This window comes from Papio anubis, chromosome 2 (genome assembly GCF_008728515.1).
Source record: "Papio anubis isolate 15944 chromosome 2, Panubis1.0, whole genome shotgun sequence".
Lineage (NCBI taxonomy): Eukaryota > Metazoa > Chordata > Mammalia > Primates > Cercopithecidae > Papio > Papio anubis.
Genome location: NC_044977.1, coordinates 189,307,825 through 189,596,182, shown reverse-complemented (window position 1 = coordinate 189,596,182; position 288,358 = coordinate 189,307,825). Strand labels below are relative to the sequence as shown.

General features: G+C 38.8%; 2 protein-coding genes across 14 annotated transcripts in view; one reads left to right on the top strand and one right to left on the bottom strand.

Moving 5' to 3' along the window:
• Positions 1 to 81,454, bottom strand: part of OPA1 (OPA1 mitochondrial dynamin like GTPase) — a 107,149-nt gene extending 25,695 nt beyond the window's left edge. For 2 of the 9 annotated variants that reach the window (XM_031663890.1, XM_031663891.1), the window contains exons 1-28: positions 64,670 to 64,988; positions 63,935 to 64,031; positions 62,418 to 62,525; positions 61,865 to 61,918; positions 60,776 to 60,843; positions 53,458 to 53,568; positions 48,280 to 48,333; positions 44,444 to 44,548; positions 42,676 to 42,762; positions 41,908 to 42,021; positions 37,081 to 37,161; positions 36,887 to 36,961; positions 36,484 to 36,555; positions 36,301 to 36,400; positions 35,826 to 35,956; positions 34,291 to 34,363; positions 34,116 to 34,188; positions 32,723 to 32,838; positions 31,750 to 31,814; positions 31,003 to 31,079; positions 24,488 to 24,653; positions 22,338 to 22,490; positions 20,565 to 20,673; positions 20,004 to 20,083; positions 16,591 to 16,731; positions 14,533 to 14,649; positions 13,130 to 13,223; positions 12,289 to 12,399 (exon numbers count right to left, since the gene is read on the bottom strand). In XM_031663890.1, coding sequence (XP_031519750.1) covers positions 12,289 to 12,399; positions 13,130 to 13,223; positions 14,533 to 14,649; positions 16,591 to 16,731; positions 20,004 to 20,083; positions 20,565 to 20,673; positions 22,338 to 22,490; positions 24,488 to 24,653; positions 31,003 to 31,079; positions 31,750 to 31,814; positions 32,723 to 32,838; positions 34,116 to 34,188; positions 34,291 to 34,363; positions 35,826 to 35,956; positions 36,301 to 36,400; positions 36,484 to 36,555; positions 36,887 to 36,961; positions 37,081 to 37,161; positions 41,908 to 42,021; positions 42,676 to 42,762; positions 44,444 to 44,548; positions 48,280 to 48,333; positions 53,458 to 53,568; positions 60,776 to 60,843; positions 61,865 to 61,918; positions 62,418 to 62,525; positions 63,935 to 64,010 — 2,611 coding nt within the window. In that variant the 5' untranslated portion in view covers positions 64,011 to 64,031; positions 64,670 to 64,988. Of the gene's footprint in view, positions 1 to 12,288; positions 12,400 to 13,129; positions 13,224 to 14,532; positions 14,650 to 16,590; positions 16,732 to 20,003; positions 20,084 to 20,564; positions 20,674 to 22,337; positions 22,491 to 24,487; positions 24,654 to 31,002; positions 31,080 to 31,749; positions 31,815 to 32,722; positions 32,839 to 34,115; positions 34,189 to 34,290; positions 34,364 to 35,825; positions 35,957 to 36,300; positions 36,401 to 36,483; positions 36,556 to 36,886; positions 36,962 to 37,080; positions 37,162 to 41,907; positions 42,022 to 42,675; positions 42,763 to 44,443; positions 44,549 to 48,279; positions 48,334 to 53,457; positions 53,569 to 60,775; positions 60,844 to 61,864; positions 61,919 to 62,417; positions 62,526 to 63,934; positions 64,032 to 64,669; positions 64,989 to 81,193 lie in introns of those variants that run through there. The other 7 variants (XM_031663892.1, XM_031663893.1, XM_031663894.1 and 4 more) reach the window with 5 other exon arrangements.
• Positions 81,455 to 113,513: 32,059 nt separating this feature from the next.
• On the top strand, positions 113,514 to 273,925 carry ATP13A4 (ATPase 13A4). 5 transcript variants are annotated; one of them, XR_004182362.1, is made up of 31 exons: positions 113,515 to 115,430; positions 156,798 to 156,971; positions 169,566 to 169,712; positions 179,399 to 179,469; positions 179,562 to 179,642; positions 181,166 to 181,235; positions 182,691 to 182,825; positions 188,705 to 188,774; positions 200,964 to 201,098; positions 204,466 to 204,636; positions 205,781 to 205,938; positions 206,834 to 207,022; positions 209,151 to 209,212; positions 212,860 to 213,010; positions 214,636 to 214,722; positions 214,950 to 215,103; positions 217,570 to 217,681; positions 223,926 to 224,050; positions 229,613 to 229,776; positions 230,573 to 230,695; positions 231,500 to 231,579; positions 233,015 to 233,057; positions 233,438 to 233,547; positions 235,692 to 235,788; positions 237,559 to 237,631; positions 258,064 to 258,235; positions 259,285 to 259,478; positions 260,582 to 260,670; positions 265,585 to 265,665; positions 266,272 to 266,520; positions 269,932 to 269,961. XR_004182362.1 is itself a non-coding variant. In XM_021934991.2 (30 exons), the coding sequence occupies exons 1-30, from the start codon at positions 115,371 to 115,373 to the stop codon at positions 270,142 to 270,144; spliced, it is 3,591 nt and encodes a 1,196-aa protein (XP_021790683.1). In that variant the 5' UTR covers positions 113,517 to 115,370; the 3' UTR covers positions 270,145 to 273,925. The 5 variants fall into 5 exon arrangements, 4 of the variants coding, with proteins under 4 accessions (XP_031519749.1, XP_021790684.1, XP_021790683.1 ...); XM_021934991.2 differs by lacking the exon at positions 266,272 to 266,520 and having other exon boundaries at positions 113,517 to 115,430; positions 269,932 to 273,925; XM_009201964.4 differs by lacking the exons at positions 113,515 to 115,430; positions 266,272 to 266,520 and adding an exon at positions 155,424 to 155,475 and having other exon boundaries at positions 269,932 to 273,925.
• The last annotated feature ends 14,433 nt before the right edge of the window (positions 273,926 to 288,358 follow it).

Sequence of the window (288,358 nt, the reverse complement as noted above, 5' to 3'; positions counted from 1 at the left end):
TTCTATTGAAAAGAACAATCACAAAATTCAACTGGCACTGAGTATACATAGATTTATAAACTGAGAATTATCTTTTTTGAGGAATGAAAACATTATGTACCTCTTTAGGAGGCAAATTCATTGTTATAGATTCTTAACACATATTAAAAATCACATAAAAAAAGAAGCCAAATTACATGAACTTGGTTGTCTATGGTTAACACAAACACAAACCCAAAGACAAATGATGAACAGAATACCTAAACAATTCTAAAAAAAGTCCTATCTGTAACACATATGATTAGCCCCAGCTTTGCCATAAATATTTATGTAATTAGCTTAACCATTTACGTCAATGAATGTTAATTTCTCTATCTGAACAATGGGCATATAATGCCTTACAAGCCTCATATGACTTTACAAGACACACATGGACAAGCAGAAGTTTTGTAAACTGTAAAGCACTATATAAATGTGAGGGCCAAATCCTAGAGTTTCAAGTAGGATATGGACTCCAAAGTACCAAATGATGCAGTTACAAGGAAGTATTTTCTTTCTTTCTTTTTTTTTTTTTTTTTAAAGTTTTGAAATTTTTTTTTTTTTCCCTTTATTTCTTCTTAAAAAACAAAAACAAAAACAAAAGCGGGATCTATGTGCAGAATGTGTAGGTTTGTTACACAGGTATATGTGTGCCATGATGGTTTGCTGCACCTAAGTCCTCTAAGTTCCCTCCCCTCACCCCCCACGCCCCAACACACCCTGGTGTATGTTGTTCCCCTCTCTGTGTCCATGTGTTCTCAATGTTCAATTCCCACGTATGAGTGAGAACATGTGGTGTTTGGTTTTCTGTACATGGAAGTATTTTCTAGTCCTGAATGAATGCCTGGGTCATTATTTTCTCTTAAATTTTCAGTAATCTTGGGAAAAACATAGTTTCAATAGAAGTGAGACTCAAAGAGCTAACCTTTGTAATAGAGATTAGAGTTCACAGTAGCTACTAGACTGCATGGAAGGTTCAACCCATTAGTTTTAAGATGAGAATGACTTGAGCATCTTTGAAGAAAGAAAGGAGATATAATGAATACACAAGCACATACGGGAAGGCCAGGTACCAAATACAGGTATGGGATTACTGTTCAAAGGACAGTGATTTTCAGTACATGCTATGCTACAATATGGCTTCCCGAATACTTGAACTATAAAAGTAACTGGTATCATAGGTTTCATTTTTACTAATGCTGCTTATTCCTCTTAATGAATATTTCTGAAATAAGTTTATATGAAGACAATGAAGAAAAATTTAGCCCACTGAGCGATGAGAAATTAAAAATAGGGGCAATGACAATGAGCTGAAGATGTGTGGGTGTAAGAAGCCAACCTGAGACCTCTTCACGAAAAATGTGTCCAGAAATTATGTCCCTAGGACCACATTCAAAATTGTCTTAAACTACAGTGCTAAACCCTGGGTGGTGGCAATTAGTTTTTAAAATTTTGCCATCTATAGTTTCTAATTTCCCACAATGCATAAACACTAGCTCTGTCATAATAAAAAGGATGTTAAAAAAAAAAAAAACAACAAAAACCCTCAAATTCCGGTAGTGTACTTTGGTAAAGATCAGTCTAAAGACAGATCTGTACATATGACACAGACGATGAAGCAGTGCCAACAAAAGGAGAGACTGAAGATAAAAAGGCTTTAATTCTTGGCCCAGAAAAGAGATCTAACTGAAGTTAACAAAAAACAGCAAACTTCCACTGCTCAGAATATTGAAACTAGAGAATAGATGAGTGAGTTGTTCTAAGAGAAATTAAAATGAAACATTCTATACACAGGAGGTAACAATGAAAGAATCTTAAATGGGTGGTACAAGTGTGAAAACTGAGTTTAATAAAGATTTTGATTTATTTTCAGATGACGGATCCATGATGCATAGTTACAGGATACGAGAATTCACTGTGAATCCCCCAACCACTGAGGATGGCATCATGATGAGCAACGACCATGTGGTCCCATAATGTCTCTTGGCATCACAATCGGCAATAGGTTACTTGGGAAAATATCTGTTACTTTTAAGATAGAGCACATCATGTAATAGCTTCATCATTCCATGAATAGGATAATTAAGACTATAACATTTCAAAGGTAATTCTGAATCGTGCTCTCTGGGGGAGAAGGGCTGTGGAAGACACAGTTTAGAAATGTACAAAATAGTGAAAAATTAAAATTCTCTTCACATTTAACTAACTTCTCCAACTACCTGGAGAATTGTGCTTAACAGAGGTTACTAGTTTCATGTGCATCGATCCACCAATCTCTTAAGATTTCATATCTTGTTTAATTTTTTTTTTTATATAATGTTGCATAGTCCAATGATTTGTTTTGTGATTAGGTTTTCAATTACTACATTCTACTTTTTCTATTGAATATGCAAAAACATAACAATTTTAAAATAAAAATGCTTAAGATAAAGTTTATTCCTAACTTTAAAGGTATTAGATCACTCGAGCCCAGGAGTTCAAGGCTGCAGTGAGCCATGATCACACCACTGCACTCTAGCCTGGGCAGCGAGTGACACTCTTTCTCAAAAAAGAAGAAAAAGAAAAAAAATTTGTGCATTGGCCTTTTGGATACATAAGAGTATTTTCACAATAGTATATAAATAAAACCTACTTTAAAATGATAAACGGCAAATTTAATCCATACATTATTGTAGAGAACATTCTTGTCTTTATTCTTAATCAGTTAAAACCTGAGTTTAAGGCAAAAGAACATACTTGCTAGTAAAGTGTTGATTACCAGCAGCATGTATAATACTATAGAAAAGAAAATTTCTTTTACTCTCATACTGATTTATTAGTATTCCTCAATGGTGACTTTTTAAGACAGACTTAGGCCATGAAAAATGTACTCCATTCTAAAAGACCCATTTTGGGTCTCGATTTTCTCATCAATAACCTGGAAACCACACTACTCAGGCACTGTCACGGGGAATTTGGTGTGTAAATAACTACTTCTCTAACACAGAAGACTTTCCCTGAGGATTACTTTATCTTTGTATCAACTCAGGTTTTTTTGTTTGTCTGTTCTGTTCCAACACAAAGCAGCGCCTACTTCATCTATACAGACTCAGGTAAAAATAATGTTTCACTATCTTCCCTAGTTGCTTTACTGTGTTAATCGTCTTACTATAAAAAAATTATTTTACAAAGGCTAGATTTTTAAAATTGCCACATTTATGAAAAGATACCTTAAAGAATTCAAGTACTGTTACCATAAAACAAGTATGTTGTTTATTCTGTAGTGAAGAGGAAAAAAAACAATGTTTCTGTCTTTCAAACATATACATTTCTATATCATATAATCATTCCAAAAAGCACTTGAATGTATTCCAATAAACTTAAAAATTCCTAATAAACATAAAGAGTTATTGAAGTTTCCTGGTGAACTGGGTAGACTGGCATTAGGAAATCATTGGTGGTCCATCAATAAGTGGTTTTGATATAGATGAAAGTCAGACTGCAAGATGGAAGCAGTGGGAGGAACAGGAGTGAATGCCACAGATGCAAGCTGCTCTATAAGAGAAAAGAGCAGTAACTTCCTGGCAAGACAGAGTAGAAGAAAGTTTCCTTGGGATGAAAAGAGTTAGTTCTCCCCAACTTTTTAAGTCAAGAGAAGGGGGCTAATGAACAGTCTGTATTACAAGATCACAATCGAACATTCAGTAAACATGTACAGCACAATATGCAACACACAAGGTATGGGGAATTTATGAACGAACCAAATCACTTTGGCAGAAGGGATCAACCATGATAGACAAGAAAATGTTTTTCTTCTTTAAATGGTTATTTTCGTTGATTTACAGTTGCCTATAGTGAGAAGCTTCTATTCTGCTCAATTAAACAACACTGGCAGTATCTGAGCAAGGTTTTTAGTCACTGAAGGAAGGTAAATAAGTAGGTAGGAGAAAAATACTGGGTTAGGTTGAAGTGATGATGACATAGAAGAGGCACAGTGAGAGAAGTGCATAAAAAGAAAGGGAAAAGGTTGCCTCGAGATGTGTTAAAAACCAGGAGAAATGAAATGGTATTGTGAGCCAAGGAAACAGAGCAACAGTACCAAGATATGAACGATACTGCCGGGATGATTAGTTCATGTGTTCCCTCCGGGACGCCCTGCTCTATACTTTTTGATCTCCTCTGAACCTATGTACCTAGAATTCTACAACTTGGTGTCACCCTCTCTTCCTTTAAAATTCATTTTCTTTGGTTAAGTCTACAGAAACAAAAAGAACACACTAGTGCAGATGCCTTTAAAGTCCCTTTAAAGTTTACTTTCTTTGGTTAAGTCTACAGAAACAAAAAGAACATACTAGTACAGATGCAGTTCAAATTGCTCACCAAATTTTCCAAAGTGCCATTGTCTCTCAGGCTCTACAAATAAATATATTTCAATTTTATCCCAATTAATAGCATGAGAAATTATCTTGCTATGTACTGAAAGAACTCTCTGGAGTGCCAGCTCAGGGGCAGGTGGGTAGACAGTAATGGGAGATGGCAAGAATCACCTGTGCAGCTTTGTCAAAATACACATGGCAGAGCCCCACCTCCACAAACAGTTTTAAACACATCACTTCCCCTTTCCACAATTTTCAGTTCCAAATTCCGAGTACAATAATCTTCCTAGGAAAATTTCCATCTCATACTACTTCACAGACAATATTCTCATCCGTAACGACACTCAAGGGTCTGGCAGGTATGGGAGAAGTGTCGGAATGTGAAGTCACTAGTAGAAATTAAGTTCCAGGGTTAACTGACGTTTTCTTTTCTAAATGTGAAGAATGAAATCATTCTGCCTACCTCAGGGTTCTATTTAGCGATGTTCTGACTACTTTTTATTCAAGTTTCCACATGGCATAGAGATTTCTTATAACTATCCTATAAATTAGAATTATATTTTGGAGTCAGTGAAAGGACTGTTTTAGGTTTAAGCAGTTATGACACATTTCTAATCTTAGCTTTTAAAATGGCAGCATTAGGTTACCTTGCTGCTGCTCCCTTTTAGTACCATAATTTCAAAAATGCACTAATGCATTTATTTTCTCTCACTAAATGATATTATGAAGAACAAAGTTTTCATTTAAAACATGATTTGTTACTGAGGTGGTTTACTGAAAAAAGAAACTTCCATCTATAGCCTATATTTCTAAGTTTTAGAATCTCATGCAGACCTAAATAAAAAGGTGGTATCTTTGCTCCTTTCTAATTATCAAGAGAAAGCATAGGATGGAGGATAAGAGGAGACTGGGAAAGTGAAGAAACACAAAGACAAGCCCCAACAGCATTGTCTACTCCCAAGAGAAACAAACTTTAAGTTTCGAGAAACAATTGCTTGCTGTCTGGGAGATGCTCAGGCATCAAACAATAAAGAACAGTCAACAGAGGCAAGAGGCCGAGCACGCTGCTGCGATCCCTACTCTCTAATCCCCCCAAGCTCCAGTCAAAGGGCCAGCTGTTGCCACCTCGCGTAGGGAGTCGGCAGAGCAAATTAACTGCAGGAGGAAAAAAAGCTGAGGATATTGGAAAATTCCAATTTACCAGCCTCTTTAAGCTATACTGCTTTTAACATAAAGGATAGCAAACTATACCATTAAAATAGGCCTGTACAATGGTAGCCCAAGTGAAGGAATTTACCACTGTTTTCACATTTTATTGGTAAATGAGATACAGCTCTGAAGTGTTCGGTCTACTAAAGTATATCTTCTGCTCACATAAAGAACAAGAAACAGGAAGAAATATACTGCAACTTCTAATAAGTTGCACTTTCAATCCAGCTCAACAAAAAGCCTCAACTTAAAATAACAGCCACAATTATGCTCAATTAAAGATTCTATAGACTTTATTAATACATCTGTTATAGCTGAACTTTAGGATTCTACGTAGGAACACAACCTCATTGAAAAACTCTAAATATGGGGCAACTTAGGCGCTACTTACCCATGGTGGAATCTGATAAAGTATATCTAGAGATATGTTAACAAATCATATAAAGAAAATTAATTTCCCTTAGTTTGCTTAGTGGTTTCATGCACACTGTACTGTTCATTTACTCAGATGTTCTATTAAAGTTTTCATACAATTTGAAAGTTTAAAATCCAAAGATACTTATATTATAAGAAGTACCTGTGGTAATAATGATTATCTTCACCATTATCATCATCACTAATATGTACGTCTTTCTGATCAACCCTGTGAAGGACACTGGTAACTATGGAAGCTTCTCAATATAAAGGACAATTTTATGTAATCACATTTTCCAAAGGCCTGAGTTTTTTCCTCCCTCCCAAATTATTTTAATAGACCCAGTAGTTAAAAGTTAGAAGACCCAGGTCCAAATCTCAGCTTTAGCATCTACTACCTATGGGTTTCTAACCCTCCATTTCATCTGTAAAATGAGAAAAATAACTACCTAACTCAAAAGCTGTGACAATCAAATGAAAATTCACATAAAGCATTTAACCTAATATCTGGCACAAGAAAAGTATTCAAATGTTACTTTACATTCAAAAACAGTTTCAAGGTTTTACACAAAATCAAAAGGAATTTATTGTAAAATAAGGACAAAAGACTCCTTAGATTATTATTATTATTTTTTTTTGAGATGGAGTCTGTCTCTGTTACCCAGGCTGGAGTGCAATGGTGTGATCTCGGCTCATTGCAACCTCTGTCTCCCGGGTTCAGGCGATTCCCCTGTCTCAGCCTCAGAGTAGCTGGAATTACAGGCGTCGGCCACCACGCCCAGCTAATTTTTGTATTTTTAGTAGAGATGGGGTTTCTCCATATTGGCCAGGCTGGTTTCAAACTCCTGACCTCAGGTGATCCACTCGCCTCAGCCTCCCACAGTGCTGGGATTACAGGCATGTACCACCACACCTGGCCAAGACCCCTTAGGTCTTAGAGCAATCTAAACGATCAGTAATGACCCTCGAATGTGTCAGTATCAATGAGTCTCTGATGACATGCACAGAGAATAAAAAGTATAACAGGCTTTAGTGAACAACAGTTCCAAGCAATTTCTATGAAGGTCCAAAACCTCACAATAGCCTAGTAAACAGCGGATACAATGTTCATAGAACAATAAAATAATTACCCACTGTACTGGTGAAACTTGGCTTAGTAGCAAAGCAAACACTACTACCAATTGTTATGGGTGCCCAGATACTTAGTTTCTGAGGTAGAATGGGGCAGAAAACAAATTCCACTTATGATGACAAACACAAGATAGATTTTATGAATCATAAAATAGATCATAATAGAAAGAACAACTTTGAATTGAGCCATAACATACCAATCTTCATGTCTCTAAAGAAAGTATTCTAAAGTTGTAGTCTATTTCAATAAACAGATTGGACACATTACTAAAATTTATACTGGGAATCCAAATAGATTTTATCTAAGTTGACACCAAACTTAAATATCTATTTAAAAAAATCCTCTGAAACTGAACTTTCTACAAAAATCAAAAGAATTTCATGAAAGTCCTAATGGGCATATTTTAAGACCAGACAATTCTAAGTATGGGTAGATACTGCAAACAAGAAATTAAGGTGGAAAAATCAGCTGCATATCCTATTAAATTACCCATGAGGTAACTCAGTCTTTCAACGTCTTCACAGATGATGTTTTCAAAAGTCTTGTTTTCTCTAAAGTACTTTCACATAACCCTAATCCATTATCAGTTAAAAAAACAAAATTAAACCTTTAACCTTTTATGCGAAAACAATCTCTCAGACTTAGAGGAAAGTTGCAAGACCACTACAAAGAACACATTTTTCCTGAAACATTTGTTGTAATCATGTGTTATCATCCCCAAATATTCTACTGTGTATTCGCTATGAATAAGGGTATTTTCCTAAATAATCCCAACTTAACAATCAAAATTTAAAAATTAACACTGATATATTACTACAATGGAAGGAACCCTCAGATCCCCTTCAAATTTACTAACTGGCCCATTAACGTCCTTAGAGCAAAAAGATCCAATCTAGGATCACACATTGCATTTAGTTTTAAGTCTCTTCCAACTGGAGCAGTTCTTCACTCTTTCCTTGTCTTTCATGATCTTTATGCATTTGAAGATTGCAGGCCAGTTATTTTACAGACTGTGCTTTAACTTGGGTTTGTCTCATGTATTGCTATGACCAAATTTAAGTTCTACATCTTTGGTAAGAATATACTAGAAGTACTGCAGGAGTCTTCTTGCATTTTAGAGGATGGCGTATGGTTTTGATTTGACCATTACTGATAGTATTAACTCTGACCACTTGCTTCAAGTGATGATTGCCAGGCCTCTCCACTGTAAAGTTACTCTTTTCCCTCTTTTAATTAGTACATATGTTCTGTGAACATATTTTGTGCGATGACATATACATCCCTTTTTGGATCACTGGTTTTATTCTTCTATTTACATAATTACCAATGTATGGATTCCTATTTCATTCAATGAGTTAAAATTTGTTACTGTCATTATTTTGGAGCCCAAACTGTCCCCAGCCTGGCCAACTGGAGCCTGCTTCAGAGGGTTTCTGTGACCTGCTGACATCGCCTCTTCATCTTTCAAGCACTCCCTTCCCTTCTACACCCACAGGCTCATCTTGTCCTTTCCCCGTTCCAGCTATGGAATCCACCGTATCTCCGAAGAATCCTCGAAGAGCCTCCTTCCTAGAAGAGCCTCTCCTGAGACAAAAATCATGTGAGCTTTTTCATTTCTTCAATCTTCCTAACTCTAGCTTTATGGTTTCATTTCAATAGTGAACATAGTATATCTCATTCAGGATGTGAAAGAAAAATGTATTACTACTACTTATGTACTCATCTTAAAGGGCAGTCAGGGGTGGGCACGATGGCTCATGCCTGTAATCCCAGCACTTTGGGAGGCTGAGGTAGGCGGATCACAAGGTCAGGAGATTGAGACCATCCTAGCTAACATGGTGAAATCCTGACTCTACTTAAAACACACAAAAAATTAGCCGGGCGTGGTGGCGGGCACCTGTAGTCCCAGCTATTCGGGAGGCTGTGGCAGGAGAATGGCCTGAACCCGGGAGGTGGAGCTTGCAGTGAGCTGAGATTGTGCCACTGCACTCCAGCCACTACACTCCATCTCAAAAAAAAAAAAAATTTTTAGGATTGAGGCAAAACAAAAAAAAAAGGGCAGTCAGTGAGTCTCCAAGGTGAGAAAATGATTTAAAATCGTACAAGCTTAAAACTGGCAAAAAAATATGAATGCATCAACATTTTAACAATCTATACAATCTTTTGCAACATGTTGAAACTGTAATAAAAACTTGATTGCCTCCCTTTCTCCAAATCCAATTAACCAACATACTATGTTCTAACTGAACAGGTTATACTAGAAATTTTGATCCTTATAATACATTAATAACTTAAATTTTGAAAGTTTTCTGGCTGGCTGAAGTAGCCATGACCATATTCCCAAGTGTCAGACCAACGATAAACAATAAGCAAAAGGCACTCTCCAGACTCTTTTCCAACTAATGGATAAAGTCATGGCTCATCTCGTTGAGGGTGACTGACGGAGCTGAGTCACTGGCAAAACCCTTGCTTCCAAGGACATTATTTGGTACGTTAACACCACCACAATTTTATATGTACAAAAGTAGTAAATCATTCCAAGAGAGTTACATAACTGCTTTCTCAGGAAAACCACCAGTAGAACATAAAACTTGGCTTGACTGTATACCTATCTGAGTTAGTAATCCACTTTTTAAAAATAATCAAATTGGGAGCGGAGAGTGACGGTGTTGCAAAGCCTCTATTAAAAACATAAGAAAAGATGCTTACGATTTTTCAATCACTTAAAAATGTGTTATGCTGGTAAAATTCATTGAATTGTTTCACTGTCTTGATAATTATATCATGAGGGATATATAAGAAATACATTTGTATACACTGTGACAATGACATACCTCTTCCTGTAACAATGCTAATTTAGCATGCAATTATGAACCAGGGACTTGCAAATGTTTGCTGAAGTAATTCTAACAATCCTGAGAAACAACCACTATAATAGTCATTTTACAAATAAAGAAGCTAAGGCTCTGGGAGATTCCCTGCCGAGAATGACACAGCTAGTAGTAAATGGCAATTCAGATTTGGGCACTAATCTTCTACGTTAGCACAAACTTAACTATACTGCCAAGGTGGCATGAAAAAAACCAAAAGTGACAGAAAATGAAAATAAAAGTTAAAATGTTTCAAAAGAAGAATATTTAAAGGAAGAAAGAAAAGGAAAGGAGAAAGCACTGCAGACCTTAGATTATTACTAGAGGGAGAGAATGAGACCACAAGGACTGATGACGAGGGGAGAGCACATTGCGCAGGCACAGGGTATAAAACAGAAGAACCCTGCCTGTTTTCTTCAGGATATTCCTATTGATTGTATTGTAATCCTACAATTCAGCTTAGAAACTGCTTTTAAATTTGCAGAACTTCTAATTTCTTAATAGTATCTGCTTTTTTTCCTTTTAGATATCAGAAAACTAGTAAGACAGTAAATTGAAAGAAAAAAATTGAAAGAAAAAAATACTTGGTTACACGAAGCTGAAATAAGGGAAACTTGTAACAAGACAGGCTCAAACAGAGGAACCAACTACAGGTATTTTATTTTTATTTAATAACAATAATGTTTCACTGATTTCCTTGAGTTCTCAAGGATCTAAGTAAATTTTAGTAGGCAATCCTATCTTAAAGCTAGGAACCTACAAGAAAGAACCAAATATCCCCCTGAACAGTGACAAAGTGATTATTAGTAGGGCCAAGCTAGGAGGGTGGGAAGGGGAAGCTGCAGTAGCCTACTGTAGGTGTTAATGCCTGACCTGGGTTACAATGGATTCATACGGGGTTGTTGGTAGCCTGGTCCAGTAAGGAGGAGAGTATCTGTGCAGGAGGGTGGCCTGGTGCAGGCTGGCAAAGCACAGGCAGGGTAAAGAGGGTATCTCCACAAAGGCATGGTCTGGCTTCAGGTGAAGAGGGAATCTGTGGGGTCGGGTAGGGGCTAGCAGGTGGGAAGGATGAGATGGGGAGGCACCCGGCACGAAGCGTCAGAGCAGAGCTCAGTAAAAAGGACTCCATGAAGAAAAGCAACCTGGCACAGATGTCAGAGCCCAGACAAGGTAAAAGAAGTGTCAATGCTGGGTGTGGCACCATGTGATGGCTTGGTGTGTAGTGTTAAGAGTCCAAGCTGGGGAAAAAGAACATTTCTGCAATGGAAAAGGACATGTCTTCATTCAAGTTTGGTTATGTATAGGAGGACTGACCAAAATGTGAAAATACATGAAGGATACTAGAAGCCCATTTTCCATCAGGAAAGGGAGTGACAAATACCGAAAGGGAGAACACTAGAACAAATCCTATAAGCTGGGTTAAAATGGGAAGCATCAGTATCAACTCAGGTTTTAATATATAAATATACACATGATTTAGGAGTACAGATGCCAGTGTGTGTATATTCACCTGCACACACACAAACATACACAACACTTATTTCCTGGCTCTTTCCACTGAGAAACCAGGGAACAGTGATATTCTAATAACAGTGAGCATATATAATGTCTAGGTCTCCATTTTTAAACACCGTTCTTCATAAAAAGGAAGCTGGGTCAGTATTGAGCCTGGGACATCTTGTTATATGGAGGGATAATACTGGAGAATGGGTGAAACTTGAAAGGGGTCTGAGAATTAGATACTGTAATTTATCAGTGTTTGGTTGCTGTGAGAAAATCGGTTTCTAAGAACTATACATGAACCTACTTGGAAGTGATAGGACTTAAGGTCATCAACTTACTCTCAAATAGTTTGGAGAAGAAAAAAATTCATTGTAACACACTTTTTATTTTTTTGAGACAGAGTCTCACTCTTTCTTCCAGGCTGGAGTGAACTTCCAGGCACGATCTCCGCTCACAGCAAGCTCCGCCTCCCAGGTTGACACCATTCTCCTGCCTCAGCCTCCCGACTAGCTGGGACTACAGGCGCCCGCAACCGCGCCCGGCTAATTTTTTTGTATTTTTAGTAGAGATGGGGTTTCACCGTGTTAGCCAGGATGGTCTCGATCTCCTGACCTTGTTTTCCGCCCACCTTGGCCTCCCAAAGTGCTGGGACTACAGGCGTGAGCCACCGCGCCCAGCCCAATTCTTTGTACCTTTTCTGTAAGCTTGAGATTAAATGGATCAACAAGCAAATGGAAATGGGAAAGGTGGAAAGGTAGTAAGGTAGAGGGCAGGAAGAACTACTTACTGAGGTCTTCCGCCAGTTGAACACGTTTACCAGTAAGCAATTTAATCTTCTTCTCACTGTCTTCAGCAAAATCTTCCAATACCTCTTTAACATTTTTCTCTAATCGCCTAACTGTTTAAACAAAGTTAAAAAACCTGAGAAGCATCGTTTTTATAAATGAATAAAGATGATAAAATTAACCTATATATGGAGAGTAAATTTTTATCATGTTAGAACTATTGCTAAGTTAATACTTTTCACAGTCATAGAGTCTCAGAGAATGTCATATTCTCAAGCTATATACTCTAATGGAAGCGCAGATTTCCCAAAAAACTAAGTGATACCTAGGAGTGAATTCCCAAAAGAGTTTCATGCAATGAAAATAAACTCCCGGTATGTTTTATAGCCCATCTTTTCCAATTATGGTTTATTTTAAAAGCAAATAATAATTTCTTTTTCTGTTTTTTCTTTAAAGAGACAAGGTCTTACTCTGTCACCTAGGCTACAGTGCAGTGGCATGATCATAGCTCACTGGAGCCTCAAAATCCTAGGGCTCAAGGGATCCTCCCAAACAGCCAGGACTACAGATGTGTGCCACCATGCCCGGCTAATTTATTTTATTGTTTGGTAGCAACAGAGTCTCGCAATGCTGCCCAGGCTGGTCTCAAACTCCAGGCCTCAAGCGGTTCTCCTGCCTCGGCCTCTCAACGTGCTGGGATTACAGGCATGAGCTACCACACCTGGCCAGTTTTTCTAATAAATCTATTTTAGGGAAGTATTTTGGCATCCTTGTATTAAATATGGATATCACCACTATTATTTTTTACTGTCAGAATAAGACTGCAGTCCCTATGTGGCTTACCTTCAGTGTTTGTAAGTTGTTGCCTTAAAGTGTTTGCGGTGATAGCAAGCATGCGCTGTATACGCCAAAACAAGACCACATCATTGCATTCCAACTGAAATATTAAATAACTAAGATTACCAGATGCAAAGTTAAAATGAAAACTATAATCGTAAACACATACAACTACTAGAACCAGTACATACGTCCTAAGCTTAAAAAGTACCCAGATTTACCTAATGCATATACTGTAGATCTAAGCTACAGAATCCTTTCTGTACGGAGCCATGAAATTTTACACAATTTGGCTTCTATATGTCTGACACCTAGATAGCTTTGTTTCAATTCTAACGACAAAGCAAATAAGCTTGAGTAGTAGACAATTCCATTACATTGTATGTAAGTTGAAATTCATAGCATATACCCTCCATTTATACTTCATTTCATTAACCATATTTATCTTAAATATGTCCTTAGGTTAACCCCTTCTCTTTGAGTCTGCACTCAAGTCATTTTTAAAATTCAGCTGTGTATGAAAATAGATTGATGTATTTAAAAAGAAGCTTTTTCTATAGAAGGCAGTTTCTATAGAAGTTTCTTCTTTCTACAGAAGTTTCTATAGAAAGAAGTTTCCTCCACAATTAAAATTATGCAAAAAAACTTGCCACTTTTAATTAGGTGCATTTAAATACGAATTTATTTTCATCTACTGGAAACGAAAGAACAGCATGTCAGAGGTCTCAATTAAATAAGATTGTTGATGAACTGAGCTTTTTCAAAAGGATATTTGAAAGCATTTTTGCTTGTAAGAAAAAGCTCAAAATATATCAGCCTGCTGCCACCTAGGGGTTACTTTAGATTATGAATCATTCTAATACAAGAACTTCATGATTAAACAAGATTTAGTGATATGAAGAAATAATTATGACACCTGAAAAAAGCATGATAAAAATTGTTTTGCAGTATGATTTCCATTATGCAAATGGGTGGTTATGTTACACACACACAGATACACACACACTTTCTCTTTCCCTCTCTTTCTCTCTCTCTCTCCCTGTGTATAGAAAAAGTTGAAAAGAAATACATAAAAATGTTAACTAAAATCCTTATAGGTCAGGGAATTATAAGAGACTATTTCCTGTTACTTTATTTTTTTACTATTTATATTCACACTTTTTTTTACTATTTATATTCACACATTCTTATAAGCATTGGGGATAATACGCACGTAAGATGTAGTTACTAACAAAGTGGCAAATATCTTTGAAAAGATAAGAGTTAGATTATTCTTTATAAATTATACATACTTTTTTCCCCCAGATGATCAAAGGACGTAAAATTAATGCTTAAGCTAAAGTTTACTTTTAAGCATACTTTAACAACTATTGCTTAAAAATATTTCTCTTTGTTTTTGGAAACCCTACCTCAGAATCTACAAAATGCCTCTGGTAGTAATAAAAACCTCTTCGACAAAGGTTACAATGGTTTAGAGCTGTTTTTAAAAAATGTCTTCTATAAACTTGATGCCAAGTATCCTTAATCTAAAATGAGAAAAGAAAACAAAGAGTTACTGTATACTATTCATGTTTATCAATCACACTCTGAGAAGTTGCACAAAAAATTTATTTACCAAAAAAGTTAATTAAAAGTAAAAGCAAGGTTATTCTTTACATAGTTATTCAAATTTTTTTATTCACTTACTTTTTTTAAGACAAAGATTAGATCTACTACTACTCTGAACCATTACCAGTTTATGCACTTAAAAATTAGCAACGATTTAAACAAATGCTGTTATCATAATTAAATAATCATCTTGTGGAGTAGATAGGGTAGGTATTATCTTCCCCTAGTTAGACTTGAGGAAACCAATGCAAAAAGAGGTTGAAAGCCTTATCTAAGAAGAGTTAGGACTAAGATGACGGTCTCAGATCACGTCTATCAACTCAACATTTCCTTTCTGTTTATCAAATTTCACTGCTACCATACCAGTATGATTCCTAGCACTTTATTGCTAGATAGTCCGAGTGTTCAATATTCTTTAATACCGGTATTCTGTCCTTCTTTGAGCAAAACAGCAATAATGTTAACAAGAACAAACATCAACCCCATTAGACAGGTAAGAAAAGTGAGGTCAGAAAAGTGGTAGCAATTATTAAAGGACATATTATTAGCTAATATAACGGAAATACACTAGCATTCACATGTCCTGACATCTAGTCCATGCAATATTCTTCTTGTGGTACTTTGCTACTTATTTTATAGCTTTGCAAAGTGCACTGAACAAACTGTCACTTAACAAACCTGAGGTTTTCTTGGTCTTAGAAACTAATTAAGACATACAATCAATTCATGCCTAAGACATGAGCAAAAACTTAAAAAAAAAAAAAATCACGTAACATCTCTTCTATACCACTCTGAAGAGAAAATCCCTCTTACTGTATTCACCAACGTGCCACATAACATTTAAAAGTGTCAAACTGAATATAACTTATTGTTAATGAGAACTGGGACCAATGAGAATAAAAATTAAATCTATATTCAATGAAAATATCTGATGTAATAATTAGTTTCAATCTCATTTTCAATTTATAAATAATGCTAGATGTATAAACTGCTTTGAGTTTTACCAATTTTATTTTTATTTTTTTACTTGTTCTGACCTCCAATGGAATTTAAAATAAGTATACTCATCCCTCAAGTACAGAAACATAAATAGCATATAATCTTTAAAAGAGTATGTGTGGCTTTGCAATTTGTTAATGATTGATTTCCCTACTAGACTTATTTTTCTAATTGTGTTCACTTAGGCTAATATAATAATGAGCTTTTGAATTTCTTACATCTTAACTAAGCAGTAGAGAATGTAGTTTTTAAAAAACGTAGGCCCAAAAGTATTTTTTAAAATTCATCTTCAAAAAGTATCATGAAGGTAAGCAAAAAGTAGCCTAAAGTATAGACTATTTTTATTCTCACACTAATAAAAGAGGAATATGCAGCTAGAACTCAATGGTCGTATCTAATTTAAAAAAAAACAACATTTTTATTTTTTATTTTTTCTGAATCCACTCACATCTAATTGAGTTACATTTGACTGTAAATCACACACAAAAACACATATATATTTTTAAACATATGCCATTTTTAAACAGAAATTCTATTTTGCAATCTGAAACAATGTGATGTGGGGCAAAGGTCTGGGTCGGCTTCATCCCATTCTGCAAGAACTGACTGTTGACCATTGAACTTGCCAAAGTAAATTTCCCCATTTACAAATTAAAGCATTACCCTTAAAAAAGCAATACTGAGAATAAAATTCCTTCTCTTCACGCAAACAAAATGACTAAGCTTTTACTGTCAGCGAATGTACACATGACAAAAGTCAAATTAAGCACTTAAATATGTAACTAACACTTGTAGTAACATTTACTGCAAGAAACAAATATTAAAGAAGCGGATTCCTGCTTTTCAGCAGTATTTATTACCAAGCTTGGATCTACTTCTACTCCTCGGGATTCAAGGTTCTTCCGGACTGTGGTTATTTCATCACTTGCAAGATAAGCTGGGTGCTCCTCATTACATTTCAACATCTTCTCCAATTCATTCTTGGTTTCATTGTGAACACACTTTAAAATGTTTAAAAAAGGACTGTGTTTAGCTGGTTCACAATTTGGCGCTTGAGAAACAGTCTCGATTTTAATAAATATATTACTATTGCATAAAAGATACCACAAGCTTAATCACAACAAACAAGAAAGAAACACGAGAAAGAACACAGCACCCTGGCTTATGAATATGGTAAATGGCCTATGAACGCAGAACAATTTGCCTTATGAGCGAGGAAAAAACCCAGGGATTAGCCATACTTGTTATGTGTTTACTTTTGCTGAAATGTTTTTGCTGTGGAAGTTACAGCACCAGGAATCTTACTATGTATTCTCTTTCTTTCTTGACCGTAGGGTATAATTTGAATCTAGGAAAAAGCACCCTGATTGCATGGGAAGAGTTGACGTTCTAAAATGCCTCATATCTAAGAACTACACTTAAGAACGAGATTACCGTAAGGATTTAACCTGGTGACATGTCTCTTTTTCAATAAATATAAAATGCACAGTTTGATTTTTAAAAAGCCTCTTCATAAAAAATGGTACTTCAGACTGCTTCTGTGAGGTATCTATCCTTCTTAAATTCACTTCCAGTCTCTTTTCTGTAATTATTCATAATCTCTTTACCAAAGGAGGAAAACGTACATACACTAGTTATGTTTGATAACAAGATTCTTATACTGTGTTAAATTAATCTTGTCATTTTTCAAACCTCCACTCAAAATTGTATGATACAGGAAACTAGCTTTAAATTCAATCATGACCCTAAATAAATTACTAGAATAGAAAATCTACCACAGCTATGAAACTGAGTGGTTTTTTTTTGCCCCAAACTCTATCACAGCTATGAAATCTGAGTAGTTAGACAAGATTAACACATACATGCAAACAATTAGCTTGTAAATGGAACTACTAATTAATACTCTCTGAAAACTAACACTTTAGAAAAAAGAGCATTTGATAAAGAGAAAGTTCACTGTTTGCTTAAACATGTACTATTCAGTCTGAGATGGAAAGGAAATTGCTGGTAATGGTGTTCCCAAGCTCATCCTGCCTCGTGTTTTACTTCCCCCTTTCTATCCATCACCACTTGACTGTCACTACACTTGGCCCTCAGAAGACAGAACTACTCTTGGATCTATCCTGACCAAAATGTCCATTAGTTTGGCTCAAACAAGGTGAGAATGTTTCAAAGGGATGAATTTTCCTAGAAAACGAACAAAAAAGAAACACAAACACACAAAACACTTTTCAGAGAGTGGATTTCTCATCTTTAAGTTTCTTTTCCTGCCAAATCCTGTCATTCAGCTATGTGAACTTACAATGTGAGACCTAGGGATATTCTCAACCTCTTCTAGAACCTCTGTCTCTCCCTGTGACCTCCAGGTGTGAGGCTGAAAACACTTGTTTTCAACTGGGAGTGGGAGGGAGAAAGGACAGAGAAGGAGAGCTTGACTCCGTGAGTCTGACACGAGGCTAGCTTTTGAAGGAAAAACCAAAACAATATATATAAACACCTCCCTAGGTGATTCAGATGCCCCTCCCTTCTATATTCCAAATTATGGCCTCTGTTCTACAGTCAGCCTGGGTCTCGCACATGCTGCCCTGAAATCCTGCGGGGGAGAAGGCTCTTCTCTAAAGGGTTTCTTTCCCGATTCCTCTTCTAGGTTTACAGACCCTTTGCACTGACTTTCAGGTGAATTCCTTTGTTTCTCTTGAAGGGATTCCCCTGTGGGTTTAAGTTCCTGAAAAAAATAACTTACTAGCAGGAATCATTTCTTTCAGAGAGTGTTTGGCCAAAGCACATTAACCACCAGTCAGTTGCTGAGGAGTGCCATCAATTGTTCTAGAGACTTTAGGCCTAATATCACTAAGTCTTGAAGGCCAGACACCATTTTTCTTTTGCAGTTTATCTCCCTTACAGCAGCTCTTTCTAATCAATGCATCTTCCTCTATCAAAGTCAGAAACCTTGGATGGATCCCTAGAAATTCTTTTCTGACAGACCTCCTTCTCTCAGCCCATCTGTAGAGCAGAGATAACCAATGCACCCTGAACACACGCATGACCCAATCACTAACTGTCCACTTCTTCAGCTTCACTTCAGTCTCTTAACGGCTCATTTTTCACAAAAGTCATTACCAAAATAATAATAATAATAATAAAAAAACACAAAGAAAAAGAAGACGGTCTCTTCATTATTTTGAGGAAGTTGAGACTCATGTCTGATAGAGAACTTATGAAACAAGAAATGTGGGAAACTAGGAAAAAATAGGATATAGATTATACAATTAACTCTGTGTTTAAAATGAACATGAAAATATAAAGAAATAGGGACATCTCATTTGGTCAATTTTTATTCTCTCTTTCTCCTCTATTTTTCCATTCCTTGATCTCCTTTCTCTAAATGAATTCAAGGAACAAAGCAAACAAGAAAAGAAAATGGATTGGATGCTAAATCTTTTTCATCTTCATTATTTCATTAATTGATGTAGTTAGATTCTACGTTCTATTTAGATTCTTTCATTTAAGGAATGAACAAGGAATGAGACAGTGATATAAGACTGAATATCAGATAGGAAAAGAAGCTATAAGAATCAGAAAGGAATGAACAGGGGTGGAGGTGAGAGGTAGGGACTTTAATGATAGATATAGATAAGATAATAAAATAAGGCAAGAAAAATTGTATCTTTTTCCCCCCCAAGCATATTCACTGTACGTCCTCTGAAAACCTTATCATTTTCTTCTATTCACAAGTTTTTTTCCCTGCAGCTTTGACCTCCCAGGCTTAAGCAATCCTTCCCACCTCAGCCTCACTAGTAGCTGGGATAACAGGTATGTGCCATCACACCTGGCTAATTTTTTTTGACTTTTAATAAAGCAGAGGTCTTGCTATGTTGCCCAGGCTGGTCTCAAACTCCTGAACTCAAGCGATTCCTCTAACTTGGCCTCCCAAAGGGTTGTGATTACAGGAATGAGCCACTCTGCCTGGCCTGTTCATAACTTTAATCTTCCTTTTTACCTCAAACAGGGAATTGAAATGAACAAAGTAATCAACCACAAAAGGGGCATGTTTCATCTCTTGTCTTTTAACAACATGGCTACTTCACTTAAAAAAAACTTTCTTATGTAGTTTATTCTTTATTCTAAAGATTCATTATATTTTAGAAAGGACGACATAAAACATTTAAAATTCCTGAGACTGGTCTAGAGCCACACAAAGGTTATATTTTAATGCCTGAATGAAAATGAACACAATGATATCATCGTAAGATTAGAGATGCGTTTATTTCACCTGTTCTTGGGTCCGATTCTTCCAGTATAACCACCTCTTTTTCCAGTCTGGACCCACCATGTTTTCAATTGCATTTTCAGCTAGAAAAAAAAAAATTAACTTATCAACAATTTTATCACTTACCTGTACACAAATTATAACTAATAATGGTCTTGCTTTCTTCACTATTTCAAAGTGCTATATCAGTATGAAGGCAGTTGAAATAAAGGAAAAAGCCCACATGACTGATATGGCACATGTGTAAGAGTTTAATTATACATGAGTTTATGATACATAAAAGTATAATTGCTTATACAATTCCTGTAAGTACAATAGCAAACACACTAAAATATTCTGCATTATAGCTTTATAGAATATAAGTACATATAAGCATCATGTGTCCATTTGTTTTAGTAGCTACAAAGCAGTTGACTAAAAAAAAATTCCACAAATAATATTCAATTATAGTATTAATGACAAAGACTTTTAAATGTTAAATATATTTTTACAAATGTTCACTAAAGTTGGATAACTCCTTCACCACTGTGAACTCAGAACTCAATAAGCTGCGTCTCTACTTACTATCCTTGAGACGAGCCTGCAGAGCCTCTTCCATAAAATAAATAGCCGCATCCCACTGCTGTTTATCAGATATGGATCGGTCTTCCAAAGCATTGTGTTGAATAACCCTCTGAAAATAACAAGAAAAGAAAAAGCTAACTTCTTTTACATCTCGTCATTTTAGTAGTTTTATTCAAATTGACAGCTTAGTAAATATGGAAAAATAACTATGTATATAAACCAGCATAAAAATATATCCTTCCCACAAAAATGCATAAGCTCCTTTTACTTGCCTGCTTATTTGTTAGCTTGCTATCTAAAAAACATAGAATGGAGATTCTCTCCTGGCCCAAATTAAATAAGCTAACCATATGAGGTGCACAGGTAATATTACACATTTACATTATACAAAATATTACAAATGTAACTACATGAAATGCAACATCTAGAAACCTAAAATTCAGGGCTTAATAATTCAGATCATGTTCAACTCTCCTTTTTGCCATATGACCTATATGGTAGTCTTTTCAAAAATGAGGAGAAAAAAATTAATAACCATTATTCCCAGTGTTAACAGCAATGGAAAAAGTAATAAGGTAGACACTTAAAAGGTCTATAAAATCATAAAAGTTATTTATTACAGTTGAAATTGGCTTCCAAATTTTATAACTTTTGGATGAATAAAAATGAAACTATTTTCTCAGTAAGCCAGTCTTAATAAGGCATTTAACAAGAATAAATACGGTTTTCTTTTTTTTTTTGAGATGGGAGTTTCACTCTTGTTGCCCAGGTTGGAGTGCAATGGCATGATCTTGGCTCACTGCAACCTCCCCTTCCAGGGTTCAAGCAATTCTCCTGCCTCAGCCTCCCAAGTAGCTGGGATTACAGGCATGTACCACCATGCCCAGCTAATTTTGTATTTTTAGTAGAGACAGGGTTTCTCCATGTCGGTCAGGCTGGTCTCGAACTCCCCACCTCAGGTGATCCGCCCGCCTCGGCCTCCCAAAGTGCTGGGATTACAGGCGTGACCCACCACGCCCGGCCATAAAGACAAACATTTCTTTAAAACAAAATTATAATTACAACCGGCTAATCACAGCCAGCTCTGCATTTTCCCAGAAAATCACTCAATCCTGTAATTCAACAACACCTCTAGTAACTCTCTGAGCAGAGCAGGCACTTAACAGATTTGATTTTGGTAGTGAGAGCATTCTACATAACAAAAGATTTATCATGTGGTGTCAGGAACCAGGCTTTGCCATTAGAGAGGGGCTTGAATCCCAGCTCTGTCAATGACAATAATAGGACTAGTTAAGAATTAAATAAAATAATGCTTACAGAGCTCCTGGCACATAATGAGCTTCAATACATGGTAGCTGGTGGTATGATTTTAGGCGTCTAACATTTTATAAGTCTAACATTTTATAAGTCCACTGAAAACCAATGTATTTAGTTCCTTTCATTACCACAGAGGGTAAAATTAGAATCAGTTATCTACAGACAGGCCCATAAAATGGCTAATAGATGACATTTGTAGAAGTTTATCAGAGCCTGTTTACTGCAAAGTTTTACTTTTTTCTGAAGTGATAGCCAAGAAAGGAACAGCAACAGGTGATTTTAGAGGGGCAGGGAAATATTAAAGGGCAGATTACAGATCATAAATCTGTTTCTTTACTTCATTATTTTTAATTCAGAATGTAATTTAGTCATATAAAAAGTCTCCTATGAAAAAGAACCAATTTGAGAAGTTATATAAAAATATGAGGCTGATACCCCAGTAGACAAACAACATACCAAGCTGTCCTCCGCAAAGTCATTCCACTTGTGTCGTTTAATACTTTCTTCCTTAACGGCCTCTTTAAGTTTATCAAATATGTCATCATGCTCTTTCCCTTTGGGTTCTGTCATGAAGCGGGAAAATTCTTCTTGTAGGGTCTCCCAAGCAACCTAGAATTATTTGAAAGAAAAAAGGTGTATTATTACTACATACTTTAATGTTTAACATGAAAAATAACACATGAGCTCAAGCCAGATGTGATAAATAAATCAGCTTATCAGAAAGTATATGTGAAACTACATTAAAAGGCCAATGATGTAGAGGTCTCACACAGGTTGCTGGCGACAGATATGGCTTCCTGATATGCTTTGCTAGACATGCATAGTGGTTCACATTTTTAAAATTGCTTGCCAATATTTAAAAATTGAGAGATTTCATTTAAAAGTCTGCGCTGACAGCTTCTCTTGAACTAACTGAGAAGGGTACATGCATCCATATTCCTACATGACACCATCTGCTGTAGCTGAACAGGGCTGTCTCTTCAAGATAAGGTATGTATTCTAAGCCTGCCACCCAAGTTAGTTCACTTATTTATTTCAACCTCTAAGACATGAATTTGCCTGCTTCTTTCACATTGCAAAAAGTTTAAAATGTCTTAATGATTCAGTCATCTTCGTATCTTTGTCTTTAAGCAAAGCTATGAAGCAATGCGCCAACACTTTCAAACACAGCTGAAGAGTATTCAGCTTTGGATTATAGCTAACTCCTAGTGATCTGAAAAGTGAAAGGAAGAGCACAGTGTCAAAAATAATGAAGAACAAAATCAATGGAGAGCAAAATCTACTTACAACTAAGTGGGCTTTTTAATGCTGAATTTTAGCCCTCTCTCATTTTAAACATAAAGAAGTGACTGTCCAAAAATACGGAGTGAGTGGTGGGGCGAGTATTAAGATCCATGTTTCCTGACCTTCTCACCAGATCTACACTCTTTCCATGACACCTAATGCTGAGGGACAGAAAGCAGCAGTGGAAAGAAAAATTGATGCTTTTATAACCACTTCCACTGCTTGAACCTTAGGATGTGAAAATATCCTATCACAGGACACGGCCCAGAAAAAATGTCAGTGCCAGTAATGAGAACTAGTGAAGGGGGAGCAGCCGCTCTCTAATTTCTTCAGGGGTAAATGTGTCAAGATCTGCCAGGGCTCAGCAATGTGCAACTTAGGCAGGGAGGCTGCTAGAGTTCTTAGAAAGGGGCTTGAAGAAATTGAGAACAGAGGTAAGGGAGTCAAGACTGGAGCAAGATAGGAAAGCAGTGAAATCACATCTGAATAACGAGAAACTGACACTGCCTTTAAGACAGGTATGAAAAACAAAATTACTTTTAACATGGACTTCAATTTTGTGAGCAACCTCACACAGAAGCACAGGACACAGACTCTTAGCTTCAACAATCACTGTTTATGCGGTGATGTACATGACGGATCAATTCAGATGATGATGATCATAGTAACAGCAGGTCCATTTCCTGAGCAGTTATCATGGGTTGGGCATTGTCTAAGTACTTTACATACAATTACTTATTTAATCCTTATAACAACCCTGTGAGGTAGGCAATATTACTGTCACCATTTTATTGATTAAAAAACACATAGGAAAGTTAAGCAACTAGGCAAAGGACCATACAGCTATTAAGTGATAAAGCCAAGAGACATGGTAGCGGAAACAGATTCTTTAAGGTAGTTTTTTTTTTTTTTTTTAAATAATTCCTAGTTTAATCTTCTGTCAGGATCCTAACTAAGAAAATGATAATTTAAGTAGAACTGAGCTCAGATGAAATGTTCAAAATATTTCACATTCAAGCAAATATTCAAGCAAATATTTCGCATTCAAGCAAAATTTGCTTGTTAAATACAGTCTTTGGAAGAAGTACCAATACCCTCAGGCCAACACCATAACAATTAGTAAATTTTTATAACCGTAGTAACTGGTAGCAACATCAAGGTTAGTCCCAACACAGAGATGAGGAGTAAAGAATAAATGAGATATAAGGACCCAAACGAAAGAAAGAAAGAAAGAGGCTGTGATGGGAATAAAGTCTACAATTCACAGCTTCTACTCCCTTCAGATAATGCTTCTTACCCATTTAATTAAATTATATCCTAACCTCTACTGCTTTATTAGGAAGCTGCTTATCAGTCCACTGTTTAAGCTTGATATCCACTGTGGTATTAAAAGTTCCTGAATTCATGGTCTGGGCAGCTGGAAGGTAGATGTTTTCAATCACATGAGTTGACACTCTTTCCCACAAAGACTGCTGAAGGATTTCCTCCCTGAAATAAAAAAGTATCAAAAACACCAAATCTAAATATAATATTGTTTTTAAAAACAGCTTGACTGAAGTACCATTAGCTTACAATAAACTGTACATATTTAAAGTTTTGAGAAGTTTTCACATGTGTATATACCTGTAAATCGCAGCAGTCAAGATAATGAACGCATCCATCATCCTCAAAAGTTGTCACCACTGGAACTGCTTTCTGTCACTGTGATTAGTTTGTATTTTCTAGAAATTTATATAAATGCAATCATGTGGCATATACTCTTTTTTTGCCTTTCTTCTTCCACTCAGCATAATTATTTTGAGGTTCATCAGGCTGTTGTATGTATTAATATTTCACTTTTTTTTTTTTTTTTGAGACAGGGTCTTGCTTAGTTGCCCAGGCTGGAGTGCAGTGGCACAATCAGGGCTCACTGCAGCCTCAACCTCCTGGGCTCAAGCCATCCTCCCACCTCATCCTCCAGAGTAGCTGGTACTACAGGAGGATGCCATCATGCCTGGCTAATTTTTTAAAATTTTGTAGAGATGGGGGTCTCACTATGTTGCTGATGCTGGTCTTGAACTCCTGGGCTCAAGCAATCCTTTGCCTTGGCCTCCCAAAGTGTTGAGATTATAAGTGTGAGCCACTGCATCTAGCAATATTTCACTTCTTTTTATTTCTGTGTAGTATTATGTTGCATGAATGTGATTATCCATTCTTGTGTAGATAGACACTTAGGCTGCAGCTTTTGGCTATTACAAATAAAGTTGCTATGAGAATTCTAGTACAAGTCCTTCTTATGTACACATGCTTTCATTCCTCTTAGGTAAATACCTAAGAGTGGAATGTTTGGATCATATGGTAATTACATGTTTAATGTTTTTTTCCAAAATGTTTGCCGCATTTTACATTTCCATTAGCAGAGAATGAGAGTTCTAGGTCCTCTCCACCCTTGCCATCACTTGGTATAGTCTGTCATTTACAATTTTAGCCATTTTCGTAAGTTTATAGTGGTCATTGTGGTTTTACATTGTATTTCTCTAATGACTAATAATTTTGAGCATCTTTTCATGCACACTTATCTGCCTAGTATTAACACATACTTCATGTGTTTATGGGAGAGTCCGAGACGGAAAACTTCTTGGTATAAACATGACAACTTATCAGATCACAGATGTTATAGAATGCTGTTAGATACAATATTTCAGTCATTCATGATTCAGGTAACAATGTAAAAGATGCATAATCATGTTGAAAATTCTGCCATGAAAGACATCTTAAAAGAATACGGGTGACTAATAAAAAAATACAACTATTTTAATTTGAACTCTCAAGAAAATATTTATTTGGGTAATAAACTTATACCATAATAGAATACTACAATATACATTAAAAAAACAAAAACAAAAACAAAAAACTCTACTTATCAGGGGATCCTTCTTAAGAGTAGTAACCTCAACCCTTTAGGATATAGACACAAATCTCAGGGTAGCAGAAATATCCTGCTGTCCAAAAGCCCAGCTGAACTCCTCTGGTGAGGCGAGTCAACATCTTCTACCCTCCAAGACTATTTACTAAACATTTTGTGTAAAATTAAGTCTACTGAATCAATGAACACAGATCCTGGTTTCCTATTGCTAACTTTCAGGTCACTTTTCAGTTACAACCAGTAAAGAAAACAGAGTCTGAGGAGGATATACAACTGGGGCCCAAAAGAACAAAGACAATTTAGTCACTGAGTTAATGACAGAGAGTGGGAGAGTGTAAGGAGCAAGATGAAGAAAAGCAGCCTGTCAGGGCCTCCCCTTCAGACACCACTTTAAACACAATCTCAAGAAGATAACTGAAAGCTGAACTGAAGACCAGGATCCAGCCTCTGCCCTCCAGGGCTTTTGTCTCATCCTGCTTCAGAAGAAGAGACATAGTCTGTTATTTTTCCCTGGAGTCTCTGGGCCAGGAATCCATATCCCTGACACCCTTTTTAAAATCCTGACTACCGAATCCCGAGAAGCTAAAGGCAACTTTCTCAAGGGAGGTTGCTGCTTTGACATCCACAGAGGCAGCTGTTATCAATTCTCCTTGCCCAGCCTCTCCTGCCTTTCATCACCAAGCGGCTCTCCTCTGTTCCAGACTCCCACTGCTCCCCTCCATCACAACAATTTCTGTTGTGCTCCCAATACCCGGTTCCATGACAAACCATTTTATACTCTCATTCTCTTTTCCTATTCTTTTTATCTCCAAACCTTTCCTTAAGGAAAGGGACTGTCCTCCATCCTCAAATTCTGCTCAGAGGAAGCTATTCAGTAGTTGAAAGGCCTTCAGAGTTAGAAAGTAGAAGCTAAGTCCTCCTCACCCCAGTCTCTCTTCCGAACCATCAGTTCTCAATGTTCATATAAAAACCCTTATACTGTGAAGCTACTCCATCTAGTTATGTCTTCTGCTACCTTATTGCTTGCTGCTGTCATCTAACAATTTTCCCAGCCTATATTCTATGTTTTCTGTTTTGTTTTGTTTTCAGACAGGGTCTCACTCTGTCATCCAGGCTGCAGTGCAGTGGCGAATCTCGGCTCACTGCAACTTCCAATTCCTGGGTTCAAGCGATTCTCCTGTTTCAGCCACCCAAGTAGATGGGATTACAAGTGTGCACCACCATGCCCGACTAATTTTTGTATTTTTATTAGAGACAGGGTTTTCACCATGTTGCCCAGGTTGGTCTTGAACTCCTGAGCTCAAGTGATCTGCCCATGGGGGCCTCCCAAAGTGCTGGGACTACAGGCATGAGCCCCGCGCCTGGACTATATTCTGTGTTATTATAGGTGACTTCTGGATTCCAGGTTTTGCCATCAACCAGGGATAACTTCTACTAATATACAAAATATAATTAACAAAATATAATAAAGGTAATAGTTTTATTGCCTTCTTTATCTACAGAAACTTTACCTACATTCCACTTTAATTAAAGAAATACTTTTTTAAATGGATTTTTTTTAGATTTTAAAGTAGAGGACTATTATATTCCATATAATAATTTCAACCAATACAGAAAATGTAAGAAGCATCCCATAGTTCCCCTTTTAGAAGATAACCACTATTTATGGCTTTATTATTTAAAAAATTATGTCTATGTAACTGTTTGTGTGGGTGTATTCACACAAATGGTTCATAATTATACATAGTGTTCTATAAATCCTTTTTTTAAATCTAAAAATATATTGTATTTAGTTTTCCATGTCAACATCCTATACTTTTCAAAGGCTACTTCTATCCATAGAGCAGCAATCTGCTCTATATAAACCAAATACTATATAATTCCAAATGGGAAACATAAATTGTTTTCCATTTCTTCACATTTATTAAAAAAACCAAGGTGAAAGGTTTTATGTGTTCATCTTTGTCAAATATATCATTATTTGCATATACTCCCAGCAATGTAATTACTGAACATAAACATACTCTTTATTTAATAGACTTCATTATCTACACAATCACTAAATTCTGTAAATTCTATCTTTTACGTGACCTCTCAAGTATCTCACAAGTGTCTCTTCTCTACCTGTAATACCACTCACTATCCAAGTTTAAGCCACAATCACCTCTTGCCTAAATTATTGCAACAGCCAACTGCCTCCTTGCTTACAGTCTTCTCCACCCGTATTCCATTTTGCCTACTTCGAAGACCTTTCTAAAATGCAAACCTGACCTAATCCTCTTCAGTGGCCACCCTCCCCCCCACTGCTTCCGGAATACATACTAAGCTTCTGAATATGGCTAATAAACTTCATATTTTGCTTACATCAACTGTTTTATCTCCTGCCTCTTACCCCCATTTATGTTAAAGCCACAGTACACAGCTACCTGTGTCGCCTTTCTTGTTCTCATCTCCTGGCCCTTACCATATTCCTGCCTCTGCCTTAACACTTATTCATGTTTTAAACCTCAAATTATGACATTGCAAATCTTTGATTTCTGAAGTCCGAGAATTTCTAAAAACGTACCATACTAGCATTTTTTGAAAAAATGTATTTCTGTGAAGCTAGCTAGCTATCCTTCTAGAAAAGATATATCTACATTGATGGTCACATGATGTTAATGATACATCAATACCTCCTGCTGAATGTCAGTGATTCATTCTTGAAAACCAGGCACGGCGTAAAAATGCTGAGAGCCTATTTCCAACTATAATGTATTATATGTCAAATCTATACCCCTAATAACCTTCCTAAAACTTAACCAAAGGACAGTGGAATGTCTACAAATAAATAACAAACTGTCATGTTAGGACATAAAATGCTTTTAACACTGTTTCCAGATAACTAAATATAAATTAAACAGTCTTATGACTTAAATAATTGTAAGCATTTTAGGCATTGTCCTAAAATATCACATAGGCATTATTCAACAAAAACATACCAACAGAAACTTCAAGACAACATCAACTATGTCACAATAATAAAATATTTGGAAAATATTTGGGGTGTAATGCACTTGAATTCAATGTGGCATGAACAGCTAAGGCTTGGACCTGCTATTCTGATTTATATTTGTGTTAGCATAACATTTTTTCAGCCTCTACAGTCTGAAAAAACAGAGAATCATATATGATCCAGCAGCTTACGCAAATAAATCTCTAGCAGCCAGATGTCCTAGTTCTGGCCCTTGCCTTTTCAGTGGGCAATCTGGTGGTATGCGTTCATTGTCCCTTGGCAATTCTCTTCAGTTACCTTTGTATTAAATAAATTACATTTATTTTCAAGGCTCACTTTAGTGAAGAAATACTTTGAGTTCAGGGTTGCTCTGTCCAAACAAAACTAACCTTTCCATTTGATGATACCAAAAATTAATTTATAGAAGGACCACATTTTCTCCCCATAAACAGCATTATTAGTTGTTATAGTTTATATATCACTTTTATATACATTAAATACCCTCATACAATCTAGCAAGGCAACTAGTATTATATTCAATCTGTAAACCTATGTATCTCTTTGTAACTTCAAAGCTGACTGACACAAAGCCATGGAACTGGGCTAAGATACAAATAAACATAAGTTGTGTCATAATAATATTTGATTAATCAACAAGAACAGATAAAATCAGATCTCTTTTTTTTGGAGAAGGAATGGAGATTAAAAACAGGCAAATGTGGACTACTTGAAGACAGAAGAGGTTTCACCACTGACGAAGAAAGGGCACTGAGATGAGGAAACTAGTGATGCTGAATTTAAATGTACAGACTAGATACCACTATCAAGGATCACTTTTGATAACCTTTAACTGAGTCAATAGACTAGGTACAGAAAATATTTACAATGAATGGCAGTGAGGATAGTTGTGCTCCAAGAATAAATTCTTAAAAATACCAGTCTTCATCAGAATGATAATTTCTGCCTGAGGAATTTGTTAATTAACATGTGACTACAAAAATGTCAAGGTTATTTATAATACCTTGTTTTACCATGTCTCCTTCCACTGAATTTAGGAATGGCCAAACTTACATAAAACATAAACTGAAGGTAAGCTTGCCTTAGAAAAGATTAACATAAAAAATTTTTCAAAAGGGTGCATTTACTTGCTATTTTTAAAAATTTCAAATATTAATAGCATTAAGTTCAAAATGTGATTTGTATATAACATATTAACCACATGGTACAGAAAGCACTAACTGTTCTTATTCAGAATGGAGAAGCTGAAAATATATACTAATCTCCCTTTATAAACCAATTTTGACAGGTTGATATTTACCTAAAGTACAATTTGATGAAATTTTTGCCTAAATGACTTTACAGAAATTATGATTATGTATTTATTAAGTATAAGATAAAGAAAAGGCAAAGAGAATCAAGATTTTAAAAGAACATAAAGAAAACCATCTTCCAGAAATTCAACTGGTTAGACTACAATAGTAGATATTGCTAAAAAAAAATTATTGTGTTTTTGCCTAAGAGCCAAGGTAATAATAAATCACTGCTTTATCAATCTAAGTTTTAGTATTTCATTATAACCCATATAGTAAAGTCTGTCTTTTTTTTTTTTTTTTTGAGACAGAGTCTCGCTCTGCCGCCCAGGCTGGAGTGCAGTGGCCGGATCTCAGCTCACTGCAAGCTCCGCCTCCTGGATTCACGCCATTCTCCTGCCTCAGCCTCCCGAGTAGCTGGGACTACAGGCGCCTGCCACCACGCCCGGCTACTTTTTTGTACTTTTTAGTAGAGACAGGGTTTCACCATGTTAACCAGGATGGTCTCGAACTCCTGACCTCATGATCTGCCCGTCTCGGCCTCCCAAAGTGCTGGGATTCCAGGCTTGAGCCACCGCGCCCGGCCAGTAAAGTCTTTCAGAAAAGAGATTAATATCAAATACTTACCAATGTTTTGGTGTAACCTGGCTCAGACTGATAACTTCATCAAGGATTTCATTTTTAGCTTTTTCAAACAGTTCATTCTAGGCAATATAAATACAAGTAAGTAAGATTTCCATAAGACAGTAAATTTACCCCGTCATGATTTTCAGAGATAACCAAAAGGAGGTTTTTGACAGGCTACTAGGCTGAATTTGGGTTTAAATACACGTGACTAGTAAAAATGCACTTCTAGTGTCTTTTTTTTAGGAATGCCATTATCCAGATAAGGACAAAGAAACCGACATAAATATCTACCTTCTCAATGTTGAATGCAGTTTTTCACATAACACTTGTTCACGTTATATGAAAGCATCAATACATATTAATTTAGTACATCAGTAATTACACATTAATGCTGTGTTTTATTAACTAATGGGCATTTTAAAATCAAGGAAAAACAATGTTTAACTCCCACTAAATTACATGAATACATGAATTCTACAAAACCTTTAAAGCATATTCATTACCTTCTCAGAAAATATTTTCAACACTTGTTTTGACGTCTTATAATCCCTGTTTTTAATATCATATAATAAATAATTTAAATTATTGTCAGAGAGAACTGCTCCTAGAGATGTATTCTTACAAATTAGTAGTTATAGTCAAAACCAAAGTAATTTAGCTCATCGGATTTTTCTCTCAACATAAATTTAGTCAGCACACAACATTAAATTAAGACACATACAAAATACATGAGTATCCAAATATTACCCGGTCAAGTTCCCGCAGGCGAGGATAGTTGTTCTTCCACTCAGTTTCAAGGTTAAAACGTGTTGCTGAGGAAGAAGGAAAAGTTCAAGTTTGATGATTCTCCTTCTTTCCAGATGCAGTTGTTAAAGCGGTTAAAATACATGTCCTCTGTATTAAGTGAATTTCTGAGAGTGTGCCTATCACCCCTTAGTACTCTGGGATCTCAACGTCTCAGAATTTCATTTTTGCAACAGCTTTCAAAACTATTCTCCCTGATTCTAGTTTCTCCATGTTAAATCCATTAGCACACAGCTGAAGTAGCTTAGTATCATAGAGCTGCTGAGAGAATGGACTTTGCAGTAGTTGTACCACCAACAGGCAAATCCCGGGTCTTTTACCTATGCTGTGTGCCACTGGGTAAGTTATTTGGGTAAGTTACTCTGTCTTCTGTTTTCTCTTCTGTAAAATGGAAATAAAAGTAATACAAGGTTGCAGACGGACAACTGGGATAAATAGGTAGGATCAGGTAGGATTTACATATGGGAAAAGGGAAAGCAAACATATTCCCTTCAGATAAAAGACATTGAGCAGGAAAGTGATTCAGGAAATGGTACCATGACATTGATTCAGGAAATGGTGCCATGTAAATGAAGTCCAGAGTGCTCTGCTTCCCAACACATCTGCTCTCTTTGCCCTCAACAGGGTGAATCTGAATTCTCTGTAATTTATTGTGTACTTCCAAGCACTAGCAAACGTTCTCATCTGTTTGAACTCTGCAAATGTGTTCCTAGAGATGCTTCCTCTGAAAGGAAAAATTTCGTTCTTGTATAACAACTGAAGGTTTGTATTCTTCTATTTTCCAGATATTGTCTAACTGTAAATGAACTACCAAGCAACTGTTAAAGGAAAGAAGTACAGAATGGGATGGATGCCAAAGACTGCCAGCTAATAAAATGTTTTAAGTTGTCTGCTTCTTTAAAAAAATCCAACCTACCTTTGAAACTATCTGCCTGTTGTTCAACGGACTCTCGTACCATTTTCCAAAAGCAGTCTGATACTGCAAGGCTTAAATTTCTTGTAGTCACTTGGTGTGCCTTTAGCATGCTTGTCCTATTTAAAAAAAAAAAACAAAACAAGAGCTAAAGTATATTAAAATGACAAAAACGATAACAATATTACCACCAAGTCTGTGAATGTGCTTGCTAACAGCCACTCTTACCTTTTATACCAACGCTATTCAATAAAATTTATGTGATGAGGGAAACATTCCAATACGGTAGCTACTGGCACACTGGGTTATTGTGCCCTTGAAATGTGTGGCTAGTGTAACTGAGGAACTGCATTTTTAATTTTACTGAATTTTTACTAATTTAACTTTAATGTTACCTTTTATTTTATTATTATTATGTTTTTGAGCTGGAGTTTTGCACTGTCACACAGGCTGGAGTGCAGTGGCGTGATCCTGGGTCACTAAAACCTCCGCCCCCCACCCCCTCGGGGTTCAAGCGATTCTCCCGCCTCAGCCTCCTGAGTAGTTGGGGTTACAGGTGCGCACCACCACGCCTAGCTAATTTTTTTTGTATTTTTAGTAGAGATGGGGTTTCACCATGTTGGACAGGCTGGTCTCAAACTCCTGACCTCAAGTGATCCGCCCCTCTTCGCCTCCCAAAGTACTAGGATTACAGGCGTGAGCCACCATGCCTTTAAAAAGAACATGAAGAAAGCCATCTTCCAGAAATTAATTTAATTCCAACTAATTTAAATTTTAATAACTACACAAAACTAGTGATACCACATTAGACAGCACAGTTCTATATGTTGTCAGTGTACTCCCCAAAGCACGTAAGATTATGGTTTGCAAGAACTATCTTGACTTACCATACTAACCTAGGAACAAACATACTTTTCTATTTCCAGAAACTCAACATTTAAAGTCTTAGTATACAGTAATACAACTGGTCTTTAGCTCTTTTTGCTTATCTTATCTCCTGTCAGTATCTATCTAGGGATACTTCTTTGACAACCCCACTCCAACCTTTCCTAATATTGTAAGAGAAATATGTACACATATTTAAAAATGAAAGCGTCGATTTTCTAAAACCACTTTATAAGTAAAATAAAGTAAGAGGCAGAGATCTTTGTTGTCTTTCGGTGTCCACATCCAAGGAAGCATGCCACTATGTATTGTACCATGTGATAAACTGCTCTCAATTCTGTTAAAAAGTAGCTAAGGACTTGCTTATTAGATAGAGTTCACTATTTGGGAAGAATTCTAGAAATCCGATGTAAAACTAATAGTTATAAAACCTGATCTTTTAAGTGAAAACAGTTTAATTTAAGCTACTCTCTTACTGTAAAATGTTTACATGTTTTAACAAGATACCTACTTTAGGAGCTTCGAATTCTGAAAAAACTCTTCTTCATATTCTCTTATAGCTTCAATGCTTTCAGAGCTGTTCCCTGGGGAAGAATGATGGTCAAATTTTCACCAAGAAAATTACTCTGTATTATTTGAAAATGACAGAAACTAAAAATAAGTTATTATAACCCATCTTTGCATACCTTTTCCTGTTACAACAGCAAAATAACCTAAAGCTTTCATTGGGAAGAGCTTTCCTTCAATTATCTGCTGAATCTATTTTTAAAAGTGGGAAAAATTAATGTGAGATATAATTTACATAGTTTTAAAAGCATAATATACAATTTAGAAAGCAAAATAATGCTATACATGTATATAGTTAAATAGATAAATCTGCACAAAAGCATTTAAAATGTTTTTCCATTGCTATTTGAAAAAACTACATTTAATTTTACTATATTGAAAATGTATTATTAAAACACACATATCAAAAACCCGGAATGATGTGTAGTTCTTGAAAGTCAGACAGACCTTAGTTTGAATTTCTGCTCTGCTGCCTAGTAGTTATGCGACCTTAAGTAAACAACTTAATTTTTTCCAAAAGGTTGATGAGATTATGGGACAATATGATACTTAGCACAGTGCCAGGCAGGAAGCACTCAATAAATGGTAGCTATTATTATTTTTCCATACTTTCTTCAAATATCTAAATTCTGACCAAGCTGGATTGTCTTCTTTTATTCCTTCCTCCCCTCCCACCTTCTTCTTTAATATTTGGATCCACTGGTTCTCAACTCTTTTAGGATCAAAAATCCATTTCTAAATGTGACAAAAAAACAAAACAAAACAAAACAAAACAAAAAAACATAGACTATGTACCCAGAAAAATGCATATTTGCACAGAGATCTTTCACATATGTTAGTTTCTACCCACTGAAGCCCACTCAGATTAATAATGGGATGAGAATCAGTTACACCTAAGCTAATGCTGAATCTTTTATACAAAAAGGACTGAAATAAGCTTCAGTTGCATCTCAGAAGAAATATAAACTCACTATCCCACAGTTGAAAGAAATGAAATGAATGAAGAAAGATGGGGAGGAGGCCACAGAAATTTGTTTCTACCTCACTTCTCCCCTTCTCCATATCAGAACCATTAATGCCATGGCAGGCCTTACCCTTAAAAATAAGGCAGAGCAGAGGTTATGGTGGCTACCTAGAAAAGGGTTAACATAGCAGGCCTGAGACTACTATCCTTAAAAAGGCCTGCCTGCCTTTGGCTTGTATCTGAAAACTTAAATGGTAAACAGTTCCCTACACTGATATAAACCTTTCCCTATATAACTGTGGCTCACTACTCAAGTAATGTCGTTTAATTATAACATAGGCTTTCCTTTTGGGAGTATGAAATAATTTTGGTACATGAGGGTGCCGAAATGACTAACCTCCAATGAAAACCTTAGGAGCTGAGTCTCTAACAAGCAGCTTGTTGTTGGAGGAATTAAATGTGCCCTATGTGAGTCTCCTGGGAGTGAACTAGTGGGAATGTGAGCCTGATCTCCTTCAGATTTCATACCATGTACCATTTCCTTTTGTGACTTTGCTTTATCCTTTCATTGTAATAAATCTTAGTTGTAAGGTGTTTTTCTGTTGTTTGCTTTTTTTAAAATAACCAATCCCTATCACAGTTGGAGCTTTTACAAAGAATCTATGCTTGCAACAAAGAATTTGATCTCACCCTGCTTGGACTGGCTACATTTTTCTCTGCCAGGTCTACTTTGGTCAAAACGAATATGGTTCTCCTTCCATGAGGGTCCATTTGACTGACCAAGTCTGTAACAATACTGCGCTCAGCGTCCACAGATCCGTCTGAAAAAAATTACAAAATGACACTGTGGAATTTTAAGATGTAAAGTAGATTTTTAAAACTTGGCACAAATTATACCCCTGTGCCTACATTATAGCAAGAAAGATTTTAATACATTTACGTTATTTACTAAAAAGAAATCCTAGCCAATAAAAATTTCAATGATGCTTATGTAAAACTTATCAAAATAATTTCAACTTCGATTTTATTTGCTAATAAAATAAATATGAAGAGAAGGCAAAAAATGCATTTATCTTGTATGTTTACGTAATGCAAACTAATGCAAAGCTTGGATTGCTAAAGAAGAAAATATATCAGTATAGTAAAATCTTTTGATATGATTTACCTTGAATACATAGTATGATGGCATTAGGATTCTGCATGTAAGCTTTGCTGATACTGAAAATAGTTTCCTTTGTGTCAGGAGCCATACCTGATGTCACAGTCTTAAAGAAAAAGGTTTTAAATGTCATTATAAATGCTTCACACAATAGGAATAAAATAAAATACATGTTTTGTATATACTTACATTAATCACACCTGGTAAGTCAACAAGCACCATCCTCTGTAGTCCAGGGCCTTTTACATTTAAGGATATGGTCTATTCAGGAAAAATAAAAATAAAATACTGCTAAATTTTGGGGGGAATTTGTTAAGAATTTTTTTGGTGAAATATATTCTGAAAATTCTGTATCTCATCCATTCAGATAAGATGCTCACAAAAATGGTATTCTTTCTCTGATCCTAAAAGTAAGTATTCTGGAAAATTACCCACAAAATGATATATTATTTGGATTTTTTTTTTTTTTTAAAAAAGCTCTACATATCTTGGAACAGCAGCAATCTAAACATCGATACCAAGTTATGATTTATCTGAAATCATAAACATTTAATTTCCATAAAATGTCACTGAAATGAATTGTAACCCTTACCTCAGGGCTAACAGTACAGCCTTCTTTCACATTTTTTCTCATTCGAAGTTCTATTTCATGTCTTAATGCTGCAAGCTAATGGAAAACACAAAATTCTAAGAAAATCTTAATTCACAAATATTCTGTAATTGTTTTTTATAAGCTCATCCAGGTTATAAAATTACACATATCAACCTTAGATGAATTTTACTTACATCTTCTTCTTTGGTAAGATCAAACTCCCGAGAACTGTCTTTAAATAAGGCCACATGGTGAGGACCTTCACTCAGAGTCACCTGATAGTAACAGAAAACTGAGATGTAATGATGCACTTACAACTACTATTAATTCCCACAGCCCTTATGTGGTCTAGACAGGGCTACTGCATTGCACAAATCCAAGAGTCTCTTCACACTACTGCTGGCACACTCCCTGAAGTTGTCAACATGGTAGTTCTGAGAAGGCAATAATTTTGTATTTGTACTGTTTGTACATATGTCACACATGTTGTGATTTCCCAACAAGAATGCTGGTTCCTTTTATCTCTTATGACCTAAAATGCTGCTGCCTCTTTCTTTCCCCAGTCAAGGTTATACACAGCACTAAGCCCAAAATCATCTCTCTAAAACACTAAAAGGAAACCTTGCATTTAACTTCAAAGATGAATTTAGGTAAAGGACAATTCATTCGTTCAGTATCTATAGAGATTGAACTATGTGTCAGGTGTTGTAGGTGGGGAAACACAGAGCTGACTGTCCCGGTTTTAGACCTCACTACATGCTGGGAGAAATATACACAGACATAACAGAAGAGAGTGGCAAAACCTAGAGTGCCACAGAAGAGAATGGAACTGACTATAAGGGAGCTACGACAGGCTTCACTCAAGGAGTGATATTTGGGAAAGAAATTTTGTTTTGTTTGTTTTTTTGTTTGTTTTGAGACGGAGTCTCATTCTGTCACCCGGCTGGGGTGTAGTCGCGTGATCTCGGCTCACTGCAATCTCAGCCTCCTGGTTTCAAGTGATTCTCCTCCCTCAGCCTCCCGAGTAGCTGGGATCACAGACACCCACCACCATGCCTGGCTAATTTTTGTACTTTTAGTAGAGACAGGGTTTCGTCATGTTGGCCAGGCTGGCCCTGAACTCCTGACCAGGTGATCCGCCCTCCTCGGCCTCCTAAAGTGCTGGGATTACAGGCATGAGCCAACGCGCCTGGCCAAGAAATGTTATAGCAATGTATATTAACAGTCAGTGGTTTCACAAGAACTTCTAAACTTCTAATTGCCACTTTTCTATACAACTCCTTCTACTGAGATTAGCTATAACAGGCTAGATTAAAAAACAATAAACAGCTGTTTGAAAGCAACCATAGTGGCCAGCCTAAGCTGGAAGGATTTTCCTGTAGCTATTTTCCATCAGAGGATTTGCTGATTTGTAGCACAGGGCAAAGGCCCAAGAGAAAAACTTAAAATGTGTGGCAGTGTCACTGGGCTGAGTAGACAAGACTGGAATTCAGAGTTATCAAGCAGTCACGTCTTAACGTGCCACAATCCCAGAGAAAAACAGACTGCAGAAATAAACCTCCAAAACGAAACCCTACATCCTGTGCAGTTTCCTTTCCAGGCATTCACATATTAAGAAACCAAGCAGAAAGAAGCTGCTAAGGAGGTTAAAATGCTAAGTTGGGATTCTGGCACTTTCACTGCTCTGGGGAAACAAAACACTGGAATTCAGGGTTGGTCAAAGAGAAGCTCCAGTAAACACTAAGGGACCAACGACACACCGGAAAGAGACCAGCCTCATCTGTTTCAAGGACACCTGTTCACACTCTGCCTGTATCCGCTCTGCCTGTTCACACTCTGCCTGTTCACGCTCTGCCTGTTCACGCTCTGCCTGGTCACGCTCTGCCTGCCAAAACAAAATTAATTCCTTCTTGAACTATCATCCACAGCCTCTACAATTAGGGTGCTAGTAACAATGTAAAAGGTGGGTTTCTTTCCCACGTTTTTACAACTGATTATTGAACATGATATGAGATGTAGTCTAAGGTCCATTTTGTTTTTTTCTCTAGGTTAGATGTACCCCAAATTCCCATCGATAGTAAAAGGGGTATGTAAAGTCTGGTACGTTCACGCAGTACCACACACAGAACAACTAGTAACACATAACACAGTTCAATTCATAGCTAGACCCACAAAAGTGCAATTTGGATGAATCACACTAGGCTGCCCAGGTCCTGTTGCACTTGTAAACAGATTTCATTTCTTGAAGATTTCAGCATCAGCCTCACTGTCTTTCTCCCACTATTCTTGCCATAATTCTTGGTAATTTCAATTTTCCAATTACTGTACACCTACCCCCACCAGCTGAACACGAAAAAAACAAAACACAATCATACAGATTCATTTAAAATGTATGTCCACAGAACTTAAAGGGACTTCAGTCCAACTCAGCAATCCTAATATCACTTGACTTCCTCCACTGATTCACTCCTAGAGTCACCAGAATCTCTTAAAAGACTTCACTTTTTCTTCCTGCCTCAGTCTTCAATCTCTTCTCCTTTCTAATTAAGAGCTGATCATTTGGCTTAGTATTTCACTGAGTAAGCAGAAGAAATCAGAAGGAAACTTCCACACATTCCCCTTTCTTGCCTCCACTGGTGAACTCAATGACTGGTTTCTATCTTCACCTTCCTTGATGGATCAGCAGCATGTGACCTCACTTATCACTCCCCCCTACTCCATATTTCTTTACCCCACTTTGCGTGCACTGAACTGCCCTGCTTTCCCTCTTACTACACCGGTTGTGCCTTCACACATTCGTTTGTTATTTTTTCTTCCTTCAACATCTTAATGTTCAGAGTGCCCAGAATATACTGCTTGCTCTATCTCTACTCACTCCCTTCAAGATCTTCTCCAGTAAGATCATGACTTTAAATACTACTTTTAGATAGTTGATCATGACTCCTAAATGTATGTCTCTGGCCCAGACCTCTGTCTAAACTGCTATACCCAACTGCTTGTTATCACCACTCAGCAAGTCCAAAACTGAACCCCTGATCTTCTTCCCCCAAACTCGATCCACTGACAGACTTCCACGCAAACTACATCCTTCAATCTGTTCAGGCTACAAACCCTGGAGCCATCACTGATGACTGACACATCCTCTCTCTCTCCCCATCGCTTTTCTTCTCTCCCTTCTCCATATCAAACCCGTCAAGAAATCCTGTTAATTCTACTTTCAAAATACATTTATCATCTATCCATTTCTTATCACTTTCACTGCTACTTCCCTAGCTCAAGAATCACCTGGATACTCCAGTAGTCTGGACTCCCTGGTTCTACATCTTGCCTATAACTATTTTCAAAAGAGTAGCCTTTTAAAAGGCACTGTTGTTACTTTGCTCGAAATCCTGCACTGGCTCATTTTACTTAAAATAAAACGCAAGTCTGTACAATGGCCTATAAGGCCTTATTGATCTGCTGCTCCCTGCTCTCCATTATTCCTCTAATGTCATCATTCGCCCCGACCATGGCTAGCTCTTCACTCCGACCTGGCCACACAGGCCTCTGTGTTATTCCTTGAACATGCCAGCCACACAACCACCTCAGAGGCTTTGCATCAGCTATTCTCCTTGCTGAACACAGGATATCTAAATGACTACTCCCTCACTTTCTGCAAATCTTGGTTCAAATGCCACCTTATCAATGCAATCTATGAATACCCTGGCACCCCCATTCTCCTTGCCTGGTTCTACTTTTTCTTTTTGTACAACACTACTGTCTTCCAACATACTATACAGTCATGTATTATATTTATTATCTATTATCTGTCTCCCTCTGCTAGAACATACCCTCCATCATGGCAAGGATCTTCTTTGTTGTTGCTGTTTACCAACATATTGCCCAGAACGCTGCTGGTACACATTAAGCATTCCGTAAATATCTGTTCAATGTAAGACTCTGCAGCCCCATGCCTTCTTCCTATGACCATGGAGAAACTGTCAGCGTGCCTAGATATGGACTAGTACACCAAGCTGCAATCTCCTTCACCTCAGCCACTTTGCTCTTGTAATTTTCCCTCTTTCCTGCATCATTTCCGCCCTTTATTAAATCATTATAATCAGCATATAGAAATCTTTAACCCTTTTCCCACTTGCTCCGACAATACTTGCCAGCAGCGCTTGCAGCTGCAGTGTTTGCCCCAAGACAACTCTGCCGTAAAATATCTCGCTTTTATTATGATTTTCGCATCGCTCTAGTATACTGATTTTGGAAACAAAAGACATCATTCTATTGAAAGCATTCTGTTTTTAGTAGGAGTATTTCCATTTACAAAATATAGTAATTTTCAATAGCTGAAAATGTCAAATCCTAGAAAACGTAGAATTTCTATGTGTGATGTTTACATCATTCTCAAAAAGTTGTTGGCCAAAGATTCATCTGATAAATCTGACTTTTAAAAAACAGACCTTCTGATGATTGAGATGATTCTGATGTTAGTACTGTTTAGAAATAACTCTAAGAACAGTTTTTATATTTTATTTTCACACTGAAAATTAGTCAGATTTGCTTCAGCTTCAAAGAGTGTTTACGTAAAATTAAACAAGCACTGGTGGTGAGCTGCACGTTTTTTCTAAACAGGAAACAGGTTAAAAACCTTCCCTTAATTCAACAATATTCAATTGCTACTGCCTCATTTCTCTGCTCTTTTGTCACAATAAAACTAGAAAATTATCTATATTCATTGACTCCACTTCCAATATTCTCATTTTCTTAACTTCTCTCTTATTTTATTCAGAATAAAATCCAAAGGCCTCCCAACTGGGTCTCTGACATCCTCTCCTACCACTCTCCCCTCACTCACCTCCTGCCGCACTGGCCTCCTGGCTGTGCCTCCTACTGATTTCCACACTAGGGATCATTCCAAACGCTATGTATCAATTCTTTCTTTGGTTGAAAGTCTTCATTTCAACACAATGAACAGATCTCATTGAAGCGGTTACTCTCCTAAGGAACGTCACTGAGACGGCCTATTTTCTTACCTTAACTGGAGAACGCGTCATCATCTCCCCCGATCCTCTCGGGAATATTCGAGCTTGGGCAATCATTTCCAACACACTCGTCTTCCCAGCGCTCTGATCTCCAACCACAACAACCTTCCCACAACACAAAGAACACTTACTCATATTTTTCTGATACCAAATTAAAATTTAAACCTATTTGTAATGCTGCTCTGAGGTTTTTTAGTCTTTTAAAATTTGTACAGGTGAAAAAAATGTTTTAAAATCCATAAAAAAAGATTGCTACATGTATGCACATGGAAAATAGGAACAGCAAAACAGTAATTGGATCCACTATTTACAGCCTAATTTTTATTTTAAAAACTTGTGCTAATTTAAACCACTGTTTCTAAAACCAGGTTGTTAACTTTCTGTAAGTCTTTTCCCTACCTAGTTTACTCTTTACAAACACATTTTCAATTCTATAAGGTTAAATTTCACGCATATGGCTAATTTAATCCACTGTTCAGTATTTACTACAAATATTATGACTATATAACACAAATATCGTCCTTCATAACACATATAGTAACTCATAAATATAATGTACTTATATTTATAATGAACTAAAATAGTCAAATAATACTGCTTAAAACATTACTTGGAACATGTAAGATTATATCAAAAATATAAATGCCTACATCCAGTATATATATATGTGTATGTGTACATATATACACATAATTTTTAAGAAGCAAAGCTGCTTCTTTTTTTGCTAATTGGCAAGTTCACTATCAATTTTTCACATACCCGTGGTAGATGATCTTGTGTATTATAACTGGCATCATAATCAGAGAGAACATCAAGAACTTCAGAATACATGTCAATCAAAGATTTCTGTAAAAATTTTAAAAAATTATAATATAAAACAGTGAAAGTACAGAAAAAACATAACAGATGTGTCAAGAGAAAAAAATGATAAATTCAAATTGAAATTTCCACAATCATTGTATTGATTTCTCAAATTACATAAATACATCTTCACAGTAAAAACTAAAATAGTACAGATTAAAAGTCCATTTATCATTCAGTTTATTTTATTTAGATACAATGATTTAATAAAGTTAATTAATTCAGGATTTCCTAACATTCTCATTAAATAAGATGGAAATTATTACTTAATACTGATGAGCTAATACTGAATGCAAGGAAAGACCATTAGCACCAAAAAGGCAAAATAAGGTGGTCAGGTAACCAACTGACAATGACATTATTCTTTGCCAAGTTTGAGGCATGCATGAGGGAGAAAGAGGGAAGGGGATAGAGAGCACGTGCAAGCAAACATCTGAATAAAGGATAAACCAGGAAGATGGTTAAACCAGGAAGAGTGGTTAAGTATCCACTGACAACTGGGCAGGCTGAAATACGAGTGTAGCAAGGGCAAATATCCTGTATCGTTTCTTGCTGTAGAATCAGAATAGAACGTGGTGCCTTGTATTGCATGTAACAAGCTTCATGTAATTATTTGATGAATGAATGAATAACAACAACAAAAAAACAGGCCTGAAAAAAAGGGGTACCATCAAGCATTTAATCATTATGGATAAGTTTTAATGCTAAGGCAGGAGCAAAATGATGGCTTAAGGTTCCTTTCATTTCTTAATCCCTGAAAAAATTAAATGGCAAGCAATTGCCAACCCACCCACCCAAAAATAAAAAATGTTCATTGCCACTGCATTTTATGAGAGAAAATACTGTTTCTGAGGTAAACTCTACATATATTAGCACTTGGAAATGACTTTTCTCAGTTCTAAGTGCCACTTGTAAACAGTCATGTTATCGATCTGTTTTGTGCAGTCATGATTTAGAGTCAAAGCTACTAATGCATGTTTGTTAAGCTAGAACTATAATATTATCTTTGTACTGTGACTACAGAATGTATATGCCATGATTTACTGTAGTTTTGCTACATATAAACCCTGCTTATTTATATGAGATTTAAGTTAAATAATTGTTTCAATTCAATTTAGCACATATGGCTTAGTTTGGTGGGGAATAGTAAGACTCAATTTATTGATAAATAAGTTCACCAATGTGCTGATGGTAACAATACCAGCACATACTTTTTCAAAAATTCTTTGAAATGCCTAAGAAAGCTCTTCTTAGAAAAAAAGTGTTAATTTTTTAAAAACTGAAGAAAGTGGTCTAATCATTCACTGGCATACAAGCAAAGCAATAATGATAAGTCACTTACATGTCCATCAATTAACAATTCTGATTTTATATAAAATTTTATGTAAAAGTTAAACCTAGAGATAAACTAGATATTTCAGAAAAATAAACTGATTCACATGAAATAACATGTAAAGATTTTATGGGCATGGTATAAAACAAGCATTTGGAGACTACAACTTTTAAAATGTGTTAAGTATAGGAAGAGATCTTCCATCCTCCAAGGACATTAGATTAGAAAGAAAAGGATGACAGCATACTTTACAGCTCCTTAAAACCTGGTACTGATGAACACACAATGCTAAGCAGTAAAGTTTTGAGAATAAACAAGATAAACTTAGAATACCTTAAGCTTTCTATGATGAATGCCTTTGTCATCTTTCTGCAATACTAATTTTCTCAATTCTTTGTTCTCCTTTTCTAATCGTTCCAAGATTCTCTGATACTTTAACTGCAACAAAATAATAAGTGTAACTATATAAGAAAAAGATGGGTTATCAAATAGTATAAAGTCTAAATTAAAATCTTCCAAAATATGGAAGTCATATCTCCTATTTAAAATGTATTACATTTTAAAAGCATCTATGAAAACATTGGGAATAAAATAAACAATGATTATTATCTCTTACAAAAAGTGGAAATGTAATTTCCTATCATAATTAAGAATTTCATTTGGAAAATTCCTTGCTACTTGCAATGAAAAAATTATTCTGAAATACTAAAAATGTAAGAATTTAAACAAGCAGTTCTTAAGTACATTCTAGAAGGGAATATTTCCCATTATACCAAAATTTTAAGTCTTCATATTACAGGGCCATTTGACAAAAATTCAGATTCTTCCCTTTCTTCGCATTATTTTATGTTTTAATTAAGATGCTATAAAATAATAATAGCTAGCAGTACCCAAGCATGCATTATGTGACAGACTCCTTAGTAAGTGTTGCAAACGCATTAACTCCCTTAACCTTCACAAAAACCCCATAAAGCAGGAATTACACAGACTAGGAATAAAGAGCAAGGAATATCTGACAGCCTGCCCAAGGTCACCTAGTAGAGAAGCAGGGTTGGGAATAGAGGTCTGTCAGAGGCTCAAACTCTTCTATGTTTTGTTGTATTTCCGTGTCCAGAGATAATATATTAATATTTAAAAGAATGATATAAGCTGAGCGTAGAGGCTCATGCCTGTAATCCCAGCACTTTGGGAGGCCGATGTGGGCAGATCACAAGGCCAAGAGATCGAGACCATCCTGGACAACATGGTGAAACCCTGTCTCTACTAAAAATACAAAAAGTAGCCGGGCGTCGTGGCGGGTGCCTGTAGTCCCAGCTACTCAGGGAGCTAAGGCAGGAGAATCGCTAACCCGGGAGGCAGAGGTTGTAGTGAGTCAAGACTGCACCACTGCATTCCAGCCTGGCAAAGACAAAAAAAGCTGGGAAGACAAATCAGAAAGGATCAAATTTATTTGAGAAGGAAAATGTGTAGTCAAGCAACTATTTGACATACACACACAAAATAATGATATAAAAACAGAATTTTAAAGAAGACTAATATGTCTAAACAGGTTTTTTTTTTTGTCAAGTAGTTGCTTGGCTACACATTTTCCTTCTCAAATAAATTTGATCCTTTCTAATTTGTCTTCCCAGCTTTTATTTCTTCTCAAAACATTAACAATACAGAGAAACCTATTAAAAATAACCCCTTCCTACAAACAGCAGAATGTTTATGTCCAACTTATAATATCATACCTTTTATAACAGAAAATATTCCTTACACTCTTTTTAGTTTATTGGAATCTTTCAAGAACAAAGTAAGTAACAGGAAATCATGGTTCTATCCTTACAGAAAGTCCAACTCAAGCCAAATTAAAAGAACACATACATAATTGAACACATACATAGTATGAGACAGAACTACTAGCTAGACTCTACTATAAACATATTTTTACATAAACTTATTCATTTATATTTATAATAGTATATATAACAAAATTGTGGTAGTACCTAAGGATTAGATCTGTGTTGTTTAATACGGCAACTACTAGCCACATGTAGTTATCAAGGACCTGAAATGTGGCTGGTCTGAAGTGAGATTGTGCTGTAAGTGTAAAACACCTCATTAATATTTTTTATACTGATCACATATTGAAATGATACTATCTGGGATAGACTAGGTTAAATATATTATTAAAACTAATTCCACATTTCTTTTTTACCATTTTTTAATGTAAAAATTAAAAATTACACAGGTGGCTTGCATATTTCTATTGGACATCATTGATACAGAAAACCCAGTGAATTCTCCATAATACAGTCTATCAGCGCCTAGTGGCTGCCAATTACAGCTGCACAAATTGAAGGGTTTATATCAAGGGATATATAAGAGGGTAGAATTTCCACTGACTCATTTCTTTGTAAGCACAAAATCAATTTTGGGGTCTACATTTTCTGGGGATGGAAACATTCTGTGGTACAGAAGCCAATCTGTAGCCATCCTGAAGAGATGTGCTATTTGGCTGTCTCTCAAAGCTCTAGAACAATAATTCTCAAACTTTAGAATGCATCAGAATTACCTTGAGGGCTTTTAAAAACAGATTGCTGGGTTTCACTCCGAGTTTCTGATTCTTCAGTAGGTATGGGACGGGGTCAAGAATGTGCATTTCTAATGTGCTCCAGAGGCTGTGCTTTGTGACCAGTGATTCTTACCCCTGGTTGCAGACTGGAATCGCCTGGCTAGGAAGCCTTAAAAACATATATATAGTGCCACTCAGAGCACAGTTGAGTCTAGGGTATAGTGAGGTTTGAGATGCAATAAATAGATACCAAAGAAATCTGTGACTCAACATATACTACAAATTGACTATCCCTAATTCAAAAATCTGAAATCCAAAATATGCTGGCCCCAAGCATTTCAGATAAGAGATACTCAACTTGTAGTTGTTCCACTTTTTCACAAAAAAGAGATCCAAGATAAACTCTTCTTCTTTTTTTTTATTTTTCTTCCAGACAGGGTCTTGCTCTGTTGGCCAGGGAGCAATCATGGCTCACAGTAACCTTGACCTCCTGGGGCTCAAGTGATCCTCCTGCCTTAGCCTCCCAGTTGCTAGGACTACAGGCACAAACCACACACCTGGCTAATTTTTAAAAATTTTTTTGTAGATACGGGGTTTCTCTGGGTTGCCCAAGCTGGTCTCAAACTCCTGGGCTCAAGCAATCCTACTGCCTCAGTCTCCCAAAGTGCTGGGATTACAGGCATGAGCCACCATGCCCAGCTGACAGTAACTCTTTGAACTTTAAAAAATAAGTTAATTAATGCATGTCAGTGTTACCTACATAGAAAAACTGATGATTGAGTGATAGGGTAATTTTTTTTTTTTTTTAGACAGAGTCTCGCTCTGTTGCCCAGGCTGGAGTGCAGTGGTGCCATCTGGGCTCACTGCAAGCTCCGCCTCCTGGGTTCACACCATTCTCCTGCCTCAGCCTCCCGAGTAGCTGGGACTACAGGTGCCCACCACCATGCGTGGCTAATTTTCTGTATTTTTAGTAGAGACGGGGTTTCACCATGTTAGCCAGGATGGTCTCAATCTCCTGACCTCGTGATCCACCTGCCTCGGCCTCCCAAAGTGCTGGGATTACAGGCGTGAGCCACCGCGCCGGGCTGTGATAGGGTAATTTTGTACTAGAATGTTATCCACTCATTACACTGCACAAAATAGGTCCTTAAAATAATAATTTTATTACCAACTATAAGAAAATAGCTTTTCTAAGTAGTGCCAGAAAAAGAACTTTAGATAAGCATTGTCTGGTTTCAGACTTGTGAAGCAAAGTAAAAGCTTCCTGAGAGCCCACTAGAACGATGAGGTAGACTCAACTCAAATTTCTTTAACTGTATTAGCTTATCAATGTAAAAATGCAGGCATGGTTTTTAAGGACAAGCCACTTTCTTCCTTTTGGGCGTAAGATTCACTCAAAATAGGTTTTTACATATAAATGAGTTAACTCCATACTTATCTAGTTCCATCTTTATTCCTTATTTCTCAATTAGCTTTTGTATCTATTGATAATAAGGTTCTATCATTAACATTCCAAATTTTGCTCTGTTGAAAAAATAAATGTCCAATCACCAAAGTTATATTCGAATATAATTTTTAAAAGTCCCTAGATTTTCTTAGTCATCACGATTACCTGAGTGTGCAGAAGTTCTTCTTGAAGTTGGTCAATTTTCTCTTTGTCTGACACCTAAATGTTTAAAATAATTTTAGTTGAATAGAATTAGGTTTATACAGAATGTGCAACAAGTTAAATTTTTTTGCTAAGTATTGAGAGTTAAAAAAACTGACTTCATATGCATATTTAATCAAAGTAATTTTAAATCAAGTGATTTAAGTAAAAATATCTGTATTTATCAATAAAAATAGTTCACCAAAATTTTATATTGAGAAACAAAAACCTTAAAAGGCAATCATTTTCCTGTTGCTATTCTAGTCATTTCTTATGAAAGACTAGTTAGAAAAACAAGAAATCAACACATATGGTTACTAAATTCTTCAGAAGCTGTTTTGTACTAAAGCATAGGGACTCAGATATTTGGGGAAATAAAGCACTGATATCCCTCCAGAAATGTGTTTTGAAAAGTCAAATACATGTTACTGTTGACAGCTATTTAAAAAGTTCATTGGTCACAGTGTATCTTATAGGGAAATATTTTTGTATTGTATCCATTTCTGTACCATAAGTAGCGAATTATATAATAAATGCAAAGAACAAGTTGCGCATTTTCAGAGATTTAAGTGGAGCCAAATGCTTGCTTTTAAATTCAGTTTCAAGGAAAGTTCTGCTAACTCATAATACAGAGAATGCATCCATAGCAATGAAGCCAAGTAAAGCAACTAAAATTAATTTGAATATAAAACAAAAACAAAACCCACAGGTATTGTGTAAACTACTTCAAATTGTTATTAATGCTAGTAATTCTAAAATAAAATATTAAAAAACAAACAATTTTATTGTATAACAGGTTTTAAAGTAGTCACAATACAATTATAAATACAAAATATAATAATCAAATATAATAGAAATGATGTAATTTATGACGAATTCACATAACTGTGCTTTGACTTCTTGGTAAGAGGCAGAAGTTGTCATCCCCAGCCTTTAAAAATAATTGTCTAACTTCTGAAAATCAAAACTTGTAAATATGAACTTATTTCACAGGAGAAAATAGTAAAATTCATATTCTTCTTCATTTAAATCCTTGTTGATCTTCATTCATTGGTTATTTGAGCAATCACAACACAACATGGCAGCAAATATACATGAAAAAGTTTTAAATGATTTGCTCATTCAGGTAGACATTAATAACTCTTGTCCACAATATGAAGAGTTAAGATTTTAATTTCTATTTCTAAATACTTTCTCATAATTTCGTCAATTTTTTATTTCAACAATATAGATGACAACCCTTGCATATTTTTTTTTTCCTTAAAAGTCTATGCCTAAATAGGTCCAAAAATGATTTGGTAATTAGAAAAAAGATAATGCAAACTTCAATTGCTTTCCCATTCCTGTACAGCAAGCACAGACCTGCTGATAGAAGCTTTTTTTCATTTTGACTGTGTGTGTTTATGTAGGATGGACAAGAATTATTAACAGTCTCCTAAACTGTGAGGAGACAAGCAAGTTGGAGAGGAGTCCACAAACTAAAGAACAGAATCTTGAAAGCCAATGAAGAAATAAATAATTCCACATTATGATCATTTGGCATGCCATCACACCGTAACAGTGTGGTCATAAAAAATTGTTACGCGGATTTAATTTCCAATTCATTTTAAAAGGTACTTTGATTTACTCTGTTCCATTAAATATTTATCCAACTGTAGCTAAATTAGTATGAAATGTATAAACTGTATTAGTATAAATTGTTTTAGTTTTAAATGTAAATACTGACTTCAGGCAATATATCCTAAATTATTATAGAAAATCCAACATTACTTGACATCTGGGGCAATAACTTAAAAACTAATACAATTAAACAAAAAAGTTAGGATGTTTAGTATAAGCCAAGGGCTATAAAAGGTTAATTTAATTTGGCAAAATAAAAAGGTTATATAAAAAATTAAAATGACACAAGGTTAGCAGAATATTAAAAATATAATTTCTATGCTAGATTAGTAGTATTTAATGATCACAACTGTTAAGATGTTTATAAATTTAAATTTTAGGAGTATTTAAATGTATCATTTGCCTTTCTGGTACAATGAATAACTCACACATGGTTTACCAGCATGTTTCCTCTCTGCTTAGTTTAATGGAACATCACAATTAATCACAATGTTATATTAAAAGACAGCTGGCCGGGCACGGTGGCTCACGCCTAATCCCAGTACTTTGGGAGGCCGAGGCAGGCCAATCACCTGAGGTTGGGAGTTCGAGATCAGTCTGACCAACATGAAGAAACCCCCGTCTCTACTAAAAATACAAAATTAGCCCAATGTGGTGGCGCATGCCTGTAATCCCAGCTACTTGGGAGGCTGAGGCAGGAGAATCGCTTGAACCCGGGAGGCAGAGGTCGCAGTGAGCTGAGATTGTGCCACTGCACTCCAGCCTGAGCAACAAGAGCAAAACTCCGTCTCAAAAAAAATAAAGTAAAATAAAAGACAACTGGTGGTAAAGTAAAAAATCAGACCTAATATTTCCTAGGAAACAAGATAAAAACGTTTAGATTTATAAAACAAACATTTAAGATTGATGAGATGATAATTTTTATATATTTTCTTAAGAGAATAACACAAGCTATTTTCAATCTGTCACTCTAGGTCTTAACTAGCAAATGGGGTATATTTTATTTTGATGTGATTTACTGATAAAATTCATTGACTTACAACAAGAGCAAGTTCATGTCCTGATGTTCAATATATTGTTTGCATCATGAAATAAATTTAAAACTCACCCTGACAGAAATGGGTATCAATGGTCTTGAAACCAGAGCTTTTCTACAATTCCAGGGCTATGAAACTGATGGAGAAAGAGCGGAATCCTCCGCAGAAACAAGCTAAAGCTGAAAGAGAAAAACCTTTACTAGCTCCTCACAAAACCAAGCCTAATTTAAAAATTTCAAGTATTTCTTCCTATTAAGCCATTGAGGCCACTCTGAAATTCTGAAATACATATATAAAAAGGTAATTGTAAAAATTTCTATGTATGTGAACATATCCATAGGAGGCAAAACTACCAATGGTAGTTTTAATCTTCTGTCTCTGCTTGAGTTCTTTTGCTCAGAAGATACAGGGAAAATTTCTTAGTTGCTACTAATAAGATACCCAAAATGATGATCTACTTAGACTTTCAAGAAGATAAGGGAGAAAAAACAATTAAAAAACAACAAAAAGTACTGTGGTTTTGTGCATCAAGTAAACCTCACATGCCTGGAATGATAAAAATCTTGTGAATCAGGATTTGGATCATTATGGCAGTGAAGAACTGAAAAGTCATCTCTGTAGTAACTACAGGGGGAAAGGAGTGGAGGATACTGTAAGGTAACAGTCTTTCGGAGAGTAAGAGGGATAATTTCACTATAAAAGAACATAAATTATTTTTAAAGTCCCATTTTCTTCCCCTCAAGGTAACTACAATGTAAGCAGGAACAGGCCCTGTTTGCTGCTCTACTCAGGGTAAAACGTCTTGCCAGTGTCTAATTTACAAATGGGGAAAGGGAGGTATAAAAGGGTTAAACAGATAACCCAATACATATTAGAAAGACGAATAACATCTCTAAGCCCAAATAAAGGCTAGTAAAGGAGGCTTAAAATGAACATTAGCTTCCAGCAATGTAGAAAATGAATCAGTATTCATTACGGATATCTCTTGATTTGTCAGATTCAAAAGCTCATCATTAATCTTAAGTCATATCTCAGAATGTTAAATAGCAGGCCTATGGGACACATTTCAAGTTGTCTTATGAAAAAAACTTAAGAACAACATGTAACTACAGCTACATTCTTATTTCTAAGTAACATATAAGAACATACTCGCTCTTCTCCCTTCTTTCTGTAACGAAACTAAAGTATGGGTGGCTCAGCCTAAGCATCCAATTTATCAGGCTATTTAAATGATATATTCACAGTATACAGAACAGGGATTGTTAAAGTACCGTTCAAAATAAGTCCTCCTTGGCTTAACACAGCTACTTTAATTTAACCAGGTAGGAGACCCACTTCTTTTCTTTTTCTACCTATGTTTTTGCTCACCAAAGCTAAATATGTATAGGAATTGATTCCACAGCCATGGAATTGAGAAAAGCCAGGAAGTGACGCTGAAAAAATAAATGAAACTATGGTGAGTACTCTGAAGTCCTAACCACCACCAAATGAAGTAAGGTTAGCCAGCAAAATTACTGCACTAAATCATTATCTATAATATTGGTTGATTTAAATAGCAGAATGTACAAGAATTATATGACTGAATCTTTGTTCCTGACTAGGGTTTGTATATAACTTCAAAACTTTTCTGATCTAATAAGATGTAACATAATTAGCTGATTTCAAGATCTCAGAGTATAATTTTAAACTCATTACACTTATTTTACTTTGACCTAAAAGTCTCTTCCAAACATGAACTTTGGGATCTACATGGTGGGATTACCTAACCATCAAAATAATATTTTTAGGGACCTGCTGATTGCACCAAAAGCCACATACTGGTATAGACTTACGCCTTTATTAGAACTTGTTCTTTAGCAACCAGGATGATATCAAATTTCCAGTGTTCAAACCTTCAGTGGTCCAAGGTGAAAATTTATTTGTGCTGACTTTGATTAACGTGAAAAATGTACGCAATGAGTTTGTCAAAGTGTATAAGAACTACGTGCTTTTGCCTAAAAGTTAAGTCAAAATAACTTCCTTCTATAAGAATATGAATGTTCCCTATCCATACACTTTAGCTAAAACAAATAAATAAATGTTATTCTTTAGTGTAAACTGGTCATCTACAACAATCCTTTTCACTTTGGAAATAAAAACTTGGGGAGCAAGTAGGTAGGTAAGATGCCTACAAACTTAGGGTGACTCAATAACTGGACCACATAAACAGCAGTTCCTAATTTTATTCTAAATATAAATACAGGAACCCTACAGATAACCTAATTTTCAGAAACTAAAACAACTCTGCTTGAATTTGTTACTTTTGGCTTTTCCTATACTACCCACTCGAGAGAAGTTCCATATTTATGATATATCTTTTGTATGTTTACTTTGTCAAATTAATTTCTTGTATTTGGAGTCCATGAATGGATTAAGGCGACATGATCTTGGCAGAAATGGCTGATTAGTGTGAATGTATCGGTAGCCCCCTTAAACCATCCATCACCTTGCGCTTCTGTTGGGCATAGCTCGTGCTATATTGGCCAGCGGCTCTGCGCGCTTCCTCTTCATGCTCTTGAATTTGTTGTTGTAAGAGAATGAGCTCACCAAGCAGACCCTGCCATGAGTTCACAATGAGGAGAAGAGGAAATCGGGGAGGAGAACAATGTTAAACCAAAGGGCGCAACAAAGGAACAGATGTAAGATAGGGAGGGATGGTTAACTTAAAACAGAAATGGAAACTCATTTAGAGCTGTCATACCCTTGGGCTCTGTACTGCATTTCCATTTTCCTCCTCAGTAAATTAGATGTCTCAGAAAAATAAAACAGCCCAGTTTAAAAAGTGAAAAGGAAAGTGCAATGCTAAGTGCTAAATGAAATGAGCCAGATATACACCAAATATGGACAAAAATACAGATTTTTTTTTTTTTTTAACAGTGTTGATCTTACTGGTCAAAATTTTCTAATTCTCAACCATGATTCTCTCAGGATTGATTGAAGATCATACTAGCTTACTTAATTATTAAATTATTATTCTTATGTAAATTTTTTTTCTTGATATTTCACTGATTCAAGTAAAGGTCCCTAGAAACAGGTTTCCAGCATCAAGTTAATCAAGGTTTTACATTAAGTCATATATTCCATGTGCCTCTGCATACCTTTGATTAAAATTTAGGGTTCTTTATTTAAATTAAAAGATAATATTTCAGGTTCTGTTTTGATTTCATATATAACATCAAATAACTAGTCTGACCGAATTTTTACTTTTTTATGAGCTGTTCTGATGACATTAAATAGAAACAGCCTCTGAGAATACAGCCAAGCATATACAAATTACTAAACAAAAGTGCTATAAAAGAACACAACTAAGATATGGAGACAATATAGTTGTTAGGAACATTTGAAATGAAAACAAAACAGAGTTTGGACCTAAGCACAAAAAATCACCCTTTCTATTTCTGAAATTCATTCCACTTCATAATTATAAAATAGTATATTGACACAATTTTTAATACAGCATATTCACATGTGGCATACTAAAATACACGTCATTTCCTACATAGCTTAATTGTTGGCCTATTAGATAACTGACCTCAAAAAATGTGGAGGAAAGACAACCAAGATTTGACAATGTTACAAGCCTAATGTTTTCTTAATTAGAAATCCTAAAAAAAGTAAAGTTCTAATGAATGAGGTAACCATTTGTTTAAGAACAGCGTTCTGGGAAAACAATCGACTCAATTTTTACCCAAGTTACAAAAATAAAAAGAGGAAAATGGGTATTTATTAAGATATTCTAAAGTAGGACTTCTAAATAGTTTCAGAGTTAAAAAAAAAAAGACTGCCCAAAATATTTAATTTTATATAATTAGAAAGTGTCTTAAAATCTGGATATAATTTGGAGAATTTTTATTCTGTTTGTTAGTTTTGATACATTAGGCTGTGATCATTGCCAATATTAGACAATAAATAAAACTGGTTGATTTACTATAAATCAAAGGATAAAACTAGTTGATTTCTTCCACATGACAATTGAAATTCAGTATCTGTTTCCAGATACAAAAGTATAAAATATAGTTATACAAAGACATGTCTTTAAATAAATCAGTTTTATGATCATTAACAAATCTATCAAAGAAAGACAATGCTAACTACTACCCTCATCATTCTCATAATTTTTACCTTAAAAAAATTGCTTTATCAAGCAGAAAGAAGAGTAACCTGATTTATTTTCATTCATTTGGTCATTTATCATAATCCTTTATTCAAATCATCCAAGTGTTCAAATTTCTCAAACAATTCCCTTTAAAGAAGGCTTCCTATGTTGGTTTATATAGTAGTGTACCTGCTGTACTTACATACCACTAGTATTTTCATTTATAAAATCCCAAAGCAGTGAGAAAATATTCCACATTTCTTTCTTTTTTAACACTAGTCAAGTGCAATAGTGAGAAGGGGGCAAAGAGTAGAACAAAGAGTTCAATCTGTAACTGACTGTGATTAATCGAGATAACTCACTCCCTTTGGATCAGCCACATTCCACATTTCCTACTCATGTCTATGAGGCACACTGTGCTTTTTTATTTATAGCTTAAAAATTCCTCTCGAATTCACTGCTTATGTATATACACAACTGCAGGGTAAATACTCCAATCATCTATTAGATTTCAAGAAAATGCTCTAGGGACATGTCACTTTCCTTCCACGCCTGTTACTGAAGCACTATTATGTAAAGATACTTGAAATTAACTGAAATTGACCTTCTGAAAAAGTAGGAAGAAAACAAGAGTTAGACATAGAAAAGCTATTTACATGATACTACAATTATACCAAGGTTACCCGTCTTTGATTTTGTGCACCAGTCTTACCCTAAATACCAAGTGATGGCCACACAGCCTCTAAGCTAAGGCCACGTGGAACAGGAAGAGGAAGAAATCTGTGCACCTACTGTGCAAGATACACTCCTCAGATGTAGAAACCACATTTTTCAATACATGTTTTCCCAAGCTTAGCAATTTTTCTTTCAAGAAATGGCACAAAAATACTTTTTAAAATAATATATATCATATATAAAATACAGTAGTATTTATAAATAACAATAAATAATCATTAACAATCAAAGATGATGTAGTCTCTTAATGTCTCCTGACTCCTGGCTGTTGTCAGTTTGACACTGCAGATCTCAATCTCTCATCTCTCTTTTTTTAATCTCCATCTCTGAGTCAGCTTCCTTATCTCAGTCTCATTTCACGTACAATGTTCTGTTTTTTTTTTAGTTATAACATCAGATCAAGAAAATCAGTAATAACTCTAGAAACCAAATATCAAATGAAAATACTGTGCTAACCTAAAAGTTAATGAGTTTGGTAGAGAAGATTTTAAGTAATCTTGAAATACTATACTATGGTCTGAATTTTTGTCCCCCACAATTTCATATGTTGAAACCTAACCTCACAAATGTGATAGTATTGAGAGGTGGGGCATTTGGGAGGTGATGAGGTCATGAGGTTTCTGGAGTTACTGGCCTTACAAAAAAAGGCCAGAGCTGCCTAGCCCCTTTTGCTATGTGAGGATATAGGGAGAAAGCATCATCTATGAAGCCGAGGGTCCTCAGAAGACATCAAATCTGCCAGTGCCTTGCACTTGGATTTCCAGTTACTACATTATTTGTTGCATAGGAAATCCCAGAAAAGCAAATCCTATTTAAGCCACACTGCTTAATTACAATTCAGAATATCAAGTACATGAACTACTTTTACAGCCTTGTTCTCCTCAATGGTTGCCAAATATGAAGGCCAGGGAGAATCTGCAGGTAATCAGAGCAAAAAATTGAGGGGACCAAAATTTTGTTGGCATCAGCCAGATTTATTTACTTTAATCAGCCTCTACCGAGTTAAACCAATCAACTGGTTTTACTAAGACGCAACACTATCCCAGGTGCTCTGAGAAAAAGATTTAGTAACAGAAATGGCCGACTAAATGGTAAGAATGTAAGCAAAAGTAAATAGTGTTTCATACGGCAAGTGTTTTAAACACTGAGAAGAGTATAATTAATGGAGCTATGAAGGTTATGGAAGGCTTCATAAAGTGACAATTGAGCTGTGCTACAAGGATGAGTGAAAACTAAACATGCAGGAAAAAAGAAAAGAGACACTTCATCTGGGGAGGTACAACATAAACCATAAAATTAAGAATCGGAGGGCCGGTGGCTCACGCCTGTAATCCCAACACTTTGGGAGGCCGAGGCGGGCGGATCATGAGGTCAAGAGATCAAGACCATCCTGGCCAACCTGGTGAAACCCTGTCTCTACTAAAAACATAAAAATTAGCCAGGCGTGGTGGCGGGAGCCTGTGATCCCAGCTACTTGGCAGGCTGAGGCAGGAGAATCACTTGAACCTGGGAGACGGAGGTTGCAGTGAGCCAAGATCGCACCACTGTACTCCAACCTGGGCGACAGAGCGAGACTCTGTCTCAAAAAAAAAAAAAAAAAAAAAAGAAAGAAAAAAAAAAAGAGAGTAATATGTTGCAAGAAAGAACATTAATGTATTATCATTTAATAATTATACTTAAAACAATACTACTACTTTTCATGATTTGGGCCATGAAAAAGTCCTTCAAATATTTTCTACAAATTATAAATGTGCTTGTTGCCTTCCGAATGGCCGTATTCCTTACTTCTGTGAGATGCTTATAACCAATCAGAAACATAGAACAAAAGCACAGAAAATAAAATGTCACATTTTGCAAATCAATTTCACTGGAATACAATAATCTTACAGAATCTAAAAAAGCGAATGAACTAAGTGGTCTTGTCACCTGTATATATGATGACTGATACACAGAAATCTGCTGACTCCCAAATTGAATCAGCCCACCAATTCTCTAAAGTCGGCAGCACTTCAATTTGTCTTCAGGTAGTTCTGAAGGTCTCCAAGTCTCAATAATATTCAGTGCACATCAAGGGCTATGTCTCTTTTCCTCCAGCGGACATACGTTTTCAAATTTTTGATTAACAAGAAGCATTTATTAAGAGGTGGTTTTAACGTATGTCAGTCATACCTCAAGATAGTAGAGCGAGGTTAAAAATGGTTGGTTTTACTATTTGTTTAAATGTTTCATTAATCAAATCACATCAGAACTTCTGATTAACATGACATAAATAATTCATTAGTGTCCACAAACTGAATGGATATAAATCCAGGCCAAACCAAAGAAACGTGATAATTCATTAGCCTGTGCAGCAGCATTATGTGGAAATCTATGCTTTCTGTAGACTTTTTGAAGACCGGTATTATAACTTTCCAGGACACCTAAAACTCCAGTAGTAACCCCAGGCTGGGAATCACAGGTTATCGGTTCATCATGTTGTTTACTTGGTCTGACTGAAGTCAAACTATTTGTGCTCCCCTCAGCTCCCCGTCACTTTCACTTCAGTTAACTTTGAATGGTCCTAACTGTTCTGCTCTTTGCCAGCACTTCCCAGATGTGTTTTCCTACTAGAAAGGACAATTCTTTTCTTTAGTTCTAGTTGTAGAAATATTTTTCAATTATTATTACTTTTTTAAAAAGCTGATTCACATATAATTTTACATTTCTAGTAGAAGTCTAGCCAGAAACTTTGTTACAACCCTGACAACCATTAAACTAATACTTGACTGCTTCAAACTCTAAATAGTATTTTAAATCTGGGGCTTTCAGACCTCAGACTGAACCAGTTAAAAAAGTATTCAGCTAAAGCCTGGCCACCCTACCACCTCTGATTATTGCCCACATTTTCAAACTTGATGTCAGAGTGATTTCAAAAAGGGTACTGCTAAGCTAAGGTCTCTCTTTGCATGCTTACATTCAACCATTAATTTGCACACAAGTCTCAAAATCAGTCAGTTTATCTGCATCTTAGCTGAGTGACTCATCATTCTCAAGCATCACAAGTAACAGCCAAACTTTGCAAACACAATGCTGCATATTATTAATAATAGAATTTGAAACCATCAGTTAGGGCTTGAGATACATTTTTGGATAGTAAATTTTTATAGTAGCATTTGCTATAATTTGACTTAACCAGTAATGAAAGTAGCTTAATTACAACTCTAGATTCAGTAGGTATAACAAATAGTTGAAAAAAAAAATTGGTAAGCCTTTAATGGGCAAAATAAGTACCACAAATTGAGAAAAAGTCAAAAGGAAATAGTTTACAAGGACATTTATTGTCAAACAAGCAAATTAAAACAAGCAAAGAGTAAATTAGAACATAATGTAATAAATTTAATTCCATGTCTATTGTATAAAATAAAATCTGTAAATATAATTAAATTTCCGAAAATAATTATCTGGCTTCTTTTCTATTGCAGAGCTTCTGTTCAATTACTGATTATTCATTTACGACCTTAGTAGGGTTTTAAGAGAATTATCTGAGTCAGGCCCTTAAACAGGTTTTTCATTCACCGAAGTGATCCTAGGCCATATCAGAGAGAAAACTGACATACAGACCTCGCCATTACCAATTGGCAAACAGAAATCTTGTCACTCAAAGAACCACACTACTATACCTGTAACAAAGGCTCCTTCTCCCCATTAGATTAGATCTTCTCTCCACATTAAATTTAATTGCCTTAAGGGCTAAGGCCTTCACTCAAAATAAGCCACAAATATTAAGCTAATTTCTACTTATTTTTTTCCCCCAGTAGCAAGAAAAATCAAGAGTGTCCTTTGGTTAAAATAACGTCAATGCAAAAGAGTGTCAAAAAAGATCAAATCAAAAGACAAATACACGTACATACATTTTGACAGACATTTTTCTCCAAAAGATAAAATTAAAAGGCAAAAGAAAAACATCTTTTGAAATATAATTAAAATTTGGAATATAATGTAAAAAGTTCAAAGTTGAAGAACAAGGAAAGACATGAAAACCTATTTATAGAAATTATTTCTTCCTCCTGCTTCCAAAATAAACATAAAATTATTTCCTCGATGTATTAAAACTACAATAACCTCCAATATAAAAATTACACGTTCCATATTTAATGTTAAAACATTCATACCATATTTTTTTCTATAAATCTATTTATCTAGGTATTATGTAGAAAAAAACTTTCCAGGAATCAGTTATTTTACCAATTCCGAAAGAATGAAAAAAGTGAAGACTCAGAAAACATCAGGTAAATACATGAGCATTATAAATACAGAGCAAAGTATGTTATTCTGCCTCAGCAATTCTCCTAGAACTTTCATATGGATTTTGTTAATGAATATGTATTGAAAATAACACACCGTAAATAACCCCATACATAACTTTGTTAACTATCAATATTGGGGAATTGATTTATTTCCTAATAACCCACTTCCTATTCCCTTTATAGTTTCCCCACAGTGAAATCTAGTCCCTATAAGATGTTCCATGAGCAAAAGGGTTCTGTTGGTAAGTAATTCGGGAAAACACTGTATGCTTTGACTTCTTGGAAATTCACAATGTGCACTAGTGTATTACAGTCTGAGAAGTCCTAGGGAAAGAAAAGAAGTCTGCTTGCTTTGTCTAAACAAGCCTTTCTCCCCCAACACACTTAACAACAAAACTCTTTCTTGGGGACAACCCTTGAAACTAATGTTTCACAGAACATATGTGAAGGAAATGGGCTTCTCAATTACATTTCCAGAACTGCCACGTAATACCTTGTACTTTGCACTAAGATTAGTAACAATACCTCTATTTGGATGCTTTTGAATTTGCTCCTCAGATGTTATCATTTTAAAATCTTCCAAAGAAGTAAAAACTTTAAAAAATCTTTCAAGACTACCTACGTGAACAATTCTCTTTTACACTTACCTTTCTAAAATGCTTGTCACTTTCAGATCCATGATCTGTTGCTCTAAACGCCGTTTCTCCTGGTGAACCTTAAAGATAAATACGCAACCCTTTACATTCTCCAGTGATGTCAACAGCCTAAGCTGAATCTCACATTACATTGAGTCAATGAAAAGGTGAATGGATTTTTAGAGCAACTCAGGTTCAAAGAATCAAATCGCCTTTATTCTTATTTTAAGGAACATGACTGACAACCTGTGCAGAAAATAAAAAAATACTAACTATAGCAATCACAGCATATGTTTAACCTAACAATTAAAAAATATATAACTGAAAATTACAATAAAAAATAAGACAATCTTTAGTAAGGATTATTTTACACGAGAGTACTTACAGTTCAGCCACATACCACTGGCAATACAGACCATGTATAGTAGGAAAACAATTTTTTTTTCTTTTTTTTTTTTTTTTGAGGCAGAGTCTCCCTTTGTCCCCCAGGCTGGAGTGCAGTGGCGCAATCTCTGCTCACTGCAACCTCCACCTCCCAGGTTCAAGCGATTCTCCTGCCCAGCCTCCCGAATAGCTAGGACTACAGGTGCGTGCCACCACGCCCGGCTAATTTTTTGTATTTTTAGTAGAGACGAGGTTCCACCGTATTGGCCAGGATGGTGTCAATCTCCTGATGTCATGATCCGCCTGCCTTGGCCTCCCAAAATGCTGGGATTACAGGCATGAGCCACCGCGCCCGGCCAGAAAACAAATTTAAATGTCAACCATGACAGGGCAGATGAGACAAACTAAAATTACTTTTCATTTCAATTATCAAAAACAATTAGATCTATTTCAAGAAAATATTTTTGCTAAGTAAATTTTCTTTTAACAGCTTTAATCTTATCATACACATACATATTTAAGAATTTTAGTTTTATCACAAAATAATTATTTTATTATTTCCACTTAAAGGATAAAGAGTTTGCCTAATATAGTTCTGGGGTTTTAAAATTCAGCATAAGCAGTATTATAAATTTGGTCTGCAATTTTATTTGCAACTAGTTTATTAGAAGCATTTAAAAGGCATGTTAAGGTCAGCAAAAATGTCTGTTTACACACCTAACAAGAGAAGTAGGTCAGAAGCTCCTATGACTTCACTAACCAATTTGTGACCTGTGAAAAACCAGCAAAAGGGGAAATACAAATGTAAAATTTAACAGAAATGAGCAAACAAAGATGTCTGAGATCTCAGATTTCGTATTACAATAGGGCAATAATTGGGCAAATATGCCAGGATTAAACTTAATAAATGCTACTCATTATGGTCTATCATAGTTAAATTTATTTAAAAACCACCAAATTGGTCCAACCACTTATGAAAAGCAAATACATAGGAAGTCTCATCTACTTGTCAAGAACAAGTGATATTTTTTCCCCCTCACTAAAAGCCAAGTATGTTTAAGTGCTTATGAATTGCCATTTTACTGGGCTAAACAAAAATTAAAACCATCACACAACAAAATTTTGTGTTTATCTTTTTTAAAAAAGTCCTGTTTTTCATTGGTACTAAATATTTTAGTTTAAAAAAAAAATGGGAATAAACAAATAATCCATGTATTTTTCCTCCATGGTTCTTAAAATTTTAAATTGGATCAAACAGCTCCTTCCTTACCTGAGGTAAAAAAGTCCTTCAATAAGTTGAGGCTTTCAACAATCTTGTCAAAGTCTGGTGCTAACTTTACAAGGTCTTCTGAATTAGGAAGGGCTTTTCTAATTTTCTCTGGAAAAGATCAAAACATACAGAGTGTGAAACTAAGAAAATATGTCAGATACTATTCTTATAAAGGGCTAAAGTATTAACTTGTTTAATCCTCCTGACAACCCTACAAAACAGCTACTATTATCAACCCCATTTGCAGATGAGAAACTAAGGTACACAGCAAGAAAGTGGAGGAGCCTGGGTTCCAGCCCAGGCAGTCTAGCTCCAGAATATAGGCTCTCAGTCACTACGCTGTGGTACTGGCAAATACATCAAGTTGAAAGCTCTCCTCGTTAATCCCAGAAGAACAATTTGAAAGTGTGCTTTTTTCGCAAATACATTCGTCAACATAGAACAGTTTTATCTTTATAAATTCTGTGAATAAGTGCAAGTAAAAATTCCACCTCCACATACACCTAAACTAAGAAATCTGACAAAATTTAAAAAAAAATTTGATGACAATATATTTCTTAAAGATCACCATGAATTACTGGCAATCGTAGCTATCCAATATACTTTTTTCTCATCCACCTATTGAAAAAGGGAGAGCAGTGGCCAACTAAGAAAAGAAATTACTCTGGATACTAACAGACTTTTAAATAACTTGGCTACAAAAAGTAGAGATAACCAAGGTATCTATTCAAAAGGAGCTAGTTAGGTGGGTCACAATAAATATGCTCTGGGCAACATTACATAACGCAGAAAATGATATTATTAATAGAAAGGCTACTTGGCAGCATGGAAATGCTGACAAAATATGTTAAATAGCAAAGGACAAAATACCAAAGTGTATATTCACCATGATTACATAATTTTTAAAAAGGGAACTAAAATTTTACTCTGTGGTAGTGTTCATGAAAAGAAAACAATTAAAAGAAAAAAATTAAGCCAGGCGTAGTGACTCAGGCTTGTAATCTCAGCACTTTGGGAGGCTAGGTGAGAGCCTTGAGCTAAGGAATTTGAGACTAGCCTGGGCAACACAGCGAGACCCCATCTCTACAAGAAATTGAAAAATGAGTCAGGCATGGTGGCACACGCATGTCGTCCCGGCTACTTGGGAGGCTGAGTCGGAAGGACGGCTTGAGCCCAGTTAAGGGCTGCAGTGAGTTATGACTGCAAGACCGCACTTCAGCCTGAGTGACAGTGTGAGACCCTGTCTCAATCAATCCATAAGTTAAAAACATACTAACCACATATAATAAGTATAATTAAAAGAAAATGCTCCAAATGGCTAGTGGCAGCTGTGGTAAAGCGATGGACTACTGGGTATTTCTTTTGTTCAGATTTTTTCATTGATATTATATTACATATATCATTAAAATAAAACTGTGATATATTAGGTTCATAAGTTAAGAAACTATCTCAATACAACTACTTCTCTTTCCTCAAGAGATGACCAAAAAAAGTATTTTAATGTTCATGATACAAACCAAAATCGATATACTCATCAATTTCCCACACAATGTCAGGCACAATCCATTTATATTCACTAAGGTCCGGTATCATATCTTTCCACTGATCAAAAGTCTAAAAGATAAGAAAAGTGTGTCAATCAGATGCTCTGCATGCCAAATAAACACGTAAAGAAAAATTATTTAATAAAAACACATTAATCTACTAAGAACAATGTATTATGTTCAAAACTTTTAAGAAACAAATTTAAGTGGCCTCAGCAAACAAGCACATAAAACATGTAAACACTCCTCTGTTAAATATGGGAAATGTAAAAATTCAGAATATACTTCTATTTCAAACAGGTTTCATAATTTTGCTCTAAACAGTACCGTGGGGTAGAAGGAAGACAGACTGGGAGATAGGATGCCTTGCTTCTGGTCCCAGAGCTGCCAAGAAGGGCTTATGTGAGAATGTCACCTGACTTTCACATCTGTGCTACTAAACGTCAAAGCTCACAATCAAACCTAGGTGTTCCTACTCCCAGCCCTGTGCTCCTTCCACTAGGCCATTTTAATTTCCTATAATTATAGGTAAGATTCTAAAGGCATCTTCCTATTAGCATCATTAAAACAATCTAGTCCATGGCAGAGACACAAAATAAATGTTTAAACACCCAATTGTATTCCACTATACAAAAGAAAAATGATTTATGCTATAGAAACTTAATCATGATACAATAATTGGAAAACCAGTAGGAATGTTAAGTTCACCTTTTTGGCTGTGTAGCCACCCCCAACAGCAGATCCTAGTATGAGATAGCGAAGTTTTAAGAGTCTCGTAGCTAATCTTGCTGGCCAAAAATTCCTGCGAGGCTGGTAGCCATATTTAATTGGAGAGAATTTCAGTTTACGTAAAGGAAGGTTTGTCAGAGAAGAGAACTGCTGAAATGATGTCCTTAATTGAGGTCGTTGAAGCTTTAATGTAGGATGATGTGAATGATAAATACTTCGTGAAACCAGATGCAGTTTTTGTAGTGGTAAACTTCCTTTTATTCCAGAGCTGTGTTTCACTAAAGACTGGCAGACCTCACTGAAAGAAAAATGAATATGGAAGAAAGATCAGATAGGGTAACAGTACAAAGGAAACCACATGAAAAGATCAATATACTAAAGGAAACACACACACTCCCATACCTGACTAACCACAATGTCACACAATAGTTCACATTCACTAATCATTGACTATGTGCCAGACATGGTTACAGCATATGCTATCTCATTTAATCCTGCTAATAATCCTATGTAGAAAGTACTAGTATTATCTCCATTTTATGAGGAAAATGTGGTGCAAAGACTTAAATAACTTGCCCAAAGTCACACTGACATAAGAAATAAAGGCAGGATTCAAACCAAAGCAGTGGGACTCCACTCTAATATGTGGGCTATGATCCTGGTCTCAGGAATTGAAACCAAAGAGAGAAAAGGCAGGGACTTATTTTATTAACTACTATTCACTGTAAGTAAAAGTTGAAAAAAAAAAATGCATGCAAACTTTTGCTTTCAAAAACAAAATTTCTAGCAGTTTAGAACACCTTCATCTATGTCTCCTGATCCTGACAGCACAGGGGTGGAAATTAAGGAAGTTAATCAATCCCAACTCAAGCACCTGGATCCCCAGAAAAATGAAAGTAGCAAAAAAGCCCCAAAGAGAATAGAATTTAAATGTACACGTTCACTGTAGAGCTCCACCCTCTTCTTCCTGAAGAGAATGAAAGGTTACCAACAACCATATCTTAACATACGCTCATAGTTGCATACATAGTTGCTTGCTTACTATTAGTTGCTTACTAATAATCAGGGACAGTCTTGATTCTAAGTAGTTAAAAAATATTAATTCCTTTAAATACATGGGACTGGAAACTTCTTAAGAAAAAGGAAGCTGGGCATGGTGGCTCACACATGTAATCCCAGCACTTTGGGAGGTCAAGGTGGGCGGCTCACCTGAGGTCAGGAGTTTGAGACCAACCTGGACATGGTGAAACTCCGTCTTTACTAAAAATACAAAAATTAGCTGGGTATGGTGGCGTGTGCCTGTAATCTCAACTACTCAGGAGGCTGAGGCAGGAGAATTGCTTGAATCCAGGAGGCGGAGGTTGCAGTGAGCTGAGATCGCACCACTGCACTCCAGCTTGGGCAACAAGCTCCATCTTCAAAAAAAAAAAAAGGAATCAAGGAAAACAGAAGCAATGCTGTAAAGAAGAATGGTATGGGGAAAGCAGTATCTCTTGTGTTCCTATACATACCAGACATTACGCTAGCTGTTTTCACTACAGTGTAACTATGTAAATATTAAGTCTCAGAAGCATCCAGTAAGGTAAGTACCCTTATTTTACAATTTTTTTCTTTAAGTATTGTTAAAGCAAACTAAATATGGCCTGAGAGGGACTCCATACTTCTATATTTGAGTCCTAGTGGATGAAACATAATCTAGCATAATAGGCAGACAAAACTAAACACCTAACTGAGTAGTATACATCTGCAATAATAGCTGAGTGTTGGTCAATCCCAGTGGCCATACTTCAAGCACTAATAGACTGCTGTGTTCAAACGGCATTCAATTCTGGAGGCTGCCTGATTTGCAAAGTGTTTCTTTTCTTTGCTCAATTAAACTCCATCAAAGTTAACTTGTCTGAAGTTTTCTTTTAACAGATCTGGTGTCAGAAGTGTGATTTGAAGAAAAACTCCGGCAACCCCCAGGAACACCAGGTGACCACGTGAGGTACCTGCTGAGCCCACTGCACTCACTGGTCTCTTGACTGTAACTGGAGGTCATGGGTGAGTTTTCTCTCGGATTCCGAGCGCCAGTAACTTGTGTTTTGAGCTCTCTGAGTTTACTTGAGCAATACTTAGCCTGGACTGGATCCAAGACCAAATTGGATTGGATAAATAACTGGATTGGATTAAGTTAGAGGCCTCAGACCTCTGATAGGTACCTTATTTAATAATGGGATCGTCTCAATCCAAGGAGTCTGGGACTCCATCTTCAGGGACTCCAGCTAATTTTATGTATAAAAATTATGGGCCCAGAATGTGTGCATTTTTAGAAAAAATGGGTTAACCTCACTAAAGAAAACTTAGAATTAAGATGGCCACAATGGAGAAGTTTTAATTTGGATAAAATTGTTTGTTTGCAAGGCATATCAGAAAAAGGGGGATCAAAGCCCCCACAAATATAGTGGGATGTATTCTTTCATGGATATGCAAAGGCCTCTAAAAGACTAAGTGAATCAAAAATTGCCTCCTTATAAGATTCTTTGCAAAAAGCAAATGAAAAGCTTAGGCAATAGACCAAGGAGATGAAGAAAGAGGACTGTACTCTGACTGACCTAACCTCGATTGTTTCTTCTCTTTGTCCGTCTCTACCCACATATTCTGAGTCCACTAATCTTTTTGTTAAATTACACTTTTACCCTGAAGATGATTTAAAAAAAAAAGGAAGTTAGAGAGACGCCTTACAAAGTGAGACCTTCTGATCAGTCAGGCCTCACCTGCTGTAACTACTTTCACTCCATAGTCTAAAACTGAGCTTAGCCCCATTGTGAAGGACTTCCCTGGTCCAAGGGAGAAGCCTCCAAAATTTACTGAGGAATTTAGAATGCTAATAGCAGCTTACGATCCAGGACTTCCTGAATTTACCAATTTATTCACATGATACTGGGGGCTGGTGAAGGTCGGAAATGGATGGCAGCAGCAGAACGGGACAAACCTGAGGAGGATGATATTAGAGGCCCCTCCAAGAGCTCCTCACGAGAAGGACCAAAAGTACCTAGAAAAACTGCTGAAAATCTTTTCATTCAGTTCCTAAAATTTTTCCACAAAAAATTGGTCCATCATACAATCTTGTAAGCAAACAAACAAACAAAACAAAAAAGGAGGAACCAGTTTCAGGTTACAGAACTCACTTATTGTTTGTGAAGCATTGTGAACTCAAAGTACAGCAAGGAGTATTCCCTGCAGGGGCTGAAACAGCATTAACTGCTTTATTTATAAATGGACTCCAATGGCAGTTTAATTAAAAAACATAAATTGCAATGGGAAGTTAGAGATGTGACTGAATTGGAGGCCTTAGCTGAACTTTTTTTTTTTTTTGAGACGGAGTCTTGCTCTGTCGCCCAGGCTGGAGTGCAGTAGCCGATCTCAGCTCACTGCAAGCTCCGCCTCCCGGGTTCCCGCCATTCTCCTGCCTCAGCCTCCCGAGTAACTGGGACTACAGGCGTCCGCCACCTCGCCCGGCTGATTTTTTCGTATTTGTAGTAGAGTCCGGGTTTCACTGTGTTAGCCAGGATGGTCCTGATCTCCTGACCTCGTGATCTGCCCACCTCGGCCTCCCAAAGTGCTGCGATTACAGGCATGAGCCATTGTGCCCAGCCTAGCCGAACATTTTGAGAGGACTCTAGGGCAAGAAAAAACTCAAAAAGCTAATAAGCTTATGCCCCTTCATTTAGAACAGTTACAGGGACCGGGACCAAAGGGACCATCTTGTCCTCATTTTAAATCACAATCAAGAGGTCCTGGAACAAGAAGTTATTTACCCCAAGATGTCTGCTTGTATTGCAAACAACCGGGGCTGGAAAAGGGATTGTCCGCCGATAAACCTCCCTCCAGGCCAAACTGTTCTACCACTAGAGGGAGCCCAGGAGACCTTAGTCCTCCTGACAATAATCAACTTTAAGGAGGCTCCAAGGGACTCTGGTGGATTGCTCCCCGTAAAACCTGTAAAGGAACATGAGGAAACAGAGGTTAAAAGACATAGGGAGTCGTGTACAGTCCTCATGGATACCAGGGCTACTCTAGCTACCATAAATCCCACTTTAATAAGCCAACAAATCCCAAACGAGCAAAAAGGTCATTTCTGTGGTAGGGGTTTCAAACCCAGTTGAAGAGGCCCCCATATCTGAACCCATCCAAGTAACTCTGGGCCCCATTTCAGAAAACCACACTTTTTTACTATGTGATACTGCTCCAGTAAACTTGTTAGGGCAAGATTTACTTTCAAAGCTAAAAGGGCACATAAAATTTTCCTCAGAAAGAGAAATAATCTTAAGAGTTTCCTGATTCTCCTGAACCAGAATTGTTATGCTGTTTACAGGCAGAAATTGATAAGATTGAAACTCAAGCCTGTAATATCCCTGATCTTTTGAAAACACCTAAATGTTTATGGGCCTCTTCCCCAACTGATATAGAAAGAATTAAAAGTGTAGAACCTATAAAAGTACAAATAGATCATTCTTAACCTTTGCCTAATTACCCCAATATCCACTAAAACCTGAAGCAATTCAAGGGCTCTCACCAATTGTAGAAGATTTAATTAAACAAGGACTCATAATTCCATGTACCAGCCCCTGTAACACTCCAATCCTACCAGTTAAAAAACCAAATAGATGAGGCTGGAGATTTGTACCAGATTTATAGGCAATAAATAAAATTGTAATACCAAGATTTTCTGTAGTCCCAAATCCTAATACTTTATAACCTAATGTACCCACTGATTCCAAGTTGTCCACAGTCCTAGATCTTGGCTCAGCCTTCTTAAGCATTCCTTAAAGAAAGTCAGTATTTGTTTGCCTTTACTTGGAAAAAATCAGCAATACCCCTGGAATGTAATACCACAAGGGTTTACTGAAGCCCCTTCATATTTTCCCCAGGCACTGCATCAGGACCTAATGACACTATAGTTTCCTCAAAATTCTACTCTCATTCAGTATGTAGATAACTTATTGTTATGCTCTCCTATTAAGCAGTGCTCGGCAATTGACTCCGTTTACCTTTTACAACAACTTGGATATAAAGGTCACAAGGCTTCAACGGAAAAACTTCAATTTTCTTTTCTTTTCTTTCTTTCTTTGTTTTCTTTTTTTCCTTTTTTTTTTTTTTGAGGAGGAGTTTCGCTCTTGTTGCCCAGGCTGGAGTGCAATGGTGCGATCTTGGCTCACCTCAACCTCCACCTCCTGGGTTCAAGCGATTCTCCTGCCTCCACCTCCCAAGTAGCTGGGATTACAGGCATGTGCCGCCACACCTGGGTAACTAAGTTTGTATTTTTAGTAGAGACAAGGTTTCTCCATGTTGGTCAGGCTGCCCTTGAACTCCCGACCTCAGGTGATCTGCCCACCTCAGCCTCCCAAAGTGCTGGGATAACAGACGTGAGCCACCACGCCCGGCCAAAACTTCAATTTTCAAAAGAAAAAGTCCACTATTTGGGACATGACTTGGCTGCTGAAGGGATTTCCCTCTCACCTGAGAGGATAAAAACTTTTTAAAGTTTTCCTCAACCTGCAACCAAAAGACAAAAGCATTTCTTAGGCTTGCAGGATATTGCAGATCCTGGGTTCCAAATTCTTTCCTAAATAGCTTCACCACTGTATGAGCTCACTAAAAATGCTGTACCAGAGCCTTTATTTTGGGAAGATTGTCATAAGCAGACTTTTAGCCAAATGAAGTTGGCCTTACAACAGCCCCCCAGATTTAGGACTTCCAAATTACACTAAACCTTTCACTTTGTTCATGAGTGTTACCATTAGGCATTAGGAGTCCTTACTCATGAACACGGTGCTAAACATAGGACCACTGCATACGACAGCCTGCAATTAGGCCCAGTCTCTAAGGCATATCCTAATTGTTTAAAAGCAGTAGCCACAGCCACCAAGCTGGTAGAAGCTTCATCAGATCTGGTTTCACAAAATGAACTTAATGTGCAAGTCCCAGATGCTGTGGAAAGTCTATTAAATTCCAATCAAACCCAGAATTTTTCAGCAAGTAGACTAACATCTTATGAATTACTTCTCCTATCTCCTTCTAATCTTCATCTAAAAGGCTGTAATCTACTTAACCCAGACACTCTGTTATCTCTGCCTGATGATGGTGAAGACCACAATTGTATAAGTGTAGTGTCAGAAATAGTGGTCCCTCGTGTTGATATATAAGATATGCCACTGGATAATCCTGAAATTACTATTTTTTGTTGATGGGTCCTATGACAAAAACTCAGGAAAAAAAAAAAATCAGGCAAGATATGCTATTACTACCAAAAATGAGTTAATAGAGAAGGGAACTCTTAATTCAAGTCAGCCCAACCTGTAGAGCTTTCTGCCCTTACCTGAACATGTCATATAGCTAAGGACAAGTCAGTAAAAATTTATGGAAAGTAGATACGCTTTTGGAGTGGTACGTGATTTTGGTACGATACGGAAACTACGAAGGTTTCTCACCTCTAGTAGGATCCCTATCAATGATGGACTCCAAACAGATGAGCTCCTTTCTGCTATCCCGTTATGAATGCAGATTGCTGTTATTAAGATTGAAGCTCATACTTGTAGAAATGAACCCAAATATCAGGGAAATGCTTTAGCAGATTTTTATGCTAAATCAGCTAGTGCTGAAACCATCAAGATATGCAATCTGAATGAACTCCATAAGATTAAGCCAAATTCCTTATGATGACCTAATGAACAGTGCAATGCATCCGATTTGGAAAAACAAAATTGGTATCTAAAAGGATGTAACTTTAACGTGATGGGAGGACTCACAGAGGGCCCGGACGGCCACCTGGTCCTCCTTGAATCTTCCATTACTGAAAGCTCTGCACCCCACAGCTCATCATGGAACAGACAAAATGATCCAAATTATGAAAAAGTACTGGTGGGGTGACTGTTCCAAAATTGCTAAAATGGTTTATAATCAATGTTTGACTTGTCAAACTCATAATCCTGGAAAAACTTGAGGTAGTATACTTCTCCCACCTGATGGACCATTTGAACATTTACAGATGGACTTCATTCAGTTACCACCCTCAATGGGGTATCAGTATGTTCTTGTAATAGTTTGCATGTTTTCTGGCTGGATAAAGGCCTTCCCATGTAGGAAAGCTGATGCTGTGACCACAGCTAAGAAATTATCAAGAAAATGTTTTTCCTTTATGGGGGATCCCTCTAAAAATCTCCAGTGATAGAGGAACTCATTTTACTGGGCAAGTTATAAAGCAGTTAAATAAGGTGTTACTGACACAGTGGCATTACCATTGTCCTTATAACCCTCAGTCTTTCGGAAAGGTTGAAAGAGAAATGGCATCTGAAAACTGAAACTGGCCAAGTTAACTAAATCAACTGAGTTGCCTTGGCCAAAGGTACTAACTTTTGTCTTTAATGTCAATCAGATTCACTCCTGTTGGAAAATATAAATTGACTCCTTATGAAATAGTCACTGGGAGGCCCATGTCCCTAATAATAGCATCTCATGCTTCTCCTGCTCTTAAACTCTGATATGACTAAATACTGCAAGGCTTTAATATATTATGCCAAAGTATACTTCCACCAGGTAAAGGAAGCGTTTTGACATCCACCAACTGAGGACAATCAACTCCATGGTCTGGAACCTGGAGACTGGGCCTTCTGGAAATGACATCAGAGGAAGATCACTCTTGAACCTCATTGGATGGGACCATACCAAGTTCTTCTCACTACCCAGAGTGCAGTGACGCTTCAGGGCTTTGAATCATGGGTCCACATCTCACAGGTCAAAAGGGTGCCTTCAGACTCCCGGAACTGTACACGTGTTGGAGACTTTAAGGAAAAGTTGACCAGGGAAATCTCTCCCCAGAAGCAGACAGCATCCTAGTTGCAGTAGCTCTCTCAAGATCACGGATCAAGACTTCTCTGCCACCATGAAAGCCTCATGTCTTTTTCTGTTTTCCTCATTTTTTGCCCTAATCCTTTCCTTTTCCTTACATAAAAATCCATGGGACCATAGTCAGTGGATGGCTTCAGCTCGAGCTTACGCTCTAGGGTAATTATTGCGTTTGTGGGCTAACTCCAAAAAATCAGGAAACGATTCCATGGGTGCCAGTGCCCCTCCACATTTCCCAGTGAGTCACCCTGAAACTCCAAGGGAAGAATGGAAAGCTATTCTTGATACTCTAAACATCACTAGTACTTGCTTTCCTACACTCACTAAAAACAATACTCTTTTTCAATTGATAAGTCGATCACACTAAATATAAAAAACCAATCTAAGTGATGTCTGCAAAATGTATACTGGGCTTGCAGGCATCACACACTCAAGATCTGGGAATTACTTATGTTAGTACGAAATATTGCTTGTATAATGTAACCAGATTCAATCCAGTAGTGTCTCTTTTTACTAGATGTGGTTATACACCCTTACAACACACTATAAAGGGGCCACAGAAAAGTAAATTTCCTACTGGATGATATTCAGGAGCTACACAGATTTATGGTTGAACAAACCTGAATGATCCCTGCTCAAATACAACTAGGTGGCCCCCTTTTCCAACCCGAGGGTCTATATTGGATCTGTGGAGAATCTGCACATTCTGTTCTGCCTCCTTGCTGGCCTGCTCCTGCCTTTCCAATTGCTTCCCCTGAAAATTCTCATGATAACTCATATGATTGGAGGCCAAAATGATCAAAAAATGAAATTAGCACTAGCCTCGAAATGGACAAGGATAAGCTAGTTTCTACTGGGGAAAGATTCCAGTGGGGTTCCTGGGGGTTCACTCTTGGTGGTAGTGAAGTACCGTTTGTACGGAATTCAGAGCTAATTTGTGTATTGGGAAAAATGTTGGATTTTGTAGCCAGTCAGACCTCCCAGGGTTTCAGATGGGTAGAAGCTACTCTCAGAAAGGGACATGACAACATACATATTCAACAAAAACACTTAATGTTAGATCATACAGTCTTAGATTTTCTTTTTGCTCAAGCTGGAGGCCTATGTTATATGGTGTTTAACAAAACTGAATTTTGTACTTATCTCTCCCGATTCTGTTACTACAGAAAGCTTAATTAAAAAGGTGGCTGATACTGCTGTTTCCTTAGACACTGCCACCAAGTACATTAAAGGAATCTCTCAAGAGAAAGGAACCCATGATATGTTTATAGGAGCTACTAACAGTTGGTTTGCAGGCATCCTAAGTGATGAATGGCAAACTTGGGTTTTCCAAGGGTTTCTAATCTTTATATTTCTTCTAGTAGGTTTCCAAGTTATGACTTGTATTACCAGTGTAACAATGAAAACGATTACCTCTTTAAGTCAAGCTACTTTATAGCGCACTATGATCCTTAAGCACTATCATACTCCACATGAAGACTCTGACCAATTAGACCCTAATGCTGCTGAACTGCTTATATTGTCTGAACCTTAACTTGGCTAATTTGGTTCAGTTCATTTCTTAAGAACTTAAAGAGTACACCTAAGCATTTTGATGGTATCCTCTTGACAGTCATAAGAATAGACCCCTTGGCGCACTGTATACCCTCAAGTCTTAAATGTTTTGTATGCAGCTATACATTGACAGTGGAATGGTCTTGCTCCAACTGGATCAGCAAGAACATAAAGAATCATTTAGCTGATACAAAGCTGCGACTTGTGAATTCCCTATTAACACCAAAGAAGACGTGTGAGACTCCATAGTGAAACTAAAGATGACTTGTGAGTTCCACACTGAGACCAAGTAAGTCTTTATGATGGTGACAGAGAGTGGTGTCAATGGCTAAAGTTTTGGTCAGTCTCTCTAAATTGAGGGGCTGACCAAAAGGGGGGAATTGTTAAAGCGAACTAAACATGGCCTGAGAAGGACTCCGTACTTTTATATTTGAATCCTTGTGGACAAACTCTAACCTAGCTTAATAGGAAGACAAAACTGAAAACCTAACTGCATAGTATGCATCTGTAGTAACAGCTGAGTGTTGGCCAATCCCAGCAGCCATACTTCAACCACTCATAGACCGCTGAGTGTTCAAACTGCGTTCAAATACGGTCAACACCGAGCTGTAACCAATCTCACTGTTTCTATGTCTCAATTTCGATTCCTGTATGTCCCTTTACCTTTTCTGTCTATAAATTTGTTCTGACCATGAGGCACCCCTGGAGTCTCTCTGAATCTGCAGTGATTCTGGAGACTGCCCAATTTGGGAATCATTTCTTTTCTTTGGTCAATTAAACTCCGTCAAATTTAACTTGTCCGAAGTTTTCTTTGAATAGTATATTTTGCCTAAGGTAGAATGACTAGCAAATGGTGGAAAAGAGATTGAAACTAGGGTCAGCCAGACAGTAAATCTCAAATTATTTCCACAAGCAACACTTGTGGGCAAGAGTGTGGGAAGCAGCAGATGCAGAAATATATGTGGCCCCAGATAAGAAGCGAAGGTGACATTTTGGATTCCCTGCCACTTCCTCCAGAGCCCCCGGATGATAATGCACCATGCTCTGGTTCAAAACTCTATAGGATGAAGTGTGATGGAGGTTTAATAAACAAAACAAAAAAAAGAAACAAAAAAGAAAACCAAAAATGTAAAAAAATAAAATAAAATAAAAAAGAGAAAGAAGAGCACAGAGATAAGACAATGAAAGGGCAAAAGACCCAAGGAGCTGGCATAGAAGCTCATAGGAGGAGTAAAACTGGACTGAATATCCAATTGAACAGTCATTGAATACAAGGCTGAGGCTCAACTTTGTTTTGTAGGCAATGGGGAACTACAGAGAGTTCCTGAGTAGAATAAGACTAACGAAACAGTAATTTAAAGAAAATAGTAAAGATAATGTTAGGTCAAAGTGGATCAGAAGGGGAACAAAAAGGTGATCTTATTTCAGTTACCCAGATGTAAGGGGAAGAGCCTAAAATTAGGTGGCAGCAATGAGAAAGGAAAAGGGAAAAGGAAAGGATATGGGAATGGCAGACTAGGCATAGGAGGAAGGACAAAGGAAAGTCACTAATCATCACAAGGGTTTATCCAGTGTGACCCATGTTATCACTTACAGACAGGCATATCAACCAGAGAAAGAGCTCATGGTTCCACAACATTTAGCTCACCCTGCTTTCAACTACATCCTTACATCCATTTAGTCTACTGAGTCAGAAGAACTCTGGTTCCAATCACATTTTCACTGCTTACTAGCTGTGCAGTTAGGGCAAATTATGAATTTCCTAAAGCCTTAGTTTCTTAATCAGTTAAGATGGCATAATAGCTGTATTAGAGAGTCATTGTCAACAATCAATAATCTGATATTTCTTTCCTCTCCTTACCTATTGACATGCTCCTTATCTATTCACCCACTTATCCACCTTAGATTATATGGTTCATCATTTCAATAACTCTTTTGCAAATATTCTAAACTCCCTTGTCCTCTGATTTTTGTGTTTGACTTGTCCAACAAAATACAAACCCTACATGAGCCTTATTGTTTTTCTCTATGCCTGTACCCAGGGAAATAAAGCACTGCTGGAGAAAATCACACCCAACTGCGAGCACATCTCAACAAGGCCCTCAAAATTACTTAACAATCCTACTTCATCTCTCTTAGCAATTCATTCTTCCATTCTCTGCTAGGAGTATTTCTTGTTCTCCAAGCTCTTCTGATCTCCCCTTATCTCTCTTGATCTCCCCCAACTCTCAGTAGATGACCTTGTCCTCTACTTCACAGAGAATGGAACTTATTACAATGACACATGTTCAACTTCCTCATATAAAAGCTGTTCACATACTGTATCTCCACCAATCCTCTTCTACCCATAAAATTAAGCGATCTTCCTCCCATTAAAGGTGAATCGCTGTTTGGAATTCTCTTTCCTCCTGCCCTTTGAGGAATCTTAAGTCAAATCTCTCCTCTCATCTTTATTATTTATTTGTGAGACAGGGTATTTATTTATTTATTTATTTTTGAGATAAAGTCTTGCTCTGTTGCCCAAGCCGGAGTGCAATGGCATTATCAGGGCTCACTGCAGCCCCGACTATCTGGGCTAAGTGTGATCCTCCTGCCTCAGCCTCACACATAGCTGGGACTAGAGGTGTGTGCCAGCATGCCCAGTTAATTTTTTTTTTTAATTTTAGTAGAGACAAGGTCTTGCTATGTTGCCCAGGCTGGTCTCAAACTCCTGAGCTCAAGCGATCCTCCCTTTCAAAGTGCTGGGATTACAGGTGTGAGCCACCACGCCCGGCTATCTCTCATCTTAAAAGGGGAAAAAAAGTACCCCATTTCCCTGCTCTAGCTATTTTATTAAAATAAAAGCCAAACCATCCTGATTTCCATTTCTTTTTTTTTTTTCTTTGAAACAGAGTATTGCTCTGTCACCCAGGCTGGAGTGCAATGGCTCAATCTCTGCTCACTGCAACCTCCACCTCCGGGGCTCAAGCGATTCTCCTGCCTCAGCCTCCTGAGTAGCTGGGATTACAGGCGTCCGTCACCACACCCGACTAATTTTTGTATTTTTAGTAGAGACAGAGTTTCACCACGTTGGCCAGGCTGGTCTCGAACTCCTGACCTCAGGTGATCCGTCCACCTTGGCCTCCCAAAGTGCTGGATTTACAGGAGTGAGCCACTGTGCCCAGCCTGATTTCCATTTCTATCACTTCAGTGAAACAGCTCTTACTGAGGGCACCGCAGGCTTCCAATGGCCATTTTGCTCAATTCTCGTTTCATCTAACCTCTCAGCAACTCCTGACAACGCTGACACCTCCTCACTGTGGAAACTTCCTCTTCCTTGGGCAGTCTCCAGTTTTACCTCTATCTCACTGGCCACTCATTTTCAGTATCCTCAACTACCTTGGAAACGTTGGGAACTCATCAGGGCTTAGACCTAACGTACTTCTCACTCTCCTTAGGCAATCTCATCTACACCCATTTCCTCCATTACCATCTACATACTCATGTTTCTCAAAATTATGTCTAATATAGTTAAGTTCCCCATTTTGGTCAGCACCTCAATTTAGAGAGAATGACCAAAACTTTAGCCATTGACACCACTCTCTGTCACCATCATAAAGACTTATTTGGTCTCAGTGTGGAACTCACAAGTCATCTTTAGTTTCACTATGGAGTCTCACACGTCTCTTTGGTGTTAACAGGGAATTCACAAGTCACAGCTTTGTACCAGCTAAATGATTCTTTATGTTCTTGCTGATCCAGTTGGAGCAAGACCATTCCACTGTCAATGTATAGCTGCATACAAAACATTTAAGACTTGAGGGTACACAGCATGCCAAGGGAACTATTATTGTGACTATTAAGAGGATACCATTAAAATACCAACGCGTACTCCTTGTTGTTATTCAAAAACAGCAATCAAAGAACAATAGAAAGTGTACAGAATTAAACATGTCTTTAAGAGTTTAATAAATGTTTTTAAAAGTTCATGGAAATGAAAGTTGCAATACTCAGTGCTAGGTGCCCTCTAAAAGGAAAAATAAAAATAAAAAATTTAAGTTGCCACCTAATGTGGTGGCTCACGCCTGTAATCTCGGCATTTTGGGAGGCCAAGGTGAGATGATCACCTGAGCCCAGGAGTTCGAGGCCAGCCTGGACAAGATGGCAAGACCCTGTGTTAAATAAATAAATAAATAAATAAATAAATAAATAAATAAAGTAAGTTGCAATGGCTAGTATTTAAAAAAATCAACAGTAAAACCATAAAATGAATTAAGGAAATTTCCTAGAACATAAAAAGCAAAGAAAAAAGGTGAAAAACATAAAAGGAAAGTTAAGTTATGCAGAGATGTGGGAATGTGGTATCCAAAGGGAGCAGGAGGATGGGGGCGGAAGGCATCCCGTGGGATGAACAACAGGCTCTACTGGAATTCAGGAAGAAAGTACTGAAGTTTCTAGATGCAGTATGTTTTGTATCTTATCCTTTAAGATTATGTTAGGGTTGACTTACAATGTAAATAATTGGTACAGATACATATATAATTTAAAAATAAAAAAGTGTGCATACATACATAGGGTACATGTATGCTTTTCCTTTTAACAGACGATGAGTAAAGGTCTTATTTTGGAAATCACGGACATAACAGATCAATCTAAGAGGACCACTATCCACCTAAGAGATGTCTAGAAAGAAAAAGAACAGGAAAAATGAAAGGAAGAAAATAAAAAAATAAGAGAAAAAAACTTCTCAGAAATGAAGAAAGATAAAGGGAAAGGCCCACTGAGTGAGCCAAGTCACGTGAGTAGCAAAAGAAAAGAAAACCAAACCCACATCTGGTCCAAGCCTTGAGAAATTTAGGATAACGGATAAAGACCCTAAGAGGTTCCGTGAAGGGAAAAACAAGATAATCATGAAGACGAAAAAAATAGATTGTCATGAGAATTCTCAGCAGCACCAAACACTTATATTAGAAGAAAATGTAGCAATGCCTTTACAGTTCTAAAGGAAAAGAATTTTTAATATAGACTTCAATATTCAGTCAAAACTAAAAATCAAATATGATGCAAAATAGGTTTCCCCTAGAAATCAACTACTCTCTTGTTCAATGACCATCACTTTTAATCAATATATCATTTCCTGATATGTAATTCTTTTAAAAATAATTTTACACAAATTATTTATTGCACCCAAATAAATGTTAGTATTGATCTTTTCACATGTCCATGAGCACGCATTTATATATGTATGTCAAAAAAATGCTTATGCTCTCATCTGTTAGGGAGCAGGAATTTAACTGTATTCTTTCACAACATGCAAAGGAACTATAGCAAAAGACAGATTCCAGAGTTTGGGGCTTCTGGCTTCCCACATCTCTACTTCTTTAGGTAGCTAAACTGCGCCGTCACCAGGAGACATTTTTAAGCCATGACTAAATAGTATCCATGGTAACTTTAGAAATAATTTAGCCCAATGACATCCAATTAAATAAATACCACTTACAAATCAGTTTGTTTTAAAACTCCATCTTTGTAGTTCTTCCTATACATCTTAATTGCTCCAACAGAGAATGCTGTCTTCTGCAGTCTTTTCTCTTTTTATTTAAAGAAAATCAGATACGTTTCCCCGCTAAATACTGAGAAGTAGAAATGCAAAGGTTGTAAATAACTTACTTTAATACCAAGGGCTGTGAACTTACTCAAAGACTAAAATTCCGTGAGATTAAAAATACCTATGCAATAATTCTAATTAACTAACACCGTTAACTATTGTATCTCGTCTAGTTCTGCATTTTGGACTCCAGTATATAAAACAAATTGGGCCGGGCGCGGTGACTCACGGCTGTAATCCCAGCACTTTGGGAGGCCGAGGAGGGTGGATCACATGAGGTCAGGAGTTCCAGACCAGCCTGGCCAAAATGGTGAAACTCTGTCTCTACTAAAAATACAAAAATTAGCCAAGCGTGGTAATGGGCGCCTGTAATCCCAGGTACTAGGGAGGCGGAGACAGGAGAATTGCTTGAACCCGGGAGGTGGAGGTTGCAGTGAGCGGAGATCGCGCCACTGCACTCCAGCCTGGACGACAGAGCGAGACTCCGGCTCAAAACAAAACAAAACTAACAAATACATTCCATTCCTTATAAACACGATAAATTATCTACAACACTTAAAAAGGTCTGGAAAAAATTCAAGACAAGTGTTTAGAAGTTAATTCAGGAAAACCACGTTTTTCCAATTTTGCTTGATGCATATTACTTCCTACCAAATGCCTTCAACAATGAGCTAAGCTTGAAGGTATCTAAGGATATTAGAACAAAATTTCCTATAAAATCCAATTTAAACTCATTACAATGCATATAGTAACCCACAGAAATGAAAAGATTTCTATGATTTTCTTTTTAGAATTAAACCAGCCCAGGGCAACAATGATTGAACGGTGGTGCCACGTTCACCACCTTGCATCAAAAAGCAAGTCTCCCTCTCTACACACTGAAAAAAGCTGCTTATTGAAAGGGAATCTCGAATCACCACCTCTGACACCGTGTGCGTCACTGCTCTAGTTCTGACTCCTATCAGCGGGCTAGGGAAAGAGACGGACGCCCCTTTACCCGACAGAAGAGCCCAGGTACCTGAAGATGCAATGTACGCATGGCGTGAAAATGGAAGAAAAAGAAGACAGCGAGAGTTAGGAGAAATGTGGAGAGAGGTGACTCATGGACAGAGCCAAACCTGGCATGGAGAGGACAGAAAAAAGGCAAAAAAGGTAACCAGAGACACACAGAACACTGAGGACACAAGAGTCTAAAGGGCAGAGACAAAAGGACAATAGAGACAGGCCAAGATTGAGAGGCGTCCAGAATTTTCGGGTTGGATAGGGCCAGAGACAAGGGCTAGAATTGAAGCCAGCTCCGAACGTCAGCCCAGGCAGGGCTCCTGTCATTCTGGGTCCTTAAGAACATCTGGGAATTCTCCAACTGCGCTCGGCCCGGCCTGAGAGTTATCTGCACATTTTGGACATAGAGATAAGACAACCCCACTCTCAAAAGGCCCCAGAATTAACAGGGCCAGATTAGAGCCTGCACTTACCAGGCCACAGCGGCCCGACGTAGTCGCCACATCCCGCCGGCGGGGAGGTCACGCAGGCGCCGAGACGGCCACGCGGGAGCCCCCGTGTGAGCCCCAGCCCGGCTCCTGGTCCAGGAATGACCCAGGAAGAGGCGTTCAGCAGCAAGGGCACAGAGCCGCGGCACAGGCCCTCCCAATGGCGCATGGACTTCCGCAAGAGCCTGACAGGCACCCGTACTCAGTCCGTCACGGAAACAACCACTTCACCCTTTCTAGGAGGGCAGCACGAACGGTCCGCGGGGGACTAGCGCATGCGCATAGTGCATCGGGAACGGACTGGCGCAGTCCATCGCCTGTCACGTGGCCCCGCCCTCTTGCTTCCGGTTTGGAATTCAGAATTAGCCTTGAGGGTTAGAGATTTGGCCAGGGGAGGGAGCGAGAGTTGGGCGGGGACGGGAAGGGTTAAAAGCGTGGAATCAGAAGTGGTGAATGCTCACCGGGAGCCATGAATTTATTAAGAGTTGGATATTGAGGGAGCACGAAGGAAACGAAGCACGAAGCACGAAGCACGAAGGAGAGTGCAAGGTGAAATACAGTAATAGATTAATACAAACTAATTCTTGCACATTTGCCCAGCTTCTTTGTTGGGCATCTTTGTTTGAAAGCACTTTCACATCCTGAGGGCAATCTTGGGAGGTGAGAAGCAAGAGGAAGAGTCGTGGATAGGCCAAGTTCCTTAGAATCTCTGAGGATCAGGTCGGAAAGGGACTTCAGTCAATTAGGCCAGTAACGGGTTTGGAATAAGCTTGTGTGGTTTATAAAAGGCGTCAAAATGATTTGTTCATTAACTGTTTAAACAAACTTTCTTCTGGATTGTAAGCCCATCAGTTTGTTGAAATGGTCCTCGTCAAGGCCTCCACCAGCTCCCTGTTGTTTGTGGCCACTGAGCCTGCCGCAGCATTCAGCTGAGATGCCAGTGCTGAGCACTCCTTCAGCCACTTTTTCTCTTGGCTCTCTGGATGTCACGTTCTCCTTTTTGTCCGGAACTGCTGCTCCCAGGCCCCTTTGCTGGCTCCCCTCCCAAATTTCTCAATGTTGGACAGGCCCAGATGTCAGCCAGCCATCTTGACATCTCCTCTCCCTCTCTATCTGCATTCTCTCCTTCGGTAATATAAGTCGGCTTCGTGGCTTTAAATACTCCTTTTCCTTTCCAACACAAACCTTTTATGTTTTAAAGGGAAACTAGAGCCCATAAAAGGGATGTGGCCTGTGAAAGGTTATGAAGCCAATTTTTAGGGACTAAAATCAAAGGGTCCTGTGCATCCTTTTTACTTCAGGCACCTTTCATCTCCTCCTTGCTACCCACCCCACGCCCAACCCACCCATGCCACACACATACACAAATACACAGAGAATAAAGAAAATTCCTTTTCCCTTAATTGTCAGAATCATAAGTCTGGACCCATGCACTCACAATGCCACCAAGTGTAGACCTAGTCATTGGCAGTAGAATTCCCTAATGCAGGACTCTTGGAATTTTCTTTGTTTATTGTGGTGACTATTTCAATGGCAGGTCCAGTTAGCAACTTGCTGTACCCACCTATGCAAACTGTAGATCTTCCTGGGATTGTAGGGTTGTACAAATAGTGTCTTTGTAATCATTACTTCCTTGTTATTGTAGAAAATAAGAGAAACCAAAAGACTTGAACAACAACAACAAAAAAGAAAAATTAAGGATAAAAGACTTTAACCACAAAAAAAGGAGAAACTTACCTCCATCACCATTTATATGTGGTTATCATTATGTTTTATGAAGCCCTTGTTTTGCAGTTCTAGGCATTTATCCTGTGGAATCATTTCCACATATGCAAAGATGTATGCATGATGATGTTTATTTCTCCACTGTATGAAATGGCAAAAGATTGGAATCAATATAAATGTCCATGTATAGAAACTAGACAATAAATTACATCCATACTAGTCATGAAAACCTATGCTTTAGGTCTGTATGTCCTGATAACGAATAATCTCCCATATGTACATAGTATTGCCATGAGAAGAGGGCAAACTGTTGTATAACAAAACTGCCACCATTGGACCAAATTCAGCCCACAGACCTGTTTTGTTTGAACGGTGTTGGCCTATCCGGTGTTTTAAAAATAGTACTACGTTTGGGCCGGGCACAGTGGCTCATGCCTGTAATCCCAGCATTTTAGGAGGCCGAGGCAGGCAGATTGCAAGGTCAGGTATTTGAGACCAGCTTCGCCAATATGGTGAAACCATGTCTCTACTAAAAATAAAAAAAATTAGCCAGCTATTCAGGAGGCTGAGGCAGAAAAATCACCAGTCTGGGTGACAGAGTGAGATCACCAGCCTGGGTCACAGAGTGAGACTCCATCTCAAAACAAAACAAAACAAAAACTACATTTGTTGCCAAAATAAAAATCAAGAAATTTCACATTTTAAAAAAATCATAAAAATATCAGGACGCCTAACAACATCAACCTTCAATTCTTATATACAAAAAATGTCTTGGAACCAGGAGCCAAGTAGTAGTTTTATCCTTCAGGCACTCATGTCCTCTCCAGTAGGTCAAACTCCCTCATCTTTCTGAAATTGAACACATCAATTGCTATTTATCATGAAGCTTGTGCTTCTACTTTTCTTAGTAAAAATCAAGAGGAAAGGGAACTACTACTTGTATTGAAACTGCCTTGGCAAAATTATGACAAGAGGAATCTGACATAGTTGACTCCATCTTCCTTCTGACCTCCAAGCTGTCCTTGGTCATTCCTGGACTTAAGCCAATTGAACTTTGGGGAGGAATGTAGTTTATAGTTTAACTTGAAAGAAAGGATTATAATAGCCGCTTCCTAAAGCTAACTACCTCCTTGCTCAGGGACCAAAAACCACCTTTGTAAGAAAGGCCAAGAGAATAGGATCATGAGAGGGGCCTGAACTGTGCTAAGATGTAGGTATAGTTTCTATAGTCCCTTACTGCTCAGGAATCAATGTGGCCAGAGGTCACAAGATTTGTGACTTCCCCAATTGCTCCTATAGATAACATCATTACTATAGAATCTAGGACTGTTTTTTTTTGCGGTATCTTTCAGACTCACCCCATAGAGACTTATGACTCATGACTCAGGTGATCCTGTGGCCCCACCCAGAGGTGGACTCAGTACACAAGGAATGTTCTCCTATTATTTCATCCCCAGCCAGTCAGCAGCACCCATTCCCTACCCCCTTGCCCACTACATTGTCCATAAAAACCCCTAACCTCGGAGCCCTCAGGGAGAGTGATTTGAGTGATAACTCCAGTTCTCCTGTGTAGGCTGGCCTTGAATCAATTAAACTCTTTTTCTATTGCAATGCCATGGTCTCAGTGAATGGATTTTGTCTGTGCAGTGAGCAGGAAGAACCTGTTGGATGGTTACAATATCAAAAGTGAGAGAAAATGAAGGACTGAGAGGGTCAGCCATTTCCAAAATAAGGAGAAAGAGTGGGTTTTTGTTTTTGTTTTTGGCAAAAGAACACAAGCATGCAAGTAAATCATATGATGTTGAAAGAATACAATTTAATATGACATTATACAACAGACACACTTGCATTACTCATTTATGTTACATGCCTAACCCACGGAAACATTGGAGCTGATAAGCGCTAGTGAAGGGCAGAGTCAAGGAAGGTCTTGAAGATAGTGGTTCATGAGTGGGAGGGAGACTTACATATATTGTAAACCCTTTCGTACTCTGAACTTGTATATTAATTACTTGTAAAAACATGTTAAAATATTTTTCTGATCCAGAAGTCATGAAATAATTTTACTACTTTAGACTAAAATTTTATGTTCAGCTAGGAATTGAGCAATTCACCAGGTAAAACTCAAAATATTTACCTTAGCAGGAAAAGGGACCCTTTCAGAATTATCCAACAAATCAGAAATTTTCAGAAAGGAAGGTAATGAGAGATGTGAATGGAAATGGAAATGTTTAAAATTGATTTCATACATTTTATATTTACATTTTTACAGAAAAGCTTTTGCAAAGTTCTTCCTGGGAGATCTCCAAGTTCCTTAACACTGTACTCTTCCTCTGTGGTTTCCTGGAGAAGCCAACAATTAGCTGCAGTTACACATATTTGCACCATCATCATTATCAAACTCTTCCCATCCCTCAGAAAAGCATGTTATAATCCTCATTAACAAACATTTACGGTTGCTTCCTATGAACCCTAGTCTGAGGATATATATATATAAATTTTTTTTTTTTTTTTGAGACAGAGTCTCGCTTTGTCGCCCAGGCTGGAGTGCAGTGGTGCAATCTCGGCTCACTGCAACCTCCACCTCCCGGGTTCAAGTGATTCTCCTGCCTCAGTCTCCTGAGTAGCTGGGATTACAGGTGCATGCCACCTCGCCTGGCTAATTTTTTGTACCCTACAAACACTCCAGGCTGGAGTGCAATGACGTGATCTCAGCTCACTGCAACCTCTGCCCGCTGGGTTTGAGTGATTCTCCTGCCTTGGTCTCCTGAGTAGCTGGGATTACAGGTGCCTGCCACCACACCCAGCTAATTTTGTTGTATTCTTAGTAGAGATGGGGTTTCACCATGTTGGTCAGTCTGGTCTTAAATTCCTGACCTCAAGTGAGCCACCTGCCTTGGCCTCCCAAAGTGATGGGATTACAGGCATGAGCCACTGTGCCTGGTCAAAACTGATAATGTTTTAAGAAACAGTAACAAAGTTTGTGAATTTGTGTTCAGCTGCATTCAAAGCCATCCTGGGCCACATGCAGCAGGATGGACAAGCTTGATTTAGAGCATCCATTTATATGATACTCTAGACCAGGAAAAATAGATATGGAGAGCGGGGAGGAACATTGGGGAACTTTCTAGAAACATGGAAACGTTCCATATCATGATAGCAGTCTTGGTTACATGAACACATCCATTTGTCAGAATGGATAGTGAAGATTTGTTCATTTAAAATTTTAGATTTGTATATGTACATTTTACATTTTAAAAAAACTATGAAGAATGATTACATGAGGAGGATGGGAAGTGGGTAGGGGTTAGATGAAGCAAGAATCACAAAAGGTTAATAACCATGGAAGGTGGGCAGTGGGTATATGAGAGTTCATTATACTTTTCTGTTCACTTTGCATGTATTGAAAGTTTACATTATAAACATTTTAAAATGTATCTTTTTTTGTTAAAAAAAAAAGATAGAAAGAAGCATACAGAAGAAAAATGAAATGGACCCAAGAGAAGACAGCCTCTTTAGTATAGAGATGAGGAGCAGAAGGTGAGCATAAAAGGCAAAGAGCCTTGTGTGCTGTGTGGAATTTATTCCGGCTTGTGTTCATTTCCTATTGCTGCTATAACAAATTACCCCAAATTAGTGGCTTAAAACAGAACAAATTTATGATCTTATAGTTCTGAAGGTCAGAAATAAGAAATGGATCTCTAGGGAAGAATCCTTTTTTATTTTTCCTTTTCCATTTTTGAGAGGCTGCCCACATTTCTTTGCTTGTGCCTCATTTCTGTCTTCAAAGCCAGCAGTGACTGGTCAAATCTTTCTAACACCACATCACTCTAATGCTAACCCTTCCACCTCTGCTTTCCACATGTAAGCATCCGTGTGATTTGATCAGCCTACCTAGATAGTCAAGGATAATCTTCCTATTCTCAGGTCAACTGGTCAGCAAACTTATTTACCCTTTGCCGTATGCACAGCTTCTGGTGAGGATTCAGACTTCTTTGTGGGGAGATTGTGTGTAATGATTTATCTCTGATATGGAATGTGTGAGTGTGATGGGGTGGGGAAAGGGGAGGAAAGAATCAGTTTATACAGCCACACCTGGAACTAGCTGTAGTTTTAAAATTGTACTTCTAATCGTTGTTTAGAAATCCTCTATGTTTAACATTTTTTAAAAAAACGATTTTTATACCTTTTCTGGAATCTACTGCATGTCAGAAATTTCATTTTGTTTTGCAGTGACACTTTTGCCTTTTCCTGCTTTTTAAGTAGTTTTAAGGATTTACTCTTGAATTATAAAACTTGAAATATTTCCTTTACTTATTTGTATTGCTTACTGTGCTTGTATCTTAGAGGTCAAGCTTCTTTCATTATACTGAAGATGCCAACTTATTGTTTGATTTTTTTTCTTGTCCCTGTAATAAATTCAGAGATACAATCTTCCTTCGGATCTTTCTATTATAACAACTATTATGATTATATGCATAGTAAATACTGATTTAGTGTGCCAGGTACTAGGCTACTCCTCTACATATGAGATCTCCTTCTATTATTTGATACAATATTTTTTACAGCTATCATCTTGTTTTTTCTTGTCATCCTGCTATTTATTTATTTATTTTATTTTATTTTTGTTTTTTGAGATGGAGTCTCACTCTGTCGCCCAGGCTGGAGTACAGTGGTGCGATCTCGGCTCACTGCAACCTCTGCCTCCCGGGTTCAAGCGATTCTCTTACCTCAGCCTCCCAAGTAGCTGGGATTACAGGCACCTGCCACCACTCCTGGCTAATTTTTGTATTTTTAGTAGAGATGGGGTTTCGCCACGTTGGCCAGAGTGGTCTCGAACTCCTGATCTCAGGTGATCTGCCTGCGTTGGCCTCCCAAAGTGCTGGGATTACACACTTGAGCCACCGCACCCAGCCCCTCCTTTATTTTTATGTAGTAAAGTATGTATTGACCATACTATGCCCTTTAATTCTACTCCAGAGTGATTATTCCTTTATGATTCTGGCTAGAGGGTTTTCATTGTTATACACATATATAGTATATATAAAATATATACATATATTATTAATATATACATATATTGTAAGTATATAGATGTATATAGGTATATAAGTATATACATATATACATGTACACATATGTGTATATACTTATATGTATATATAATTATATACATGTGTATACATACAGTGTATATATGTATATACAGTATAGTATATATGTATATATAATATAGTATATCTATTATATATAGTAGATATGTATATATTGTAAGTATATACATGTATATGTTATATATGTGTATATGTATATAAAAGTATACATATGGCCGGGTGCGGTGGCTCACACCTGTAATCCCAATACTTTGGGAGGCTGAGGTGGGCAGATCACAAGGTCAGGAGATGGAGAACATCTTGGCCAACATGGCGAAACCTCATCTCTACTAAAAATACAAAAATTAACTGGGTGTAGTGGTGTGCGCCTGTAATCCCAGCTACTCTGGAGGCTGAGGCAGGAGAATCATTTGAACCCTGGAAGGGGAGGTTGCAGTGAGCCGAGATCATGCCAGTGCACTCCAGCCTGGGCCACAAGAGCAAAACTCTGTCAAAAAAAAAAAAAAAAGGAAAAAGAAAAGAGAAGTATAAATATATAAGTATATATGTATATATTATATATATATGATAAAGTCTTTTCAGGTATTTTAGTATCAATTAGAAAAACTGTGCCAGGGATTGCTAATCTAATACGTTACTGGCTGCGAACATGTGGCCCCATTGTCAGTGTTCACACTGAAGCCTTGCTTCAGCTGTACCAACTCCTGAAGTGAGATACATTCTCGATTTATGTTATGTTTTCCAGACTTCTCTCTTCTGTCCTCATTGAAAAGACAGCCAGCTTTTGTAACCTTGCCTTGGGGATGTTAGCAGGAGAAATGTTGGCAATTCAAGGCTCTTCTGGTTTTATAAGAAAACCAGGTTTTGCTGGGAGGCCTGGAGTAGAAGAGAGGGCCTCAGAGAAGCAAAAATGGGAGGAGAGACATGCCTAGAGATCAGGAAGAGGTAAGTGTTTTCCCTTCAGTGTCCCTTCCTAACACTCTCTTGAGAGGTTTCAGGCTCCTAAATAATTCATGCCACCTAAACATAATCAGATTCATCAGATTTGAAGGGATTAGGAGTGCTAGAAATTTGGGGGACTTCAGAGATTACCTGTGACTACTAAGCATAAAGAACTATTTTCTATGCACTTGGTTTTTTCGTCCATTACGTTTGTATGGTGGAAACACTATGCATACAATGAGGTACTACTGCGCCTCTCTTTCTAACTCTGTGTTCAGTGACATGTTGCTGGTATAGCTTGAAACTAGTTATGGTGGCAGTATTTCCACTGTAGCAATCAGCACACACTACAAATCAGGGCTTGATTTGTTTTTTGTTGATTATCTAATCTTAAGAAAGTGATGGAAAAAAATAATACTACAGATTAAATTTTAAAGTGTATTCTGTCTGTGGTTTTACATTGTGAATAATATAGAGAATTGAGAAAATATTGTCTCAGTATTTGAAAACTATTATCTAATTCAGTAAAGAAGTCTTACACATCTTCATTAATTTAAATTTTCCTAATGTACGTTTTCATTGTTTTACTTTTCTCTTATTCACTAATGTGCAGGAAAATACAACCCATATTCATGTCAGAGCTAAACTCATAGGTTAGTGATGTGAGCAGCTTCTTTGTTGAAATAGATAGGATTGATAGTAATGAAGCACTTATTCACAGTAAAATTTATAAGAAACGTGCATATGAACACTGATTTTGGAAGAGCCCGTTATTAAACACTTACCCATACACCATTGTTTGAGCAGCACACCACTGCTTTTCTTCACTCTGTTTCAACCTTCCCATCATTAAAAGCTTTTGCAATTGAGTTTTTTCTTTCTTTTTTGAAGTTTCTCTGCCTCTTACAATTTATAATCTTTTAAGCCAATGTCATGTTCACAATTGTACTTTCCCTTTCTTTCCTCCCCACCCCCGAGGTCTGAGGTTTTCTCCCCCTACTTGGAGGTATTTTTTGCTCCATACTCTGGTTCATTTCCATTTTGCTTCTGTTTTTGACTAAAAACATAATCCCTACCTTCATCCTACTCTGTAACTTGGCCTGTACAATAAAAAATATATATACACTAGGCTTTGAGAAATTCTGCATGGTGATTCTTCTTAGTAGTACCTACACCGAACTAGTTTCTAGCTTGCTAGCATCCTCCTCTGTAAGAGTGAGTCAAATTGTGTGCCTTGCAAAGGGACCAGCTCCCACATCTTTGCTGCCCATTGTCACAAGCTGTTGACAGTCTCCTTTTTCTCTCATACTTTGTATGGTCCTAAGAATCCTTGGTGGTAGGAAGGGCCAAGATAAACCAAGTTGAGGCTACATCCTACGACAACTGCTCTAATCCTGGTCCAACTCACAAACACCACTAGAACAACGGGACCTACTCTTTCCCCATTTGGAGGCCCACCTAAACAGCAGTGGTGCTTGTGTTTAGAGAAGGCAAAATTAATACACTTTCTGCAGTCAATTTACCAGGCTCTATCAGCAGGAGAGGTTTTAGGACTCCACAGCTCTTAAGAAGCTCTTAGCCAATAGATTGGATTCACATGTTTATATAAAATAAACACACACACTAGAACTTCTTCCTTTTTACTTTAACATATCTAGTTTGCCGCTTTGTTCCTTAACTGAAATGAAATTTAGGGTGAGATTTAGACAAGCAGAAAGAATGGAGAAGAAATACTGGAGGGACATGTGTGGTAAATTTGGGGTTCAATGGCCATTTTAGGCATGTCCTTCTGTATCATTCTGTTACCATGATGTTATGATATTTGCTAATATGTATATCTCGTTATAAAATTAGTTAATGTATGGGCACTCAGAGTAGTGCTTGACACGTAGTGTGCATTCAGTGATTGTATCAGTTGAGACAGAATGGGATACGCTGCTTGAGCAAGCAAACCCCCAAATCTCAGGGACTTAATCACAATACGAGGTCATTTCCTTCTCACATGGCAGTCTGATGTGCATTGGGAGCTCTTGCAAAGGCAGGAGACTGAAGACCCAGGTTGTTCCCAGCTACTCCATCTGAAACATGTGGCTTCCAAGGTCACTTTGGAGAGCACGGAGGATTGTCTGAGATGATTTGTAAGGGCTGGCATAGAAATGACTTATTTGATTTCTCCCCATATCCTGTGGGCCAAAACCTAGTCATATGGCCAACTTAACCACAGGTAAAACTGGGAGCAATAGCAGAAAACACAGAGTGTTGTTTAGACTGCCTAACTCTGCCACCAAAAGCACTACTTATAGTAAGAATAGAAATATATGTATGTGTATATCAATACATATAGATTCCTATTGCCGCAGGTTTGCTTCCAGAACACAGGTGTCATGAAAACCACCCCCTAAAAGCCAAAATGGGAAAGAAAAAGACCCATATCAACATTGTCACCATTGGACACGTAGATTCGAGCAGGTCCACCACTACTAGCCATCCAATCTACACATGTGGTGGCATCAAAAAGAACCACTGAAAAATTTGAGAAGGAGGCTGCTGAGATGGGAAAGGGCTTCTTCCACTATTCCTGGGTGTTGGATAAACTGAAGGCTGAGTGTGAATGTGATATTACTTACCACTGATACCTCCCTGTGGAAATTGGAGACCAGCAAGTGACTATCGCTGATGCCTCAGGCCAGGGAGACTTTATCAAAAACATGATTACAGGGACATATCAGGTTGTCTGTGTTGTCCTGATTATTGCTGCTGGTGTTGGCAAATTTGAAGCTGGTATCTCCAAGAACGGACAGACCGTGCCCTTCTGCCTTACACACAGGGTGTGAAACAACTAATTGTTGGTGTTAATAAAATGGATTCCACTGAGCCATCCTATAGCCAGAAGAGATAGGAGGAAATAATTAAAGAAATCAGCACATACATTAAGAAAACTGGCTACAACCCAGCCAGGATAGTATTTGTGTCAGTTTCTGGTTGGAATGGGGAGAATGTAGACTTCGAATGTCCAAGCATAGGAGAAGATGGGTGTCCCAGCTCCTAGGGGGAGAAAGGGGGAGGGGAAGAGAGAGACAGAGGGTATTTTCCTTTCCTCTGCCTTTTTTTTCTATCCAGGAACTTGGTGACTGAATGGTGCCTGCCCACATTGAGTGAGGGAAGATCTCCCTTACTCAGTCCCTGCTTCAAAAATCAGTCTCTTTCAGAAACATCCTCATGGATACGCCCAGAAGTAATGCTTTCCCAGCTGTCATGTTATCTCTTCATCCAGTCAAGGTGACACATAAAATTAACCACCACACTCTCTATAATGGGAGAATGACTTAATTTTATTTTTCATACTGAGAGAACTACCAAAACGGCAGCAATTGCTTCCCAGAAACCAACTAAATGAAGGTATACAGTTAAAATTAAGTCTATTTAAATAAATGCAATAGATAGATAGATACATAGATAGATATAGATATAGATGTAGATGTTTTTGAGATGGAGTCTCGCTCTGTTGCCCAGGCTAGAGTACAATGATTTGATCTCGTCCCACTGCAACCTCCGCCTGCTGAGTTCAAGTAATGCTCCTGCCTCAGCCTCCTGAGTAGCTGGGATTACAAGCACACACCATCACACCTGGCTACTTTTTGTATTTTTAGTAGAGACAGGGTTTCACCGTGTTGGCCAGGATGGTCTCGAACTCCTGACCTCAAGTGATCCACCTGCCTCGGCTTCCCAAAGTGATGGGATTATAGGAGTGAGCCACCCCGCCCAGCCCAACAAATGCAATATTTATTATGCACTTGAATTTGTAGTCTGAAAGTTGAGAATTTGCTCCATTAAAACATATTGTCTGTTCAGAGAGAATAAAAGAGATGGAAGTGTTTTTAATTTTCAGAACTGTTTCATGTAAGTGTTAATAAAGCCTCACTGTTTGAAAGCACTAGAAGAAAAGGTTATCATGAGATACAGTCTTCTGTATGTTAGATTGCAACATAGAGATCTGTTTGATAAAGGGTGGACTTGAAAATGAGTCCTACTTCATTAGCAAAGAAGTCACCAGAATTACCGTGCTCTTGCACTCACCCTCCCAGTGCCTCAGGACTACAGGTTTAGAGCTTCCAGTTCCACTTTAGCACAGTGTAGACAATGTGGTTTCCTAATACAAAGTTTTCAGCAAAATGTAATAAAAATGCGATGTTAATTGTATACGTTGTGTAATACGAATACAAAATACAATGTTCCGCTTTGTACTTTTTTAAGTTCAGAGGAATGTAATCATTTTCTCAAGATCACAAAGTAGGTTGGTGGTATTGTTAGGTGTTCTGTGAGTTTTGAGCTGGATTTTAAAGGACGAATGTGAGATTTAGATAGATAAAAGGTGAAAAGGCATCTCAGAAGAGAGAATGGTGAGAATAAAGGTGCAGAAGAAAGAAAACCATTTGCCAAGTATGCTTAGGGCTCAATAAGCAAATCATTTGACCAGATGAGTAGTGGGAGAGAAGACTGGAGTGTAGGTCCAGAACAGATCACAGAGTGCTGTGAATGATGTCAAATTATGTTTGGATTTGTTTTGAAAGGTAATGTATGCATAATTTCTTTGCAGGGAAGCACCGTAATCCAAATAGGAGGTTGCTCTACCAGTGGATGTAGTGTTGGTTATAGGTGGAAGACTAAAACCAGAAGGCCTGTTAGGAGGGCAATGCATTTATCCAAGTGTATTTTGACTTGGATTACTATTATGGAGTCAACAATGACGCTGAGGTTTTGAGCTTACGTGGCTGAGTTTTCACTTTCTCATGTTAAGGCCGAAAGATATTAAATGTTTTCAAAATGAAACATTGAGGTCCTGCTTCTTTTTTCTTTCTTTATTTGGAAGCATCCATTCTATCTTGATTGCCAGAACATTCATCCTTCCTTTATTCCAGCAGTGTCTGTGCCAGTGGTGGAGGCACCGATATCTTCATGGACCATTCTGTAGGATGCTTTGATGAGCTGTTTTTTTCTACTTAGCCTCCAGCTCAGGTCCTTCAACTGTTCCAGAGATTCTGTGAGCTGCCCACTACTACCTAATACCTTCCTTTTCTGTTCAATTTCTCCAGAGTTCGTTTCTGTTACTTGCAATTAAGAACTTTAACTGATTAGTTTTTCTTATTTGATGCCGTAACCTAGAGGTTAATTAGAATCACCCTCTGCCCGATAATTTACATAAGATGGATTCAAGCCACATTCCATGGATCGTGGAAAGTCTAATGTCTTCTTCAGGATTCCTGTACTTCCTGCAGGGGGCTTAGGCTCTCAGGGACACCTTTGATTTGGATCTTTGACTTCCTCTACATCAGGACTCCTCAATCTTGGCACTATTGACATTTTAGGCTGGAAGGTTCTTCCTGGTGGATGGCTAGGCTGTGCACTGCAGGATTCTTGACAGCATCCCTGGCTTCTGCCCACTTGGTGCCAGTTGCTGTCCTTCTTCCCTGCCCCATCCCAGTCCTTGTCCCAGTCAAGACAATCAAAGGTGCCTTAGGAAATTATCAGGTATTCCTTGGGGGGCAAAATCACCTCTGGTTGAAAATCACTATGTCTAAATTAATTCAGTTTAGGAAATGGCATCTGTTATCCTTCTTCTGTACCAAGTCAGCCTATGAGTGGCACTCAGATACTTAAAAAAATTTCCACCTAAATTTAAAAACAAAACGGAAATGTCACAAAAGTTATCTATACTAGTAGCAAACTTTATGGACATTTTGGAGACATTGGGATTTTCAGGTATTTTAGTAATTAATTAGAAAAACTGCGCCAGGGGCTGCTAATCTAATAGAGATTTTCCCCATGGATATACAATCAACATCAAATTTGTTAGATGCCTGTGTTTTTAAAAAGCCTTTCAGTTATTTTTGAAACCTGATCTCTGTTCCCTGGCCACATTTCTCGCCTCTCCTTCATTTCTGTTCCCTTATTTCTACTTGCTTCTCTATTCTCTGCTCTTTCCTACCTCCAAATTCCTGTGCAATTCAAATTCAAAGTGGTTTGATTATATCTTTTATTTCTCTTTGTCAACTCATCCCCTAGGATCTCACCTTCTACTCCTAATGGGCTTTTCAAAGTATTTTCCTATACAGAAAAGCCTCTTCCTCCATAGTAATTCTAGAAACTTCCATGATGATAGTTAAAGTTTAATATGGCTGCAGTTCTCACTATAGCTCCTCTTATATAGCCACAAGGATAGTATTAACCCCTTTTATAGGAGGGAAACTTCCAATTATCTATTGCTGTGTGACTAACAACCCAAAACTTAGTGGCTTAGAATGACAACCATTTTATTATGTCTCTCTTCAAATGGCACATCCACGTGGTTAGCTTGGGCTTCCTCACAGCAGAGTATTCTCAGACTAGTTCACTTTTGACAAAGTGGACTCCTAGAGAAGGTATTCCAAGTGACAGAAAGTGGAAGCTGCCAGTGTCTTAAGATCTGAGCCTTAAATGTCAGTGGTGCCATATTCTACTGGTCAAAATAGTCATAGAGGCTTCCAGATTCAAGGGGATATGTGGTCATCTTTATTTTACCACAGTCTGCCCACTGGCTACAAATGAGTCACATTACTCCTATGTGTAAATTACCCTCTTGCTTCATACTCACCAACTGCCCCCCTCTCCCCACTCACCCCCTTCAACACACACATGTTTTGTCCCATTACAGAATCAGACTCAAGCTTGAGATCTAGGTTTTTTTGTTTTGTTTGTTTTTTGATGGAATCTCACTCTGTCGCCCAGGCTGGAGTGCAGTGGCGCAATCTTGGCTCACTGCAACCTCCCCCCATTCCAGGGTTCAAGTGATTCTCCTGCCTCAGCCTCCCAAGTAGCTAGGATTACAGGTGCACACCACCACACCTGCCTGATTTTTGTGTTTTAATTACAGACAAGGTTTCACCATGTTGGCCAGGCTGGACTTGAACTCCTGACCTCAAGTGATCTGCCCACCTTGTCCTCCCAAAGTGCTGGGATTACAGGAGTAAGCCACTGTGCCTAGCTGAGATCTAGGTTTTTGATGGATAGAGAACTACAAAAAGACCTTAAGACAGCTTGGTGTTCCAATATTTAAGAAAAAAGTGTTTCAAGGAGAGAGTGATCAATAAGGTCAAAGATCAAGTACCAGGAACTGCAGATGAGATGTGGCCAACAGAAAGCTTGTGTTCCCTACTTTCCTTCACTATGGATGGTGATGCCGGAGGCAGACATCTTATCTGTTTCTTTTTCATATATAATTTTCTTTTTCTGATTATATAAAACTTGTTTGTGAAATTTGGAAAATATGGAAACATATTTAAAAAGAAGAAATAATGCATAGACAATCATTAAAACTTTTGTAGAATGAATTTCCCTATTCTTTATATAAACATGTATGCATATATGCACATATATACGTGTGTGTGTATGTAGATTAGTTCCCGTTTACTCTCCTCCCTCCCCTCATCATTCAACCACCCACGAGGCCTTTCTATGTGCATTCAGGGTAAGGTTATAGCAGGAATGCAAAGAGAAATAAATAAAACAATTATTAGCACTTAAGTTTTCTAAATAGATTTTTGAAGTCCTAGAAGAGACCTTACCTGGAGAAAAAGGATTTTGAATTTCAAAGTCTGACTTTTGTGTACAAAAGCTAAATTTTATGTTATAAATAATTGATTTTGGAAGAATGAATGATATAAGAGCTGGGATTCGATAAAATTCCACAACTGAGGGAGGAGAGATTTGGTAAGTATGATTGGGTTTGGGTGCTGGTGTAAATCTCAGAGATGACCCCACACCTTGTGGAATGCTAGAATCCTACAGTGGTAGGGATGGGAACCTCGAGTGGAGAAAAACTATACTGTGATTCCTGGGGAAACCTGAGAAGTCAGGGAAGGAGGTTCACAGAGGAGCCCCTCATGCCAGCCTGTTGCAGTGGCAGTGAGAAGAACTGGGCAAGGCCACATTCCCAATTGCCTGTGGTCCAGGAGCCTTGGGAAGGTGCTCCAGAGAGTCATTTGCCACCAGATGGAGAAGGGCTGAGATAAAGCTGAGATCAAAGTCCTGGTGGGACCACAGATGTATGTCTCAGATGCTGCTAGCATAGTAGATACAAATTTCATATATATATATAAAATTATATATATATTATATTTATATATTTTATTTATATTTATATATTTATATATATTTATAAATACATTTTTATATATTTATATATTTATAAATATATAATATTTATATTTATATATTTTATATATTTATATATTTTATATATATTTTATATATTTATATATATTTTATATATTTACATATATTTTATATATATTTTATATATTTATATATTTATATTTATATATAAATATATGTTTATATTTATATATTTATACATATTTTATATAATTTTATATATGTAGATATATATATCTCTCTCTCTGTGGTATTCCTTAAAGTTCATCTGTGGTATTCCTTAAAGTTTTGACCGCACTGTTTAGAGTTTTGCTAAACATTATATCATGAACATTTAAACCATGTCAGTGATCTCGGCTCACTGCAAGCTCCACCTCCCAGACTCAAACCATCCTCCCTCCTCAGCCCTTATTCCCTTCCCCACCACCCCCATCCCCTGCCCCAAGTAACTGGGACCACAGGCATGCACACCATGCCCAGTTAATTTTTGTAAATTTTTTTTTGTAAACAGGGTGTTTCGCCATATTGCCCAGGCTGGACTCAAACTCCTGAGCTCAAGCGATCTGCCCAGTTCAGCCTCCCAAAGTGCTAGAATTATGGGTGTGAGTCACACTGCACCTGGTCTATACACATTTGTAAGGCTTCCTAGTCACATGTCAAACTGCTCTCCTGCCTTTTACATTCCCACCAGCTGGTTCCCTCACGTGCGTGTACCAGTGTCTTCAAGGACCACTCAGCGGTGCAAAGGTTCTGGGTGTACAAACAAACTGGAATATGATCCTAGTAGATCAGGTGCTCTGAGAATGTCTCCACTCTTGTCCAGACCTTGAAACATCAGGTGACTGAAGCTTGCAGGCTGTCCTCTGCCACTAAACGCAGATTGAATGTTAAGACACTAGGGGGCAGAGGCATCCCACTAAACTGAGGATGTTCTGTTTGTTTTTTAAACCTAAACTAGTTCATACCATCCATCTAGATCTAAATTCTGACATTGCTATCATGGAGACTTCAATTACTTTAACAAATTAATAAACAAAGACAAGACTGCTTTAAAACAGGTAGTTCCCAATTACTGTAACAAGCATTCTATTCCCACTGCTTTTTTAAAACATGAACTTTTTATTTTACAATAGTTTTAGAGTTACAGAAAAATTATGAAGATAGGATAGAGAGTTCCCATATATCCCAAACAAAGTCAGTTTCCCCTATATTTTTAGATGGGGTCTTACTCTGTCCCCCAGATTGGAGTGCAGTGGCATGATATCGACTCACTGCAACCTCTGCCTCTGGGGCTCAAGCAATCCTCCCACTTTAGCCTCCTGAGTAGCTGGGACTACAGGCACGTGTTGCCTGGCTATTATTGTTATTTTGTATTTTTTGTAGAGGCGGGTTTTACCATGTTGTTGAGACTGGTCTTGAACTCCTGGCCCAAGCCATCTGACTGCTTGGGCAGCTTCCTCTTTGGTCAACATCTTACATTGATATGGTGCGTTTATTACAGACAAGTACAACCAAGCCCGGCTGATTTTTGTATGTGTTAGTATTAGACTGAAGTCTAAAGTCCATGTTAACTCAGTCTGGTCCTTGAACTTTTGACCTAACGTGACCCACTTTTATTGACTTCCAAAATTTTTTTATTTCACAGACCTAATATCTTTTTCATGTACCAGGATTCCATTCAAGATACCACATTAGATTGAAGCGTTATGTCTCCTTGCGCTCGCCTAGACCATGACATTTCCTCAGATTTTGCTTGTTTGTGCTAGACACTGTGACTAAGCTTTGAGGGGTATATAGGTCGTCTCATTATAATAATAGCAACCGTTCTAATTGGCGATATTGTCTGACTGTTTGTTCTCATGGATAGACAGGAGTTGTAGGTTTTAGGGAGGAAGAACGTAAGAGGTAACGTGCCATGCTCATCACACCATGCTAGCAGCATGACGTATCAATTTTGAAATTAACCTTCTTCATCTGACTGAGCAGTGTTTGGTGGGTTTCTCCACCGCGAGGTTACTTCCTCCTCACCCCCCATACCGTGCATTGTGGAAGGAAGTCACTACCAGCAGGCTCAGTGTTAATCGGATGTGCAGAAAGTAATGTGTAAAGGCCCTGGTCTGTAGGAGGCCTTCTATGTGCAGTAAATTATCCTGGAATTCTGTACACGTCACCAGATTTAGTTCTCCCCATTCCTATTTATTCAAGGATAAAAAAAAAAAATCAATAAAAATGCATTGAGATTTTGCTAGTATATAATTTATAATTAGCATGTCATATATTGTTCTAATGATAAATAATTAAGAAATAAAATACTCTTCCTAATAAGAAATAACCTATAAATAATCTTAAAACATAAGAAAACAATTTAGGCATATGTTATGTGGTTTACTAAGCAAACTTTGTTTTTTTGAGACAGAGTCTTGATCTATTGCCCAGGCTCGAGTGCAGTGGTGCAGTTACACAATCGCAGCTCACTGCAGCCTCGACCTCCTAGGCTCAAGCAATCCTCCCAGTTCAGCCTCCCGAGTAGCCAGGATTACAGGTGTGTGCCACCACGCCTGGCTAATTTTAATTTTTTTATTTTTTAGATAGGTCTTGCTTTGTTGCCCAGGCTGGTCTCGAACTCCTGGGCTCAAGTCTCCCAAAGTGCTGGGATTACAGGCATGAACCACCATGCCCTGCTGGTAAAGCATATTTGTATGTGTAATTTTTAAAAAATAAACCTCATTTTTGAATAGTGTTAGGTTTATTGAAAGACTGTGATGATAGCACAGAAAGTTCTCACATACCCCACACCCAATTTTCCTAATTGTTAATATCTCACATTAGTATGGTTTATTTATCACAATTAAGTAACCAATACAGGCTGGGTGAAGTGGATCATACCTGTAATCTCAGCACTTTGGGAGCCTGAGGTGGGAGGATTGCTTGAGCTTAGGAGTTCAAGACCAGCCTGGAAGCGTAGCAAGACCCTGTCTGCACACACACACAATTTTTTTTTTTTTTAATTAGCCGAGCACGGTGGTGTGCATCTGTCATTCCAGTTACTTGGGGGCTGATATGGGAGAACTGCTTGAGCCTGGGAGGTTGAAGATGCAGTGAGCTATGGTTGCCTGGGTGACAGAGCGAGATCCTCTCTCAAAACAAAAAACAAAAAAATACCAAAAACAACAATAACAACAACAAAAACCAAAACAAAAACCCAATACTGCTATGTTGTTATTAACTAGAGTTCATAATTTATTCAAAATTCCTTAGTTTTTATCTGATGCTTTTTATCCTGTCCATGATCTCACCCAGGACACCAGGTTGCATTTAGTTGTCATTTCTCCTTAGGCTCATCTTGGCTGTGACAGTTTTTCAAACTACTTTTGTTTTTGATGACCTTGTCAATTTTAAGGACTACTAGACCGGTATTTTGTAGCATGTCCCTTTATTGGGATTTGTCTAACATTTTTCTCACTATTAGACTAGAATTCTGGGCTTTCGGAAGGAAGTGCACAGAGGCAAAGTGCCATTCCTATCCCGTTATATTAAGGATAACATACTCTCAGCATGACTTGCCACTGTGGATGTTGACCTTGATCACCTGGCTGGTTGGCGTAGTGTCAGTCAAATCTCTCCACTGCAAAGCTTCTCTCTTCCTTCTTTTCTATACTGTACTCTTTGGAAGGCAATCACTATGAATAGCCTATAATTAGCAAGCGTGTAGTATCTACATAAATTGTTTGAATTCTTCTGCATGAGAGATTTCTCTCTTCTCGCTCATTTGTTTATTCTATAACTTATTTATATCAGTGTGGGTTCACAAATATTTATTTATACTTTGGGTTATAAAACAATACTGATTTTTTGTTGTTGTTCAAATAGTTCTAACTTTGGCCATTGGGAGCTCCTTCATTTCTCTTGTACCCATTTGACCCATCCTCATTAATTTTTTAAGCACTTTTTTATGTTCCGGCACTACAAGAGGCTCATCTTGTATATTTGTGTCCTCAGTCCTAGATTCAGCCATTTTTCCAAGGAGCTTTGGTTCCTTTTATTGGAGAATGGCACTAGAAACAAAGATCTGGGTGCCAGGTTTATGTATACTTATGTTATCATTTATGTACAATTTTTATTCTTTTAACAGTCCTTAAAGTTATTAGCCCTATTTTGTAGATGAACAACCTTCAGAGTCTTGCACATGCTCTCCTAACCCATTCTAGAGCCTGGCTTTAAGTCCAGATTATGGGAGACTACACATCCATGCTCCTTTCAATATGTCTAGAAATAATGACTAAAATGGAAGAGAAGTGTCTATTTTTTACTGCAGTTAGATGAAAGATTTTGCATTTGTTACATTTTCCCTCTAGAGAAAGAAACAGCTTTTTTCCTGGAATCAACTGTTTGCCAAAGTTCTTTGGTAGTTAAAAGAAAGTGGTGGTGCTTGGGTTGGGCGTGGTGGCTCAAGCCTGTAATCCCAGCACTTTGGGAGTCTGAGGCAGGCAGATCACCTGAGGTCAGGAGTTCAAGACCAGCCTGGCCAACATGGTGAAACCCTGTCTCTACTAAAAATACAAAAAATTAGCCGGGTGTGGTGGCTCATACCTGTAATCCCAGCTTCTTGGGAGGCTGAGGCAGGAGAATTGCTTGAACACGGGAGACGGAGGTTGCAGTGAGCTGAGTTGCGCCATTGCACTCCAGTCTGGGCAACAAGAGTGAAACTCCATCTAAAAAAAAAAAAGAAAGAAAAGAAAGAAAGTGGTGGTGCTTCAGGTGGCCCCGTTTTACCAAAGGCACAAACATGCAGTTCTGTTCTGGCTCACAGGTCAGAAGGGGAGTCTGTTTGGAGGCACCTCCAGGCAGGCTTTAAACAGAACCAGGACCGACTAGATTTGAGAGAGACAAGGGCTGGTGGGGAGGAAAGAAACCAAGGATATCGCTGAGATAAAAAATCCTGGAAGAAGAAAACATCCTGGTGGAAAAGAGAAAACCTAACACGTGGTAGCTAAATTTCCATTTCTAAGGGCAGTGCAGGAAGTTTGGTGGGTCCTTAATGAGGATTCATTTCTTGGCACTAAGTGACCGTAGGTTGCTTTATTTGGATATTTTCTGTACATTGGAGTAAATTTAAACTTCCTTACATTTCTGGGTCCTCTTCTTTGGAAATAATGTTAATTCGCATCCGTGGACTGCATCGGAGAGACTGTGAAGCTCCCGAGGACGAGCAGGACACTTGGGCTCCAGCAGAAACTAAGCGAAACTTAACTACATTGTGCTATAGCAAAATATATTTTTAATACATTTACCTTTTCTGATTATAACACTAAAGCATGTTTATTGTGGAAAATTGAATGACAGAGACAAGGGAATAAAGCAAGGAATTCTCCCTCAGAGATATTCACTGTCAGGATTTTGTCACATCTCTCTCTGTTTGTTTTCTTTTTTGGTTTATGTGCCCATGGATAATATTGGGCTCATGTTGTATAAAAATATGCATATATTGTTTTTATTTAATATTTAATTATCATTTTCAAAATATTAAACATTCCTGAATGTTCTGATATTTAATGGTTGCATAATATTCCATTATATGGATATAACTCAATTTGAACAATGCTGTGATACATTTTTGTATACATACAATTTGAATGAATCTGAGATGATTCACTCATGAGAATTCTAAAAGTGGAATAAAGTGGTAGTAACGCAAGTCTCTGTTTCATAGAGTTGAAGATAGGAAAATAAGAGTTAACAACAGTGTTTGGTACATGGCAAACATTCATGTTAGGTATGATTATTATACAGATAACCTCTTTGATAAATATTAACAAATAATCTTCCAGAAAACTTCTTTTCATTTTTAACATATGTGTGCCATCAAATATTTTAGTAGTAATTGCAAATATTGTTAACCACAACATTAGGCTTTGTGAGTGACATTTGGGGTCAGAGACAGGGCCTTGACCAAAAGGACTGAAGATATTAGCAACAGACCTTCCAAAGTAAGTGAAAGGGGTGAAGAATGTAGTGGAAAGGAATGGTGAGGCAACTGTTACCATTGGATCTAATGGAAGTGGGACCAGGGCTCATGCTCCAATAATGTGTGTGTGAGTTTGTGTTTGCGTATGTGTGTGATGTTTTAGGGAGAGAGGGAAAGGGGTGCCAGGCTCTTGTGATGCCTAACATGTTCCAGGGGTTGAGAGGCCCCAGCAAAGAAGGTTCCAGGCTGCGTACCCAGGAGCAGTCACAGATTCTTGAAGGCAGAATATAGGGCCAATAGGTCACTGGTACACTGAGTAGGAGGCAGGCCAGCTGCTGCTTGGACATATGAAATGCTCGCATCTGAGGAAGGTATAAGCTGGAGACCATCCGTTCTATCATGGGGCTAAAAAGATCAAAGCAAAGAAAAACCTGGAGATCCAAATTTAAGGATAATTACTGAGGTATTAAATTCAATAAGGGAAAGTGGAATTTCGGGAGGTAGCAAACCCAGTAGGTTAGGAGAACAAAGGCAATTAGCACTGGAGAACCATTGTCTAAAATGTACCTGAATTATCTAGGGAGAAAGAAAGCCCTTTGGCCTTCTCATGTCAGTAGCTGCACAGGTTTGTGAGTTGAGGACTTGGGCGCTGCATTCTATATCTACCGATTTTACCTACTACCTCTCATGATGTGCATGATAATCTCATTACCTGGCATTAATGGAGCACTTAACTCTGTGCTGAGCAGAAACAAGCACTTTACAATATCACAAGAGTAGGACAATAATATCAGTCCCATTATACAGATTAGTCAGCTGAGGCTGAGAGCAGTGGAACGACTTGTTCAACATCACATAGTAAGGCAGCAAGAAACAGGAAATGAATGTGTTTCTCACAACCTGTTTTTAAATACTTAACTACTTAATAGTGTTTGGTATGCAAGCCCGCTGGCTGTCAGATGCCAGCAGAGTGCTGGCTGGGGAAGGAGCTCTCTGCAGAGGGACTGAGAGCAGGGACATGAGGAAAGCAGGGACATCTCATGGCTAGACTGGGACCACTGGGTGGAAGTAAGACCAGCCAGTCTCAAAAAGCTCCTTCTAATGCCAAGATTACCTGGCTCTCATTTTCTCTTAATTGAGCAGCAGGGGTTGCCCCAAGTTAGAGAGTGAGGTTGCCAGAGGTTGGCTGTGAATCTCTCTCCTTCCAGTGCTCTTTGATGTCCTTTCAAAGGGTCCAGAAATTCAGGGCCCCAATTCTCCCCTTCTATGCCCAGTAGCCGTATATTAAACTACTCCTTCCGATTTTAAGAATGCCAACGAAAAAGTACCTCAAAATAACAGTAATTGTTTGCCTAACAGTAAATGATTGCCACATGTTGATTCCATGCTAAGCACTTTATATGCATTATCTCACCTAACTTCATATTGACTCCAGGAGATGTATTAGAGGTTGAAGAATGTGTTCTAGATCAGCAGTCGTCAACCCTTTTGGTACAAGGAACTAGTTTCATGGAAGACACATTTTTCATGGACTGTTGGGGAGGGAGGTGGTGGTTTCAGGATGATTCAAACTCATTACATTTATTGTGCACTTTATTTCTCTCATGATTACATTGTAATATATAAGGAAATAATTCTACAACTCAACAGAATGTAGAATCAGTGGGAGCCCTGAGCTTGTTTACCTGTAACCAGACGGTGCCATCTGGAAGTGACGGAAAACAGCGACAGATCATCAGGCATTAGAGTCTCATAAGGAACATGCAACTAGATCCTTCTCATGTGTAGTTCACAATAGGGCTCACACTCCTATGAGAATCTAATGCTGCCGCTGCTCTGACAGGTGGTGGAGCTCAGGGGGTAATGTGAGTGATGGGGAGTGGCTTATAAATACAGATGAAGCTTTGCTGGCTCACTTGCACTCACCTCCTGCAATACCTGTCCACAGCCCAAGGGTTGGGGATCTCTGTTCTAGATCACACTGATAGTAAGTGGCTAAGCAATAGAGCCCAAACTATCTGACATTATAGCTTATACTCTTTTCTACTTTACTGAAGTTGAAATAAAATACACTGCACATATCCAAAGTATAAAATACGTCATGGTGTATCTGTGAAACCATCACCACAGGCAAGATGACTGCAGCCTTTACTCTTAATTACTAGGCAGCAGTTTCCACTTGTTAATCCTAGTTCTTACCCTGGAATCACTAGATTAGTGTCAATCCCACCTTACACTATAAACTGTCGGGTATTTCATGATGACCAACCTGTACTTCCCAAATCTCCTGTTCCTTGAGATAAACATCTTCATAAGTTCCTGCAAATGCATTTAATAGGATACAGTTGAATTTCTCTTAACAGCTTGCTCACCCTCATTTAGGGATTTTGGCCAGATCATGAATATTTGCATGATTTTCCAGTCTGCCAAATGCTATGCAGCTTTTGCCACAAGGCGTATAGGCTGGAAGCAGGCCTGTAGGTAGCAGCCACAAGTGCTTCCAGCAAGGCCCAACTAGGCAGGTAGACCAGGGTGGCAAGGCCTCTGGGTTAGCCAGGCCTTTTCTGAATGCTATTGTTCTGATAGACTGATACTCTTCAAGCAATCCTTCAGTAAACCAGGCATAATCTTTCTTATTCTAAAAATAAGAAAGATGAATATAATGCTGTTTAATTGTATTTTTCTCCATTTTATATTTTTTAGGGAAGAAAAAATTTCTCAAGTACTGTTCAACTTCTAATGCTAACTTAGAAGTAGTAGAAGGTAACTTTTCTGGCTCTCATTTTCTTTCATTTGAACAGCAGAGGTTACCCCAAGTTAGACAGTAAGGTTGCCAGAGGTTGGTTGTAAATCTCTCTCCTTCCAGTGCTCTTTGATATTAGCATGTCATACATTGTTCAGATGATAAATAATTAAGAAATAGATATAATAATAATTATAATAAATAATTAAGAAATAAATATTTTTCCTAACAAGAAATAGTTTATAAATGATCTTAAAAAAATAAAATAAGGGCCAGGCACAGTGGCTCACTTCCTGTAATCCCAGCAGTTTGGGAGGCTGAGGCGGGCAGGTCACTAGGTCAGGAGATCGAGACTATCCTGGCGAACACGGTGAAACCTCGTCTCTACTAAAAATACAAAAAAATTAGCCGGGCACGGTGGCGGGCTCCTGTAGTCCCAGCTACTCGGGAGGCAGAGGCAGGAGAATGGCATGAACCCGGGAAGCGGAGCTTGCAGTGAGCCGAAATCGTGCCACTGCACTCCAGCCTGGGCGACAGAGTGAGACTCCGTGTCAAAAAAATAAATAAATAAAATAAAATAAGAAAACAACATTTTAGGCATATATTCTGTGGTTTACAAAGCAAACTTTTTTTTTGAGATAGTCTCGGTCTATCGCCCAGGCTCGAGTGCAGTGGCGCAATTACACAATCGCAGCTCACTGCAGCCTCGACCTTCCAAGCTCAAGCAATTCTTTCAGTTCAGCTTCGTGAGTAGCCAGGATTACAGTCGTGTGCCACCTCACCTGGCTAAAGTGGATGAAATCAATGTGTGGTGATCATTTACTCTTAGGCAAACAGTTCTTATTATTTGTGGGTACTTTGGTTTCTGTGGAATTCTTAGCACTGGAAGTAGCAGTTTAATATAAGGATACTAGGTCTAGGAGGGGAGAATTGGGTCCCTGAGTTTCTGGCTTTCATTTTCTCTCATTTTGGCAGGTAGACCATGCTGGTGAGGTCTGTGGGTTAGCCAGGCCTTCTCTGCATTCCCTTGTCCTGATGGGCTGACACTCCTCAAGCAATCCTCTGGGAAACCAGGTATAAACTTTCCTGTTCTTAAATAAGAAAGATTAATATAAAACTGCTCGATTGTGTTTTTCCCCATTTCATATTTTTTTGGGAAGAAAAAAATTCTCAAGTACCGTTCAACTTCCAATACTATTTTTTCCCTAAAAAATGTCTTATAATTTGTCTGACACGAGACTGGGCATGTATACAATCTTATTTGTTCTTCCAATAATACCGTGTCATGGAGTAATGGGATTGTATCTCATTTCAAAGATGAAAACATTGAAGCTTAGGGTAATTTAGCAACTTGCCAAATTTTTCATGGCTATCCAATGATAGAGCCATAATATAACCACTATGATTTTTTAATTTTTATTATTTTTGTTTGAGATGGAGTCTCACTCTGTCACCAGGCTGGAGTGCAGTGGCACCATCTTGGCTCACTGCTACCTCTGCCTTGCAGGTTCAAGTGATTCTCCTGCCTCAGCCTCCCGAGTAGCTGGGACTATGGGTGCCCACCAACACACCCGGCTAATTTTTTGTATTTTTAGGAGAGATGGGGTTTCACCGTGTTAGCCAGGATGGTCTCGAACTCCTGACCTCGTGATCTGCCACCTCGGCCTCCCAGAGTGCTGGAATTACAGGTGTGAGCCACTGCGCCCGGCCAACTGGTGTGATTCTATATTTGAAATTGGTTTCACTGTATCTAGGGCTTGCGAGGTAAATGGCAAGGAGAACAGGAAACAGTGGCTAAAATCCCTAGTCTATAGACTCTTTTGTTTAAATATCCACCTGTATATTACATCACACACACAGATACTTCCCATTTTTACAAAAATGCCTGATGAATGCATTTAATAATATAATACATTTAATCATGTAAAGATAGCATTCTATAACAACTTGCAGTTAATATATCACGGACATCTTCCTATAACAGTAGATCTACTTTATTCTTTTATTTTCCTTTTTATTTTAAAGTAGTATAAGTACAACATAACCAATACTCATCAAAATGCAGAGTTTTTGTTTGTTTGTTTGTTTGTTTGTTTCCACCCCAGGGATTCAGGTTTGGTAGGTCTGGGTCGGGACCAGAGTATGTGGGGTCCAGGAGAGCTTCTGGGGTGACTGATACACACCACTGGTGAGGAACTACTGCTATTCTCTGCCACATACTCTAGGGTCAATGAGATGTGAAAAAACAGAGCAACCAACAAAGCATGCAGCTAGCCAACAGCAAAGTACCCTGGTGCCAGAGAAAGGCTGGATGAAAGGAGGAGAGGATTGGACTCCATTTCCAGCGAAGGGAGAAGTACAGTGATGTTCCCATGGTAGACATAGGTAGTCCGGTTGCGTGTTTCATAGGGGTATGCAAAAAAGAGGGATGTGAAAAGACAGTGACAGCCCCTAAAGACCTCCATCGGGACAGAGATTAGATTGGAAGCTGAGGAGCTTAAGTTTACATTTGCATGGTAAGCACAGCTTTATTTAGATTGCTTATTTGAAGTGCTTTGGCAGGGCTGATGGATTGCGGGAGAGCTAAGAAACCTCAGAGATCCCTTCTGATGCCACACGAATTGGAAGAGGGTCTGAGTACTAGGAGGTGCATTAGTTCTATCTTATTACTTTCTTTTTTCCATTAGTAAATAACATTTCCCATTACCAATTTGCTTAGCACATTGAACGACATGTACAATACACAAATAAGAGCTCTGAACTTCTTTTGGCAATAATTTCAGTTTTGCCCCCCTCTCAAAATATCACTGATTTATCCACTTGAGAGTCTCCCCCCTTTTGTGGAGCATCTTACTTGCTGATGAAAGAGGTAACCAGCGTAAATAATCCTAATGTGGACTTTTGGAAGAATGGCAAACAGAGAGGCCCAGTGGAGCCCCAGCCTTGCCACTTCCTTCATCCCCAGCAGGAACCTGTTCTTGATTTTCCCCAGGGGCCTCAGCCCAGTTCCTGGGTCATCCCAGGCCCATGGCAGGGGCACTGAATCCAGCCCAGCCTTGCTCTCTGCAGCTCAGCACCCAGCCACACTCTTGGTTAGTCTGCCCAGAGACAGTGCCCTGATTCTGTTCACTGGGCTCTTGCCTCATTCCTAAGCCTGAGGTCCCCTGTGGGTACTACTGTTCCCAAGTTCCTGCCTGGCAGCCTGCCTTGAGCCCCAGATATTTTCTAGGAGTAAAGAAGCCTTTCCCAGGCCAGGCTCCCACCCGGAATTGGAACACCGCCTCAGGCCCGAGGTTTCTGACTGGAGCTTAGCCACTAGAGGACAGACCCCATGGAGCCAGTTTCCTGTCCAGATTTCCAAGTATCACCTGCCCCATTGCTGGACTCTAACTGCTTGTTGGGAACATTTCTGCTTCTGTCTTATGGCCTTTCTCTCCTTCCTTCTTGGCCAACTGTTCCCCTGAGCTGTGAGCAAAAATTGCTATGAGCTTCAATTGCCTGGTAGATTAAATTTCCTTTGGAAGTACCTGCAATATAATATTATCATCTCCCCAAGCACAGATTTTCACCCCGGTGGGTGGGCCCAGTGCTATGTCCTAAGCCCTCTGGATCGTACCTCAGTAATGGGATATGCTCTACAATTCAGTGATATGGCCATGGCTTTACACAATTGGTGGGTTCTGGAAAAGTTCTATTTAAATCTATACTTAGCAAAAAAGTTCCTCTTAAATATTCTAGAGATACTGTTTCAAAGTATCCTATTCTAATCCCTTTACAAAAAGTGAGTAGCAGCCGGGCATGGTGGCTGACACCTGTCATCCCAGCACTTTGGGAGACAGAGGTGGGTGGATGGCTTTTGCTCAGGGTTCAAGACCAACCTGGGCAACATGTTTTTTGTCTTTACAGAAAACAAAAACAAAAATTAGTTTGGCATGGTGGCTCCTGTCTATAGTCCCAACTACTTGAGAGGCTGAGCTGGCAGGATCCCTTGGGCCTACAAGGTTGAGGCTGTAGTGAGCCATGATTGCACCTCTGCTCTCCAGCCTGGGTGACAGAGTGAGACCCTGTCTTTAAAAAAAAAAAAAGTGAGTAGTAATATGATGTTGTGTGAAGTATATCATATATAAGACTTGAGAATTTTAGCTTTCACATATTGTGATCTTGGACAAATCATTACACAGTCATCTGGTAACTTTTTTCTCACTTGAGAAACAATGAGGGTAACTTAGTAATTTCTAAGGCCCAGTCTAATTCTAATAGTCTCTGATTGTTAATAATCGCACCCTAACTTGTATTGTTTTGTATATTCAAATTTTGGAGTTAAAAGTTCTCAAAATTAAGTACACTGACATGAAGCTTCTGCCTGGGGACTGTCTCTTTTGGAGTTTGTTTGTATAGGTTGTCCTTAATGACCTGGAATTGTTATAACAGCTGTCAACTGAGGTAAGCTTCACGGAAGGGGAGCTGCCTTACCTCCAGAGAGGAGCTTTTAATTTCTTATTTTTGGAAATAACCGAAAGCCAAGAGGGCTCTTCTGAAAGTGAAACAACAGGCCGCCCCAAGGCCCTGGGAGGAGAACAGACCCGGTGCTGAACGGGGATATTTGAGAGGAAGTCCTCTGAGAAGCAGAGACGGCGTCAGCCTGCTCTTTTCTTCTGTAATTAATGGGGAGTCCCTGGAGCTTTGTATTAGACCCTTTAATTTAAGGGTTGCTAAATGTTTTACAAACATTAATTAATTCAGTTAGACTTTGCACCACCACCTTGAGGCAGGTAATTCCTCTTTGGGATATCGCATCTTTGCTTGCTACCACAGACTATTTTAGAGCAGATTAGGATAATTATTAATAGCCGTAAAGCCTTGAGTTCAGATAAAGTTCTATAACAAAAGGTTTCAAGTACTTTACAAATACAAGATTTGTGTAATGAGGACTGAGGAGGAAGATTGAGCCAGTTTATTGCCAATGATGACAAAGCAGAGATATTGCACTTGTTTCGGGTTTCTCTCCGTGCTAAAGACACATGACCTTGAACAGCTCTTTGTGACCTCTTTATGACTCAGTTCCTACAGCTTTCAAACAGGGGCAATAATGTTACTCACCTCCCCAGTTCACAGAGATGTTGCAAAAAATAATATTTGTAATATGCTGTGAGTTCTCAGATGAAAGACAGAAGTTAACATATAATGAAACATTATTACCATTTATCATCACACAATCTAAATGGGCCAGACAAGTAAGCATCAGCATCCCCACGGTCCTGGCAGAGAAACCGGTCCTGCCATTATTTCCATTGAACATCTATTCTAGACGCTCACAGAGGTTGAGAACTGCTCAGAGCAACAGGCATGCTCCTAAGATAATCAAAAGCAAACCAAGATGCCGCGTCAGCAGAGGTAGCTAAGTATTGATCCTTTTTATTTTCCGTTCCCATTCTTATTTGGGAGAGAGTATTTGAGAAAAAATCAGTTCAGGGAGAGAATCAGAGAACGAATGAAGAAACTTTTCCTCTTGGATATTCCTCTCAATTCTAAGGTATCACTATATGTGTATAATTTATAGCCCCAGAATGGGCTGTGTGAGAGCCCTCGTCTGTGCCATTGTTCTATGTCTCCTTTGTTAATAATGCTGTATTTATCTAGGCCAGCATAAAACTCCTATCTTTGTGAGGGTTTCCTGGCCTAACTCTCTACTTGAACTTCCTCTGTCACTCTTGTGTAATTAGCATATTATATGGAATTTATATTTTGGTGTTGGTCTTGTTTCTTAATGGACTTAACTTTTTTGGGGCATAATTTATTAAATGTCTATTCTTCATCTGTTGCAGATCTGGGTATACTGAAGTTAATTAAACTCGTGTTAAATGAATTAGTGAATGGAATCCTTCAGGAAAATGTCAAGATTAGAATGTAGACCACACCAAATCCTCATCTGCCGTTCTTACTAAGCCACATCACAACCTGTGAGGCACACAGAGTATAGAATAGAAATATCGAACAGGCACAATTAAGGAAAGAGAGGCTGAATTCAAGAATACCTTTTCAAACAATTTTCCAAAGAGAAATAGAAGACTAACTTAGAAGGTTCAAGAAAATTGTCTACATAAATACAGTATTGCGTAGAAGGACCGAGTTGCTTTGGCACCTGATTCCTACAATATGAGCGCACAGGCTGATCAGGAACCATAGGGATATTTATGGAGTTCAGTTTGCCTTCCATGTTATTGTCACTCTGTGCACTAAGCTCAGACTCAGCCTGGCATTCAGGACCTCCGTGCATGGCGTTGATCCGTATGTCCCTGCCACATGTCACTCCCCTCTTCTTCCTTCGTGCATCCCGTGCTGCAGTGGGGCTGATGGACTTGCTCTCAGCATGACCATGTGTTTCTCCCTCTGATGACTCCCTTGCTTCAAATGCTCTTTCCTGCGGCCTCACTCTTTGTTCGAGCCTCAGCATCTCCACCTGTTGAAGCCTTTTTTGACTCTTTCCAAGGCCTTTCTCAAAATGCTTCCTTCACAAAGAGGCTTTTCTGGTCATATACATGCAAGCCTCTTTGCAGAGCACTTTGGTTGTGCCAAATAAATGTGGAGAAGAGGTATTAGTCCCGTAACTAGGATCATGGATTGGGAGAGCTGCATTGCCTAGGTCCGAATACTCATTCTGTCACTTACTAATGGTTTGAATGTAGGCGAATTACTTAATATCTGCACCTGTGTTTCCTTGTCTGTCAAGTAAGAATGATCAGAAGAGTATCAACCACAGAGGCTTTTGTCAGGATTGCACGCAACAGTGAGTGTAAACTGTTTAGAATTGTGCCTCATATCTGGAAGTGTTCGGTAAACGTTTTCCTTGCTTTCCCACACAACCTACCCCTGTTGCTGGATATGCTTATGTTTGTAGACCAAAAGCACTAAATGAGGGTGAGTGCTGCCCTCATTAAGTAGTATTGCCATAGATCAAATCTAGATGCTTTACCAATAGAACTCCCAAGGAGCCTGAGGAAACTCTGTCACTACTGGAGTCCTCAGCTCTACTGAACCGGGTTGTGGATGATAATTTTCCACGGACACCTGATTTTTATAAAATCTTTTAATGTTCATAGGGACTTACATATTTTCCTTTTCAAGTTTGGCTTAAATATTGTAACAGCATGACCTGATTTATTTGATGGGGTAAGTTTGTGTACAGTTTCTCTAGCTCTTAATCAGTTACACACTCATCTCAGTCTCACAATGGTGCATGAGTTACCAAGGGTATTCAGGAGCCCAGCCAAAAGAAAACAGTGCACATATTGCCAGTGATAAACAGGAGAATGAATTCCTTCTCTCTCACGTGCCCAGGAGCACTGATATACTTTCGCCACGTCACATACTAACACTCCTCCACCTCCATCAGTTGAGATGAAATTTGGAATATGCATGTTTTATGTTTTTTTCTGTACTGAATATATAATTACTGCCTAGTAAGGCTGTTAAATGTTCAGTTAGGTTTTTTGAGTTATAATTTTTTATTGAGGTATAATTTTAAAATTTATTATATCTTTTCATTGAGATATAATTCACATTTCATAAAATTCACCCTTTTAAAGTATACATTTCAATGAGGTTTAGTATATTCACAAATTTGTGAAGCCATCAGTAGTTCTAGAACATTTTTATTGCCGCCCCCGAAAAGAAACCCTGCACTCCTTATATTTTGACCTTGTGATAAAATGTTAATTTTATTTTCATTTATTTGGTTAAATTGTGGTAGCAAATTTTTGAAACCAAGAGAACTATATGTATGTATACACACACACACACACATATACACATACATACATATATATTTTGTAATTACTATTACAATGGGTTTACTTAAATTACTTTTTATGTTTATCTTATACTTTACTATTTGCTCAAGGTTTTAACATACAACATACTCACACATACATACACACGCACACATTGATCTTGGTCACATTAGGGCTGTTTGGGTCAGGTTGGAGATATCATTGCCATTGTAGCTTGAGGGAGAGACAGTGGGCATGGTGAAGGTAAAAATAACTATCTTTTGTTGAATACCTATTATTCCCCAGGCACTCTTTCTTAAAAATCTGTTTGAGGACATATGCTCGATTATCATCATCTTTATGTTACATGTGAGCAGATAGAGGCTAATGGAGTTTGTATAACTCATTATATCCCAAGGTAGCACAACGACCACGTAGTACAGTCCAAATTTGAACTCGGGCCTTCCGACTTTAGTGCATATGACCTTAACCACTGTGTGCTACCACCTACTGTTAGTTTAACAATCCTAACAGCACTTGATCGGTGCCGTACCATGTACTTTCACAAAGATCTCACTCCATTCTCTCAACAGTCCTGTTGGGTGGTGCCAGAGAAGAAGAGCCAGTTCCTATAGTTAAATGGTCACATAGCAAGGCCAGTGCAGACAAGCAGCTGGAATACAGGTATTTTGCCGGAGCTAGGGTAGCGGTGTGTTTCTCTACACCACACTGGGACTTCTAACAGTTATCTTAGGCTTCTGTTCCAGTTCTTATAATAACAATCCACTTTCTATCATGTTTGTTTGGAAGTGTGAATCCCTACATCAACACGAGGATAGCAAATATGACTTAACTTTTTTAGGTAGTCCCTGTGCTCAGGCAATGTTTATGGAATAAATGTGTAAGAAAATTTTAAAAAAGAGTTTGACCATGCATGTAGTCATTTGAATATTTTAGTTCTAGACTTCCTTTAGTGTTGAAATATCAGTATTTTAGTGATGTTTGATGTTACCTTTGTTCTTTTTCTACATGTGTTTCAAAAAAGTAAACTTAATTTCACATACACTTTAAATAGAATGTTTTTTGCATATACCAGGAAATGTGATTACAAATACCTTTTGAAGAGGATGAGTGATAATTTGTACCTTTTGTAAGCAAACTGAATGAGAGTACTATTAGAAACCTATGGATTGAAGCCTTCATTCATCAGAGAAAATCTGCGGCTCTGTGCCCTTCCTCTCAACCCAATTCCTCAGGTCCTCTGAATACAGCAGTGACCTGGGAGTTCTTGCATCTGCTCCTGGCTCCTGAGAAGGGTCCTGCCAACTCTGTATTGTCCTGTTGGATTTGCAGTCAGAAGTCTGAGGCTGGCAGGCACTGGGCAGGCAATGAGTTCTTTCCCTGTAAGTTGGGCACAAAAAGATCGGCATGGGAGCAGCCTCCTTTGAGACAGCTGCTCTGAGAGGACGCAATAAGCAGGGAGCAGCCAGAAATTCCTCCTAGCAGAGGGTGACTTGTGGGAGGAGTTCAGTTTGCCAAGTATTGTCGTTTGTTGAGAGAAGGTGTGTGCTCAAGGAGGAGTTTTAACCTGGAGGATCATTAACTCTTTTAGTCAGCTGAGGAGGTGCGGTGGCTCAGTGGCTCGGCGAGTTGGAGTTCGTCCTGGAAGCATCTGCCCGGCAAGGTCAGGAAGGAGGTGTGGAATCACTTTTTCATGGGACACTTTGAGAAGGGCCAGCATGCTCTGCTCAATGAAGGAGAAGAGAATGAGATGGTAAGATTCTAGCCACATTCCCTTCTTCCCATCCCACTCCTCAGCCTGCGAGACACACACACACACACACACACACCCCCCACACACACCACACACCACACACACAGACTTCTCTGCAATTTCACTCTGGCATTACATGAGAAAAGGTCATGTTTAAGAAATCTCTCTATCCTGTAAATATAACCTCTGACAGCAGAAATTTGCCAGAATGAAAATATTGTATTTATCTTGTCAATAATGTTTTATTTTGAAAGAAAACAGAGAGGAGAGAAGCACCGTGCCACTTTATGATTCTTGTTTGAGCCTCAGTGGTATAGCCAGTTCTGTTCAAAACACCTAACAATTTTAGGAAATCCCTAATGTGAGAAGCAGTGCATTCCCTGATAGGAAGAAGCAGAAGTGCCGCTAGGTCTTCAACCTTCTCTTCTCACATACCTTGTTCACTGAGTCTGTTGGACAGGGAAGACATGCAATATTAACAATTATCAGCCTATACACATTTCTATTTTCTTCTAGAATTTTACTTTTGTGGCTTCCTCATTATAGAGATTGGTTACAGAAAACTTTCGGGAGTTTGTTATCTCCTTTGTTTTAGATGCACTCCTATCTCGAGAACTATAGGAAAATCCAAGATGACTCATGCTCAGGATGAATTTAAAACTGTATTTCTCAATTACAATGTAATCAAGAGAGAGTCAGAAATGTGTACTTCTGTTTAATAAGGTCTTTCTGCTAATTGTGTAAGCATAGTCTTTTATGCCAGTAATGATGTAATTAAAATGTTAAAATGTGATGCTCTCATTCAATAATAACATTTCGTCTTCCTGGAATTAATATGTAAATAACAAACCTGAAAGATATTTACTTAAAATGTTTTTCTTGGTTAATTGCTTTAGCCCTGACTATTAAATTCTTTGTTCTAAACTGGTCTTTCAAGTCTAATCTGCTTACCTGTTCCTATAGCAACAACATTTTTTGGACTTTCAAGAGTAGATCCCTTCTGCTATCAAAGCTGAAAGAATTATAAAGAAGTAAAAGGCACATTAATTCAGGTGCCTTTCTTAACCATATCCTTTACTTCATTCAGATTTGACTGCCCAATGAATTGCCTTTAGCCCCTCCACAAATGTCACCAGAAATGACTTGCTAGCCCACACTGGATATCGTCTTTGTTTCTTTAAAGAGTTTTCTTTAGGAAGTGAATATTTCATTACTGTCGATATTAAGTTGAAAAGTTTATCTTCATCTTGAATACTCTTCACCAGAAGACAGAGGCTCCTTCCTCTGAAACATTTTTTTTTCTCTCTCTCTCATTTAGAAATACACTCACTCTTTTTCAGTACACCCCTTTCTGCTCTTGGACAATTTGTCTTTCAAGTGTCAATAAGAATCATTTATTTTCCAGAAGACGTTCATGGTTGTAGGGAAACTGTTACCTCTTCCCTAGCGTACATATTCCACCGAAGCAATTCATTAACAGTTCATCTTCATAACGGCACCATCAGATGCATGAGGAAGTCCACCTAGTTTTGTATGCAGCTGGAAGCCCAGTTAGCAGAGGGCTTTTAATATGGAAAGGGACACTGTGTTTTCTGGTGGGCAGTCATTTGGCCAGTACTCTCAGCAGAGGTGCAGCAATTAGTATGCACTCCAGAGCTCTCCATCCTCTTGTGCCTACAGAAACCTGGCCACCTGCCTGTTGCTGTGTCTGACGTTCTGTTCCTTTTTAACTCACTCCTCCATCCCTTGCCCAGAGCAGTAAACTTTAAAAATTATCAAACTATATATATACATATATTCTACATATTTTGTAGTGATTTTTAGTATACACCGCATTTTCTTGGCCACTAGCTAATTTAGTTTTCATCACAACCCTATGAGGTAGATGCTGTGATTCTTACTTTAAAGATGAGGAAATTGATGCACACAGAATTTTCCGAAGGTTGCATCAACCAGTAAGTCCAGGCGCTGAGGCACCACACAGTGGTGTTTAAGTTGATAGTCTTTTGTCTCTGGACCTGAGCATAGCCCACTGATACCTCTTCCAGTTCTTCCAGAGAACATTGCACCCATAAGAAAACACATTTCCTTCCTTCATAAAACAAAGCTAAGGAGAACATCAACATCCAGTCTTCTTATATTCCTCAGGATCTGTTCTGTTATAGATAATTTGAGTTTCTATTTTCTTCAAGATAATTTGAGTATCTTAAATAAGCCTGTTTCCTCTGACTTCCAGGTCTAGAAATGTGTCACCCCAAAGTGTTTAGGCTTGTGCTTTATAATATACTTTACTTGAAACTTTGCAAATGTAATTTCTCTTGTGGTGGAAATTACTTCAAATTTCAAGAGAAAACATTCTAGGGTTTAGACTTCATGTCAAATAAAGAAGAAGAATATTCTGAGGGCTAAAGATGCCTAGGATTATCTTTCATTTTAGAGTTAAAAAACCAAAAACAGTCTGGGCGCGGTGGCTAATGCCTGTAATCCCAGCACTTTGGGAGACCAAGGCAGGTGGATCACGAGGTCAAGAGATCGAGATCTTCCTGGCCGACATGGTGAAACCCCATCTCTACTAAAAATACAAAAATTAGCTGGGCAGGCTGGTGTGCACCTGTAGTCCCAGCTACTTGGGAGGCTGAGGCAGGAGAATGGCGCGAACCCGGGAGACAGAGGTTGCAGTGAGCCGAGATTGCGCCACTGCACTCCAGCCTGGCGACAGAGAGAGACGCTGTCTCAAAAATAAGTAGATAAAAATAAATAAATAAATAAATAATAATAATAATAAACAAAAGCAAACAGGAGCTAAAAAGCAACCCTAGGTGACCTGAAAGTAATATCTTTAAGTGCGAAATGAGACAGGAGCCAAAGGAAGAAAGAGGCTTTTGGAGGGAGAAGGAAGGAAAGGTGAGAAAGTGCCCTTCAGGGAATGTTCACCTAAATGACTGCCTCAGAAAGGCTTTGAGGAGGAAACTCCTGGAGAGCACTGGGACAGGACAGGAGGCCTGGCTCTCATCGGCCTTGGGCTAGCTGCTTACCTGCTCTAGCCTCGGTTTTTATACCTGTAAAATAGGACTGGTCTTTCTTACCCCTACCAGACTCACAGAGCTCTCATGAAGATCAGTGGGGATAATCCATATGAACATGTTTTGAGAAGATACAGTTCTGGCAAAGTGTGAGCTGCTATTATCTAAATAAAGGTAGGAAGAGCCAGGGCCTTAGCAGTTAACCAATTGAATAAATACTACCCCGTAAAAATGAGGTCATCTCTTGCCATTCAGTTATACCAAAAGGAATATGTACTTTTTTTTTATTTTCTTTTTTTTAGACAGAGTCTTGCCCTGTTGTCAGGCTGGAGTGCAGTGGCGTGATCTCAGCTCACTGCAACCTCTGCCTCCCGGGTTCAAGTGATTCTCCTGCCTCAGTCTCCCGAGTAGCTGGGGCTGCCAGTGCATGCCACCATGCCCAGCTAATTTTTGTATTTTTTTTTTTTTTTTGGAGACAGAGTCTCGCTCTGTCGCCCAGGCTGGAGTGCGGTGGCCGGATCTCAGCTCACTGCAAGCTCCGCCTCCCGGGTTTATGCCATTCTCCTGCCTCAGCCTCCCGAGTAGCTGGGACTACAGGCGCCCGCCACCTCGCCTGGCTAGTTTTTTTGTATTTTTTAGTAGAGACGGGGTTTCACCGTGTTGGCCAGGATGGTCTCGATCTCTTGACCTTGTGATCCACCTGCCTTGGCCTCCCAAAGTACTGGGATTATGGGCATGAGCCGCTGGACCTGGACAAGAATGTGTACTTTTATTCATAGGCCGTAGAGACTACTTATAAATGGAGAGGAGCTGGGTTATTTTCTACTTACCTTGCGCATACTTTGGGAAAACACCAACCTCTCAGCTTCCTTGTTTGTGAAGTGTGAGTATGAGAATGCCTGGGAGCACAAATTTCTTTGAGTCGTGACGTTTTGTATTTCTATTTTGAAGGAGTTTACAACCATTTCCCTTATACCATGACTGAGCAAAGGTATCATATGGCTTAATTGATTCTAACATTGCTCTTTAGTTACACCTTAACACAATCAATCTTTTGGGGAAGTGTTTTGTTCCAGTGAGACTTAAAAATTAATATCCCCTGATATTTTTCCCTAGGCCTTAACAAATAAGACCAAAAAAAAACAAAACCCCTTTGAATTCTTTTCTGATTATAAAGGTAACATATGTTTATTGTAAAATATTGCAATGACAAATAAGGATCTAAATAATGAAGTAAATATGCTTCATGAGTTTACCACCAGACATGTCAATAAGAAATGCAGGCTGGGCGCCATGGCTCATGCCTGTAATCCCAGCACTTTGGGAGGCTGAGGTGTGCAGATTGCTTGAGCCCAGGAGTTTCAGACCAGCCTGGGCAACATAGTGAAACCCTGTCTACAAAAATACAAAAAAAGTGTCTGGGCGTGGTGATATGCACCTGTAGTCCCAGCTACTTGAGAGGCTCAGTGGGGAGGCTTGCTTTGGTCCAGGAGGTTGAGGCTGCAGTGAGCTGAGATCGTATCACTGCAGTCAAGCTGGGGGGATAGAGTGAGACTCTGTCTCAAAACAAACAAACAAACAAACAAAAACCTAAAATTCACTTTCTATTTTGCTCTATCTTCATACTTATCTATACTTTTGAGATTATTTGCATCTAATTTATCTGTGTCATGGAAATACGAGGTAGTGGTATTACACAGCATGGTGCAACTGTATTTCTTTCCATTTCTTCCCAACTCCTAACTCAGTGACATCACATTAGTAGCTTGAAATAAATAATGTTGGTGACATTTATGCCACAGAAATCTGTAAATACTACAACGGGACTTCCACCCTGGCCCACCGGAAGGCCAGCTGTTAAATATTTACCAGGACATCACTGAACATATTATTGCCTCATAATCTCCCTTTGTCACCCTACATGTTAAGAAACAATATGAATATTGTTTTTGGATATCATCCATTTGTTTGCATCATGGCAAAACAAAATTATTGTATTGATTTAAAATTCATATTCTTAAAAAATACATACACATACTCATAAATATGTATTTTTTAATGTTAGTTTTTTTCGGAGAAAGGGTCTCTGTCTGGGTTGGAGTGCAATGGTGTAATCGTAGCTCACCACAGCCTCAGTCTCCCAGGCACAGGTGATCCTCCCACATCAGCCTCCTGAGAAGCTAGGACCATGGGCGCATGCCACAATGCCTGGTTAATTTTCTAGTATTTTATGTAGAGATGGGGTTTCACCATGTTGCCCAGGCTGGTCTCAAACTCCTGGACCCAAGAGATCCACCTGCCTTGTCCTCCCAGAGTGCTGGAATTATAAGAGTGAGCCTCCACACCTGGTCAATATATATTTTTTAACAAAAATGGAATGATTCTATCTCTACTTTAAAAAGAAGAACTAACCTTTCCATTATACCTACAAATGCCTTATGGATATATATATATATATATATTTGATAATTAGAGTGTCACATAACTATGTCAATGTTCAAGTTGTGCTTGGATGAATTGTACTGTATCAGCAGGTTTCCCATGTTGCACGTGTATTATGTCTAATTTTTTTTTTTTTTTGGTTGTGATGAGCAACTTTGTACTTAGGTTTTTATTTATTTTTCAGATTATTTCCTTAAGATAAAGGCCTAGAATTATTATTACTGCCTTAAAGGGGGCATGCATCTTAAATTTGGATTAACACATCATGCCAAATTACCCTTCAGAAGTTGTAGTTGTACCAATTTATAATCAGACCAGCAATCTTTTTTGAGAATACTTGCTTTCTCCTCCATTCATGCCAACATTGAAAATTATCAGTCTTTTTAACTTTGGCTCATTCAGTATACAAAATCGATATTCTGTGGTTGTATTATTTTTACATTTCCTTGATTTGAAGCTGAACACATCTTTATATGTTTATTGGCATTTATATGTTTTCAACTAGAATCTCTTGATGTTGTAACTGGTATTATACCAACCAGCAGTGGGTAACTAAAAACTAGTAGTGGAAAAGCGCGATAAACTCTTTTTGGACTTCCGTGTCATGTTGGAGAACCTAGCAACGGACACGTAACGTGGCAGCGGGTGGTGTGTGGTCGTTGCCACATTGGGAGTCCTGTCATGCCTCCAGCAGGAGCTAGGAACATTTTTTTCCACCAATTATTTGGCTCACTTTGATAGCCGATGTTCGTCTTTTCTTCTCTAACACCCGGGAGCAAAAGCACCTCCCCCACCTCAATAGCCACTTGTTTATTATGCTCCATGAGCACCTCTGAGGCAGTTGCCCATGTTAACTAGTGACCCCACAGATCTCATAGTGGGGGAATTGTGTTCAGGCTGAGACATTTTGTCATTTGAAATGTTCAGGAAGCTGGGCCACTGGCCAAGTCTAATGTCTTTATTCTCGATTCATTGCTGCAGAACTCCCATGAAGTCAACTCATCTTCGATATAAATTTTAGAGGAGTGAAATTTAATTGCTTCTTGAAGACAGTGACCCTGCTCATTTCACATTTTTCTTGGCTTCTCCTTTCCCCTTCCCATTACACTCAGAATTTAACACAGTGCCTGGCACAAAAACTCAGGGCATGATAGCATAATTGCAAGCTCCATTAACTGCAATTTTGCATTCTGAGAACAGGGAGGCAGCAGGGCTCAAAAGTAGGAGTGGTTTGAGTAATTTAAAAATAAACCTAGAAAATGTTATGTTATTTATTTGGAGTGGTCAATGGTTAATAGTCTCAGGATTTTATCAGTTAGTTCCTCTCTCCCCCAAGAATAAAAAAAGCTTATTCTTCCGAGTTAATTAGCCATACTATACTATTTTTCTATGAGATACTTTATCTTTTCATTCATTCATGTATAAACTCAACAAATATTTAAGAAACCTCTACTTTTTGCCAGGAGTCCTCTGTGCTAACTAAGGAGGAATTTGAAAGAATAGCAAATAGCTTCTGTTTTCAAGGAGCTCACAGTCGAGTGGCAGTGCTGAGTACATAATTTGCAGGACCCAGTGCAAAGTGAAAATGAGGTGTCCCTTGTTCAACAATTATTAAGAATTTCGGGATGGTGATAGCAGAGCATTAAGCCAAGGGTAGGGACCTTCTGAGTGTAGGGCCCTTCTGAGTGTAGGGCCCTGTGTGACCGCACAGGTTGTGTGCCCATGAGGTTGTCCCTGCAAGTTGGAGACCCAGGGGTACAAATATAATGAAAGTGTGATATAACAGGTATCATTTTGAAAGCTATGCATACAGAGCTGTGGGAACACAGAAGAAGGAAAAATTCAGTCAAAGAAAACTTCAAGGGGAAAGATGACATTTCATTTCCCTGGAGGTGGGAGTAAGATTTTGAAGAACTTCGTAAGACATTCTAATGAATATCCTTTCCAATGATTCTCAAATATTGATCTGTAGAAACACACAAAATAGATTCCTAGGTCCCATTCTAGACCTACTAAATTTGAATCTTTGATGGTGGAGCTGGACTTGGTCAGAATGATTGTGATGCCAGCCTGGCTGACACAATGTAGAAGCCACTGGAAGTTTTGAAGCAGGGAGTAATATGGTAGGATACTTTAAAGGATGTTACATCATGGAGTGAGCAAAGTTGGTTGAAAGAGAGACCAGTGAGGAGGTATTTGAAGTAGTCCAGGTGAGAGGAATAGGACTAAACTATATAGCCTTGTCAGAGAGGATGCTGAGTAAAAAGTAGATTTAATAGATATTTAGATGGTAGAATGAAGAAGACTTCATAATCCAAAGACTGGGAGGTAAGAAAGAAGAGGTAACAGGATGAGTAGTTATTAAGGATATCTCTAAGGTTCTTAGTTTGTCCAATGAGGAAAGATGATAATGCCATTTAATCCCCAAAAGAAAAGTAGGAACAAGTTGAGAGTAGGGATGGCAATAGTAAGAGCAAATACTTAAATGGCGATTGATCTGAGCCAAGTTCTGGACTAAGAACTTTACACATAGTAATGTATTTAATCCTCTCAGCAACCCACTAAGGAATTATCATCTCTCTTTTATGAATACGAAAATTTAGGCATAGGGAGATTAAGTGACATTACCAGGTTCATTTGGCAAAGTAAATGGCAGGCTATGGCTTAAGTCCTTGCCTTAAATAATGGTTTGTTGCCTATTGTTTTTGTTAAATTTTGGATGTGCTACTTTAGTTGTTGATGGTAGAAAAAACATCAGGGTGTAATCGAAAGAAACACAACATTACCAGCATGACCAGCATGTTGTGTTGGTTAGACCAGCATGTTGTGTTGGTTCTAACATGATTTATTCTTACAACCCTAGAGGACTTCACCTCTCTTTAACATTGGCCTAGACCACTTCACCTCTCTTTAACATTGGCCTATTTACAAGGTGGAGATAATGTTACTCAAACACCAGGGTTTCAGTCTAGGTCCTGCTGCTGGCTGCATAGAAAGCCAATCACTGAGACAGCAAGTATTGCCAGGGAAGATGACTTTTATTTGGGTGCTGCCGCTGAGGAGATGGCACTTCAGTCTCAAATCCATCTCCTGACTGACAACAATTGGGGTTTATGTAGCAGGAAAGGAATGTAACTATATTGGGTAAACAGGAATTAGGGAGGAGTAAGGAAATCATGAGGGATGAGGGACCTGGTTTCTCACTGTCTGAATGTGATGATCTGGTGAGTTTCAGTTCCTTGATACTATTCAGGAGTCCTAGGGTGGATTTCCTGAGGGAGGGCCAAATGTAAATTTTAATCTTCAAGACCTGGGTCAATTTTAGTATTTTTATTTTAAAAGACTGTAAAGATCACTTCTATGGGACAATTGGGCCAGTTTCAATAATAATTCCATAGTGGATTGAACCAGGGCTCGATACAGATGATTTCTTGGGGTCCTTTCCAAAACACACACACACACACACACACACACACACACACACACAATTCAAACCTTTTTAAAACAGATAAAACCACTGTGAAACATCTTAAGAAATTTAAGTAATACTCAATTTGTTTTCAAAGTGCTGTGAGTTTTTTGGTCAATGAAAGAAAAACGTATCTGGAAACATTATATCAATGGGAACTGGAAATTTATGGCAGTTGTGTCAATTACTCATAAATAAAGAAATAAGGAGTAAATCTATTGGCCAATGATTAACCAATGCTGAACCGTATAGGGTCTTCAGGCCCATGGAAGACAGAGCACAGGAACTTGAGTTGGCACTTTGGTGAGGGAATTGGTCATTTGCTGATGGATCCAGAAGAGATTCATTTTGGGTGCCCATTTCAAGGCTGTGTAAAGACTAGACAGATTAGGTTGACTCAACTAATTGGCCCATAGCTACTTCTGAGTGCCCTTCATATAAACCTTGGTAGGCTGCCTGAAACCACAGGCTGGGTAGAGTTGAAAGGCAGCTCAGAACACCATCTCCTCAACTTTTCCCTCAGCCTAAGGCTATTCTTATGGACAATGAGTACAGCTGTACCTGAAATGACCCCTCGGAGAAAGAATAGAGAGGAGGCCCAAATGTCCTGAATGCTTTCCAGAGAAATATAATGTTCCCAGGCCAGGACACTCTGATTTCAGTGGGTACACACGCAGAGCCCTGGCTGAAACTGTAATCACTTCAGCATTTCCAGAATCTGTTGCCTTCTTTGGGGAACTATGGCTGAAGGATTTTGAAACTCTGGTACTCTAGTTTCAGAATCAGTACTTAGAAGATAATATTGTGAAAAATGATTAATGTTTTGAAGCCAGTTCTAAGACAATACTATCCAAGAATTAAGTTTGGGTAGATGGAGAGATCTGAGACTGTATCTTATTTCATGTTTATATTTAACATGTTACATTGACTTTATTTGATATATTTCTGATGAGATGAATTAAAATGTGTGCATGTATTACAAGAGTTTCTCTCTTCTCTCCTGACTCAAGTGGGTTGTTAACCTCAATCTTACAAAAGGAGGCACTGAGAAACCATATAATTTACCCAAATCTGGCATCTAAGAAGCAGCAAAAACAGAACTTAAGCGTAGGCAGATTGACTTCAAACCTTCTGCTCATAACTCAGTGTACTTTATGCTTTTGATGTAGCCTGTTATTACTAATACAAGTACTAGTACTGCTGCACAAGCCCCACACAGTACTCATTAGTTTAGCAGTTATTTTATACTTTGGGCTTATTTTGAACTTGTGAGAAACAAAACCTCCAGGTCTGTTTTTGTACAAGTCTTAAATCTCTGATCTTTTGGGCATAGACGTGATTAGGATCACAGGTGTTGAAATCAAAACATCTGGATACACCTTCAGTTTTTAGTCATCTATGCATGCCTGTATTGCAGAAGTGGTCTCTCTTTGTGCTCCTATTCCTCTCCCAGTGGTATCCTCCTGGGCGTATGACTCTGCTAGGCTTGTAGTAGAGGTAGATAGGGTTATCTGTTGCACTTGTCCAGACTTAGTCTTAGCCAATCCCTTTGTATCTTAGCTTCGGGGAGTAGTGCTTTCTCAATATTCGTATTCTCCCTCTCTGTGGCAGCCAAATCTGTCTTATACTTGTAGTTTTCTTAGGTAAGACTTTCTTCTCCTCCACTAGCTATTAATTGCATTTGTTTTTAATGTAGAATCCTGGTTTCAGAATAGTCAGTGGTAAAAGTTTTTGCCTTTAACCTTCATCCAGCCTCAGTTGATTTTTGCTTGTGTCCTGGCAGATGGTTTCTTACATAGAAGTAATTGGCCTTTGCCAATTACTATCTCATTCCAGAAGTTTAAATAGTAGGAGAGAAGAGTCCAGAGAAGTAAGAGGGGATTTGAGCCTGTCTCCTGGAGCCATTAGTCGCCTCTTTCAGACCTATGTTGCCAAAGGGAGCTCTCTCTGATGTCCTCCTCTGCCCCCAGTCTGTCTGATGAGCACCAACTGATGCTTGGGAAGAAGAGTTTCTGAGTGGATGCCAGCCCCTTTCTGAGTCTCAGACTTTTAGATATTCAAGCTAAACTGATGCTGTAGTCCAAACTTGACGTTTATAAATTTGTTAAAATTTTGGCTGATTTCTTCTTATCACTTGTATGGCCAACATCACTTTCTCTCATGAGCTGCAAAAGGTAAAAACATTGTTTTAACCTGTTTCTTTTTGAAAGAACTTGTTCTTTGGAATTTGGTTTACTTGATTGCCTTGAAACCTTAGCTCTCTGATGGGTTCAAGAAAATTTATGACTTTGTGGGTTATCTCAATTTTTTCCTGGTTGTTAGGGTGAGTGTGATGTTCTTTGTAGCATTCTACATTCAGAAGCAAAAATCCTCAAGAAAGACCTTTTAAAATCAGATAAACTATGTGTTAATGATTGTCCTAACCAGTTGGTTAAGAGTATATGATGCTGGTTTGGCAAGATTTGTTTAGTGTTGCTTACTTACTCTTAGTGATTTCTGCATTCTTTTCCATGTGCCCATTTGCCAATGGGGTTGTTTGTTTCTTGTAAAAGTTCAAGTTCCTTATAGTTTCTGGATATTAGACCTTTGTCAGATAGATTGCAGAAATTTTCACTCAATCTGTAAATTGTCTGTTCACTCTGATGATAGTTTCTTTTGTTGTGCAGAAGCTCTTTAGCTTAATTAGTTCCCATTTATGAATTTTTGCTTTTGTTGCAATTACTTTTGAAGTTTTTGTCATGAAATCTTTGCCTGTACCTATATTTTGAATGGTATTGCCTGGATTTTCTTCTAGGATTTTTATAGTTTTGGGTTTTACATTTAAGTCTTTAATCTACACTGAGTTAATTTTTGTATAAGGTGTAAGGACAGGATCCAGTTTCAATTTTCTGCATATGGCTAGCCAGTTTTCCCAGCACCATTTATTAAATAGGGAATCCCTTCCCCATTGCTTGTTTTTGTCAGGTTTGTCAAAGATCAGTTGGACATAGATGTGTGGTGTACTTCCTGAGATCTCTATTCTGTTTCATTGGTCTATGTGTCTGTTTTTGTACCAGTACCATGCTGTTTTGGTTACTGTAAACTTGTGGTATAGTTTGAAGTCAGGTAACCTGATGCCTCCAGCTTTGTTCTTTTTGCTTAGGATTGTCTTGGCTATGTGGACTCTTTTTTTTTTTTTGGTACCATATGAATATCAAAGTAGTTTTTTCTAATTCTATGAAGAATGTCAATGGCAATTTAATGGGAATAGCATTGAATCTATAAATTACTTTGGGCAGTATGGGCATTTTCACGATACTGATTCTTCCTATCCACAAGCATGGAATGTTTTTCCATTTGCTTGTGTCCTCTCTTATTTCCTTGAGCAGAGTTTTGTAATTCTCCTTGAAGACATTCTTCACTTCCCTTGTTAGCTGTATTCTTTTTTTTTTCTTTTTGAGACGGAGTCTCGCTCTGTCGCCCAGGCTGGAGTGCAGTGGCCGGATCTCAGCTCACTGCAAGCTCCGCCTCCCGGGTTCACGCCATTCTCCTGCCTCAGCCTCCCGAGTAGCTGGGACTACAGGCGCCCGCCACCTCGCCCGGCTAGTTTTTTGTATTTTTTTAGTAGAGACGGGGTTTCACCGTGTCAGCCAGGATGCTGTATTCTTAAATATTTTATTGTCTTAGTAGCAGTTGTGAATGGGAGTTCATGATTTGGCTTTCTGCTTGTCTGTTGTTGGTGTATAGGAATGCTTTTGATTTTTGCACATTGATTTTGCATCCTGAGACTTTGCTGAAGTTGCTTATTAGGTTGAGAAGCTTTTGGGCTGAGATGATGGGGTTTTCTAGATATAGGATCATGTCATCTGCAAGCAGACACAGTTTGACTTCCTCTTTTCCTATGTGAATACCCTTTATTTCTTTCTTTTGCCTGATTGCCATGGACAGAACTTCCAAGCTGGGTTTTATTGTTATACTTCACAGGGAGCCCTCTGATAACTCTAGGATTACACATCCCTAGGTACCACTTCAGTGGAAAAAAGAACTTGCCTTTCTTTCAGTAGTCTTAGCCAAATACTCTTTCTTCTCACTGGCTCGGACTGGATCATTTTTGCTTTTTAAATTTATTTGTGTGGCCATCAGAATACCAAACTTGTCATCACAAGCTCTCTCCTGGAGTTGGGGTCAGAGTCAACTCTGCATGAAGCACCACGGCTACAAATAGCAAAGGGTGTGGTTTGCCAGAATAATATTGGGGTATTGGATACTGTTACTTGGAGTGAGAAAAATGGGGTGGGGTGGGCCAAACAAACAAACAAACAAACAAACAGAATTTCCAATCTGATGGTCAATATATAATCAGTGAACTAACGGAAAAAACAGTGTTTAAAGTTTTCAGGTCCCTGAAGGTGATTTTTTTTTGTCAGAGATAATATCTCTGTGAAATGGTCTGTGGGCGGGTTAATAATCTGTAAGAAATAATCACAGATAAATGGTCTGCGAGCAGGTTAATAATCTGTGAGAAATAATCACACGTAAGTAATCTGTGAGCAGATAATATCTTTGTAAAATAATCTGTGAGCAGGTAGAAAAAGGCTTTTCAAAAAACATATTATTTATTTTTCTGATTTTAAAAGTGAAACATGTTCAATGAATAAAATGTATAAAATATAGAAAATTATAATGTAAAAGAAGAACCACAATGATGCCGTCACCCACGGCAAATACCATTAGTATTTTGCTTGATATATTTACCTTCCACTCTTATTTTGTTTGCGTTCCACCTTTTTTTTCAATTAAATTTGACATCATACTGCATGATTCTGTGTTGTTTCTCTTCATATATAATTACGTATATTTCCCTCATGTTATTAAAATCTCAATAAACATTCTTTTAAAGGCTATATAATAGTATTTAATAATTGCCCTGCTGATATACATTGATTGCCTTCTATTAGCATTACTAGTAATATTGCAGTGAACATTTCTGTGTATAAATCTTGTCTTGTGTTTTGTATAAGCTAGAAGGTTTTTTGTTGTTGTTGTTTTTGTGTTTTGTTTGTTTGTTTTTGGCAGAGAGCCTTAGTGACCTAAAATCCTACCCTTTGGAGGTCTACACATTTGTGAGGCCAGTTCGGCTTTCAATACTCCTCTAGGAATAGAGATCTAAGGTGGAGCTCATCTCTTCATTAGTGGCTCAGTTGTCATGAGGGATGTGGTTTTGATACGTAGAATTGCCACATTTGCCGTTCACCATCACAGAGAAGTATGAGGAAGAACTATGTGACAGACAAGTCATGAAGCTTCTCTTTGTTCAAGGAATCTCCAAGAAAGGCAGTATGTTATTTAAAGGATCAATTCTGACCAAGTGGAACATGGTACAGGGTGAATAGGCTCCAGCAACAAACTGCGGGGCTTCATATTTCATTTCAGAAATTTCTCATGTACCTTCACCCTGCTGTTCCTACTCTATGAGGAATAAATAAAAGTGAAAATTCCTATTACCTTGGTGTCAGATTCTATCTTCTATGGCCACAATTGTAGTACTTGTTCTTTAATAAAGGCTTGATTGTGGAGGCTTTCAACCTTATGGGGAGATAAATCCAATTATCTTCCTTCTGAACTTTTATACAAGGTCTCAGTGCAGGAAAAAAAATAATTTTGAGCTTTAACAACATTGAAATATTGCCCACAGAGTATCCATGTGTAAAGTAAGTGGCCAACTGAAAATAGCAAAAAAATAGCAAATATGCCTAATAATAATAATAGTTAACATTTATTGACTAATTACTAAGTCCTATACCCATGGCTAAGCGTTTTCGTGTGATACTTTATTTTCAATTCACAATAACCCCATTAAGTGGCACTATCACTACAGGTGCAAAGACTAAATGTTTCTGTTGTGTTCCATGTGAGCAGGTATATGCAAACCCATCTCCAAAGGCTCAGGGTGCTGAGAGGCTGAAGAAAGAAGCTGACAAACACAGTTTCTGAGAAAGAAATGTTTAATAGGGGCTTAGGCACAGAAGCGATGTCTTAGGCAGCTGTGAGATGGTGGATTCTTGAGCCCTCCAGAAAGTACTCTTTATCCAGCCAGCTTTTAGGGTAGAGCATGTATCTTGTCTCAGACCCTTTTGTGAAACTCATGGCCACTAGGGAAGTTAGATAAGCATCTTTATGAGAAATTGTCCATGCCACAGGCATAGTTTCTTGACCTTGCTGCAGGAACGCATTGGTAGATAGGAGTCAAACTGGCCACTGTGGTGGTTTCGCTTCAAGATGGTGTTACTCTTGCCATGAACAGGTTGTGTTCCTGCATGTCGTTTCTTGATGGCAGGGGTCTGCAAACTGTGATTCATGGGGAAATAGGGCCCACTGACTTTTTGTAAAATTTCGTTGAAAACTAGCCACCTATGGCTGGGCACCATGGCTCACGGCTGTAATCCCAGCACTTTGGGAGGCAGATCACCTGAGGCTGGGAGTTCCAGACTAGCCTGACCAACATGGAGAAACCCTGTCTCTACTAAAAATACAAAATTAGCTGGGCGTGGTGGTGCATGCCTGTAATCACAGCTACTTGGGAGGCTGAGGCAGGAGAATCACTTGAACCTGGCAGGCGGAGGAGGCGGTGCTCCAGCCTGGGGCACAAGACCGAAACTCCATCTCAAAAAAAAAAAAAAAAGAAAGAAAGAAAAAGAAAAAGAAAGAAAAACAGCCACCTACATTTGTTTGCATATTGCTTCTGCCTGCTTTTGCAGCAGATCAGAGTAGTTGTGAGAGACAATACGGCCCGCAAAGCTTAAAATATTTTCTATCTGGCACATTACAGAAAATGTTGATTCCTGCTCCATTTCCTTCTTGGTCTTATATTGTTAATATTGTTATTATTATTGTTAACCTTTCCTTTATTGCCCCTAGTAAAATGTTACTTATTAGAATTGTCCAAGAGCTTTCATCCACAAGCGCTGAAAGGGCCTGGGCTGAGTGGCATTTAAGGATTTGCACAGGCTGTCAGTGAAGTCAATAGATATTTACAAGCTGCTATGGCCCTGTTTAAAGCCTAGGTTTGTTTTTTTTTTTTTAATGTGTGGATTCTTCCATTAACAATTAATTTTGTGTGATGAGCTTTCCCTTGCCTGCCCTCTGTTTTTTCCATCTCCAAGTAGATGTAGAGCTGTAGGATCTGTGTGATTTGGTTACTCACCTGTCTTCATTTTGAGGTCATGTGGACCCTTACCTAACCAGTATAAACATTTTTGTCCAGACCTGTAAGAAGTTTCACTTGCTGGAAATAGTGCAGCCATTTATAACCAAGAGCCAGTGGATCCTTAGGCTTTCAAAAGTGTTGAATTTCAGATATAAAAAATCACTTGGAGATACCTACTCCAGCTCATTTATTTCTTAAAAAAGATATTTGGAGATCCACATGCAGTTGTAAGAAATAATACAGGGAGATTCGGAGTACCCTTTATCCAGTTTCCCCCATTGGCAATATCTTGCAAAACTACATACAATATCACAATCAGGACAGTGACTTTGATACAGTCAAGACACAGAATGTTTCCATCATCACGAGGAAACTTCGTTTTGTTTTTTTATAGCTACATCTCTTTCCTTCCCACCTGTATCTCCTCCTTAAGTCCCAATAACCATCTACTTTCTATTTCTATAATTTTGTTGTTTCAAGAATGTTGCATAAATGTAATTGTACAGTACGTAACCTTTAACGTTGGCTTTTTTTTTTTTTTTGCCCAGCATAATCCTTTGGAAATTGATCTGGGTTGTTTTGTGTATGGATAGTTTGTTCCTTTTCATTCCTGAGTAGTATTCCATGGTGCTGTGGTTGATTTAACCATTCACTCATTGCAGGACATCTTCTCGGCTGTTTCCAGGTGTGGTTTACAGATGTTTTCTCTCATTCAGTAGTTTCTCTTTTCCTCTTCTCAGTAGGCTCTTCCACAAAGCAAAGTTTTAATTTTGACAAAGTCCAATTTGTCAATTTTTCCTTTTATGGATAACACTTTTCATGTCTTTTGCCCCTAAGATGTTTTCAAGTCTAGGAACTCTTTGCCTAGCCATACATCCTGAGATTTTCTCCAACATTTCTTCTTAAAGTTTTATGTTTTATATTTAAATGTGTGATCCATTATGAGTTAATATTTCTGTAAGATTTAAGACTTGGGTTGAGGGTATTTTTGCCTATGGATATCCAATTGCTTGATCACTATTTGTTGAAAAGTCTATTTTTTCTTGCTTTTGCATATGTGTCTGAAGGGGTGGCCTGCCCCTCCACACCTGTGGGCGTTTCTCGTTAGGTGGAACGAGAGACTTGAGAAAAGAAATGAGACACAAAGTATAGAGAAAGAAAAAGTGGGCCCAGGGGACCAGCGCTCAGCTTACAGAGGACCCAGCCGGCACCGGTCTCTGAGTTCCCTTAGTATTTATTGATAATTATCTTTACCATCTTAAAGATAAGGGAGTGGCTGGACAATAAGATCATTGTAGGGAGGAAATCGGCAGTAAGACATATGAACAAAAATCTCTGTGACATGAATAAGTTTAAAGGAAAATGCTATGCCTTGAGATGCATATGCAAACATCTCCATAAACCTTTTAGCAGCATTGTTTCAGCCTATCACATTGGGAGAAACCTTGGACAATACCTAGCTTTCCTAGGCAGAGGTCCCTGTGACCTTTGGCTGTGTAGGTGTCCCTGGGTAGTTGAAATTAAGAGAATGGTGATGACTTTTAACCAGCAAGCTGCCTTCAGGCACTTGTTTAACAAAGACACATCCTGCACAGCCCAAAATCCATTAAACCTTGAGCCACCACAGCACATGTCTCTTGCAAGGACAAGGTTGGGGGTAGGGTCACAGATTAACAGCCTCTCAAATACAGAACAAAATGGAGTCTCTTGTGTCTGCTTCTTTCTATATAGACACAGTAACAGGCTGATCTCTCTTTCTTTTCCCCACATGTGTCAAAAATCAGTTGGGTGTATCTGTGTATGTCTGTTTCTCAGTTTTCTCTTCTACTCCATTAGTCTATGTGCCGATGCCATATAGTCTGGATTATGGTACAGTTATATGGTAAGTATTGAAATCGGGTGGACTGATTGTTTTCACTTCGTTATTTTTCAAAATGGTCTGAGCTATTATAGTTTACTGACTTTTTAATATAAATTTTAGGATTATCCTGTTTATATACAGAAAAATCTTACTGGGATTTTGATAGGTATTGCATTGAATGTGGATATCAATTTGACAAAAATTAAAATCTTTACTATGTTGAGCTTTCCAAACCATAAACATGGTATCTCTCTCTGTTTGTTTAGATCTTCCTTCATTTTTTTCATAAGCTTTTTATAGTTTTTGGCATATAAGTTCTGTAGGTGTTTTGTTAAATTTACATGTATTGTTCATTTCTTTTGAGTGATTGTAGTCATATTTTAAATTTCAGTACCCATATGTTTACTACCAGGATATAGAAATACAATTAATTTTTGTATGTCCATGTCGTATCCTGTGACTGCTAAAATCACTCATTAATTCTAGGAGATTCCTTTTGGTAGATTTTGGGGTATTTTCTACAGAGAAATGATATTATATGTAAACAGAGTAAGTTTTATTTCTGTATGCCTTTTATTTCCTTTTCTTGTCTAGCCTTAAATTCTAGAACAATGTTGAGTAAGAGTAGTGAGAGTGGACATTCTTGTCTTGTTCCTGGTATTACGGGGAATAAATTCAGTTTTTCACCGTTACATATGTTACTGTAAGTTTTTTAAAATGCTCCTTATTAAGTTGACAGAATTCTCTTATTTATATTTTTAAGAGTTTTAAAATCATGAATGGGTATGAATTTTTGTCAAATGTTTTTTCTACTTTGGTATGATCATGTGATTTTTTCTTCTTTAGTCTGTTAACATGGTGGTCTGCTAAATCAATGATGATTAATTTTTCTGTGTGTGTGGTTGAAGCAGCTTTGCATCCCTGAATTAAACCCTACTTAGTAATGGCATATAAGCGTTTTCACATGTTGCTGAATTATATTTGCTAAGTATTTTGTTAAGGAAATTTGCTTCTATATTCCTGATGGATGTTGGTCTATACTTTTTGTTTTTTTACTGTCTTTGTCTTATTTTGTTATCAGAATAATGCTAGCTTCATAAGCTGAATTGGAAAATAGTCCATCCTCTTCTACTTTCTGGAGGAGATTGCATAGTAATAATATTATTTTTTCTTTCAATACTTGGTAGACTTTGTTTTCAGTGGAACTATCTAGGCCCAGAGATTTCTTCTTTGAAAATTTAGGAAGTACAAATTCAATTTTCTTAATAGTAATAGGATTAATCAGATTATCTATTTCACGTTGAGTGGGAGTTGTAATAGTTTGTGTTTTTCAAGCAACTGGTTTATTTTATCTAAGTTGTCAAATTTGTATGTGTAGAGTTGTTCATGATCTTTGCTTATTCTTTTCTTGTTTTTAAATTTTATAATATTGGTGATTTGTCTCTTCTCTTTTTTTTCTCAGTCTTGCCAGTAGTTTGTCAATATTACTGATCTTTTTAAATATCGGTTTGATTTTCTATTCACAATTGCATTGATTTCTGTTTTTATCTTTATTATTTTCTTTGTTCTGCTCACCTTGGGCTATTTTGCTCTTCTTCTAGGTTCTTGAGAGGGGAACTTAGATTATTGTATTGGAAACTTCATTTTTTCTAATATATGCAGTTAGTGCTATAAATTTCAGTTTCAGCACTGCTTTGGGTGTGTTATACAAATTTTGATATACTGTGCCTTTGTTTTCATTCAGTTTAATGTATTTTTTTTCTTGAGACCTCCCATTTGACCCATGAATTATTCAAAAGTGTGTTGTTTAGTTTCCAATGGTTTGGAGAGTTTCTTGTTAAATTTCTGTTGTTGATTTCCAGTTTTATTCTGGTTGGAGAAGATGTTATATGACCTTAATTAATTCTTTTAAATTAGTTGAGGTCTGCTTTGTGGCCCAGGATGTGGTCCATCTTAATGTATGTTCCATGAAAACTTGAAAAGATTGTATGTTCTGTTATTGTTGGCTAGATTGTTCAATAAATATCAATTAAGTTCTGTTGGTTGATGATGTTCTTTACATCTTGTATATCCTTGTTAATTTTCTGCTTAGTCGTTCTATGAATTATTGAGAGAGGGATGTTGAGGTCTTTGGCTTTCAGCTGGGTGTGGTGGCTCATGCCTGTAATTCCAGCACTTTGAGAGGCTGAGGCAGGTGGATCACTTGTGGTCAGGAGTTCGAAATCATCCTGGCTAACATGGGGAAACCCCATCTCTACTAAAAATACAAAAATTGGCCAGGCATGGTGGCAGGCACTTGTAGTCCCAGCTATTCAGGAGGCTGAGGCAGGACAATCGCTTGAACCTGGGAGGCAGAGGTTGCAGTGAGCTGAGATTGCGCCATTGCACTCCAGCCTGGGTGTAAGACAGAGTGAGACTCTGTCTCAAAATAATAATAATAATAATAAATGGATTTGCCAATTTCTCTTTTATAGATAGATATATACATATGTGTATCTATATCTATATATTATGTATATCTATATCTATATATAAACATATTTGCTCATGGACTTGTTTGGTGCATACACACTTAGGATTTCCGTATTTTCTTGTTGGATTAAAACTTTTATTGTTATGTAATGCCCCTCTCTGTTTCTGGTAAATTTCTTTACTCTGAAGTCCATTTATCTGATAATATAGCCACTCCATTTTTCTCTCGACTAATGTTTAGCTGATACACCTTTTTACAGCTTTTAATTTCAACCTGCCTAAATTGTTATATTTGAAGTAAATTTCTTACAGACAGCATACAGTTGAGTCATATATTTAAATCCACAGTGATGATCACTGTCTTTTAATGGATATACTTACGCCACTTACACTGAATGTGATATGTTAGGCATTATGTCTGCAATTTTATTTTTTGTTTAGTGTTTGCTCTTTTTCCCTGTGTTTTCTTTTTCTTTTCTTCCTATGAGTTACTTGAACAGTTTTTAGAATTCCATTTTGATACTTGTATAGTGTTTTTGAGTGAATCTTTTTGTATTGCTATTTTGGTGGTTACTCCAAGTATTAAATTTTACATACACATAACTTCTCACAGTTTACTAATGTTATCTCTTTACAAGATTGAGGAAGTTTAGAAAACTTAACAACCTTTTTTATCATTTTACTCTCCTTTATTATATAATTGCCTTCAATGTTCTGCATATATTTAGAACCATACCCAATAGTGTTATAATTTTTGCTTCAAACATAATTTAGGAAACATAAGAAGAAAAGAAAAGCCTATTGTATTTATTTTCATTTTGTTTATTATGTTCTCTGTTTCTTCTTGATATTCCAAGGTTTCTTCTCTTATTTGGTTGGTGTGCTGGCAACAAATTTTTTAAGTTTTCCTTCATCTGAGAATGTCTTCATTTCCCTTCATTTCTGAAGGATCTTTTCACCGGATATGGGATTCCGCATTGACAGTTTTCTTTCAGCACTCTGAATGTGTCATGCCACTTCCTTCTAGCCTTCATGATTTTCAATGAGAAATCTGCAGTCATTCAAACTGTTTTTCTCTATATAGGTAGGTATCATCACTCTTTGGCTGCTTTTAACATTTTTTTTTGTCTTTATTTTTTACAGGTTTGACTATTATGCTTCTTTTTGTAGATTTCTTTAGGTTTGTTCTGTTTGGGGTTGACTTATCTCCTCAAATTTGTAGGTTTATATCTTGAGATGTTTTCAGCCATTATTTCTTTAAGGTTTTTAGTCATTTCCTCTCTCCCCTCTCCTTCTAGGATTCCAATGACATGATAATCAGATCTCTTGTCATAGTCTCACAGATCTCTGAGGTGCTGTTTAAATTTTTAAAGGCTGCTTTATCTCTGTAGTTCATATTGGAGAACTATTTTTGTTCTATTTTTCATTTTTCTGATTGTTTTCTCTTTCCCTCTATTTTGCTATTGAGTCCATTCACTGAGTTTTAAAATTTCAAGTAGTGTATTATTTAGTTCTAACATGTTCTTTTGGTTTTACATATCTTCTATTACTTTTCTGAGATATTCTTTTTTTTTTTTTTCATTTAAGTGTGCATGTGATTGCTATAGTAGTTTTATAATGGCTGCTTTAAAATCCTTATCAGATAATTCTACATCTCTCTGTTACCTTGGTGTTGGCATCTATTGATTGCCTTTTTTCTTTCAGTTTGAGATCTTCCTGGTTATTGACATATCAGTAATTTTAAACATTAAAACTTGAAACTTTTGGGTTTTGTGTTATGAGACTGAATCTTATTTAAAACTTAATGTCATCGTTAGCTTCTGTTGACATCACTTCAATCAGGGAAGAATATGGCACTGCCTCATTACTCCCAGTTGGTAGAAGTCTAGGTGGCCTACTCAACCTCCATTGATACTTGAAGATGGCAAGGGGTCCTTATTACTGGTGGATAAAGGTAGGAGTTCAGACTTTCCATTGGTTTTCCACCAATACCTCTCTAGCTTTAAGAATTAGGAATGCCTCACTAATGTTCCCCAGCTGGTTTCCACTGATTAAATGAAAAAGAGTAGTTAGGAAAGTTCTGACTCTCTACTGGGCTTCCTCTGACAACATCCCTTCCAGCATGGAGATGGAGAGGAGTCTTGTTAGTGCTGGTTGGGGTAGAGGCCCAGACTCCACATGGTCTCCACTGATACCACAGATAGTGGGGTGTTCATTACCATTTGGTAGGGATGAAAGTCCCAGCTTTCTACTTGATCTTCGCTAACACTATCCCTGCAGGGAGGTTGAAGGACCTCATTACAGTCTGGTGAGGATGGAAGTTTAGGCTCCCCATTTGGTCTTTGCGGGTTAGGTGGGACCAGGTCATGCTTTTTCTGTGGTGTTTACCTACAGGAGAGTGGTTATTGTCTTAAAGTTTTCTGTCTTATTCAGCCATCCCTTTTCTGGACTTTTGGCTAGAGAGAGTAGGCTTTTTTGGTGTTGTTTGGTTTCTTTCTTTTTTTTGGTCTGCTTCTGTTTCTGGATTGCCACCTTCTTCTGCTCCAAGCCTGGGATGTATGAAACAGAGCAAAAATTCAGGAAACTTTCCACTATGTCATTCATTGCTTTTTTAATTTTTAATTTTTTAGAGCAACATATGCTGGCAAAATATGTCATTCATTTCTTAATTCCTAGAATCTCTGGCCTGTCTGCCTTCTTTCTACTGTTCTAAGCCTTCTTATGTTTGTTTTCTATATAAACTCCATGGATTTCAGTTGAAGTCATTGAAGGAAATTGGAAAAAGTAAGTCTACTACTTGTTTCCAGAGTAGAAATCTTATTTATTTATTTATTTACTTAAAAAATGTATATATTTAAGAGATGAGGTCTTGCTATTTAGCCCAGGCTGCTCTTGAACTCTTGACCTCAAGCAATCTTCCCTCTTGGCCTCTCAAAGTGCTGAGAGATACCAAAAACGTTTTTCTTTTTTACCTTATTTAAAAATATTTCTTTATTTTTATTTGTAAAGTTTTGAAAGCACAGAAAAGTATCAGGAAATAAACATTACTCATGGTTCTATCATTGTTAATATTTGGAATATTTTCTTCAAGTTTTTTCTTATACACTTTTTTTTCTACATGATTGGACTCAAACTATAAATGCCTTTGTTCACCTTGACACGGTATTTCCTTATGCCATTAAAATTTATTAACATTAATTTGTTGTTGAATACTATTCAATTTTGAGAAGCTGTCATGATTTACTTAACTACTCCCCTGGTGTCAGATAGTTGAGTTTGTTCTGAGGCATGTTCATGATTTACTCTTTTATATAAAAATATCTACAGAATTTTCATTTCAGATTATTTTCTTAAGATAGATTCCTGAAAATAATAATTGCATGACTGCATCAAAAAGAATGAACACTTTTAAGGCTCTTGATGGTAAATGTGCTGAACTGCTTTCCAGAAAGTCTGTGCCACTTTATGAATGATTCTGTCAATTTTGTACAAGAATGCCCTTGTAACTGCCCTCTGGTCAGCTTTCAGCACTTGCCAAAGATCTTGACCAATTTAGTACATAAAAATGGCATCTTATTTTTAGCTTTCCCTTCAACCTTATTCAACATCAATCAAAGTTTGTTGTAATTTAGTTTGTTGGGGGCCTATTATCTGTAAGTTTGCATACTAGATGCTAAAATGCCACAGTGAATAGAAAGAGGAAAAAGACATGTTGTCACCAGGGAACTCAAAGATAGGAATAGCATTGCCTAATAAGTACCGAACAGGTGCCATTTGTCAGGCATTATGTAAGCACTTTACATAAAACATTTTTTAATTTTTACATTAACTATTTGAAAGAAGCGTTACCTGTATGAATAGTAGTCTCCTTTTCTGTATCAGTCGGCAGTTCCTAAATGCCATTGTGATAAGAATCAGCCAACACTGTAAGCTGGCAGTGCCCTGGTCCTCTGGCCTGACCCTCAGAAATTTGGGGTGATGACTCAGGAATCTGCTTTTAACAAGTGCCCCTGTGATTCTGATGCATATGGTTGGCAGTCTCACCTTTAGGCACATCAGTATAAATATTTATTATGGATTGGAAATAGGGGCTATATGATCATTGAGCAAGGAATTATTTTCTCGTAATGGCCAGATAACTCATTACCTAGTGGGTAAAGCTGTTTCAACTGTTTCCAGGGCTTAGTTTATGTGGGAGACTCCAGCTTTTTACACTTTTGACTTTTCAGTTACCAATAAGGAGGTTCCCCCAAGAGAAACAGTAACTGCTGTAAAGGTAAATACATGGCAGTCACACCCAGTAAGGTACGCTCTATTTCCTTCCATTCCATCCATACCCCCTTCCACCACTTCCATATCCTTCCATCTTTCCTTCATTTCCTTCCATTCCATATCATTTCATCCACCGCCCCTGGTCCTTCCGTCCCTCCATTCCATTTCCGTCCTTCCTTCCATTCCTTCCATGTCCATTCCACTGTCCCTTCCTTCCTTCCTTCCTTCCTTCCTTCCTTCCTTCCTTCCCCTTCCCCTCCTTCCTTCCTTCCTTCCCTTCTTCCTTCTTTTCTTTTCCTTCCTTCTTTTCCTTCCTTCCTTCCCTTCTTCCTCCCTCCTCATCCCTCTATTCTTTTTCTTTCCTTCTTCCTTCCTTCCTTCCTTCCCTTCCTTTGCTTTAACTTCCTTCCTTCCGCTTCCTTCCTCCCTTCCTTCCTTCCTTCAGCTTCCTCCTTCCTTCCTTCCTTCCTTCCTCCTTCCTTCCTTCCTTCCTTCCTTCCTTCCTTCCTTCCCTTCCCTTCCTTTCTCCTTCCTTCCCTCCTGCCTCCTCCTCACTTGTGGAAGGCCCTTATTGTATTTCCAAGTCCCTGTGCTTCATTATTAGTACACAAAGAACAGTTCTATGTCTCAGTATCTGGTGGGGACAGGGTTCAGTGGGCTAGTGCTTTGACACCAGTATATGCAAGGTGCTGTGAGAACATAGAAGAAGCTACGACCCACTCCTGGATGGCTTCATTGAAAAAGTGCTAACTGAAAGGAATCTTGATGGATGAATAGAAGTTTAACAACAATTCCAGATAAGGCAAAGGAGACAATGTACAAAGGTACTGAGATGTAAAGAGACAAAGCACATTCCGTTTGGGGAACTGAATGTACCTTGGCAAAGCTGGAGTGCAGGGTGTATATGAGCGTGTGGTGGGGTGGGACGAGGAGAACAGAGAGTTGAGGCTGAAAAGATATTGTAGGGAAGATTAGGAAGAACTTTATGTGCTGTTCTAAAGAGATGTAAAGATTTTAAGTGTGTGCCTAACTATCCTGGTTTACCTGAACTTCCTGGACGTTAGCATTGAAATCGCAACATCCTGAGAAACCCCTCAGGCAAACCAGGACAGCTGGTGACTAGTAGGTAAGTGAAGTCAGATGTCTGTTTTGGGAAGATCACTCTGCAGCAGTGTGGACAACCTCAGGCAGAGATGGAACTGAACCCATTGACTCTTGCAGTGATTCCACTGAGAATACAGGTAGAACCAATAAGGCAGTGGTATTATGGATGGAGCAAAGGAAACCAATTTGAGAAATATCTAGAAGACAATCAATAGACCTTGGACTCATCAGCTGTTCAGGGAACGTGAGGAGAATGTTATATGTACTGCCGAAGCGAGCACAAGGAACGTGGGGAGAATGTTAAAGGGAATGTCCAGATTTCTGGATTGTACCACTGGATGTGTAACTGTGGTGCTGATGGTAATTCACACACAGAGGAGGGTGCAGGTAATGAGTTTGGTTTTGAACCTATAACTAGTTCTGACTGAGGAGGTTTCACAAAGTTACATTTGAATAGTACTTTTAAAGATTGCTAGAATTTTTTTTCCCCTAGGAGAAAAAGCAATGAGGTTGAGACAGGATTTGAGAAACAAAAAATAAAAGCAAAAACAAACAAAAACAAACAAACAAAAAAACCCCACTTGGATAAAGGCACAGGGGTGAGAAAGCACAGGGCAAGCTTCCCTGGGAATGGTGAGTAGTTATAGGACATACTCATTTCAGGTGCCACTTTGCCCAATTTGACACTGACTAAACTGAGGAAAATGGGACAAGGGAAAGGTATTTTGTTGCTACAAATGCAGGATAAGGAAGAACAACCCAACTGGGGTGCCATGGGTGGCCCTGGAGTGCTTATAGGAGAGTTAAGATATGGGTCCCTTCCCGCTTCAAACAGAGTTACGCATTTGCCTAATCAGCACTGAGCAAAGTTTTCTATGGGTGCTATTATATGAAAAAGATTTCAAAGCACTGTGCTAAGGAAATCTCTTGTTGGTTTAGAGCCAAACTTAAATTGACGTAAAATTATAACTAAATTTTTATTAGAATGCAAAGTAACAAAACAAAAATAAAGCTCCGTATAAACAAAAAATTTGGCTACTGTGACCATTCCTCTGTGGGATAAATGTAATGATTCCTAAACAAACAAATGAATAAACAAATCATGAAAAGAAAGCAGCTCTCTTGTTTTTGTGTAACATCTGAAATTGGTGGGAAGTGTCGTTATTAGTGTGTCAGCACTCTTGCACAATGACGACTGACCCTTCCATAAATCATCATCATGGAAAAGGGAAGGAGCTGGATTAAAACAAATGGCGAAAGTTCAGTGATAATTATATGAGATATCTGATATTTCACCCCTTTCTTCTGTTGTGAAATACATTCTTGTTATATATTGTATATAGTGTATATATTAATATTATATGGTATGCCTATATAAAAGTATGTAAAATATTTATGTACAACTTAATGGATAATTATAAGTTGAATACAGTAATTAACTATCTAGTTTAGGAAGTAGAATAATAGAATAATGCCAAGTCAATTTTTTTTTTTTTTGAAATGGTGTCTTGCTCTGTTTCCCAGACTGGATTGCAGTGGCGTGATCTCGGCTCACTGCAACCTCCGCATCCTGGGTTCAAGCGATTCTCCTGCCTCAGCCTCCTGAGTAGCTGGGATTACAGGCATGTGCCACCACGCCTGTCTAATTTTTGTATTTTTAGTAGAGACAGGGTTTCACCATGTTAGCCAGGATGGTCTCGATCTCCTGACCTCATGATCCGCCTGCCTCAGCCTCCCAAAGTGCTGGGATTGCAGGTGTGAGCCACTGTGCCCGGCCCTGTCAAGTCAATTTTTAAAGACCAGTTGTAGAGGATATCGGTAGATCCATTGGTGATATTTGAATATGGTTTGGGTATTAGGAGAGCTAAAACTCGCTGACCTGGAAAAATGGAGACCATTGAATAAAAAAGCAGATTGTAAAATAACATGTATGGCATGGTTTCATTTTGGTAGAAGAAAAATTATATGCAATGAATTGTTAATTGTGGTGATCTCTGGGTGTGGTAATATAAAGTTTTTATTTGTATTTTTATTTTCTGATTTATAAAATGTGCATGCATTGCTTCTGTGGTAATAAAAGCATTAAAAAATCCCCCTGAGATAACATTATAATTATCTTGCCCAGCATTTAATGTCTTGAATTTCCCCTGCATCAGCTGGGTATGGCATCCCAGGGTATTTGAAAAAGGTAGAAATTATGGTCTTCCTTATGCCCCACTATTCTCCCAAACAATTTTCCATTCTTATCAAATCATTCATTTCCTCTTTACATATTCTAATGTCACCATTTCCACTTCTGTCCATTGGCTTGAAATTCTCTAGCATATCCAGGGCCCCTTTTCTGTCAGTTAAAACCTGAGTCATGCATCATGGCTTGATGTTGCCATCTTAAGAATTTCAAGAAACCTTCCAGAAGGCTGTGCTTGATTCTAAATACACTCATAGAAATGAATCAAATAGTCCATACACTGGATAATTCCGATGCTCGGTTGATCAATATGGCACAGTAGCCAGAGTCACAGGGTGGCAGGCTAGCTCCCATTCCTGGGGCCAAGCATGGAGGTTCCTCCATGTGACATGCTCCTTCTCCCAGAGGACACTCTGACAGTTCTTAAGCAGGTAGTCTGCACAACATGCACCAATTTGCACAAATGGTGCAACAGAAACCATTTCCTTCCTTCCTTCCTTCCTTCCTTCCTTCCTTTCTTCCTTCCTTCCTTCCTTCCTTCCTTCCTTCCTTCCTTCCTTCCTTCCTTCCTTCCTTCCTTCCTTCCTTCCTTTCTCCTTCCATCCCTCCTTGCCTCCCTCCCTCACTTATTGAGCCCTTATTGTGTTCAAGTCCCTGTGCTAGGTATTAGTACACAAAGAACAGTTCTATGTCTCAGTATCTGGTGGGGACAGGGTTCAATGGGCTAGTGCTTTGACACCAGTATATGCAAGGTGCTGTGAGAACATAGAAGAAGCTATGACTCACTCCATTTTTTATTTTTCTTTAAAGAAATATTGAATCCTGAGTGAGAACTACATGGACAGCTTTGAAGTGAAGGCAGGCATCTCAATGGATGAGAGTTATGACCTTAGATGTGCATCTGTAAGGGGGTTGCAAGCTGTGACATGTGTGATGTTCAGAAGGTTCCTATTGCTACAAGAACTGCAGGTAGTTCTTTAGAGAAATACCTGTAGAGAGTGACTCAAGAGATCATATAATTCAACCCTCTCTCTTACATATGGACAAACAGGCCCAGACAGGGTGTATTAGTCCAATTTCATGCTGCTATACACAACTTCCTGAGACTGGATAATTTATAAAGAAAAGAGGTTTAATTGACTCACAGCTCCACATGGTCGGGGAGGCCTTGGGAAACACAATTGTGATGGAAGGTGAAGGGGAAGCAAGGCATGTCTTACATGGCAGCAGGAAGGCGGGGTGGGGGGGAGGGGAAGTGCCTTTTTTTTGATATGGAGCCTCACTCTGTTGCCCAGGCTGGAGTGCAGTGTCATGATCTCAGCTCACTGCAACCTCTGCCTCCTAGGCTCAAGTGATTCTCATGCCTCAGCTTCCCAAGTAGCTGGGATTACAGGCATGTGCCACTGTGCCTAGCTAATTTTTGTATTTTTAGTAGAGATGGGGTTTCACCACATTGCCCAGACTAGTCTTGAACTCCTGACCTCAGTTGATCTGCCCTCGTTGGCCCCCTAAAGTGCTGGGATTACAGGCATGAGCCACTGCACCCAGTCAGGAAGTGCCACACTTTTTTTTTATTATTATTATACATTAAGTTCTAGGAAACCATCATTCTCAGCAAACTATCGCAAGAACAGAAAACCAAACACTGCATGTTCTCACTCATAGGTGGGAATTGAACAATGAAGTGCCACACTTTTAAACCATCAGATCTCGTGAGAACTCACTCGCTATCACAAGATAGCATAAGGGAAACTGTCCTCATGATCCAATCACCTCCCACCAGGTCCCTCCCGCCACCTGTGGTGATTACAATTCTAGATGAGATTTGGGCGGAGACACAAAGCCAAACCATATCACAGGGGAAAGGGATTATTTAACAGCAGCAGAGTTTAGATGAAATCCCAGCCATTGCTTTTTGCTTTTTCCTGTACCAGTGGTTGCAAAGCTGTGGGGTGCCACTCTTGATGTCTTAAGAGTTATTGCTACGGGTCCAACGACTCATATGACCAACTAGCATTGATGTGATCTCTATAAGTAAAAGTGGATCTCAATCATTTGAGAGTACATAGCATTTTTTTTGAAGTGCCACACAAATGTGCAAAAATTATACTCATCCAATTTAATAAAAGTGAAACCTGTATGGTCATTGTCTAAGTCAGAAGACAGGACATTGCTATCATTCCAGAGGTTTCCCTGGAGCCCTCTCTAACTAAAACCCATCTCTTTAAAGTAAAATAACAAAGAATTTTAAAATAATAACAATATAATCTTATTCTTATATTCTTCCTTAGATGGAATCCTTACTATAAAATCTGAGCCATTCATTCACTCAGAAAATATTTGTTGGCCTACTATGTGCCAGGGATTCAGCAATCAACAAGACAAACTGAAGCTGTTCTGCTCTTTTGAAGCTTACATTCTAACAGATTGCAAAAACACAAACAAATAAGAAAAAATCAGATAGAGATAAGGGCTCAGACAGATCTAAAATAGGGTGATGTGCTAGAGAGTGACTGGGTAGCTATTTTAGACTGTGTGGTCAAGGAGGCTGAGATCTGAGTTATATGGAGGGGCCAAACACGTCTGGCTATCACTGAGAGGTTATTAATCAGCCTGAAGTCTAATTTCCCACATAATAATAACAACTTATATTTGAATAACTCTTTTACAACTGTTATCCCATTTCATTCTCATAACAGTTTTGTGAGGTAGGCATTAGTATTCTTATTTTTAGATGTGGCAGTGACTTGTAGATAATAAAATTAATAAGTGGCAGAACCAGGATTTGAACTCAAGTGCTTTGTCTTTAAATGTGTTGACTTTCTCCTATGCTACCCTGGCTTGAGTCTTTACACTGTGCAGTAAATAGACTGCCTAGACAAGGTGGTATTCCCAGATAATGACCTCTGTGTGCTCTTATTGTCTTACACCTCTCAGATTCTGAGCTGTTTTTAATTCACAATACTTCTGACACTAAATATGTGAAGTTTTTCTCTTCCTGACACCAACCAGTTCCCCAGCTCTCTGGACACCAAATGGGTATCCTACAATTTAATTCAATCTGACATTAACTACTCAGAGTTAGTGTCAGTCTCCACAGGTTTAAGGGCTCAGTCCCACAAGACTGTCCTCATTCAGATGCCAGTTGCAAATATGGGTTCCCAGGTTACCCACACTTCTGTCTGATTTGGCTATTAAGTTGGGAGGTTCCCATGCCCCCACCGTTTCAGGTTCAATGATTTGTTAGAACTTTGGAAAACACTTTACTCATTGTCTTAGTTCATTTCATATTGCTATAATAGGATATCTGAAGCTGAGTACTTTATAAAGAAAAGAGGTTTATTTGGCTCATGATTCTAGTGACTGGAAAGTTCATAGTTGGCAGCCACATTTGGGGAGTGCTTCATGCTGCTTTGACTGGTGATGGAATGCAGAAGGGAAGTGTGTGTGGGAAAAAAAGATCATGGCAAGAGAGGAAGCAAGAAAGAGAAACTGAGGAAGCTAGTTTCTTTTTTAACAATCCACTCTTGTGGGAATTGATGAGAGAGAGAACTCATCCCTCTGAGAGGGCATTAATCTATTCGTAATGGATCTGCACCCTTGCACCAGACCTCCACCGCTAGGTTCTACCTCCCAACACAGCTGTATTGGAGGTCAAATTTCAGGGTGAGTTTTGGTGGGGACAAACCACATCCAAACCACAGCACTTACTATTATTGGCTTATTATGAAGGACACAAATGAATAACCAGATGAAGCACTACATAGAGTGAGGTCTGGAAGACTCTCTAGCATAGGCGCTTTTGTCCCCATGGAGGGAGAGTACACACTACCCTCCTGGTAAATGGTTGTGTTTGTCAACTCTGAAGCTCTGTGAATACCATCATTTAGGGGATTTTATGGAGCTTTCCTCAGGCATAATTGATTAAATCATTGGCCATTGGCAATGGAACTCAGTCTCTAGCCCTTTTCCTTTCCCTAGAGGTCAGGGGGTGAAACTGAAAGTTCCAATGATCTAAAGATATGGTTGATTCCTCTGACCACCAGCCCCCATCCTGAAGGTCACCTCATTAGCATGAACTTGAATATGGTTGAAAGGGGATCATTTTGATTTTTTTTTTTTTTTTTTGAGACGGAGTTTCACCCTTGTTGCCCAGGCTGGAGTACAATGGCGTGATCTCAGCTCACTGCAACCTCCACTTCCCAGGTTCAAGTGATTCTCCTGTCTCAGCTGCCTCAGTAGCTGGGATTACAGGCACCTGCCACTATACCTGGCTAATTTTTGGAATTTTTAGTAGAGATGGGGTTTCTCCATGTTGGCCAGGCTGATCTCAAACTCCTGACCTCAGGGGATCCACCTGCCCCTGCCTCCCAAAGTGCTGGGATTACAGGCGTGAGCCACCCCACCTGGCTGAAAGGGGCTCATTTTGAATGACAAAATACACTCTTGTTATTCAGAACATTCCAAGGGTTTCAGTTGCTTTATGCCAGAAACTGGAGACAAAGACAAAATATTTATTTATTATTATACTAAAGACATCATCAGAAAGAGAAGTTTTAATTTCCTCATCACATGAGAGCCTAGAAAATCCCTCTTGCCCAAGATTACCGGACCAAAAGATTAGGATGATGCCTGTAGAAACCACTGTCTGGCTATTGGGTGGAGTCCCTCTTGCCTATTTCCTCTTACTCTATGGTTTGAAGCTTGTGAAAACCTGTTTAAGGGGAACCTACGAACCTGTCTGGGCAGCACATCCATTAGCTCAAATGTGGACAATCAAGTGTTGATGCAGTGTCACTTGTGACACCCGCCAGATGAGAATATCAGAGAGCTAAGGAGGAGGAGGAGGGAGTGTCTTCGTGACAGGCAGCCTTGTTGGGTGAAAAGAATTTTAAATAAGAAGGACCTGGCTCTCTTCCCAACCGGCTGGGTGACTGTGGGTACATTTCTTAACCTCCCCAAACCTTACCTTCCTTATTCTGATCCATGGCTGATACTACCTTCCTTAAAGATTGTGAGAATTAAAGCAGCATATGACAAAATATATATTTAGGGTGACTGGAACATAATACAAAGTTATTATTTACATAAAATGTAAGTTTTCATGAACTTCAACCCGAGTTTGTATGGGCAATTATCCACAGGGCAGGATCTTACCTTCCTGCCTGCAGCTGACGGTGGGATAAGTTGCTTTTCTGTCAGCCAATCTGTGTGACAAGGAGGAGTTTCCATAGGCAGTAGCTGACAGCATACTGGGCTGAGAAAAGGAACCTTGATTAGTCAAAGGAAACTAAAGCTCCAAACACATCTGTTGAGCCTACTCCATAATTAGACTGCTGCTCAGCTGCAATGGCCATAGGCAGTGGCCTCTGTTGCCAACGTTCTCTGGGAATGCTGACTTTAGGGTAATTATGAGGGGTCCGCCTGCTGATTGTGGAGGGGGAAAGATGGAGGTGCAGTTTTTTTTTTCTATTTTTCTATTTTATTATTATTATTTTTTACATGGAGTCTCGCTCTGTGGCCCAGGCTGGAGTGCAGTGGCACCATCTCGGCTCACTGCAACCCCTGCTCCTGTGTTCACGCCATTCTCCTGCCTCAGCCTCCCAAGTGGCTGGGATTACAGGTGTGAGCCAACACACTCAGCTAACTTTTGTATTTTTAGTAGAGATGGGGTTTCACCATGTTGGCCAGGCTGGTCTCAAACTCCTGACCTCAGGTGATCTGCCCTCCTCGGCCTCCCAAAATGCTGGGATTACAGGCATGAGCCACCGCGCTTGGCTGGAGGTGCAGTTTTTAAAGGTTCAGCAAACTTGGTTTCCAAAAGCCATAGCTAGAGTAGCATACACATCTTAGAATCCCAAAGTCCCAACCAAAGTTGTATTATCTAACCATACACGATTAGGTTAATTGTAACATTAGAGTACATTGAACTCCTATAAGGCATTACCCTGACATTTTGTCCTTAAATATATTCCTTGTATAGTCTACCTTTGCTCAAGGCTAATTCCTCCACTTGGAGTGCCTTTCCTACTCTCCTTTCCTAGCTATCAAAATTCTACCAATTCTCTCCAAGTCAATTACAAATTTTATTATTCTTTTGGAAAGTTTTTCCTATTAATGTCTCAGTGGGAGATCTTCATCATTTGAAACTGATTTTTCCCTTGTGCTTTTCATATGGCATTTAATATTTTTTGCCCTGAATTATTTTAAAATTCATCATCTCTTCTGTCAGCTCCTTGAGGGGGAAGATTTATCTTTCGCAGACATACCTTACCCATTGTCTTAGACATAGTAGTGAAAACTGATGCAAAGACACTTTAAAGACTTCATGCTGGAGGTGCAGCACAGAAGCATGTTAATGAACATTGCCTTGGTTCTTGAGCCTGACACCTGGGCCAGGTGTCATTCTATTGTTTCCCATAGCAATCATGAGAAAGAAAGTGTGGCAAGAGAAACTGAGAGTCAATGACCAGAGAGGTGATATTCCAAAGCTGGGAATGAGAGAGAAGTGACATTCCAAAGCTGGGAAGAGAATTTGATTAAGTATCATCCCAACTATCTGCCAGCTATGGCCAGTTCACTTCATCCCTCAGGATCCCCTCAAGGGCCCCTCCAGTAACCACTGAATGGATGTAAACATTGTTAATGGAAAATGGGCCTCGGCTGCATGCCAGTAGTCATTGTTGGATATTATTATTTTTTATTTTTAATAATAATAATAATTTTTTTTTTTTGGCAAAGTAATGTACAAGACTGGGGAGTCAGCACAATTCACACTCAAGTGATTGTGAACACACTTTTTGGTCTAGAGCAGGAGCCTGGAGAGCAGGTATCTAACCAGTTTGTCCCTTCCAGGGCAGGCTCTTGGTTTGGCTCTGTTGAAGACAGAGAGATGTAAAACTCAGTCTTACCTTTAGCATCTTTTTAACTCTTGGAGACAGACTAAAAAGAGAAAGAAAAAGCAAAAATCCTAGCACTCATTCAAGAAATATAGACTTAGAGATTAACTTGATGTAATGCAAATGGTGTGACTAGTTTAACATTTCCTAATGACCAAAGGCACAGAGCAGCATCTGAGAGTTGCTGTGTTTTCTCCTTCCTCCCCTCAGTGGACTGATTTTATTTTTAGTGTCCAAGGAGAGAATACAGTTAAATTTCTTGGGCTAGGAACAAGGAGAGTATGGGTTTATTAATTTCCCTTCACTGCTTCTTTCTTGCCCTTCATCCCTCCTTCCCTCCCTTTCCTACCTTTGCCTCCTTCCTTTCTTCTTTCCTTTAATATAGCCACTCATTTATATATTGATTGATTCAGCAAATATTTATTGAGTGCCCACTACATGCGGATAATGTATGTGATGCTGGGTAAACAACATTGGAAGAAAAAACTTGAATTGATCCTACTATGACATAAATTAAAGCCTAGTTGTAGGGGAGCAGAAAGGAGGAAACAGAAAAGCAAGCAAAAAATAGAAATTGCAGGCCAGGCGCAGTGGTTCACGCCTGTAATCCCAGCACTTTGGGAGGGTGAGGGGGCGGATCACCTGAGGTCGGGAGTTCGAGACCAGCCTGGCCAACATGATGAAACCCTGTCTCTACTAAAAACACAAAAATTAGCCAGGCACAGTGGCGAGCACCTGTAATCCCAGCTACTCAGGAGGCTGGGGCAGGTGAATCACTGGAACCCAGGAGGTAGAGGCTGCAGTGAGCTGAGATTGTACCACTGCACTCCAGCCTGGGTAACAGAGTCAGAGCAAGACTCCATCTCAAAAAAAAAAAAAAACAAATTTCAAATTGTGAAAATTCTACCAAAGTATTATAAAAGGCACATGAGATTAGGGGCTAAATTACATAGGGTGGTTGGCTGAGACCTCTCTGAAAAGCAAATATTTAAAGGAGACTGAAAGAATGAGAAATAGCAAGCCATGGGAAGACCATGGGGGTAGGAAAGGGCTTGGTGAATTCAACAAAATGGAAGGAGTCCTCATGGCTGGTACAGTGTGATACAGAGGGAGAGTCGTCCAAGATGAAGTAGGAGAGGAAGGCAGGTGGTAGATCACATGCGCAATCTGCTTTCTCTCTTAGTACCCCAGTTTCCTTATCTGTGAAATGATTTGTTGGGCTACATTGCAACCACTACCTACTTTGTTGGTCACTTAGTATTGTCAATCCTCTTTTACCATGGGTTTCAAAATCAAAATTTTGTAGTTTTTTGGGTGCTGAAGATGTCATCCTAGGCACTAGGACCTAGAGATCTGCCTAGTTTAGTTGGGAGGAAACAATAATGCCTAAAGCAGGTTTTTATCAGTCTTGGCACTACTTTGGGCCAGATAACTTTTTGGAGGTAGGGGAATGTCCTCTGCATTGTATGGTGCTTAGCAGCATTCCTGCCTCTGCCCACCAGATGCCAGAAGTAACTCACCCAATTGAGAATTGAGTGACCAAAAAATATCTCCAGTCATTGCCAAACGTTCCCTGGGAGACAAACTCTCCCTTGGCTGAGAACCACTAGCTTACAGGGTGAGGCTGCAGCTCCAATGAGCAGGTCTGGCATGAGATGTGCGATGGAACCTAACATATAGCCTCAGTGTTGGGGATAAAAGAAAGCAAGGCAGGAACCACAGACAATAAGAGGGCATCTGCTCATTTAGAGGGGGCATCTGGTACTTGCTCTGGCCGGTTCTTTTTTCTTTTTTTTCCCCTAAGACTTGAGGTGCTCACAGTTAGATTGTCCATAATCTTTGGTTCATGATGTACTCATGTTATTTGCCCGTGTTGTGCTGCATTAATTTGGTTAGCTACTTAATGAGTTCTTTACAATAATGTGCTGAACCCATCACCACAAGCAAAAACTAGGATTGGACAATCGTCTGCATGTAACAGTGTGGCCTCTCATTCCTCCGCCTTTCCCCAACAGAGGCAGCCACTGTACTAAATCATGTGTTCATCATTCCCTTGCTTCCCTTCCTATATGGTTTTATTTTAACTAGATATATCCCCCAAATAATTGAAATGCGAGTTGTTTTCAACTTTATAAAAAGGTTATAATGCTATTACAATTCTTTGCACTGACTTTCTTCACTTCCTATTCCATTACTAAGAGTCATCCATATTGATGTGTGTTGCTGGAGCTCAACTGTTTGAAGTGCTGTATTAAATCTCATTGTGTGGACACACCACAGTACGTCTCACTCACTGGATGGCATCTCGGTTATTTCCTGGGTTATATTATACATGTGTTTTTTTTTCTTTTTTCTTTTTTTTGCTTTCCAACTGATTATTGCAGTGCAAGAATGTGGGAACAATATTGTCACCATTTTAATTTATTTTAAGAAAAAAGTAGAAATCATAATTTTTATGTAAAAATAACTGGGAGACCAATTTAAAATTTTTAGAAATTCTTAACAAGTAAACAAGAAACGAGTCTGCAGGTCACTCCTTTTGAGCCTCCAGTTTAAGATTTCTAGATTAGGTCATTCACGTTGAGAATTTTTCACCTGAATCTGGAAGTCAAATTAACTTCGAAGAAACTTAGAAAAACTTCCTTTAGTATTGAAGAGTGGCACAGAAGAAACTGTACAGAGGCAGGAATTTTAATAGATGTTGGGGTTGGGCAAGCAGCGAGGTAAATCCATTTAAATGCGTTCCTTTAAAACAATTGGGTGTAGGGCCTGGAAATAACAGTGAAGGATTCTCTTAACACCCCAAATTCAGAAATAAGGGAAAAGAGATTATCTTCAGGGAAGTAAACTTTTAAAAATGGAAACTTTAAAACTTTTCAAATATTTAACGAAGCCTGTAGAGAAATGCAACATTTTCTTAAAGAGACAAACTGACTTCTAGGCCAAAAAGATTGGACTGTACTTCGATTAAAAGAATTAATGTGTTTAAAAAAGACATGTGCCAGCCAGGGTGGGAGATGGTCAAAGAAGACTCCAGAGCCTGTTTTAAGTACTGTGCTTGCACATGGCTCTGTTAGCAGGTCAGTCATGACGGTGGAGATGGTGTCACTGGGGAGAGAATGCACTCTTCATACCAACCCATGTATTTGTCTGGTTAGTATGACAGCAGCATACATCTCTCTCTCTCGTTAATCCCAGTCTCTGAGATCTGCTTAAATGGAATATTCCCTGTGAGAGACGGTTCTGCTGGTAGTTTCTGGGACTGGAAGGCTGAGAACCACTCTCAGGACTAATAGGACCGTAGGTGGTGACATTGCCCTCTGGCGCTTCTTTGGGGACAGGAGTGTTCTGTTCCAGCGGACACCTCACCTGCATTTCCACCCACTTGTGTCTTCATACTTATACATTCGTTAAGTGCTGACTTGGTGTCAGGCCCTAAGTTCAAGTACTGAGGGTAAACTCTGGAAGACAAGCCTTGATTCAATCTCATGAAACCTCTAGAGCAGGACCTTTTCTAGGCCATGGGATCCTCCCTAAATATCCATGAAGATGTTTGTGTGTAAGTGTGTATTTCTTTGAGGAGAGGGTCTATAGATACTGAGAAGGTTCTATTAGTTGAGATGGTTTAAAACATTGCTCCGAAGAGCGGAATTTGGCTCCTTGAGCATAGAAGCTCTGCAGGAGACAAGGCCTGGACACTTGGACCAAAGTTTAAGCCCTGAGAGATGCAAAGGACCTGGATGCCCATGGGCAGAGGAAGAAGAATGTGTGGGTAGGGAAGGGATAAAGAAAGGGACAGTGTGCCAATCCATAATGCACATAGCCTGCCATAAACTTGACTATTTGTGTGATATTCTTTTGATGTTTTCCCAATAGTCTTTTTTTTTTTTTCTAACTGATCCCTTTCTGTGGGAGGTAAGAGTGGATGGAGTGCAGGGTAGCAAGGACAGTTCCCTCCAGCATACCCAGGGACATAGAAGGTACTCCATAAATGTAGGAAGGGAATTGCTATGGGATGATAATAACAGCACTGTGCTGATTTTTGCAATTTTAAACCCAATATCTGTTAATAGTCCCTTCAATGCAATTCACTTCAACTTAGTACAATTCAGTGGCACATGCCTGCCATTTGGTGGACATGTAACAAACATTTGTTAAATTGAACTGAAATAAAAGAATAAAGAAGAGCATAGGAGTAGAAACGGCCGGCCCACATCATCTTCCACGTGCTGCAGAGGTCTAGACTGGAGGCCCAGTTTTGAGTTAGTTATGAGCTTTGTGGCTTGGGAAACTAATTTAATATTTTTCAACTAAATGAGAGAGTATGTATCATATGCTTAGTGAAAGGCTATTAAGTGCCCAATAAATGTTAGCTGCTAGCACTGTTATCAATAATTAGTTGTTAATAATCACTATTATTGCTATTAAGGATATTATAGTAACTTTGAACTTTGATTTTCTTAATGGAGAATTAAGACGATAATTTCTGTTTACGTTATCTTGACAGTAATCACAAAGACACTCTGGAAACTACAGACAGCCCTCACTGCATAGCCCGTAAAAGAAAGCATGGTAACAGAGGTTCTTGCTGTAGAACAGAGTAACTCAGGCATATTACATGGGGGCTCAACTGACTGGCAATATAAGGAAACTTTTAAATATAATATTTTAAAAAGATGAAAAAATGGCTGGGTCGGAAGGTAGAAGTTGATCTATGCCAAAGTGTTGAAACAGAAAAAGCATACGGGAAAGAACAGTAGCTGGACCCAGGGCAAGTAAGGAAATTAAGACCGGGACACTGCTCTGCGTGGGACTAAGAGAACATTGCTGCCAGTGTGATGAGGGGACAGAGCCATTCCAGGCTTGGCGTCTGGACAGCAATAGCTTGAGCTTGGAGCAGAAGAGTATTCATGTCGGAATCTACATTCTACTTTGCAAAATTAGTTAAGAGATCATTTCTGAGTTAATGAGAACATTTTATCGGTTATGCCAAATTTGGACAATGCCTAAGAAAGCCATTCAGCACCTGTATGTGTTGCTAATAATAGAAAGGAACCTCATGTTTACACACAGAAGCAACCTTCAGCCAAGCATCACAGAACCTTTCCTGGCAATGTAATCTTTATCAGGTGAGATAGAGAAGTTGATAGAAGTTTTATGTTCCAGTTCCCTTGTTATCCTAAGAGACAATTCTAGCAAGAGCATGACTATTGACACTAGGAATTCTTGTACCTAACTGCCAATAAACTGAGGGATAGAATTTCAGGTCTATTTCAGGGACACGTGATCAAGCAATAGCAGCAACAGCCGTAGTAAACGCTTACATAGGACAACAACCCTGTCACGTGGGTAGTATCACTATCCCATTTTATGGAAGACAAACAGGGATAAAGAGGTTAGACAATGTACTGAAAAATCACACGCCCAGTAAGTGGCAGAGCTAGTCTCTGAACCCAAAGAGTCTTGGTCCAGAGAATGTGCTTTTAACCAGGACACTCTACTACCTCTCAATTTTAGCCATCATAACCAGTATAAAGTATACCCATGACTTTGTGGGATAAAGCTGTGGGACTAAGATCATAAACTTCAGGAGCCGTTTTCTATTCTATCTCAGAATTTCCTTGGAAGGAAGACGTCTGTCTAGAGTATACATTTATTAGAGGTGAGACTCTTGTCTCGTATATATCCTCTGGGGTCTAATAATATCCTCTCATGATGCATCAGTGCTCAGTAGAATGAGTTGAAGTAAACCAAATAGTCCCTCTGGTGTTTTTCCCCTTGACATAAAATTGTTTGTTACTTAATGAGGAAGGAACGTGGGAAGGCACAACTCTACCCCAAACTCCCAAGGGTAACTTAGCCTTTGCTTGTTAATCCTCTTATGGTCAAATACTTTCACCCAGTCCTGACTCAGATCTCAAGGCCTGGTTCTTTTCTCTCCCTCTCCTGTGTCTGCTGATGCCAGCCAAGGGAATCTCTTGGTACTGCCGTCGGCTAGCTGGCTGACAGACCTGGGTTGGAATCTTAGCAGTGGAACGTTCTAGCTGTGTGGCCTTGGGCAGGTCATCCCATTCCTCCACTCTAAGCTGAGTCTCACCATGTATGAAATGAGGATAATTATCTCACTTCGTGGAAAACACAGGGATGCTTGGGAGACTTAAATAAGACGACACATCTAAACACCTGGCACGGTGCTTGGCACAGGGTAGCAAGGTGCTCAAAGGATTGAAACTGGTGTTCTAGTTAGACTGGGACTTCCTTGCTTCCTGGAATCATGTCTTATACTTCTTTGTCGAGATTCCCTCTCCACTCTGTCCATCCCTCACCCTGCCCTCTCCTCACCCTCCTCAACTCCTTCACTTCCGCCTCCATTTCCATCACTAAAATCAGTATTTGTTCATTTATTGCTTATTGTGCTTAACCAATGGGGATCTTTTTGATTCTGTCCCAGGAGATATTTGGCTATCGGACTCAAGGCTGCCGAAAAAGTCTCTGCCTTGCCGGATCCATCTTCTCATTTGGAATCCTCCCCTTGGTGTTTTACTGGAGACCCGCGTGGCATGTATGGGCACATTGTGTCCCATGTTCCTTGCAAGAAGCAGACACTGTGTTGCTGAGGACAACAGTAAGTGTGTACTTGGTTATGTAGCTGGTGCCCCCGTTTGTTTCTGAACAATGTGTTTTGAGATGACTGGAGGGAGATGTGCACAAGACAGGAAGCAGATGGAGGCTCCATTCTTAGGTTTCTTACGTTTCAAGACAGCCTTGCATCTAGCAGGAATTCAATAATTTGTGTGTGGTCAATAGCAAAGACATGGAACAAACCTAAATGCCCATCAATGATAGACTGGGTGAATAAAATGTGGTACATGTACACCATAGAATACTCTGCAGCTATAATAAAGAACGAAATCATGTCCTTTTCAGAACATGGATGGAGCTGAAGCCATTATCCTTAGCAAACTAATGCAGAAACAGAAAATCAAATACCTCATGTTGTCACTTATAACAGGGAGCTAAATAATAACACATGGACACATGGAAGGGAACGACACATATTGGGGTCTGTCAGAAGATGGAGGGTGAGAGGAGGGAGAGGATCAGGAAAAACAATTAATGGGTACTAAGCTTAATACATGGGTGATAAAATAATCTGTACAACAAACCCCTGTGAAGCAAGTTTACCTATATAACAAACCTGCACATGTACCCCGATCTTAAAATATAAGTTAAATAAAACATTGTAGATGGCAAGGTTTGATTAAGAAGAGCTATTTCACAATATATTTCTTTTAAAATTGTGAGTTTTGTGAATGCTAGAGCAGGAAACAACCATGTTAATAGCGAAAAATAACAGGAAGTGTGAAGTAGTCAAGTCAGGGTATAGGCTACTAGGTTCCCACTGACCCTTCCTCTCGATTCCTGATATAACCCACTCCCTGCACTGGAGTGACCCCTGAAGAAAAGAAGGGAAGGCGTGGGGAGCATCCCTCTGAGGAGGATGCTGTGTGTCCCAGTTGATTGATGACAGCGTGTCACATTCTGCAGATACACTAGGGTAAAAAATGCAGCCATCTTGCCCTTGAGGTCATTGCCTCTCTCTGTTCATAAAAGCTCCTGGCTTTGGGTGGGTTTCCCTGTATTTCCTTCCATACCAATTCCTCACAGCACTCATAGCACTCAGACAATGTGCATCATCCCTGCAGGACTGTCGGCTTCTCAGAGGAAGTGACCATTTCTAAGTTGTTAATTGCTGCACCCCCAGTTCCTGCATGTGGTAGTGATCCCGTGACTATGTGGTGGCTGACGGGCTGAAGTGGATGTTTCTGTTAAAGACAGTGAAAGGACAGTCTCTAGAGAACTCTCTTCTGGTTGACTTTTACTGAGTGTTTATAAGAATGCATCGGTCCAAATGACCCAGAATGACAACCACATTCTTGATAAATCAACCTCTATTGGGAGTTTAGCTTCCTTTTATATATAACCATGTCTCTAAATCCATATTCTATTTAATGCAGTGAGAGAGGAGGATAGCAATAAGCCTTATAACTGGCCAGAAAAATCTACATTTCAATCTGAAATCTAACAGAGATGAGGCTAAACTCCCATGAAACTGAGAACTGGAGGAAGTTGGTCTCGGTTGACTTGCTCCATTGGGACCAGCCTCACCTTTCATTTCTGGATCTTGGTCCCTTCAAAAAATACTTGTTCTGGCCAGGGGTGGTGGCTCACACCTGTAATCCCAGCACTTTGGGAGGCCAAGGTGGGTGGATGACCTGAGGTCAGGAGTTCGAGACCAGCCTGACCAACATGGAGAAACCCTGTCTCTACTAAAAGTACAAAATTGCCGGGCGTGGTAGTGCATACCTGTAATCCCAGCTACTTGGGAGGCTGAGGCAGGAGACTCTCTTGAACCCAAGAGGCGGAGGTTGCAGTGAGCCGAGATCATGCCATTGCACTCCAGCCTGGTCAACTAGAGCTAAACTCTGCCTCAAAAAAAAAAAAAAATAATAAAAATAAAAAATAAAGAAAAGAAAAGAAATACTTGTTCTTTGTTCTAGCTTAGCTGATATAGGTGATAGTTGAGGCATCTTCCCACAAGTTCGGGTTCAACTATAATTTCACTAGAGATTCTTGGAGAATAAGCTTTAAGACTTGAAGGAAGAGGCTGGGCGCAGTGGCTCAAGCCTGTAATCCCAGCACTTTGGGAGGCAGAGACGGGCGGATCACGAGGTCAGGAGATCGAGACCATCCTGGCTAACACGGTGAAACCCCGTCTCTACTAAAAAAATACAAAAAACTAGCCGGGCGAGGTGGCGGGCGCCTGTAGTCCCAGCTACTCGGGAGGCTGAAGCAGGAGAATGGTGTGAACCTGGGAGGGGGAGCTGCAGTGAGCTGAGATCCGGCCACTGCACTCCAGCCTGGGTGACAGAGCGAGACTCCGTCTCAAAAAAAAAAAAAAAAAAAAAAAAAAAAAAAAAAAAAAAGACTTGAAGGAAGCAAGAGATTATTGTGGAATAAGAGCAAGTAATATTGGTGATGTTGAGCTGGAGCTGTGCTTTGCTGATGCCTCGTGTCATCCTTCCTGAAGACTCACAGGATGTGTACAAAAGAAGAGTGCGTGGCACCCCACATAAGACTTCTTCATTTAATGGGTGAGGAAACGGGGCTAGAGAGGTGACACGATTTCCCCTAGCCCACGTGTGAGTGAGGGGCCTCACTAGGACTAAGTCCCAAGAGTCCTGGCTCCTAGTCAAGGGCTTTTCCACTGAACTGTATTTAGACCAGGGTTCCCACACTTCAATTGGCATCCAAATAATCTAGAGAGACTATCAGAACAGCTTGCTGGGTCCTAGTCCCAGAGACTGTAGTTCATTAGATTTGGACTGAGACCCAAGAATTTGCATTTTGACAGGTTCTCAAGTGATGCTAATGATTCTGGTAAGGGGCCATATTTAGAGAAAAACTGCTGTAACTAGTTTTCACTTCCATTTGGGAGCTCACTTGTTCACTTGGTCCTTGGGAGAGAAATAGAGACCTAGACATTTGATTGATGGCTCAGATGGTATATATTTATCATCTGAAAGAGAAGAATCCAGATTTAGTGAAGTGTTATGAGTGGCCCTCCCATACACAGCCTGAGTGCCTTTCTGGGGCAGGGGTAAAATTTGCTTTCCGGGGCTCAGAGCAGGGGCATGAGTATCTGTGGAAGACTCCATTTGGGCCCTTTTATAGATCAAACCCTCCAAGGGAACTTAAGAATCTATCAGATTATTGTTTTCTGGCATGAACATAGTTTAACTGTACTCTACAAGTACATCTGTGTGCCCTCACCTCGTTCTCAGAGGGTAATGCTTTTGCTGCAGTAGAAACAGAACCGCGTTCTGCCTTTCAGGATCCATCAGCAAACTCTTCAGATCTGAGATGGTCTGCTCAGCTGAGCTGTGCTCTCTGAGTTGCTGGCAGAGTTATGGCACAGACAAGAATAAGGAAATGGGCAAGGAAATGGAAAAGGAAGGGAGGAAAATAGGTAAGAGGAAAATGAAGAGGGAGGAAAATAGGTAAGAGGAAAATGAAGAGGGAGGAAAGAGAAAAAAATCCACTAAGAGCGAATAAAAAAAGAGTGTCACTACATGAGGAGATGATGTGTTTTGGGATTTGGAGTCAAACGTTTTGATTTCTTGTCCTAGTACTTTAGGTTTGTTACGTAACTTTTCAGGACCTCAATTTCACCACTTGTAAAATGGGGCTAGTGTGAGAATGAAGGGCTGTTGTGTATGTAAAAGGCATTTGCAAACTAAAATGCATGATCAAAGACCATGTTGATTGTGTGTCTGTGTGTCATTGCTCAAGCCATTCCAAAAGTGTTGTATACGAAAGAGCTTGCTATGCACAAGGGGCACCCGTGTCTAGTGGTCTTGCTTATCTGGGTAATGTGCCTTTTCCTCATTTCCCAGGAGCCTGGCATTCCGTTCTGGGACAACGGACATAAGGGAAGGTTTTCTGTGACTGGTAATCTCCAGCTCTCTTCCATACTCAGCCAGATGATCTCTCCTAGTTGCATGTAGCCAGCTTTGTAAGTGGACATATACTGGAAAGACTCAAAAAAGCTTTGGTGCCCCTGGGAGCTGCATTCCATCATCCTGCCTCTTTCTTTGCATCTTTGACAGTCTATCAAGCCCCTGTCAAATTTCACTGCCCCTCTACAGCTAATCAGAGCAGTCTAAGCCAGCTTCAGTCTTGCCTTTTTCATCTTGATTTCAACTTTAATTTTTAATTACCTGCTCTTGTGTGTCATTTTAAATGGATCTGCTATGCCAGAGACTCTCCAAATAAATGAGGTTCTAAATTAGTCTTCATGTAATTAGACAAGAACTCAATTATTTCAAACATTCTTACTATCTGAGACTTAGATAAAAATAAGCTTTGGGCACCAATAGTTTAAAAGTTTGCTGCTAAGTTATTTGCATTAAAATGACACCTTAAAAAGATTTTATTTGAATTATATTACAATAGCTGGACTGTAACGATTTTCCATTAAGGAGGACTGGATGACTCCTACCTGAAAATGTGTTGCGTATCTGTTCTTCATGTTATTAAAAAATCAGTACTTGCTATTTATCATCAATCTCATGCTGGTAAGATTACAGATCATTATCACAGATACTGATTAGGTAGTCATTTCTTGACATTAAAAAAAAAAGAAAAAAAGACTGTGACTGAAAGTCTTCAGTACACAGTTTATTTTCAGTTCTTCTTCTCTTATTAAGGACTCCGAGAGATTTTTTTCTGAAAGATAAAAGTCATTAGGTTTTTATTTTATAATTTAAAAAGTGGCATTGTGTTCATTATTCATCTACTTCTGAATTTTAACCAATATCAGTAGCAATGCCACATGTCTATGCAAATGACATGATTTATATTCGTTGTGTTGAATCAGATGCTCCTGATGATTTTCATAGCTTCCATCTTTATTGTCATTACAAACACATTTTTCCCTTCATTGTCATTGTAGGTTACATGTTGTCAAAGACCCATGATGTGCAGAGGAGAACTTTGTGATGATTAGCAAATTGGCCTGACTCAAGGCACTTCTGTTTGATGTTTTAATGGGGAGCATTTTCGCTTCAGTTTCAATTAAAGATGTCAGGGCTAGGAGCGTTAGTTCAAAAACTTAGAAACTCTGCAAATCAGTCACGCAAATGTCATCTTAAAGTTGGCCAGCATACCAGTATTCTTGTCAGGTGGCAGCATCTGTGTTCACGGACTCCCTTACCTCCTCTCCTTCCAACTCCTCCTCTGCAACTCGATCTCTCAGCCCATGCTTCCCACAGCAGGACCACTTTCTACTGGAACAAGACACGGTTTTGTGCCTGCTTTTACCCATGAAGTTTCTTCTGATAATTCCTTCTCCCCTCCATTCATGCACGCATTCATTCACTTTTGTTTTCAGTGAGTTAGTATTTACTACACACCAACCACATATCAGACAGTGGCACAGGCACTGGGAACATAACTGTGAGCAACACAGATGGAAATCCTTGTCCTTACAGAGTGATTTGCTAGTGAGGAGTCAACACGCACACATGCTTTCTCTTTCTCAAGTAAATGTAAAAAGTAGGTGTTGTTTCTACTTACTAAAATCTCCTCATTCCTCAGCTATATCACCTTCTCTGTTAAGTCTTTGTTGATTCATTCTTTGCCCCAGTTCAGAAGGGAGGGAGTGAATCGCCTGTCCTGCATTAGCTCTGGGTTTTCATTTGTGACTGCTGTAGTGCTTTTTACCTTATATTAAAATACTATTCACTTTACAGTTTATAAAGCAGTATGTCATTGATTATTTAATTCTCATAACAACCCTGGAAAATGGGCATTATCATCTCCATTTTACAGATGAGGATAGAGACAGACCAAATGACTTTACAACCCAGTAAATATCAAAGCCAGGCTTTCCTTCCTCCTGTCTCTCTTTCCTACATTTGAGGAGCACACATTGCATGCCAGCCAACAGTGCTGGCTCATGGGCAAGTGTGTGAGTGTGTGTGATTAATAAAACCAGGGTTCTTGACCTCATGGAGTTAGTCAGATCACTACACAAATAAATATAAAAATCCACCTCTTAAAAGTACTCCTTAGGAAAGGTTCATGGTTATGGTAGGATTATATAATAGAGATTTGTCTAAGTCAAAACAGTCAGGGAAGGCTTTCTGAGCACCAAAGGATAAGAGTTAAAAGGTGACAGTGGCTGCTGGGGGCAGGCACATGGAGAGTGACGCAGGTAGAGGGAATGTGGGGGCAAAGAACTGAAACCTAAGTCTTTCTCTAAGTCCTGAGTCTTTTTTTTTCTCACTATGCTGCTTTCCTTTTTATAGCTTTTGAGCCTTTAAAATTATAAGCTTTCTATTCCTGGAACTTCTCAGCCTTTTTTTTTCCCCTGGACAGTCTAGATTATAAGCTTTTTGAAGACAGTGATTGTGGTTTACATTTCATTCCCCATGGCACCTAGCACATGGCCACAGCAGGGCTTATTTAATTTATAAGTTGAATTAAGTCGAATCTGTAATAAGTAGTCTCACTGTTTCTTCCAGAATTTTATCTCAAGGGTGCTAAAGTGGAATGTCACAGTTGAGGAAAATAATATAGCATTATGTTTCTTTCAGGTACACATTCCCACTTCCGAATCCTGCTCTCCTACCCACTCCCCTACCCGGCCCCATTTCAGTCTGGTTTTTCATTAGACATCTTGCCAGAAATCTCTGAGATTCTGTGAGCTGACCTCTGAGAAATGACTCAATGTTAAGACAAATCGTTTTGAGGCTATTATCCTTTATAATACAGGGCCATTTATATTATGATTTAACAATTTTCTGGGTATTTACGTATAGTTGTCTCATTTGGTCCTTGCCAGTAGAGATTATGTTTCTCCCATGTTACAGATGGAGGCATAGAGAAATTAAACAAAATTCTCTGGGTCCCATAGCTGTAAGATGAGAGTTGAGCTAGAGTTGGAACTAGAGGTCTAATTACTCTCTGTCCAGTGACCAGATTCTACAGAGACAGCGTTGTGAAGTGGTTTAAGAATAAACTCTAGATTCTGAGCACCTGGATTTGATTCCCAGCACTGCTCTTGACCTTGGGCAGTGTATTTGCCTGCTAGGCTTCTATAGCAGAATACCACACACTGGGTTTTGCTGAAACAAGGGAAATTTATTGTTTCATAGTTCTGGGAGCCGAAAGTCCAAGATCTAGGGCCAGCAGAGTTGGTTTCTGGTGAGGCCTCTCTTCCTGGCTTGAAGAAGGCTGTCTTCTCACTGTGTCTTCATGGGGTCTCTTCTCTGTGCTCTTGCACTCCTGGTGTCTCTTCATCTCATATGGACATTAGTCCTATTGGATTAGTGTGTACCCTTATGGCCTCTTTCAACATTAATTACCTTCTTAAAGGATTTATCTCCAGATATATTGGGGGTGAGGGCTTCAACACATGAATTTTGAGGGGACACAACTCAATTCATAACAGACAGGTTATTTAACCTCTTTTTGCCTCCATTTTTTTCCTGTTAACTGGGGCTAGTAATAATACCTGTCTCCTTGTGAGGACTAAGCATGTGATATGTGTAAAGTTCTGAAATAAAGACTGCTTGGCATGCAGGCATTCCATGGGCATTAGTCAACTTTTTACTACATACTATATCTCCAGAAGTTTCAGTCAATGAACCGGCTAATCCACTGCTCCATTTCCCCTCAGAAAACAACTACAAAAATGAGCAAGCCCCAAATCCTGGTCTCTCCAAAAAATGTATACTGAGTTTTCTAGATTTCCTTGTTTTGTATACAAACATAAACATAGGCTTTGCTTTGTTAATGACCTCATTGTGTTGTCCCTCCCTCCTCTTTTTTTTTTTGGACAACATATACTGAGATAATAATTATTGTGAGAATTTCTCCAAAACTTAGAACTTTATGTATCTTATAACTAAATCCTATATCCTAGCCAATGTCATCTTTTTTCCAAGCTAAAAAACATTGGGAATATGAGGTCAGGATGTTAAGAGCATCAGCGAGTCTGGCCGAGAGAGGGAAAGAGAAAGAAAAAAAATGAAAGATATAAAAATGAAAGAATTATACCAAAGTTATGGGCCTATAAAGGCAGTGCAGTGTTTTAGAATAGCCTGAGAAATTTATTATTACATTATCCATAATCCTCTAGGTATTTCACCTTAGCTAGAGTTTAGCGTTTTAACATTGCAATGTATCCATCTCCAGGAGAAAATTACTCATTTTCTAGTGTCTCATTGGAATTTTGAAATGGGTTCTTCTTAAGGCAAGCTCAGAACTATATTTTTTTGTGTAGTGAACTACACAAGAGAAGTCACAGCATTGGCCTGAACTTGAAGTGACCATTATATTGCTTTTAAATTTCAAGGGATGAGGTTCTTATGGTAAAAGGATAGAATTAGGTAAGCAAGATGTGTTAGTCTATTCTCACGCTGCTAATAAAGACATACCCGAGACTGAGTAATTTATAAAAGAACGAGGTTTGACTCACAGGTCAGCATGGCTGGGGAGGCCTCGGGAAACTTGCAATCATGGTGGAAGAGGAAGCAAACACATCCTTCTTCACATGCCGGCAGCAAGGAGAAATGCCAAGCAAAAAGGGGAAAGCCCTTTATAAAACCATCAGATCCTGCGATAACTCACTCACTATCATGAGAACAGCATGAGTGTAACTGCCCCCATGATTAAATTACCTCCCACTGGGTCCCTCTCATGACATGTGGGGATTATGGGAAATATAATTCAAGACGAGATTTGGATGGGGACACAGCCAAACCATATCACGAGATAACTTGCTTCATTCAAATCTAAAAGTTTATCTGGCATTTCCAGGGTCAGAAAGTACAAAGCCATAGGAAATAAAAAATGTCCAGGTTTCTTCCTCTGTTTTTCAGTCCAGGTCAAACACTGGTCCTTTTTGTGCATTTGACTTTTGAAATGCACTCTGGAATTCTTGTAAAACCTATTTTTTTTAGAGTTCAAGGACTGATCTGGTTAATATTTTTGATAAAGAGGAAGTAAAGCCTTCTCAATGAGACCTGAGGTTTGCAAAAAGTCCAGATTTGCCAGGCAAGCACTTTGGATTATTTGCATTATAAACCAATTATTTAAACTGGTAGCTCCTCTGGTACATTTAGGTATTTTACAAATCATTACCTGCTTTGAAGAGAGCTGGGAAACAGACTAAAGTAGAAAAAGCCATTTCCAGGTAAAGATGCTGCTTTTCCACAAAGGAAAAATTGAGAGACTTTTAGAGTTTCCTCAAAGGGAGAGTAAGTTCCTACTTACAGAAAGATCTCAGAAACAACATGCTATGAAAAATGAGGCACAGAACCATACCATCTATTGCCTCCCTGCTATGGGCCAAACCTTGGATCAGACACATTATGTATTATTTCATTTAATCCTTCAAACATCCATGAAATTTGGTATTATCTCCATTTTCTAAATAAAGAAAATTAGCTTCAGACAGCTGTAAGACAGTTTAGAGCTGGGATTTGAGTTCAGGCCTCAAGCCTGTGCTCTTTCCATATTCAACAATCCCAGAATGAAAAAAGAGAAGTCAATGATTTTGCTTGAAGTGACCACTTCACATTGGTGTACTTTCCTTCCATTTCTTTGCTTTTTTCCCCTTAAAAAGCTGGGTGATTTGACAGAGTCCTCAACAGGGTAATATATAAGAAAGAAGTCAGTGTCACTCCCCTACTCTAAGCAAAAGGGTCATCTAGCTGCCCTATCTTTTATTTTTTCTATATAATTCTACTTTGTATCATACAGAATTATGAGTTATTGGGGTTAGGAGTAAATGGGGATGACAGGAAATGAGCTTAAAGGCAAATATATCCAAGCACCTTTGATTTGGTAATATTATGAACTATAAGAAGATATAGGTATATAGGTGAATGTCAGTTTTTAATACACACCTAGACTAAGGCATACAGTTGGTGCACTGGGTAAATATGGCCTTTGAGAACTTGAACACTTTGCTTTTCCCCTTTTAGGCACTACCGTCTGGAGGTCTGTCTGTTGTCACACAGGGCCAGAGGGTGACAGCTTAACTTCAGGAATTAGGTTCTATGCTGTCAGGAGAGCACATTGTGAGAAACTGGATACTATTTGTCACTTGGTGCGGAATTCAAGGTGATTTTTACATGCCAGCCATAGACACCATGGGACAACTTGTTGAAATAAAGAGAAGGGGCCAAGATTTGGAATGGAAAGATCTGGACTCAAGTCTCAGTTTTATTCCTACTACCAATTTCAGACTGGCTTGAGTAATTCTTAGCCTTGCTGGTGATCAGTTTTCTCATCTGCAAAATGGAGATAATTATAATACCAACATTAGAGAATTGTAAGCCTAAAATAAGATAACATAACAAAATTTCTACAAACTGCTATATAATCATATGAAAATTAGTTGTTAATATTATTTTAATTCACTGGAGATGATTAATAGTTGCTGTCTTCCTAATTGTCCTCACTTGGTGGCCAGAGGTCTCTGATCTTGATGGCTCTTTTATGATTTGTGTTCCTGTTTACCTACAAATTATACATTTTCTTACCAAATTTGTCATTGAAACTATGTTCTTTAGAAGTCCCAGTTCAGGCTTGACATAAAAATGGCAGTCCAATCAAATTATATTTTTTAGCAAAACTGTAGAATAAAGTGGAAGGTTGGAGGGGACTCGAGGAGGCAAGCAAGAGTGGGGATGTGACTGTTAAGTCCCTGCTCTAATAGTTACCAAGTATGTCTTTCTTTCCATGCCAACTAAATGGGAGAATAATTAACTGCAACCATTCCATAGGGGTTTTGACATTAAATGAAATAATATGTATGTGGCATTATGTGCTTAGAACACAGTAACTGTGAAATAAATATTAACTATTATTAGAAATGGGAAGTTCTTATTTAAAAACTGCTTTGATGAAATCAAAAGCAAAGCTATATAATGCTGAACTGTGTCAAGGTTTGTTCAAGAGAGTTGGTTGCCTACTCTACCATACCTAGACCATGTCTATCAGATCACTGGCTTAGTCATTGAAAATTTAGCTCCCTTCCACCATTCTTAGGCTCATCATTCTTAACTCCATACAATTTGATTTGAATTGACTTAGTCACCTTTTTTTTTTTAAATCCATAGGATAACAACCAATTTCACTGGCTTTTAAAATTGATTAATTAATTAACATTCCAATTTCTATTAAGGTTTTGTTGGCTTCCTTCCCTTCTTCGTCTCTCTCTCTCTCTCTCTCTCTCTCTGTGTCTCTCTCTCTCTCTCTCTTTTTCACACACACACACACACGCACACGCACACAGAATCTGTGCAAAGCCTGGCTGAAGTACAGAGATGTGTCATACACAATTCCCACCCACAGTCCAAGAGAAGTGGTAAGGTGGATAGGCAAAGGGTAAAATGTGTTGGGAATCTCGAGAACACTGATGACTTAGAGGAGAGATCACCCAGAGAAATTAGGGAGGTTCTCAGGACATGAACTCTGACCTGGACCCTGAAGGATGGTAGAATCCAGCCATGTAAAGACTTAAGGAGAAGAGAGAAGAATATGTACTACAGGCAAGGAGGCAGCAGGAGCAAAGGCATCCAGATGGTCTCCTCTTAGGAGGACCAATATAAGAGATTAGCTACAATGATTGTATCTTCCCCTCCCTGCCTTTTGCAGAGTCAGCTAGGGCACTCTTCATAGCAAAAGTGGGTGTGGTGGTGGAGACAATTTCCAGCTCTGACCTACATTTCCCAAGCATCACATTGTTCCCACATTTGACTTTTTCTTTTATACTTCTTAAATCCTGAGGTTTATCAGTCATCTGAGTGGGTTTTATGTCTAGCATTTACCCGTTCAGATAATAACCACTGTCAAATCAATCTCTAAGGGACCATTGTGGTGTCTGTTTCTCAATCCTGTGCTTCTCCCTCTAATTTTACTCTGTGATGAAGTAATCAGTGAACTGCAAAGGGAAGCAATTTTAATTAGGGTCATGCAATAAGGTGCCTTCTTCAACCCCACCTGTGCTAACATCTTGACAATTACCTTGGGCAGGTTCAGTACATAGATTCAGTCTTTTTCATCCATTCTTTGGACTCTTACTGAGCAGGTCTCAGTGCTCCACATGAATGGGGATAAGGAACAATAAAACATGGTCCCTACCTTCCAGGTAGTCTAGAAGAACTAAGAGAACACAGGCAAAAAGTGATTAAGACCACAAGAGAGGGACACTTAACATTTTTTTGGAGTTAATGAAGTGACAGGTTTTGTTTTTTTCCCCCCCCGGTGGAAGGGTGTTAATGAGGCTGTTCTGTAGGAGGTGGAATTTGAGTTAAGCCTGGAAAGATGGGGATGGTCATCAGGCCATGGGCTGAAAGGTGATGCAGTGAACTAGTTCTTACCTGCGAATGAGCCTCCTGACCCTCAAGCTTTGTTACGCGTCAGTGCCTCATCTTCATATCCAGATTCCTCAATCAGTGATGACAGGTCATTTTCCCTCAAGGTTCTATATCCATCATCTTTCAGAGACAAACCATTCTGTCTGGAATGTTCACGAACTCCAAACACTTACAGAATTATATTAAAAGGATGTTTTTCAGGTTGAATTTTAGCCTGCTGACCTCTCTTAACTTCATGCGGGTTTTGATGTCTATCTCCTCAGGATGAATTCCAAATTTACTCTTGGAAAAAGGTAATATGGATCTACCTGTCAGCATTAAACAGCGCATTTGGTCTCACTCCTGACCACCCTGTCATTACAGATGAGGAGGATATCATAAACAGAGCCATAAGAAAGCCAGACCTAAAGGTAAGTCAACGGATGGCTACTGCTGATGTCAGAGAGATTTCACCCTTTTCCCCTCAAGTGTAAAGTTAAATGCAGCTCCTCCATGGTGCCAATCCTCATTTGATAGTGTTTATTTAAAACGTGAACTTTGGAGCCAGACAGTTCAAATCTCAGCTTCATCCTTCTAAATAGTGCAACCATTGATCTTAACTCTGCTGAGCCTGTTTTCTCATCTACAAGATGATGATAATAATGTCTATTTCTAATATTAATTGATAAAATTCAATAAATTTAGAAATACAAAGATTAAAGTAGTTCCAGGTATATAGCAGATGCTCAATACATACTTGTTCTGTTTTCTTTTCCTTTCTTAGAGGTAGGATCTCACTATGTTGCAGTGGCTATTCACAGGCACATGATTATAATACACTGCAGCCTCAAACTCCTGGGCTCAAGTGATCCTCCTGCCTCAGCCTCCCTAATAGCTGGGATTACAGGCATGTACTGCCCAGCCCAGTTCTTACATATTAGCTTTTAATAGTGTTGTGCCCTATATTACAATCTATGTAAACGGGTTAATCTTATATTAAAGGTAATCACCCAGGGATATCCCAGGAGGTTTGCTTATGCCTGCAAATATGACCTTATTTGAATTCTTGTCATTCAAATGTATTTGGGTTGCTCCCTCTTCAGCCTATTAAATTAGTTCTGCTTGGAGTATGACTAGTTAACATTCATATTAAAAACATTTTGTAAGACAGAATGTTTTCTCTTACATTTATGTATGGGTAGTTAGCTGTTTAGTTTTATGAGCTCAAGGTCAGTTATTTAAAATGATAAAAGTAAATTATGAGCAATTTTCCTATTGTCAATTGTTATCACCCAGTTGTCTTTTTTTTTGAAATGGAGTTTCATTCTTGTTGCCCAGGCTGGAGTGCAATGGCGCTGTTGTGGCTCACTGCAACCTCTACCTCCCGGGTTCAAGCCATTCTCCTGCCTCAGCCTCCCAAGTAGCTGGAATTACAGACACCTGCCACCATACCCAGCTAATTTTTGTGTTTTTAGTAGAGACGGAGTTTCACCATGTTGACCAGGCTGGTCTTGAACTCCGGACCTCAGGTGATCAACCAACCTCAGCCTCCCAAAGTGCTGGGATTACAGGGGTGAGCTACAGTGCTCCACCTGCCCAATTGTCTTAACTGCCCAAATAAACAAAAACAAAGGAGGTCAGGTACCTCCAAATAATAGTTGCCCTAATCTGTTAGATGTCCATTCACCTGGAGAAGTAAGCTTCCCAGATAGCCTATGTCCTCATAGTTTCATTGCTCTGAAATTCTAGCATCTTTAGTAGCATCAAATAAATAAGTGAACAGATCAATGAAGAAATGGCCAAGTCAACACACAGAATTGCAGGAGGGGCAGGGGTCTTGAAATGGAAAGTTGTGATAGGTGTACCACCTTCATTTACCAGCTATGGCATAGGCAGTTTGGTTAGTTACTGCCTCTCTGGTCTTGAGTTTCTTATTTATAAAATAAAAGTAATACCCTCTCTTTGCCTTTCTCAGGGCTGTTATGAACATACAATGAGACGATGGGTATTAAGGTCATTTGTGAACTTCAATGAACTATGCTAGTAACAAAACTTTCATTAAAGTCAGAGGAGCTGTCACGGGCTCAGCCTTGATGACAATAACAGCATTACCAAGAGGGTAACATTTAGGGGCATTTAAAGGAGGGGTCCCCAACCCCCAGGCCACCGATCGGTGCCCTGTCCATGGACTGTTAGGAACCAGCCCGCACAGCAGGAGGTGAGCTGCCGGCAAGCTGGCGAGCATTACCGCCTGAGTTCTGCCTCCTGTCAGGTCAGCAGCAGCATGAGATTCTCATAGGAGTGAAATCCTTAATATTGTGAACTGCTCATATGAGGGATTTAGGTTACAGTGCTCCTTATGAGAATCTAACGATTGCCTGATGATCTGAAACCATCACCCCATCCCTAACATTCGCGAAAAGGTTATCTTCCACAAAACCGGTCCCTGGTGCCAAAAAGGTTGGAGATCAGTGGTTTAAAGGAAGTCTGACGATTACAGCAAAGAACTATGTCAGGTTTGGAAACAGAGGCTAAGAGGAGAAGCTAAGGACCATCTGGCAGGGTTGCAGGCAAAGCGAACACCCAGTGCTTAACCTGTTAAACAAGTTGCTCTTATAACATGTTCTAACAAGAAACCACAAGCAGAAAGCCCGGGGAGAGGAAATCTTCCTGATGCCTGAGCAGAAAGATGAAATTCACCCCGCAGCAGAGGTTTGGTTTCCTAATTGCTGTTTCCTGGTCTGAATTTCCAGGAAATGGGCAAATCAACCTCATCTCTTGCAAATATTGTGCTTAACATCCTCTTACCAGCTTCCAGAGACTCTGAGAGTGATAGGGAAGCAGATAAACTCCCGGCAGAGACGTTTTCTCCTGGGGGAATCGCAAATGTGCTCAAAAGGTCTAGGATGGAGCCATTCTTCTCATTCTGTGAGCAATGGCTTAAGAAACTGTCGGAAGATAATGGAATTTTCTATCCTCTGGCCCGAGGTAAAACTCACCAGTAGCCTCTTTATTTCTCATTATTGCTGCCTTCATCTACAGATGTTTCATGTCTATTAGGTTTTATACATTTTTCAACCTCAGTGTGTGGTTTCTGCCTCTTGATAAGAGGTTCTCAAACTGATCAGGGGCCTCACATTGGAACCACAATTTGTCCTTTAAAATTTTTCTAACACAGATTTTTGCATTTATGTAATTAATAAGTAGGCAGCCATCACTTTATACAGCTTTAATCCTGAAGTCAATGGATTTTCAGATTTTCCTTTGGGACTGACTTGAATATGATATCCTTTGAGAGACTGAACTTTGGAGCCAGATGGGCTAGAGTTCGAATTCCTGGCAAGTTACTTAAGCAAAATGAACTTCAGGTGCAAAGTGAAGAGGAAAATAATATCTACCCTAGCACAGGATGATGGAAAAGACTAAACATAACATGTGAAAAGTCCTAACATGCCCCCAGAATAGTAGCTGTGATTACAATCCTGCTGTATTTGCAAAATTGCAAAGAATACTGAAGAGAAAAGCAAATTGTGAGGCAAGACGCTTGGGATTCCAACATGTGTCATGATGGCTAACACGCCCTAGAGCCTGTCATTTACAAATATTTCCTTTGCAGATTGTGAAATCTGCAAATTAGAGATTGTGTGTCATTCCTACTGGCAATTCACTCTAAATTGGAAATAAGACATACTTTTTAAATGCAGTATGTTGCAACCAACCTTGCTGAAATAAATCCATTCTGTAAAATAGAAAAAAAAATACAGCATTTTACATGCTATTTGGTAAGTTTGAACGCCTCTGTGTGTGTGTGTGCATGCGTGCGTGCACGTGCACATGTGTACATGCACATACACCTATGGCATAGAGTTAACATTCATTTTTGGTAACCTAGACGTTGGAGCTAAGGGATTTAAACTGCATTTCTGGTTGATGTGGTTTTGCAAAGCTTTCACTCATTTATTTAATAAAAAATGTATTGAGCACTTATTTTGTGCCAGCTATATGGTCCTTCCAGTTTCAAAATGTATCTAATGGTTATAATGACGATAATATTCTTGAGCATAGAATATCTAGAGAGAAGCTGAGGTAGAATATAGACATAATCTGTCCAATTGCCTAAATATATTCATGGGGAAACTGAAGGGCAGAAAAATTTAGTTGAAGTTCTCAAATAGCGGTTTAGCAGAGTAGCTACAAAAGGAAGCTCTAGATACTGTTCCTCAACTTTGGCTGCACATTAAAATTACCTGAGGAAAATTAAAAAATTTATGCCCAGAATGCACTGCAGACAAAACAGAATCCTTGAGGGTGGGGCCGAGACAGCAGTCTTTTTCTTTCTTTCTTTTTTTTTTTCTTTTGAGACGGAGTCTTGCTGGGTCGCCCAGGCTGGAGTGCAGTGGCGCGATCTCGGCTCACTGCAAGCTCCGCCTCCCGGGTTCACGCCATTCTCCTGCCTCAGCCTCCCGAGTAGCTAGAACTACAGGCGCCGCCACCATGCCCGGCTAGTTTTTTGTATTTTTAGTAGAGATGGGAGTTTCACCGTGTTAGCCAGGATGGTCTCGATCTCCTGACCTCGTGATCCGCCCGTCTCGGCCTCCCAAAGTGCTGGGATTACAGGCTTGAGCCACCGCGCCCGGCCCAATAGCAGCCTTTTTCAAAGCTCCCCAAATGATTCCAGTGAGCGACCTGAGAGTATAATAACCATTGCTCTGTGACAATACGTCAGTCTCACTGTTTCTCTTTGTGTTTAGTTAGGTCACCAGTTCATGGAAATTCACATTCACATATGAACTTGCTTAAAGGATCAGAAGCAAGAACACACAATTGTCATAAGCATCAACCCTTCCCTTTTCTCCCACTGCCAACAGTCTCAGACCCTCACTTCCTTATTTTTTTTTTGTAATAACCTCGTCTTTGTTCTTTAGTATTTGCTGCCATCCTAATCTTTTTCAGTATCTTTCACTTTCACTCTTTTTTTTTTCTTTTTTTTTTTTTTTTACTGGTTGAATGTGGCTACCAGGATTTTTAAAATTTTGTTTTTAATTGACACAGAATAATAGTACATATTTATGGGGTACAGTGTGATGTTTTGATACATGTATACATTATGTATAAATCAAATTAGGATATTTGCATATCTGTCACCTCATAGGTTTATCACTTCTTTGTGGTGATAATATTCAAAATCCTGTCTTCTATCTATTTTGGAATATACAGTACAATATTACTAAACATAGTCACCCTGCTCTGCAAAAGAACAACAAAATTTATTCCTTCTATCTAACTGTAACTTTGTACTGTTGACCAACCTTTCTCCATCCCATTATCTATGCTGTTCCCCCCAGCCTCTGATACCCAATATTCTGCTCTCTACTTGTACGACATCAGCTGTTTTAGATTTCACAAATGAGTCAGAACCTGCAGTATTTGCCTTATTGTGTCTTGCTTATTTCATTTAACATCTCTTCAGGGTTCATCTATGTTGTCAAAACTGACAGAATCTCCTTCTTTTTAAGGCCAAATAACATTCCACAAAGAAAATGTATATGTACAGTTTCTTTATCCATTCATCCATTGATAGACCCTTAGGTTAATTCCATATCTTGGCTATTGTGAATATTACTGCAATAAACACGAGAGTGCAGATATTTGTCTGACATACTGATTTCTTTTCCTTTAGATATATACCTACTATTGGGATTAAGGGATCATATGATGGTTTATTTTTAATTTTATAAGGAGCCTGTGTACTGTTTTTCATAATGACTGTACTAATTTATATTCCCACTAACAGTGTACAAGAGTTTCTTCTCTTTATATCCTCGCTAGCATTTGTCATTTTTTTTTTTTGTCTTTTTGATAATAGCATTTTAACTGGAGTGAGGTGATAGCTCATTGTGGTTTTCACGTTCATTTCCCTGATGACCAGTGATATTAAGCATGTTTTCATTTATCTGTGAGCCATTTATATGTCTTCTTTTGAAAAATGTCTGTTTCGGTCTTTTGCCCATTTTCTATCAAATAGTTGTTTTGTTGCTACTGAGTTTTTTGAGTTCCTTATATATTCTGGATATTAACCCCTTGTCAGATATACAGTTTGCAAATATTTTCTTCCATTCTGTAGGTTATCTTTTCACTTGGTTAGTTATTTCCTTTGCTGTATAGAAGCTTTTGGCTTGATGTAATTTCAATTGTCTATTTTTGTTTTGGGGTAGCTTGCACTTTTGGAGTCTTATCCAAAAAATCCTTGCCCAGATCAATGCCATGTCAGACCTTACATTTTTCTTTTAGTAGTTTTATCATTTCCCATCTTACATTTAAGTCTTTAATCTATTTCAAGTTGAGTTTTGTGTATGGTAAGATATAGGGGTCTAGCTTCATTCTTCTGCATGTGGATTGCCAGGTTTCTCAGTTTGATTTATATATATATATATATATATATAGAGAGAGAGAGAGAGAGAGAAAGAGAGAGAGAGAGAGAGAGAGAGAGAGAGACAGAGTCTTGCCCTGTCTCTCAGGCTGGAGTACAGTGGCAGGGTCTCGGCTCACTGCAACCTCAGCCTCCCAGGTCCAAGCGATTCTCCTGCCTCAGCCTCCTGAGTAGCTGGGATTACAGGCACCCACCACCATGCCCAGCTAACTTTTGTACTTTTAGTAGAGATGGGATTTTGCCATGTTGGCCAGGTTGGTCTCAAATTCCTGACCTCAAGTGATCCACCTGTCTCAGCCTCCCAAAGTACTGGGATTACAGGCATGAGCCACCATGCCTGGCCTATCTCAGCATTATTTATTAAGGAGACCATCCTTTATTCGTTGTGTGTTCTTGGCGCCTTTGTTGAAAACTAGTTGGCTGCAAGTGTGTGAATTCATTTCTGTTTTCTCTCTGCGGTCCCATTGGTCTATATATCTATTTCTCTGCCAGCACCGTGCTGTTTTAGTTACTATCGCTTTGTAGTGAAATTTGAAGTCAGATGGTGTGATGCCTTTAGCTTTGCTCTTTTTGCTCTGTTTGCTTTGGGTATCCAGGGTCTTTTGTGGTTTCATACCAATTTTAGTATTGTTTTTTCTATTCCTGTGAAGAATATCACTGGTATTTTGATAGGAATTTAATTGAATCTGTATATTGCTTTTGACAGTATGGGCATTTTTAACAAGATTAGTTCTTTCAATCCATGAGAATGGAATATCTTTTCAATTATTTTTGTCTTCTTCAATTTCTTGCAATAATGTTTTGTAGATTTCAGTGTAGAGATTTTTCAAGACCTTGGTTAAATTTATTCCTACGTATTTTATTATTTTTTTGTAGCCGTTGCCAATGGGATAGTTTCTTGATTTCTTTTTCAGATAGTTTGCTATTAGTTATAGAAATGCTGCTGATTTTTATACACATTGATTTTGTATTCTGTAACTCTACTGAATTTGTTTATTAGTTTTTTTTGTGTGTGGAGTCTTTAGGATGTTCTATATATGATATCATGTCATCTGCAAAAAGGGGCAACTTAAGTTCTTTTCCAATTTTGATGTCTTTTACTTCTTTCTCTTGCCTAATTGCTCTGGCTAGGACTTCCTGTAATATGTTGAATAAAAGTGATGAAAACAGGCATTCTTGTCTTGTTCTAGATCTTACAGGAAAAACTTACAATATTTTCTAGTTTTGTATAATATTAGCTGTTGATTTGCATGGCTTTTCTTGTGTTGAGATGCATTCCTTCTATATCTGTTTTGTTGAGTTTTTATCATGAAAGGATGTTGAATTTTGTCAGATGCTTTTCTGTATTTGTTCAAATGATCATATGGTGTTTGTGTTTCATTCTGTTAATGTGATATTTTATGTTTATTCATTTGTATATGTTGAATCATCCTTGTATCCCGGGATGAATTCCACATGATCATGATAAATGATCTTTTAAATATGCTGTTAACTTTAATTTTGTTGACAACTTTTGCTTCTAGGTTTGTCAGGAATATTGACATATGGTTTTCTTTTTTGTTTTGCTCTTCTCTAGTTTTGTTATCAGGGTGAAGCATAGATGAATTTGGAAATATTTTCCCCTCTTCAATTTTTTGCAATAGTTTGAGTAGAATTGGTGTTCTTTAAATGTTTAGTAGAATTCAGCAGTGAAGCCATCAGGTACTGAGCTTTTCTTTGATGCGGGACTTTTTATCACTGATTCAATCTCTGCTAATTCATCTGTTCACATTTTCTATTTTTTCATGATTCAATCTTGATAGCTTACATGTGTCCAGGAATTTTTCCATTTCTTCTAGATTTATCAAACTTGTTGGTATATAATTGTTTATAATAATCTCCTGGGTTTTTTGTATTCCTTTGTTATCATTTGTAATGTCTCTTTTTTCATTTCTGATTTTATTTGAGTCTTCCCTTTTTTTCTTTAGTCTGACTAAACGTTTGTTAATTTTGTTTATCTTTTAAAAAATCCAGCTCTTTGGGTTTTTTGACCTTTTGTTTTCTCATTTTATTTACCTCTGTTCTGATCTTTATTATTTCCTTCTTTCTGTTAATTTTGGATTTAGTTTGTTCTCATTTTTCCCTGAGGTGCAATGTTAGATTGTCTATTTGAGATCATTCTTTTTTGTATAGAGGTATTTATTGCTATATGCGTTCCTCTTAGAACAGCTTTTTCTGTATCCCATAGGTTTTTGATAAGCTGTGTTTTCATTTTCATTTGTCTCAAGAAATTTTGAAATTTCTCTTTTAATTTCCTTGTTGACCAAAGGTTGTTCAAGAGCATGTTGTTTAATTTGTATGTATTTGCAAAGTTTCTGAAGTTTTTCTTGCTTTTATTGATTTCTACTTTTATACTATTGTAGTCAGAAAAAAATACTTGATATGATTTCAGTTTTTAAAATTTGTAAAGACTTGTTTGTGACCTAATGTATAATCTATTCTGGATACTGTTCCATGAGCAGTTGAGAAGAATGTATATTCTGCAACTGTTGAATGGAATGTTCTGTAAGTGTCTGTTAGGTCCATTTGGTCTACAGTGTAGTTTAGATTTGATATTTCTTTGTTAATTTTCTGTCTGGATGATCTGTTCTTTGCTGTGAGTGAGGTGTTGAAATTCTCTACTATCATTGTGTTGCAGTCAATTTCTCCCTTTGGTTTTATTAATACTTGCTTTACATATTTAGGTGCTCCCATGTTGGGTGCATACATATGAGCGTTAATCCCTTACTGAATTGACTCCTTTGTCATTATGCAATGATCTTCTTCGTCTCTTTTTATAGTTTTAATTTAAAGTGTATCTTATCTGACATAAGTGTAACTATTTCTAATCTCTTCTGGTTTCCATTTTCATGGAATGTCTTCTTCCATTCTTTCATTTTCATCCTATGTATGTTATTACTAGTTAAATGATTCTTCATAGGTTGCATATAGTTGGGTCTTTTTATGTTAGAAAGAAAAATGATTGGGCACTGCTTTTCATTAAAAAGAAAACTTTACTGAGGACTTCTGTAACCTCATTATCTGTCTAAGTAATTTCTTCTCAACTCCGGTATCAATACTTTGGTTTCAGTTTGTCTTTCTAGCTTCGTTCTTCATTCTACAAATAGGCATGCTCACTGGCCTTCTTCCCCCAAACTAACTTGTGAGCAATCTCTTTAAAATACTTTCTATTTTCTCATCTGAGTAAAAGTCTTCTAATCCTTCAACACTGTAACTCATACATCATCTCCATCATATTGCCTTCCATCATCTTCTCTCTCTTTATGTCTATAGCATTTCAAAAATGTATTTTTTATTTTATTATGTTTTAATTTTTTTGACATGTACATATTGGACTCTATGTCTTTTTTTTTTTGGAAATTTTTCCTTCTTAGTTTATAAAGTAGTAGAATGCAGAGACTAAGTTTTATTCATATATATTTTTCTATATAGTAGGTCCATGATACATGTTGATTAAATGATGACTTCTAATAAAGAGTACCATTTGTATAGTAGAAAAGCAAAGGATAAGTTAGAAAAGGATAAAATCTTAAATAAGTATGTTAAAGTTTTATCTTTGCTTTTTAAACAAATGCTTCTTTAGCCACTGGTTGCTGTTTATTCTCTGATCCTCAAACTAGAGGTTTTCTTAGTACTTTTCTTTTGCAGGTGAGATGCATAAAAGTGCAGAAAATAAGATATGTTTGGAACTACTTAGAAGGACAGTTCCAGAAAATTGGGTAAGTTGTTTTAGCCAGTACAGCCAAAGAAGAAAAACGTTATCTCAAAAATATTATTGCTAAATATGTTCTTTTCATTATTATTATTTTAGCTCTTTGGAAGACTGGCTCAGTTCTGCCAAGATACATCAAAAATTTGGATCAGGCTTGACAAGAGAAGAACAAGAGATTAGGTACCATGCATGTTATTGCCTATACTAGCTCAAAAGGATTATTATCAGTTAGCCAAATAGACAGCTCAGTAAATAGTTATCTTAATGGATTAATATCAGAAAATATTGTAAAGCTCTATTTAGTATTATTAAATTAAATCTTTCACATACATTATATTACTTCATCTTCAGAGCAACCTTATGGGGCAGGTAGAACAGACATTATCACGATTTCCATACAACAAACGAGAAATCTGAGACTCAGAAAGGTTTCATGGCCGGAACGAGGTCACACAGATGGGAATTAGTAGCGGAAGAACTAATTCGAGGCCCATACTCCTGGCTGCAGATGTAGTGCTCTTTCTACTCCATACAATGTTTCTCAAGGTTATTATAATATAAAGTTGAGCCAGTTTAGGTTATAATCAATAAATACGTCTTAGATCATGATAATGCAGTTAAATAATAACCATGGAGCAGCAGTAGAACACCATGCAAGATGTGTAGCTCCACAATTCCAAATGAATTATTAGGCAGAGGAGAGAGATTTAGGGAGGGCACTGGTATGTCAAGAGTCTGTGGGCTTTGAACAAATATCTTTTCCTCCCTGGACCTTTGTTTCCCAATCATAGACAGGGGGAGAAGGACTCTTTAAAGGCCTTGCTGTTCTAAGTTTCTATGATTCATATGCTTCGCCCTTCCCCATTTCTAGTACTTTGAAGAGATGTAGAGCCTAGCAGAATCTGCATCAGCTGGGAGCTTGTTAGAAATGCATGATCTCAGACCACTTTTCATCCCGTTGAATCAGAATCTTCATTTTAACAATATCACCAAGTGAGCTATATAAATGTTAAAGTTTGAGAAGCACTGCTCTCATACATTTGACCAAGCTATTCAATCTGAGCATCGAGGTGGAAGACACAGAGAAAGCGGTTAGTGTTTTCAACAGTAATGTAACTCGTAAAATGTCTTTCCTCTGCATAATCAAAGAAACACATCTCTGAGTTTTAGAGACACTGAATCAAAAAGCCGAATAGTTATGCATGTAGAGTTATTTTTGAGATCACAGAACTTTCCACCTACATTAAAATACGTTCTGAAGTTTTCCAGAACTACTAAATAGGGGTAGGAAAGTAGAAACAGCATTTCCTTATCAATAAAGGTATTTTCTCTTAACTGTCTCATGGTCTTATAGTAATAAAACCGGAATTGAGGAGAGACAGAGTTGGGAACATGCCAATCCTGAAACTACTTGAATGAGACAATATTTAATATTAAATACCCAAAATACCATTTAGAAAAATATTTAGACCTTGGGAAGAATATAGTTCTAGAAGCAATATGGTCATATTTATCGTTTTTGCAACTGGGAACCCTCACCTCCCATTATTTTGAGAAGGATGGGAATAGTATATAACAAGGGAGGCTTATGTTGGTCCCACGAGTGAGAAATTGAACATGGAATAGACTTTTTTCTGAATAGGTGAGGAGTGAATTTTAATTTTATTATTTGTGATGGAGTGATATGTAATTTCTTTCTATAGGAGGTTAATATGTGGGCCTAATACTATCGATGTTGAAGTTACACCAATTTGGAAACTGCTCATCAAGGAGGTAATTTCTCCAGCATTTTCTCTTGGTGTTGGATAGAAAATAAAGAAGTTTGACTCCAGTGAAATAATCAGGAGTGCTACTTGTTAATAAGTAACTATAATATAGAATATATTTTGGAAGTATGCCAAGCATATTATCCTCATATCTCTTGGTTACTCTTTTTCTTCAAGTGGTTCTTTTGCAGATTGCCATATGCAAGACAGGGTGTGAAACTCATTGTACTTACTTAACATTTAGTGGCTGGATGAATGTAATGTTTCTTTTCTTTTTTAATACTGTGCTGCTTAACTTGTTTTAACTTCGTGAAACTCAATTTTTTTTAAGCTAATCCTTTAGTTAGGTAACAGATACAAGTTCCTTGGTGCCTAAAAATGTAGGAAGAAAAAACCCCATTTATTCAGCCTTATTAGTACTGCAGATCTCAAGGTATAAGATGAAATTTCCCTTTTGGACCCTATCACTGGGATCCTCATTTTTTCACTTTACAATGATTATTATCAAACCATAGCCCTCTAGCTGTACTCTGGCTTCCCTGTGCTCCCTCTCCACTCCTCCTTGCCTTAGAAAAGCTTACTAAACTTAAGGTGCTTTTAAAGTATTTCCAGCAAGCTGTCAAGCATGAAAGAAAGTAAAACAAACCAAGGGGAATGTTTCTGTGTGCTGCCTCTCTAACCAGAAGAAAGGATTGCCATTTCTGTTTTAGACAGAAGGAAACCAACTAGGGGGAATTTCAGTGAAGGCACAATATGTTTTTTGACCAAAGCTGAATTCCAGCTGTTGAAGTTAACAGCTACTCTCTCGCACAGTGTTCTAGATGCTCTTTTGCAGCTTATACTGCTTTCTACTTAACGAGAACATGCAGTCTTCAACTCACCCATTAATCAAGTTCCTTAACGACTTCAAATATGGCAGGTGTTATGTCATAGAGAAGAAGAGACTAGAAAGTATTTTAACTTTGTAAACCTGAACTAATACTTCACCTTTCTGAAGGCCAGTAAATGTAAACAGGAGATGACAACATCTACTCCTTAAATAACTATTGTGATGGTCAACATGTCAATACATGAGACACTACTTTGTAAATTGTAAAGTGCGGCAGTGATTAAAAGTAAGTGCTCTGGGGTCAGATTGCCTGGGTTTAAGTCTTGGGTCTGTGGCAATCATTGTCACATGACTTTGGATGTATTTCTCAAGATCTAAGGTTCAGTTTCTTTATCATTACAATGGAGATAAGTAACTTCTGGTTAATAAGGTAATTGTGAGAATTCAATGAGAAAATTCAAGTAAAGTTGCTTAGAGCAGTGTCTGGCACTTGTCAGTTGCTGAATAAATATAATAAAACTATTGTGTGGGATGATGTATGTCATGAAGATGATTATGAAAACAAGTAAATAAAGAGCTAAGTGTGAAGCCTAAAAATCTCGCTTGCTTTCCTGTTTTTATGTCTGCCAACAGGTTCTAAATCCATTTTATATATTTCAACTCTTCAGTGTCTGTTTGTGGTTTAGTGAAGACTATAAGGAATATGCTTTCGCCATCATAATCATGTCCATAATTTCCATATCTTTGACAGTATATGATCTCAGAGAGGTGAGTTTCTCTATTAGTTCTATGGTTTCAGAAAGGGAAGAATAGTGACTTTATTAAAAATTTGTTAGAAAGGAGTATCAGGAAATAGTCACTTCCTACTCCATAGTAAATGAGACCAAGTTTATAAATATGTAGCACAGTAAGCAGTGTTCAACAATTTAGTTCTTTCCCTTTCCTCCCATTCCAATCTCTGACATTTGAAGTTATTTTTCCTCTCTCTTTAATTTACTTAAGACTAATTAGGCAGAACAACATGCAAAGGTTTATGAACTGTGAATATGTGAAAAAATGCATGTAGAGAATACTGATGGGACTTGAAGATGGTGGAAGAGAGATGGAAGGTGGAGGAGTCTATTTAATATGAACTCCTTTGCCATTTATGTTTGGCTGGTACTCATTTGTCAAGGCCGCAGTCCAACTCCTGCTTTGTTTATGCCTACACCAGGTTTCTAGATACTGTTGGAAAAAAAATTACGTAGAACAGATTGGTTGGTTGCACTATAAATCTGCGAATTCCAACCTCATCTGGGCAAGCCTTCTGTTCATCTCTAATCGAGGTACTCTCCCGTCCTCTGAAATGAGGGTTTCAAGCCATCTCTGTCTTCTGGTGTCTGAGAGGCCCGTCTTCTCATATTCCACTCTTTCTTTAATTCAGCAGATATCACTTATTTCACAAAAAAGATGGAAGCCATAAGACAGAAAATTGTCCAACTCCCCACTTTCCGAGTGCCAAATGACTCATCTCTGCAGCCCCCTCCTGCCCTGACCTCTCATTCCAGTGGAGGAAGTGCCCTTGGCCGTGCCTGCGAGACCATCCTCTTCCACCTTCTTGGGGTGCTTATGCAGTCCACGAGTGACTCCTCTCTTCTCCTCAAGAGCCTTCCCATCAACATTTAACATTCTCAAATTCTCCTAACTTGAAAACAAAACTCAAACAAGTTTCTTCTCTTGACCATGCTTCTGCCTTCAGCTACTACTATATCACTCTTTTTCCGTTCACAGTAAAACTTCTAGCGTCTCTGTGTCTGTTATCATTAGTTACTCATGTTCCTCTTACTTTTCAGTCATGCCGACATGCCTTCCTCCCTCATGACTCCATTTAAACAAATCTTGTTAAGGTCGCCACTGTGATCCCAAAGCCCATAGATCATTTTAAAATTTAAAAAGTTCTTTTAAAATTAGCTCTTTTTTTTCCTTAATAGACAGGGCAATATGTGGCTATGATAAAAATAAAATTCAAACAGAACAAAAGAGTGTGAACAAAAATTAAGCCTCCCTCCCGTTGGGAAAACTTCTGAGTATTCAGGTCCTCTTTCAAGATACATCCACTAGGACCCTATTTTCTGTATACTTTCAGCAATATTAAATGCATATGCATTAATTTGTTTAACAGAACGAATATATTCTTTTTTTTTTTTTTTTTTTTTTTTTTTTGAGACGGAGTCTAGCTCTGTCGCCCAGGCTGGAGTGCAGTGGCCAGATCTCAGCTCACTGCAAGCTCCGCCTCCCGGGTTTACACCATTCTCCTGGCTCAGCCTCCCGAGTAGCTGGGACTACAGGCGCCTGCCACCTCGCCCAGCTAGTTTTTTGTATTTTTTAGTAGAGACGGGGTTTCACCGTGTTAACCAGGATGGTCTCGATCTCCTGACCTTGTGATCCGCCCGTCTCGGCCTCCCAAAGTGCTGGGATTACAGGCTTGAGCCACCGCGCCCGGCTGTCAGAACGAATATATTCTATGTACACTATTCTGCACTTGAATTTTACTTATTTATTTATTTATTTATTTTTGAGACGGAGTTTTGCTTTCGTCGCCCAGGCTGGAGTGCAATGGCGCGATCTCCGCTCACTGCAACCTCTGCCTCCTAGGTTCAAGCAATTCTCCTGCCTCAGCCTCCCAAGTAGCTGGGATTACAGCCGTGTGCCACCACGCCCGGCTAATTTTTGTATTTTTAGTAGAGACAGGGTTTCACCATGATGATCTGAGTGGTGTCGATCTCCTCACCTCCAGTGATCCACCCGCCTCGGGCTCCCAAAGTGCTGGGATTACAGGCATAAGCCACCGTGCCCAGCCTCCACTTGAATTTCTTACCTATTATATCCTAAATATCTTTCCGCATCTGCACAAATACATTTTCTCTAGATGTATCATAATTTTTAACCAGTCCAATATTGATATGCATTTGGTTGTTTCTAGTCTTTTGCTACTAAGACAATGCTGCAAAAGCATCCTTGCACATATATCTTTTCATACATCTATATATATGTATGCATATGACACATATTACATATGTATACATATGTATATAACAAGTATATATGCTTATGAATATCTGTATTGATATATAGAAAATTTCTGCAATTGAAATTACTTAGTCATAAGCTAGGTACACTATTTTAATACATGTTGTCAAAATGCCTCTTAAAAAAAGTAATACTGGCCAGGTATGGAGGCTCACACCTGTAATCCCAGAATTTTGGGAGGCTGAAGTGGCAGGATAGCTTAGATCCAGGAGTTCAAGACCAGCCTGAGTAACATAGTGAGACCTCATCTCTCTATGTACATAAAAAAGTAATACCAATTTACATTCCTTGCAACAGTAGATAAGTTTTTCGTATCTTTACCAATATAAGTGAAAACAGAATTCAGTAACTCCGATCATGTTTTCTATTATGAGTTGAGCATTTCTTCACACTTTAGGCCATTTGTATTTCTTTTACTGTGAACTCTTCGTGTCCTTTATCAATTTTTATTGGGTTCTTGGTGTTTTGCTTGCTAATGTTATGGTCCCCCTGCAGTGGATTTTTTTTTTTTTCCGCAGTACAGATTTCGCTAAACCTCTCAGTTGGATTTGACACAGTTAACTGCTCCGTTCTTTCTGACGCACTCTTTTCCTTGGCTTCAGTGACAGCACACTCTGCATCCTCTCCAGCTGCTCTTTTCCATTCTCTTTTGATAGCTCGTCCTTCTCTATCTGACTTTTAAAAAATGAGTGTTCCAAAGTCAAAACAACAGGAAAATGCATATAATGTAAAGGCTCCATTTGTCTCTCCCACTCCACTTGGCCAACTGCTTACATTAGTTTCTTGTGTAATCTTCCAAAAAAGGTTTTAGGCAAACGCAGCAAATACAAGTATATGTATTTTCTTTTTTTCTTATCTAAGTGGTAGCATAATTATATTATTTTCTAACTTGCTATTTAAAAAATTACTATTAATATATCTTGAGGATCTTTTCATGCAAGTACATAAAAGATTCTTCATTATTTTTATAGCCGTACATGCCAATGACTTCAAAGGCATATGCTAATGACTTTCAAATTTGTATGTATAGCTCAAATCCAGATATCTCTTTTCAGTTCCAGACTCATAGCTTCAACTACCTATTTGATATCCCCACCTTAATATCAAAAAATTACCTTAAATTCAACATTCTCAACATAAAACTCAAGGATTCTTCTCCTCAAATCTGCACTTAGGTTTTTCTGATTTGATAGCAGATACTACTGACCATTCCATTGCACAAGCCAGAAATCTGGTTGCCAACCTTGAAACTTTCTTCTTCCCCTTCAATTACACAGGAAGTCCTTTGATTTTTCCTTCCTAAATATCTCTTGGCATCATTCACTTTTTTCCACCCTAGCACTATTAAGGTTCGAGTTAGTATCGTTTTCTACCTTGCAATCACCTCCCATCTGGCCTCCATACATCATTCTTGCAGAACACGATTATTTACAAGCTTTTATCACTAAAATGCTTCAAAATATTCCCATTGCTCTTACAATAAACTTCTAAATCTCATCGCAGACTTTAAAGCTTTACCTCGAGACTCACAAACTTTTTAGTTTCTAGAGCTCTTTAAACTCTTAAAAATCACTGAGGATCTCTAAGAGTTTTAAATCTTGTAGGTTATATCTATTGGTATTTACCAAATTAAGAATTAAAACTCAGAATCATAAAATATTTATTATTTTAAAATAATAACAACATATTTGTATATAAATATATATTTAAAGACAACTGTATTTTCCAAAATAAAAATAATTTAGTGAGGAGAACGGCATTATTTTACATTTTTGCAAATCTCTTTTATCTTTGGTTTAATAGACGACAATTGGATTTTCTTTTTTTTTTTTGGCTTCTAAGCAACAGAATTTATTTCTTTAGTTATGGAGGCTGGAAAGTTCAAGATCAAGACGCCAGCAGATTCAGTGTCTGGTGAGGTCTCTCGTCTTGGTTCAGAGATGGCACCTTCTTACTGCATCCTCACATGGTCAAAGAGACATGGCATCTCTCCTGGGCCTCTTTTATAAGGGCACTAAAATTATTCATGACCTAATCACCTTTCAAAGGCCCCTCCTCCTAATATCATCATCTCGGGGGTTAGGATTTCAATACATGAATTTTGGGTCACATTCAGACCGTGGCAGTCTAAAAAAATTTCTATATCAGTTGATTTAAATACTTTAATAATTGTACTTCTTTTTTTTTAAATTTCTGACAATTGGATTTTTGTAACTGCTTCTGCATTTAGTCTATTGTGATATGAAACACCACTCAGCCTCTGGACATCTCCACTGTACACTTGTGCGAGAATAAGATTCTAAAAGGCAATTAACGTCTTAGTGCTATTATGAAAACAGTATACCTGCTCAGCCCCTGTGGGACATTCCTCGGGCCCTCTCTACGAACTGCTGCTGCACGTGTACGTGTAACTGCTGCTTTGACTTCTTTCTCCTGCCTTGATTCACCCAGCATCTCCCTTGCTTTCTGCCCTCCAGATGCACTAGATCTTTTTGTTTCCTGACACATACTCTTTTTTTCTAACCTCAGAACAGTTTGATATGCCACCTGGAATTGTCCAATTTTTTTTCATCTTCATAATTTGCCCTTACCCCTTGACTAAATAACTCCTACTCAGATCTTAGGTTCAATGTCACTTCTTCAGGGGAGATTTCTCCTGATTGATTCCCTTTGCTATATAAGATCCAAAAGTACTTTATTTTTTCTTCTTATTCCTGATTGTCATTATACATTTATATATGTAGTTACTTGATTAAAACCTACTTTTCTCAGTAGATTGTAAATTTCTTGGTGTTAAGAGCCGTATCTCTTTTGTTCATTCTATTCCTGAAATATTAAAGTTTGCTCAATAAATGTTTGTTGATTAATGCACAAATGAGTAAAAGAATGAGTTACTCAAAAGCCAAACACCTGTCTTTTTGACAATGGCTTATTCTGTTAATCATTTTTAGAACACATTTATCAGATTTGCAAATAATTTGAAGCTAGGGAATTTAGGAAGTATCTTAAATGACAAAATCAGGATGACAAAATGAACACATTAAATGATTGGGACTTTTAACCCCCAGAATCAAGCAGGAGGTCTTTTACACAATAGTTTCCCAGTAATGTGGAATCAAATATAATTGTGTTTTTTATTTCTCTTACTGATTCACTCTCATCCCATATATTTCATGTATTACAACAACAAATATTGTGAGGAAGTAGCAGGAACCATCAAACTCCTTATTCATTTATTGATTTTTATATTTATTTATTTATATATTTTTTGAGATGGAGTCTTGCTGTGTTGCCCAGGCTGGAGTTCAGTGTCAAAAACTCTTCTGAGTGGAAAGAGCATGCTGGAAATTCCTTTCTGCTGAAGAAAACATACTTACTGCTGGGTGAAAATCACTAGGAATTGGATGCTTTTTCAATTAAATAATGAGCTACGTAGTCCTTTGTTTGTAGGCAGTACATTCCATTCAATTGGCAATAAGACAGTGTTCCATCTTTAAAGAAGCCTAGCACCTTACTTAATAATACCTAGAAACTATGCTCAAATAGATAACACTTTTCCATTTTCCCTTCTTTTTCAGCAATCTGTAAAACTCCACCATCTAGTCGAGTCACATAATCACATTACAGTCTCTGTGTGTGGGAGAAAAGGTAAGTTCCATTATTTTAGATCTATGTACTATTCACATGGAATCAGAAAATAATTTAAATTTGTATTTCTGATTGCTCCTGGTATTCTCATCTTCATATTCATTTTTCCTTAGGCATTTGTTCAAAGGGATGAGGAACTTAAGATTTTTTTTTTTTTTTTACCTTAAGAACTACTATTGGGGTAGAATTGACATTGGTAAACTTAACATATTTATAGTGTAGTATTTGATATGTTTGGCATGTGTATATTCCCATGAAGCTATCATAATCCTCAAGATAATGACGGTTCATCACTCCCAAAAGTTACCCTGTTCCTGCTTCTAGTTGTTTACTCTCCCGCTTCCTCCCACCTCCCCCATCCCTCAGGCAATCATTTATCAGCTTTCTGTCACTGTAGATTCATTTCCAGGCTCAATATTAATACATACATGGCATTTTACAGTATGTATTCTTTGGGGTCTTTTATAATACATTTTTGGTTAATTTAGGGGGAGATCAAAGTTCATAGTCATTTTGGGATTTATCCATTTTATTAAGTGCATCAATCATTCATTCCTTTTATTTCTGAGGCTATCTCATTGTGCAGATACACTAGTTCGTTCATCCACTCACCTGTCAATGCATATTTGGGTTCCAGTCTTTGGCGATTCCCAGTAATGGTGTTATGATCATTTAGGTACAAGCCATGTATAGACATGCTCTTTCATTTCTTATGAGAAAATACCTAGCTATGGAACAGCTGGGTCATGTACTAGATAGATATTTAACATTTTAAGAAACTGCCAATCTTGTGTCCAAAGTGGTGGCACCGTTTGACACCAGCAGCGTGAGAGTTCTAAGTGCTCCACGTTCTTGACAGCACTTGGTATGGCCAGTCGTTTTAATTTTGGCCACTTTAGTGTGTGGTAGTATTTCATCCTTGTTTTAATTTGCATTTCCCTAATGACTAATGGCATTGAATATCTTTTCAAATTCTTATTTGCTGATCATATATCTTTTTTGGTGAAGTATTTGTTCAAGTTTGTTGTTTATTAGATTATTTTTATTATTAAAATTGAGTTTATTCCACATTATGGATATAAGTCCTTTATCAGATAAATGATTTGCAAATATTTTCTCTCAGTCTATGACTTATCTTCCCATTCTCTTTACAGTGTTTTTCCAAGAGCAGACATTTTTATTTTTGTTAAAGTTCAGTTTATCAATGTTTTCTTCTGTGGATCATGCTTTTGATGTAATTTTTAAGATATTTTGTCAAAGTCACCATGATTTTCTGTATTGTCTGTCAGAGTTTTAGGTTTTACATGTAGTTCTATGTTACATTTTGATTTTGGCTTTTGTTTTTTTGGATTGAGGGTCATTTTTTGCAAACAGATATCCAAATGTTCCAATACCATTTGTTGAAAAGATTATCTTTTCTCCACTGAATTGACTTTTCACCTTTTGTCAAAAATCAATTGTTCACATGTGGATGGATGTGTTTCTGGATTTCCTACCCAATTTTATTTTTTTGCTTTTTTTGTATTTGCTTTTTTATATCAATACCATACAATGTTGCTTTAATAGGTCTTAATAAGTTAATAAGTCTTGAAATAGGGTAATGTTAGTCCTACAGCCTTGCTCTTCTTTTTTAGAGTTATTTTGACACTATTGAGCCCTTTGGGTTTCCATATGACTTTTGAACTCAACCTGTCAATTTCTTTAAAAAATGCTGGGATTTCTTTAGAATTACAATAATTTATAGAAATACAGACTTCAGTTTGTAAATCTTTAGAAGCTCATTTAAAAATCTGTTAGAATTCCTATTAAGTACTAATATGAAATGTACAATAACATAAACAATTGTCACAAATAAAATTCAAAGATGCCAATGTTTGATGAGATATTTTCCATAACCTGGGGTTGCTTCCTTAGAGTATTCCTAGGATGTCTACTGATCTATCTATTAAAGTCATGCAGTGGGAACAAATGTTGATTTTCTTTGCCAAGAAAATACCATAGATGAATATTAAAAACAGTTCTGTAAGCCAAAATTCACATCTGCACACACTAAAAATGTAGCTCTTTTTAAAAAAAATAATAATTTGTAATACATTCTGAAAAACACAAAAATGCTGTATATCTGGCTGGATTACCAGTGTTTAGCCTTAAGTGCAGTGATACAGGTTATGCAATTACTGAAACTGGTAAGTATATTCTAAATTGTGGAAATATGTATGTATTTTTATGTTAGTAACTCTTTTTGGTATCTATTTCAGGCTTGTTTATAGTATATACATATGTAGAATATAAAGTTCAAAATATACTCTAGTGATGTAACCAACCAATTAAAGGAAATAAAATATTTTTAAGGGGAATATAATTTTTTCCTGGTTAAAATTTATTTATTTATTTATTTTTATTTATTTTGGTATATGAATAAGTTCTTTAGTGGTGATTTCTGAGATTATGGTGCACCCATCACCTAAGCAGTGTACACTGTACCCAGTGTGTACTCTTATCCTTTATTCCCCTCCCACTCTTTGCCCTGAACCCCCAAAGTGCATTGTGTCATTCTTATGCCTTTGCATCCTCATAGCTTAGCTCCCACTTATGAGTGAGAGCATATGATGTTTAGTTTTCAATTTCTGAGTTACTTTACTTAGGATAACAGTCTCCAATTTCATTCAGGTTGCTGCAAATGCCATTATTTCGTTTTTTATGTCTGTATGATATTCCATGTTATATACATGCCACATTTTCTTTATCCACTCATAGATTGATGGGCATTTGGGCTTGTTCCATATTTTTGCAGTTACAAATTGTGCTGCTTTAGACATGCACGTGCAAGTATCTTTTTCATGTAATGACTTCTTTTCCTCTGGGTAGATACTCAGGAGTGGAATTGCTGGATCAAAGGGTAGATCTACTTTTAGTTCTTGAAGGAATCTCCATACTGTTTTCCATAGTGGTTTTACCAGTTTACATTGCCACCAACAGTGTAAGAGTGTTCCCTTTTCACCACATCCTTGTGAACATCTGTTAATTTTTGATTTTTTGATTATGGCCATTCTTGCAGGAGTAGGGTGATATCGCATTGTGGTTTTGATTTGCATTTCCCTGATCATTACTGATGTTGAGCACTTTTTCATATGTTTCTTGGTCATCTTTATATCTTCTTTCAAGAATTGTCTATTCATGTTCTTAGCCCAATTTTTGATGGCATTGTTTGTTTTTTTCTTGCTGATTTGAGTTCCTTGTAGATTCTGGGTATTAGTCCTTCAACAGAAGTATAGATTGCAAAGATTTTCTCCCACTCTGTGGATGTTCTGTTTATTCTGCTGGTTATTTCTTTTGCTGTGCAGAAGCTTTTCAGTTTAATTAAGTAATTAAGTACCATGTATTTATCTTTTTGTGTGTGTGTGTGTGTTTGCTTTTGGGTTCTTGTTATGAAGCCTTTGGCTAAGCCAATGTCTAGAAGAGTTTTTCCAATGTTATCTTCTAGGATTTTTATGGTTTCAAGTCTTAGATTTAAGCCTTTGATCCATCTTGAGTTGGTTTTTGTATAAGGTGAGAGAAGAGGATTCAGTTTCATTCTCTACATGTGGCTTGCCAATTATCCCAGCACCATTTGTTGACTAGGGTGACCTTTTCCCACTTGTTGTTTTTGTTCACTTTGTCAAAGATCAGTTGGCTGTAAGTATTTGGCTTTATTTCTAAGTTCTCTATTGTGTTTCATTGGTCTATATCCCCATTTTTATACTAGTACCATGCTGTTTTGGTGACTGTGGCCTTACACTATAGTTTGAAGTTGGGTAGTGTGATGCCTCCAGGTTTGTTCTTTTTGTTTCATCTTGCTTTGGCTATGCAGATTCTTTTTTGGTTCCATATGAATTTTAGGATTATTTTTTCTAATTCTGTGAAGAATGATAGTGGTATTTTCATGGAAATTGCATTGAATTTGTAGATTGATTTTGGCAGTATGGTCATTTTTACAATATTGATTCTACCCATCCATGAGCATGGGACATATTTCCATTTGTTTGTATCATTTATAATTTCTTTCAGCAGGGTTTTGTAGTTTTCCTCACAGAGATCTTTCACCTCTTTGTTTAGGCATATTTCTAAGTATTTTATTGTATTTTGCAGCTATTATAAAAGGAGTTACATTCTTGACTTGATTCTTAGCTTGGTCACTGTTGGTGTATAGCAGAACTACCGATTTGTATACATTAATTTTGTTTCCTGAAACATTGCTGAATTCATTAACCAGTTCTAGGAGCTTTTTGGATGAGCCTTTAGAATTTTCTTGGTATACTATCATATCATCGGTGAACAGTGACTGGTTGACTTCCTCTTTACTGATTTGGATGCCCTTTATTTCCTTCTCTTGTCTGATTTTTCTGGCTAGAACTTCCAATATTATGTTGGATAGAAGTGGTGAATGTGGGCATCCTTGTCTTGTTCCAGTTCTCAGGGGAAATGCTTTCAACTTTTCCCCATTCAGTATAATGTTAGCTGTGGATTTGTCATAGATGGCTTTTATTACCTTAAGGCATGTCCCTTCTATGCCAATTTTGCTGTGGGTTTTAATAATAAAGGGATGCTGGATTTTGTTAAATGCTTTTTCTGTGGCTGTTGAGATGATCATGTGATTTTGTTTTAAATTTTCTTTATGTGGTGCATCACGTTCATTGACTTGTGGATGTTAAATCATCCCTGCATTCTTGGTATGAAACCCACTTGATCATGGTGGATTATCTTTTTGATATGCTGCTGGATTCAGTTAGTTAGTATTTTCTTGAGCAGTTTTGCATCTATGTTCATCAGGGACATTGGTCTGTAGTTTTTTTTTTCGTTATGTTCTTCCCTGGTTTTGGTATTAGGGTGATACTGGCTTCAAAAAATGATTTAGGGAGGATTTCCTCTTTCTCTCTCCTGTGGAATAGTGTCAACAAGTTTGATACCAATTTTTCTTTGACTGTCTGATAGAATTCACCTGTGAATCTGTCTGGTCCTGGACTTTTTTTTTCTTGGTAACTTTTTAATTACCACTTTAATCTTGCTGCTTGTTATAGGTCTGTTCACAGTTTATATTTTTTCCTGGTTTAACCTAGGAGGGTTGTATAATTCCAGGAATTTATCCGTCTCCTCTAGATTTTCTAGTTTATTCGCCTAAAGGTGCTCATAGCATCCTTGAATGATCTTTTGTGTTTCTGTGGTATCAGCTGTAATATCTCCCATTTTGTTTCTTATTGAGCTTATTTGGATCTTCTCTCTTCTTTTCTTGGTTAATCTCACTAATGGTCCATCAATTTTATTTATCTTTTCAAAGAACCAGCTTTTTGTTTTATTTATCTTTTGTGGGCTTTTTTTGTTTTGTTTTGTTTCAGTTTCATTTAGTTCTGCTCTGATCTTGGTTATTTATTTTCTTCTGCTGGGTTTGCGTTTGGTTTATTCTTGTTTCTCTAGTTCCTTGAGGTGTGACCTTAGATTGTCTATTTGTGCTCTATCAGACTTTTTGATGTAGGCATAAAAAATGCTGGGATTTTTATTGGGATTGTGCTGAACCTATAGATACATTTATGGAAAATTGACATAGTAATATGTTTCAATCTTTTGCTCTATGAATATAACACTGCTTCGTTTGTTTAGGTCTTTGATTTCTTTGGCAGTGTTTTGCAGTTTTCAGTGTATGGGTCTTACACACTTTTTCTCAGATTTATTTTTAAGTAATTTATATTTTTGATGCTATTGTAAATGATATTTTAAAATGTAAATGTTCAGTTGTTCATTTGCTAGTAGTTCCATCATGTAAATGTGCTGATCAGTAGTTTGCTTCACATTAAGGAGAGACCCTCTGCAGATCTTTTTGGCTCTCCCCTGAACAGTTACCTCCCCAGCTATGAACTCAAGCTGCCAAGATCTCTATCGATGCTCATCTTTGTGTTCTGAACTCAGTAGTCATCTGGACTTGGTCTGGTTTTCCTTCTCTGCCTAGTGGCTTGGAAACTCTTTAAAGACAGTAAGCGTGGCAAATGTAGAACACCTTTATTTGTTTCCCATCTCTTTCGTTGTTTGATGTTCAGTGTCTAAAACCCATTTTTTCATATCTTTTATACAGTTGTTTCCAGTGGGAAGATAATTCTTGTCCTTTTTATTCTCTTTTGGCTGGAAGTGAATTTTTACCTTTTAAAAATATAATTGGTCATTTTTTTTGTCCATACTTTTTATGATAAAACACTTTGAACATATATAACAGTAGAGAGAATACTATAATAAAACCTCATGTACCTGTCACACAGATTAAATAATTATCAACCTATTGAATCTCTTTTTCATCTGTTCTATTAACTCTCCACCCTATATTATTTTGGAACTATCCCAGATACTATATTTTATTTGAAAATATTTCAGCATATAGCTCTAAAATATAAAGAGTCTTTTTAATTCCTTTATCACATCTTTTAAAACCTCATAATTTGAAAATAGTTATACAGGCAATGTTCAGATTTCCTCAATAGAGTCAAGTACGTGTGTAGATATACTTATGATACATATACAAGCACTTTTGTTTTATTGCCCCTTGCTTGATTGTGCTTCAAAGATACTGCATTTTTTGTTTCCAACTGAAGATTTCTGACAATCCTACATTGAGCAAGTCTATCCGGCCGTTTTTCTAAAAGCATGTGCTGTCTTCGTATCTCTGTGTCACGTGTTGGTAACTCTGGAAATGCTTCAGACTTTTTCATTGTGATTATATCTGTTATGGCAGTCTGTGGTCAGTGATATTTGATATTACTATGCTAAGTGCTTTGGGGCACTATGAACCATGCTCATGTAAGATAGCAAACTTAATCAGTGTTAGATGTTCCCCAACTGGCCATTCCCATCTCTCTCTCTCTTTCCTCGGGCCTCCCTACTCCTCGAGACCCAACAGTATTAAAATTAGATCGATAAATAACCCTACGCTGGTTTCTAAAAAGTGTTCTAGCAAAAGGAAGAGTTACGTGTTTCTGATTTTCAAATAAAGTTAGAAATGATTAAGCTTTGTGCGGAAGACACGTTGAAAGCCGAGATGCACTGAAAGCTGGGACTCTTGCACCAGTTTCCTTTGTGAATGCAAAGGAAAAGTTGTTGAAGGAGATTAGAAGCACTGCTCCAAAAGTGAACACACAAATGATCAAAAGCGAAGCAGCCTTACTGCTGATGTGGAGGAAGTTGTAGTGGTCTGAGCAGAAGCTCAAACCAGTCACACTTCTGTAAGACAAAGCCTAATCCAGAGTCAGGCCCTAACTCTTTAATTCTGTGAAGGCTGAGAGAGGTAAGAAAACTACAGAAGAAAAGTCTGAAGCTAGCAGAGTTCGGCTTATGAGGTTTAAAGAAAAAAGCCATCTCCATACGTAAAAATGGACAGTGAAATAGCAGTACCAGATACGGTACTATAAACCTCAATGAGAATGTTACAAGTACTCATTTTAATGGTGTTAGTCATTGTTTCTAGGTCTTTTTAGAAAACATACTTAGGAAATAGTTTTTTAAGATAAAATGCATTATGAGGTCATACTGACCTCGTAACTTCCAATTCAAGTTTAGAATTCATAGTCATACTGACCTTATAATTTCCAATTCAAGTTTAGAATTCATAGTCATACTGACCTTATAATTTCCAATTCAAGTTTAGAACTATGGGCTTTTTACTTTACTTTATTCATTGTACTTGTGTTTCTCTTATCTCTATGCCCAAAGTTCTGATTCTCAAAAACAGGAAGAGATTACTCTTTTGCTTTATCCCATTGTATATAATAACCTCAGAGTGACAAACCAATGCACTCAGCATTGATATAATTCCTAAAAACAGTTTAAGATGTTTTTAGAATTTTTTTTTCCCATTTGTGACATCTTGTTAGAAATGTACAGCCAAATTATACATTGTTCATTAAAGTCACTCAAAATAGTTTTCTGTTGGTTATGCCAGCAACTTGATAGGTTTATTTCGCTCTTTTTGCTTTAGATTTTAGTGTTAGCTTTTCATATTTTTATTTGTATTATTTTGTATAGATATAGAAAATATCTACATGGTTTGAGAGTCAAATCCGTAGGACAGAAGATATTCCAGGGAATCTGGTTCCTATCCCTCTCCTTTCTGACTTATGTCTTCATTCTCTCTAGAATCATCATTTTGGTTTTTATTTATTCTTACATTTAAAAATATAAACAGATTATATATAATATTCATAGTTTTGTATTACATATACAAAACAGGTTATATATTTATACTGCTGTCTTCTAGATGAATAGAGATATATCAAACATATTTAACTGTATTTCCTACCGTGTATATTTTACCTACGTAACTATGTTTCTCAGGGACCATTTAGTATACATAGATATTCTTCATTCATTATTTCAGCTGCATGGTACTCTCTTGTGTGGAGGAACCATTGTTTATTCAGTCAATCCTCTATTGAAAAAAATTTTCTGTTTTTTACTACTACAAATAGTGCTGTAATAAAAAGCTTCGTACATATGTCTTTTCATATTTTCGCCAGTATATCTTCGGCACGGATTCTGAAAGTAAAATTGCTAGGTTAGGAAATAAGTGCATATGTACTTTTGCTAGAAAAATGTTGCCAAAGTTTCTCTCCGTAGAGATTGTGCCAGTTTGCATTTGCACCAGAAATGTGTCAGTGACTGATTCCTACCAGCCTTGCCAATAGAATGTGCTGGAAATTTTGCACATTTTTCTAATCATAAGGTGAGCAATGTTATCTCATATATATGTCTCACTCTCTTTTTTAGAAAGTAATTTAAAACTTACAAAAAAGTTGTAGAATAGTTTAAATAACTTCTTTTCTAGAACTATTTGAGAATAAGTTGCTGACATGTAGCTCCGTGGTCATCACCTGCACATCCTTTTGTGTGTGTTCCTTTTCTCTCTCTCTTTTTTTCTTTCTTTATTTTATTTTATTTACTCATTTATTTTTTTTGAGGCAGGACTTGCTCTGTTGCCCAGCTTGAGTGCAATGGTGCAATCATAGCTCATTACAGCCTCGATCTCCTGGGCTCAAGTAATCCTCCCGCCTCAGCTTCCAGTGTGCGCCACCATGCCTGGCTAATTTTTTTTTTTTTTTTTTGGACAGATGGGGTCTACTGTGTATTTCTTAAAGACAAAGACATTTTCCTACATGAAGGACAGTGCAACCAGGAAATTAATATTGACACATTTCTCCCAACTAATGGTCAGACCTTGTTCATGTTTTGCCAATCGTCTCAATAATGTTCTAATAGAAAAGAGATATAGGATTACACAATGCTGTTGTTTGCTATGTCTCTTTAATCTTCAATTTTTAGTTGAATTCTGTGACTTTGACTCTTCTGACTCTGGTTATTTTATAGAATGTCCTTCAGTTTGCATTTGCTGATGTTTCCTCGTAGTTAAATTCAGGGTATGCATTTTTGGCTGGAATATCACAGACATGATGCTGTGTTTTCACTGCTTCCTCTCAGATGGTGCATAATTTCAATTTGTCCTATTACTGGTGATGCTAACTTATATTACTTAATTAAATGGTGTCTGCCAGGTTTCTCCATTGCATATTTATTCTTTTCCTTTTTGTAATTAATGGTTATTTTGTTGAGAGATACTTTGAGATGATATAAATAAACCATCTTCATCAATTTTTCACCCTCTAGTTTTAGTATACATTGGTGTTTCTTGGCCAAATTAATTATTACCTTGATAGTTGCCAAATGATGATTTTTCTAATGTTATCTCTCCTTCTACATTAATTAATTGCCATTTTGCTGCAAGGAAAATCTGTCTCTTCTCCTTATTTATTTATTCATTTACTTAAGTCATTATGAACTCATAAATCCCTATTTTATTTGATGGTTATGGTTCTTTCTTATTGTTATTTACTTTGATGTTCAAATTGTTACAGATTTAGGCAGTGAGACCCCTTTAAAGTTGGCTTTGATAGTTTTGTGATATGTCCCCATCATTCTTTGAGCATTTCTTTACTTAATGGCACAACAAGATGTTCTAGCTTACATTATACTTTTCTTGGCCCAGCCTGTACTCAGTCGTTTCTCTAAGGAAGCCTTTTTATTGTGAGAAAGGGAATTTAGAAGCCAAAATCTGGGCACTGGATGTGCTCATTACTATTGGTGTATAAACAAAAAGACTAGCAAACATATTTATATATTCTTATAATCACACATATTTACATCTATATTATTTCTGTCTCTCTATGTAGTATATTGATATTTTTCATTGGAATCTACTACCACAGGGTCTATTGTAGTTGTATCTCTTTCTCTATTTGTAACTTCCTTTCTTCAGTGAGAAACCTGGCTAGTTAACCTCATTATATCTACAGGAGTCCCCTCTTATCTGCAGGGGATACATTCCAAGACCCTAGGTGGATGCCTGAAACCATGGGTAGTACTGAGTCTGATCACTGTTATTTGGAACACATTTCTGTTCATGTCTTCCACCCACACATTTAATGCCTTTACCATTTTATCTAAGCACTTCACACTGTGGTTGTAATGTTTGCAGTTTGAGGTGCGATGCACAACTAGCACAAATTTCTTTTTCCTTCTTCACAACTTCACAGATAGTTGATTCATTCTTACTGTAGATCTTAGCAACCCCAGCATACAGTTTTGTTTTCTTTAAGTTAAGAACGTTCACCTTTTCACTTAAAGAAAGCACTTTACTGCTTCTCTTTGGCATAACTGAATTGAGAGCATTACTACTCTTGTGCTTTGGGGCACAAGTAGTAAAATAAGGGTAACCTGAAATGAGCACAGGGATACTGCAACAGGCAATGTAATAGTCAGGTGACTGACAAGCAGGAAGTGTATACAGCATGGATTCTGTTCCGGGTGGGATGGAGCGCATAGCACTAGATTTAATTACTCTACTCGGAATGGTGCACAGTTGGAAAACTTATACATTGTTTATTTCTGGGATTGTCCACTTAATATTTTCTGACTGCAGTTGACTGTAGGTAACTGAAACCATGGAAAGTGCAACTGGAGATCAAGGGAGACTACTGTACTTATTGTACCATTTCTGCCTGGATGCAACCAATCTTTCATCACCACTGATGCTCCCACTGCCCCTCATCCCACTCCTATGTAGATGCCCTTTTCACCTTGCTTGGGTCCCCACATCCCACAGCAGGCCACTGCAACCATGGGGGCCCTTCTGTCCCTGCTCAAGCTCTGACACCCTGTACCAGGTCATGGAAACACCCTTCCATCCTGCTTAGGCTCCAATACCCCAGAGCAGGCTGCCAGCCCACCCCACCCAGCCCCCTGCAGGGATGCCTATCTTACACCAGCCCTAATAGCTTTAAGACTGAATAAGGAAGAAAAGAAGTAAAGGAAGGCAGGCAGGCAATGAGGAAGGAGGGAAGGACTTTCATTTCTCTTATCATGGGTAAGAATGAACAGCTTTGCAGACACTTAACACACCACGTGTATGTGTGTGTGTATGAAGTGATAATATCTAGCAATTTTGCTATACAGTTATTTGCTGGAGATCTCTTTTTAAAAGGAACTCATTATCTATTAGGATTTTTTTTTTTTTTTTTTTTTTTTTTTGAGGCAGGGTCTTGCCCTATCACCCAGGCTGGAGTGCAGTGGCATGATCATCACCCACTACAGTGTCAACCTCCTGAGCTTAAATTTAAGCAGTCTTCCCACCTCAGCCTCCCAAGTAGCTGGGAGTACAGGTGTGTGTCACCATGCCTGGCTAATTGTTTTATTTTTTATTTTTTGGTGAAGATGGGGCTCCTGCTGTGTTGTCCAGGTTGGTCTCAAACACCTAAGCTCGAATGATTCTGCCGCATTAGGCTCCAAAAGTGCTGGGATTACAGGCATGAGCCACTGTGCTCAGCTAGGAGTATTAACCTTTTATCTGTAATGTAAGTTTCAAATTTGTTTCTGAATTTGTCATTAGTTTTTTCTTATTATTTTGCCACACAAAGATTTTTATTTTATGTAGTCTATTTTGTTACATTCTTTTCTTTTTGTTTTCAAAGTTTGAATCAACGTTGAGGAATGTTATCCTTTCTCAAAAAAAAAAAAAAAAAAATGCCGTGGTTGCTTTTTCATTGGTATTCAAGTTAAGCAGATGTTGGATTATATTTTTGTGGGAAAATAACCTGACTCAATTCTGTCTCCTCCCACTTTCAGCTGGAGTTCAAGAGCTGGAATCACACGTCCTGGTGCCTGGAGATTTATTAATTTTGACAGGGAACAAAGTGCTAATGCCATGTGATGCCGTTCTGATTGAAGGCAGCTGTGTGGTGGATGAAGGCATGCTGACAGGTACAGTTCTATCTCCACAGCTGGCAACCTCCGTGGCCTGGCCCACACTCCTCGCTACTGTGGTCCCTACTCCTTCTCTCCCTGAATGACAACGGCTGGCTGTAAAGCACTGTCTGCTATGGGACCTTCCTGTTTCCACAAATCTTACTCAGTCCTGCTGTGAATGGATCTGTGGGTTCAAATTAAAGCTCTTTCTATGTGTTAAGTTTGATACAATAACAAGTTTTTGAGTGTTTAGTATTTCTTTCTTAAACAAAAGGTTATTACAACCCTCTCATTTAGCTTAAAAGATTGTAGAGATCATTAGATCTTTCAGAATTGTCTGTGACTTTTATGTTTGTTTATTTTAAATAAAACATGTTTTTAAATAAACTTGGAGGGTTTGAAAATCATCAGCGACATCCTGAAACCCACAGGGGTCATTCAAATTCTTCCTGGCCTGGCTTGAAAATGTTAAGAAATTCATGAGGCAGCATTTGGAAAAACCTGCTGCTTCCAAAATACACACTGGTGTTTCGGACTCACTGTAGTTCATTTACAAATGGCATGCTGGAGCTGGGCGGGACCTGTGAGGTTATCTCACATCACAGGCACGGCCACTGAGGTCCAGAGAGGTGACTTGCTTAAGATTACACTGCCTTGATTTCTCACTGACATAGCATAATGATGAGATGTTCAGCTGATACTTCTATAACATAAAGAAGAATCATAGAGTGTTTCTCGGAGATGAAATGAGAGGCTGTGAATACATGGAGGCTGTGAACGCACTCTCATGGGTGTATTATGGTTCCCATTCAAGTTCAGATCAAATCCATTTCTCCCAGGCAGCCCAGAAAGACAGGTAATGGAGACAAGTGTACACACCTTCCTATGTTAGCTGACAAAGAATAAATGTGTCACAGATCATGGCAAGGGAGGTTCTTTTCCCTCTAAAATCCATAGATTCCTAAAAATCCTGTAATGCTGGGACTCTGCAGTGCCAACTACCATTTTCCTAACGAAAGTAGCCTTAATATACTGTAATGCAACTCTGACTTTCTATTGACCACTCTGCAGAGACCAGTAGAAGACTTTAGAAACTTGTTCCTCAGAACAGACCCACAGTTATTTCACGGCTTCATTCATTACCTTGTATTAGCACTTCAAGCCTCTGCAATAGGCCTCTCCCACTGCACTGGTAAAAGTTGCTAAAGTCCCAATTGCCAAGTCCAGTGGACTCTTTAAATTTCTTTCTTTTTGAGACAGAGTCTCACTCACTCTGTTGCCCAGATTGGAGTACAGTGGCTTGATCTTGGCTCACTGCAGTCTCTGCCTCCCGGGTTCAAGCGATCCTCTCATCTCAGCCTCCATCAAGTAGCTGGAATTACAGACGTGCACCACCATACCTGGCTAATTTTTGTATTTTTAGTAGAGGCGGCGTTTTACAATGTTGGCCAGGCTGGTCTGGAACTCCTGACCTCAAGTGATCTGCCTCCAAAATTGCTGGGATTACAGGCATGAGCCATTGTGCCCAGCCTGATTCTTTAAATTTCTCAACTTACTGTCCTCTCTGTTCCATTTGACTATTCTGACCAGCTCTCTTTCTGAAAACTCTCTTCCCTATAACTTTCTAAGATAATTCACTCTCTCCAAATTCTTCTACCACTGACTATACCCATTCAGTTTCTTCTGCTGCTCCTCTTCCTCCATCTCCTGGATTATTGGTGCTGCTCATGGCTGCATCCTTGGCCTTTCCTCTTCTCACTGTATACTTGGTCTCTAAGTAAACTTGTCTGCTTCTGTGACTTTAATTATCATCTAAAACCTGATGAGTTCTGGCTAAATATCTCTAGTCCAGGCCTCTCCTCTGAGCTTCAAATCCAAATAAATCTCAAACTGCCTACAAGGCATCTCAACATGGTCATTCTACAAGGCAACTTCAACTTACAGTGGCCAAAAGACAATTCTTTCTCTCCTCCTATAATCCCTATGTTGAGGAATAATGTTGAGCCTCTGCTTATTCTCCCAAGTCAGGAACTAGAAAAGCATTGCAAATTTCTCTGTCTCTATGACCTGCCAATACATTTTCTCAAGTTTTGTAGCTCCTTACTTCCTTGTTTCTTTCCTTTTTTGAGACAGAGTGTCACTCTGTTTTCCAGGCTGCCGTGCAGTGGTGTGATGCCCGCTCACTTCCACCTCCGCCTGCCGGGCTCAAGTGATTCTCATGCTTCAGCCTCCAGAGTAGCTGGGATTATAGGCATGCACCACCATACTCAGCTAATTTTGTATTTTTAGAAAAGACAGGATTGTACCATGTTGCCCAGGCTGGTCTTGAACTCCTGGCTCAAGTGATTGCCTGTCACTGCCTCCCAAAGTGCTAGGATTAAAGGCGTGAGCCACTGTATCCGGCCACTTCCTTGTTTCCTGAATGCAGTGCTTCCTTTCTATTCCCACTGCCAGCTGTCATAGTTCAGACCTCATCCCTTGCCACTGGGATTCCTGTGATTATTTCCCAATTGGATACCCAGCCTCCAACCTCACCAGACTTTGATTCATTCCCTGTGCTATGGACAGAGTGCTCTCTCTTATACATAAATATGATGTTACTCTCCTGATTAAAGTGGTTAAATCTCTCCACATCCTCCTTCAGTCACCAGTGGCTTTATTTTATTTTTATTTATTATTTATTTATTTTTGAGATGGAGTTTCACTCTTGTTGCCCAGGCTGGAGTGCAATGGCACAGTCTTGCCTCCCCGCAACCTCTGCCTCCCGGGTTCAAGCGATTCTCCTGTCTCAGCCTCCTGAGTAGCTGGGATCACAGGCATGAGCCACCACACCTGACTGATTTTTTGTATTTTTACAAAAAATGGGGTTTCTCCATGTTGGTGAGGCTGGTTTCGAACTCCCAACCTCAGGTGATCTGCCTACCTCGGCCTCCCAAAGTACTGGGGTTATAGGCATGAGCCACTGTGCCCAGCCCACCAGTGCCTTTAGACATATCTGTGGACACTTAGAGTTCTCCATGCTTTGACTCCTAGATAGCTCTCATGGCCCTTTATACTCCACACTCCATATTCTTGACTGCACAGCTTGAGGTTCCCTAAATAGTTATTTCCAGCTATCTTGACATCTGTGCTTGATTTACAATACCTATAGTATTTATAATACTGTATTATACTTATTTGTTTACTTACCTGTCTCCTATTCTAAACTACAGACCTCTTAGAAATAAAGACTGTGTTTATGCTTATATCCCCAATACCTAGAATTGTCTCTGCCACATGGTAGGCACACAAAAAAAGTCTGTTGTATGATGAGTGGGTGCAGGCATGACTTAAATGAGGGAAGTCATCCTGCCTCACAAAACAACATGCTTGTTTTCTGTAGGAGAAAGTATCCCAGTCACCAAAACTCCGTTACCCAAGGTGGATAGCTCTGTGCCCTGGAAAACACAGAGTGAAGCGGATTACAAACGGCATGTCCTCTTCTGTGGAACGGAGGTTATCCAGGCCAAGGCAGCTTGCTCTGGGACCGTGAGAGCAGTGGTACTGCAGACCGGTTAGCATCACCTCCTTTTTCTTATTTTTAATGATATATTTTTGCTCAGTTTGTCTAGTGCCTTAAATTTATTAGGTGAAGAGAAGCTGTTTTTTCTTTATAATCATAGTTTTTTTAATTTTTAATTTTTGTGGGTATATAGTAGCTGTATATATACTTATGGGATACCTGAGCTGTTTTGACACAGGCCTGCAATGTGAAATAAGCACATCATGGAGAATGGGGTATCTCTTCCCTCAAGCATTTGTCGTTTGAGTTACAAACAATCCAATTACACTTTTTAAGTTATTTAAAAATATACAACTAAGTTATTATTGACTATAGTCACCGTTTGTACTATCAAATAGCAGGCCTTACTCATTTTTTCCATTTTTTTTTGTACCCATAGATAAGGAGAAGTCTTACCTATAGGTACAAAACACACCAAATATATATAAATCCATATGTTTTAAATACCAATTGAACTATGGCATATGCCTGTTAGTAAAAATGATAGTACTGATAACACTAATTATTATTTATGTGCTTTGCAGTATATAAACTCTTTCCACCATATCAAACAAGCAGAGCAGAGATGCTTACTGCTTCTACTATGCCTATGAATAGGCTGAGGCCACACAATTCAATGAACTTTTAAAAATACCACGGCCAGCAGTTGACGAAGCTGCACCTAGAACCCAGGTCTTCTAATCCTGAATCCCAAGTTCTTTCTAGGGTGGGCTAGAAACTGCAAATGTAACATTGCAAAGTATTAGAAAAGTGAGTCCATCAGTATTTACTGGACCACTTAATTTTAATTCAAGTGACATGCGCGTGCATGCACACGTTTGAGTCATTTTCTTAAAATAAAATTCTATTTGGCAAAGCTGTGCTGTGCACCCAGTACAGGGCTTTCCTATCTCCGGGATGCATTGAAATTGGAAGTAGAGGAAAGGAAGGCCAGAGAGAGTACCGGGCTCTGAGATAGAGATTTCCGTTCTAGCATTTATGGATTTTTCTAGCTATCTTTCAATTGCCTTTGAGCTTAAACACTGTTCAAATATCAGTAGAGAAACAAAAGCAGTGCTGAGGTTTGGAGGAGCACTAACAGGAGGCCACTACTGTCGGTCTCCTGAGAGTGTGCGGTGTGCGTTTGTTGTTCCAGGATTCAACACTGCAAAGGGAGACCTTGTGAGATCCATTCTCTACCCCAAGCCAATGAATTTTAAGTTGTACAGGGATGCCATCAGGTTCCTCCTGTGCCTTGTAGGAACAGCCACCGTTGGGATGATCTATACTCTGTGTGTCTATGTGCTCAGTGGGGTAAGCTGTCTTTGCTCTTTTATTAAATGTGTACATACTCATCTATATATATTTCATACTGTACATGTTGGCTTTAATCTAGGATGTGGTTTACAAACCTGGGAAACAAAGCCAAGCCCTGAAACCTGTGTGTGGACTTCCAGATCCCAATCAGCAACTGATCACTAAGTCCATAATAACAGACAGGCTTCATGGGATAGTGGGATAAAACTATTTATTGATTGGTATATCAATGTATTTCTCTTTTCCTCACACTTTATACTATTTTTCCTTTTCAATCTGAGAATATATTTTCAATAAAGTAGCATTTTTATAGCTATCGAACGAGGGATTTTAAATAAAATCAGACACCCAGTTTTCGTGAGGTCATGGCAGACTAGTACGTTATTCTTTGCTGGTAACAATATAAATCACATTTGTTTTTATTGCTATTTGGCGAAAGATAGAGCTATAAACATGGTCATGCCTTTAACCCACTGATATCATTTCTTGAAATTTGACCTAAAGAAGTAAACAAAAAGAAGGAAGGCTGGGCACAGTGGCTCACGCCTGTAATCCCGCACTTTGGGAGGCCAAGGTGGGTGGATCACCTGAGGTCGGGAGTTTGAGACCAGCCTGGCCAACATGGCGAAACCCCGTCTCTACTAAAACTACAAAAATTAGCTAGGCATGGTGGCGGGTGCCTGTAATCCCAGCTACTCGGGAGGCTGAGGCAGAAAAATCGCTTGAACCCGGGAGGTGGAGGTTGCAATGAGCCGAGATCACATCACTGCACTCCAGCCTGGGTAACAAGAGTGAAGCTCTGTCTCCCAAAAAAAAAAAAAAAAAAAAGGCAAAGTCATATGCTGTTCATCAGTGATTTGTCTGTAATAATTAAAGAGTGACTGTTGTCCAGGAACCTCCAGAGGAGGTGATGAGGAAAGCCCTTGACGTCATCACAATTGCGGTTCCTCCTGCTCTGCCTGCTGCTCTGACCACAGGCATTATCTATGCCCAGAGGAGGCTGAAGAAGAGCGGCATCTTCTGCATCAGCCCCCAGAGGATCAATGTGTGTGGACAGTTAAACCTGGTCTGCTTTGACAAGGTATGTGTGTTTCATCCTTATTGTTGTCATCAGTTTTTACCATTGCTGTCATCGTGTGTATCTACTTTTACCCTCTTGCAAGGCAGGAGACATAGAATGTGGGTGGCTGTCTTCATTTTATCCCTGGTTAGATGCGTGATCTGGCAAAGATACGTCTCTTGAGCTCACAGAGTCCAAGGTTTAGAGAAGAAGTGGGTGCTAAATAGGAGAATCTTTTTGGGTCCTTCCAACTTCAATATCCTATGACAAGCAATTAAAATAGCATCCCTTTTCTCTGCAGTCAAAACCTTCATACAAAGAACAAAATTTAAACCCTTTACTCTCGTCACTGCTGTATTGTTGATGCTAAGAATATTGCCTGGCAGAGAGTTAGTGTGCAATAGAGATTGATTGAATTAATGAACAAATAAAAAAGGAAGAGTTTATTAAACTGTGCCTTACTATGAGACTCATATCAAACTTTGGCTGTATTTTCCCATCTGTAGTTTATTGTCTAAAACTACCCTTGATTATTTGCCAGTCATTCTCAACCAGCCTCTTATTCTACCGTCTCTTTATTGTATTTATTTAGTCTGTACACACATATGCTGGGGTGAAGGTGGGAGTTGTGAGAGAATAAGATGGAAATGCCTTTCAGGGCATTGTGAACAGATGAGCATGGGTAGAGGCATGGAGGCAGGAAAGCAAGAGAGTGTGGTTTTGACTAGAGCAGGCTGTTGGTAATGGGAGAGGCTATCTGTGGACCTTGAATGTCTGGCTTAGAAAGTGTTTACATATATTTTAAGCAGTGGAGAGTTATTGAAGGCTTTTGTTGCTGTTGTTGACTTCTTTTTTAAAGTTACTTTTTAAATGTGGTAAAATACACATAACATAAAATTTATTTTAGTCATTTTTCAGTGTACTGTTCACTGGCATTAAGTACCTTCTCACTGTTCTGCAGCCATCACTACTATTCATTTTGGGGACTTCTTTTATTTTCCCAAACTGAAATGATATTCATTCAGCAGTATACTGAAGGTTTCGATAGTTGAGAATTAATGGGATCAGGGCTGTATTTTATAATTATTGGAATATCAGAAAGATCTACCAAGAACAGAAAGTCAACATAACTCTTACCACCATTTTAATATTATTTTGTGATCAAACTGGCAACGTAAGAAATGACATTCTATTTATGAGATTATATCCTTGGACTTGGAAAAAGAAACAGGAGTGGGAGAGATAATTGTGACCTGAATTTGTGTAAAACATGAGCAACAATTATGAGTAATTATGATTATTATTAGCTTTTACTGTATGCTAGGTGTTAAATGAAACACTTTATGCTATCCCATTTAATCTTCACCACAACTCTCTGAGATTATGACCATGTTACGAATAAGAGCTCTTATATTTAGAGGGATTAATTTGCTCTGGTCATACAACTGGTGTTTAAACCTAACCTGAATTCTTAACCATTATATTGCACTGAGAGAAATACCAACACTTTTTTTTTTTTTTTTTTTTTTTTTACCAAATAGCAAACCATTTCTTTCGACTCTTTTCACACACAGTGCCCTGTAGGTAAAAATTCCACTCTATTCCTTATTTTAATGACATATTTTAAACTTCTGCTATGAAACTAGGACTCACCCATTTTATATCGAGGACTTTCCCATCCATTTAGGCTACCATTAGATCCTCAAAACAATCCTCTGAAGTTGTGAGGAAGATACTTTTTTTGTCGTTGTTATGGAGGACACTAAAGTTGGAAAAGATTAAGTTCCAGCTTGTTAGACAACTGGCATAAGCTCATCACGCTTCCAACGGGCACTCCAGAGACCCCCTCATGGTGCCCCTCCTTGAAGTTTTGATCTTGTTAATAGGTTTGTGAAGCATTTTCTCATTACAGAAATCCCTTATTTATCTGCACTATGGAGTCTTCACTATGGGGACCCTGGAATTTTTTTTTTTTTTTTTTTTTTTTTTAAGTAGGGAGGTGATTTCGTTGTGTTGTTTGGGCTGGTCTCCAACTCCTGAGTTCAAGTGATTCTCCTGTCTCAGCCTCCCGTAGTGCTGGGATTACAGGCATGAACCACCGCGCCTTGCCTGGATCTTCAGAGTAAATGCAGCATTTGTTTCTGTTTAGACAGGCACCTTAACAAGGGATGGCTTGGACCTCTGGGGAGTCGTGTCCTGTGATAGGAATGGGTGAGTACCTTGGACTAAATGCATTCTAGTGTCTCTTTTCCCAGAATTCCGTGTTTTCTCTTGAAATTACTAATGGAGACATTTGGACTTTGGCTTTGGTGAACAATGATTGCCAAAGTATCTTCTTTTAACTTCTCATCTTTTGCCAAAGTATCTTCTTTTAACTTCTCATCTTGAATTCTTCAAAGCCTCACTAAAGCATACCCATTTTCCCCCATCCCAATGCAGTCCCATGCCAGTCACAAATCCGGGAGATGAAGCTTTGACACTGCATCCAAATCCTTGCTAAAATATAATTTGCTTCCAGCATGAAGTTGATGCAGTGTAAGTAATTTAGACATTACCAGGACACTGTCCTTTAGGGAGGTAACATTCTTGGTTCAAGCTGAAGCCTCTTGATGTGCTAGGAGGAAGAACACTGCTCTGACTTTTGTACCCTGAACTTCAGGAAGGGAGGAGGAACATTTGAAGAACCATAGCTAGTGTACTCATTTTTCTTGGTATTCCAGTTTTAAGAACTCTACTTTCTGGCTGCTGGAAACTCCTTTTTCTTTTTCTTTCTTTTCTTTCTTTTTTGAGAGGGAGTTTCGCTCTTGTCGCCCAGGCTGGAGTACAGTGGCATGATCTTGGCTCATTGCAACCTCCGCCTCCTGGGTTCAAGCATTTCTCCAGCCTCAGCCCCCCGAGTAGCTGGGATTACAGGCGCCCGCCACCACGCCTGGCTAATTTTTGTATTTTTAGTAGGGACGGGGTTTCCCCATGTTGGCCAGGCTGGTCTCAAACTCCTGACCTCAGATGATTCTCCCACCTCGGCCTCCTGAAGTGTTGGGATTACAGGTGTGAGCCACTGCGCCGGGCTGAAACTCCTTTTTCCTAGCAAGTGAAGACAGTTTTGGCAGTTCTCAGCATGGTGCGTTAAAGATTTGCACAGCCCTCTCCTGTGGCCCTCTTGTGGCCATGTTTGAGTTTGCATCTCTCCCTGCTTTTTCTACTCACTACGAACTCCTGGGGAATCAGAACATGAAATCTCTGATGCACTTGACATTTATGTTTCCTTTGAAAATGAAAGTTTTCTCCTGTAACACTTGTAACTTAAATCACAAAGCATTTTGTGCATGAAATGTTCATGGTGGTTCTTTGGCATTATAGAGATGACGTGTAATTTATCCATAAAATATGCTAATTACACATAGTTTAATACTTGTCGTATTAAAATACCATTTAGAAACAAGTCTAATTCCTGGATTAAAAAAGTGATCCTTGTGCTTCTAACCACTTTAGTGTACAGAAGAAGCCTCTTAAAGTGTTAAACTCTAAAGTTCTTTTCATTTTTCCTAGAGGGTAGATTTAGATATATACTTCGTCTCATGGTTCATTAGTGTTTTTCTGTTTCAGCTTCTACAAAATATGTGTACATTTATTCAAATATGTGTGCATCTTAAGAGCAGTCTTGTTCTTATTTAGATTTGCATCTCTAGTGCTGTAGCTCTGTACCAGGCACAGATAGTAGGTGCACAGTAATTGCTCATCTAAAATGAACTCAATATGTTCTGTCTTTTGAATGTTCCACTTATTGAATTGACACCATATTATTCATAAAACTTTGGAAACTTTCTGTTTCTAAAAGTGACTTGTTACATTGAAGTAATGACAATTGATATGTTATTGATAACATATCAGGGAGGGTAAATGATCCCTCCCTCCCTCCCTTTCCTCTCTCCCTCCCTTTCCTCCCTCCCTCCCTCCCTTCCTTCCTTCCTTCCTTTTTTCCTGCCTGCCTGCCTGCCTGCAGATCAAAGTTGAAGTCCAATGATTAAAACAACAAATTAAAATAAAAAATGGCAAATTTAATTAATAAAATGAAACAAAACAGAATTAATTCTAGGTAAGAAGTGAGCACCTGACTTAGAGGCTATTAAATGTCTTCTCGTTAAACGTGAGCTCATCTCTGATATTTCTTCTTTTCCAAAAAGCCCTGATTGTTGTGCCAGATACTTTAAGAACTATTAAAGGCTATCAGGGATTGATAGCCAGAAATACTCAGGTAAAAATGCACCGACAGGATTGATAGAGAGCTTTATGTATTTGCTGTGCTAACCAGAGTCTGGCCCAATCCTCTGGAATGCAGAATTATATACTCAGAATTACAGACTAGTGACAGTGTACGTCTCATAGTAAAAATAAGATTTTTTTTTTCCGATCTGTATTTTGCTTTTCAGTGTGAGTTTAAGTTTCTGTGTTAACTATACTGCTGGTGATCTCTTCCTTTTAGATATTTACTAAAATACCATCGGGTATGCGGTAAACCCACCAAGATGAGTTGCTCTCTTAACACATCATAATGAATATAACTAACAGGGTCAATACAAAGCCCGGACATTTTTGAACTCTTAGTGTGACAAAAGGAAGCTTGAATGCAAAAGCCAGAAGCCATGTGGCTGAATTGTGAGTTAACATTGCGATATGTTTGCTTTCAAAGCAAAGGGCTAGAGCAATTTAAGGTTATCTTTAAATAAATGCAGGGTCCGTATTATCAGAAGTAATTGTCTGTCTTGAAATGTGGTCTCCAGGATCAGACAATGACAAATAGGAACTTTTCCAAAAAAGAAGAATAAGGAAAGTGAGAGGGAGGCCTGATAAAACTGTTATTAGGGGAACAGCTAGAGGTTCCTGTGCAACACCAGAGGGAGGGAGGTGAAGGGGAACGGCAGAGTTGATCTGTAAGTTTGAAAGAAGTTGGCATGTGGAGGAGCGGGGGCAAGTGAACTCTCACTGGCTCCCAGCAGCAGATTTTGCCCCCACGTAGGATGAAGCTTCCACCATTCAGACGTCCTCCAAACGGGATAAGCTGCTTTGAGAACCAACATCTGTGCTGCACATTTGAGAAGGGGCTGTGACTAACCAAGCTGCAGGCGACATTCTTCTTGTGATGCCAGAGCTGAACTTAATGGCCCCCACTCTGAATCAGTGAAGGCACCCTGCCTGTAACATTTGAGTTGTATTTTAATAGCTTTTTAGATGAGACTGTGTTCTCATCTAAAATGAAATGGTGGGGATAATGGTTGGGATAGGGACACAAGAAGCCAGGGTGGAAGAGAGGGATGCAGTGTTCTTTTGAAAAATGTTTTTAGCCAGGCACGGTGGCTCACACCTGTAATCCCAGCACTTTGGGAGGCTGAGGCGGGTGGGTTACCTGAGGTCGGGAGTTCAAGACCAGCCTGGCCAACATGGTGAAACCCCATCTTTGCTGAAAATACAAAAAATTAGCTTGGCATGTTGGTGGCTGTCTGTAATTCCAGCTACTCAGGAGGCTGAGGCAGGAGAATCGCTTGAACCTGGGAAGCAGAGGTTGCAGTGAATCGAGATCACGCTACTGCCCTCCTCCAGCCTGGGTGACGGAGTGATAGAGTGAGACCCTGTATCCGAAAAAAGAAAAAAAACGAACAAAATAAAACCTCAGAGACCTTTCTCATACTCAGTGAACTTACTTGGCTGAATGAAGCAATTAATGTGGGAGGATTGGAGAGTGGCTATTAATGCAACAAAGCATATTAAATTATGTTTTATAAAGATGTTTGTTCACCTCCAAGATGCTCTGTTTTGGCATGAGGAGATAGAATGGAAACCCATTTCTTTTTCTCCTTAAGCTTTCAGGAAGTTCACAGCTTTGCCTCAGGCCAGGCTTTGCCGTGGGGCCCACTGTGTGCGGCGATGGCCAGCTGCCACTCTCTGATCCTTCTTGATGGGACCATCCAGGGAGACCCTCTGGACCTCAAAATGTTTGAAGCCACCACCTGGGTAAGCCTCTGCTCTTCAGAGAACCTGAGAAGCTTCTTCAATGCCAGAGCAACATAGGCAATATCAGAGCTATGTAATTCTTATAAAAGGTGAGGTGTCCAATGTGGAGTGCATTTGGTAGTGAAGGGTAAACTCATCTAAGCCTGGTTTCCTCATCTGTGCAATGAAGCTAATAATAGCATCTACATAATGAGACTATTGTGAGGATTAAATGAGATGATGCATTAAAAAAATCCTTGGTGCTGTGCCTGGCAAATATTAAAGGTTCAATCATATGAATAGAATTGTCATTATTATGTAATTATTTCTCATCTCTCTGTACTGTTCTCTGAGCATTGTCTGGTTTCAAAGATTTTCCAGAATATGGGAATCAGAAAACATTGCTTTCTCCAGCGCTCAGGATAACTCATAGACTCATGGTGACTCTAAGTCTTACTTCTATTAATTTAGTATTGATTTTATTTCCAAGACTAGAAACAATAAAAAGGAAAACCACTAAAGAGCTTTTGTTGAGACTCTAAACTAGATTTAAGAGCCAACGTGTAGTTCAGGAATCTGGCTTTTCTGATTCTAGTTTTGGCTCTGCTCTAACTGACTGCTGAATCCTGTTAAGCTGTCTCTCAAACGTTGGCGCCTTGGCTCTCATGACCATCAAATGAATTAGACCAGTGGTGTTCACATGACACAAAACAAGACAAACAATCTGGAATCTTTTCGTAAAAGGAAACATTCTCCAGAAACACTGTAAAGACTGAATAGCTGGAGTCACTCCAGATGAAATAGAAGGTGGGGTCTAAAGATGAGGATTAAGGGACATGCAGCCCCAACTACTTAGCCAGAATCCCTTCCTTTCTCCCTGCGCTACATGTAGCTGTCGCCTCTGGTGGCACACGGGGAGCACCACTGAAAGAGACAATCTTCAGGGTCCCTTCCAAATCTCCTGGAGCATTATTTCATAGCAATCTGATGTAACTTTGCCAAGCCTCCATCTTTTCTGGGTTACCGATTCCGTATCTTTAAATAGGGATTGCAGTTTCCCCTCTGGGACCTTGTCAGCCACTCAATGAGATGATTACAAAGCACTGCGTTGTCTTTGGGCAAAAGGCCCCTTTGACTATAATTTAGGGTCGTTATTATAGCAATTACTGATTATTAACCATGTATATCACAGTCTCTGCCCTGCCCTACCCCAGCCCTGAGGACCATCCATCCAAATTATTCAGACATGCTAGGGCAGGAAGAGCCGTGAAGTGCAGGAAAAGAACAACAGAAGGTGCTTGCTTCACACAAAAGAAGTCTGGCCTTTCATGTTCATGACTTTCAAGCTAGGCTCTTTAGAAATGGAGAACGAGCCTTTACACAGCGCATTCCAACAGAGAAAACAAGACAAATTGCATGAATAATTCAAAAGTGTCTGCCCTTCAAGTTGTGCAGCATTTTCAATGCATTATTATTATTATTATTATTGTGTGTGGCAGAATAAATCTGGTTCACCTCTGAGGGAAGAGACACGGAAAACACATTGAGGTGGTCTGAGGGTTTTCTCAAGGGGAGGGTTCAAACATAGTATCAGTGGGCAAACAGTAAATGTATCTCTGCAATGAAATATCCTATTTGTGAAATAGGAAATGGCTTTTTCTGGGGACGATTTCCACATCAAGGGAGTGCCGGCACATGCCATGGTGGTTAAGCCCTGCAGAACAGCCAGCCAGGTAAGCCCTGCTTGCTCTTCACCCCACAACACCCAAACTCAAAGAGAAACTCTCTTCGGGCCCCCAGGTTTTGACAGGTCACAGATGTGTCTTTGAATTTCAGGTGTGAAAATGGGTGAGACCTTCCTCCTTATTTATTAAAATAAAGATTACGGAAGGAGAGGTTAATTCCCAGTAGCCAGAAGCTATATCAGCAGATTCCTCTCCTTTCCCCATCCCTCAACCAGGTCCCAGTGGAAGGAATCGCAATCCTGCATCAGTTCCCATTCTCATCAGCTCTGCAAAGAATGACAGTCATTGTCCAAGAGATGGGAGGTGACCGACTGGCATTCATGAAGGGTGCACCAGAGAGGGTGGCCAGCTTTTGCCAACCTGAGACAGGTCTGTAACTTGACTTGGATTACACCTGGCAAATCTGTATCTCCAGATAAATATGTTCCCACAGCGTTTGATCTATTAATCCAATTGCCTATGGGTCATCACCAATTGGGTGGCTCACTGGCATTCCAAATGCAATACGAAAGCCAAGCTTGTCTTTCTCATTTCCTGTATTCCCCAGTTTCCTATTTGGTGCATGATACCACCATCCCCCCCCCCCCCCCCCTTTAGGTATCATCCCTGATTTCTTACTCCCACTTAGTGCCTCTGTCTTGTCAGTTGCTAATCCATGGTCCTTCACTGCATCTGCTCATGCCTTCATCATTCTTGATCACTTCAATAGTTGGTGGATTGACCGTCTGCCTCCAGTCTCCCCAACTCTGATTTGCCCTCTGTACTGTGACCAGACTCTTTACCTCACGATTCTTTTAGTTGCTCTCATAGGCTCCAGGATAATCTCAGATTTCTTTAGGATCACATGTAAGGCTTTCAGGTTTGAACTCCCAGTGAACTTTCCAGATGGACCTTACCACTCCTCATCCTGTGCTTTTCCTGAGCTGAACTAATCTTCACAGCTTACTCTCATGCCTCCATGACTAAGCTCATGATTCTCCCTCAGCCCCAGAATGCTGCCTTTACTGAACCACCTCCTCCCAGGCTGGTATATACACCACCAGACGCTTTCCACAGCATGCTGCAATGGCCTGGATGATAGCAATGATCTCATTTGATTGCATTGTTACTCTGCTGGCTGTAACTCAATTAGACAGAAATCCTTAGAGCAGAACTTGTGAGTTTTTTTCAATTTCATTCTTTTTTTTAGCCTATATTTTAAGTTCAGTGGTACATGTGCAGGTTTGTTACATAGGTAAACTTGAGTCATGGGAGTTTCTTGTACAGATTAATTCATTGTCCAGGTATTAAGCCTAATACCCATTGGTTATTTTTCCTGATCCTCTCCCTCTTCCCACCCTCCCCCGGAATAGGCCCCAGTATGTGGCGTTCCCCCCTATATGCCCATGTGTTCTCATTATTTAACTCCCACATATAAGTTTGGTTTTCTGTTCCTATGTTAGCTTGCTAAGGATAATGGCCTCCGGCTCCATCCAGGTCCCTGCAAAGGATGTGATCTCATTCTTTTTTATGGCTGCATAGTATTCCATCTGTATATATACCACATTTTCTATATCCAGTTTACCATTGATGGGCATTTAGGTTGATTCCATGTCTTTGGTATTGTGAATAGTGCTGCAATAAACATATATATGCATGTGCATCTTTATTAATAGAATGATTTACCTGCCTTTGGCTATATACCCAGTAATGGGATTGCTGGGCCAAATGGTATCTCTGTCTTTAGGACTTTGAGGTGTCACGGTATTGTCTTCCACAGTGATTCAACTAATTTACACTCCCACCAACAGTGTATAAGCACTTCTTTCTCTCCACAACCTCACTAGCATCTGCTGTTTTTTGACTTTTTAATAATCACCATTCTGACTGGTGTGAGATGGTATCTCATTGTGGTTTTGATTTCGTTTCTTTAATGATCAGTGATGTTGAGCTTTTTTCTTTTCACATGATTGTTGGTCTCATGTATGTCTTCTTTTGAAAAGTGTTAATGTCCTTTGTCCACTTTTTAATAAGGATTTTTTGGGGTTTGTTTGTCTTATAAATTTTCTTTAAGTTTCTTACAGATGCTGGATATTAGACCTTTGTTGGATACATAGTTTGCAAAAATTTTCTCCTGTTCTGTAGGTTGTATGTTTACTCTGTTGACAGTTTCTTTTGCTGTGCAGAAGCTCTTTAGTTTAATTCAATCCCATTTGTCAATTTTTGCTTTTGTTGCAATTGTTTTTGGCATCTTTGTCATGAAATCTTTGCCCGTGCCTATATCCAGAATGGTATTGCCTAGGCTGTCTTCCAGGCTTTTACAGTTTTAGGTTTTAAAAGTCTTTAATCCAGGTTGAGTTAATTTTTGTATATGGTGTAAGGAAGGGGTCCAGTTTCAGTCTTCTGCATATGGCTAGCCAGTTATTCCAGGACCATTTATTGAATAGGGAAGACTTTCCCCATGCTTGTTTTTGTCAGGTTTGTCAAACATCCGATAATTGTAGATGTGAAGTCTTATTTCTGGGTGCAGAGCTTGTGATTTAATCTCTGCACAGCCAATGCCTGGCAGATAGTAGATTTTCAATAAATGTTTGTTGGTTAAACTGAAGAAAAAAGAATTCTACACTTTTTCTATCTTTTTTCTTTTTTCAAATGCTTCATTCTCATTTTAGCTTCACTACGTCTGAAGAGGTCAACCCTGACAATGTAGTTGTGTTCAGAATTTTCACTGACTTGTTTACATATCTTTGTAGAGGTGTGCTTTCTTGGGCAAAAGTTGGATGTTTGTAAAGAATTTCCTTGACAGTACTGCCTAAGTAAATACTGCATACTAACCCTGTGTTTCTTTCTAAACAGTACCCACTAGTTTTGTTAGTGAGCTTCAGATTTACACGACACAGGGCTTTCGAGTCATAGCACTGGCCTACAAGAAGCTGGAAAATGACCACCACACCACCGCCTTGACGAGGTAAATGGGGATGATTTTGATAAAGCAGAAAGGTTTGATGGAAAGATGTGCCAGGTTGGAATGGCAAGTGCATTAGACTGGGATGGACTCAGGGGTTCTGGGTGGTGGACAGAGCAATATAGCTTGCTGAATTTGTGTGCATAACATGTCTCTGAACACTGGTAAGTAGAGATATAGTAATCCCTGCCCTGCCTAAATCCCACAGATAATGTGAACACTCACTGGGGGATTTTATGAGAAATAGTCATATAAGATGTATAATATGGTGTGATTTTTACAGCTTTGTGAAAACAGACATAGGAATATAATCAGCATTTCAGAATTTGAAATTGTGGTCATGTCCCCATTTAAAAAAACTATAGTTGGTGGATTGGTTGGGAGTTATGAAACATAACATTTACCTGAAAAAATGTTTGATAGGAAATACACAGCTTAATGAAACAAATAAATACAGCTTAGACGATATAATCCTGGTAACATCTACAAAAGAACAAGGAAAATTTCCACACTAGAGAAAGATTTTAGCCTATAGATTCAGTTTTACATTTTAAGGTTAAAATAGAGATGCTTAACAGCTCAAAAACAGCAGTATTTATAAGTTCAATTTTATTTTTTTAAATTCCACTCTTTTCAGGTATCATGTTTATTTCACCTTTCATATCATTTCTAACACTTAATGTCAGCCACCACTGCTTATGCTGTTGTGGAGCTAATCCAGGCTCATTTTTAAATTTAGGATTATACATTTGGAAAGTCTAACCTATTTGTTTCAATCTAATCAATGTCAACACTCTCTTGTAACTATGTTTTTTAACTCTTAATATTCTAAAATAAAGTTCACATATATCTGCACATATTCTTTGTAAAAATATATAATGACCTATTATACAGTAAAAATAAAAGCAAAACATATAATGTTTCACAAAGGTGATAGTTTAATAAATATTCAGCTGACTCCACTAACACAAAATGAAGTAATAAGTTGCTTGTACCTGTGTATAGAATAATTGAGGCTGCAACATCTACAAATACAGACTGATACAGGTGTGTTATGTATTGCAGACTCAGATACCTCAGTCTTGCTGCCATTGAGATGACTGTGAAGTGGTTAACAAGTCTTGGTAAAACTCTGAAGAAAACAGTACAGTCTCCTCCCAATTTACATAGTACAGGTAGTTACATTTCTGCAAAATTCAACAAAATATTATAAGTGTGAAAAATACTTTGTGTTTATATGTAACACATATAAACTAGGGGGAAAAGCTAGGGAAATTTTAATAAACAATTTTGTAATTGCTTAATATAACATAGTAATATTATATATGCCATAATAGTACAGTATATTATAGTATAGTAATAGTAAAATATATCCAAGATAAGCCTAAAATGACTTAGGAAAGTACAATAATTTTTCAGTGTCCGTGAGTGTCCAGTAAGATATTCAAAAGGCATGTGGGATGCAGGATAATTATTCATTGTGCATTGGTCTTTTCAGAGTCTTGCATAGATGCCAAAAAAAAAAAAAAAAAAAAAAAATCCACAATGTCCTCTAGAGGGAGTGCTGTCCCTGCTGAGAATGACTGCTGTGACCCAACCCTCTCACTTTGTGAATGGGTAAAATGAGGCCCAGAGTGGGAAGTGGCTCATTGTGTTCGTTTCCTGGGCTTGTCGGACCACTCTCCCTGCAGGGCCAGTTTAATGTAACCCCTGAAACTTTGGCTGCAACAACTCTGCATATTTGTTGCAATTTGATCAACTCAGTTCAGGGTCATTCAAGTGAGGGAGCTAAAAGTAAACTTTGAGATTGGATATCACATTTTGAAGGAGAGAAAACTTGGGTCCAGGGAAGGGAAGGGACAGAGCAGAATTGGGAATTGAACTTAGTTTCCTGAGAGGCTGTTGCCAAGGGCTATGGTAAGAGTCTGGCTACCATGCTGCTGCTTCTGATTGTTATGATACGATATTTGCATATTTACAAGTTGCAAACTCATGGTTTTGAAACGCATGCACGTAACAAAGCACTTATTGTGGAGACAGATGAGCAACGGGGAATAGTGAGGGCTGTGGCACACAGGAGAGTACATGTCCCAGTTAAAGGTACTGAAATTCTGACTTTTTAAATTCTTGTATGGTCTAAACACAAATCACAAATTCTCTAATAGAATTTGATCTTAGGTCATCAATTTGCCTCTCCTGTCGTAAAGCACATCACTACCATGTATACACATAGCCAAATTATTTTTTTATTTTATTTTAATTTTTTTTTTTTGAGACAGAGTCTCACTCTATTGCCTAGACTAGAGTGCAGCGGCATGATCTCGGCTCACTGCAACCTCTGCCTCCCGGGTTCAGGCGATTCTCCTGCCCCAGCCTCCTGAGTAGCTGGGATTACAGGTGTCCACTACCATGGCTAGCTAATTTTTGTTTTTTAGTAGAGATGGGGTTTCACCATGTTGGCCGGACTGGTCTCAAACTCCCAACCTCAAGTAATCCACCCACTGCGGCCTCCCGAAGTGTTGGGATTACAGGCGTGAGCCACCATGCCCAGCCACATAGCTAAATTAATTTAATTATTCTTTGCAAATTCCTGATTAGGATGGAAGATTCTTGCTGTTGTTTTGTGTGTGTGTGTGTGTGTGAGTGTGTGTGTGTGGTTACTCAGGGTACTTCCAGCATTGGTGTCATAATCTCTTCAAAGGTTATTGGCCCACTTTATGGAATGTCATTTTTTAAAAGTCACATGGATTTTAAGAACATGAAATGTAATCGCAGGGGTGACAATGCTTTGTATATATTACACTTATTCTTTATTATTTTTAGATACTTCAGGAGGAGGCATAATGTCTGTGCAGGAAGCTGGAAGAGATAGAATGCCATTCCAAGTTGCAAAGCTTAAGACCCCTTAAGGAATTACTCCTTTTAATTTTTTTTTTATTCAGATTAAATGCTTATGAAAGGAAAACTCATGTAATGTTAGAACTAGCAGAGACTTTGGAGGTGCAAAGATGAACCTGATTACCAGGCAAAGAAAGTAATTTAGTCATGCTCCCACAGCAAGGCAGTGGTAGAGGGCTGACATTAGAACTCCAGTCTCCTGATTATTGTGCCTTGAACCATGCAAAGGCCATAAGCCAGAGGAGCTAGAAATACTAGTGCCAAGGTAGGCCATAGGCTATGGCAGATGTTTGACCCCGCAGCCATTTTCTTGGCCTAATCTGGCACTTCGTGGTAGGCTCAGGTCATGTCATCTGCAGAAATAACCAAGACCTGGGACCTGAGTACCAGGATCATGAGAAAGATTGGAAGACCTGTTGTGCCAAACCCCCATTCACTTCAGTAGGGAAGGCACCAGGTTCAAGAGGTTGAAGAAGAGACCCAGAGCCAGCAAATGAGACATGGGGTTTTATTAGGAGCTCACCTACAGGGGAGAGAGTCCAGTAACAGCGAGCTGGACAGGAGAACCACCTTACATATAGAAACAGTCCAGTGGCAGCAAAGTGGACAACGTATCTGCCTTCCTATACTCCAGTGGTGGTGAGCTGTGCAGGAAAACCACCTCTGCCTGCAAACATCATGCAGTTTGCATAGCGTTCTCACTTGACTCCTTAATGACCTCCACCCAGCAACCTTCATCCAACTCACATCTCAGAGCTTCAGTTCCCTGTATGGCCTGGCATATGTTCCACTAGACGGGACGGGAGCTCAGAAGTTCCTCAGAGACAAGGAACAAATCTCTGGGTTGGCCATGGCCAGATTTCCTAGCTTGAAACATACATTTAGGTGCATCTGCCATAGAGGGTCATTCTAAGGGTATGTTTAAGTAGTTATTGCTACCACGTGCATTTACCCTGTAAGACCTCAATCAGGCATCAACCAAGTTATCTTTCAAACACCAGATTAAATATCATCTTCTACAGGAAGCCTCTCCAATCACTCCACCCAGAAACGATTGCACCCTCCTCTGACTCTATGGGACTCTGATTTGGACATCTGTTATCATACTTTTCCCAACCTTCCACTCAACTGAGATGAGCCATGTCAACATTCTACCTCCCAGTTGGATGTAAAATCTGGAGTGAGAGGCCACTATATTCTCTGCTGTTACAGTCTCTGCTACTGCAGTCTCTGCATATTCTGTTCCACTTTTCCTCAATGCTGTTCCTTGAACTCAGCAGAATTTCTGGATGAGGAATTTCCATAGGTTACCTGGCAAAAAATGGTCCCAACAGGCCTCAGAGCGTTTCAACTAGGTACACATCTGCTGAGCACTTGCACGTGGGTAGTGTTGAACACACTGAGTCACGTGGTATTGTTCTCAAGGAGCTGAGACAGTGTGACAAAGCAGACGGCCAAGAATAAAACATGGGCAAATAAAATGTGAGTTACACTGAAATACAAGTAATATGCCAAGGGAGCAATTATTATTATTATTATTATTATTATTATTATTATTATTATTATTTTGAGACAGGGTTTCGTTCTTATTGCCCAGGCTGGAGTGCAATGGCATGATCTTGGCTCACTGCAACCTCCACTTCCTGGATTCAAGCGATTCTCCTGCCTCAGCCTCCCGAGTAGCTGGGATTACAGGCACCTGGCACCATGCCCGGCTCATTTTGTAGTTTTAGTAGAGACAGGGCTTCTCCATGTTGGTCAGGCTGGTCTCGAACTCCTGACCTCAGGTGATCCACCCGCCTCGGCCTCCCAAAGTGCTGGGATTACAGGCATGAGCCACTGCGCCTGGCCGGGAGCAATGATTTCTATCTGAGGAAGCCTTTGTGGGGGACGTGGCATGAGGCTCCGAATGTCAGGAGGGTTTCAGTAGCAGATCATGGGGAAATTACAACCTTTTCTAGGAAATAAAGACACATGTCTTACAGCAGTCTAAAGCAAGTGTCTAGAGATGGTTGAGAGAAAACCCATGGCTAGTGGTTCAGCTTGGCTGGAAATGAGGGTGGGTGAGGAATTTAGTGATGGCTGAAGCTGGAAAGATAGTTTGGAGCCAGATCATACAGAGATTTAAATGACAGGTTCAGAAAATGGGAAATGCCGTCCTTTCAAGCCTGCTCTGAGGTGAGTCGTTCAGACTGCGTCCACTTCCCGTTTCTCCATGGAGGCTCTAGCAGTTTCCTGGGAGCACCACTAATGCTAGTCCATGACCGTAGCTGATGTGAGACCCCCTACGGAGACAGGCAAGGAGTCTGAGTGGGTGCCGCTTTCGTCTGTGTTTCAGCCAGAGTTAGACAGTGCTGGTGTCTTGTTCTCTATCTGTGTCCAAGATAAATAAATCATGGAAGAATCTTTGAACTCCTCTTCTCAAATGGATTCCCCTGCACTCAGTTCTGTAGAATACCCCTGAAAATATTTGTGGGGTGGATAGGAGCCTTGAAGACTGCACCTATTTGCAGAAACATTCACGCTTGATGCAGAAGATCATTGCTACCAGCTAGGGGAGAAAGAAAGAGATGAGCTTGACCTGAATAGAGAGGCCTGTTTGTTGAGATTATGACCTCATATCTCCTGGGGCTAAAATAATATTGATTATAGACTTGGCTGCTGGAGAAACTGGCATTTTATTTTATTTTTCTTTGTGCCTCCCTTATTTTTCATGCTTTGTGCCAGAGCTAAAGCTCCCCTTTGTGGGTAACAGGTGAGGCAATGAAAATCAGACTAGCCACAACAGATGGAGGAGACCCTTACGGGCTTTCAGCTCATTTTCTGCAAAGGTTAAAGCAAAGCTTTTGCTTAACAAACACTCTCTTCCTCTTCCTCTTCATTCAGTTAGAGTAAACGTCTCCAGAGCCTTTGTGTCCCCTCCTGTCCTCTTTCTGGATCACTCCTGGTCCCTAATCAGCACCTAACAGTGCTTGAATGAGTGAATGGAACACTACAACAGAGGTCTTTTTCTTTTTGTTTTACTTCCTGTAGGAAAGCTATCATGTGGCTGGGTGCAGTGGCTCACGCCTGTAATTCCAGCACTTTGGGAGGCCAAGGCCTTGAATTCAGGAGTTCAAGACCAGCCTGACCAACATGGTGAAACCCTGTCTCTATTAAAAATACAAAAATTAGCCGGGCGTGGTGGTGGGCACCTATAATCCCAGCTACTTGGGAAGCTGAGGCAGGAGAATCACTTGAACCACTGTCCTCCAGCCTCGATGACAGAGCGAGACTCTGTCTCAAAAAAAAAAAAAAAAGCTACGATGTGTGTTATTTCTATTCCATACATCTATATATGTATTTTCAGGGAGACGGTCGAATCAGACCTGATATTTCTGGGGCTGCTGATCTTGGAGAATCGATTGAAGGAAGAGACAAAACCTGTCTTGGAAGAGCTCATCTCAGCCCAGATAAGGACTGTAATGATCACAGGTATAAAACAAAGTATATGGTGAAAACAGTAAGAATTTGATGTGGAAATAGACACGATTCACTCATTTAATAAATATTGTTGACGACCTACTCTGGGCCAGACACCATTCCAGGTGCTGGAGATGGGCAACAAAAAGGCACAATTACTGCTTTTCCAGGGTTTCCATGTCAGTGGAATGAGAGAAAATCAACCAACCAGTCAAATAGTATCAGCGTTTTGAGGTACACAAATAGGATAATGTGGGAAAGTGTGTTTGACCATCTGTTTGAGATGAGTTGGTTAAGAGAGGCCTCTCTGAGAAGTGACATTTGAAATAAGAGCTGAATGACAAGAAGACATGAGCCAGGCAAAGGTGATTTTTATTGCCAAATGCTAGAAGAAGAAGCATCCTCAGTTGATGGGGTCTATAAATATGCTGAAGGCTCATCAATCATAAAATCCACGATTCTAGAAATTAAAGAAAATGCTGTCCTCTGTACTCCCAATCCCAGCTCCAGATCATACAAACAAGATAGTGATGAGAATAAATCACACAAGAGAAATGTGTGAAATTTCTTAATGAAATCAAGTGTGACTTTATTAATGAAATTTCATGCTGATGCTATAATTTTTTAATTGGGAAAGAGACTAGAGGTGAATAAATGATTTCCTAATGAATTCACGTTCATATTTTTGCAGTGTGTTGCCTTTCTTCTGCCTGCTCTTATAGTCAGATGCTTCTAACTCTATCATTTATGTCTCGAAGATACATTATTTCCCCATCAAAGCACGCACTTTCTGTTCCCACTTCCCCTGAACCCAATTCTATAGCTGCAAACTCTAGAATACTTTTATTTCCTCTTTTGTACTTCTCTGTCCCCTGTTCTACTCCCCACAATCCAAGAGTGTCTTGGACTGTTTTTACTTTCTCCTTTTCTAACAACCCAGTCCAACTTTTTGAAGTTGCTGAGTTCATTTACTATTGATTAGGATTTCCCTTACACTGTGACCCTTCTGTTTCAAAAATCTTTATTTAGCACTTAGATGACACATTCTCATAATCTATCCTTAACTTAGATTTCTGTACAAGTGTTCATCCTTCTCCACCCTCTCTCTTTACTTCCTCTTTTCTCATATTGAAATTTCTGCTCTCTTTCCTTGCTTGTTTACAATTGTTTTCCCTCAAATATTGCCCTTGGTTGGAATGGAGGGGTGCTCTTTGATTTCTTACACATGCTTGAATATCTTTCATTGCTCTGACACGTGAATGACATCTTGCTCAGATAAAAGATTCCTGAATTATTGTTCTTTTTTCTTAATGATCTGTATGTAGAGGCTATTCCTTTGCCTTCTGGCTTCTGATACTGCTCATGACAAGTCCAGTGAGAGTCCATTGTAAGTAACTTATTCTTTTCTGCACATAAACTTTTTAACTTTGGAATTTAGAAATGTTTGCCTTTGTGTTTCCCTTGTTTCATTAACTTAGTCTGGAACATGGACAGCACTTTTAGAAAAACTTTTATTTATTTTATTTTTTACCATTTTTGACATCTTTATTATTAAGTCGTAATATCTGTCACTTTGAATGTTATACATATGATAAAACAGATTATGAAAAGTATTATATTCATAGCAAGAGCATTGGTTTATATAACTGAATCACCAAATACACAACCCCTTGTGACAATAACTTAATGGACTCAACTCTATCCTCTGAATGGACCAATTTTATGATGATTCGTTCACTTAAAAAGTTTTGAGTTGATGAGAGTTTCTTGTTGCCTCTTTCTGTGACCCAAGGCTTTCAAATCAATCTCTGGAAACCAGTGATTAGAACCAGAGTTCCCCAGAATTAAGAAGAGATAGGAGTGGGAGAAACATGGAAAGCACCTTTTAATCTTTCTTCCTGCGAGAAAAAATTTTCCTATTGTTTATTTAATTTTTGCCTCTGGTCTCTGTCCGTTTTTACTTCTGGAATTTCCATTGTTATCTCTCCTCTCAGTCTGTCCGTTTTTCTTGTAGTTGTCTTATTTATTTATTTATTTATTTATTTATTTTTTAGAGACAGAGTCTTGCTCTGTTGCCCAGGTTACAATGCAGTGGCAGGATCATAGCTCACTTCAGCCTTGAACTCCTGGGCTCAAGCGATCCTCCTGCCTAAGCCTCCTCAGTAACTGGGACTGCAGGCATGCACCACTGTTCCTTGCTTTAGATTATATAGTTTTATAATTTTGCTTTAAGACTTTTTTTTTTTTTTTGCACCCAGTTTGTTCAAACCACAATCTCAGGTCTCAACAATGCTCTTTATCTTTTTCAAATCCCCTTTTGAATTGTTCAGTTCTTAATCATGTGTGGGGTGGGATTTGAGTTTTCTTAAGTGCTCTCCTTATTTATTTTTTATTTTTATTTATTTTTTGAGATGGAGTCTCGCTCTGTCACCAGGCTGGAGTGCAGTGACATGATCTTGGCTCACTGCAGCCTCCGCCTCCTGGGTTCAAGTGATTCTCCTGCCTCTGCCTCCCAAGCAGCTGGGACTACAGGTGTGCACCACCATGCCCAGCTAATTTTTGTATTTTTAGTAGAGACGGGGTTTCACCATGTTGGCCAGGATAGTCTCAAACTCCTGACCTCAGGTGATCCTACTGCCTTGGCCTCCCAAAGTGCTGGGATTATAGGCATGAGCCACTGCACCCGGCCAGTGCTTTATTATTTATTTATTTATTTTTTATATACATATTTTTGAGATGGAGTGTCACCCTGTCACTAGGGCTGGAGTGCAGTGGTGCGTTCTTGGCTCACTGCAACCTCTGCCTCCCTGGTTCAAGGGATTCTCCTGCCTCAGTCTCCCAAGTAGCTGGGATTACAGGCACGCACCGCCACGCCTGGCTAATTTTTATATTTTTAGTAGAGACAGGGTTTCACCATGTTGGCCAGGATGGTCTCGATCTCGTGATCTGCCTACCTCGGCCTCCCAACGTGCTGAGATTACAGGTGTGAGCTACTGCGCTTGGCCAGTGCACATGACTTCTCTAGTCATGTGCTCTGATTATTCTTCCTGATCTTTTCCTGTCCAGTGTCTCGGATTTCTTGGAAAGGTTGTTAGATTTTTCTGTCAGATGCTTGGAGTTGAGGCCTGGGCTGCTTATCCCGAGAACTGGATCTCTTACAGGTGGTAGATCTCTCACAGGTGGTGGAGGGCAAAAAGCAGACAGGCTGTCAGGGGCCTGCTGTGGAGCATGAAGGAAACCTGTGAGCACTCAAGGCTCCCTGTATCCTTCCAGCCTCAGGCAGCTCCTTCCCACTACTTCAGCTCTTTTGAGGATCTTCATGCATATTTTGGTAGAAACCTGGGAGAAGCTATGTTAAGGATAGCCAGCCAGATATTATATGATTAATTTTTTAATGGTTGCTGTAGGCATCACAACGTACATACCTCTCCTTTCAAGAAGCCTTATAACCAGGAATGTCTCTTGCTTTCTCTTCTTTATGTTATTATTGGCATAAGTATGACATATGTCGAAAACCCCCACCAGATAATGTGATAGTCGTTACTTTCAACAGTGAAGAGTTAAGGAACGTGAGTAAAGAAAATTAGACTTTTATAATTACCCAGATCGTTATCATTTCTATGTTTTCATTCCTTAAGTTGTAAGTTAACCTCTGGTATCATTTCCTTTCATTTCAACCTAAAGAACCCTGTAGCTTTTGTTGTTGTTGTTTATTTTTTGAGCATGTCCACTGTCAACAAATTATCTTCATTTTCCTTCATCTGATAAAGTCTTTATCTCTCCTTTATTCCTGAAGGATATTTTCAGCAGCTATTATAGGAGTCAGAATTGACACTTCAAAGTGAAAGATGAAGTCAGCACTTCAAAGATGTTCCACTATTTTCTTCCCTGCGTATTTTTTATAAGAAATCTGTGATAATTTGAATTATTGTTTTCTTATATGTAATGTGGTTTTCTCTAACTGCTTTTTTTGTTTATCTTTGATTTTTAGCAGTTTGATTACTATGTGTCTGGTTGTGATTCTCACTAAGTTTGTCTTGTTTGGAATTCACTGAACTTCTTGAATCTGTATATTTAGGTCTTTTATCATACTTGGGAGAATTTCTCCTATGATTTTGTCAATTTTTTTTCTTTTTCAACTTTTTTCCTCATCTTCTTGGACTCTAATGACGTGAGTATGAATTATTTGGATATCTTTGAGTCTGTTCACTAAAATGATTTTTTTCTCTCTGCTCTTCAGGTTGTGTAATTTCCATTGATCTATTCTGCTATTGAGTACATTCAGTGATTTTTTTTTTTAATTTCAGGTATTATATTTTTTAATTCTAAAGTATCCATTTGGTTTTTTCCCACAGTTTATATTTTCTTGTTGAGAACTTCTAGCTTTCATTTCAAGAATATTAACAGTTACCACATGAAGGGGTCTTACAATAGCTGCTTTAAAAACCATTATCTGACACTTCCAACATCTAGACTATCTATAGATTGGCAACTGTTGTGGCTTTTCTTGAGAATTGGCCAGATTTTCCAGATTTTTCATATTGAATATCCCAAACATTTTGAGTATTATGTTGTGAAACTTTGAATCCTGTTAAAATCTTCTGGAGAATGTTGAGGGTTTTCTTGTTTGTCTGGCTAACAATCAACTGTAAGTTCTGTCTTTCCTGTTGTAGGTGGCAGTTTCAATCTTAGCTTAAATATAAAATCTTTTGCTGTGATGTTTGGGTCTGCCTCACTCAGAGGTTACTCTCACAAATGGGGGGTGATTTATATCATAGTTCAATTCCTGGAATTTTTGTTATCTTTCTTTGGATCTGGTCCACACATGCACAGCTCTAGACTGAACTTGGGACTTATGTAATTCACATACTGAATTAGTCCCCATGTCTGGCTCTCTCCTTTCCAGGATTCCACCCATGCCCTTTAGCCTACAAGAGTCCCTTTTCCTGGCTCTTCTGGCCAGAAAGACTGGGCATCTTTTAGAGTTCTGCTGCCCAAACAGCTTTTTAACTGAGGCCCACGCGCCAGTCAAATATGGAATAGGGAAGAGAAAAAAAGTCGAGAAACTCATCCCCTTGTAGGTTGCTTCTGCAAATTTGACTGCCTTCCACCATCTGCCTGCTTTTGTTTACTTTTCAAAGTCCTTGGGGAGTTGCTTCTTGGTTTTTGTTCAGAGTTTTCCATTGTAATCAGTGGGCGAGATAGATCGTAGTGGGCTTACTCCATTTTGCCTGGAAGTGGAGCCACCAGATACTCTACTAAACCAGAGGATTTGCCTAAACATTTGCAAAGCTGCTAACAAATGACGAAAATAGATTTGAATTTTGCTTTTTTATTTTTTCCCCCAGTCTGGCAAAAATACACTGGTGGATCATGAAGTAACCTGATGAAAAGCAGTAAGAAGGGGAAAAGGGATCATGGAGTCACAGAAGGTCAGGGCTGAAAAAGATATTAGAGATCATTTCTCTTCATACCTGAAATAAGGACTGAACTCCCTGCTCTGATTTTCAAGGCTCTGCATGAATTAGTTCAATCTCGTCAATCTCATCTTGAGATACTCCCCCTTTCCTCTAGGTGACAATCTTCAGACTGCAATAACAGTGGCCAGAAAATCTGGAATGGTTTCTGAAAACCAGAAAGTCATTCTCATTGAGGCAAATGAAACCAACGGGTCCTCATCAGCATCTATATCTTGGACATTAGTAGAAGAGAAGAAACACATTACGTATGGGAATCAGGTACTCCTGAACACAGACATTCTGCTACATTACCAACATGTCTTGCAGTGTTGGTGACTGAACAGCTTTGACTGAGAGTCAACATATGCTTCCCAATGTCTAGCATTCATGCTGTTGAATGAACTCAATTACATTGGTTTTTCCATACTTTTCATACTGAGCTTGAAGGTGTAGTGCTTTCTTGTGTGCTGGAAATAATCCATCTTTTAAACTTAAAAAAAATGGTGGGCCCTGTATGAGACCGAATATAGTGAGTGGAGCTGAATCTATTTTCTCCCTTTCCCTTTGCTTGTCAATCACCCCACTGGGTTCAAAGGGGATCTAGTCTTTGGGAGAGATGCTGCTGTGTGTCTCAGAAAATCAGACTGTTTTCAGAAAAAAGTTTCATTCATTTATCTCCAGCCTTGTCAGTATTCTGTCTCCATTGTGTCCTTGTAGAACAATATTAGTTCCCTAAGGAAAAAAAATAGTAAGTTCTCATTTCAGGGAGAAATTTGTTAAGCTGCAGTGCTTTTGTATTTTACACTTGAAATGTGTGAAATGTGCTCTTCTCTGGGACTCACCAAGATCAAATCACGATGAAAACAGGACATGAGTAAGTGTTATGCTCCTATTCACTAGTTGTCTGTGATGTGCAAAGATTGATCCAGCAAAGAGAAAATGCTTCTCTGAGGACTCAGAGTGACTTTTACAGATAGATCCTGGTCTGTCTTCGTTATCTTCTCTCAGATATGCTTGTGGTTCTAACCACTCTGTCAAATGAAAGAGTCTAAAATCACTGTGTCTTGCTTTGTAGGACAATTACATTAACATCAGGGATGAAGTCTCTGATAATGGCAGAGAAGGAAGTTACCATTTTGCCCTAACTGGAAAATCCTTTCATGTTATAAGTCAACATTTTAGCAGCCTACTGCCAAAGGTAAGTTCTAAGAGGGTGACAGTCTCCCTGTGAAAATGCTGATGATGTCACTTACAGAGCATGGTCCTACATTATTTCAAATCTTGAAACAGGAAAAATATACTCAGTGAGTTCTCTGTATCTTAAGAGAGACAGATATTTTTGCAGAGGATACTATTGTCTCGTTTCCTACTAGGTTTGAAATAAATAAACTTGACTAGTCAATTTTCCACCATCTATACGATTGAAGTATCAGTGATTTCTTGAATTATAAAGATGATTTTGGGTGGCTGTCACTATATTGCCATGGTAAGGGGTCTCAAAGTATAGTGGAAATCCTGCAATTATACAGGAAGGCAGACCAAGAATAAGGGAATGCCATTCGTTTTTTGATAGATGACCTCAGTACTCAAGAGGGTTGAACTTAAAGCTTTAGTGGGGGGAGGTAAGTTTTAGATACATAGTTATCCCTCAAGATAACTATGTATCTTGCTGTTTTGCAGTTCAAGGTTCCATTAAGCTCAAGATTTTTCAGGACCACATTCCCCATGACAGCTGAGGTAAATTCCTGTAGGTCATCATTTTCATAAAATATTTTTTGTTAAGTAATTATCTTTACTGATTTTTGTTTTTCACTGATCATTTATCTGATGACCAGAACCTCAATGTTTGTCTTAAAATCCAAAGGAAGGCTCATTGGAAACTTTTTTTTTTCTTCATCGTAAGTGTCATGATGCAGTCAACATTCTGAGTGTTATTAATTATTTCATGTACAACCAGCTGACTTGATTAAAAAAAAAAATCTCCATTTTGGGTTCCTTACAGATACTGATCAATGGGACCATCTTTGCAAGAATGTCTCCCGGGCAGAAGTCCAGTCTGGTGGAAGAATTTCAGAAACTGGAGTAGGTTCTTTGCCAGTGCAGGTGGCATGAACTGCATGGAGGCATAACAGTCAGGGGGAGTGGAAGAGGTACAGGGAGTCACTCGGTTTGGCAAGGGCACTGGTCCTTAGTCTGGCTGCATGAGATAATCACTTAGGAGCTTTGGAAAAATAGCAATACCAAGGGATCTCACCATTCAGAGATCCTGATTCAGTTGTTTATACGGGGGTTGAAAAATCAGTATTGTTTTTTCACATAAGTCAATTTTGCATTCAATATTGAGAATCACTGGACTAGAACCTAAGGGGCCTGAAAGAGTATGGGGAGAAATACGAATGGAAAGGTGGCTTGAGCTCAGCTCCTGGGGGTACAATGAGTATTTAGACTTTATTTGCATATGCTCTCATCACAATGATGATATAGGGACATTCATATGAGATTCATGTAACACTAAAAAGACTAAAATATTTGTGTGCCAAAGCATTTTTCCATCCTAAATCAGAAAAATTCTTCTCTCCTAACACAAAGGGTCTCCATTCCTAGACAGAACGGGCAGTCCAAATGAAGTGCCTGTCATTCGGGACCCTTTCTTTCCTGTTAATAGAACCCCACAGAGTACCAGAGCCTTCTCCACTTTGGTCCCCATGTCACAACAACATGACTCCAACTCCTACTCGTTTCTACTCTGCCGTCCTATTCATTTGATTCCGTTATCAGGCTAGCTCCTCAGTTCAGAAAGCCCTGTCTTTTCAACATGACTGAAACCTAGAGAGTCAATGAGTTACTTCCATATGGCAGTGTGGAAGAAAAGTATAGCATGTTCTGTGAATGCTGTCAGAATGCTCATAATTTAAAAAGCTGGCTATCCATAATCCTTGTCAATGATTCAAGAGAGTATTCACCCAGCCTCAGAAAGCCATTCTGAAACAGGGATGTGTTTTCTTTCTTCAACTTCTAGGCCTGACATTACATACTTGAGTTGAGTGACTGTTGACAGGGTGGATTTCCTCTCATGCTAGCATTAACAGCACAAACAACTATGACTTGTTATCATTTTAGACTTATAAGTACTTTGCCATACAGCACCTCATTTAATACTCATAGCCCTTTATAGGCAAAATAATAATAATGATGGGAATAATAATAGTGAAAATGGTAAGATGACCAGGTCAAAATCTAGATCTGGTCTCAAATCCTGTGCCCTCTCTGCCATGCCATGCTTACATCATAGGATTGTGAGTGCCTCTGTCTGACAGCTGAGAAAGCTCTCCCTACGCAGTGATGTGCAGTGTCTACATGAAACACTTACAGTAAAGGAATCATGTTCTGAATCTCTAAATCCATTGTATAAACTGCTGAATCACACTGTTTTCAGTCAAACTAGACTCTTAGGAAATTTCCCTGAAATTAGCAGATAGCTTTGATCTCATCTACAATTAATGTGTTTCCCTCTTAGTTACTTTGTAGGTATGTGTGGTGACGGAGCCAATGACTGTGGGGTAAGTAGCTGCCAGTGTGTGTGGCCATAATCTCACATTCAGTTATACTCAAGCCCTTTAGAGGTAGTACTCCTGGTGTATATATCATTTCCATTCCTCTTGATGGATAAACTGTTGCATTGGGAGGCTTTTGACCAAAGTCACACGTTGATTCAATGGTTAGTTTAGGCTACATGGGGTAGAATTTGGTTCTAGGGTTCTCATTTCTTTGGTTAGGTATCCTAATACCATCTTTTATGTTCCAGGCAGGGTTAAGTCTCTTGGTTAGAGTTTGGGCACACAAAGCACCTTGTGGCCAGCTTAACTGGCCTTTTCTTATGAGGCTTTAGTAGAGACATATGTGAGTCTATGTGGCAAGTAAGCTGATTCTTTGCTTTCAGGCTCTGAAAATGGCTCATGTGGGCATCTCTTTATCAGAGCAGGAGGCATCTGTGGCCTCACCTTTCACTTCCAAAACTCCAAACATTGAGTGCGTACCTCACCTTATCAAGTAAGTAGGCACTTCCTCAAACATTGCTTTCTCTCTCTTGACTTCTGGTAGAAATCACATTGTTCTGCCTGGGAAAGACCAGAGAAACTTGGTGTCCCTGGGTGGGGTGGGTGCTCTGTAGAAGAATGCAGCCAAGCATGCTACTTCCAAATGGGTTTTCCAGAAGTTAAAAGTAACATTGGGAGAGCAGTGGCATTTCCAGCGAATTCACTGATGAGGTTAATTTTAGAAGATTGGAATCTGGAACTTGTTATGGCTTTGAAAGTGTCAATCATCCTCATTTTTCAAATGTATCTATCTCCTTTCAATCTTTATTTGAAAAATAATGTTTTGAAAATCTTTATTGGCTTTTGCTGCTCTCACTAAAATTTGCTTTGATGCTCTCCCTGCCACCCTGCCAAAAATGTACTTCTGCTCCATTATATTTGAATGCTAGAGATGGTGAGCATGGTGGCTGCTCTTGATTATTGTAACTGACATGTGTTTCTAGTTTTAAAATGCTATAATGCCTACCATCTCACACTTCAAAACAGCCTGGAGATGCAGGAATGGCTATTTTTTTTTTAACAAATAAAAAAATTGAAGTTCAGAAAATTTAACTGATGTGCCCAAGCTCATACAACCATATGAGGTTAGACATTATTTTAGAATTAATTTTATTCAAGTGTATTTTATCTACAGATATACTATTTCCACCACATGAAAATAATAATTTGGCTAGGTCCTCCAAATTTTTTATTTATTCATGCATTTGACAAATATTTAGTGAGTAGGCATTTAGTGCCAGAAACTAAGGGAGATAAAGATGATACTTACTGATTTTGATAGGTGCTGTCCAGGAAATAAAAAGGGTAAAGGGAATAAGATGGCTATATAGGTGGAAGCAGCTGCTTCAGATGGGGTGGTACGGGAAAACCTCTCTTTATTGCTTAGAGAACATCTCTAAGCAATAAGGAGAAACTACCTCTGGGCAGAGAACCTTAGAGAACCTCTCTAAGCGATAAGGAGAAACTACCTCTGGGCAGAGGAAATGTCATGGCAAAACTCTGATACAGAAAAAAACCTGGCTTGAGGATCAGGTTTTAACACCCCAGGACACCATAATGGGCATGAGTTTAAACTTAAAGAAGTATGATCTAGGCTGGGTGTGGTGGCTGATGCCTGTAATCCCAGCACTTTGGGAGGCCGAGGTGGGTGCATCACTTGAGGTCAGGAGTTCGAGACCAACCTGGCCAACATGGTGAAATCCAGTCTCTACTAAACATACAAAAAAATTTAGTTAGACCTGGTGGCGCATGCCTGTGGTCCCAGCTACTCAGGAGCCTGAGGCAGGAGAATCACTTGAACCTTGGAGGCGGAGGTTGCAGTGAGCTGAGATCATGCCACTACACTCCTGCCTGGGTGACTGAGCAAGACCCTGTTGGAAAAAAAAAAAAGTATAATTTAAATTTAAAAAGTGTAACTTAAACTCTATTTTTCCCCGAATGAAATAGAAGTTAAAAGTGACATTTCGTATGTCATCTATTTCATGCTTTAAATGTGTACTATTTACTCAATCAATCAACGATAACAGAGATGAAAATGCTCATCCTTTCCAGCCCATTTCAATTTGATATATGACTAATTTGAGTGTGTATATTGTTTCGGTCCAGTTTTAGAAAAAGTTGGGACTGCCAAAATGAAATTTGAATCAAATGTTTGCCAAGCTCCTGAAGCTCCTGTATGAAAATAACCCCTGAATCTGCAATTTTATTTAAATCCATTAGTTCACAGATGAAGAAACTGAGACAAGGGAAATGATCTTCTGCATCACATTAGTGAGTAGGTAGAAGATCTGGCACTAGCTCCACTGAGTTTAGGAGTTAAAACATTGCCTGCTGAAAGGACAAGAGCAACTGTAAATCTGGACTCCATCAACAGTTCAAGGACCTTGGACCTTGGCCTGGAATTGGCCTTCTTGAAAATTGGGTTGTTTAGTTTACTGACAGCCTGCATCCACGAGCTCAGGGATGTCCATTTTCAGACAAACAGTTGTATAATGACTTTGGATTTTTTTTCTCCTGAGCTTTGCTGAACAGCACAGAATGACTGACCTTATGTCTTTTCATTACTTTCACGTCTTTATCATCTGTTTTCTTACACAGGGAAGGACGTGCAGCTCTCGTTACCTCCTTTTGCATGTTTAAGTACATGGCTCTGTACAGCATGATTCAGTATGTTGGTGTTCTGCTGCTCTACTGGGTATGACTTGGGACTTAGCCTCGTGGTTAGTGTGAACTAAAACAAGTAGCAATGCACTCTCAATTTACAATGTGTCTCAAAGAAAGAGTACAAATAGGATATCTGCGCAACAATAGCCCCTCCAAAAATACCCTTAAGAATTTTTTAAGTAAATCAGAAATAGATTTGCACAGGAAAGGTTGCTGATGTCAATTCTCTGATATAGAAACCTTTTATCTAGTAATAGCTGAGGATCACAACTGAATATATTGCTTTTTCTCTTGCTGCTACTTTTACCTGATTGGACAAGGTCTTTATCTTCTTAATTCCAATGTGGCTCTACCCTAGTCTACCACTCAATAAAGAAATGGTTCTCTGCATCAGGGTGCTGCTAAATGCTTCATTTAGCATGAAAAAAAGACCTGATTATTAATTTATGCCCATTTCAGTGGTGTCAATACTCCTACCAAAACCAGTTTCAAGCTGTCTGTCCATTGTCACTGAACATGAAGTGGGGAAAGATGTACAGTAGCATATGATTCTACTTGCCCCATATAGATACAAAAGTTGTAAATAACCTCAAGGGCACAGAATACAGTAAAATGTAGAAAAATATTTAGAAAGTGCTGAGCTTTGAGTATTTATTAACTTTGGCTTTAGTGTAATTTATTTAATGGTACGCTTGTATAATTTAAGTTTTTATATCGGCTTTATTTAACAACCGGCTCACAACATCTCTGAAAATTTAGCAATTGGCTTTTAAGTGTTAGTATAAGCCAGCATGCCACTGGTTCCCTGAATATAGGGATGTGAAAACTGGCATATCATACCACAAAAAATACATAGGTCTTGTGATCACTTTTGTTATTTAACAAGATATAAGAGGAGAAAAAAACATGCCCATCATCTGTGAACTCAACATGTGAGATTATCCTATTAACCAACACCAGTAAAAGAAATTTCATCTGGCTATCTGTGTGGCAGATATCCAGATTCATCTTTATATACTGCCTTCTTTTTCCTGGGTTAAAGGTTTTAGTCCTATTGCTTTCAGATATATATATCTGAAATATATATATCAGTGAGTAGGAAAAGATATATATACCTTTTCCTACTCACTGATAAACGGGCTAGAGAAGGATAGGCTATTTATAGAAATTGGGCTCTATTTTAGAATTCCCAAATTATTCTCAAAGGTAGAATTAAACATTGAACATTATCTCCTTTCCACTAAGGGGTGGGGAGCAAGAAAGTGAGTTTCTTAAAATCAGTAAGACCTGAACACTTTTTCCTCAAGAGTATTAAGATGCTTTGCTAGGATTTTCTAACATTTTGTCTAAAAACATTCAAGAATGCAAATAGTGGGTTTACTTATTCTTATTTTCCATCAGTAAAATTTATGTAAGATTACCACACATTTGTCACTTGGGGATGTATTCTTTTATTGTGTGAGATGAAATCCTGTTTTTTCTGTTAACAAGTAGAAAAGAGAGCAGAGATGAATCTGGTAGGGGAAGACGTCCTCCTCAACAAAGTAATACGGATGCACAAACAATCTCACCCTGAAAGTACATGATGATAGGCATCCTAGATAGAGAGGGTTTCACAGGTTTGGCTTTGATTACTTCCACCAACACCATCACTCACCAACTCAACCAGGCCCTGACCACAGCATCTCCACAGTAATTTACTTGAAGAACCCTATGTCGCACTGAGAAAATAAATGTAATCAGCATCTAATTTCATCCCGAAGGTCACAACTTTTTTGATCTGCTTTCTTTTCATTTTCAGGAGACAAACAGCCTTTCAAATTACCAGTTTCTGTTCCAGGATCTGGCCATTACAACTCTTATTGGTGTAACAAGTAAGACATTTTAAAACTTTCTTACCAGAGGTGCTACCCTCAGCTGGCCTCCCTCTGCCTTGGAAAACTTTGTCTACCGTGAGGAACAGCAGCTGCAACAGCAGCAGTGATGTGTAACTTATTCCCAAATATATACACAGAGAGGAAATAGAATCCTCATTTTTGAGTATTGCAAGAAAGTATTAGCAAAAGAAAAGCTTGCTCGTTATTTTGCTGTTTTCTGCAAAATTTGGAACTTCTATAAATGGTCACTAAACACTTAAAATGAAAAAAGCAGCTTGAAAATCAGGAACACTAACTTTAGAATGCTTTTAGATATACTTATAGTTAAAATGTGCCCAATTTGTAGAAGCCAAATGGCTTTTATATTTCTCATATCTAAATCTTAGCCCCTCAGGATTTAGAATGAAACTTAAAGGTAATCTTGCCATTGTATCTCTCTTACCCTCCACCTTCTAATGAATATACAGATTGTCTCCCTAATTTCCCTGCAATGGAAAATTTTTTTATTTATGACTTTATTCTTTTTTAGGGCTGACTTAGATTCACAACAAAAATGAGAGGAAGGTACAGAGATTTCCCATGTACTTCCTTCCCTGACACATGCATAGCCTCTGCTACTATCAACATTCCCCACAAAGTGGTATATTTGCTGTAACTGATGAACTTCCATTGACGAATGATTGAAGTTTTTGACATGTCTTTGTTGTTTTGCTTTGGTCTTATTAGCTCAGCTAAAGGAAAATCCCAACCAACATTCACGTTGGAACTAATTCAGTCATCAATTGCAATCATAGGTTGATTACGGACACAAGAGTTTGGCAAAACTCAAAGCAAGTATTTCGTGAGAAACAATTAATAATAACATCATTATTATCCAAAGTCCATAGCTTACATTACAGTTCATTCCTGGTCTTGCGCATTTTATGGGTTTGAACATATGTACAATGACATATATCCATCATTATATTATCACACAGAGTATTTTCACTGCCCTAAAAATCCTCTTTGCTCTGCCTAGTCATCTTCCCATCTTCCCCAAAGCTCTTAGCAACCACTGTGATCTTTTACTGTCTCAGTAGCTTTGGCTTTTCTAGAATGTTATGTAGTTGGAATCATATATAGGCTTTTCAGATGGGCTTTTCTTCACTTAGTAACATGCATTTAAGGTTCCACTATGTCTTCTCATAGTTTGATAGTTCATTCGTTTTTAGTGCTAAACAATACTCCATTGTCTGGATGTACCACAGTTTATTTATTTATTTGCCTACTGAAGGATATCTTGGTTGCTTCCTAGTTTGGGCAACTGTAAATAAAGCTGCTATAAACATCCATGTGCAGATTTTTGAGTGTAAATAAGTTTTCGTTTCCACTGGGTAAAGGATTATGTAGTAAGAATAAGTTTTGTTTTGTAAGAAACTGCTAAACTGTCTTTCCAAACAGCTATACTAGTTTGCATTTCCACTACCAATGATTTCGAGTCCTTGTTGCTTCACATACTCACCAGCATTTAATTTTGTTAGTGCTCTGGATTTTGCCTATTCTAATAGGTTTGTAGTAGTTCCATTGATGCTTTTACTCCTATTTCCTCCAACCTTCTCAAGGATTTTATTCCTTTAATAATGTATTTCTCCATTATTATCAACCTTTCTCTTGTTTACTAGATCATTCCTAATGATAGCATATAATACATTATCTTATCTTCTTTCTTTTATAAATTCTTCTTTGATCTCAGCCCACTGCAACATCTGGCTCCCAGGTTCTAGTGATTCTTATGTCTCAGCCTCCCGAGTACATGGAATTACAGGTGCACACCACCACGCCTGGCTAATTTTTGTATTTTTGGTAGAGACGGGGTTTCGCTATGTTGGACAGGCTGGTCTCGAACTCCCAACCTTGAATCTACTGCTAGCGACTGCCTCCTGTATTCTTAAACTTCCCGAACAGTTGTGTATACCCACTTTCTTCATTGTCATCCCTAATTCTATTACCATTCCATTTCCATTAGCCAGATTCTAACATCCAGGGGCATGAATTTGAATTTTGGCCTTATGCAGTTGTTCGGTGGGAGGCAGTGGTACACCTGCAAATGCTTAACAAGTTGCTCTCCAAAAAAGTTTGAATATACATATAATATATATTTACTTGTTTCCATATATATAATGGAAATATATATATAAATGGGAAACATATATATGTGTGTATATGTAAATATATACAATATATAAAAATATATATTATATATAAAAATATATATGCACAAACACCCCTATATATTTGGAAACATATTTATATATAGAAAACATACATACACACACACACACACGGAAACAAGTAACTTTACTGAAAAGAAATGTGTAGTGAGCAATTTGCAAATAATAATAAAATATACAATACTTTTTTTTTTTTTTTTTTTGAGACAGAGTCTCACTCCGTCACCAAGGCTGGAGTGCAGTGGCATGATCTTGGCCCACTGCAATATCTAGTTTCCAGGTTCAAGTGATTCTCATGCCTCAGCCTCCCAAGTACGTGGAATTACAGGTGCATGCCACCACGCCTGGCTACTTTTTGTATTTTTGGTGGAGACGGGGTTTCACCTTGTTGGGCAGGCTGGTCTCGAACTCCCAACCTCAAGTGATCCACTTGCCAAAGTGCTGAGATGACAGGTGTGAGCCACTGTGCTCAGCCAAATATACAATACTCTTTATTGCAAATTTCATTTAGCCAATTGATTGTCACAAAATGCTTTCATTGAGTTTTGCCAAACACTTGTGTCAATAATCAATCTATAGTTACAATTGATGACTGAATTAGTTCCAACATGAATGTTGGTTGAGATTTTCCTTTAGCTGGACTAGTAAGACAAAAACAAAAGAACAAAGACTTATGTCAACACTTCAACCATTCATCAGTGATGTGGGAAACTTACCTGTTGAATCATATTAGTTCTTGAATGCTGGAAGAATATTTCCTCAGTTTAAAAAATATTCACAATGTAATGGCTACAGATGTGACACTTTTTTTTGTATTATACTTTAAGTTCTAGGGTACATGTGCACAGCGTGCAGGTGTATTACATATGTATACATGTGCCATGTTGGTGTGCTATACCCATTAACTCGTCATTTACATTAGGTATGTCTCCTAATGCTATCCCTCCCCCTCCCTCCACCCCACGACAGGCATGAAGCATGATTTATAATCCTTTGGGTATATACCCATTAATGGGATGACTGGGTCAAATGGTATTTCTAGTTCTAGGTCCTTGAGGAATCGCCACACTGTCTTCCACAATGGTTGAACTAGTTTACAGTCCCACCAACAGTGTAAAAGTGTTCCTATTTCTCCACATCCTCTCTGGCATCTGTTGTTTCCTGACTTTTTAATGATCGCCATTTTAATTGGTGTGAGATGCTATCTCCTTGTCGTTTTGATTTGCATTTCTCTGATAGCTAGTGATGATGAGCAGTTTTCCATGTGTCTGTTGGCTGCATAAATGTCTGCTTTTGAGAAGTGTCTGTTCATATCCTTTGCCCACTTTTTGATGGGGTTTTTTTTTTTCCTTGTAAATTTGTTTGAGTTATTTATGGATTCTGGATATTAGCCCTTTGTCAGATGAGTAGATTGCAAATATTTTCTCCCATTCTGTAGGTTGCCTGTTCACTCTGATGGTAGTTTCTTTTGCTGTGCAGAAGCTCTTTAGTTTAATTAGATCTCATTTGTCAATTTTGGCTTTTATTGTCATTGCTTTTGGTGTTTTAGATATGAAGTCCTTGCCCATGCCTATGTCCTGAATGGTATTACCTAGGTTTTCTTCTAGGGTTTTTATAGTTTTAGATCTAACATTTAAGTCTTTAATCCATCTTGAGTTAATTTTTGTATAAGGTGTAAGGAAAGGATCCAGTTTCAGCTTTCTACATATGGCTAGCCAGTTTTCCCAGCACCACTTATTAAATAGGGAATCCTTTCTCCTTTTCTTGTTTTTGTCAGGTTTATCAAAGATCAGATGGTTGTAGATATGTGGTATTATTTCTGAGGGCTCTGTTCTGTTCCATTGGTCTATATCTCTTGTTTTGGTATCAGTACCATGCTGTTTTGGTTACTGTAGCCTTGTAGTATAGTTTGAAGTCAGGTAGCGTGATGCCTCCACCTTTGTTCTTTTGGCTTAGGATTGTCTTGGTAATGCGGGCTCCTTTTTGGTTCCATATGAACTTTAAAGTAATTTTTTCCAATTCTGTGAAGAAAGTCATTGGTAGCTTGATGGGGATGGCATTGAATCTATAAATTACTTTGGGCAGTATGGCCATTTTCACAATATTGATTTTTCCTATCCATGAGCATGAAATGTTTTTCCATTTGTTTGTGTCCTCTTTTATTTTGTTGAGCAGTGGTTTATAGTTCTCCTTGAAGAGGTCCTTCACATCCCTGGTAAGTTGGATTCCTACGTATTTTATTCTCTTTGAAGCAATTGTGAATGGGAGTTCAGTCATGATTTGGTTCTCTGTTTGTCTGTTATTCGTGTATAAGAATGCTTGTGATTTTGCACATTGATTTTGTATCCTGAGACTTTGCTGAAGTTGCTTATCAGCTCAAGGAGATTTTGGGCTGAGACGATGTTGTTTTCTAAATATACAATCATGTCATCTGCAAACAGAAACAATTTGACTTCCTCTTTCCCTGTCGTATACCCTTTATGTCTTTCTCCTGCCTGATTGCCCTGGCCAGAACTTCCAACACTATGTTGAATAGGAGTGGAGAGAGAGGGTATCCCTGTCTTTTGCCAGGTTTCAAAGGAAATGCTTCCAGTTTTTGCCCATTCAGTATGATATTGGCTGTGGGTTTGTCATAAATAGTTTTTATTATTTTGAGATACGTTCCATCAGTATCTAGTTTATTGAGAGTTTTTAGCATGAAGGGCTGTTGAATTTTGTCAAAGGCCCTTTCTGCATCTATTGAGATAATCATGTGGTTTTTCTCGTTGGTTCTGTTTATGTGATGGATTACGTTTATTGATTTGCATATCTTGAACCTTCTCGTTGGTTTTGTTTATGTGATGGATTACGTTTATTGATTTGCATATCTTGAACCAGCCTTGCATCCCAGGGACGAAGCCCACTTGATCATGGTGGATAAGCTTTTTGATGTGCTGCTGGATTTGGTTTGCCAGTATTATATTGAGGATTTTTGCATCGATGTTCATCAGGGATATTGGTCTAAAATTCTCTTGTTTTGTTGTGTCTCTGCCAGGCTTTGGTATCAGGATGATGCTGGCCTCATAAAATGAGTTAGGGAGGATTCCCTCTTTTTCTATTGATTGGAATAGTTTCAGAAGGAATGGTACCAGCTTCTCCTTGTACCTCTGGTAGAATTCGGCTGTGAATCCGTCTGGTCCTGGACTTTTTTTGGTTGGTAGGCTATTAATTATTGCCTCAATTTCAGAGCCTGTTATGTCTGTTCAGGGATTCAACTTCTTCCTGGTTTAGTCTTGGGAGGGTGTATGTGTCCAGGAATTTATCCATTTCTTCTAGATTTTCTAGTTTGTTTGCGTAGAGGTGTTTATAGTTTTCTCTGATGATAGTTTGTATTTCTGTGGGGTCGGTGGTGATATCCCCTTTATCATTTTTTATTGCATCTATTTGATCCTTCTCTCTTTTCTTCTTTATTAGTCTTGCTAGCTGTCTATCAATTTTGTTGATCTTTTCAAAAAACAAGCTCCTGGATTCATTGATTTTTTGAAGGGTTTTTTATGTCTCTGTCTCCTTCAGTTCTGCTCTGATCTTAGTTATTTCTTGCCTTCTGCTAGCTTTTGAATGTGTTTGCCCTTGCTTCTGTAGTTCTTTTAACTGTGATGTTAGGGTGTCAATTTTAGATCTTTCTTGCTTTCTCTTGTGGGCATTTAGTGCTATAAATTTCCCTCACACACTGCTTTAAATGTGTCCCAGAGATTCTGGTATGTTGTGTCTTAGTTCTCATTGGTTTCAAAGAGCATCTTTATTTCTGCCTTCATTTCTTTATGTACCCAGTAGTCATTCAGGAGCAGGTTGTTCAGTTTCCATGTAGTTGAGCGGTTTTGAGTGAGTTTCTTAATCTTGAGTTCTAATTTGATTTCACTGTGGTCTGAAAGACAGTTTGTTATGATTTCTGTTCTTTTACATTTGCTGAGGAGTGCTTTACTTCCAACTATGTGGTCAGTTTTGGAATAAGTGTGATGTGCTGCTGAGAAGAATGTATATTCTGTTGATTTGGGGTGGAGAGTTCTGTAGATGTCTATTACATCCACTTGATGCAGAGCTGAGTTCAATTCCTGGATATCCTTTTTAACTTTCTGAGATTTGACACATTTTTAAGTTTAGTCTTCATTATTAACCTCAATGATATTGATAATACTAAAATGTAGCAAAATAATGACAGAGTTATCAGTTTTGAGTATTCACTATCTTTGTGTTTATACCATATATTATTAATTGCACATTTATAAAATTTATTTTTAATAATGGGTGTTTTGCATAACTGCCTTGAAATTTAGCAGCAATTTGCCGTCATGAGCCAATATGAACCAGCTACAGCCACCATTGTTTGACTGTGTACATTAATGATGCGTTACAAAGATGCAAGTCTTTAATTGCCTCTTCTACTTGCCTCATGGTCTTTATATCTTCTTATCATAATCTTTATATCTTGTCATCATAATCTTAACAGCTATCATGCCAATTTATTTTAAAAACTTGTTTAAATCCTGAAAAGAACTTGGGAAGTGGAGCAACCCCTCTCTATACTTCAACTGCATCTCCCTGACACTGCTCTATAGGGCCCACCAATGACTTGCTTGCTATCAGCAACAGGGGCCCCTTCTCTGTTTGTTATTTCTCAGCAGCACTCTCTTTCCTCCAGAGGTTTCTTTTGACTTTCTTTCTACACACATTCCTGGATTACCTACCACCTTAATGAATACAGCTTCCCTATCTCTTTCGCTGATCCCTGCTCCTTTACTTGTTCTCTTTTATAATCTTTCAAGTCTTGTTCTTGGATCCTCTGTCTTTTCAGCCTATACCATCTCCATAAGTAATCTCAGCCAGCCCCATGACTTTAATATTATCTACCTGCTGATGAATCCCAAATTTATATCTCCAGCCTTGATGTCCATCCAAAGTTCTGGAAATGTAGCTACTCTGCATCTAACTATGGACATTTAATACTACTTAAACTTCACATTCTCAAACAGAACTCTTAATTCCCCCAGATCTGATATTCAGTATAATCATTATGTACTCAGTGAGCCCCTAGTTTGTGCTACTTACTGATCTAGGAACTTGGAACAATACATCAGTGAAACAAAACAAGATTTCTTTCCTCATGGAGCTTACATTCTAGTGGAATCACACTATCTACCTAGTTGTTCAAGTCAAAGAACTAGAGTCATCCTTTATTTTTCTCTTTTCTTCACCCATCACATCCCATACATTCGAAATTTCTATTAGCGCTGCCTCCAAAATGTACTCTGATTCCCCACCTCCATTTTCAATGTAGCCACCATCAGTAGTCACTAAGCAATGCCAGCTCTTTTGTGCATTAGTGTAACAACTTTATAGCTCATCTTGCTTCCACTGTTGCGGCCCTATCCTCACTCCCATTTACACGATAGTAAGAGTGTTGTTTTTAAATACAAATTTTATTATTTATTCTCTCGCTTAAAATGCTCCAATGGCTTCCCATTTTGACTCAGTTCAAGTCCTTACATGATTGGGCTCCTGACTACTTCATCAACTTCACCTCTAACCACATTGCCACTCACTGATGTGCCTGCTGCACTGGTCTTACTGTCTCTGATATATTACCAACCTGTGGTCAACTCAGTGCCTTTGCACTGGCTATTCCTTTTGCTTAAAATACTCTCCCCTTGGATCTTTATGTCTTTGATTTTTTTTTCATTATTCATATTTGAGCTCAAATGTCACTTCTTCAGAAAGATCACTTGAATAGTGAACTAACCAGTTCTCTATCACACAACTCTGCTTTATGTTTTCACAATACTTTCCTCAATCTGAAGTTACGATATTTATCTTTGTTTTCGTTAGCTTTTTGCCTGCTTCTCCCCATGCAGAATGTGTGTTTCACGAGATCAACATTTAGTCTGTATTGATCCATGCTATAATCCCAATACTTCTGACATATTAAAGGAGCTTGTTAAATATTTGTTAAATCTATTGAAAGAACAACCTCATACGGCCTTTGTTAACTTTCTTAGCAGACTTCCCCTTCACAGGAAGTCAAATTTATCTCTAAATGTGTAACTTTCATCCATCCCAGTTTTGCCATTTGAGGTGTCACAGAAGAGTTTGATTTTTTCTCCACAACAGTCCTTCTGTTTGAAATTTCTTTCAAACAGAAAATTCTATTTGAAAGAATTTGGAAACAGCTCTTATTTCTTCTGTGATTGTTCTCTTCTCCATAACAAGTGCCTTCAGGATTTTCTCTATTTTTTTGTTAAACAACTTGATTCTTTTCTGTTTAACATATATTAAGTGTATGTTATTAACATATATTCACTGTGAAAGATAGAAAACATTGCAAGATGTAACAGAGAAAAACCTATTTTTATCTTAATATCCAGAGCTAACCAATTAAAGCATTTTAATGTATTTCTGTCCAGTCTTTTTTCTATATAAATTAATAAATTAAAATTATGTCTTCTATATAGTGCATCTTATTTTTCATTTACCCATAGAACCGCTTTTAAAATATCAATAAATATCTTAATTTTTTTCTTGTGGTAAAATTATATAAGATAAAATTTGTCATTTTTATTTTTTATGTGTATAATTTAGGGACATGAATTACATTCACAATGTTTGCAATCATCACCACTATGTATTTTCAAAAGTTTTTAATCACCTCAAACAGATACTCTATCCATTAAGCAATAACTCCCCATCTTTTCTCCCTCTGACCCATGGTTAACTCTAATCTATTTTTTGTCTCTATGAATTTGCCTATTCAATATATTTCATATAAATGAAGTCAGACAGTTTGTACCATTGTATCTGGTTTCTTTAATTTAGCATAATCCATTTTGTAACATGCATCAGAACTTAATTCATTTTTATAGCTGAATAATATTCTATTATATGTGTATACCACATTTTATCTGTCCATTTATTTGTTGATGGACTTGGGTGCTCCCACTTGTTGGCTATTGTGAATAATACTGCAATGAACATTTGCATAAAATATCTTTTTGAGTCCCTGTTTTCAATTCTTTTGGGTATAAAGTGGAATCTGGGTCATATGTTAATCATATATTTAACTTTTCAAGGAACCACCAAACTATTTTCCTAATGACTGCATCATTTTACATTCTCACTAGCAACATATAAGGGGTCTAATTGCTTCACAGCCTCATCAGCTCTTGTTATTTAATGGTCAAAGATTATTTTAACCATCCTAATAGGTTTGGAGTGATATCTTATCATGATTTTGACTTGCATTTCTCTAATGACTAATAATATTGAACGTATAGGCATGTGCTCATCAGTCATTTACATGTCTTCTTTGGAGAAATGTTTATTCACGTCCTTTGACCGTTTTCTAATTGAATTTTTGTCTTCTGCGTTTTGAGTTCTAGCAGTTCTTCATATATTGTGGATATTAAACCCTCCTGAGACATAAAATCACAAATATTTTCTCCTATATGTTGTCTTTTCACTTTTTAAATAATGTCCAAGTTTTTAATTTTAATGAAGTCCTATTTATTTATTTGTTTGTCTGTTTGTTCATGCATTTGGTGTTATATCTAAGAATCCATTGCCAAATCCAAGATTTAAATATGTATCCCTAAGTTTCTTCTAAGTATATTACATTGTTAACTCTTACATTTAGGTCATTGATCCATTTTTTGTGTTAATTTTTACATGTGGTATGAAGTAGGGGTCCAACTTCCTTACTTTGTATGTGGAAATCTGGTTGTCCCAGCTTGTCAAAGAGACTATTCTTTCCTTCAGTAAATGGTGTCAATATGCATTTTGAAATCAATTGGCCATAGATATATGGGCTTATTACTGGACCCTCAATTCTATTCCCTTGGTCTACATGTATTTTCTCATGTTAGCACCAAACTGGTTTGGTTACTGTTTTGTTAGTGAGTTTGAATTTGGGAAGTGTGAGTCCTTCAATGCTATTCTTCTTTTCAAGATTTTTATAAACAATTTAGGGAAATTATATATAATAAAATTATTTATAATTTTATTATAAAATCTTTTCAAGATTTTTATAAACGATTAGGGAAATTATATATAATTTCATATAAATTTGAGGACTGGCTTATCCATTTCTCTAAAAAGAACTTTGATTTTTGACAGAGATTGCATCAAATATGTAGATCACTTTGGATAGTACAGACATCTTAATAATATTAAGTCTTCCAGTCCATTAACATGAGATTTTAATGGGTTTTTCCATTTATTTACATCATCATTGACTTCTTTCAGCAAAGTTTTGTAGTTTTCAGTGTAAAAGTCTTTCTCTTTCTTGGTCAAATTTATCTCTAGGTGTTTCATTTTTTGGAAATAAAATTGTTTTCTGAAGTTTATCTTTGAATTGTTCACTGCTGGTGTATAGAAACCCAATGATTGTTTTTGTGTTGATCTTGTGCCCTGAAACATTGCTGTATTAAATTACCAATTTTATCAGCTTTCTTGTGAGTTTCTTAAGATTTTCAGTATGTAGGCTCTTGTCATCAGTGCATAGAGACGGTTTTACTCCTTTCTTCCAATTGGATGACTTTATTTCCTTTTTCTTTTAAAAGTTACAACTTATTTTTAATTGACACATATTTGTACATATTTATGAGGTATAGTGTGATATTTCAATACGTGTGTATGTTGTGTAGTAATAAAATCATGATGACTAGCATATTTATCACTTTACACATTTATCATTTTTTGTAATGAGAACATTCAGAATTCTCTTTTTTAACAATTTTGAAATATAAAGTATGCTATTGTTAATGATAATCATCCTACCATGCAATAGAACAATAGAACTTATTCCTTCTATTGAACTATAACTGTACATACTGAAAACCTTCTCTCTATCCCCTTCTCCTCTCTATCTCTATTCTTTCCAACCTTAAGAAACCACTATTCTACTCTCTGCTTCTATGAAATCAACTTTTTTTGATTCTACAAATAAGTGAGGTCATGTGGAATTTGTCCTTCTGTGTCTGGCTTCTTTCACTTGGTACAATGTCCTCAAGTTTCATTCTTGTTGTTGCAATCGACAACATTTCCTTCTTTTTTAAGGCTGTATAGTATTCCATTGTCTATATCACATTTTCTTTAGTCATTCACTTATTGATATACCCTTAGGGCAATTCCATGTTTTGGCTATTATGAATAGGGCTGCAATAAACACAGGAGTGCAGATATTTCTTTGACATACTGATGTTATTTTCTTTGGATATATACCCAGTAGTGGGATTGCTAGACCATATGGTAGTTCTATTTTTAATTTTTAAGGGAACCTCCATGCTATTTTCTTTAATGGCTGTACTAATTTACATTTGACCAACAGTCAAATGTAAACCAAAAAAGGAGAACCAAAGGGTTCTCTTTTCTTTACATTCCCACTAATATTTATTATTTTTTGTCTTTTTGGTAATAGCTGTTCTAACTGGAATGAGATTATATCTCACTGTGGTTTTGATTTGCATTTCCCTGATATTAATGATGTTGAACATTTTTCATATATCTGTTGGCATATGGCATACCTATTTCTATTTTTTTTTTTTTTGAGAAATGTCTAATCAGGTCTTTTGTCCATTTTTTAATTGAATTATTTTATTATTATTTTTGCTATTGAGATTTTTCGAGTTCCTGATATAATCTGGATATTAACCCCTTGTCAGGGGTTATTGTATTATATTGTATAGTTTAGAAGTATTTTATTCCATTATGTAGGTTGTCTCTTCAATCTGTTAACTGTTTCCTTTGTTGTGCAGAATCTTTTTAGTTTTATGTAATTCCCATTTGTCTATTTTTGCTTTTGTTGCCTATGCTTTTAGGGTTTTAGGGAAAAAATTCTTGCTCAAATCAAAACCATGAAGCATTTGTTGTATGTTTTCTTTTGGTAGTTTTATAGTTTCAAGTTTTACATTTAAGTTTTTAATCCACTTTGAGTTAATTTTCATATTTGGTGAGAGTTTGAGGTCTAATTCATTCTTCTGCATGTCGATAACCAATTTTCTCAGCACCATTCATTGAGGAGACAGTGCTTTCCCTAATGTGTGTTCTTTGCACCTTTGTCCAAAATCAATTGACTGTAGATTTTTTTATTTATTTCTGGAATCTCTATTCTGTCCCATTGGCTTATGTGTCTATTTTATACCAATACCAAGCTGTTTTAGTTACCATAATTTTGTAGTATATTTTAAAATCAAGGATAGGTGAGGCCTCTGGCATTATTCTTTTTACTGAAGAGTGATTTGGTTATTCAAGGTCTTTTATGGTCCCTATACATTTTGGGATTTTTTTTCCAATTTCTGTGAAAAATTTCTTTGCTGTTTTGATAGAGATTGGATTGAATCTGTAGATTGCTTTAGGTAGTAAGGATATTTCAACAATATTAATTCTTCCAATCAATTAACATGGGATGTCTTTCTGTATTTGTGTTAGCTTCCATTTTTTTTTCACCAGTGTTTTATAGTTTCCAGTATAGAGATTTTTCACCTCCTTGGTTAAATTTATTTCTAGACATCTTACTTTTTGTGGTGTAGCTATTGAAAGTGGCATTGTCTTCTTTATTTCTTTTTCAGATAATTCACTATTAGCCTATATAAAAGCTACTGATTTTTCTATGTTGATTTTGGGTTCTAAAAATTTACTGAATTTATGTATTAGTTCTATTAGTTCTCTGGTGGAGTCTTTAGGGTTTTCTATGTATAAGAGCATGCCACCACCAAACAGGGACAATTTGACTTTCTCCTTCCCAATTTGGATGTCTCCTTTTTTTCTCTTGCCTAGGACCTGGTTGCTCTATTTTATTTGTTTTTATTTTATCTATTATTTCTTTCTTTCTTTCTACTAATACTGGGTTTAGTTTGTTGTTGTTCTTCTACTTCCTTGAGGTTCAACATTAGCTTGTTGTTTGCTGTTTCTTCTTTATTCATGTAGGCATTTATTGCTGTAAACTTTCCTTTGAGTACTGGTTTTGCTGTATCCCAAAGGTTTTACTGTGTTTGTTTCAATTTTCATGTTTCTCTAAATTTTTTTAAATTTCTCTAATTTCTTCATTGACTCATTGGTTGTTCAGTAGCACCTTGTTTAATTACCATGCATTTGTATAGTTTCTGAAGGTCCTCCTGTCATTGATTTATAGTTTCATATTATTGTGGTTGGAAACAATACTTGATATGATATTGATTTTTTAAAAATGTTTTAGTACTTGTTTTGTGACCTACCATATGATTTAAACTGGAAAATGTTCCATGTGCATTAGAAAATAATGTGTATTCTACTGTTATTGAACACAAAGTTTTGTATATATCTGTTAGGTCTATTTTGTCTAATGTACAGTTCAGTTCCCGTATTTTCTTGTTAATTTTCTGTCTAGTTGATCTCTCTCTTGTTGAAAGTGGGTTATTGAAGTCCCCTACTATTATTGTCTTGCTATTTCTCATTTTGTGTTCATTAATATTTGTTTTATATATTTAGGTGCTTCAGTGTTGGGTACATTGTCTCTTGTGACAGTTTTTGACTTGAAGTTTACTTTATCTGACATAAGTATAACCAATCTCGCTCTCTTTTGATTAGCATTTGCATAGAATATCTTCTTCTATCTCTTTATTTTCAGCTTTTTTGTGTCCTTGAGGATAAAGTGAGTCTTTCATAGGCATTGTATAGTTGAGTCTTGTTTTTTTTAATCTGTTCAGCTATGCTATGTCTTTTGATTGGAGAATTTAATAATCCATTTACATTCAAAGTAATTATTGATAATTAAGGACTTACTATTGCCACTTTGTTATTTTATGGTTGTTTTGTAGATCTTTTATTCCTCTCTTTTTTAAAATCTCTTTGATTTGGTGGTTTTCTTTAGTGCTGAGTTTTGATTACTTTCTCTTTATTGTTTGTGTGTTTGCTATAGCTTTTTGCTTTGTGGTTACCATGAAGCTACATAAAATATGTTGTAATTATAATGGACTGTTTTACACTGTAAACAGCTAACCTCAGTCAAATACAAATCTCTAGACTTTTATCCTTCCCCCAATTTATATTTTGTCACAATTTACATCTTTTTATTTTATGTACTTCTTAACAATGTATTATAGTTACTATTATATTTGACTGTTTTGACTTTTAGACTTCATACTAAAGATATATAAGATTTATAGAGCACCATAAAAGCATTGGGATATTCTGGATTGCACTATATATTTACTTTCATTCGTGAATTTTATACTTTCATATGTTTTTATATTAACAGTGTCCTTCCATTTCTACTTGAAAAACTCTCAAGCATTTCTTGTAAGGAAAATCTAGTGGTGATGAATTCTCTCAACTTTTGCTTCTCTAAGACTTTATTTCTCCTTCACTTCTGAAGGACAGCTTTACTTGTATAGTATTTTCAGCTGCCAGTTTTTATTTTCTTTCAGCACCTTGAATATATCATCTCACTCTGTCCTGTCCTGCAGGGATTTTGCTGAGAAATCGGTTGATAGTCTAATGGGGATTTCCTTATTTGTGATTTGGCACTTTTCTCTTACTGCTTTTAAAATTCTTTTTCTTTTATTTTTGACAGTTTATTATAATGTGCCATGGTGAGAATCTCTTTGGGTTGAATTCTTTCGGGGACCTTTGAAATTTATATATCTGGATTTTCATATTTCTTATAGGACTTAGAAGGTTTTCAGCACTTATTTTATTATATAAAATGTTTTGTTTCTATCTTTGTCTCTTCTCCATCTGGAAATCCCATAATGCTAATGTTTGATCATTTCATGGTGTTCCATAAGTCCTACGGGTTGTCTTTGTTCTTTTATATTCTGTTTTTCTTTACTTCCTCAGGGTAATTTCAAAAGACCTAGCTCCAGATTCAGAGGTTCTTTCTTCTACTTGCTCTAGTCTGCTATTAAAGCTCTCTATTAAGTTTTTTCATTTCCTTCATTAAATTCTTCAGCTCCAAGGTTTCTGTTTGGTTCTTTTTAAATGATATTTATCTCTTTGTTAAATTTCTCATTTAAATTCTTTAAACTCTTTTCCTAATTTTGCTGAATTGTCTATCTGTATTCTCTGTATCTCACTGAGTTTCCTTAAGATCATTATAAATTCCTTTTCAGGAAATTCGTAAGTTTCCTTTTATTTGGGGTCAGTTACTGGAGAATTATTGTGTTTCTTTGTTGCTATCATATTTTCTTGCTCTTTCATATTTCCTTTTTGTTTCTGCATCAATGTCTTTACACCTGGCAGAACAATCACCTCTTCCAAACTGTACACAGTGGCTTTCACTTGCAGATGAGTCTCAGTGTGCTAATTGTGAAGACTGTGGTAACTCTGGTTCCAAGAAGATGCAGTAGTATAGACTTTGTACAGCTTTTTCAGCTAAGATTAGTACCAGTAATGACTCTGAGTGCCTGAGTAACCATTTTATAGACGATGGGGAGTCTTGACTGAGGGATCCTCTAGGTGTCAGATCTGGCATGGCCTATAAACAGCTGCAGTAGTGCTGGGTTATAGGGGGAAGACCTCAGAGAGGCTGTGAAGCTAGGGTCCTAGGTTCAGGATTTTTCTCCTTGGAAAGGTGGAGTGCTCTGGAGGTTGGGGACCAGGGAGCAGGGTACAGCTGCAATTCAGGAACTAGGGCTAATAGGATATAATGGCAATGAAGTTCCCTGGGGGATGAAGCACCATCTAGTGGTGACCTTGGACCCTGGGATGATGGGGCACAGCGGTATTCCAGACTCTGTGAAGCTGGGTACAGCGACAGCAAAGAACCCAAAATGACACAGCTATCACTTGGGCCCTGGAGGGGTGGGGAGTAGGGGGCAGGGAGCAGAGCAGTGATCACTCCACTTACCTGAGAAGGAGGCGCCTCAGCAGTTCAGACTCTAGTCCAGCTAGTCAAGCTCTAGGGAAGCAGGGAACGAGAGTTGATTTTCCTGTTGGGGGAAGGGATGTCTCTGCTCAGCCAGTGCTTTTCCCTGGGATGTGGAGTACTGTGTCAGCCCAGGCCTGGAATGCACAACTGCCCAGCTCAGCCAAAGCTTTGATTCCTTGGGAGGCAGTGCACTGCTTTTGCTCAGGCTTGGGGGTAAGTATAGGGGTAGGGGAAGTGAGGTATGACTGCTCTGGGTGGCCAACACACCATTTCCTGGGAGACAGGGCACTACTTCAACTCAGGCACTGGGGAGGCATGACTACTCTGAGAAGCCACAGTACCGTTTTCCCAGAAGGCAGGACACTATGCTTCAGCTCAGGCATGGGACCAGGGGGCAGCAGCAATTGGGAGGGGTAGTTGGACCACTTTGCCAAGGCATTGTTTCTTTAGGAGGCAGTGCACAGTGTCACCTCAAGCCCCAAGGGGCAGGGCACAGCAGGGACTCAGAAGGGTATATGGAGCAGCTTTACCATGGTACTCTTTTTCTTCCACTGCCTTACAAGAGGCAGTGCACAGGTTCAACTGAGGTCCCTAGGGGCAGGGTGCAGCAGTGACTGAGAGTAGATTGAACAGTTTCATCAAGGCAGTTTCTCTGGGAAGCAATGTACAGCTTCCCCTCAGGCCATGTAGGGCAGGGTGCAATGGTGACTGGGAAGGGCAAATGGAGCAGCTCTGCCAAGGCACTCATTTCCCCTGGAGGTAGTGTATAGGTTCAGTTCAGGCCCTAGAGGACATGGTGCAGTGGGATTAAGAGGGGTAAATAAAATAGCTGCATAGCAACTTGGCCCACCGAGTAAGATGTAGCAGCAGATCAGGGATGGCAGGGCACCAGGCAGGAGTAGTCCAGCAGCCATTAAGCCTTAAGACTGGTAGGGTGCTATGCCACTTGCCCTCAGAGCAGGACACATTCCAGCAGTAGTTTACATTTCAGGATGACATAGTGCAGTAGCCTTGTAGGCCACAGAGGGAAGAGCACACTGTTAGCTTCTACTCGGGTAGCACAGCTGTGTGGGCTCCAGGCAGCTACCTCAGCTGGTTTAGTGCTTGTGAGGACTGTAGGTGTCCAGGGTGTTGATGGGGGCTGCTGGGGTCCTCTTGCTTACCTTTTCCCCGCAAGGAGACATCCTCTTGGTTCTAAGCTGATCCTGGCAAGGGAGTGGGGTGTTGAATGCCAGATATTTCCTGGGATGTGGAGTACTATGACAGAAAGCAGTATGTGACAATACTGATTTTCTGTGCTCTGCAGGGTTTCTGCTACTCCTTTGATGTATTCTGACACTCTCCTTTAGTTATTTTCATCAAAATATAGTTGTATGTTGTTTTGGTTGTCTTTGTGGGAGAGATGAGTACTAAGGGCTTTTAACTGGCCATCTTGCTAACATCCAGTTGACCTTAATTTCTTTTTTGTCTAATGTATGCTGGGTAGAACTCCCAGCATACTGTTGAATAGCCATACTGACAAGGGTATTTTTACCTTGTTCTGATCTTAAGGCAAAGGTTCTCAGTCTTTTACCCTTGAATATGATGTTATCAGTGGGTTTTTTAATTACATAAAATATAATTATGGAGAAGACATTAAACATTCTAAATTTATAACAACCTAGTTTGAATTAACACTTTCACTTTTATAGCATGAAAACAACTGCTCCTTTGCAGCTTTCTCTCCCCTTTTATATTGTTGATGTTACAAATTACATCTTTTTCCATTGTGTACTAAATAACATGGATATGTAAAGTGAAATTGCAACCAAAAATACACAAATATCAGCATTTATATTTGTTGTATAGTTACCTTTACTGGGCATCATTATTTCTACATAAGTATTTGAGTAGCTATCTAGTATTCTTTCATTTCAATCTGAGTCCTTTAGCATTTCTTTTAGGGTAGGGTTACTGATAACAAACTCTTTCAGCTTTTGTTTATCTGGGGATGTCTTAACTTCTCCCTCATTTTTGAAGGACAGTTTTGCCAGGTATACAATTCTTAGTCAATGTTTTTTTTTTTCTTTCAGCATCTTAAATGTTATTGCTTGACTTCTGACTTCCGTGGTTTCTGAAATTGGCACTAATCTTACTGAAGATCCCTCATAGGTGATGTGTCACTTCTCCCTCATTGCTTTCAAGATTCTTTGTCTTTATTATTTTTTTAATAGTTCAAATATGATGTCTTGGTGTAAATCTCATTGGATTTAACCTGTTGTAATTACTCATACTTCTTGGATATGCAGATTTATGCCTTTCACCAAATTTGGAAAGTTTTCTGCTATTATTCTTCAAATATTCTTTTTATATCTTTCTCTTCTCTCCTTCTGATACTCCCACAATGTGCATGTTGGTCTGCTTGTTTGTGTTATACATGCCCCTTAGGCTCTGTTCATTTTCTTTATTATTTTTTTTCTGTTCCTCAGGTTGGATATTTTCAACTGTCCTACCTTCAAGTTCACCAATTCTTTCTTCTGCCTGCTCAAGTTTGCTGTTGAACCCACTTAATAAATTTTTCACTTAACTTACAGTACTTTTCAGCTGCAGAATTTCTTTTGACTACTTTTTATAATTTTTATCTTTTTACTACATTCTCATTTTGATCATACATTGTTTTCCTAATTTCCTTTAGTTCTTTGCCCATGGTTTCCTTTAGTTATTTCGCATATTGAAGATAGTTGTTTTAAAGTCTTTACCTAATAAGTCTAATATCTGTGCTTCCTCGGGGACAAATTTTGTCCATTTGTTTTGTTCTGTTGAATATTATAATGCTCTAACTCTGAAGATTAGATTCTTCTCCTACTTTAGGGTTTGAATTTTTTGTTTCACTGTTTGTTGAAGGCTGTAATAGTCCATTTGTTTAGTGACTTTCCAAAGCTTTTTTGGAAAGACTGTACTAGTTTTCATGTGAGATCACAGATGTCTCTGTCTCTTCAGCTTTTGTTCAGTTAATGTTTTGATAGAGATTTACTTGACCTCTAGGAGGGAAAAAACGAACAAACAAACAAACAAACAAACCCTTCTCCAGTCCTTACAGATTATTTCTGGGCTGAAGTACTTATTCAACACTTAGCCAGGCTTACACTGAGTCTGGAGATCATCCAAAGCTGAAAGTTTTGGGTCTTCTCTGGTCTTTACTGAGCATATACCTTGCCCTGGGATGCACATAGCTCTTGCCCTGGGCATTTACATAGCATTCTATATTTCCCAGCATACACAGATGATTTAGACTATCCTAATTCCTCCAAGAAAATTTCCTTAGCTTTTCTTCCAGGCTGTAGATGATTATTTTATGTATCAACTGTAATTTTTTGCCCTAGGCAACTGCATTTGTTAGCCTTATAATGTTTTCAAGCAATGTGCACTGCTTTTCTGTCCAGAGTGAGTTCTTTGTCAGGTGGAACAGAGATAAATGCCTGCATCAGTCCTTCAGGTAGTTCCCAGATGGGTTGGAACAGACAAATATAACAATTTGTAAATAAGGCCTGCTATGTTCCTTTTGTAACCAGGGACCAGAGTTCCCCCTGGGAATGCAGGCTATCTTCAAGATTGCCACTGAGCTGAGCAGGGGGTGGATCAAGTGCAAGTAGAAATGCCACAAAACTTTCCTGTGATCCTAAAGATGTCTTTTTCTTCATTCAGTGTTCACTTGGTTGCAGTAAACTTTTCTGTTGTTCAGATTTTCGGAGTTCTGACAGTTTCTGCTTGTATTTTGAGATTTCTGTGGAGATGTGGGAACTTGGAGCTGCCTACTTCACCATTTTGCTGGATATCACCTATTATTTGTCATTAAGTATTTTAAAGCATTGCTTTGTAGTGACCACATGTTGTTCCATTGTATAGATGTACCATAACTTATTGTAAACGATGCCGTAGTGAACATTTTTTCACATCTCTGATTAACTTTTTTAGCTTAGGATAAATTTCCAAAAGTAGAATAACTATGTCAAAAGTTATAAACATTTTTGTCTCTTCATATTTATCGCCAAATTGCCCTGCAGAACGTTTGCATCAATTTATTTTCCCACAAGCGGTTTCGCATTTCATCCCTCCCTACTCTGTAACTTAATGGTTTTTCCCTATTTATTAAGCCAAAAATGACGTCTTGTGGTTCTGTCTGCTCTTTTAAGAATTCTTTACATGACTTGAATTTGAATCCATTAATTGTTTTATTCCCTCAGTTTGTGATGTACTCCAATTTGTCCATTTCCTCAGATGTATAGGCCAATGAACTTACGCCATTCTTCTGATCAAGAATACGTTTTCCTGCTCTCATAAATGTAAAATTTGAATGTATTTTATAGTGAATCTGAATGGTGCCTACCCCAAGCTGGTGCCTTTCAGACCTGCAGGACGGCTGATCTCTCCACCTCTGCTACTCTCTGTGATTTTCAACATTCTTCTCAGCCTGGCCATGCATATTGCGGGATTCATCCTGGTTCAGAGGCAGCCTTGGTATTCTGTGGAGATACACAGGTATGAGTACAGTCTCAACTTCTGCTTCTCACATTCTAATTTCTATCAAACATCCTCTGGCCAATATGATGGGAGGCAAATGGGGCTTCATTCTGCCAAAGGTTTTGCTTTTTAAAGTCCCTTGGGCAAATTTTCAGTGATTATTTCTTCTCTGTAGCACAATTTAATGCTAATGAATGTATCATTCATTCATTAGCATTTATCTTTGCCTGTGTTATATGATAATGGTCTATGACCATCTTTTATATCTAGGGTGACCATGGATTATAGCTTACCCGAGCAGTCCCAGTTTAAGTAGCCCAGTTTAAATTAAGTGATGTCCCAGTGAAATTATTAACATCTTTTCTTTTCACCTTCAAAATTATCCTTGTTAGATAAGTTATATATTCACCTCACTTACAAATTATCAGAGATTTGTTGTTGCTGTTTTTATAGAGACGGAGTCTCTCTCTGTTGCCGAGGGTGGAGTGCAGTGGTGTGTTCTAGGCTCACCGCAACCTCTGTCTCTGGTTCAAGCAATTCTCCTGCCTCAGCCTCCCCAGTAGCTGAGGGTATAGGCACATGCCACTATGTGCAGCTAATTTTTTATATCTTTAGTAGAGATGGGTTTTCGCCATGTTTGCCAGGCTGGTCTCAAACTTCTGGCCTCAAGTGAGCCACCCACCTTGGCCTCTTAGGGATTACAGGTGTGAGCCACCACACTCGGCCAAATTATCAGAGATATTAAGCCACTTGGGGGAGGAGTCATGACTTACCAATCTCTTTTCCATATAGCCTTAATGAATGTGCATAATTTATTGAATATATAATTGGCTGAATCTCTCTCTCTCTCAGTGTATCCAAAATATGGGTCTATCTGTGCTTGTTTTTTTTTTTTTTTCCTATTTTTCAGTGTGTGTGTGTGTGTGCGCGCATGTATTTTCCAAAGCAGAGGCAATTATAGAAGCATTGAGTGCCTGCCCTGGACACTGGTATGGAGTCTTCTGGGTACAAATGCTCCATAAAGGCTTGTCATCTCACTTCATTAGCTTCTTTGGTTTCCCTTTTAGTGCCTGTACAGTGCAAAATGAAAGCATCTCAGACTTAACCATGTCTCCAGCTGCTCCAGAAAAAATGGAAAGTAATAGTGCCTTCACAAGTTTTGAGAACACTACGATCTGGTTCTTGGGAACAATCAACTGTATCATTGTGGCTCTTGTGTTCTCTAAAGGAAAACCATTTAGACAGCCAACCTATACAAACTGTGAGTAGAACTGTACTGGATCAGAGGTGAGAAGTCAATCGAGAGAGCAGACATGGCCAGGTCACTTAGGGAACAGCTGTAGAGTTGAGTCTTATCTAGCATCTCTTGACTTCCACTCTAGGGCTCTGCGAAACACATTGTACAGCCTCGTTTCCATGGTTCTTTGCTCTTTCCTTCAAAGCTGCATTAAATACTAGGGCTTCTTTCTCCCTTTCCTTCACCAGAAGTTTGCCTCTAGGTGTCTTTTCTTGGGATCGCTCCAAATTGAAAGGACCAATTTATTTCTCTACTTGTCAGTACTTGTCGGAATTCACCCTGGAAACAATGGAGAGAAGCCTAACAGAACTCAAGTGGATCCTGTCTCTTGCCTTGAAGGCAGTAGTCAGGGTGGCATTGTGTGGTGGCAGGCTGCTAGTGGGTCAGCCTGGAGGAATCTGACTAGAGAGGGTTATGGAGGCTCTTTACCAGAGTACCTCCCTCCTACCTCCTTACATTATGGAGTGGGAAGGTATGTTTGGATGAGAAATGAGTGACCTATTTAATATTTGAGACATTTATTTGTATATCATCACTACTCTTCTTATTGAAAAAATTCAAAGCCCAAATTGAGTACCTTTATGAATATTTTCATACAAATTTATTTGTTCAGAGAAAATTATTGAGCTTTTCTTCTTCCTGGGATGAGGAAGCAGCTAAATACTGACCTCTGCATGATAGCAATTTAAAATTGGGTTTATTGACAGGTTCCTTTATACCAGAAAATGATTCGAGGCAGATGACTTGCATTAAAGTGACTCAGATACTTGGATACCTTCAAGCCATTTATTGAACATGTATTTTGTCAATGTTACCCTGTATATACCTACTACTTTTATTAACTGAAACTTAAAATGTGCATGTGAAAATTTTCACTTGCTTCAAGGACATGCATAGAAATTGTAGAGGTGAGACCCATTGCTTAGAAATGAATACTTTCCACCTAGTATTTGGACGTAGAAATCAAGTAAATTAAATCAGTGTTAATCTAGACTACATCTGTCAATATATGTGACATTTTTCACTCTGATTTCTTAAAATAATAGCTTGTGTTCTTATTTCCTCAGATGTATTTGTCCTTGTGCTGATAATACAGCTTGGTGTATGTCTATTCATTCTATTTGCTGATATACCAGAATTATATAGACGTTTGGATGTAAGTCTAATCTTTGGGATATGGTGATGCTTTACAGTTCTGTAACAACTTTAAAAAGCAGATCACAATTTCAATTGGCATGATTTTTGACACACATTATTCTTTTGGGATGGCAGAGCTAAAAAAAAAATGCTAAATTTATCTATATTTTTTATTTAAACTGGTCAAGAAATAAAATTCTACCTAGTTTTGATTTCATGAGGCTAAAGATAGTCTTTAAGTCTTGAATACTTTAATTTATTTTTTTCTTATTATTTAAGAGACAGGATCTCACTTTTTTGCCCAGTCTGGAGTGCCATGGTGCAATCGTAGCTCACTACAGCCTCAAACTTCTGAGCTCAAGCAATTCTCCTACTTCAGCCTCCCGAGTAGCTAGGACTGCAGTAGTGTGCCATGATGCCCAGCTAATTCTGAAGAAAAAAATTTGTAGAGATGAGGGCTTGTTGTGTTGCCCAGGCTGGTCTCAAACTCCTGGCCTCAAACTAGCCTCTTGCCTTGGCCTCCCAACGCACTAGGCTTAAGGCTTGAGCCACTGAATCTGACCAACTATTTTCATTTTAAAAGAACTCCTATAAGAGGAGAAAATGTATTTCTATATTTTCTCTTTCAAATATGAGGGAATTTTTTCCTAAATGCTTCCGTTTTTTGAAGTTGTTTAAAACTGTTTTACCTACAGCTTTTTGGGGGGTTATTATTTAGGTATTTATATATTTTTTTACAACTTTAAAAATGTTTTCTGTGTGCTCCTACTTAATGTCTGTAAGACTTACTTTCCAAGAGCCATACTTTTCCTCATAAACTCTCTTGTATTTTGTAATATTGATACAGATATAAAAACCTACGAGATACCAAAATTTTACATATTCAAGCCAGGGAAAAACATATTTTGATCCCCTTAACCTATTCTACTTGTATTACAATTTAATCATGGCTACATGATCTTTAGATCAAGAAATGCAATAGTGAAGAGATGACTAAAGAAACAGCTCTTTTAGTTGGTGCTTTGTATATCTGGTTGCCTCTCCATCTCAAAGATGAGTTTCATGAGGTCCAACAGTGTATCTTATTCATTCGTGTGTTACCAGTGCCTCACACAAAGAGTGGCAAAATATGACAAAGGAATGAATGACTGATCATTGCGTATCAGACTCCTGAATATAAACAAGCACTTAAAGCATATAGTGTGTTTCCAACCAGCAACACCTGCACAAACCCACAGTGACATTTGGCATACTAATACCTTTAGTTTGACATACTAATATATTTAGCATGTGTCTTTTTATTTTTGTAATTACATTACTGTGGTTAGCAGTCATTAAGTGCCTCTGAATTAAATTAAGTTTTCATGGAAATAAGTAGGCTTTGCCCACTGGTCTTCTAAGTCAGCTAAAACTTCTTAATCCTAGAGAAGTTAAGGATAAGATATGATGAGTTAAATGTCACTTTTTGATAGAAAAAGATTCTTACAGAAAGGCTGGGTCCTCTGGTATAACAAAATAGGGAACGTATTTAATTTGGAGAGAATGTGGGCAGGGTCATTGCCAGCATGACTGCAAAGGATTCTGCAAAGAATTATTGTTCACTTTTAAAACAATTATTTTTCTTATTATTACATAAAATATATGTTCTTTTTAGAAAATGTAGAATGTGCAGACAAGGAGAATTATAATATTATTCACTATATTCTTCCTTCTTTTACAATTCATATATTATAAATGTGTGTTGACTAATTTTTAGTTTTTTTAAAAGAATGGAATCATGTTGTTTTGTAACCTAGAAACTGCTTACTTAAAAAATTTTAAATTATTTTAATAGGGAACACATTCATTTGGTTCACAATCCGAATGTTTAAAAAGCCATATAGTGAAAATCCTCATTCCATCTTAGATTCCCAGTCACCAGTTCCCCTCCCTAGAGGCAACCAATGACACCAGTTTCTTTTACATACTTTGGGACATATTTTGTACATTCTTCTTCCACATTTTTACACAGATAGTAGAAAACTATTATATTTGTTCAGGTCTTCTGAGAGGTAGATGTCAAGTTCAGTTTAGTTATGCAAGAGATTTATTGGAGGAAATTCCCGGAGTGGTGGGAGGGGAATGGAAAGCCAGAGGAAGTGGGGAGAGGCATACACTGTGATGTGGGTTTATCCTCTAAAAAGAAGAGAGGGAAGAAGGAGGGCTGGATGTGTAGCATCTCAAACTGCAGTGCACTAAGAAAGTCAGGCCAAAGTTGCCCATCAGGAGTTTCTTTTATTATTATTATTATTATTATACTTTAAGTTCTAGGGTGCATGTACACAACGTGCAGGTTTGTTACATATGTATACATGTGCCATGTTGGTGTGCTGCACCCATTAACTTGACATTTACATTAGGTATATATCTTAATGCTATCCCTCCCCCCTCCCCCCTCCCCACAATAGGACCCGGTGTGTGATGTTCCCCTTCCTGTGTCCAAGTGATCTCATTGTTCAATTCCCACCTATGAGTGAGAACGTGCAGTGTTTGGTTTTCTGTCCTTGCAATAGTTTGCTGAGAATGATGGTTTCCAGCTTCACCCATGTCCCTACAAATGACACGATCTCATCCTTTTTTATGGCTGCATAGTATTCCATGGTGTATATGTGCCACATTTTCTTTTTTTCTTTTTTTTTTTTCTGTCGCCCAGGCTGGAGTGCAGTGGCGGATCTCGGCTCACTGCAGGCTCCGCCTCCCGGGTTTTTGCCATTCTCCTGCCTCAGCCTCCCGAGTAGCTGGGACTACAGGCACCGCCACCTCGCCCGGTGACTTTTTTGTATTTTTTAGTAGAGACGGGGTTTCACCGGGTTAGCCAGGATGGTCTCAATCTTCTGACCTCGTGATTCGCCCGTCTCGGCCTCCCAAAGTGCTGGGATTACAGGCTTGAGCCACCGCGCCCGGCCGTGGCACATTTTCTTAATCCAGTCTATCATTGATGGACATTTGGGTTGGTTCCAAGTCTTTGCTATTGTGAATAGTGCCGCAATAAACACACATGTGCATGTGTCTTTATAGCAGCATGGCCCATCAGGAGTTTCTACGTCTCATAGGAATGAGTCTGATTAGAATCCATGCTGTCCTCATTTCTTGGCTATGTGCGGCTTATGACTTTAGATATGCTTTACAGCATGTGTGGTGGTGGATTCTGAGCATAACAGTTGGGGTATCCACAATTTATCCTCCCAGCAGCAGATCTGAGTGGAAAATTTTCATGGCTGCTACAACACATACATTGTCCTGCACCTTGCTTCTTTCATGTAATAGTATTAATTGTTCCATATCAGTACATATATTTTCCTCATTCTTTTTAATGCTAACATAATATTTTATTTTATACAAATGTATATTATGTATATGTCATATGTATACCATGCTTTATATGTAGTCCCATATTGATAGACATTTAAGATATTTCCAAGTATTATTACAAAGTTGCAATAAAAATATTATTGTGCATATGTCATTTTAGCCATATAAAAGTATATTTCTGAGATAAATTCCTAGAAGTGGATTTGAATTTTTAACTTTGAGAACATTGTCCTCTATAGAACCGTTTCAGTTTTTACTCCCACTAACACATGAGGTCATGCATAAGACAGTGCCAGGTACAGTGGGATGCCCTTGGCACTTTTTCATTCATTAATTCACCCATTGAATTACTATTCAATTACTCACTCACTATTACAAGAACAGCAAGGAGGAAATCCACCCCTATGATCCAGTCACCTCCCACCCAGCCCTTCCTCCAACATTGGGGACTATAATTCAGCATGAGATTTGGATGGAGACACAAATTGAAATCATGTCACTAGTTCTGCCTTGTATTTATGATGTGCGGTAACAGGACAGATCACCTCTCTGTAGCTTCCTCTTCCTGAGCAGCAGGTGATAGAGGTCATCATAGCTCTAGAACTAAAAAACACTCAAGGCGAGATGTAGAGATGGAGAGCACTGAAGTTTCTGTCTCTTTCTCTCTCTCTCTGTGTGTGTGTGTGTGTGTGTGTGTGTATGTATGTATGTATGTGGTTTCATCTATTTTGTTTTAAGGCTTACTAAGGTTTCCTGGAAGTAAGTAAGATTTTAAAACCTTTACTTGATGCTCCTACCTTATCCCAGCTCTAAGAAGAACTACTGTTTTCTTGTTAATTAAGGAAGACAATAAAACCTTGCTGCAGGAAAGTAGAATAACTCACCATTCATTCACCATACATATATATCAGGAATGTGCCTGGAGGGGTTGGGGGAGACACAGAAAAAATGGGCAAAGGGACAGGTCATGACTGGCTTGATTTCACCTCCATTTGCTCCTTTAGCAAGTGCCCTTGTGAGGGCACACTGTGCAGCTGGATGCACAGTCCTGAGGGAGATGCCCTGAGCCAGTGCTAAAAGCAGGGCGCGGCTGGGGAGAGATGTGGCACCAGGGAGAAGAGGGCAATGCTACCCAGTTGTGAAGGTTTGACATGTGTACCCTTAGGCCTCCTGGAGATAAAGCCACATTCCTGCCTCCCTTTTGAAAACAGAACCAAACAAGCAAACAAAAAGTGATTTTAGTATTTTTTCTAATTGCAAAGTGACCAAAGTTATTTTAGGAAATTTAGAAATTATAGAGAAACACGCACATCACAAGAAAAAAAAAGATAAAAGAAGAAAAGCAACTCTCATAACCTCCAGGTCATTAGGATCATGAGTATAACCTTAGTATAACCTTTCCATACTTTTTCTGTGCATACAAGCATAGAAATTCTTTACATGTATACGATTTATGTAATAGACACACATATATATTACATATGAGATTTATAACCTATGAAAAGATATACTGTGAACATGTGAACGTGTTTCCAGCGTCTGCCTGTCTTCAGACTAACCGTGCTTCATCATCTCCCGCCAGCTGCTCTGCACGCCCATCCTGTGGAGGGTCTCCATCGTCATCATGCTCAGCTTGAATTTCATTGTGTCCCTTGTGGCCGAGGTAAGTGTGCTGGTCTTGGGCTGCTCATCTTGTGTGTGTACATGCGTGTGTGTGAGGGGACTTCTTTGGGACTCTGAAAACAACTTTAGGTGACATGGACTCAGCAGTGCAGGGGCTCCCTTCCTTCACAGCGTAAGCAATGCTGCCTTCCTCTGATGAGTCCCAAGCAGGACATTAGTTTTCCCATCTGTCAGGTGGGGCTGGGGACAATGGAGTGATGATCTCTAAGGTCCTATTCATTTCTACATTTTCCAAATAAAGACCCAACACAATTTACTTTTTAAAATTGAGATATGATTCACGCACCATAAAATTCACCCTTTTAAAGTCCACAATTCAGTGGTTTTTAGTACACTCACTGAGTTGTACAACCATTAACAGTACTTAATTGCAGAACACTTTCATCATTGCTAAAGAAATCCTGTACCTACTAGCCGTTGCTCTTCATTGCCCCTTCCGCCTTCTCCTGGGCCTTGGAATCACTCATCTTCTTTCTAACTGTGTGGCTTTGACTATTCTGGACATCTCATGTAAGTGAAACCATACAATATGTGGCCTTTTGTGTCCGGCTTCTTTCACTTAACTCATATCATTTTTGCCTTACAGGTGGGAAATGGCATTCATAGTGAACTTTTCCAGCTTTCATTCTCCAGCTCCCATTTGCTCCATTTTCTAGCTTTTATTCTCCAGCTCCCCTGTGCTCCATTTCCTCAGTGAAATGAGCTTGTGCTCCTGCTTTGTTTCTCCACGTGATTCACGCTCTCCCCACTCAGTACTACCAGACACAATCTCCATTCTTCAAAGCCTGTTGGTAGGCAGGGGTGCCCTGAAAAGGCATTTATGAACAAAGGAGAGGTGAGGGGCTGAACCCCATCTGTCTCTATTTCTGCTCTGAGTTACAGAACTAGAATTGTTGCAGCAAATGGAGTGTCATGGTGAGCTGGGAGAACCTGCAGCCTGACTTCCCTGCACTGTTGTGCAGGCAGGACCTCGGCGAGCCCTCCCTACTTACTCCTGTGCAGAGGGAAGGCTGCACAGGGGCTGGGGGCAGAATAGGACACAGAATTTCAGTACTGGACCTTCTCTCTATGTGCTAAACAAGAACTTCTCAAACTTGAGTGGGCATCAGAATCACCTGGGAGGCTTGTTAAAACAACACACATTGCCAAGCCCTACCCACAGTGGGTCTGATTCAGTAGGCCTAGAAGGAGCATAGAAGTTTGCATTTCTAACAGGTTGTCAGGCGATTCTGATGTGATTAGTTCAGGGATCACACTTCGAGAAGCAATATGCTAAACCGTATGTCTCTAAAGCAACCGGATTAACAAAAGAGCATTATCACGGGTGGCCTCAGACCCAATGGCAGAATGATGGTCTTTGCCCTTTAAAGAAGAATCTAGTGTGTACATCTTATCCCTGTTCATAATCAGAAGATTTCCTCTGTGTGGTGTATCTTCCCTCCATTTCTACATATAAAAGTGCTATTCCATCCTCTACGGCACAACTGTAGTACTATCCTCTTCATGTATCTTTCCTGATCTCTGGATCAGGTAGGCAAGTAACAACGTAACCAACAGTGGCTTAAACAACAATTATTGGCTCAGGAAGAAGACTGAAGGTAGGTGGCTTCAGGACTGGCTCAGTAACTCAGTAGTGCCACTGGGAATGCACACTCTCTCACCTTTCTGTTCTAGAATCCTCAGACGTGGTCTTTCATGTTTGTGCCTGTGATTATGGTGTCCAGATAGCTTCCACATAGCTGGACTTTACATCTGTTTTCGGTGCAGGAAGAAAACAGAAGGAGAGGCCACAGCAAGCCAGTTTCCATCAAGTCTGGACCTTTTCTTGGGAAACGAACGTTTCGTGAAGCTCACTAGCAGACTTTCTTTTATGCCTTATTGATTAGACTTGTGTCTCATTGTCATCACGAGTAGAAAAGGATTCTGGGAAGTGGATCCATGTTGAAAATTACACAGTGTAGCTTAGACCATTTATTATTATGTTTTCCTTTTAGGTGGGCAGGGAAGAGTTGGGAGGGAATGGGCTATATGGTAATTAAGTATCAAAGTCTTCCATAATCCTCTAGCAGGAAGTTCTTCCTTTTTCAGCATATTTGCAGTTAAGAGCACAAGCTCAGGGGTAATCTACTGGGTTCGAATCCTGGCTCCACCACTTTCTTTCTGTCTGACTTTGTGCAAATTATTCCACTTATCTAACCTCTGATCAGCCCTGAAACAAACAGGTTTGAGCAGGACCTTATTCTTACCCTGCCAGGGCTCATGATCTAACCTCCAGCTGAGAGGCATGAGAGCTAGTGTGGATAGCTTTAATTGCTCCCACCTTTAAAACAATTATTTATGTGTTTATATAGGTATGCTTGTATGTATGAGTTATTTGAGTAGCCAGTCAGAAGAGCTCATGTGGTGAAATTTTTTTAAAGACATGTCTCACCAAGGCTTTCCTTTTGTTTCTAGTTGTTACTAGTCCATTCTCCCACTGCTGTGAACAAATACCTGAAACTGGGTAATTTATAAAAGAAAGAGGTTTAATTGGCTTATGGTTTTGCAGACTGTACAGGAAGCATGGCTGGGGAGGCCTCAAGAAACTTTCAATCATGACGGAAAGCAAAGGGGAAGAATGCAGGTCTTACATGGCCCGAGCAGGGGAAGGTGCTACACACTTTTAAACAATCAGATCTCATGAGAACTCACTCTCACGAGAACAGCAAGGAGGAAATCCACCCCTATGATCCAGTCACCTCCCACCCAGCCCTTCCTCCAACATTGGGGACTATAATTCAGCATGAGATTTGGATGGAGACACAAATTGAAATCATGTCACTAGTTCTGCCTTGTATTTATGATGTGCGGTAACAGGACAGATCACCTCTCTGTAGCTTCCTCTTCCTGAGCAGCAGGTGATAGAGGTCATCATAGCTCTAGAACTAAAAAACACTCAAGGCGAGATGTAGAGATGGAGAGCACTGAAGTTCCTCTCTCTTTCTTTCTGTGTGTGTGTGTGTGTGTGTGTGTGGTTTCATCTATTTTGTTTTAAGGCTTACTAAGGTTTCCTGGAAGAAAGTAAGATTTTAAAACCTTTATTTGATGCTCCTACCTTATCCCAGCTCTAAGAAGAACTACTGCTTAATTAAAGAGGACAAAAAATCTTGCTGCAGGAAAGTAGAATAACTCATCTGGCTAAGTTTCCAAGAGGCTGAGATGGCTATATGGATCTTTAACAGCCTGGCAGCCAGCAGATGGTCAGTTATCACAGGATTAATTCAGACTAGCTGTTCTCTATCCTTTCATGGGCAGTGGAACCCAAATGGCAAAAATGGGTAGATTTTAGGAAAACTACTACTTAATATGATAACCTCTCATGAGTTATAAGTTATAACTTAGGCTCTATTCAAGGCACACTCTAACTCATGAAATAAAATGGCATTGCAAAATATTTTCAAAGACACATGTCTTTTGTAATCTTAAAACTGTATTTCAGTGAAGGTGAAGGTTAGAGACATGTGTGAACAGGACCACAGTGCTTAGCCATTTGTTAAATGAGTAGTTCAGAAGGGTAGGCAAAGGGAGAGAGCTATGCCCTGCCCTGCCCTGCATTGTAAAGGGAGTTATATAAGCCTTACAACAAGCATAAGGAAGGGATCATTCTCATCACTCAGTGGAGACTTGGATAGAGTAACTATTCTGCCCATAATAGGTGTCAGAACTGGGGCTCAAATCCAGATCTGTTCAACTCCAAGACTGGCGTGTGTTTTAATTTCATCAACCTGTGTTTATGAATATGCAGTGATATGTCAGGGTATATGAAAAGCATGTCATACATGGGCCACATCTTTATATAGGGTCAATTGTATTTAGTATTTAGTAGTAAGTCATTTTAAATGTCATTTTATATCCAATAAAATATAGATGTGCTATGGAGTGAAACATAGAATTTGAATGATTTTAAATTTAATTTTGATGTGAGATGCAAAAGAAACTTCATTTTTGAGGCAAGCCATTTCAAGTTATGTTCCCAGAGTCTTGAAATGTTGTACCTCTTACTTCTCCCACAGGAGGTACTTAAATAGAAACGTTTGAGAAGCCAGTACCTGTCCAGTGAAACCACCTTAGATTCGTCCAGTGGTCAAGCTCTTTGTCAAGCTGGATCTAAGCAACCAGTGCAGTAGTGACTTATGATGACCTGTGGAGGGCTGTAGCCTCAAAACACTCAACCCTGATTGTAAAAAGTAATTCTTTTATTTTGCAGGAGGCCGTTATTGAAAATCGAGCCCTGTGGATGATGATTAAAAGATGTTTTGGCTATCAGTCAAAAAGCCAGTATCGGATATGGCAGAGGGATTTGGCAGGTGACCCTAGTTGGCCCCCACTAAACCAAACCTCCCACTCTGACATGCCAGAGTGTGGCAGGGGCGTGTCTTACAGCAATCCGGTGTTTGAGAGCAACGAAGAACAACTTTGAAGGACATGTGATGTCCAAGGTGATATTACAGAGAAACAATGACAAAAGGGACCAGTTTCATTGATTTTAAAAAATGAGACTCTTGTAACATCAGCTGGAGTTTCGGGGATACCTGTCAAATCATGGTGACAGACTAAAGTCTGTTTGATAAAATGTTTTCTACAGAGAAGAACATTGACCCAGAAGAGTGCTTTCCTCTTGGCTTGTGAAGGTATTGGAGGCGTTCAGTGAAGGCAAGAATGGGCCGAGAATTGCTATGGGCCAAGAGACAAGCAGGCTAAAGGGGAAAAATATGTGATCTTTCTTCTTAGGACAGGACAATACTTTCCTTTTTATAAAAATGAATTAAGGGGAAGTAGTACTGTGTATACTCATGGAGTTGTAACATGTTAAAGAGCATTTTTGAATTTTTACTTCATCGATGGAAAAACTAATGCATGGGAAACGTTACACCCATCTTTACTGTCTGGGTTCCTTTCCTCTGTAGTGCTTTTCAGATTTGAGGCTTTTTCTTCTGCTTCTGGCCTTACTCTACATGTTATTAAGGATAAGCTCAGCCTATGCTGCAATAAAAAACACCTCTCAGATATCAGTGCCTTAACACACAAGCGCTTCTTCCATGATCCAGGTGACACTCTGGACCTGCTATTCTTAACAGCAGTGACTGCTTCAACCTGATGGTTCCATCAACTCGATGCAAGGACTCTGTGTTGACTGTGATGGGGGAAGGAATAGACTGGAGATCACATGTGGACTCTTCACTGCCTCACCGCAAAAATGGCACACATCGCTTTCCCTACGCATATCTCATTAGTCAAGGATTTGGCCAGGGAGCTGGAAAGTGCAGTCTCCTGTGTTTAGGGATGCTTCATGGGCTTATGAGCTGTCACTACACAGGGCCCCACGCTTAGAAGGGCCCACACTTGCTTTAACACTCTACTGTTTCCATCTTAAAATTCTTAATTTTTGAACAAGGGTCCCCGTATTTTCATTTTGTATCAGGCCCCACAAAATGATAGAATTGGTCTGGGATGCAGTCCTGGGAAGGAAAGGAAAATAACAGATCAGAGAACACTAGTGCTGTCCACTACAGTCCACTTCTCCTAACCCCAGTCACTTATCCTACGTTTTAGGAACCTCTCATGTCACGTGGCCAACTCCAGACATTTTCACTCCTCTGCTTTATTATTTTTGAGAAACATTAGTCTCATGCTACAGCATTATATGGCACTATTGATGGAAGTTCTTACACAACCAGTACGTTTTTTTAAGTTTGTGGCTTCAGTTTCCAGAAAACTAAAATTTTCCTTATTTTATCACTGTTGCAATTTGGTTATATTTGATTTGTTCAAAACAAGGAAGACTCAGGTTTCTGTTAGCTCAGGAGACAACACTGAACTCTAGGAGCACATCTACACATAATGCTTTCAGGCAAAAGCAAAATTTTTATTCTGAGCATCAAATCCTGGGTGAATGTTCTGATCAGGGGATAAGTGTCCTGGCCCAGGCTGGCTTTGCAACTTATCAATAGCATTTGCAAGCATTGCTTCCCCCTAATTGGGCTTTTGAGCATGGCTGATGGCTCTGCGATTGCAGCTGATTCTAGGAACGCGGCGTCTCCCAGCCACAAGGGTACCCTGTTACTTCTGGTTTTAAAAGAGGGCATGAAGATATTTTAGCGTTTCAAGACTGCAGAATCATTGTCTTTTTTGGTACACGAAGAAATATTTCCTTTTGCAAAGTCAGCCTCAGCAATGATATGGCAGTTCTGAACGTCCTTTTCTAAAAGTGTTTTTCATTTTCCAAAAGTAGAGGGTTATAGGCGGGGGCAAGCTAGAGATGGTCTGCGACCTAGTCATGAGCAAGATGAGCCTGCACAGTTCACACTTCAGTGTGCCCTTTGCTAAGTGTGTTCACCTCCACTAGCTCACCTGAATTGTACGATTGTCCCATGACTCAACAAGGAAGGGCTTATCATCTCCACTATACAGATGAGAAAGCTGAGATTCAGTAATGGCAAGAGCAGATCTAGGCCTCAAATACAGACCTTCTGAGCAAAGCTTATATTGCTTCTAAACACTTCCTAATTACGGAGCTCCAGCACGGCAGGTTGCTTAGTGTGATCTCACAGTCACGCAAAGAATGGGCAACTCTTTGCTAATACCAGGCCCTCTGTTCAAATGAATGCCAGGCATCCTGCCAGGCCTGGGCTAGAGGTGTGTTCAAAACAAAACAAAACCAAACCAAAATTTGATTGTCTTTCTGAGACTTTGAGTTGCTCTTGCCTTGGTCCTAAGTGATTCTATCCCTAGCAAAGGCTGGCAGGGAACAGTAATGAAAGAATCTAGTCCTCCACTAGCCAAGCAGCCATAAAGTCTTTGGGAAAAGAAACTCATTTTGAAGACTGTATTCCTGGGACTAAGCACATCTTAGAAGCAGTAATTGAAGGAACAGGGAGTGCCTAGCCCAGAATAAAACAGTCAGGGGACTGTGAAGGGTTGTCCTGAGAAAGAAGGGTCTGACTTGTGTCAGGTGGCACGAGAAGGCAGAATCAGGACGAGAGGGTAAAGATCACAGCGGGGATGGCTTCAGGCCATCTGCCCTAACCACTGTCCTAACAGCCAGCTCTGACAGCAGTGGAATGTACTCTATGACACTGGAGAAATGAGTGACTATTCAAAGGTCAAGTAGAGAAGGAAGTCAGGTATCAGATGAAACTCAATTACCTGCCAGATCTCTTTCAAGCTTGATACACCCAATGTCTCAGTCTTATGCTGTGATGTGAATCTTTTTTGTTTTGAGACGGAGTCTCACTGTGTCACCCATGCAAGAGTGCAGTGGTGCAATCTCGGCTCACTGCCGGCTCTGCCTCCCAGGATCACGCCATTCTCCTGTCTCAGCCTCCCGAGTAGCTGAGACTACAGTCACCTGCCACCATGCCTGGCTAACTTTTTGTATTTTTACTAGAGACGGGGTTTCACCGTGTTAGCCAGGATGATCTCGATCTCCTGATCTCGTGATCTGCCTGCCTTGGTCTCCCAAAGTGCTGGGATTACAGGCGTGAGCCACCGGATGTGAACCATATTCTACTGCTACCCACACAGAATACCAGACCGACACTGATGGGAGGATGGGCTCTGGAGGGAGAGCTTCCAGCCTTGTCAGATCCGATTGTGTGGACGTATAGACTCAACTGCCCTGTCCCTTGAAAGGGGGAGATAAGATCCTAGGAAAGAGGTGCAGAGTGGGGGTCCTGACTGTCAGACTGAAGCTGGGGGAATACTTCTGATTCGTGAATTTTCTTAGAGAGGTGTTAAAAAACTTTGCCTGAAAGGGCATGGGAGAGTGCCCTAAACTTGAGGGTGGAGCAACCTGTTATCAATACACTTTCTTGACCAGAGTCTGAAGGAGAAAAGAACACAGTCACATAGTCCAAATCATTTGAGACGGTGCCCTGTATGCTCATCCCAAGGCACCTAGCTCTTACCCGCAGAGAACCCTGACTCTGGGCTTCCCTCACTAAATATATAACGATCTGAGAATGCAAATACGTCTGTGACGCCTGTATCCTTATGTGCTTATGGAAATGTTCACATATCCACCTGCAGATGTGATGACTGCAAAAAGTGATTATTTATTCAGAGCTTTGTATTTAGTTTGTGCTATAATAAATTATTCTGTTCAAAAGAGGCACGTCAAATCTATCATTCAGTTCTTATAAAAATCAATCTCTGCGGTGGAGTGTTTCACTCTGTCTAATAAAACGGTGTGGTTTACTCCAGTAATGTTGAATCAGACAACATCTTTACAAAGTTCCAGGCATTTTCTAACACCACAGATGCTATTATTCTCTGCTTTATACACAGGACAGTAGAATTTACAAAATACTTTCATCCTTGTTCTCTCATGTAAGCCTCGTAAGAACCTTAGGAGGAAAGCAAGGCAAGGATTACCGTCCTTCTTCTTTTGATGAGGTACAAGGCTCTCCAGACGGCTCAGTGACTAGGACACACGGCCCATGCCTGGAGGAGCTGGATTCAGATGCAGGTCCTTTATCAGCGAGATCCCTGCTGTGTCACTCTCCTACGTTGTTTTTCCTGAATGAAAAAAGAAAAAAAAACCGTAGCATTGAGAAACAAGACGACAGCAAGGCAAATGCCCAATGTAATTGCCATCATGAGCACACTTTCTTCCAGAAAGAGATTTTCGTGTCTCATGGACGTTCTCTGGAACCTGACCATCAATCACAGAAAAGGCCAACTCCCACAGCTGAGAGAGGAAAATCGTAACACCGGAGCCCTGTGAGCCCATTTCATGTGATCGGATAAAGCTCTGGTTTCTGACTTCAGTCCGCAGAAACAGAAACCTATATCCCTGCTTGATCTTTATTCAGACCTGCTTTGCACAGCTTTTCAGGTTCCTGTAGGTTCTCTTTTGGCTTTGAACTGGGCTCACTTCTCTATGCATAAACATTTGGAAAACCGCCGCCCCATGATATTCTGTCTGCCCTTTGGTTTCCATTAGACTTTTTAACAATGGACTTTAAACTTTATTAGTAAAATGATTTTCTTCAAAATTAAACAAAGATAAAATTAACAACAAAACACAACTCTCCCAAAGTCAATGAAAGAGCCTTAGGAGTGAGCCACCTGGCTTTGTCAAACACTCTGAGCTTGCTCCATCCTCAGGAAGATTGCATTTGCCATCCTCTGTGCCTCGAATGCTGCCCGCCACCAACCCCCTGTTTCCATTCCTGATTCCTTCTCCTTCAGATTTCAGCTCACTTGTCGCTTCTTCCAAGAAGCCTTCCCTGACCACTTTGTCTAAGGCTGCTCTTGCTCCACTGCCGTGGTTTGTTTTCTGCATAATGTCTGTGCCACCCTTCAGATGACTGAGGCTGAAAGAGCACTGCTTGTGCAAGATCACATAATGGGGAAATGAATGATCCGAGTCTATAATCTAGACCTACTGACTTCCAAATCAAGGTTGCTTACATTCTTCATATCTAGCCAGATTCTGCTAATTATATTAGCTAATCTGTCAAGAAAAAGAATGCGGGATGCTGCAGAGCATTATCCGTGGTTGGATGAAAAGCACTCAGAGTCATCCAGACTCTCCCTGCTCTTTTCCTTGCTGTCTTGACTTCGAAGTGTTTCAACGCCTTGAAAAATCTGCTGAGTCACTGACCTGTGATAAAGGCTGCACACATAGTTACTATGGAAATTCTCAGTTGACAATTGTGAATAAAGGGGGTTACACTGCAGAGAGGTCTCACATGTGTCGTATGTATTGCATGCTGCACAATCCTAGGAGGCACCATTCATAGTGTACTGCAAGCCCAGGGTGATGGTTTTGCCTCATATCAAGGAAGTTTTGTGGGTAAATAATGGCTTTTACCTTTGTAATTGAAAAGTCCCACCTGCGCCTGCTACAACCCATTCCTAAGTCTCCAGACCCTCTCTTGGCAGTGTCTCTCATGCAGAACTTCCTCTCCTCTAAGCCCTTGGTTGCCACCTGCCTGATTGCAAGAGCCTCTTAACTGGTCTCCCTGACTGAGATCTTTCTTCCATTTTTTCTTCTCAAAGTCTCTATCTATTCTATTGCACAATTCCGATGATGTCATGTCCATGGTCAGAAACCCTTAATGGTTTGAACTGTCTACTGGATAAAGTACACATTGCTTACTAAGGATTTCAAGTCCTTCTCCACTGGCCACATCTGACTGCATCTCAGATCTTTTCCCATATTGCATTCTCTACTTCAGGAAACTGAATTTCCTATTACTCTCAGCATTCAGTCCTCACTTTCCCACCTCAACAGCTGATATGGTTTGGCTCTGTGTCCCCAACCAAATCTTACCTTGAAGTGTAATCCTAATGTGTCAAGGGTGGGACCAGGTAGAGGTAATTGGATCATGGGAGCAGTTTCCCCCATGCTGTTCTTGTGACATTGAGTGAGTCTCATGAGGTCTGATGGTTTTATAAGTGTCTGGCATTTCCCCTGCTGGCACTCACTGCAACCTGCTGCCCTGTGAAGAAGGTGCCTGCAGCTGAGCACAGTGGCTCACGCCTGTAATCCCAGCACTTTAGGAGGCCAAGGTGGGTGGATCACCTGAGGTCAGGAGTTCGAAACCAGCCTGGCCAACATAGCGAAACCCCGTCTTTACTAAAAACACAAAAATTAGCTGGGCGTTGTGGTGGATGCCTGTAGTCGCAGCTATTTGGGAGGCTGAGGCAGGAGAATCGCTTCAACCCAGGAGGCAGAGGTTGCAGTGAGCTGAGATTCTGCCACTGCACTCCAGCCTGGGCAACAGAGTGAGACTCTGTCTCAAAAAACAAACCAAAAAAAAAAGGTACCTGCTTCTCCTTTACCTTTCGCCATGATTGTAAGTTTCCTGAGGCCTCCACAGCAATGTGGAACTGTAGGTCAGCTAAATCCCTTTCCTTTATAAATTAACCAGTTTCAGATATTTCTTCATAGCAGTGTGAGAACAGACTACTACAGTAAATTAGTACCGAAATGGTAGGGCACCACTATAAGAATACCTGAAAATGTGGAAGCAATTTTGGAACTAACAGGCAGAGGTTGGAACAGTTTGGAGGGCTCAGAAGAAGACAGCAAGATGTGGGAAAGTTTGGAACTTTCTAGAGACCTGTTGTCACCAAAATGGTGATAGTAATATGGACAATGAAGTCCAGTCTGGGCTGGTCTCAGTTGGAGATGAAGAACTTCTGGGGAACTGGAGCAAAGGTGATTCTTGCTATGCTTTAGCAAAGAGACTGGTTGGCATTTTGCCCTTGCCCTAGAGATCTGTGGAGCTTTGAACTTGAGAGAGATGATTTAGGATATCTGGCAGAAGAAATTTCTAAGCAGCAAAGCATTCAAGAGAAAGCAGAGTGTACAGCAATTTGCCATAAGTAACAAGGAGCTGAATGTCAATCATGAACACAGTGGTGAAAATGTCTCCATGGCATGTCCATGGGGAAAATGTCCTTCATGGCTACCTCTGCCATCACAGGCCCAGAGGCCTAGGCGGGAAAAATGATTTCCTAGTCTGGGCTCAGGGCCCCCTTCCTCTGCACAGCCCCCGGACATGGTTCCCTGATTCCCAGCTGCTTCAGTCCCAGCTGTGGCTAAAAGAGGCCAATGTACAGCTCAGGCTGTTGCTTCAGAAGGTGCAAGCCCCAAGCCCTTGTGACTTACACATGGTACTGGGCCTGTGGGCGCACAGAATTCAAGAACTGAGGTTTGGAACCTCCACCTAGATTTCAGAGGATGTACAGAAACACCTGGATGTCCAGGCAGATGTTTGTTGCAGGGGCAGAGCCCTCATGGAGAACCTCTGCTAGAGCAGTGTGGAAGGGAAATGTGAGGTTGGAGCCTTCACAAAGAGTCCCCACTGGGGCACTGTCTAGTGGGTCTGTGAGAAGAAGGTCAACATCCTCCAGACCCCAGAATGGTAGATCCACTGACAACTTGCACCATGAACCTGGAAAAGCTGCAGACACTCAACACTAGCCTAGGAAAGCAGGTAGAAGGGGGCCTGTATCCTGCAAAGCCACAGGGAGCTTGGGCAGAGCTGCCCAAGACTGTGGGAGCTCACCTTTTGCACCAGCATGACCTGGATGTGAGACATGGAGCCATAGGAGATCATTTTGGAATTTTAAGGTTTAATGACTGCCCTGTTGGATTTTGGACTTGCATGGGGCCTGTAGCCTTTTTGTCTTGGTCCAATTTCTCCCATTTGGAATGGGTGTATTTACTCAGTGCCTGTACCCACATTGTATCTAGGAAGTAGCTAATTTGTTTTTGATTTTACAGGCTCATACATGGAAGGGACTTGCCTTGTCTCAAGTGAGACTTTGGACTTGAACTTTGGGTTAATGCTGGAACGAATTAAAACTTTGGGGGACCATTGGGAGGGTATGATTGTGTTTTGAAATGTGAGGACATGAGATTTGGGAGGGGCCAGGGGCAGCATGATGTGGTTTGGCTCTGTGTCCCCACCCAAATCTCACCTTGAAGTGTAATCCCCATAATCCCCCCGTGTCTAGAGTGGAACCAGGTGGAGGTAATTGGATCATGGGGGCAGATCCCCCCATGCTGTTCTCATGATAATGAGTGAGTCTCACAAAATCTGATGATTTTATACATGTCTGGCATTTCCCCTGCTGCCACTCGCTCCATCCTGCTGCCCTGTGAAGATTCCACCATGATTGTAAGTTTCCTGAGGCCTCCTTAGCAATGCAGATCTGTGGGTCAATTAAACCTCTTTCCTTTATAAATTACCCAGTGTCAGGTATTTCTTCATAGCAGTGTGAGAATGGACTAATGTAATACCTTGGCTCATGTTCTTTCTTTTGGGGCATCAGTAATTCTTACTTTCATCTTGATACATTCAAATCCCACCCATTTCTCAATAATAATATCCCATTAAAATACCACCTGACCTGCCAAGCCGGAAAGAAGCTCTCTTTTTCTACACAACCATCACACTCTACATAACTTTGTGTGGCATGCAGTTTTTGTTTTGTTTTGTTTTTGCCTTGCATCATGGTCCTGTAGTGTCTTCACTTACCATATCTCCCACCCAATCCCGCTTCAACTAGAGAGTACATTCTCTGAGGCTAGGGGCCAGGTCTGAGTTGTCTCATCTTCCCATCCTTCACCTAGTACAGAGCTATGGTTAGGGGCTCAGTAAGCAGCTGTCACATGATTGCATAAAAAATGTAATAATTAGGATATTTTGTTGATTTCTCATCCTTTGTCTGTGAACATCTGTTTTTCCTCTAGTATACTGAAGCTTAACTCAACAATAGGGCTATGAATAAAAACAACTAGAAGTATAAAGTATAGTGATTTCAATATTGTGCTTAATAAGTTTGGCTATTTATATAGTGAGGATGTAGAAGTGTGGTGTGGAATTACAAGAGTTAGGTGTGTGCTACAAAGACTATCTCAATATGTAGAAGACACTACAGGCTTATTTGCATGAGAGCACAAGGGCCCACATAGGAAGACACTAAACCCCAAAAGAGATAGAGTTGAGGCAAACAAACTTGTTTAAACCCAAACATTGGATATAAGGGAACAGGCAAAGTTTGAGGACAACAGGGTATGAATTTTTCCGTCTGTGGCCTGGTTTCACCCTATCTTTAGAACTCTTGCAAGGACCAATGGAAAAGAAAGCTGTGACCAAAAAAAAGATATAGAGAGATAGACAGACAGATATGTATATATGAAGTGTGTGTGAGAGAGATCCACTCTGTCATCTGTGGTCTGTGTGTCAGAGTGTAATAAAAGCAAGGTGGAGAAAATTCCCCTGGCGGTGATGTGACTGTGGGAACACAAGTGGAAGATGCGTGTTTCTTTTTCCTTTCTTTCTTTTCTTTTCTTTTCTTTTTTTTTTTGAGGCAGAGTTTCATTCTTATTGCCCAGGCTGGAGTGCAAGACGCTGCGCAGTCGCAGCTCACTGCAACCTCTGTGTCCCCAGTTCAAGCAATTCTCCTGCCTCAGTCTCCCGAGTAGCTGGGATTGCAGGCGCCCGCCACCACGACTGGTTAATTTTGTATTTTTAGTAGAGACGGGGTTTCACCATGTTGGTCAGGCTGGTCTGGAACTCCTGACCTCAGGTGATCCACTCACCTTGGCCTCCCAAAGTGCTGGGATTACAGGAGTGAGCCACCGTGCTAGAGATGCGTGTTTCTAGTGACTGATGCAACACACACAAAAGTATAGGTGACATAAAGAGTCTTTGCATAGCTGTAAGTGGCTAAAGGAGAAAGAAAGTGGTTAAGAGAGATAGAGAAGGGCCAAGGGAGATACAGGGTATTTGTGCACATCATGGAGGCCTGGGGTACCCTGCCACCAACCTCAGGGTGAGGCAAGGCCCCCAGGAAGCCTGACCATGGAAGCAGCTACAATAATGTTGAAGCAGTGGCTTGTGGCATTCAGGCTGTGAGAGGGAGGAGCATGCTGTCACAGGAGCACTGCATGCTGCAGCACGTGCGGGGGATTTCTGTGAACCTCTCAATGACTCAGGAGCGACTCCAGAGCAGTGGGGTTTCCAGGGTCCCATTTTTGACTATGGTCCCGGGTTTACCTGGCCGCGGACACGTAGGTTATAAGATAGGAAAGAAATCTTCCCACAAGGTGAACGCCCATTTGGTGAAAGTCCACCCAGGGACACTCACAGGGACACTCTCAGAAAAAGCACTGCAGAGGCGCAGGGCCACCATTTGTCCCTGGTGTGCTCAGGAATTAAACACAATACAAGGTGGAGTGACTCCCAGCCGGCTGAACGCTCTTTCCTGAAAGCTGAGCCAGCTTTCTCTTGACCCAGCCTAAGGTTAGCCTTGAGAATTTCATAAAGGCGTAAATAGCCTCAGGAATTCAATCACAACACATGGCTAATTGGTAATTTGATCTGGGGATAATTTTGTAGGCTTGGATCCTCCCTGGATGAACCCTGGAATCCAGGTGGTCTGGATGCCAAGAGTTTACATGGGAAAATCCAAATCTTTGTGTCTGCCCACATCGCAGTCTCACGCAGCAGTCAGGGAGGTTCACAGGTGACCCAAGGCACAGTGGGTGGCTCAAGGAAGCAGGAGTCTAGCTGTACCTAGGCCTGTGTGAGGGCAGAACTGGCCTTGGGGGTATTGGATGCCATGCTAGCCAAGGCCTGAGGCTTTGACAAGTGCCCCAAGCCTGACCTTATCATTAGAGGTCACGCAGTTCTCAAACAAAGTTCATCTCAAAGGTGACTCCTTTGGGGCAGTGGCACATGGCAGGTTACTGGTACAAGTTTAGGAATCAGATGATCTGAGTTCTAATCCAGACCTCTCTGAGTTGCTCTTTTGAGCAAATTAGTCACTATGTCTGTGTCTTAGTTTCCTTCCCTGTGAAATAGTAAGAAATATTATATTGATCCCCGACCCCAGTCTCTGTCACAGAGCTCCTAAAACCCTTGTGATTTCCTGAGCAACAAGCATGCCAGGAGAACCTTTTGATCTAATGTTTGGTCACTGTTCAGGTTCTGAGACAGAGCTCCTAACACCCATGCAGGTATGGGTGACAGGGGAATCCTTTGTTCTAGTATTTGACTTTTGACCTTAATTCCTAATAAAGAGCTGCTAAATTCCTAGAAATTTCCTGGTGATAGGAACATCTTTTGTTCTAATGAGGCAACTCTTAGTGGGCTCCTGGTTAGGAACTGGCCACCAGAAAGACCAAACCATGGTTAGAAGCTTGGAGCTTTCAGCCCTACTCTGCACTCACCAGAGAGAAGAGAGGGGCTGGAAGTGGATCTAATAATTCGTCATGCTTACGTGATAAACCCTCCATACAAATGTCTGAACAATGGGGCTCAGAGAGCTTCCAGATTGGCAAACACATCCACATACAGGGAGGGTGGTGCATCCCAACTCCACGGGGACAAAGCTCCTGGGCTCGGGACCCTGCCAGACGTTGTCTGTGTGTGTCTTCATCTGGTGGTCATCTGTATCCTTTATTATATTTCTTAATAAACTGGTAAACACAAGTAAAGCATTTCCTGAGTTCTGTGAGTCATCCTAGCAAATTAATCCAACCCATGGAGAGGGTAATGGGACTCCCAATTTATCCCCAGTTGGTCAGAAGTATAGGTGACAACCTACAACTTGCAATTGGTGCCTGAAGTGGGGGCAGTCTTTTGAGACTGAGCCCTTAATCGGTGGGATTTCATACTATCTCTAGGTAGATAGGGTCCGAATTAAATTGGATCATAGGACATCCAGCTGGTATCCACTGGAGAACTGCTTGGCTTACATCTGGTGTCAAAACTATTCTGTTGAGTGGTGTGTGAGAGCAGGAAAAGCGATTTGTTTTTTCCTGTATCTCCAATTGGCTACTGGTATGAAAATATTATTTATGATCTCATTCATAATAGCAAAAATCAAAGGAGATTAAATGTGGTACGTAATTTCTTTTTCTTCGTCTCTCAAACTTTAAGGAAGCTTCTGAAGTCTTGGCTTTACACATGATAATAGCTATTTATTGTGTTGTGGGAGTCAGTAAAAGAACAAATTGAAGAATGCGTGAAGAATGAGTGAAATAGTGAACACACTATGGACTTCCGGGAATTGAATGCGTTTAATTCTATTTTAATGCAAATGTAATTATCCATGTTTTACTATTTGTTTAAATTATATTTTACTTAGATGATTTATTCTTTTTTTTAAAAATAACATACAGAGTAACCTACCTCCAGCCTTTGTTTACAGATTTAACTACTTATGCTTTGAACAAGTCAACTTTCCTTTGCAGCCCTTCTTATCCCATCATCTGACTATCCTGAAGAATGGTTTTATAAATTGGCAGTTTCTGGATAATTTCCAAGTCTATGAGATCTCCCTTGAGATGCAAAGACCTGTGCAAAACAGTCCAGATTTGGACATATTTGTAGGTTATGTTTAGGTGTTTTTTGTTGTTGTTGTTTGTTTTTTTGCTATCACGCCATGTGTTAGCCTACTTTCTCCATAGAATAGTCCACAGAAATTCATAGGCTTCTTTTTGGAACATGACTCTCCAACTTGACCCATCATGAAAATCCTCAAGGAGCTTATTAGAAATAAATTCCTGAGCCCGATGAGACATACATTCATTCAATCATAATCTCTAGGATGGGTCTTGGGGAGCTGTATCTTTATCAAGCTCTCCAGGTGATTCTAACGATGGATCAGGTTTAGAAACCATAGTCCTAAAAGAACAACTTAGATTATTTTCTTTCAAATGTGCTGTCTTGCACTTGTCCCTATGGAGACTCATCTACAATTTTTTCTGCCGCTCACCCTGCATTGAGAGAACTTTATGTGGTACATTTCCTTTGTAAATTCTGTTTGTCACTGTGTATTCTCTACCTTACATTACAAAAGCAGTCCCTGGTGAAAGGAAATCCTGCAGACAGACTTCTCTTCCTTGAGGTAAGCGCATTTATCCCTGCTCTTTGTCAGAGCTCTAAGTACTGAATTATTGACAAAATAATCACCAGGTGGCTAAGTTCAATGGGGAAAAGCATTGCCATGTTCCATGGGCAGAAACACAGAATGGAGTTTAGTTACTTTTATTCTTCAAATTAGTTGAAAATTTATGCAAAAATCCCACTTTTTTTTGGGTTGGGGGGACAGAGTATCACTCTGTCACCCAGGCTGCAGTGCAGTGGCGCAATCTCGGCTCACTGCAACCTCCGCTCCCCCAGGTTAAGCAATTCTCTGCAGCCTCCCAAGTAGCTGGGATTACAGGCGCATGCCACCATGCCCAGCTAATTTTTGTATTTTTAGTAGAGATGGGGTTTCACCATCTTGGCCAGGCTGGTCTTGAACTCCTGACCCCGTGATCCACCCGCCTCAGCCTCCCAAAGTGCTAGGATTACAGGCTTGAGCCACCATCCCCAGCCAAAAACTCCACTTTTTGAGATACACAAAATAATCCACCCTCCAGATAAGGGAGAAAAATAATAACTGATCCTGGACCATTCTCTGGTTTGAATATTTTAAGGAAATCCTCATCTTGCCAACTAGGTTAGATCATCTGCAATTGATTAGTAAGAAATCAATTTGCCTTGGGATATCGGTTTAGAGATTATTCTCCTTAAGATAGATCTTGTGATCTGACTCATTCTGGAAGGCCTCTGTCCATTCTCCATCTTTCTAACCACCACACCTCATCACAGCTGTTTTCTTCCTTCTTTTGAATCCACAAATGCAACTGAACCCCTGTTCTTTCAGTAGCCACAACACCAGTTTCAGAAATGCCATTGTCCTCTGGCCAGCACCATTTACTGGTCTCAATGGTTGTGGCGTTTTTAGTAGCAGTGAGGGGAGAAGAGGTGGGAGTTTAGTGTTCACCAAGGCATTGACCCGACTACACCGGGGCACCTTTTTGGCCACTGGTCTGACTCAGGTTGGTGACTTACCTGACAAACACAGTTAACACTCGACAGTCATTCTCACTGGCACTTACTGTTCTCATCAGACAAGTCATACAACTGGGAGTTTGTGTGGATTTGTTCTTGCGGCCAGTCATGTGGAAGGCCTTCCAGGATATTAAATTAAGCAGACATTCTGTTCCTCTACAGCTAATACACAGAGCACGGGGGCAACATGGCATATGCTTTGACAAGCTTAAAACCCTTGACAATAGTGAACAAATTTCCAGGAACAGAAAGTGACCTGTTGAATTTTCCTGGAACAAAGCTAACACCTTAAGAAGAAAGAAGGGTCATACCAAACTCAGCATGATTACGTGGACAATTTTTAATTAAGGAGAGAAGACACTGGAGATTTCGAAGTGAGAGAATTGAGTAAGAGGTGAGAGAATGGGACGATACAGGTGGTTTTCCTCCCCAGAGAAAGAATGGGCTGTTGGCACCTACAGATGCATGAGTACAAACATTAGACACGCTTAGTTCTTTTCTGAAGTTGAGTTCTCCAGAAGCAGACACCAAGACCTGGATTTATGTATAAATATTTTATGAAGGAAGTGTTTCTAGGAGAAACTGGTAAGAGAGTGAAAGACAATAAAAGAATGTGATTTGGGGCGGAGTCTTTATTTCAATCTGATGCTGCCAGGGAGCTTTGGAATGTAAACATTTCTTCACTCTGTCCCAACTCTTGGCAAGGAAACAGCTTCAGACTTCTGCCTTGTCAGTCGCTGGCTCAGGGCTGCCTGGGCAGGGTGGGGGTGGGGAGCAAACTTGGGGTCTTTGGTAGAACAGTCAAAGGGGCTCAAGGGCAACCCTCTGAAGAGAATCGGAAGAATAGGTCATTAGAAGAAAGCACACAAATGCCTGTGAAGGCATCAAAGACATCCAAGAAGATCTGAGCAGACTGCAGACATTATCTGTCATTGAGTAGTGCAGGAAAAACATATTCCCTAGGCAGGAAAAGAGTCATTTATATATCACACAATATTTTTTGAGCACCTATCATATATACCTCTCCCTATGCTAAGTGCTTGAATTTAAAGATGAATGGTTCTTTTCCTTCAATGTGTTAAGAACTATTCTTGACTGACATATCAAATGTTATGGGAATAGTCCCCAAAGCAAAGTTGACGGACTCAAGGACAGTGAGGGTCACCCAACCTGGGACATATGAAGCATTTGGAAAATAGAATTGAGTCCATGAGGAAGTAAATCAATCAATATTTATTTGATGACTGAAAAGGCAGTTTTTAAAAAAATCCAAACACAAGGCATTAAATTTTTAAAATTGCTTCAATAATCCACAACATATTAACAGTATTTGTAACGTATCAGGCCTCATTCTACAATAAAAACCAAGCAGAGCGTAGAATTTAGTTCAAGTTCTGGTTCTTGACTCCCATGAGGGGCATGGAAGAGCTAGCTCAGCCCTCTAAGCTTGTGTCTCTGCCACTGTGGAGGGTAGCTGTACCCATTCCTAGGATAAGAGTAGAAAAGAGGTTGGGTGCGGTGGCTTACGCCTGTAATCCCAGCACTTTGGGAGGCCGAGGTGGGTGGATCACCTGAAGTCAGGAATTTGAGACCAGCCTGGCCAACACGGTGAAACTAATTTTAGTCTCTACTAAAACTACACAAATTAGCCAGGTGTGGTGGCGGGCACCTGTAATCCCAGCTACTCGGGAGGCTGAGGTAGGAGAATTGCTGGAATCGAGGAGGCGGAGGTTGTAGTGAGCCGAGATTGTCCCACTGCACTCCAGCCTGGGTGACAGAACAAGACTTCGTCTCAAAAAAAAAAGAGTAGAAATGAGAGATCCCGAGAAAACTACTAGCAGAAGTGGGGGACTCGTTTCTTCATTGATGAGTCAGCTATGAGTGGGTAAAAGGGAATATTTTTTTCTTTAGCTTCACCTGCTGTAATCAGAAGTCCCTGGGCTGCCTTGCTTTCTAATAGAAGTCGCATGTATTCCAAGAATCAATCTCTTTCAAACATCATAACTTCTGCCAACAGATTCTGAATCATACAGTTTCTATCAGAGGAATTCACCTCAAAGGATCCTGCTAAGCAAAGAACAGTCATACCTATATGGGTGGTACCTACGCAGATCAGTAACAAGCCACACCTGAACCTGGCAAGGAGCGACGAGCTTGCCAAAGATTCTTTTGTGAAGTAGGACACAAGAGCAGCTGGAGGAAAAGTAGAGCATACGTAAGACCTGGACTTGAGAGCATGGCTCCTGTAGACTGAGCTCAAGGGCAAGGGTTGCACCTTCTTTGTCTATGGATCCTCATCTTAGGACCTAGAATAGTGTTTTGACTATGGCAGTTTTCCACAGTTATGGGCAGAATTTAATGGAGGAGAGCTGAATAAGTTGGAGAACTACCGTTGAACATCCAGTGGTTGCTTTTTGCCAATAATATAAAATCTAATTCCCTCTCCACACTGTTCAGACTTCCATTCTCTGGCTCCAGTTTAGTTTGGTTGTCTTAGAGGTTTTTCTTCCAAGGCTCTTCTTCACAAATAGAGGAAGACAGAGTACACATTCTCAGTTGTCATTTTTTATGGTAAGTGTACATTTTAGTTCGTACTTGAAATATATTTCTGAATTTGAATAATATGTGGGTGGATCACCTGAGGTCAGGAGTTCAAGACCAGCCTGATCAACATGGAGAAACCCTGTCTCTACTAAAAATACAAAATTAGCTGGGCATGGTGCTGCAGCCTGTAATCCCAGCTACTTGGGAGGCTGAGGCAGGAGATCCCTTGAACCCGGGAGGCGGAGGTTGCAGTGAGCTGAGATCGCGACATTGCGCTCCAGCCTGGGCAACAAGAGCAAGACTCCATCTCAAAAATAATACCTTTAAAGTTGAGATTTATTTTGCTTTTCAAATTTTTGTTCACTTTTTGAAAAAAGTATGGGTCAAGAAAATAAAATGTTCCATGAGTGAAATGATTTAATAATTGCCCAAAATTTACCTTTTGCCTGTGTTTTATTTCATTAAATTCATTTATTAGTTGCTATAATGTTACTATTAATTAAAATGTATACTTTTTTTTTTTTTTTTTTTTGAGACGGAGTCTCGCTCTGTCACCCAGGTTGGAGTGCAGTCGCGCAATCTCGGCTCACTGCAAGCTCCGCCTCCCGGGTTCACGCCATTCTCCTGCCTCAGCCTCCCGAGTAGCTGGGACTACAGGTGCCCACCACCACGCCCGACTAATTTTTTGTATTTTTAGTAGAGACGGGGTTTCACTGTGTTAGCCAGGATGGTCTCGATCTCCTGACCTCGTGATCCGCCCATCTCGGCCTCCCAAAGTGCTGGGATTACAGGCTTGAGCCACCGCGCCCGGCCTACATTTTTCTCCTCTAGTAAAAAATGTCTTAGTATAGTTGAAAAGTATTGATTACTTCTTTATGTACAGTAATCTTTATTTTGTTTTTTATTTTTAAAAATCATTTTTACTGGCATAATTACATATGCAAAATTCAATAAAAGATCATTTTACTGTCTATGTTTATTTTCTGGCCATTGCTATTAATTCTATCTCACACGTAAAAAATTTATCACTTAGACAAGGGGGACGTAAAGAACGATCTTCTCTGAGTGCCAAATATGTCCACAACGTCGCTTTGCTTCCTGGGATCCTCTGACTCTGTTTGCTGTGCACACTGTCCTAGGCACTCTGGCTTCCTTCCTGGCCACCAACTTCAGGATTTTGACACCTGATGTTCCTTTTACTCAGAACCCTCTTTGCCCAGGTAGCCTTGTGCCCTAAGCTCCTCATGTCTTTGTAGTGTCTCCCCTGACCACCTTGTTATTATTAATATTTTTACAAAGTATTTGTATCTTTATTCAGTCAAATTAAAACAGACCTGCCAGGTATATTATATAACATTCACTATATACATATGACTTAGGCAATGCAAAATAATTCTAGATATGTTGATTACTCAGCTATGAGTAAAACATGAATGGTATCAGGGATGCCCAGCAAATGCTCCTTTTCACATGGTATGGTTAGAGGGACAGCTATGAGCCATGACATGGATTCCCAGCAAACTTTTATGGGAGAAGGAGGGACAATGACAATCTAGCATAGATGAACAGTCTCCTAAATGTAAATAGAATACCTGACAGTTGCGTTTTTTAAAAAGTTCTTCCATCGTGTTAATGACACAAAAATTATCTTTTTTGAAGACAACACCACCACATTTTGTTTGGGTCTGTGGGGACAGGTCGGGGAATGCTTTTAAAATT

Excerpts from the sequence above, each read along its gene's own strand:
- ATP13A4 (XM_021934991.2), top strand. The coding sequence starts at position 115,371 with ATGGGACACTTTGAGAAGGGCCAGCATGCTCTGCTCAATGAAGGAGAA. Across the intron at positions 181,236-182,690 it reads GGAAACTGCTCATCAAGGAG|GTTCTAAATCCATTTTATAT; the intron begins GTAATTTCTCCA and ends GTCTGCCAACAG. Across the intron at positions 217,682-223,925 it reads CACACCACCGCCTTGACGAG|GGAGACGGTCGAATCAGACC; the intron begins GTAAATGGGGAT and ends ATGTATTTTCAG.